This window comes from Barbus barbus (assembly GCF_936440315.1).
Source record: "Barbus barbus genome assembly, chromosome: 37".
Taxonomy (NCBI): domain Eukaryota; kingdom Metazoa; phylum Chordata; class Actinopteri; order Cypriniformes; family Cyprinidae; genus Barbus; species Barbus barbus.
The window spans coordinates 9258046-9546403 of NC_136715.1; the positions used below are offsets into that span (position 1 = coordinate 9258046).

Below are 288358 nucleotides of genomic sequence, written 5' to 3' on the forward strand. Positions count from 1 at the left end.
AAAAAAGAAATGTATAATAACTTGTGCCTGTTTACAGCAGTATACATGATGCATGACAGCATATTATACAACAGATGATTTATGCTTTAATTTAATTATTTTATTCTCATCCTTACAACTAAATAAACTGATTACTATTTTCCAGTCCTGTTAAAACATTTGGTGTCAGTAAGATATAAAAATATACACAGTACACAAGCATATATTATTTAAACACAAACTTTTATTTTGAATCAATCATTTGACAGAACTAAAACAAACCTGTACATTTTAACAAAAAATTATATTTCAAATAAATTAATAACTTTGTTCCATCTATAATTCCTGGAAAAAAAATAAGCAGCGCAGCTGCTTTTAACATTGAAATTAGTAATTATAAATAAAATATTATTACTTTACGTTTCATAACTTTCATGACTATTTTTTAGCAGCCATGATTGAATTTTCTCTTGTATAAAAGTCTTGCAAAAGCTGTCATTCTATTGAGCTGCTAAATTGCTGCAGAAAAACTTTTATTTTTATCTCAACAGTTACAAATGGTTGTGCTACTTATATTTATAATATATCATGAAAACAAACTAGACTTAACCAGGACAGAATGAGCAGTGGAAGCCCCAGATACTGCTGGCAGATTCACTGAACAGGTCATAGCAAACACCAATTACAAGATGCAAGAGTTTCAAATACAAAGGTACATCTGACCACAGAAGAATGGCCAAAAATACTAATGCTGAGGCACTGAGAAGCACCCTGCAAGCCGATAACATCTATGAGAAGTGCTACAGAAAGCATGGGATGAAACTTCACCTGATTATTTAATAACCTGACTTGAATTCCAAGGGTCTGCAAAATACATTTTTAACATTAATTTGATTTAATTTGAATAAAGTTTGTAGAATATAGCATGTGCTAAATAAATTAACTTAGTGTTTCCAAACTACTGAATGGTAGTATCTATGTTTATTTTATTACGTGAAATAAGCACCTCTTGTGAAAACACTGTTTTTACGTTGTTTATGTAAAGGAAAGTATTTTTATCAGACTGACAATCTAACTGAGTGTCACTGTATAAGCTTTTTACTGCCAAACATCTCAGTGAGGTGGAGTGCTGGAGTTTAGCCTTCAGTAAACAGGTTAACCTCTGCACACCTTGACCCATATAAGCAGCACCAGCACACCCTTGATCTATTGTCTTGAAAACAATAGTGGTGTTGACTTGAGTTTGACACACACACACACACACACACACACACACACAGAGGCGGTTTCTTTCCTCCTCAAACCACATAAATTCCTGCCCCTATATTCACATTGTCTCTTTTACCAGTTTTGACTCAACTGCAATGTGGGATGTTTTTTCTGCTTCTGAGCGACTTCTTTTTTGAAGTTTAGACCACCTTCTAAGTTTCAATAGTCAAAGATCAACAGCTGTTGAAAAAAAAGGTCAAAGTCTTTCTTCCCCAAGACAAAGTCTTTAAATCTTTATTTTTATTTGTTAGTCCTGAGTTTGATGCATTATGTTTGATGACAACTAGGCCTGTTTAATACATGAAAAGTTCTGTCAAACCGAAGTTAACAAAAATGCTCTTGAAAATCAGACTTTTTTTTTTTATATGTTTATGTTTATATGTTTAATATTTGTTATGTACTACTTATAGGCACCACACAAAACTGAATAGACTTTTTTCATTTATTTTACACAATAACTGGCATTGTTGAGAGATGTATTGGCTTTAATAATGTGAGTGGGCTGTAACTGAACTACAGTACCATTCAAAACTTGAAATAAGTATCTTATGCTCAGCATTTATTATTTGGTTTTGTGATAAGTTTGTTTCATTTGGTAAATAGAAATCTCAAAAACAGTTTATTTATTTATTTTTGTAACAACTTAAGTTTTGATCAGCATGATTGCTGAATGAAAGGGCTAATTTCTTTCTTTTTTTAAATTTTGCTGACCCTACATTTTTAGTTTGTATTTGTATTTATGGAAGAAGTGAAAATAAGACCAATATGGCATAGGCACATAGAAATCAAAAACAGTATCTTTTTAAAATTAACAATTGCAAATCCATACTCTTATGGAGAGAAACTGATCCTTTGTTCCTCACTGGACTGAGAATTCAAGCTCGTTTTTGAATGAATATCTCAGAATACACTTTACTTATGTCTTTCTCCACTAGAGGTCACAGCACACCAAACTATCATAAATGCCTGTTGTGCATCATCTTTGAAAGGACACACTTTTTTGTGCCTGTGTCTCTTTACAGCATAAGTGGCATGTTCTGTTTGTACAATACTGAACACTGCACATTGCTACATCAACAGATTTTAGTCATGTTAGATGCTATATTCAATTTTACATGAATGAAAGCAAAGCTGTGAGGGATGGATGCACAGAAAAATTCAAATGAAGAATCTACTCCTCCAAGAAGACTGAGTTTTTTTTTTTTTCATCTGAACAGATTTGGAGAATTGTAACATTACATCACATTCTCACCAATGGATCCTCTGCAGTGAATGGGTGCCGTCAGAATGAGTCCAAACAGCTGATAAAAAAAAAAATGACAAAAGCTGCATGTTTGTTACAAAATTCATGTAACGCTTTATTCTTTCAATTTACAGCTCACAGACAGAAGCCTAACCACTCTGACCGTTTGATATGGAATCAGTAAATTAAGTTCATGCTTCAGAAAATTCACACTGATGATTCAAATGTTATTACAGGGGCCGCTGCACTTTACAAGTATAGGCCTGTGATTGTGGTTGTTATTAACACCCCGGCTACCAACAGCAGAAGAGCTCCATTTCTGCAGTTAGTAGGGGGTACAGGGTTGATGGTGGAATGAAAGAGCCAGGTTAGCAATGCAAATGTTGCAGGTTCAAGTCCCATTAGAGATGAATATGTGCTAAAATCTCGATCCTCAATGTTTCTTTTTCTTGCTACTAATCCTGAAACAGCTTTGTCATACACAGTATTTTCATGAACGTTTCGCTTAAATATGATGCATTTAGTTACTAAAAAACTCAGAATGGAATTCCAAAAATAATGATTGCTTCCCAAACAATATATAATAGAAAAGGATTTTTTTTTTTTTCTGTTTTAACATTTTAAAATGTAATTTATTCTTGTGGTGGTAAAGCTGATATCATGATTTGCTGCTCAAGAAATATAATTATTATAATTCTAAATGTTAAAAACATTTGCAAATAGCAGCATTTATCTAAACGTTTTTCGTAACAACCTAAATGCCCAAGACATCTCTTTTATTGTTCCACAGAAGAAAGATGGAGGCTTTTGAACAACATGAGGGTGAGTAAATAGTGACAGGATGTACGTGTACTGCCCCCTGCTGGATATGCCGTTAGTAATACGACCTCTTCACCTCTTGCTTGTTGACCTGTGCCAACACTCATCCTGAGGCAGCCTACATCTGTCACTCCACAGTACAGTATGTCATCATCAGAAGTCGCCCTCCATCCCAAACATATTGTTCCTCCCCAGGCCACGAGGCCCCTGCAAGAACCACCCCTCCTTTCTTAATAGCTTGTGGATGTTTTGCTCTCCTGTAATGTTTGTGCAGATTATCACCCATCAACTGATTCATGAGGTGTCGCCTTTTGCCTGGTTGTACCTGTGCGCTTGGCCTTGGCACTTTGTTTTTATACTAGATGAGATTTTTTCATGTCATCTGGGATTTGAACTGTCCTTGTTGCACAACAAATTAAAAACCAGGATTTTATTTTAATTTCACTCACATTGACCCCATTCGTGATGGCTCTGCCCTGAATGCCCAGATTATTTATTCTCCAATTCTACATACTACTTTTTAGGCTTTTTTTAATCTACGAAAATATTGCCCTGCATACTGCACATTAACGAGGACTTATATTTTAATCATTTGTATGAATGTTCTTTCGAGGACGTTCTACTCTCAAGAGTTAAATATAGTACAACATGTTTTGTGAATGCATAAAACCTGGCTCCAGATTCTCGGTGGTAGTTGTAAATATTCATGCCTGTTCCTATTAAATAAGTACTCTGTACCTCAGGATTTATAACATGACACATTTCCAGCACTCCCACTGCCTATAGGGCATCTGTGGAATAAGGGTTATGGGTTAAGTTGATCTTCAAGCTAGATGAGTCATTCACTTATTTACTCATTAAAGCAGAGAGGCATTTAAAGGAATATGACTATTTTCAGGTTTGTGCCTCTTAAGATTAAGCAAAATGCTAATCATTGTGTTATCACGTATGGAAACTGACAGTCTCACAAAAGTGATAAGTGATTTGCACGAAACCTGTCAAGTCAAAGCAGACAAATAGGAAATTATATATACAGAGGGGGAGAGAGAATAATTGTGAAAATAACTTTTCTGTTAAATATATTTTTAAATAACTTAATTGAAATTATTATTTTTTATTTACGTAAATAATCAATTGTGCCTACATTATATATTATATAAATAGATTGTTTTATATATTCTATTTTAATATATATATATTTTTTCCTGTATTACTTTTTGTTTCATTTTGTTGTCAAATGACATCTGCACATGTTCTGGGTAAGATTCGCTCCATTCCCTGTTGTTTCTTCAAGTACTGAACACTAGGCCAGTGTACATCTCTAAGGCAGTCTTTATTCCTCTTTTTCTACACAGATCCTTTGACACATCCATGACCTTTGAACATCCTGAACTGTGAGTAATCCAATGTTTACTTGGTTGTAACTTTCTAGCAGAGACTTTGCATCTGTGATTGCAGATTTACGGCAAGACCATTTGCACGGCCTGTTACAAGACTTCTCCTTTCCACTTGACATTTCTCATGCTGATGTGACAGCTGAGCGTGTGAACATGAGTCCTTTAACAGAAAAGTGCACAGCCAGATGACTGTAGAGAAGTGACAGCACTTTATTGGGCGAAAGACAGCACTGGCGATAAATTCTCTTGCAGCCAGAAAAGTGCAAAGCATACTCACATAAGCAACCAGTCTTTTCTTCTCTGCCAGCGGCCTGGACGGATCTATGTGAGCATTCGCATCCACGTCTGCATTTTAACACCTGTCAGAACTTGGCTTGGCAAACTTGCATGTGTGAATCGCTTGTCAGCGTGGAGCTTGTTGGCCAGCTTCTGTGGGAACAGTGAGAAGTTCCCTAATCATCAGGTAGTTTGTTAAACAACATATGTTTATTATTTTTTGTGTGTGTGTGTGTGTGTGTTTGTCAGTCATGCAAGCAGACGCATGGCTAACACAGCCTCGTTGCTACAGTAACTCAGCAGACAGGCGGTCAAATGCATATTGAATGTGTCCTTCGCACGCAAGGTCTCACTGCTGCTTGCATGACAGCATAGTATGTGTGTATAGTATGACGGAGGAGCTGTACATTGGCAGAGACAGTGGAATAATACTTAGAAGCCTAAAATAAATCATGCCACTTGGATAGGATAATAATATTATTTAAGAAAAGAGTGTGATGGTTGGCACATTGGCATTAGGGTTGGTTGGCAAATGGAATATAATTAGAGGAATGAATCATTCAAAGCAGATTTGAAGACTGAAAAAAGAATACTGAAAAAATGTATCAGTTTCCACAAAAATGTTTAATATTTTTAAAGATCAATAATAATAATAATAAATGTTTCTTGAGCATAAAATCAGCATATTAGAATGATTTCAGAAGGATCATGTGACTGGAATAATGGCTGATGAAACTTCCGCTTTACCATCACAAGAATAAACTAGAATAAAATAGAATAATGTTTTATTGTATATTTGATCAAATAAATGCAGCCCCGGTAAACATAAGAGACTTTCAAAAACATTAAACAAAAAAAAATCTTACTGACCCCGAATTTTGAATGATATATAACACATACAGACAGATAATCGTATGTAGTAAATACAAATTATCTGGTCTGGTCATTAAAATGTTTTAAAAGACATTAAAAATTATTCTAAAAGTGAACAAAGCCTAAATAAAATATTTGAATATGTTTGCATTTGCAGTTTTTGTCTATTTCTGTTTGTTGCTTCACTCTTTAACACTGTGCCAAGAATACATATTTTGTTTGGTTGGCATAATTGAACAAAATAAATAAATAAATAACAGAGATTACATAGAGATTCAATGGAGTAGAATGACCTAGAATGCTCAAATATGAGCAGGGCAGCTTTGAACAACATTTGGGTCTGAATTTGCCATTTTCTGCTTTGTTGAATAACTCCACACAAACACACATTTTCGGATTACCAAAGGAGCAACTTAGCACCTACGGCCACCCTTAAAAGCTGCAGCAAAAATAGACGGCATGCTAAAATTTTGCCTCCCTCCTGTTCCTTCTCATGGCTTTTCATATCACTAGTGGAGCAAAGCAAGAGTGACCTCAAAACTAAGCGGTTAAACATCCCAAATAAAATTCTCCAGCTTGTCTTTTGCCTTGAGTACAAGATTTCTGTCAGTATAAATGCCGCTGCCGTTTCTCTTTAAACAGAGTTTGGACCAGGCTCTGCTGTACAAGGTCTCAAACACCAGACTGTAATTCAAGCACTTCCTACAGAGGATGCAGTAAACTTTCATTCCCCAGACCGACACTTTTAGTCCTTTTCTACATGTCCTGGTTTCGCATCACTTTGTGCATCCAGATGGAATAAACACAGGCATTGTCTATTAAATGAGCCAGAAGGAGAAGTCTAAGACGCGTTTACCTTATCTTGTAGGCGTTAATTGTTGCCACATACGGCCGGTGACACATTTTGACTGACAGCTCCCCCACCATGTGCTTCTCTGTTCAGGCTAGTCATTAGCTTTCCTTCCCTGAGCTTCAGTTTGGGCTTTCTGAATTACAAAGTAGCAGAGAGGGTGTGAGAGAAAAGGGAGACATTTTTCACAATGAATAAAATAAAATTACAGACACATCATAGAGTGACATGATACGTACATGAAACAAAACATTCTATAATACCTGGAGGAGACTGTTAGTAACCCTATTCATCTCAATAGCGCTTGTTTGGCTGGTTGGAAGTACATAGTTTGAAACTGCCATCTTTGCTCATGGGTGACGACTCTGATTGGCTGATGCCATCATAAATCACACACACAGGCTCAAATCCTTAATTCTTCCAGTCTCTCTAAAAAGTAAATCAGACCGGTTTCTTGATTACAGTATATCTATATTGTACATTATATCAAAAACAGCCTTTGCTTCCGCTGAATGAATGACTGACACCTGGCAGTCACTAAACAGAAACTCTCCATTATCTGGTGTCAATAGAACAAAGATTCACTCTGACTCACTTTCTACTGTAATAATTGATTTTAAATTAAATCCTCAATCCCTGATGTTTTATATTCATGACTATGATACACTTGAGATGAACTTTACTTTGAATGAAGTGGGAGTTTTGGGATATGAATTATATGTTTTTATCCCAAAAATCTGCCCAATCAGCAGCAACGTGTATATAAACCATGCGGTATTAAAGAGACAGATCGCACAGTGGGTCCAAGTGAAGTCATTTAATATGTGTCCACTGCAGCTCGGTATACGCAACAATTGAAGATATTAGAAGACAAGTTTGCCGTAAGAGTTTTATAGCATATCAACATGATGATGATGAATTTGTAAGTAAATGTAATGAACATCAAAATAAAATCACTAGAGCAAGTATATTGTTTGCACATGTTTATTTACATTAAAGGCAAAATAACTGAAATAATAAGAGCACAAGTATAGATCTGGAACTTCTTTAAGCCTATCTAAATATCATGTAGTAATTGCAATGTCTTCTGGTCCATATCCTTTCCTTAGGAAGGTGTGCTAGACACTGATTAATGTAACATAAAAATACTATACATATTGAAATATTTTGCTATTGTATTGTGGAGTGACACTTTCATAAACTTTTCTATGCTCCTCTGATTATATAATGGTAAATATTACAATATCATAGCACAACAACAGTGATCAGCAATAATGATAAGTCTAATACTCACAATAAAAATAATAAGGTCACGCACACCATTTTATCGGTAAAAGGCCAGTTGGACGGAAACAGGGCGTAGACAGCAAATTTTGCAGTTTTTTTTTTTAACACATATTCTTTGTTGATAACAAAACAGCGCAAAATCACTAATGTTAGACTTTTATAGATTTTAAATTTCAATTTAATTTCTAATTTTATAGGTCCCCCAGAAAGAGATCGGGACGGCCCCCACCCCCTTGGCCCCCTTCAAATTTTCTGTTTGATAATCCGACCCTCAAATGAAGCTAATCGAATAGCCCTCCTCTAATCCGTTAACATGGGTGTGGGAAAAAAAATGCATCACATACGCATTGCAAACTGAGTACATATATGTGTGAAACAGGAGTAACACAATTGACTGCTCCCTTTGCCGAAAACATGCAAAGGACAAGAATCTCAATGTTTTTAGGACAAAAAAAAGATAAATCAATAAATCTGTTTGTTATTTTTTTCTTGTAAGTAAAGTAAAGGACAAATTAAAAGCATTGTAAATATGTTTATTCATTGTAGTAGTAATAACTGCCTGTTTTTGCAAAAACAGTTTCATGGCTGGTAAAAAAAAAATTTGGCCGGTAAATTTTATTAGGTCACCGGCCATTGGCAGGTGTGGCAAAATATATACACACACACACACACACACACACACACACACACAATTTATATAACTAATTAATGAATTTATTATGAATTTATCAGGGGTAATTTAACTTTTTCAAAGACCAAAACTGCTGTTCTATATCATATACATAAACATTATTTTACAAAAGTTACAAAAGTTACTCGGTGCACTTTTGTTTTATATAATGGAAAAGCATGTCTTCTAATACTAACAAACAGCATATACTCAGACAGCAAGATGACACCAAACTATTACTCTTGGGATGGTGCCATCTACTGGAGTGGAGGTAGAGATACAGATTCAGTTATCACATGCATAATGGGATTGAATAAATCTCAGCATAATATATTCATAACTTTAAAGCCTGACTGATGGCCATCCTGTTTAGCGTGGGTCAGGGATTGCCTATGGCGTGAGAAAAGTTTTAGTGCGTTCATGGAATGTCATGCGATATCTCCTTAACGGAGGCTTAAATGCTGACGTGGTTCACAGCTGCACTGCAAGTCAGTACCATCCACATGCCCAAAGAGTGAACTGGATGCTGAACATAATATTCAATGACATTCTCTCTCTGCATATTTCTAACTCGCATTTTATGCAATTTCTTGTGCAACTTTGTCCAACAAGGTGGTTTGAGCTCAAGCCGTATACCTTACGTCCTTGCATGTACAGTGAATGTTTTATATAATACTTGCATTTTGAATCCTTTATGTTAATGCATCATTTAAGATGAAGACATTTGTGGGTAGTCCTTCAGAATTGTAAAATCTAATGTAGATGATTGTTGAGTTAAACTAATATGAACAGAAACATTATACTTTGTCAGCCCCCTGAGTCAAAAGTAATGTAGATTTCATGCTTTAGTCTTTTAAATTCATTGGAACACCATGAGTTGGTATTTGACCCAATTTGCCCATTCACTGCATGTGTACCAGCAGACACATTCACACACAAAATAATCTTTTCATGCCATGTCTGTTCCTCCACTTTCTTCTTGGATGACTGCTGCAGTTTTTCTGAACAACTGAAATGCAGTCGGACTAAATGAGGAGTGGCAGCCAACAAACATGAAACAAATCCTTCCCAACATGCACAGAATACGCCTCATATACAAGCTCAAATAAAAAGTACAGGACAAAAGCTTTACCCTTTCACTATAGAGTACACTTTAGATACTAATGCATAGATGTTTGCTACTAATACAGTATATACCTTCAAAGTACTAATATGCACCATTTGGGGTAAATAAGGTACAAAAGTGTACCTTTTGGAAAGTGACAGCTTTTGTACCTTTTTTTCTGAGAGCGTATGACTCCTATAGGCATCTCGACATTGTAATTGGCATTGTCTAAATCATATTGATGCTTGAAACATAATGTTTACATTACTGTACAGCATCTGTAAAAATGTTTAGGCAAGACATCATTTTCCACGAAGCTCTCTGTATTTTATTCTAATGACTAATTACTAAATCATGCTGGCCAGAAAACAAAACAAAAAACATTTATTTTTATTAAAGCAAGCATAAATTTGGTACAATCCATGCTGTAGGAGTAATTTTACTATTTAAATATTGTTATTATTATTTTAGCGGAAGAATAAGAAGATTTTATGCAGGTAAATGTGCTTAACTTGCCACAATATAAATCTAATAGTGGCCTTAAAATAGGCCTCATTTTCTTAAATAATAAGGACATATATTATTTTCTTTTGATTTTGCAATGTCACCCAGACACTTTTTTATTAGATCTAGTCACAAAATAGCACAGCCACCAAAAATTAAGCAGTAGAAACACATCTAAATGATCAGCCCTGCATTTATTAACCCTCTTTCTTTTGTTACTGCAAAGTAAAAAGAGGGAACGCTAGATTTTTAGCTACACCTGTTCTCTTCTTTCTCCAGAGGACTGGAGGAAGTGCCAGTGTGCTAATTTGATCATGCTCACACCTATCCATCTATCCCCACAAGCACGTTGTCTGCCTGTCTCTCTCACTCGCAAACACACTCACACACTCTCCGTTCACACGTAAACATGATGTTCGCTCATATCACTCTCTTGCTGTATTGACACCCCACCAGGAGCTGCCATGGAAACCGAATCAGACATAAGATTTCGCTTCTCAATAAGTGTAGTGATGAAAAAAGAGAGAGAAAAACACAGAACATCATCTACGGACGGAAAGACAGCAGTAGGGAGCGAGAGAAGTACTAATTATCTTTTCATCCACTCCTGGGAGAAGGATTACATTTCATATGGTATTAGATGGATAGATATATCCTTGAGTACATATTCATTCAGACATGAAATAACTTACTTTGAAGTCTGTCTGAGGTGAAATACGACTTCATGGGTGTGATATTTTTCACTTCATTAGCACAGTCTACTTATATAAAAGATGAACAGAGAGGCAGAGACAGAGTGTTTTGCATTAAATTAAAGCATGTTAACAACCACACCTCATACTGTGGCTTTATGTCTTTTTCTAGGCTCTCTCTGACTGAATAATACAGAGAAATCCACCTGTGATCCTGAGACAGTAATATTGCCTGAGTAAATGGCATTTTCGCTCTGCTGGCACTGAGAAAGTTAACCTCACTTACGTTTAAAGTTAAAGTAGCTTTTATTCAATCTCTGCAGTGATGCTGGAGTCAATTTGTGTATTAGCATCTGAAATATTAATTTTTAATTGGGCCAATCTGAGACATTTAAGTGCAAACCCATTAAATCCGGCCCACTGGAGACCACTACATGTTTAATGAGGGTTTCACCACTCTTAAACATGATGTATATTTTATGCACTAAAAATATTTTAAACATATTTATGTGCACACATACAAATCAGTTCATATCTCATTAGATTTGCCTTTACTTTCCATGTCAGCTTTGTAGGAAACTGCCACTGCTTGCAATGTTCCAACATGGATGAGCTTTTAAATTAACACTTTTATTATTTTAATAATTCATGCCATTCTCAGATTTGAAATTTGAATTTTGTGTTCCAGCCTGACTAAACAACCTGTATTCATTGTTAATGACTCAGTGGATATGAAATGTGGATTAGCTTGTCAATTAATTATCTTATTACATATATTATAGTTCATCACAAGATATGATTAAAAAGTTCATTAATATGTTGATGGTTGTCAGATATCTGATCTATTGTAAAATGTCAGCAGGAGGCGTTGTACATAAAACTGAGGCCTTTTATTCTCTAAAATAGACAAATCTGATAAGTTCTTCCAAATGTAACACATTTCCCAGTTCCCTTGCCCACATCTCAAAAGTAGGGACATAATCTGCTTTCCACATCTGTAAGATCAGTTTACAGGAATGATATTTGCTCACAATTTACCTCTCTGTACTCTTGCTTTCTCTGTAGTGTCTGTTTCTAGATGATTTAGACCTCTTATGCTGTCAGATCTGTAAGAGTGCTGGGAATCATCTCTAATCATCTGACATGCAGACCACAAACACTACAGCACTGCTTCTGTGGTATGTGACAGTGTTTATCTTTTATTTACTGTGCCATTTGATTTTATTTACTGTGCCATTAGCCTATATGCAGTACAGTATGTTTTAGTTGCTAACATCTTTCATTTCAATATTTCTTTAATATATTGACAGATTTAATGCATCAATACATGTATGGCCAGTTCACGCTCTTGTGAGTTGCTTTTCTTGGTTTGCTGCCAGGACAATGACACTGCAGGGGAGGTCTGAATATTTTCAGCAGATGAACATCTGAATCATCAACAATGTCTCAAAGACATCCAAACATATTCGCCCCAAGCTATTATTGCACTCCTAACCCTGACATCTCCCAAAGTTAACCGCACATGCTTTCAGTCTAGGTCCTCTTTATATGGCTAATTTTCCAAAGCAGGCTGGTCTTGTTCTGAAGTGTTTGAGACAAAAGTTCTAATTCTGTCACATCTAGAATAAGCAGCATGGGAACGGGCTGTGGAAAGCACTGTATTTTGGGTTGACTTTACTTTGGCCTCCCAAGCCCTGCAGGAATGATCTGGCAAACAGCTAAGGTTAGTTAAGCTCCCAGTGGGAATTGTGTCCTTCTCTGTCTGACAGTTGGGCTGCATGAATCATATTTACTCATGAAATTGTTTACTTCTTTTAACAGTGCTTGATGTCTGTAGTGCGTGACTAGACCGGGGTCAGTTAGGAGTTTTATGGTAGGAGTGTTTGATTTTGTAATATGCTGCATGTCAACTTTACATTCCAAAGATGCAACATTATCCATTTAAACATACTATTTGTGAGATATGTTTAAGATCACATTGCGTTTCAGGTTCAAATGTTGAGGAGCAGTGTCTGTAAATCTGTTTTGGTATAATTAATTCTGTCTGATCTCATGAGAAAAGATGGTTTTGTACCCGCAGGCTCACATTTTAGGAAAATGTATGCATAGTCACATCTTTTCTCATATGAGATCAGGGTAAATTAATTGCAATAACAAGAATAAAAAGTGTTAAAAACTCACTGAGGTTTCTGAGGTGTGCTGAATCTGTAATGTTAGAAAATTGTGTCAAGCTCCCTGGAACTTCATATAAATTTATTTTCGGCTACAACAAGAAAAAAAACCTTTCCCATCATCTTATAACCCAATACTTAAATGACTGTGGTTTAGATTTCTGCAATATTTCCCATGAACTAAGAGCTAGAGATTACAAGCTATAAATCCACTACTTGCATCATTTATGATGTCCAATGGAGAGCCATTTACAAAGTACACTTCAGCATTTCTTGATAAAGATGTCGGGTATTTTTAGCCCGTTGGGGTTAAAAAGTTTTGAAATGGGTGGAAGTGAAGGGGTGGGTATATAAAGTTGACATGCAAATGGAAATTGTGATCTTTTCTTTCCAGTTGTGACATACATTCAAGTGAAATGACTTTTTGAATGCGAAAAAAATATTAGATGGGACTTGATGTTGTCCATCAGGAATTGATTGGATTGTTGTTGATTGCTATAATGGCTGCAATCTCACATGAGTCAGGTTGCTTAACCTATAAGAGAAGAGATGAGATGCAAGGGATTTTAAAAGAATAATGATGTGCACAGATAAATTATTTATAATAAGCACAGCAGTATTTAATAAAAAAATGGTCTATTTTGATTTCTGTAATTGGTCTGAGTCACAGTTACTCAACTGTATTAACCTGGTGGAGTATAAATCAACATGTTTAGACTTTCCATGACTTATAACCTTTCATCATTACCTGTTCAGATTAAGTAATTTCTAAAACATGCTTTTAATTCACTGATTTAAAAGACAATTATATTGTTCGTTTGTAGTTCACTTTGTAGCAATTCATTTGATATCTCAAACCAACATCATTATTTGTTCATAACTGTACACACACAAACATTAAAATCACTCATGAAATACCATTACACACATGATATACGTCACAGATACATGAAACACAAACTACAAATTTGTACTAAAAATGGATAACTTCACTCAACTTCATTGCTTCACTTAATTCAGACTAAACTGAATTAAGTAAATGCAATAACCCAATCAAATCTCTTATAGTTAACAAGTTAAAACACTCGCTTGCACGCTAAACATATCTTGTTTTTATGATGCATATGGTGAATTATGTCAGGAGAAAGTAGAGGCCTGTCACTACACCGACATTTGTAATGCATTTGCTTTTTAAGTGAAAATATATATTATTTATGTGAATTAGCCATCCTCAGCACAAGCACCACTTCTCACTATAATGCTTCTAAATCCCCAAATAACAGAACAACTAATATCATCTAACTCTTACTCTCCCAAAATCCAGGTCCATGCAAAGAATCCTTTGTATTATTTGAGTGTGTTTCTGAAAGGTGTAAGTTGTTAGAACTTAAGAATAGTGAGTTAAAAAAAAACAAAAAAATAAAACCTACATTAATCTTTTTTTTTTTTTTTTCAGCATTATTCATTAGAAGAATTGTCTTATAGTCTAGCTTCAGAGGTCCCAGGCTCCTGTTTCACTGGTGGTGCAAAATCTGTGATTGTTCAGCATATCTGGAACCAAAAACATGACCTTGAATTCAGCACATCAACAAATTACTCCAGCGCTTTACTTCAGCACATCTATCCTGAGAGACGGTGGACTGCATTTCACAGAGACGTGCTCAATAATAAACCCTGATGAGTGAAGCCGAGATTCCTCAGAGTCTGAATAGCCCGTTACTCTCAGCGGGAAAAGAAGATGACGGAGATGGAGTATGCTGCCTGTGCATTTTGTCATTAAGAATAATAAATGTCAATTTCCAAGCAATCCAAATATAAGCTAGTAGTCACACCGGTAATCACTGAGATGAATAGATGTGCGAGGTCTATTTTCTCTCTGACATTAACGGTTTCATAGGAGAGGAATTGATAGTGACAAGTTTATAGAAAAGTTGTTGTTGATATAGTTTGTGTGTGTATGTGTTTGTTTATACAAGACTGCCTGACATCCAAATTATGTGAGTTTAGAACGTAATAACCAATTTCTGCTTCCAGTTGATGTTGATGCCCTGGGTTTTCTTTTTCTTTTTTTTCCAAAAACAATCAGTCTATTTCTCCTTGAGCACCAGGGACAAGATTTCATAGGTAATTATTAAACATTCTGCTTGGCACCTCAGGAGATCAACCCACTGTAAATGATGCCATTTCCAAAGCCAAGCTTCTTGTGCTATAAAAGAAGCGAGATTGCAGTGACTAGAAAATTTGAATAAACCCCTTAAGGAGAAATTTGTGGAACTTGATCAAATGTTATTACCACGAAGCTTGCTCATTTGATTCCAAATACCAAAGGACTTCAATTTCATGTGTTTGTCACAAGCAAAATTATTTGAAATTACCAAACTGTTCCTTGTACCTTACTGTGTACTATCTACTAATTAGATTAATGAGACTAATGCCTAGAATCACTGGTCATGTATAAACTACAGCTACATTTGTTTGTCACTTCACCCTTTAATTGCCTGGGGGCTTATATTACGGACAGTGTTGCCAGATCTTGATATTGAAACTTGTAACTGGATTTGACAAAACATGCCTGAAGTAAAACTTGCCTTAAATAAGCTTAAACAACTAAATATGTGACTGTACTCTGTAAATAACTACAAACTTCATAAAAACACACCTTAAGATGTTTATATAAGACATGGCAACCCTAAAATAGAGCAAACTTTGCAAACATAAACAAAACAACACTTCTGTCAGCTGTGGTTTATTATACCACAGGTATATAGGTCCATAATATTACGTAACTGGTTTTGATAATACTAGCCCAAAATAAACCTTGCCATACAAAAAATAATCCCAAATGACCCAAGTACATGTCTGTACTCTGTAAATGATTACATAAAAAACTGCAACCTATTCATAAGCGACTTTATTGAAAAACAAGCCCGAAGACACTTTTAATAAACGGACATGGCAACCCTCAGAGAGAGTGGGCTTTGTTTAACAGCAGACTTAAAATATTTACTGTGATTTTAAAGGAATATTTAAATAATTTAACAATACATTCCCATGTTCAGTTCATGGTTACATGACATGCAGGTAAACAAATAAAACATTTCATATTTTTAGTAAGTGTTTTGTTTTTCTTTTAAAATTGTAATTCTACATTTGATTTATTGGTTAGTTAATGATTAGCTTTTCCTTCTTCCTTGTGGGATTCACTCCATCATTTAACTGTGGTTGTTATATCTGAAGCTTTGCAGTGTGTACATGTTCACTCTGACATAGATTCATATTTGACGCACAGTTGAGGGGTTTGAAACAGGACCCACAGAAAGGTCGGCCCGAGCTTCCAGCATGTTCTGTCTGTAAACAGCTCTCCAAGCAAACAAAACAGAGCTGCAATCCTGATATCCTCTTCGCTTTGAACTCCCTGCATTCTGACAGCAGAGTGTCTGTGTGGGGACCGGGACTAAAATGTGTTCATTTTTTCAGCAGATAGCCCAGTGACCTCCCTCCATGTTTCTAATTAAACTTACGGCTAGTCCCTCAGTACCTCCACATGCATTGTGCTCGACGCCACCGTGGTAATCCTTTGAAAAGGGGCTTAAAGGGAGCCTTCTTCAAACTAGCCACCATCACCTTATCCGCACTCACATGGTGATGGGGATAAATGAATTTCTGGAACAGTCCAGCTCAATTGCGCACACATGCAGATGTGATTTTCAAATGGAGATTGTAGTGCATTTCACTGCCTCATTTACTGAACTCAAAGAAAGCAGCAGAGGTTGTGAAAAACACATCCATTAAGATCACAGAATATTCAGAGGAAACAAATAAAGACAACCTTTGAACCAAGAGGGAAATTACCAGATGTCCTTTACCCCCGGCTCAAACTAACAGATGATGGTTAATGACACTTCAAAAATTTTAATGTTGGCTTAAAAAAATAATAATAAACTCTCATATTAGAGTCTGCCAATATAGAGAAACACAAAGATTAAATATAATCCAAAACGGCTTCACATGTCAGTTTATGGACGTGGCTGAGACTATAAGGGATTTAGGGATTTAAGAATATAGTTAAAAGTCCATCACTGTGAAATGCTGAAGGCCATTTATGTCAAACTAACACTTGTGTAATGTGATAAAGAATAGGATGGAGGATGGATGCATCTTGATAATGCACTATAAAATGAACTCATATGGACAATAAACAATAAATCAAGCAATATACTGACTTTTGAATTTATGCTTATTCAGTGCTTTTGTCTGCCACAAAAATGTATCTTTGTCTAAAGGGTTCTCTCAGTAAATGCACACTGTGGGTACAAATTAATTACATTCAATTTTGGGATGCATTAGTGGTTATATGTTAGTTGTTGGCTGATAATAGAGATCATTTAATTTATTGATATCAGTCAGTACTGGATAGTTAATTGTGCATGCTCACTTTTACATTAACCCCCCCCCCCCCCCCCCCCCCCCAGCTAACTGCAATTTTTCTAGCAAATTTTAAAATTAATATTTTGTTTTCATATTGCAAATAATATTGAGACACCTATATTCACTTGTAGTATTTAAAATATATCTTTATTTTTATAATTTATTATAATTTTTTATAGTAGTTTTCCCCCTAATTTTAATTTATTTAGCCATAACTGCAGAATTGTATTAATGAAGAATTATCCGTTTTTGGCCGTAACATTAAAATAATTATTTTCCCTATCAGTATTGTCCATAATTTAATTTTAATATTGGTGCATCTCTAATTGAATTTTTCATTAAGCATCAGTTGGCAGCATATATGAAATATTTACAAACATTGTTCAAAATACACAGGTGTTATTATGAAGACAGCTGAAACAGAAGGACCCAAAACCCCCATGTAAATAGCTGTTTGGGTAATCATGAGCACATCAAGAGAGGTTACCTGGAGACACGGTTCTTCAGCGAGATCTAATAATCGCATTCATGAGAATAGAATTCAGGAAGGAGAACAGAGTCCTAAACAGCCTGTTCTATTAGAGCACAACAAGACAGGAGCACAACTCCAGATGTCTTGTGCTCTCGAAGGGACAGAGATACGGACAGAGAAAATGAGAGGGAGAAAGGGAGGAGAAGAAAGAGGGAGAGGAAGAGGCTGAAATCACAGATGGTTGCAAGGCCCGCTGGGATGAGGGATTTAAGATGAGTAGTTTTCCAACACTTCAGAAAACACTTTTCAGAAATAGAAGTGAGTCACACGCATGGCAGGCTTCGTGAATATCAACAAGGGCAACAGTGGCTTGTGCCGCTCTCGTGATTGTGTAGTCATTACAGCCACAGATCAGGTGTAGAAGCTTCTGTTTGACCAGATGATTTTGCTGGCAGGCTGATATACAAGGCAGTTTAGAGATCTACATTTAAAATATAAGCAGTTAACTAATCAGAAATACATAAAATAATCATAATTTTTGTGAATGTTCAGCGCCTCTTTATAAATTTTGTAATCATGTGCTCTACTCACACTCTTCTATATGAAACATAAACCATGTTTCTCTGACCTGACTGCATTATGTAATAGCTGTGGGAGTCAGCAAAACTGAGTATTGATTTCTGTGTATCTTATTTCAAATAGACTCATAGATTTATAATACGGTGTAATACAAACCCCAAAAGACCTGCAAAGTAACACAATATAAATGCATTCTGAATCCCATGACATTTTGTCTTGCCATATGGTGTTTATGGGACATGAAATACTCTTGGGAAGTTGACATGTCCTACTGAATGACATACTATACTCCATGTAAAACTATTTTGGAGAGCATATTCATAAAACTAATGATTTTTTATGCATATTAATTGAAAGAGTGCATGGAATATTTGTACCGTTAAAAACTTATATTTAGTTCTATTTAGTTGGTGATTTAGTTTAGTCATATAGACCTATTATTATAAACAACCCCCTTTAATTGTAATAAAAAAGCTTAATAAATAATCTTTGTGTGATTTCATTGTCCCAGTAATGATCAGCCACTTTCTTTAGAGTTTCATAGCTCTACAGACATTGATTTTGACCTAGATAAAATCATAGGTAATATAAGATTATCTCTAACTGAAAATATCAATAGATAGTGGCTGTCTGCTAAGAAAAGTCAATGGATATAGTGTCTTTGTGGCAATGAAACATGCCTTAATGGACACAGATGTGGGTATTAAACAAGTAGACTGAGGGCAACCTATAGCAGTCTGTGGCTGGGCAGGAAACGAGGAGAACAAATCTCCGGGGACCATCACCACACAAAAGCACTTAAGAAAAGATATGAACTAAATGCCCAAGAAAAGTGTGTCAGCGGCTGTCTGAGAACTGTAGAAACGCTCCTGACCTACTTACAGAGAAGGATGGAAGAGATGGGTGCACATACAGAGAGACTGCTCTTTCCCTTTACTGTTACATGAGAATCTGTGGTCAACATCACTGATGTAGATGATTATAAAGAAGAGCTAGGGAAATTCATTCATTTATTTAGGAAAAAGATGTAAGTAATTAATTTGACATGAAATGCATGTATGACTTTGAAGATGAATATAATATAATTAATTAAAACAAGCATCTAAATTGTATCTAAATATGTTTTATACATACTGTATAAAGCTTTTATATTCATGTACTTTTTTCATTAAAATTTTATTAAGCCGAGATTATTCTGGAAAGCTTATTTTATATACTATATAAAATGCATTCAAATATTATATATATATATATATATATATATATATATATAATTACAGCAACAGAATTAGAACCCCAAGTATCCATATATAAAATACAATTTTTGTCTGTTTTTGTTGCCCCATGTATCCCATTTTAAAAAAATATTATGGATAATAAATATACCTTCCGGAAAAAGCCTGCGTTGCAAGAACACCCAGGCGCCTCCATGTATGACCCGCATGCCCGAGAGAGCTGAATTAGCACCATCTGCTAATGATCAGCAACCTTTGATTCCCATTGTGCTGTAACATGCAGAGAAATGGATTAGAGCAGTAAAAGCACATATAATGCATGTTTGTGTATATGTCTGTCCTCATGCTGAGTTCAGCCCGCTGGTGAAAGTTTACCCTAGGGACTTCATGTTCAAGTAATAGCCTCCATGCCAGAAGGGGTCACTCTGACACTATCAATAACCTGTTCTGAGATGTCTTTACTAGCTGAATATTACTCCATCTCTCTCTTTATCCCGAATCTGCTGTTTAAGGCAGCTAGTGCCCGTGGAACCTGCTGGACGGCAATTTGCATTTTGAATACTTGATACTTTGCTTCGGGTAACCAAATGTTCACCTGTATCTAAAAAAAAAAGTCTGTTCCTCTTCTGTAATAAGACGGCATGGAGGCAATACCGCAGATGGAATTCTACGCTTGTAGATTAAACTGAATGAAACTTAAATGAAATGAACTGAATTTCAAAAGAGTTTGTCTCAGCAGATGAGTAATAGCAACTTCTAAAAAAGAAAACAGTCTCAGAGGAACAACACGCTGAGATGATAGTTCTGGAAAGCTTATGGTAATATATCTTTGCCCTTTCCCCGGGCCCTGTTCATGAAACATTAATGTCAGTATGTAGATTCACCACCTGCCTCTCCTGGCTCACTTCATTTGGGGAGTGATTCATTGCATCGAATTCAGCATGCCTATATATGCAAGTCCCTGCATTTAGGAGAGGATAAGCATTGTGGCATTTTTAGATGTACTTCATGACCTGATTTTTATGTGCTGTGACACTATGAACTGATGAGCAGGTCTGCACGAAATCTTAGCAGATTTCAAACAGAATGCAAAAGACTATCATCTACTAAGTTCTACACATCCCTGTTTATTAAATATTTCTCTTCAGATTCAGAGTATGCAGTATGCAGATTCTGTGTGAACCAACTCATGACTCAAGAAATTATATCAACTTTTGCATTATTTTGTTACATACAGATATTGAAAAATGGGTCATTTCTGGTGTGCATTAGTTGGGCTTTTATTTTTTAATATGCCTGTTGTGATTTCAGTATTTCCATAAAGGACTTTACCAGACTGTAAGAAATACAATATGCTCTGCTCACTCGTCCATTTTCTTGTCATTTACCCTGTGAAAAGAAAATGAACAAAAGTTGTTTCTCAGTGAAGTATTGAGAGTTAGCTTGTATCAGAGTGACACTTGAAGGTTATTTTGATATTTTTAATCACTTATTGAACTGTTCATACGTATTAATTGTATCAAATGTGATGGAATGTGAGAGTGCAGGCAAACCAACTACAAACAACAACAAATCGCAGAATTCATTCAATTCAAACTGCTTACACTTATTGGCGTTTGTGGTGTTGTTTTCCTCACCAAATATAATGTCACTTCATTAAGTATGGCGTCATTAAGGGACATTCGATCCCCCTTATTTTTAACAAGAGCGAACACAAAAATAGTTGTCACGACCATTTGTAACTTGCATATGCAAGACTTCCGGTGTCATTACCCAGTTATATTAGCTGTACAAAAACAGTCTGTTTTATATTGCAAACTGGTATTTGTTATCATATGTGACCCGGGACCACAGAACTAGTCACAAGGGTTTCCAACCTGGGCTCCCGGTTCCACTGAATTTAGGATAGGACAATATTTGGCTGAGATGCAACTATTTAAAAATCTGGAATCTGAGGGTGGTTATGTCTTTTCTTTGATCTTTACTTAATATTCTAATGATTTTTGGCATTAAAGAAAATCTATCATTTTGACCCATACAATGTATTGTTGGCTATTGCTACAAATATACCCATGCTTACTTATGACTGGTTTTGTGGTCCAGGGTCACACAATATTTTAATTTATTATGATAATCATGAACACTCAGGTTTGTAGCGCAAATTGTTTTAACCAGAGTAGTCAAATCATTTAAAATTGTTCACTAATTGTAATATTGTATAATATTTTTTTCTACTAATTTCTATTTATTTATTTATTTATTGTAATAATCTCAGAATTTCCATCTTTAAACGCTGTGAATCTGCTATTTTATCCACCATATTGATATTCTGCATAGTGGAAAGCGATGCTGAATGAACGCTATATGGGACATAGATATGGTTCCTCACAGGCTAGTTTTGATAAGATGTGTCTTCGAGCCTGTCAACATCTCTATCTGTGAAGCTCCTCTGCTGCATTTTGTTCTCATACTGAGACCCAATGAGCGACTCTTATTTCACCCTCCGGCAACACCACGCTGTGTCTGTATCAGTGGCTGTCAGTCCCATCGCTCTCATGTGAAGCTGTGGCTTCTGTTTGTGCGTGAACCTGTAAATCAGTGGGAAGCCAATCACTGCCGCTGCGCGCCGATGTGACATCAGAAACGGGAACGTGTGCAGGCCGGCTTCATATGTCTCTGTCCACCTTAACACGGTTGTATTTGCCTCTAGTGAGATATTCATGCTCGGATACCCCACAGCTACAGTGGCTCCCCTCGCTCTGCTAACGGTTTTCCTTTTGTGGCGCGGCCCTTTTGTTATTCCTGCTGTTGTGAGACGAGAACAGACTACAGTGCGCTTGTCTTTTCACACGAAGGAGAGTAATATTGTGCCACCGTTGGTTAAGGTTCTCAGTCAGTCAGTACAGTGAGTTTGCCTATGTAAATTCCCCTTTATGCAAATTTTGCCGTTTGCCTTATCACAAAGCTGGCCAAGGGAGAGGCCCCTATTGAAGGGGGAGGAACTGCCTAAAGCTTTTCACAAAACTCTCTGCTAGGCATTAACAAAACACAAATGCAAATTTTTCATGGGTCTCAGCTGGAGAGTCCAAATGTGCCTCAGAATGTGCACAGTAGGCCGCCTAGTGTAAACAATATAAATAAATGCTCTTGATAAATGTTCTCACCACTGGCGAAACCGGCCTGTGACAACCACACAAAACTCAATACAGGATGGAAGCATCCAAGAAGGAAGCAATTAAATCCTGTGTCCCGCTGGGCGGATGGAAAGTCGCCCTTCACAATAAAAAGACAGGGAATGAAGAGGGAAGATACCACTAAATATAAATGCCATGGCAACCTCAAGCAGCCTCAACACAATGTTTTCCCAACTGGATGGCATTCCGAGACAGGCAGTATATGAGATCTGTAAATATTCAATCTGAATGTTCTACTCTAGCCATACTGACAAAAGTATAGTTTATTTACTCCATTACTGTACTTACGTGCATTGTACTTGATCAAAGTATTTATATTTGAGGATAATATCAGACTTTTTGCTCCACTGGATTTGCCATAATTATACTGAAGTGAAGAGGAACAAAAAATAGCAGTCTAATTTGAATGAGCCATTCTTTTCATTGAACATGTTTGCAATTCGCAAAGAATGATTCATTTTGAATTACGTTGATTCAGTTGCAGCAGCCAGCAACTCACTGATTCAATGATCCAGCTGTCACTTTTCACCTATATTATGAATTCGGACATTCTCCTCCTTTGGTGTACAGTTTTTTGGAAGTAGGCTATTTGAGTCTGGATAGCAACATCCAATTTTTTTGAAAGGATAATTTATTTAAGCCGATTCTTTTCAGTGAACCAAATTATTTAAATAATTACCAAATTAGCCGAATCATTGTGATAATTATGAATTATTATAATGATGCGATTGTAGTAGTTAACAGCTTACTGATTCATTGATCTTCTTGGAGCGCCTCTCTAAAAAAAAAGAAAAAAAGAAAAGAAAAAAGAAATCACTGATCTGAGCTTATGATGCTTAAGCTTTTTTCCATGCTGACTAATACTAATGATGATTGGTAAATAGCAAACAGCAATAAAGTAAATAAATAAATGGTAGTCAGTATAGATACTTGCATTCAAAGTATGATTCAGTTATTTTATCAAGCTTTCTTGAACTCAAGTAGGATTTGTTTACTTTGTCCACCACTGTTCTTTCCCAATATTGGAGATGTTATGCAAAGTCAAATAATACCTGCAGTTATATTCCCTGAAGCCCCTCACACACACACACACACACACACACAGAACTGAATCCAATAATATCTCCAGGTAGGACATGCTGTTTTCCTTGAGCAGCCTTGGTTAAAATAGCGCTCATGTATCTTTCATTCAAATCTTTTCCACTATACTGAAGATCACCTTGCTCCAAATAAAGACTCAATCATTCAGAACCTTAGGGGCAAAAAAAGAAAGCCATGCTTTAGATGAAAAATACCTATTTTCTCCTTCTATTCCTTCATGCATAGAAGACAGGGATATGCGATTGAGAACTTTTACTTCAATAAAACTACAGTCTGTTTTAAAAAGAATTTTCAACATGCATTTTTCTCAGGGGAGGCATGGCATAGACTGATGCCGTAAGGCAAGACAGCTTAGAGTAAGATTCATCTTGTTCATCCATGACCTTTGCTGTGTGCTCTGATTTGTAGATATATTCAAACTGACATATACAGTTCAGAGTCAACAATGCTGCAGAACAACCTCTTGAAGGATGTGGCTGGTATCTTGATACTGCATTAAACCAAAGTACATTATTCGGACTTTTGAGTTTGAGAAGCATTGACCAAGCAGAACGAAAAGTATAAAAAGGATTTTCTTGTAGCGAATGGATTTTCATGATTTATAAGTTGAGCTATGAACGAGTAGAAAAGTTCTTGGAACTGATGGGTCTGGTTTCTTAGTGCCATTTCCGAGTTCTAGAAGCACCAAGTTTGTGAGCATCAGTGCTTCTCGTGCACTGCCTCATGGGGAAAAAGTGACCGAATCAGCTTCTTTCACAGAGTAACCCTTAACACACTTTTGTACTCTGAAAACTGAAATCAGTGTTGTACTTCCTGTCGGACATGTTTTATCTTCCACTCAACGGATAAGTCTGCACTTGAGCCACATACAAAATAAAGTGCTTTTGGGAAGAGTTTAAACATTCATGATGTTAAGATGGAGGAAGCAAGAGGGGCATCAGCACGTTACAAATAGCCAGCTTTTGCACAGCAGTCACCGTGCTTTGAAAGGAGTGTGTGTGCGTGTGAGACATCACACAATGGCTGATCAGCAAAGACGGCTTGGCAGTGTGGCCGCTTCATTTCCAATTACATGCTTTGTTGGCAAGGCAACCAGGTCACCCTCGGGAGACGACAAACAAAGTTACCTTCAGCTGCCATGGGCAAGATTTGAATTCTCCCTACGTGCTCCTGTGCCCCTTCAGGCGGCACTTCACAAAGTGATTTGCTATTAGAGATGAGCCAGATGTCTAAAGTTTAGTTCTAATTTAGTCTTTTATATACTTATCACATATCCACTACAGAAGATAAATAATCCTAACCCAATTTTATATTTAGAATTTATATATATTTTTATGTTTTATTTCAGATAATACTATTATTTACCTAATTGGGTCAAATTTCAGGTTTATGTAATTCGTTCTTGTACAACTGATGTAAAAACAACAACTTTGCAGGTAACTTGCTATTTTATTTTTCAACCACAGATGGTGATAAAGAAGCTTTCTTCTGTAGAACATGAAAGAGGATATTTTGAGAAATGTTTTAGTATATTTTTGTCCATAAAACTCAAGTCGAGTCACCTTTATTTATATAGCGCTTTTAACAATACAAATTGTCAAAGCAAGTTCACAATATCAAAATAGGAAAATAGTGTGTCAATACTGTAAAATGGTAAGCTTAAACACTCAATTTTCAGTTAAAGGCATTTCATTATTGAATTCAGTGAAGGCAGAGGCTACAGCGGCAAGGAACCAAAATTCCATCGGTGACAGAATGGAGGAAAAAACCTTGGGGACTTCCTCTGACCAGACGAACCAGCAGTTTGTTCCTGCAGCAGAGTCAGATTGTGTAGAGGACTCATCTGGTTCCCGATGACTGTCTAGGTGACGAGGTCTTCAATGGGGATCTGTCTCTGGGGCTCATCTAGGTGTCCTGGTCTCTGCTGACGTTCAGGGCTGTAGAGGTCATCTTTAGGTGCTGATCCACCATCTGATCTGGATACGGACTGGATCGGGTGGCTACGGTGACCTCGGAATAAGAAAGAAACAGACTAATATTAGCGTAGATGCCATTCTTCTTACGATGTAACAAGTACATCGGGTGTTATGGGAAGTGTTCCCAGTTCCGGTTGATCTAATTAATGCAGCCTAACAATCCTTTAACGGATTTGAATATTAGAAGTGTATTAGTGTGTTATGTGTACGCCAGGTTAAAAAAATGGGTCTTTAATCTAGATTTAAACTGACAGAGTGTGTCTGCCTCCCAAACAGTGTTTGGTAGATTGTTCCAGAGTTTGGGTGCTAAATAGGAAAAGGATCTGCCGCCCGCAGTTGATTATGATATTTTAGGTATTATCAAACGGCCAGAGTTTTGAGAACGCAGCAGATGTGGAGGACTATAATGTGATAAGAGCTCGCTCAAGTACTAAGGAGCTAAGCCATTCAGGGCTTTATAAGTAATTAACAAGATTTTTTTAAATCTATACAATGTTTGATAGGGAGCCAGTGCAGTGTTGACAGAACCGGGCTAATGTGGTCATACTTCCTGGTTCTAGTAAGAAATAGCTGCTGCATTTTGAACCATCTGTAGTTTATTTATTAAGGGTGCAGAACAACCACCCAATAAAGCATTACAATAATCTAACCTTGAAACCTTAATACAGAGGACAACAAAACTGTTTAGTTACCACCATTCTTAAAAATATCTTTATTTCTGTTCCACACACTCTTAAAAATAAAGGTTCCAAAAGGGGGTTTTTCGTAGTGATGTAATAGGACAGTGGCCTCAAACTCAATTCCTGGAGGGCCACAGCTCTGCACAGTTTTGCTCCAACACTAATGAAACACACCTGATCCAGCTAATCAAGGTCTTCAGGATTACTAGAAACTTCCAAGCAGGTGTGAGTTGGAGCTGGTTGGCGCTAAACTATGCAGAGCTGTGGCCCTCCAGGAATTGATTTTAAGACCACTACAATAGGAGAACCATATTGGGTTCTAAAGAGCCTTTTTTCAATTAAAGAATGTTGTGGAATGGAAAGTTCAATGAATGTTAAAGTTGCATCATGGAACCATCAATGCCAATACAGAGCCTTTATTTAAAAGAGCGTAGAAGTCATTCATGTTTGGAATGACGTGAGGGTGAGTAAATTGTCAACAGAAATTTTCATTTTCGGTTGAATGAGCCCTTTAACATGAATGTAGCCACATTTTGTCTGAGAAGATAACATGGCTTAATTGTATGCACCCGTTAGCAGTGTGAGTAGTAGCAATAGCCAAAATAGCCTGTTAAGTAGGAGAGGGTGTTCACACTTTTTGCTAGTATGGGATGTGTGCGGTTACGAGTGGTTGTGAACGAATGAATGAAACTCATTTGTCCGTGTTCACTCCGTCTCCAATTGTGCTCGCAGAAAGCGCTCGAGAAACAGTGTCTCTTCCGCGGCTCGCTATGCTTTCAACTCGTTTTTTGTTTTTGTCTCGAGCAAGAGACTTTACGACATTCACGTTACAGGATTTGACAGATTTTTACATAGAAAGGGCAACAGCGCACTGCATTAAAATAAATAATCATTCATGTTTTCATAACCGATGGCCAAATTCAAAAACGAAACTAAAATGAAATCATCTTTGAGAGTAAGGGGGCCCCCTGGTGTTTTGAGGGCCCTACCCAGCTTGCATATTCTGCGTATAGGGAGGATCAGCTCTGCTCCAGATTCAGGTAAAGTGGCTGTGTAGCTATACTTGTAACATTTGACAGTCTATGTACATCATGCTGGATCTAAAGGAGAAATAACAAGCATCAAGGGGGCTGACGAAGCACATCCACCTATTTATGGCACTACAGTTATGGTTACAGAACCAAACATACAAAGGATTTAATTTGGTATATGATTAGGCTTGTCACTGATTCTGCAGCTTAATGTGGTTTTTCAGTCTCTAATCAGTGTTGTGGTCGTTCTGTGACATGCAACACTAGGTATGGCTTTGCTATTTGCTCAGATTTATAGGCAAGAAAGCATAGATGTATTCTGGAACGTGTGGATAACTGCAATCTGTGAATTTGTATCCATCATTCATCTTGATGCCAAGCTTTCTAATCACAGGAGCGTTTGATCTCTTTCCCAGAGACGGTGAGATTGCCTCACTCAGCAGTTTTTCCTCTAAGTTGTGGTTGGACCTGAACATTTTTGCTGAGCCTTCTTGGTGGAATACCACAGAAGTACTGGACTATAAAGGTCCACAGTGCAAAACAGTCGGTGTAAAACAAACTGATTATATTTTGTGATTATTGCTTTTATCTTTTCAATTTGCGCAGTTATCTATGACTTGCAAACTTGCTTAAAAATTGCAACCCAAATGTTTCCCAGATCTTCACAACAGGAACATCATGGCTTGCCTGCCATCGCTAATAAATACAAAATATTACACATGAGCTCACTGACCTTCGCTTTAACCCTACGGCAAGACATGAACCATTGCTATTTAATGATGCTAATAATGTAACATGCATGCATGCATGCGTACACAACCGCACACGGTTAAAATAGGACTTCAGATGCAAAAGGAAAGAATGCAGATGCATGCTAGGCAAAAACAATAAAATAGATTCTGACTTGAATCTCCAATCAAACTCTAATAAAAACTTCTACATCTTTTGGGAGCTGCAATGATTCAGACAGAAAAATATAAAAAAGAAAATATAACTTTCTTGATGGCTCCTTAATATGGAAGTGAATTTCTGGCACATAAGAAAAAAAATGCTTTGGAAAATCATAATTATGACATAAAAGACAAAATTATGGCATGCTAAGTCATATTTATGAGAAGAGAAATCTATATATATATATAAATATATATATATAAGACGTACTATAAAAATTGAGAAGTCACAGTTATGAAATAAAACATCATAATTATGATAGAAAGTTATTACATAAAAATATAGAAACTACCACAAAAGGTCAGGTGATAAAAAGTCAACTATGATATTAGTCAAAATTAACATAAACATCATAAGTAAATTATGACAACATAAGTCAATTATGGGCAAAATTTTGCCCTAAAAGTTTTTTTTTGTTGGTATTTGTTTCTTTTGACTTTTCATTACATAATTCAAATTTACAGCGGGTAAAATAAGTATTAAACACGTCACCAGTTTTCTCAGTAAATATATTTCTGAAGGTGTTGTTGACATGAAATTTTCACCAGATGTTGGTAATAACCCAAGTAATCCATACATACATAGAAAACAATAATAATAATAATTTCAGAAATTAAGTTATGTGTAATAAAATGAAATGACAGAGAAAAAGTATTGAACTACTGAAACTTATTTAATACTTCGTACAAAAGCCTTTGTTGGTAATGCCAGCCTCAAGACGCCTCCTGTATGGAGAATCTAGTCGCATGCATTGCTCAGGTGTGATTTTGGCCCATTCCTCCACACAAATAGTCTTCAAATCTTGAAGGTTCTGTGGGCCTCATATGAACTCTGATCTTTAGTTCTTATTTTCTATTGGACTCAAGTCAGGTGATTGGCTGGGCCATTCTAGCAGCTTTATTTTCTTTCTCTGAAACCAATCGAGAGTTTCCTTGGCTGTCTTTGGGATTGTCTTGCTTGTTTCATCTTCATCATCCTGTTACTGTAGGTGTTGGGACTGAACCAGCTAATAACAGCTAAATAATTTCCACTGACTTGGGGCAGGATTGCTTTCTAATTACTGATAGATTTCAGCTGGTGTCTTGGCTTTCCATGCCTTTTTGCACCTCCCTGTCTTCATGTGTTCAATACTTTTTCCAAGCCATTCCAATTTATTACACATTCATTTCTGCACGTGTTTGATTTCTTTTTTTGTATGTATGGATTGCTTGGGTTGTTACCGACAGCTGGTGAAAATTTCAAGTCAACAGCACCTTTAGAAATATATTTACTGAGAAAAATGACGTGTTCAATACTTATTTTACCCGCTGTATGTCATAACTCTTTTTTTGTCATAATTTTGAGATTTTATCTCATAATTATGACTTTGTATCTCATAATGGCAAGTTTTTATGTAATAATTATGAAATTTTATAATGTACCAATGCATGTTTTTTTCTTATGTGGCAGAAATAGGCTTTACAATTATATACCTTTACAATTATTTTCAGAATTTAAAAAAAAAATAGCTAAATAATAATAAAAAAAGACTTATATTTTCCCAAGATTTTCCTCTGGGGCAGTTACCTGTTTTCAGCAGCGGTTAAATATGGCCTTCTGGCACCTTTGTTTAGTAATAATAATAATAATTATTATTATATGAATATTAATTAAAATGAGCACATTTTGATGTTTAATTTTAGGAACACTTAAAAGTTAATGTCCAATGTAAAATCTGGGTCATGAACTAGTTGAGAATCCATTGATCTAAAGGAATGGATTTTAAACTTGCGAACTCTGTATGCATCTCAGCTTGCTTTTTAAAAGCGTTGTTTTTCAAGCCAGCGATTGATCAATACTGGCTTGTATTATTGATCGAGGCTGGGTGCACCTCTGCTTGACAACGTTTGACCGTCCATGAACTTCTCCACAATGTTACTAGAAAGAAATATGACTAAGAACCTATTCAACCCACTTCAGAGATATTTGTGACATGTTTGAAATCTATGGCTGTGGTGTTGTTTTTGATGGATTAAGATAAAAAAGCTGAGAAGATGGAGGAACATATTGCATAGGGAGCTGAAAAGTGCAATGTCAATGACCCATTTTAGGAGTGTGTGTTATTTGTGAAAACGCAGAGAAAAATCAATAAATTTCTCCTTCTGCTGGTTGTGATTGAGAACAGAAATGGCAGCACTGCGCTACATCTGAGGAACCAGTGGAAAAATGTCAACCTTTTTAGGTGCCCTGTGATGGATGGCATGGACCAAGGTGCCTCTGCTCCTGTGGGAACTGACAAGGTGAAACAGTGGTGTACGTTTGGGGGTCATTCCAACATCCTCTGTCCAAGATTGATCACTGTATCTTTGTGTGAGCACCGGCTAATAACTAAGGGTTAAACTGGGATTACAGAAATCTATGAACCATGAAATCTGAATATGATTCTGATGCCCTAGACAAGATATTTTCACCAAGGGTTGACAAAGAAACTATTATTTTTAAATAATTAACATTATCAGGAACTGCAAACACTGTACCAAAATTAAATTAAACATCGAAATGTGTTATTTTGAATGAATTGCACTAATAATGCATTTATTAAAATTTATATAAAAAACGTATGCCAAATATGATAATCCAAATTGTTTTGCCATCTTAACTATGCATACGCAATGAATTGTTTTCCTACTGTTAAAGAAATCCAACACAAACTCCATATTAAAAGGACACAAGTCTTACTTTATTGACATCCTAAACTTTATTTTACAAAGGTAAGCTTTTCATCCCAACCTCAACGAAACAGATTTACAAAGAAATAAAAACATCTTTAAAAGGCCATAAAAAACAACATCCTGTCCTCTAGCAGCATCCGAACATCTGAACTTCCCAGAAATAAACCATTTTATGTTTACAGTTATCTCTTAGCCAAGCTATACACAGTACTGCTGACATGGTACACAAGTATACAAAGTACTGCCACATGGAGCCATTACTCTTTTTCTTTTTTTTTTCTTTTTTTAGTGCAGAAAAGGAAAATACTCATTAAAATAACAATCTTAGGTTAAATAAGCTTAAATAAGAGGGCGAAGGTACAAGACACTTTTCTGAGGTACTTTACACCAACAAGCAGAATTTGGCTTTTATATTAAGTGGTTTACAGGTGCTAGTCTGCATGTACTGGCCCACCCACACAAGTTCAACTGTTTAATGTCTGTTTGGGTAAAACAAAGCCAGTCAGCCGCCTAACGGAAAAGAGCAGTGGGCATGGATTTTGTAAGCACTCGGACAGTCATATGATTTAACAAAAACAACTGAGGGACAATCCTTTTACCACCAATAACATCAGGCACACACACACACCAAAAAAAATTTTTCCTACATAAAAGCTTTTGAATACAACTAAATCACAATCAGTGCTAATCTTATTGAACAATTCTGTGATTACAGATTAAGCAAATTTATTGCTACAACATTTGTTTCAATGTGTTACTTACAAAAACAGGTATACAGTACACCTAGTCTTGGGGAGCTTCGGATACTAAGGAACGTTGCATTTGGCTGGTCTACACTTCGACAAATGATGGGGGTGGACAGCCACAAAGCCAGCAGTGAACTTGAATTACGTTGGTACCTTGAAAATGTTAAGCCCAAGGAACCAAAGATTTTAGAAAGAAATCACGGCTTATTGCATTACATTCACTTTCACGATCACCACGTGTTCGTACCCTTCGATTGGTCATAAACGATTGAATTTTTCCCTTCCAGCCCTTATCACATACCTTATTTAATTTCTTACTCTCCCTTTACTCATTCACATTCTCATGTCTTGCCAACTATGACTTTTTGTGTGTGTTAGCGTATTAGCTCTTCACACGTTCACATTCAAATGCTGAAATTTCTCCCCTAACATATTTTTTACAGTACGCTGGACTACTTATCCTTGGGTTATGTAGTTTGCGAAGCACAGCAAAGGGAAGTTATGGACTACTTCAGCTCAAGGTTTCTTGTCCATTGTGTTCAGAAACAATTCAGTAAATCTCCTCAGCTGCGCGGCTGCTGTCTGGCTCTCTTCATGCAGTCGAAGGTTGTCTTGTCGAAGGTGTTGAACTTGTTCTTGGAGCATAGCCTTGTCTTCTTGCTCCTTTGGAGGATAATAACAAAGCATGTGGTTACAAATAACTACCTTGAGGTGAATGCTGCTAACAGTGCGTGTTCAGCTATGTTAAGGATTTGTTGAAGCATTATGTTTGCCCATTAAAGGCCTGTTATTATGTTTGGGACTCTTACCTTCCTTAGGTCATACTGCAGCTGTCGGAGAATGAGTTCCAGCTGGTTAACCTTCCCAGTGAGCAGAGTAGAACCTTCCCTGTGTAGATAATAGACAGACAGGAACAATTAGACACAGAGGCACCCACATGAACAGACAGATGTGCATACAGACAAAGACAAATACATTGACAGATAGGGAGATAGATAGACAGGCAGAACGATAGATAGATAGATAGATGGATAGATGGATAGATGGATGGATGGATGGATAGATGGATAGATAGATGGATGGGTGTATGGACGGATGGCCAAATGTATGAACGGACAGATGGACGGCCAGATAGAACAGAATGATAGAACGATAGACAGACAGGCAGATAGGATATACCAATTTGGATGGATGGTATTCTACATCAGCACTTACCCTGCTGGTAGGGTTGAGACATCCACACATGCCACTCTTCTGTTCAACTCCTCAGAGAGCTCCAGAACCTGCTTGGTCTGCTCTTCCTCAGTCAGAGAGCTCAGAGAGGTCGCAGTCTGATCTAAAAGTGAGCAAACAACTTTCTGTTAGAAATTTTTAGAAATTGTTTATCATTTAATACAAGCATTTGCGTATTGTAAATCTACAATTAAACAATTGTTTATCACTCATCAGTATTGCACAGAACAAAAAACAAGACAAGCAGGAAATCCCCAAAGGCACACAGGAAACATGGTACATCACACTGCTTCAGCTGAGGTGATACAGGCTGATGTTCCAGGTAGGAGCTTTGAGCAACACCTAGAGAAAAGCTTATTAAATGTGATCCTTTTCAGCTCTTCCCGAGGTGTTAGAGCTAACTGTTAAGCAGCTTCAGCAGAGCAAGGTGTTAATTAAGTGGGGAACGGAGCTCACGCGGCAGAAGGGTTAATGGCGAGACGGGAGGGGGGGGATCACACGCTTTCAGGTGAGTTTAGCATTACAGTCGGGCATATCATTAAGCATTCAAGACTAAGAACCCACCGATATAGTGGCTTTACCTCCACTGAGAGGGCAAAACGGGGGCACTACTGTCAAATGTGCTGCTTTTTCTGTTGTACATATAGTGAAACTATTTAGATCCAATTTTAAATGGCAATGTCTGCTCACTGACAGAAAAAGATGGAAGATGGTTCCTTTAAATTGAGCTTTAATTAGAATTTACCTTACATCACTGACATAACTAAGTGTTTTGCACTTGCATGTAACTGTCTAGATCTGTTTTTAAATACCAATTGCTATTCACTGATAGCAAAAGATGGACTCATTTGTATTTATTAATGGAGTTACAATTTGAATTTATCCTATATCACTGGCATAAATGTTTTACATTTGCATAAAACTATCTGAGTTTTTAGATACCATTATTATTCAATGAGAGCAAAAGAAAGAAGTTTGTTTTTTGTTTAATTTATGCATCTTTTATTTTAATTTACCCCATATCACTTTTATAAACGTATTCTGCACTTGCATAAAACAAAACTACAGTATCTACATCCATGTTAAATACCATTTTCTACAGACTGATAGCAAAATATACACCAAAAGTTAATAAATATATGCTTTATCATTTTCTCTGAGCTTTAATTTGAATGTATCACTGCCATAAATGTTTTGCATTAGCATAAAACTATCTAGATCAGTTTTAAAAATAATAATTGTACTCATTGATAGCAAAAGATGAACCAAATGTTAATAAATGTTTCTTTTTGACATTTAATCTGAATGTACCCCAAATCACTAATATATATATATATATATATATATATATATAATTTTTTTTTGCATTTGCATGAAACAAAATGATCTAGGATCAGTTTTTAAATATACATTTTTACTCATCTATAGCAAAATACAGACCAAAAGATCATAAATATGTTTTTATAGAGCTTTAATTTGGATTCACACCACATGTGTCTTGCACTTGGAAAAGCTGCAGAAACATGTAGGTGTGGTCTCAGAAGCGGAGAATTTCTTTTGTTTCTTTATAAAGACCTACAAGCTCTTTGTTAACAAGAATGGATCTCACGACCCTTTACATATTCAACATACCATGAGCAATCTCACAAGATGTTGACCTGCCATTATTTTGTCAAAAGCAGAGCTAAAAGCGTTCATGAGGTTCCTTTAAGAGCTCTCACCTCTTCTAACACCTTTCAGTGCTTCCTCCACCCCCCTCTCTCATTTCATTTCATTAACAGTCTCACAGTAAGGGGTGTCGTCGGAGCTGGAGTTGAATGGACGGATAATTATTAGCGCCCCGAACAAAAACACACAAAGCAGCACATGGAAATCAACAATGTAAGCTCACCCCCTTCTAGTTAGCACCCAAACCCTGAGGCAAAAGCTAACTTAATCATTTCTCCCACCATGAAACGGTGGTCTCATATTTGTCACTATTTCGAGATGGAGCTGCACACTCATTCCATTTTTCATATCCGTCGGGTCCCAAGAGCGCATCTCTAAGGGCTTGTGAGAAAAACCAATGCTAGCAGGGGGAAGCCGTACGGCTGCCTTGCTGGACGCACCCCCAACCAATTAAAGCCATCTACCATGAATTTTTCCCCCTTCCACATGCAGATCAAAAGAAAATTCTCAGTTCAAGAGGAGCCGTGCCATGACCTCGCCAACATTCGCCATGGTCTCCACAGCGATGGTTGAAGGTGAGGGAACAGCTGTAATTGCGCACGAGTAAAAGTGTCCAAAACCCAAAATGTGTAATTACAGCGAGCGATGGCTTGAGTCATTTCCCTAAGTGGTGTCTTGCTGGGCTCACATTGTGATAATGGCTTAATTTCTCCATGCTCAAAATACGTTCTGCACTCCTAATTAGCACCTTGCGGAACAATGCGCCTTTAGGCAGTCACAGGAAATGAATGGGAGAAAAATAGAGACGTGGTGATTTCGACATGGTCAAGAGCAATGTTAGAGACGGGTGTTTTTTGTGGAACCTTCAGTTAACTTTCTTAATGGCGTGTGAGAGCAGCTCAAGCTTTGTGGTGAGGGAAAACCTTGGTTAAAATCACTTCAAATAATAGGACAAAAGGGCATTTTAAGGTTTTTATTATTTTCAATGCTTCTCTAGCCTATAAGTGAACACAATGAGCTGGAAAAATTGAAAAGGCTGAAAAAAGAAAAAAAAAATGCTGTCTGCATTGTCTTAGCTCCCAGTTCACTAAATGAATTATGCAAATCAGGTAAAGACACAAACACACACCAAAAAATTGCACTTTTACTTCACTGGGACAGAAAATGTGTAAATACACTACCATTCATAAGTTTGGGGTTAGTAAGATATAGTTTTTTAATTAACACTTGTATTTAGCGATGCACCAAAAGTGAAAGTAAAGACTTTTAAATAAATGTCTTTCTTGTGAAATTTCAATTTATCATAATGTTAGAATGATTTCTGAAGGACCATCTGAATCTGAAGACTGGAGTAAAAATGCTGAAAATTCAGCTTTGACATCACAGGAATAAATTACATTTTAAAATATATAAATTTATTTTTACTGTATTTTTGAACAAATAAATCTAGCCTTATTGAGCATAAGAGACTTCTTTCAAAAAAATGTATAGACCCCTTTTTTTTTTTTATAAAATTATATATACAGTATACTGCAACATTAATTGTGCTGAGCTAACAATGCTGACCTTTGTGAATAAGGCACATTTTATAATGAGCCTCATTTGCATTAAAAAAGGCATGTTTGAGCTCAAAAGAATGCCAGTGACTAAATTTAAATATTTACTGCACAGATATTTAAGCTACTGACTGGAAATGCTGAACTAGTTGGTAAGAAAGATTTGTGTGTTGAAATACCACATGCTGTTGAATGCTGTTTGACAGACATGAAGGCATTTGACTACATTTGTCTGGTACAAAAATATCCATAGAGTCAAAGGGTCAGTGCTGTCCTTGTGGAAAAAATACCCAGTAGTTGTTCATTCCATAAGAGTGAGCAGCGAGTTTATGATCATAAAGCATGCTAAATGGGTCAAGACCGTACTTCGCTGTGAATATGGTGTTTTTTCAACGACAAACCAGTATATTCAGTGTATTCGACAGAAGCTTGTACCTTCAAAAGCCCGCGCCGCATCCACAAGATGTGACCAGTCGAGACCAGAAGAAGGGTCTGGCAAGGGCATCATACCAGTGTCTGCCAGCTTGGCCTTGTCTGCCAGCGAGCCGTCAGAGAACCAGAGCTCATCTGCAGAGACAGCACACACAGTTCATTAGAGAACAGTCAGAGTGCATGTTTAGATGGGACCCATCTGATATTCTCACCAGTCTGTATAGAAACCATCTTTACTAGAAACTTTTTCATTTATTTTGTCTCTATTTCTTCATGATTCAGTCGTCCAGTTGAAAGTCCTAGTAGCATTCATCAGTTGATTGGTTTATGAAAAGTTATACTAGAAAGTAGCTTTAGTAGCTATATGATTGATGGTTTGCTAAAATAATGCTTAATTAGTCATATAATTATTGGTTTACATCCAACAACTGTTTATTATTATTAATATTGTTTTAAAAAACAATCATTTGTTTATTGATTAACATGTGATAGACCAAAAGGCCTACGTGGCGTCCATGGAAAAGTAATTTTATTTTGATTAAAGATTATAAAGAGATTTTCATTTGGAATAATGTGCAGCACTGAATCATTCACAATTAGAGCAGGAACATGCATTAAAAAGTAAAAAAGGGTCCAATCTGATTCCATGTTGGCTTTAAAGCGCTATCTGAACAGAACATTCTCTGACCTAAATGTGCCTTTACTAAATAATTGAACTCATGAGAGACTACAGTTACACTTGAACCATTCATCATGGATATAATGATCAGTTCGATTAAGAGGAAACTGAGACAGTCCCTGAGGACACAACTGAAGGGCCCTGACCGCTGCATAAACTACATTAAACATTCATCCAGTGGCAGAGATTTCAACTTCACAGAAAAGCAGTTGCCACTGCTCAACAGCCAAGGGCCAAAGGGCAACTTTACCCACAATTGGGTGTACTTATGGCAAAAGAATCAAACACGGCAAGTCATAGAAGCAGAGGAAAATTAGCTCTAGGTGACCTAGAGAGCACACGCTTGCTAATTCACACAAAGTCTGCTCATGCAGGCAGACAGACAAGCCTCGTCTGAGGGCAGAGAGGTGAGAGTGATTTGAATAATGAATGAAGTTGGCTGGCTTAGAGTTCTGCTATAATGAGAGAGGAACTGCATGTTTCAGACAGCTGGAGAACAGCTCAAGTGTCATTAGGGCCGTTCACATAGGACGTGTTCTTGCGTTCGATATGTGCTATTTATTGCTAAAATTTAGCTTGTAGTTCTATATAAACATGCATTATGGGTGTTGTTGTCTGTTATGTCTTGCTCATTTTTGCAGCATCCTATCCCACAAGTGCGATGTTTCTTAAACTAATGAAGAAAATAGTTCCACTATTACATCCGATAATATTACATAAATATTTTTTACAAAAAAATCTAATTTTCAAAATGAGCATAAAACTTTTTTTTTTTTCAATTTAATTAACAGAAAACGGTTCCTTATTTTGTAAAAATTCTTAATACATTAAACAAACTTTGTATTTTTTGTAAAAATACTGTATTTTTGTAAATATATTTGAAGCTTTTAATGCTTGGAAATTGAAAAAAAAAAGAAAAAGAAATTGTACAAATATTTGATTTCCAAAATATACAAATCATTGCCGATATACAAATCAGTGGTCAGTGCCGATAGCCTCGTGGGCAGCGTATCAACATGTAGCTCCATTGCGCTTCGGACGTCCCGTGTTTGATTCCCGGCTCGTGGACCTTTCCCAATCCCCCCCCCCCCCCCTCTCTCTCTCTCACTACTATCCTATCAATAAAAAAGGCAAAAATGCCAAAAATAAATCTTAAAAAAAAGCATACAAAACAGAACTCAATTAACAACAGAAAATAGTCCCCCTAATTTGAGAATACTGCATATATACATACATGTGTGTGTGTATATATATATATATATATATATATATATATATATATATATATATATATATATATATATATGTGCACACTTTAAAAAATAATAATTCTGTAATAAAATCAATTGAAGCATTTTCCGAATACATTTCTAGAAAAAAGTAATAAAAAAAAAATTGAGTGACATTGTCTCAACAAACACTGGCATAAAGTATATTTTGCCGCTAGAAATGATGATTTCTTTCAAACACATGGGGTAGAAACATTGCTTTATTCACAATTGTCTTTGCAATATTTCTTTTTTATTTTGCTTCGATGGAAACATCTTACGTTGGCAATTGCGTATATATAAGTTAAACTTCCCTTGAACATGCCTTCTGTTCAACTACTTCACGCTCCAGCTGTTTAACGTATGAACACATTCTGCTTTCAGTGACCAGTCCAGCACAGTTATACAGAAATCATGCTATTAGAATGATTTTCCTATTACAGCACACTTCATCCTGCTAGCATATTTCAGTAGATGTATAATAGTATGATTAGCACTAAGTCTCTCAAGCATTAGCAGCAGATTTATAGTATCATTACTTGCTTCATTACTAAGTACATCATTAAAGTCTGCAGAGGATAAAATTACTGTAACAGGAAGGAATGTGGTGAGCTTACAGAGGAGATGGAAAAATCAGCTATGAGCCAAAAATGCTCATTTATTCCATCATCATCAAGCTTGTCTTAATGCTGGCAATCCGAGCGTTTACATTATATGTACAGCTGGTACTGTGATGCATTCTGGGATGAAGTGGACAGCATATTGAGGCCAGACTCTATGTAAACGGAACTGTGCGATCCTTAAAACAATGTTAGCATCACTGATAGGGTAACGACATCTGCAAACACTCACTTTTGAGCTGACTGGCGGCATGGTTAAGACCCATGCGGGGTGGTAGGGTGCTGTGGTAGGGCAGGGCGCTGCTGAACAGGATGTCGTTGGGCACGGCCTGGTCCAGCATGGAGCTCCGAGAGCTCGCTAAAGACAGCGCCCTCCGGTGGCTGCTGCACAAGCTCTCGTCTGAGAGTGTCCGGTACAGGGAGCGGCGTGGAGACTGACCGACAAGTGGTATCTGAAATAACACAAAGCAGAGATAGAGGAGAAGGAGAGAGACGAATGGGATAGAAATAGAAGACGGGTAACAGGAAGACAAAGAGAGAGCACAGAGCGAGAGAGAGATTCAGTGGGAGAGGGGGAAGCAAAGATATTATTCATCAGAATATGATTATCTGAAAGGCTCTGCAATATTGTTAATAAAACAGCCGTGGCAATAAAGCACATATCACTTAATTGAATTGTGGGGGAGAGGTGGGGGATGGAGAGCAGGAGGACAGTGAGCTCAGGGAACATGAGACTCAGCTGGGGACCAATCAGCAGTCAGAGTGAGTGACTGTGGGTCTGTGAGTCAGACCTATTAGAGTCATGGGGCTCTCATCAATAATGCAGGCGCGATAGACACGGTCCTCACGGGGGGTCGACGGGTGGGGGGAGGGGCTCAAACAGACAATTAGAGACATGAACGTGACAGAGGACCAGCAGACCTCAGAGATCGGCTGTTTATAATAGCCTACAGGAATTAATACTACATTTAATCAAAATTAATACTACATTGTAGAAATAATGTTTGTGCAGAGTGAGACTGCATGCAACAACGAAATATGGATTCCCATTTTATTAAATGTCACAACAACAACAATAATAATAATGATATAAAACAATAATAAAGTGAAGTGAAGTGACATTCAGCCAAGTATGGTAATAATCCTCATTATCTAATTTCATCTAATATCACTTGAAAATATTTCTATTAGCAATTATTATTATTATTATCATCATAAAGTTAACTGGACATATAATCGTTGTTATTGTTCTTGCTGTTGTTGTTGTTTATGTTATCACTTAATTATTATTATAATTTAAAAACATTTTTTTTTTATTATTGTCATTTAAGTTAACAGGAAAATAATAGTTGTTAATAATAATAATGTTGTTAATAATAGTAATAATAATAATTTTTCTAACAGTTGAGAATGCTTATTCATAATAATTAATAACAAAATGTAATAAATAAATGCTAAACATTTAAAGCTGTATACATTATGTATAAAATAGTTAGTTCATGATACCCAATGCATTAACTAATGTTAATTATAGTAGAGTGTTGCCTAAGAATTTCATAATTCGGATTTCGTTTCAAATTAACACTTGTGTACGCATGTATCATGCCTTTGGGGTTTGTGAGGCATTCTTCTTTGTAAAGCTGCTTTGGAACAATATGCATTGTGAAAAGCGCTATGCAAATGAATCAAATTAAAGCTTACAGTGAGACTAACACACATGTAGAGTGTGTGGGCATATGCAGCTTTATAATCCACACTGCTGTGAACAGATCAGGTGAGGAAAATGACTGATTGTTGTGACCTCATTTCCTCTCTAGATACTTCCATTAGTCAACCACATGGCTGTTACCCAGGCTGCTGAATGGTTAGTTGATTTGCTTGGCATTGTAACACGTCAGTGAATAATGTGTTTAGTGCAAAACATGTTTAAAATGTATTATTCCTTTGTTTTTCAGTGTTGCTTTATGACATGCCCTAACTACAGCAGCACTTGCTCACTGCATTACTCATCCTCCAGGGCTCAGCTCTACACTCACCTTGCCTGGACCTGCCTGCCCTGGGGGACTGTTGGGTAGAAGCATCCTGAGGAAGGCCTCCTTAGAGAGCATCTGGAGCTTCTCACCAGCACTGTTAACCACCTGGGATGGGTCTCTCAAATAGAGCCCCCTGAGAAAGACACAAGGAGACAAAGAGGGACAGGAAGGGCGAAATAAAATGAAACAAATTAGACAAGAAGAGAGACATTAGCAGCAGGTTTTGCTGTAGTAGCAATCTAAAGCGAATTGTGTCTCCTTTGTATGGGTTGCTGTGGATTTAGGTTTCTCTTTGTAAAGGTGCTACAGACAAAACATTCCAAGGACTACAAGGACGCAGGCTACAGTTGTGACGAAACACAGGTTTAAGGGCCACTGAGTAAGGAACAGCCTTCACACAGTCATGACGTGACTCATCAGGGAACAAATCAAAACAAATCACTGACTCATGGGAGCTAAAAGGAACAGTTCACCCAAAAATGAAAATTTGTCATAGTTAAATCACACTTTTGTTGTTTCAAAACCACTTGATGAATTCTTGTTGAATTTTTAAACACTATACTAGCCAGGCCCTTTTTAATATAACAAAAGTGAAGGAGGATTAAGACTGTTAACTTTCAAAATCACAGAAAGCATTATGACAAGATCATAAAAATGTTCTCAAACATGATTTCTTGTCTCTTTGAGTCTTTCGATGCCATACAAAAGATTTATGTGAGGAATAGTGTTAATTACATTAATGAAAACTATGATGGAAAATGTTCATTGACGAGCTTTATTCCTGTGACTAAAATGAGATGATGACCAGATGACAATAAGGTCAATAAACGATAACTGTGACTATCTCAACATGCAATATTGTTGATGATAAAAGACTAGAGATTAAAATGTACCTTAAAAAAAAACTAAACTATACAAAAATCTCATATTTTCATCGAAAAAAGGAGACAAAATATAATTGCGGGCTGCTGTAAGTGCCTCTACACAAGCTTTCATGTGTGCGGTTGCCAGATATCAAGAGTTCAAATCCCCAAATCAGAGCTGTTAACAGGATACATTTTCTGCCCGGTGTTTAGCTTAATTTTTAACCATGCTATTACGGAATTACTATTAGGAATTTTTATGGTTATAATATATATATATATATATATATATATATTTTTTTTACCATTTTTAATAATGTATACAGAGAGAGTGCATATCTAAGTCTTTGATATTAATTTATATATTAAAATAGCATAATAATAAACACTAGATGAGGTAAAATAAACCATGTGTATGAGTTCACATTCTGTTGGTTTGTGCCTGAAATGTAAAAATAATTGCTCAAACAACAATAATCATTGCGATTGTCATTTTGATCAGTTTAGCCATTATACAGGTTGACGAAGTTTTCACAGACTAAAACTAGACTAAAATGCTTAGACATTAGTTGACTAAATTGACTAAACAAAAATAGGACAAGGTTGACTAAATATGATAACTAAAAAGTACATTTCACACAGGACTAAGACTCAACTGCTGACAAAATCAACACTAGTGAGGAACATACCAAAATGTTATATTTTAATATTTTGACACTCTCCTCAGCAGAGTAACAATGTCTGATTCATGAATAACTGAGTCAGATCTTTTCAATGAATTACTTGATGTAGTTCACCAAACAGATCTGAATTATTTGTTCAACTTACTGACTAGATCTCCAGTTGCAGCTTGCTAAAAGGGAAGATAATCAGTAAATAATGACTTAAATTCACATGAAACTATCATGTAACTGAAATAAAATTGTATAGGCTACTTTTTTCAATGACATAAGGATGAGGAAATGATGTCAGAATTATTTGTGCGTGAACTGTCCCTTTAAGGGAGTAGATAGTGCCATTTTTACAGGACAAGAGGGAAGGAACAACACAGTGAAAAATTCAGGGCCAGGTAATGATCCAAATACCTTGATTTCCTTAACAGTGTCTTTAGCAGTAAAGACAACAAAGCCTCTGACCGACTGAGGCAGCAACAAAGAGGGAAAAAAATGATTACAAAGAGCTTTGAATCAATTCAGTATGTCTCCCAGTGACATAGGAGAAATATGAATTTCCATCGAATATGATCTGCATCAGGAAAACGTCAGCATCCCCTGGTGAGCTTGTCAATCAAATCAAGTCTCTGCTTTAATCATCAGAGAAACATTTACCAGGCCTTCCGTCTGATAATTTGAAGTGGCAGGTGTCAAGTACATTCTGTCTGGATTCTGTTCAATGGAGGTTATATAATATGTCTGTTGGCATCGATCATCTCTTAGATGCTGCTAGCAAGAGATGTGTTACTGAACTAAAAGGTTTTCCGAATGTCACCGGTCAATGTGTTCATTAAACAAAAAAAGCAACATAATTGAAGTGATTTAATCTCACTATGAATCCTTCACCAGCTTCAACGTTACATAAGATACAGAAAACATTAAGTGCTACTTACCTAAACTCTCTTGCTTGCCCTTGCTCCTCCAGTAAGTGGTCATTTTCTCCTTTCTTCCAGCCGGTCAAATATTTCTCGCCATGTGACTGGCAGCTAATCGAGTGCTTCTCCCGCCCTCCCATTGGAGCGGTGTCCGTAGGAGAGATAATGTAGATTTTAGAGGAGTCAATGGAGCTGGAGTTCTTCGAACAGCGTTCAGAGGGGCTTCCAGAATGACGAGAACCACTGGGGGAAAAACGAAGGACCCAAATGAAACTAACAACTGATTAAATAACTGATTTATCATGTAATAATGTTGCCTGCCTTAGTAAGAACCATTAATTATCAGGTTATAAGAGCATTCTTGTCAAGGCATGAACAAGGGAAAAAACCAAATTGACTGCTGAAACAGCAATAAACAGTACAGCTGTTTCCTCTCTGCCTCCTGCACAGCCAGTGTTATTTTATTATTATTTATAAACTAATAGTTTTAGTAATTTTATGTCTTTGTCATTTTATTCATTTTTATTTCAGTTTTAGCTGTAGTAACTTATTTCAACAATCTTATTTCAGTTAATTGTCAAGGAAACATTTGTAAATCGCAAAAGTTTTCCATCAAACATTTTATTTTATATTGATTACAATTAAAGAAAATGACTTCGAATATTTAACAATAACAACGCGGCACAACAACATGCTTCTGTTATGTTATTAAACCAACTTAATAGAACAGTCCAAGAGTCCAAATTGAGAGGATAAAAAAAGGACTGCGGTGGAAAACGCTGCAGGGGCTGATGAGATGATGTTTGGCCATGTGTGTCAAATCACCTCATCTCTGCAAATTCAGATTGTTTTGACCCTAGCAAGCTCTCTATCTGTGTCTGTCTGTGTTCAGACCCTTAACAACAAAGCTGAATACAGAAGCACCTTTTCATTGTATAACTAATCTAAGTTTGTCAAGTTGATCCACAAGAACAAGACATGCTGTTCGCTTCGTTGAAAGCATTATAAGCCAGAATAGAATTAAAAGAAGATCTTATGCTTTCATTGTTTTTAATTCAGCCAACTAAATTTTGTTGATATTTGTTTAATATTTGGCTGTTAATGTTACAGTTAATGTTCTTACAGAAGGCCAGTGTAATTATGGACATCCTACTAAATGTGCGCAGCTGCAGAAAATGAAAGCAAAATATTAAAGAACTAGGCAGTTGTTGATAAGTAATCAAGCATGACCCAAACCAATTTTCCACTCTCCTTCTCATCTCACCTCGAAAGCGAAGAGATCTCACTGAGATCTCCGGTGCTGCCATCCGTGGTGTGACCGGTGGGTGTAGCAGCAACATATCCTTGAGCCAGGAACATCTTTGCCCTTCCTTCATCTGTCTCCCCATCCTCATGGTATTCCAGAGGCCACGGGAGTCCTGTCTCAACCCTCCCATCCCTCATGACCATCCGTGAGGGTCCCACCACAGTCAGGGGCAGGGCAGGAGGTGGAGGGGGCATGCAGGGTGCTGTATCTATGCCGCTGTCGGTGGACGCCCCCTTTATGTAGGTGAGACCCAGGGACTCTGGATCCATCGGGTCTCCAGAACCAAAATGTTTCTCGTCACTGCCGCTAGAAGCATTGCTGGAGAGGGTGTTGTTACTGGAGTGGCTAGAGCAATGACTGTGGCAGCTCTTCTCACCGGTCTGGAAGATTATGGAAGATGACCAAGTGTTAAAGTAGTTCAAAAGTTTGGGGCTGGTAAGATTTTGAATGTTTTTTTATAAGAAGTCTCTTATGCTCACCAAGGCTGCAATTATTAATTTATTAATCTGCATTTATTAACCAAGCCTGCATTTATCAAAAATACAGTGCAAACAGAAAAACACTTAAAATATTTCCAAGTTTAAAATGTTTATTGAAATGTGACATTTGTTTACTGCTCTGTGAAAATACAGCCCAATGAAAATGGATGAAGGAAGACCCCCAGAGCGGTGAAGTGCATTTAGCAGAGCAAAAACAGCAACAGACAGAAGAACCAGCACTGCACCATTACCACCTACTGTAACCAATCTCATGGAAAAATGAATAATTGATTATTCTGTTAAATTGCATGGTCTAAATTTAAGCCCTTTCAAATGAATTGAAAGTGGATGATTTTTAAACTTTAATGCATGGTTTGCTTTGGAAGATCCACTATGGTGGACTATTTCCAAATGTACCCTCTGGCTAAAGCCAATGTGGTCAATACACTACTGCAAAAAGCTGTCAGTTCTGCGAATCATGCAATGGAGGAATGTAGGGCTTTGCATAAGTAATATGAGATAAACATGACCCATGAATTTACTTCTTGCCCTTTGCATCAACATCGGCTGCGAGCAGCAAGGGTAGGATGACCTTTTCGCGCTTGATAAATCAGGTGGATTTGTACTTAACCGGATGCACAAGAGAGAATGTACAGTGCGGTGTCCTGTAACTGGCGTCCAGTTTCTTACGTCAGTTCCCACAGGGATTGCATGACTAGATGGGACACTATGAACCATCTGCCATAGATGTCAACCCCCCCCTTTTCTCCAAACCAGCGACCTTCCCTCCACAACCACATGGAGAAATGTGGTGCATTTGCAGTGCTGCCAACTACACGTTCCTGACTAATGAGGTCACTGCACCCATCAGCCACATATAAACACACAAACACTTGCACCGACACATGTATTCACTTAGCATATGTTCCTGTTGCTGTACAGTGCAAGACATTTACTGTATTTTAAAGATATTCACGCTCCAGTAACCAAAAGGTAATATGTAAACTAGGAAATAGCTGTCTGAAGGAATGTACACAAGTGGAGTAATACAAGTCCCAGTGGAATTAAAAAATTATTAGTCCAATCAATTCAGAGGAATGGACAGTTTTATAGTTCATTTGATTGATCACTTACCCGAGGGAATTTACCAGGTGATTCTTTTGCCCCCTGTCTCTGTAGACCTCGGTTCAGGATCTTGGTGGATGGGATGTGCCATTTGGCTTCTGGAACACAAGGCGAACCTAGAAGTCACAGATGTGATGTTACGTGGGTGGGGAAGTCGTGACCTAATGGTTAGAGAGTCGGACTCGTAATTCAAAGGTTGCCGGTTCGAGTCTCAGGCCAGCAGGGATTGTAGGTGGGGGGAGTGAATGTACAGCGCTCTCTCCACCCTCAATACCACGACTGAGGTGCCCTTGAGCAAGGCACCGAACCCCCAACTGCTCCCCGGGCGCCGCAGCATAAATGGCTGCCCACTACTCCGGGTGTGTGTGTTCACGGTGTGTGTGTGTTCACTGCTGTGTGTGTGCACGTTGGATGGGTTAAATGCAGAGCACGAATTCAGAGTATGGGTCACCATACTTGACAGTATGTCACTTCACTTCACTTGCCGTTACATAGGAGCGCTCTGCATTTAAAACTCATTAGTTCATTTTAACCAAATGATTTATAGAAAATGAATGTCTCAAGTTATTTAATGCAGCTTGTTAAACTTAGCCAATTAAATTGGTAAATCAATTCTGTAAGTCATTTGAAATTAATGTAGTTGAATCTGCATTGGAATTTGAGAAAAACAGGGCTTACGTACCGGCAGATCGTGTCCTCTCCAGCTTGTGCTCTCTTTCTCTGTGCTCATCTCCCTCATTTTCTTCTGGTTGGTCATGAAGGGCAGGTGATTGCAATCTATTGGAGTGCAAAGGTCCACTGGCATTATTCATTTCAGTACTACTCAAGCATGTTGTATAAGCCTGATAATTGCACTTCATATGGAGAGAAAATGCAGCTCAGTGTCTGAAAGGGGTCATATTATAAAAATAACATTTTCCTTGATCTTTTAAAGTATGAAGAAGACATGAAAAAACAAAATTTTCAATTCTTATTCAATTTCCATATTCATATATCAACAAGTGTCTATTATTGGCCAGCAACTTTTATTCAATCTTTTAACGAACGAGGAAAACAAACACTTAAATACTAAGAGTATCAGTAAGAACAATAGGAAAAATATTCAGAAAAATTTCAGAAAAGCAGCACTAGTTAGCACAGATTCTGAATCTGTCATCATGTAAAACAAAATTATGACTAAAATTCAGGCAGGCATCAAGAGAACAAAAAAACTATGATATGAAATGTTCGTTTAAACTGAGTAGGGTCAACAATAATGATAACTGATCCTAGCATTGGTTGGGCAGGGAGGATTCAAGACTATTGTTGTGCATCTCTCTGTGAATGGACAGCTCATACTGGACATGACAGAGAAAAGGACATAGAATTACACTCCAATATCACTTGACTTGACTTCATCTTCTACCTAATTCTGTTTGCACCAAAGATTTATAACAAATCTCATATGTTTAGACTCCTGCGATAACCTCTAAACCTGCTGGGCTCTTTGGTTTTCTGAGTTGCAAGGCTGCTTCAAACAGAATCTCATTACCCATCATAACTGGCTTTCTGGGCCCATGTGCCGCAGGGACCGGGGTCACTGGAGGTTGATTGGTTACTGGGAGAACTGCAGTAGTGCTGGCCGGGATTTCCAGATGGACTCTGAACCATCTCGAAGTCCTGCAAAACCCTGCAATGAGCAAACACAGGGTAGAAGCTCATTAATCAAAACTCTGGTGGCAAAAGCAATGAGAGCGCTACAGCAAGACTCATTCATATTCTGGGCCAGAGGGAGGAAACACTGTCAAAAAAAAGTGGTGGAGCAGATTCTATTCATAGCAGGACCCCGTGTCTCCAGGGCTGGGAACGTCTGCACATTCCAGGGGGGAAAAAAGAGAAACATACTCCAGGAAGGAATGACAGTCCTTGTGCAACACGGATCCCAACAGAGGACGAGATGACAGCCTGGGTGAAGAGGCCGCAAAGGTGTGTGCATTTCAGACAAGGTGAAGACACAAGCACGCAACACACAGTCACTCAATTGCACAAGAAGACGCACATTATGAAGGGATCCCAAATCTACAGCACCAGAAAATCAAGTTCCCAATTAGCTCACCCTGAAAGGCGTCTCCTGAGAAATACGAAAGCACGAATCAATGCCACACCAGACTAGAACATAATCATTCTGTACTTTTTTCCTTCCTCTAATCCACAGGGTGGCATGTATCATCCTTAATAGCCTCTACGTGCTCCCTTTTGGGCTTTCCCAGCGGATATGTCAGCGGAGATGTGTCTGGATAATCAAACATTAGCGTTATGAATCAGTGTTTCTAAAAGTTCCTGTTGCTGAGCCCGATAAAATCCAGGTGTTGCTTTTTGCTACCTGTCCTGACACATTCACAGTGGTGACCAAATACAGAATAACTTAATACTGTGATTATACTGAAAATACTGTATTTTCTTCTCTTAGGCTTAACATTTGCACTCCATTCAAACATATTCAGGGCAAGTATTTTTGGGTGAATGTGCCAAAAATGTCACATCACAACTAAAACATCAACACAGATTAAAAAACAAACAAACAGCAACCTACTGTACTATCTCTCTCTACTTATACACATATTATTTAAATTTGATATAATTTCATATAAAAATCACATTTGTGATGCAGAACTGTAAATCTGATAAAAAAGAAAATGGATTCATAAATTACTATAGCCATCAGAATTAGATTTTTCTGCATTAAGTAGAATGGGAAGGGGGTATTAACTGTTCTTTGTTTAATTTTTTATTTCATTTTGAAGTGAAATGTGACCTGAACATTTCCAAAGGCAGTCCTCTATTTACAGAGATAATATGACAATTTAATCAATCTTCATTTGGTAATATGAGCCAGAAAAATGTTTGTCCTATCTGACTTTTTTGCTTTAGCTCTCCATATAAAACCGATTTTCAGATCAATCAGCATTATAGAAAATCTGGGTATTATCTATTCTGAATATCATTAGAGACCCAGACTAGAACAGAAAAGGCCTAGGGACGATATTGACATCTTTTTTAAAGAAATCAATGCATTGCACGTGCCCATACACAAATAAACAGCTACATCCTGGGTAAGGAAGGCCTACATGCTGTAACATGGATGATGGGATCAATTACACAAACAAAACCAATCCACTTTGTGCCTCCAAGAGAATCGCTTCCCTATACTTTCTCCTTACATAATCATGAGAATTGGATGGCAGTATGATACACAAATTAAATTACAGGTATATACTGTATGAGTATGGAAGAGCAGCATTTGTGTTTGGAATGACAATCACATATCTCCTACCTGGAACCATCCTGGTACTTTTTATCAAAAGAAGTGCTACGTGAGATGGCAGCTTGGGCGTACTGGAACATCTGCTGGCTCGGGGAGGGTCGATCTGGCCCCTGAGTGGGTGAAACACGAGACAGCGGCAGCCCCTGTGGTACATGAGTCATCCTGTGCCAACCAGGCCCAGTACCAAGAGTCTTGTACTCCATGATGGGGACACGATACAGCTCTGAGGCACCTCTGAAAAACACAGAGGAAAATTACCATGGGTTTTTAGACTTGCTATCATGTTAATTTTGGACATGTATTAAAGTAACACCATTGTGTTTATAAATACTCTACCATTTAAAAGCTTTTGAAAGAAGCCTTTTTTAAGCCGGCATTTATTTGTTCAAAAAATACAGTAAAATCACTAATATTGTGAAACAATATTACAATTTAAAATAACATTTTCTAATATATTTTAAAATGCAATTTATTCCTGTGATGGTAAAACTGAATTTTCAGCATCATTACTCGAGCCTTCAGTGTTACATGATCCTTCAGAAATCAGAAAGCTTGCTGATTTGGTCCTTATGAAACATTTTTCATTAGGATCAATGCTACAAAAGTTGTGCTGCTTAATATTTGTGTGGAAACCGTGATACATTTTTTAAAGGAAGTTGAAAAGAACAGCAATAATTTGAATCAAATCTTTTGTAATGTCTTCACTGTTATGAACACTTGAACCTTAAACTTCCCTGTTATGAACACCATCTCATGAACACTTGACAACAAACGTGAAACACACAACACTATTTATACACTTATTTATCTAACGTACTTAGTTTACACTTCGAATTTGCACATAATATACCTGTACATACAAAACTGTCTATTGAAATATACCTGCACATACAATTGTCAATTTGTATATTGTTATTCCTTATTTACTTGTTCTATTTTTATTCTTTTATTATCTGTGTTTTTGTCCTGTCACTGTCATTCTGTTGCTTCTGTCACGAAAACAAATTCCTCATATGTGTAAACATACCTGGCAATAAAGCACATTCTGATTCGGATTCTGTTACTTTTGATCAATTTAATGCATCCTTGCTGAATAAAATATTAATAACTGACCAATAACTTTCGAACGGTAGTGCCACTGCCACTGTATTACCATTTGATACCATCGCAGTTCTTTTTAACGCACATCACTCACAACAGCCCAACATGTTATTTTTGAGGACTCCGGTGACTCATTTTGAACACGGTGAACAGTCGTAAAGTGATTTGTGTTTTAAGGTTGAGTCACATGAACTTTTCTCTACAGGTAAGCAAGAAGCAGAAAGCAGAAATTCCTGCTCCTATAAACAGGACGAGACCGATAATGTGCTTGGCATAACATACATCCAGCGTTACAGGCATCGTTACCTGATTTCTCAGATACTGTATATGTGACTTAAGTGCTTTGTCATAGGCGCCTATATAAGCTAACCCAGTGTTATCTTCACTTAGAAACAACTTGCATTATATCAACAGCACAATATCTAATTATAGAAAAGCCTGCAGGGATTAATCACATCCATACTATGGATTAGCCTGATTTTTGGATAGATTGCTGTTTTTTTTTCTGAAGTTAATTAGCCTTGAAATGGCTGAGAGGTTGAACTCAGCATTGTGAGGGCAGTCCGATCCTTCCAAAAGAATAAGGATTATCATGACAGCTGAGTTAACAGGTCAGAGCACCCCCAACAGCGGGATCGCTTCTTTTACACTTCTGAGCTGACTGGATAACTCCCGGCTGTTGACGCTTATATACACACACAGAGGGGTGTAAAGGTCTAAGACCACAGTGAAAAGCATGGAGTTCAAAAACATGTTAAATATTTGGGTTAATTTATTTTGTGACTCCTTTCTCCACATGGTCAGATGTAACCAAATACTCACACATTCTGAAATTCATATACATTTTTCTAATTCAAAATGTCACTAATAACATAATTTGTATCAAATACGAAAAATGGCAAAATAGAAGCAATTTCTCCAGTAGTCTCAGGCTTTTGGACCCCACTACAGTGATTTTAATTGTGAGCCATATTTAGAACCAGGCTATTTCTATGAATCCACTCCAATTTATTAATCTGGATTACGTTTCTAGTCAGTGTAGTCAGCTAGTAAAATACCAAATTTAGTGTCAAGGGAAGATCTTGTAAGTGAAATTGGCAGAATGTATTAAATGATAATCACCGCAGGGATGTTTGGCAAGAGAAACGACACATCCGCAAATGAGATGACAAATGATAAATGATAAATGATGCACTGTATTTTGCTGTGATTATCTGTGGCGTGTGTTATTAGAGAGGGAGAAACCAAAAGAACAAACAGAATATTAACACAACTTCGGCTTACGCCAGCGGGATTCATTGATGGTTAATCACGCGTTTCCGATCTAATCCACTCTGTTCCGACCACACGCACAGAACAAGAATCTCTGGTGATCTTTTTGAATAGAAAGCTGGAACTGCCGAGAGCTCTCAAGACAGATTCTCACAGCCTCTACAATAAGATACAGTTCTTCAAAAAAGTACTTCAGTGAAGAACACCACACTCTTGGACTCTCACACACAAATTCCTGGAATTGAGAAATGTCTTACAAACAAAGTGTTGTGAATGAAAAGGAAACCACACTATTCATTTCAAGTTCAAGACATCTCTAAAGAACGCAGACTTTAAGGCAGAGCAAGTTAGATTTTTTACAGAAATAGGAGTTGTTTTGTTGCTCTGAATGGTTTTAATGCATTGCTATGCAGTGGCCAAGGTGATACAGGTAGTTTTAGCGCATGGCTATATGGTTGCTAAAGTGCTACAATTAGGTTTAGTACATTGTTTTGCACTCAAAAGGGTGTTGCAAGTTTAGAACAAATATTCTTGCTAAATACTTCTAAACTCATTGCTCTGATCTGTAACCAAATACAACCCTGACTTGTCCGGGCATGCTTCAGTTAATAGTTCTCAAGAAACACTTGCCCAAGATACAGATATATAGAGCAGTTAAGGTCAACCAGAAGTGCAAGAAATCCTCTGTGAATTTGTGTTTACAAAAAGCACAGACTGCTTGTTATCACTGGCTTTTATGCCTCGCAGGGAGGCGATAAATGTCAATCCATTTATTGACAGTCTAGAGGGTCACTTTAATCTCTGCCTGTAGATGTTCTTGGTAAAGCCCTCGGCTCTTCTGAAATGAGCAAACAGAACATGAGGCACATGTTCAACAAAGTTCAACAGGGTTCTGGATCACTTTCTATTCCAGGATATGAAAAAAACAAAAACAAAAAAACAAGAGAAGACTATGATCATATCATTCACAAATTTTCTCAAGAAGATTAATTTTCTCTTTAGAAGGTGACCTCTATTGACCCATGAGAAACTGCCGTGGCCCGTCTGTCCATGAGATACATTTAATAAAGGATGAAGGTTCAATTTTGAGGGTTGTAAATGTGGCCACAACATGATAAAGAAAATACCAGATTAAGGTTTATAACAAGTGCTTCATCTTTGAACGGTAAAAAACAAAACAAAACATCTGCCCATGTAAGATGAAGGACCAACTGTACCTTCTGGGGGTGCCATCCTCATGTGGCTGTATGACCACCACCGTAACAGGTGTGGAGCTCCGCAGATATTCAATCATCTGCTCATGAGTTAGAGTCCCAACAGCGACTTTGCAGATCTCCAACAAACGGCAGCCTGGGCGAAGTCCTGCCTGCCAGGCAAACCCGAATGGCTCCACATCGGCTACCACACCCTCAAAGTTGACGTGGAAGCCCAGCTGTCCCAGTGCATTTCTACGCAGGGTCATCTCTAGCGCCTCACAACCCCTGGTGACCATCTACAGGGAAGACAGAACATTCAAACAAACTTTAAACATCTGAAACTGGGCATTTTGTCGCCTCAGCGACTTTTGAAGATAAAACCTGTGCTGTGATAATGGGCAGAGGGTCTTGCACAGGTAAGCATGCAGATGGGTACGCAGGTACGCAGAGATATAGATGATGGCTGAAGCCAAGTCTCTCAAGGATGAAATTAACCGATGTCAAACCAACATGGGAGAACACAACAGACTGGTTGTCTCATGAATAACACATTCCCACCGCCCAAACTGACACACGGCAGTTTTAGATTTTTTTTGTCTTGTTTCCAGACAAAATATCTACAAATTCTTAAATCAAGAAGGATTTTCTAGACAAGTAAAAATTATTGTCTTGTTTTCAGAAAAAAAAAGTTTAAATTAAGTGAATTTTTGCTCGAAACAAGCAAAATAATCTACCAATGGGGTAAGCTAAATTATCTTGTTTTCTGTTTGGAATAAGATTATTTTGCTTACCCCATTGGCAGATTATTTAGCTTGTTTCAAGCAAAGAAATTACTTAATTTTGACATCTTAAAACAAGACAATAATTTCTACTTGTCGAGAAAATCCTTCTTGATTTTCTGCAGTGCAACCTGGGTCCAGATTCACATCTTCTTATTATTTTACGTAATATATAAACTTGAACTTGTCTTGTTATATGAATTTATTATTATTTATTTATTTATTATTATTTTTCTAATTGTTGTAATTAAGCATTAAAACAGAACACAAGCTAGGTATAATACATACTACTAATACTAGGGATATGCACAAGTTCGGCTCAAGGACCGATAATGTAAACAATGATTGCGTGACATGCCTTTTTGTTGAATTTGAAATTTAGTAACAACTCTACAAAAACAAGTCAATTGGGGATTTTAATGTAAGCCTATAATTACAACATAATTCAGAGATACGGCCTTTGAGCTGATCAGCGAGTCATAGAACCGCCATACAAACCAGAAAATGCCACAACCATTTTCTCAAGGTAAAAAAAAAAAGAGATGAACTGAGTTGAACTGTTCAGAATTTGTCTTGAAATGTCTTAATTTCTTTCTTTAGAAGATTTTCCATTAATCTGCACCCCTGACACCTAAAATAAATGTGTTTTGGATAAAACAGCTTAAACCTTCTGCATGCAACTACTTGATCTGAAAACAAACAGTTTTAAGCAAACCTCAGGTAATCTGATATTACCTGAGTACCTGACTCCACAAAGGTGCTAAGAGCCCAAAGGCACCTTTTCTAATCACCCACCAAAACAACAAAAGCACTTTGAAGAGACCGCGGTAGTTAAAATGAAATATAAGCTTCCTTTTTTCCTAAACCATATTACCATATTATATAATTTGTTTTGCCACCAAACTTTAAATAAAACGTGTAAAAATAAATGCTTTTAAAAAAGACATAAAGCACAAATTTAGGTCATAATTAAGGAATATGAAAACTCATGTTGTTCATAACCTGCATGAATTTCTTTTGCATAACACAAAATATATTTTGAAGAATGTTTCAACTGTTTTTTTTTAATCAATGAAAGTTAATTGGTTCCAAAGAGGGGGGGGGGGGGGTCATTTTGTGTTCAACATAAAAAAGTCAGTCGTATATGTTTGAAACAACATGAGGCTGAGTAAATGATAACTGAATTTAAATTTTTGCTTATTCCAAGAAAAACGTGCTGATGGTCTGCTGCACAAATCGTGGCCTAATGGTTAGAGAGTCGGACTCGTAATCCAAAGGTTGTGGGTTCGAGTCTCGGGCCGGCAGGGATTGTAGGTGGGGGGAGTGAATGTACAGCGCTCTCTCTACCCTCAATACCACGACTGAGGTGCCCTTGAGCAAGGCACCGAACCCCCAACTGCTCCCCGGGCGCCGCAGCATAAATGGCTGCCCACTGCTCCGGGTGTGTGTTCACGGTGTGTGTGCACGTTGGATGGGTTAAATGCAGAGCATGAATTCCGAGTATGGGTCACCATACTTGGCTGTATGTCACTTCACTCAAACGCTATGATGATGACAGCAAACCACCCAATGCAATAAACACATTTAAGAGCATGTTTAAGAGTCAAAAGACGGAATCTCACAAAGAGAATGGACCACACATGCTGACTGGGTCCATCAACCTAAACAGCTTGTACACCCATTTAAACCGCCACTGCACTGTAAAAAGTGTAGTGTAAGTCTGCAGGTCTGGACCAACTGAGCATGAATGGGTGGCAATAAAGCAAGAAGTGGAACTAATATTGATTTATGAAGGTGTGTGTTGATGTATGTTTTTATCACAGAGTGAATAAAGTGAACGTTCTGGCAAGCTTAAGGTAAGCTAAGGTAAGGTAATCTGCTCTAACATGGTCTTTCTGCCTTTCTAATGGTAATCCATTGACCACTGGCCCATGATTCCAAGAGAAACTTGATGCTGTATACCAACACCGCTCACTTATTCACAGTAAAAGGCAAGCTTGGTTTTAGCTTCAGCTTAGATAAAACTTGATCTTTCATCCTGCATTGGCTACTCATACCTCTAATCGTTGTACGACCTCTCGAACTTCCTCTGGGCATCCGTCCTGCACGGAAAACACCGCACAGTCGCCGCGCTCGTAAAAGAGCTTTACCCTGCCCACCATGGAGGACGAGCTCCAACCAATCATGTCCTTGCAGTAACAGTTGAAAACCACTTCCCGGGACGCTTCCTCAATGAGTGCCACAAACTCTCGGGAGATGGCCAACAAACAACCAATATCGGTGGACTGGCAACTGTCCCGAGCAACCACCGGCCATGTGATGGCTCCCGTACTGTACAGATGAGCATTGTTCCTTGGGCGACTGCGCTCCTTCCTTTTGGCACCTAGGGTGATAAAGCTGAATTTAGCACCCGAGGGGTCCACAGGTGTTGCACTGGTAAAGTTGTCCACAAGGTCTTTAAGGTATTCCTGGCGGGTACGCGTCGCCATGGCACGGAACTTCTCAGACTTGTGGGCTGCGTTTTCTCCGTTGATAACCTTGGCCAGCAGGAAGTCCCGGAATACAGCAGACTTTGGGAACATCACCCCCTTGGGTATTGGAGGTCCAAACACAGGCAGGTCTTTGGATCTGGCAACTGCAACACTATTGAGTAAAGAAATACGATGAAATGAGTTTTAGTCACTTTAAATAAATAATGCTCTTTTGAACTTTCTATTCATTATAAAATCCTAAAGAATGAATCATGGTTTACGCAAAGATATTAGGATACTAGGTATTATATTAGATATTCTACAAATATATTAGGAATTCTGAAGGCTCTTGTGACACTGAAAACGGAAGAAATGGTTGCTAAAATCATAGGAATAAATTACATTTTATATTATATTAAAATAGAAAACAGTTGTACATATTGTAAAAACAAAAATGTAATAATTTGATATATTACTGTTTTTACCGTTTTTACCCCCCTAAATAAAAGCAGCTCTGGTGAGCAATATAATAATATAATATAATACAATACAATATATTTTTATATAAATATACTATTTTTTAAAATACATTTATTTTATTGGGATATTAATCTAATCAACCTATGAATGGCTTACATCTTTCTCCACATATTAAGCTCAACTTTAAATATCTGTAATATGTGCAAAAGCCTGAAGAACATGTTCCCTGTAAGAAGAATCCATAGAAAGCTTTTTCGTTTGACTTCAACATTGACATCAATCCAGAAATCTTTCTGCAGCAGTCTCTCATAGATCTGCTCAGAAGAGACTGGCAATTTTGCTTTGAGCCAGGTTCTAGCCTCACAATGTTACGCTGAACAAGCTTAAGAGGTACACACTGAGTAAATAAGACTGGAAATTGAATTCCCTTCGATCTTATCCTTTAATCCTCCCTATCGTTCTGAGAGGTCAAATCTGACTGTCACCAAGCTGTTTGGCAAGCATCTTTGTCTACCTCCGTCCCCCGTCCCAACAGATACAGTTCTTTAATTTACAAAATTGGATTTATTCAGGACGGGTGGGGTATGACTTTGCAAAAAAACTTATTTTGTTTAACAAAGCCACATGTATAAGCTAAACCACCATTCTAATTGTAAAACAGAAGCTTTTATTTTACAGGCTAGGCTAAAAATGGTGAGTACCTGACATTTTACATCTTACCTGTAACACACATGCTCTGTGCAAGGATTGTGGACTTTGACGATGATGAAGACATGTTGAAAGTGAGAGCGTATGTTTTGGGGTGTGAATGGAAAAGCTCCTGGTTCCTGGAAAATCACAGTAACGATGTCATTTCCAATGTGCCTTTTCCTCAGTAGCTGGATGGGGAAACAGATCATATGAAGACAGTCATCATAGTGCCCATTTTAACAAGAAACTAGTTACAGTTAATGCCATACAATGAGAAACCCAAAGCAAAAATAAACTTCAAACACACTGTCCAAAGTTAAATCATTTTGAAATAAATTTTTAATATAAATGAAAAAAGTAGTATCAACAGAGACATCTGCATATAATTGTAACTACTGCATGCTGGATAAATAACGGTTTCTATAAGAAAGCTTAAATAATGTGTAAATGGTTTAGCTGTAGTCTACTGTATATCCCTTGGGCTCATCTCTCTGTCAGCAAAGGAAAGAAAGAGGATCAGAAGTGTACTGAATTTAAAGCTCAAAGCTGTGGAGATCTTCACCAGCTTATTTTCCAAGATTATCCCTATCAGACCATGATCCAATGGACGGAAAACAACAAATCCCGCAAATCAGCCAAATAAAGACCAAAAGCAAGGGCTCCTATAGTTCTCTTTTTACTCAATCTACAAAAAAAGCTTTCTTTTAAAAACACAATTCTCAATTTTATCATCCGACTGAGCTCAGTCTAGCCATGGGGATTTCAGGAAGTCATTGATGGAAAGCTGTTACGGTGGTTAATTAATCTGCGGCAGACTCTATTAGGATTGTTCCGCCCATTGAAAAGTACAGCGGATAAGGGAAATAAATCTTTTTGTTCCACCAAATAAATAAGAACAGCCTTTCACCATCAGAAAATTAGGCATTTCTAATTAATTATCCCTGATATGTCCTGCTCTTTATTTCAGACATAAAATCTGTGCCTTGTCTGGGCAACTGGAAAGGGAGATTTTTTTTTTTTTTTGGAAAAGATGGGGCATTCAGACAGTTGCCATGACAACTTGGTCTACCCACAGAAGTGTTTACAATTAGCAGGACGCAGGACAATTGCTCTAGGTTCTGTGAGGTCTGTAAAGATGCACAGATCAAGACCAGCCACTTGAATAGAGAACTGACAAGGGCTGAAAGAGTTTTGTGTAGACAGGCATGAGTAAGTGATCAGACCTGAATCTCATTCGCGCAGGTGCTTGTTCAAGTGTGCATAAATCAGCAGAAAGGCCGATCTGTCTTGGATTATCTGCTTTTTTGTTTGCAATAAAGAAATTATAAATCGCACCAATCCACATGTTAAATATCTACCATTAAATCAAAGTGTTGTCATCAGTTACTTACACTACCAATCAAAATATATATTTTTAAATATCTCCCTTTAAATTGCATCTATAAAGGTCATATGGTCTTGAAGATGAGTAAATGAAAAGAAGGGATTAACTATGAAATGTGTCCGACTCACTTGTTGTCTGTTGTTGGGTGTGTAGGGAAGCATTGTAGAGACGTGAAACATCAGTTCAAAGTCTTTATAGGTGGTGTAGAGAGAGTGAGTGCCAGTGGAGTCCGCTGCAAAAAAGATACGATTATATCACACACATCAGTATAAACGCAGTAAATTAAATAGACACATACACTGATTACGGAATACGAAATTAGTCTCTTGTAGTTCAATATTCATTTGCAAATCGCTCATCTGCACAGACTAAGAGATTATGAGAAACTGTCCAGTGCACTGACTGAGAACAAATATGGTATTAACAAAAGCCATTTCAGAAATGAACCTGAAGCTATACCAAGCAGATTTTGGCTTGCCAAAGATTCACAGCAGTGACAGTGGATCACACGTTCAAACATTTCAAAAATATCATTGTGAGAGCAGCACTTACTTTTGTTGTCCAGCTGTGCCCTGTACTTGTTGAACCCCTTCAGTCGGACTTTCTGACCTAGTAGATCTAGAAATTCTTCCAGTGCAGGACTACCACTCTCATTATTGTACATCTCCTCCTCAGTGCTCTGCCCAGCCTGGCAGTACAGGATGCCCACTTTGTGCTGGTAACTCAGCTACAATTTACAAAGAATAAAACACAATCAGTTTAAATCATTATAATGATATTTGACATTTTTTTGTGTATTACCCTTCAGTTTGAAACAGTGATTCCCTCCTTTACAGAGTATTGCAAAGCCCTAATTACACCTATTATAGGTCTCTGCAGAATATTGGATTGGCTGCATTCTGTGGTCAAAAATGACCATTGCACTGTACAGTATGCTCGACTGGTTCCTAGCAACTGATCTTCCACACTGTGGTCATTTCATGTATTGTATCATGCTTTGGTCTTTTCTTTTCACATTATTTAAATTAAATATCATCCCATATTATTTCAAGTAACAATATTAAAAATATCAGTACTGTCCCTTCCATATTACATGGCAGGATTACGAAACAGAATCAATTCTTAAGGAACACAGTAAAAACTGATGTATTTATCCAATCTTTAATGCACATTGTACAGGAATCGTTCGAAAAGCACTCTACGTATTCACTCACTCTAGCATATTACGGAACGGTGATATACATCGCTTACCACAAGTGGTGATTCATGTGCTATCAATCTACGTAAAAACCTGACACATAATGACATGCGGACTGGCCTCATATGCCACTTTTGCATTATGTATGAGACACACATGCCAGCCATAAACTAAAGAAAGCACTTTTGGAACCAGAAACCGGGCTTCAAACAGGCAAAAAAAAAAAAAAAGGGCAGAGCCAGACAATTATTTAGACAATTATTAAAAGATAATGAACAGTATGTCAAAAATATGATACTTAACATTCATAATAATAGGAATTTATGATCGGGTGACAAACTGAAAAATGTTGGTTTACAACGACATAGGAATTTTTAGAGGTCTATGGTAATTGTCCAAAATCTCCTGTAATTCCCAGCACATACCAATTTTTCAAAAATGGTAAAAGCAATTTTAGTGTTTAGTTGTGCCATAAAATGCCACCAACAGTCTTTAGAGGAGAAAACCCCCCACCATTATCAGAGAGGGTAGAACTGGGAGAGAATACGGAGGTGAGATGAAGAAATGGACAAAGACGGGGACTCAAGAAAGCTTACGACGAGCAATGATTTTCTTTTCTTTCATTTTTACCAAAAGTGCTGCTGGTCACAGTTGGCAGCGTCTCAGACGGGTCAAGTGGCCGTTATGTATGGCTAGGTGGTTGCCATGGTGATGTTTTCAGTGGTTTTTGCCAAATAATTTGCCTTGAAAACTAGTTATCTTTTGTCTGAGCGCTGGAAATACAGAAAATAGCCGAATTGTCATTGTAGTTAGGTCCTCATTGAACTTGATTGATTTGAGATGACAAAACACCACTTGAAATAATTACCAACCTTAATTTTACAACTAGCCTTTTTCAATGCATTCATGGTTCTACAGTGTTACTGTTCAGATTTTCCCCTCTGGCCGTCGTGTGGCTGCAATATCGATCAAGACTTTAACTGCTTCTCAGATTCCATTCAGCCAATTTACTGACAAAACTGCTCATCTCTCTGTTCTACTCTAGTCCTGAGATGTACAAGTCTGGGTCTGTCAATAAGTAATTGGATCTTTGTTTTTATTAAGGCTTCTTTAGTAAAACACTTTCTCATCCTGACACACCTGCAATTTGAAGCCACAAACGGAAATGTTGTAAGGCCATCGGCAGCACCTGATAGGCGCCTTGCCCAAAGGAACCACTTTACAAGCTCAATCTTGCTTAAGTTATCAAATAAACAACAGCATTTAAGGACGTCACATCATCAGCAGAAGTTTAAAACATCTGTTTCTGGTTTTATCAGTATGCATTAAAACTAAGCAAATGGGACGTATGAAGCATATAACTGATGGTTTCTTAAACCCCCACTTGATTATGTCTTGGTAATTACAAGGCTTGTGGACATGTACGGTTCACAACATTGTACACTGTATGCTATGAATCATCCCAGAGAATGAAGTTTCTTCCCACCTGTCAGTTTGTGTTAGCCAAACTGTCTCTTACTGTCCAAATGGTGGTATGATCATTTTACAGTCTGGCTGTATTGTGGGAAAATGCTTGTTGTATATTTTACCAATTCACTTACAAAGGGTAGTTTGGGTAGTTAATGTACAACAGTTCATGGACATGTATTATTTATCCTCCAATTGTTTAAATAAATTAACATCTCTGTATAAGGGAAACAGTATATCTTATGTCCTGTTACTACAACATTTCTTTTACAAGACTTTTTAATTTGTTATTCATCAAAAAGCATTTCTAATTAACTGAAATATTATTATTTTATTTATTTTTTCAGAAATACTGTGTTGTGTATTTACATTTTTCTGCTAAACAGATTCTGGTAATTAAGTTCTCTGGTAAATATTCCTTTAAAAATAATGTTTTATTAATAATTTTATTAGTAGTAGTACTACTAATGTTACATTAAGTAATATTTCTGTCATGGTTTCTTCAAGTTAAACCAAACTTTTATTTTGACGGGTTGATGGGAAGACCTTTATGGGAAGTTTCTGTTTGTATATGACGATAGTTTTACTCAAAAGAAATGGTAAAATGCTCATGAAATGACTCTCAGAGCAGCTCTGGAAATTATGTATATGTGTTCATATACTCATATATTGAGGCAGCAGAGGCTGAAAACACTGTGAGCATCATCCATCCAAAATTTGGTAAATTCTGTGACATTCCGCGATAAGTAAATTCCATTTTTATGACTGGATTCTGTGATTCCATCCACGTTTTCCGCATTGCGGATATCATAGGGCCTATATGGTTTATAGTATTTAAACTTAAATCAAGTAATTTGTCTACCATTTCTATATGTAAAACTGACCGTAGAGCTTTAAGTACAGTACTTACCCCCTGCTGATCCAGCTTCAGCAATTGCTCTGGGACTTTAGGCGAGCTGATGGCCAGTCTGAGGCACTGAATGTTGATCTCAGGAACTACATACTCCAGCACCTCTTTAAGAGGGAGTCCACGGGAAGTCCCATGCTTAGCTGTGGAGGGGACGGCATCCTCCAGAATTGAGCCTCTCAAAGTAGTGAGCTGAAGATGGACAGAGTGAAGAGAGACGTTTAGCAAAAAAAGGAAAGAGTTCACAATGTTGTTTGAGCTGAGCAAATGTATCTATTAAATGAATACACGCCATTCTCAAATAGTGAACAGATGAATAAACCATTGCAGTTGTCTCTCAAATGGCAAAGCACTCTCTAAGAGTGTCCCTGCAATGACGCTGAATCCAGCGACATGCTCTGCCAATCTTTCTGATGAATAATTGAGTTCAGCTAACTGTGGCGAATGCTGAAGTAACGCTTTGGCTTTTAGCAAGAGGGCCATTGTACGCTCAACCGCCAGTTCAACAAACTATCCAGTCACCCTTAGGAAAAGCCCTGGCAGGCCACATATGAAGGATCTTTTGCCATTTTGAAAACCGCACTGGTTGGGACTTTTATAACATCAGTGGTGAGAATCATGTAGTACAGTAAGGTAATTTATATCTCCATACATGGAAAAATCAATAGTACGCCACAGACATCATCCATCTTGAGCTGATTTTCAAAAACAATCAATGCTATTACTGAGGCAGCTCTGAATTGTATTAAGAAGGAATGATGTAAAAGCTTTGGGAAATACACTTAATTGAAAGATGGAAATTAGGGCTGCACGATAAATCGCATGGGATTGTCATGCGAATCTTGTCAGTTAAGCTGGTTCTGTGATTAGTAGTAAATCTCCATCACATGCTTTCAGATGGAGCGGCATTTAATACACAGAGCCGTAGATCTCTGACAAGCAATATTGCATTCATAATTGAAGGCGATTCATCTGCTATTATGAACGCAACAATTGCATGCAATTTATCGTGCCGCCCTAATGGAAATCAATTATAAATTAAGCAGAAGTCCACTCATTGCCTGATAAAAACAGTTAATATATATATATATATATATATATATATATATATATATATATATATATATATATATATATATATATATATATATATATATATACATACATATATATACATACACACATATACACAGTGCCCTTCGAAAGTATTGGTACAAAAAAGACAAAATTACTTTGTTGGCTGAGTCAAGTTATTTGCAAATATGATTAAAAGATGAATATGAGACAAAACTACAGAATGTCACATTTTATTATTAGCCGTTTCAACACATACATGTTTTACCTGCTAAGAAGTTCAGCACTTTTAGAGTTTCATCCCTCTATCTGATGTGAGCATAAGTATTGGAACAGTTGCCTCACAGGTCTTTCTAAGTGATCAGCTGTGTCCTGTTGCATTAATTCTTCAGATATTAAAAGCAGGGAATGTTTAATTCTTCAGATATTAAAAGCAGGGAATGTTTAATTCTTCAGATATTAAAAGCAGGGAATGTGTCGTATCAGTTATATCTATTATTAATGTATTCTGAACCTAGCATTCGATGATGACACACACAAACCAGGATGAAGATGAAGGAGCTGACTTTGAGAGAAAAGTAAGCAATTTGGATGCTAAAAGAAAAGAGGAAGTCAATTAGAACTATAGCAAAAACAAAGGGCATGGAGAAATCAACTACCTGATCGGCTGAGAAAACAACAGTAGTTGATGACAGATAAATCATAAAAGCTTTCTATTTTTGGTGCTGGTCAGAGGTTTGCATCTTGCTGTGTAGCATCTCTAATTCTGTGTCAAAATCTCCTGAGGACAGTAGATTGTCAGAGCATCACCCCAGCTTTCTAGAAGTTGTTGGTGACTTTACAGACGTGTCTTTTATGGTTCATTTTCACAGCTTTTATGATTTATCTGTCATCAACTACTGTTGTTTTCTCAGCCGATCAGGTAGTTGATTTCTCCATGCCCTTTGTTTTGCAAAAAAAAAGCACAAAGGTGAGCCAGAAGAGTTTTGGAACTGTGTTTATTGACCGATGAGACAAAGATGAACCTTTATCTAAGTGATGGGAAAGCAAAAATATGGAGAAAAAAGGGAACTACAAATGATCCCAAGCATACAGCCTCATCTGTAAAGCATGGTGGAGGTGGTGTCATGGCATGGGCACGCACGGCTGCCTCTGGAACAGGCCCTCTCAACTTTACTGATGACTTAATGTATGATGACAGTAGCAGAATGAATTTGTAAGGGTACAAAACCATCTTGCCTACCAATATTAAATGAAATGCCACCAGATTCATTGGGAAGTGCTTCATATTGCATCAGGACAATGACCCAAAACACCCTGCCAGTTCAGTCAAGGAACTTATAAGGGCAAAGCAATGGAAAGTCTTAGGTTGCCCAAGTCAATCTCCAGATTTAAATCTGATTGAACATGAATTTCACCAGCTGAAGAGGAGAGTAAAGGCAGAAACTCCCCAAAACAAGCAACAATTGGAATTGGCTGCATTAAAGGCTGGGAAAAGTATTTCAAAGGATGAGACCAAGAGTCTGGTGATGTCTATGGGTCACAGACTCAGTGCTCTGATTGTGTGCAAGGGATCTGCAACTAAATAATAGCTTTTAATCTTTTATATCTGCCTTATGTTCAACTGTCCCAATACTTATGCTCACATCAATGAGTGGGATGAACTCTAAAAGTGCTGTTCTTTTTATTTAGTAAAACGGCTAATAATAAAATGTGACATTCTGTAGTTTTGTCTCTCATTCATCTTTTAATCATATTTGCAAATGTCTTGACTCCACAGCCAACAGAGCAATTTTGTCTTTACTGTTCCAATACTTATGGAGGGCACTGTATATAATTTGTTAAATGATGTGCGTTAAACAGTGTGTTTTACAGATGCAGTTCTACCTCGCTGGTCCTGAAGATGACCCTATAATTATACTGTGGTCCCTCCTTCCCCTCCTCCAGTTTCTCTCTCCGAATGCTAACAGCCACTGGGCCCAAGTTCTCATCAACACCAAAGTAGTTCTGGTGCTCTTTAATGAAAATAGAATAAGAAGGGATCAGCATTATACAGGGAGAGATACACTCAGAGATACATATCTATCACTACAGTACACTTTTGTGCAGACCAATCAAATTAACATCTAGACTGTAAAACATACCTTTATTGAAGAAGAATTTGTGATAATAGTAAGCACCCATGTCAATGTGCTCAATGATGTAGCGTTTGATGCAATCCCGTGGAACAGCGTAGTTTTCACGAGAGGCGTAATTCTCACGGGACATTTCCAAGACGGAAACCCCTGCATTGGTGCAGTGTGAGCTTAAAGTAGACTCAATGGTATAATTGTCACCTACATTGTTGTGGGATCCACTGTTTGGTTTGGTGACAGTCAGTTTCCTTTCACCTTCACCACCTATCTCGTTACGAAAGTACGGGCAGCTCAGCACCAAACCATTGCTCTTCCCATCTCCTTCATCAGAATCTGTACAAGCTTTTTGACCTAGCTCCTCATAGCTGTCCAAAGTGGATTCGCAAACAGACAGTGGATCAGGACTGTCCATTCCCCCACCCATTTGGTGTTGGGATGCTGCAGAAGCCCCAGTGGTAATATTCTTCCGACGTGCCAAGTTGGCACGATTGGTAACAGCCTCGCTAATATTGAAAAGCACACTCTGTACGTCATAGTGGGCAAAACATCTCTGGAAACTCAATGGACGGCCATGTCTACTACAATCGTCATGGTCGCTTAGTTGCCTCTGTTCGCTCTTCATGGTTTTCAGCCTGCGGAAAATGGATGTCTCACACTTTTCAGATTTCTGTCGCTGTAGGAAAGACTTCTCCCTTTCCCGGTTGTAGAAGAGTGAACTGTCCACATAGTCTGAGTAGTTTGGAATGCAGAGAATGTCCCCCCGTGCAATCTGCGCAGCAGTCTGAAGACTTGGAGAAATGGCAGGCTCATACCGGCGAAATTCTGGAAAGCCTTGTGGAGGAGGTGCACTTGGTTGCTCCGAAAGTTCTGGCTGGAAAACCTTCAAATTGACAAAAAAACCTTCATCTGGCAAACCCTGGCGATTGATGGAGGACGTGCTTCCATACTCTCTGTGCAAAGTGGCACCTGTATTGGGGTTAACTGCCGTCTGATCCACGTCCTCTGCCCCTATATCGCTGATGGTGATGTCACTGTTGCTCCTTTTCTGGAGAGCATGGTGAACTTTACCAGGAGAGTGGTTTAGAAGTTCACCAAGTCCATATTTTGCCTCCAGAAAGCTGGGGTTGGGAGGAGAACCTGGGGTTTGATTGACCACATCTTCCGGCAACTGACTGGGTTGTCCAGTCTGGAAGGTCGTCATTAGGCTTTCATATCTGGGCGGTGGACCGTGGCCATCCTTCTTCTGTGGCCACTCGGACACTCGTGCACGTAAACCCATCTTGGGCACTGCTGGTGTTCCCTGTGTGTTTGCACCAGGAGGTCCCATATTACCATTCAAGGCTTGAAGCTTTTTGGCAAATAGATCATCGGTCTGCATTTCTGAGGTGAAGCGCTTCTCAAGCTTCTACGACCTCGTCTGCTGTGCCTCTGGTCCTAAAGATAGGGACATTCATACCTGACGTTAAATTGTCCAAAACAGAAATTCCAACTCCAGCATTTTACGGAATGGCGAAGGAGTTTGATGGCGCTGGGAGATGTCTGTGAAAGATGACTGACCCACGTCAGGGCATTCAGACCTATGGGTCTGTAATCCATAGGAGGAGAATGGCTCTCTTTATCTCTGATTCACTGTCAAGGACAACTGCTCACTCCACGGGAGGGCAAGCAGAAGATGCGGTCATTTCACAGGCATGTAGGCTTAACAAAGCCAGGTGGGATCTCTCTGATGCTCTGGAAGGAAAGAAGAAAGAGAGAGAGATCATTAGAGAATCCATTTGGGAGGGAGAGATACCAATGTGACCTTGAAAGAACGCAAAGCACTCAAAATCCTCAGCTGAACAAAGCATCAGCAAAAAGACCAATTAATTTAATAAGGGTTTGAATGTCTATTCAGAAAGCACATTTCTTTTTCACCTGAATGCATGCCATTTCTGGATCATCTATATAACAAATATACCCCTTTTTTTTACCTTTGTGCACAGACTAATTAAAGATAAAAATCTAAATGAAAAAGCATTAGTGAGCTAATAAGTACTCTACTACCTCTGATAAATAGCAGGACAGATCCAGACTGATATTCAATGTGGTTTTTTTCAAGAGATGTTAACAAAACTTTGACAAAAATAATGCAATTTTTGTTTCATTATATAATTTGCATTTGAAAGTACTTGACAGATAGAAATCTTTTTATGTCCTTTTTAAAAAAATAGAAAACGAGATGCAAGCTGGAATTCAAAATGAAAATAACAAATGATTAAAATGATGTTAACCTCTCCACCTTAAATTGTTTTCCAAATTCATCACAATTTTAAAATAAAATTTATTTCGCTGAGTTAGAAGAGATACACATCATACATTGTTGAGGCATATTAATCTTTAAAAGGGAAGAGAAAACACTCAAATTTTTTTGTTTGACAAAGGTCACACATCATAAAATATACTTTGTTACTTAAATCTATTTCAGTGACATGGTTTATGAAGTTCACAGTAATTTCAGTGTTTGATATTTGACAGCATCTGACAGGGTGCTCATGTATTGTGCTGATATTTATTATTTAACTTAAGAACAATTGTTTTGGGTTCCGTATTGTTTTGTATCATCACTTGTTATCCAATGTAAAATCTGGGTCCTGCACAAAACAAAACAGTTGAGAATTACTGGTTTAGTGCAATGAACCCAGAGACTGCCTTTTAGTGAAAGAGCTTTCCAATATCAGGTCCAAAAATAAAGTACTAGTGAGAACGGAAGAGAGTATAAAATTACAGTACTGACAGACGCCGCCATGGGTACACACTGAAATTCAGCAACCTAAAAATAATCATTCAAAAGGAAAGCTGATTAAACTGGCATTTATTAATAATGTGTTTTGGACGCGCAGTCCTATCTGTCTGTTACAAGCACACTGACCCCAATACCTTTAACCCTCCCTCCAAAATAAACACATCTTTGAGTGAGCATAAACACCAGCTGTGTACCATGCTCAAGTTTTGCCTTTTCAAACTGCAATAACCGTCTAGACTTTGGAAATTCACTGGATTCAGAGCGGTGATTTAATATTAACATGGAAACAAAATTGACCTTACTTACTTTATACATTCATCCTATTGTACACATGGGAGCATATTATTCCAAGAAAACAATTGTTTGTAATTTTAATCATAACATAAAAACTCTAAAACGACATTCCATTCCAGCTAACGTCTAGATAGAGGGGAAATCTCTGTTAAATATTTATCAAAAGACATGGCACTGACATTTGGACAAAGAGACACATGTTCATCCCCAGAGGAGATGCAGAGGTATTACTGCTTTTAAAATGTGGGTGTATCAAAAATTGAAAATGCAGAAGTTCCATGATCGTAAACATTCCCAGAAGCACCGAACATTGGGTTAATCTGAACATGGTGGGAACAGAAAGGGCCTGTCAGGCTAAACTTAGCATCAGGCATCAGAAAAAGATAAATAATATGTGCACAAATGACAAGCTGTTTCATTATTAAAGAATGCTGTTAAATTTTAAAGGAGGAAAAAGCAACATGTAAGGAGGCTCTCATTCACGAAAGAACACAATGGTTTGATATCCTGGCAAGTGACAGTGCGAGTCTCACAAAATCTCAGGAAAACCAGCAAAAATGGTTTAGAATTCTATTACAAACCAAACGTAAATAAATGATATATTATATTTTGCACCTATTTTAAAAGGCATACAAATATTTTAGTAACATTTAGGGGAACATGATTTTTTTTACACATTATTAATATTTACACACATGACATTATTTTCATTATCATAGTGCAAAAAAACTGCCATTATCATTACTGTAGTGTAAAACACATTATTTTTGTTGTAAAGTAAAATAGAACTTTAAAAACTATATAAAATGGTACAATTTGTTGTAGGGAATTTTATATTACTACTACTATTATTATTAATTACATTACGGTAATTACCTTTTTTTTCTACATTACAGGATTGAGAATTTGGGAGGAAAACATGCTTAATTATCAAGAAAATTCAACGGTTAGCCTAAATGTTAAATGGTCCTTCATTTTTCACTATGCAAAACACAAACTCTTATTTTCAATTCTATTCAGGAAGTTTCTTCCAGAGGTTCACAACAAAAACCATCATGTGAAAATTCTAATCTAATCTTATATCCAAACTTCATAGCTACATTCAGTCTAAACTCACGTCTTAATAATTGAAAAAACATAAAATGTAACATGAATTATTCACGTCTTCCTGTGAATCCTCTGTGGTTTTAAAAATTCATACGTCAGAGGGAGGTACGTTGTCCTCCAAGACATACAACATTACTGTGATCCCTATGATACAACAAATATCTGATTTGGGACTCATTTATTTCAAAATAAATGAAAAAAATGTCTTATAATAATGTGTACACTGTCTTTGGAGGCATTAGCGCATTAGTTTATCAATAAATCAGCCTTATCTAAAGTAAGAGAAGAAAGAGAAACAGAGCATCAAGCACTAGCAAAGGCTCGAGAGGACAACAAATTGCACATCAGAAAGGCTCCCTCCCACCATCTCCCGCTGGGCTTCAGAGCCAGGCAAATGGCCAATCCTGTCCCCTCCAACGCCCTCCGTCCAGCTGCAGTTCCTGTACAGGTCATTGATTACCATTATGAGCCAGTCCCCTGCTTTCAAACGCTTGCTCTCATGCACCGTGCCGCCCAAACAACAGAGCTCATCATTGCTATCGTCACCCACTGCAAAGACACACTGACCCAATCTATTTAGACAGCTGGATCTATAGTGGGGACTGTGACCACACTGGGCCGCCTATCATTTCCAGCAGCCACAGAAGTTAAAAGGAGTCCCTGTCTGCCCAGGGTTTGATAGGGCAGGAGATATGAGGGAATATTTGAACTAAAGAGTGTTTTCTCTTGTTAGAAATATCCACTTCCTGACAGGCATGACTCAAAGGAGGTTTTTCCACACTCAGAATAAGCAGCTTACATGGACACTCTTGTTTGATGTTAGGTAATAAATCCACAACATTCTGATTGTTTTCTTGGAAAACAGATTTAGTTAGTCTGATGTTACTTAAATTTAAACTGCGTCACTCTTTACTGGATGACTGGTGGGAACAGTGGTCTTTTTTGAGACATGGGCTTTGAAATGTGGTATGAAACAGATCAAAACAATGCTGGAAAGGAGGTCAGTGCACTTACAGAGTGTCCTCCTCTGTCCAACCCACATACAGAAACGTCCAAAGTTCCACACTGAAAATCTGGAAATCTAAATCTAATTTAAATCTCCAAATAAACAAAAAGTTTGAGGATTTTAGATGAGGAAATATAAAGAAATATTTTAGATTTTTTTTTTTGTTGAGATTTTGCACTACAAATCTGTAACATGGACCAGAAGTTGCAAAAGAAGCTATTTTGATCTGAAATCATCATCAAGTTTTGCACAAACTTTTGGAGATTGAGCATTGCTGTCATTAAATGAGGCAAATGCAAAATTAGCTTTTTTTTAAACCTTCAAAAGGAACTTTTTATGGAAATGTTATTGTTATTAATGTAAATGCTATTTACATCTCACAATTCTGACTTTTTATTTGATGTTTTTTGAAGGAACAAAAAAATCTAAGGTAATTTCAGCCTTTTATCTTGCAATGCTGACTTTTCCCCAAAATCATATTGTGTTGATATTTCTATTTTTTGAAGAAAAAAAATTAAAAATCTAAAACACATACTTTAAAATAACTTTGGTTCCCACTGTGTGCTATATTTTACAGATTAAAACACTGAAAACTGTAGGAAACTGAGACTTTCCTAAGCCCAAATCAATGCTACAAGGTTACAATTGAGCCCTGCAGTTTTGGCAGGGTAACTGTGGCGAGCAGACACCTAGCAGAACCAGAAACACCTATATTTCTCATTCTTGAGATGCTGCTGGGAGGTCTTGTGTTCTCATTTCCCTTTCCTTGTTAGGAGTAAGGACGGAGTCTCTTTGGCGCTTATGCATTCCAGGGCTAGAGGCACTATAACAAGAGCCAGGAGCTGATGTGCCCTAATGCCTCACATGCCAGAAACACTTCTGGATTTATTCTAAGCGTTGACATGTAGGAAACCTACATTACTATTTCAAATGGATATTTCAGCACATGGATAGTTCATTAGCACAGTCTAAAATCCATAAGACATTGATGGATATCTGGATAAAAGTGTTTGACTTGCAAATGTTCTTTTTTTTTTAAACAATAATTAACTAATTACTTTGATAGAAAACGTAATGTATAAATGTAAATTTACACCTTGGCATAGAAAATATCCATTCGGCCATAGATTAATAAGACAAAATGCTCATTCTTTTGCGGTAGAGCCTTATGTGGGAAACTAAATTAGCTAGATAGACAATATCTAGAACATCTAGAAATCAATCTACATCTACAAATAAAATAAATTATTTATTTATTTTAATTATGAATAAAAGTTCAAAAAAACAACAACAACAACATCTCAGGTTTGTCAGCACTTGGTTGATTTATCTTCCACTTTACTATATTTTCAAACTTCAGATCAAAATGTCTCCTCTACAATGAAAAACTGAAGGCTAACTCCATTGCAAAATATATGTGAGGATGTGAATGCTGAGAAAGAGAGGAAAAGGACCAGACCCAATGAGAAATAGGCTAGGAACAATAAACAAACAAAAGGCAGGTCTCACACCCTCACAGGCAGTGTGGGCACGAGTTGAAAGGTAGGACCCCAGGGGGTGCACTGAGGGGGCTTTCTGAAGGGAATACAGCAACTGACCTTTACCATTTGGGTTAATATAATTTTCAGGTGTTTACCAAACAAACACGGCCCTTAGCAAACAGAAAGGGAACAGCACATGAGAAAGGGCTGTGGTTTAGAACTGGTCCAGTGTTCTGGCTTAAACACAATAACACACATTTCCATGATTTACAGTAAGATACAGCCCAGATATGACTACTTCCTAAGTATTCTGCAAAGCGATATGACCTCTAGTTGGCAAGTTTTACACAGGAATGCAGGCTTGTGTGCCAGAACATGTCAAGATCTTGTCATTTTCATTGCCAGAACTTTAACAAGAAGGAAGACCCATAATTTCATGCTAAAAGCTTACAGCTTGACTGCTTTCTACCCCTCCTAATATGGGAAAAAAAAGGCCCTTGATAAGTCAAAGTGTGAGAAAACACTTTTTTTCCCACTCGCTGTCATGAATTCAGACTCAGCTTTTGGCTTTGACTGACCTGGATAATGTGCATCAGCTGTTAAAATGAGTCAGACAGGCGCAAACGCAGACAGCCAGTCAGCATCTGCTACACAAGACACGACTGTCTATGACAATGGCATCCGGCCCAATGAGAGATAAAGTCCTGTTAATGACACAAGCTGTGAACACAGTATTTCATGTACTCATTGTCGATCTTATCAATAACATCTGGAATTGCCCTTGTTTAGACAGCTTTTCCTCTCATTCTCAGCTGCAACTTAAGTGGAGGAGACATGCGTGCATTATCAATTTCAGATATTTTGCCTCACAGCCAGTTGAAATTAAACATGAGGGACACCCACCTCCTCCTCCAAATCCCATTTTTCCTCAATCACTCTAGGCCTGAAACATATGCTTGCTTCTAGCTAAATGTGTCAGCAATTCATAAAGCAAACCAGTACGCTCTCTCAGAAATGCCACAGGGGTGTTTTAACGTAAACGGTTTTCTTACAGCAACCGTTTGAAGACAATCTTGCTGAGCAAGTTAAAGTTCCACTTAACTGTTGGCATATTTAAAGCTAGCTACCTCAATAATAACATGCATAGTAGCTACATTTAAGTCTATCGGCCCCTTGACTTCTTAGGTTAGTTACCACCACTAGAACTGGCCTTAAAGTCACCAAAAAATCAAACTGCTTTTATTATAAATTATTTATCCGTGCACTAGGGATGCACCGATCCAATACTCTTATCAGGTATTAGTGATGGGTCGTTCTTGAACGATTCGTTCATTGTGAACGAATCTTTAATGTGACTCGAGAAGAAAGAGTCGTCTCGGGGAGTGATTCGTTCAGTCGCGCATGCGCATTGCACAGCATTCACGGGTTTGAGTCGTTCGTTCATCACGTGACAGCCCCATACGCTTAACCAATGCAGCCTGAGCCGGAAAGAGAATTGATTAGTTCTTCTATATCGAGTCTCGGGTTTGAGTCGTTCGTTCATCACGTGACAGTCCCATACGCTTAACCAATGCAGCCTGAGCCGGAAAGAGAATTGATTAGTTCTTGTATATCGAGTCTCGGGTTTGAGTCGTTCGTTCATCACGTGACAGTCCCATACGCTTAACCAATGCAGCCTGAGCCGGAAAGAGAATTGATTAGTTCTTGTATATCGAGTCTCGGGTTTGAGTCGTTCGTTCATCACGTGACAGCCCCATACGCTTAACAAATGCAGCCTGAGCCGGAAAGAGAATTGATTAGTTCTTCTATATCGAGTCTCGGGTTTGAGTCGTTCGTTCATCACGTGACAGTCCCATACGCTTAACCAATGCAGCCTGAGCCGGAAAGAGAATTGATTAGTTCTTGATCGAGTCTCGGGTTTGAGTCGTTCGTTCTTTTGTCACGTGACGTGACAGTTTTGGACAGAGAAATTAGTTAATTTACAACCTTACTTACAAACGGGTGCATAGTCATTATTATTATTATTAGAATTATTAGTATTATTATTTACTCTTACAGTTATGTGATGCTTTTCTGGTCTCAAATTATTGCTTTTAATTTCCGTCACATGGTTCTTTTCCATAACACCATGTGGTAAAAAAAGATAATAACGAGTTGGTTAACCTCTTCTTGCACTACACATATACCTGCACATTTAGTTTTGTTTTATTTAACTGGTTTGCACTCTATCTATTCTGCCATGTGCCTTATGCCACTTTATCTCTTTCTTTATTTTTCTACAAACGTCCTCATTTGTATAGTTGTATGTGCATATGTTTAAACTGTATTTATCTGTATTTGAACGTCTACTGTCAGTGTTTAATGTTAACTGTATGCACCAAGGGTCTGAGAGTAACGCAATTTCAGTTCTCTGTATGTATGTACTGTACATGTGAAAGAATTGACAATAAAGCAGACTTGACTTGTTATGCTTTGTTTTTATTTATTTTTTTTAGTCTAATCTTCATAAAATACAATACCTTGTTGTATTTATGTCTTTTGAGTTAACCCTTTAGATTGGACTATAGTGTTACTTACTATACTTTTGTAACATATGACACTTTAGACATTAACACTCTGTACACACTCCTGAATTGTTTTTTATTGTTTATTTTTGTGCCAGAAAAAGCTATAGCAAAGAGGATAACTATTCCAAAATGAAGTTAAACTATTTAAATAAAAAATACAAGAAAATTAAAATATACTAAAGCCACAGAGCCTTAAAAAACTAAAACAAAATACTGCACAACAAGCTAGGCCTTTTTTAAATAAATAAAAAATAAATAAGCTTTAAAATAACACTGTGGCTATATTTTAGAACATGCTTTAAGGCATGTTTGCATTCAAAAAAAATGAACGGACCATTTTTATTTCTAGGAAAATGCTTATTACACATATTTTGATAATTTTATGATAATTCTTAAATATGATCCAACATACAAAAAAATACAGTTTTACTTTATGGTAGCCTATTTGATATGTACTGATCCGGCAAGTGGTCATAGCATAGCATAGTTTTGTATTGTTTGTAGTGTGATAAACGTTTGCATAAGTAGTAGATGTGTTTGGAAAGTAACACATAACATTTGAATTATATTTTGCTAAAATGAACGAAATGAACAAAATGACTCGAAAAAAGATTCGTTCATTTTGCTGAACGAGACTCAAAGGTCCGAGTCGGTAAAATGATCCGAACTTCCCATCACTATCAGGTATTGGCTCCAATACTGCCATTCTTTGATTCTTAAGCTCAAATTTTATTCTTTTTTAAGACCTGCACAAATAAAATTAATACCATATGAGCGGGGTCTCCAAGATTATCCAGTGTTCCATTATTGTACTTGATTTGTAAATGATTTTGCATAAAACGACTTTCTCTTGAGTTTATTGTTGCTTCATGTTAACAGGTGTCTGTTAGAACAAAACATGGGAGTAGAAAAGACTACAAAGTTTGTACATGCACAGTAACTGAAATTTAAAACTGTTAAAAGAAAAGGCTCAAACTGTTGCATAGATATAACACACTACGCATCAATATCTCTTCCCTTTGAATGATGTTAAATAAAATAAATGAATAATGTTTTTTCACTAAAAGTTTGGATTTATAAAACTATTGTGTGCTGATTTTTCTATTCTTTTGCTGCTAAATTATCCACAAACTTAGTTTATAACATATTTTTGTCATAGATTATGAATATGCGTATATATATATATTTTTTTTCTTTATAATGAAGTAGTCTGTATTTAGTAGCTTGCAAAAGAGTGATTATCAGCTCCACACACACAGAGATAAAGAAATTGTACATTTATAAAAAAAAAAAAAAAAAAAAAACGGCACTGGTATCGGATGGGTATCTGTATCAGCCAGCACTAAACCCCAAGTGTCGGAATCTAAATCGGAGCCGAAAAATGTGGATCGAAGCATCTTCATTTATTTTTATTCATGTGACCGTTTGGTAGTTTTTAATAGAAACATATTTACTCTCCCTCCCCAGGACAACATCATCTCACATGAGATCGTAGCAATTCTCAACAACAAGCCAACGATTCAATCAGTTCTCGATGGATAAATCCCGCCCTACAATTTTTCTTGTCAGCTTCACTTGGATGTGCGACACATTAGGGAAGAAAAGACGCAATTTCCACTTTAAGCTGACTTGAAGGGGTGGTCTACTATACCTAATAAATGAAAATTTGTTGAGCACTAGTGGCAGCAAATTGAACTGTGACCTGTTTGGAACCAGCTCGGGTGATGAAAATGCATATGCCATATTTAATTACAGTAAATTAGACACAAATTAGTAAATTAGCAACTAAAATTACTGAAATTATATGAACACTAATTTCATACTATATTTAATTAAATTCCCATTATATTTTTAAAAAACCCATCCAAACCCTTCTGGTATTTTTGGAAACTGACACAATGGCAAGCTAACTCTTATGTCAATCATCCATGCGGACACAATTACCAATTCCAATAATCTCAAAAAGTAACATATCTGTAACATTATGAACAAAGGACCGCCCACATACAATGCACTGCCCAAGAATTTACACACATGCGTAGTAAGTATGCTTCTGGCACACACATTCACACACATTACAAGGAACCCAACTATTTTGGCTAATGAGCTGTGTTAAGAATAAGTTATCCTAATTTGAACCCATTTAATGTCTTCCATATGACACATCAACCACAAACGACACCAATCTTATGCGTAATGGAACCTTGTACGGGGGCATCTTAAACAAGGCCATGAGGTAAATTAACCTCCAACCCTTCAGTCTTTTAAACACCAGAAGTCTTGGCCTAGGCCCAAAAGGGCTTATTTGAACAATGCTCATCAGCTAGCTGCTAAAAAAGTAGAGTTAAGAGTTTATGTAAGCCTTTTGTAAGGACACAAATCCTTCTTTTCACACACATCAATGAGGGTTTAGGAACAGCATAAAGGGCGATTCGGCCTAGTGCCTCGTTTAATTAAAATCTGAATAAAGTAAAAGCTCATTCGGATAGTGTACAGCTGCAGGGCGAATGACAAACATGCTGAAAGTTTGACATGAGTTTTGATTCCAGTGGTTCACCTGCTGATAACACTAAAGGGTAAAAACACACTCACAGGACAGGACCAGACACAAACAAACATGCAGGGACTGGTTGCTTCGCACATGCACGGCAAGTTTTGACAGCAATCGATGGCACAACTCTAAATTTGTCTCGGCTTCTTTAAGGTCAGTGGGAGCAAACAAGCCGACGCTCTTTCACAAACCTGACTACATGGTTGAAACACACTGCCTCCTTGTTTCTCTCATTCAAATCGTTCCTCTATGGGTTTGGACAGCAGCAGGCATCTTTGTGGAAGCAGAACTGCATTGTCCCCCCGAGCTGAACTAATTTCTTCTCGTGCTCGAGCGGTAACCTTCATTCACCGGGAGTTTCTGACGACATGCTGCACTTGAAAGAGAGGCTGAAAGGGCCTGTGAGAAACTGAAGCAGCAGGTAGCTTTGGGTGTTGGAGAATTCTGCCTGTCTGAATTGAAGCTGGTCATTCCAGACAGCATGTGGTCCACACTGCGGAGCTCCAGTCGAGAGTGGGAGAGCTTTTTGAGTTTAACAAGCACCATCTGGCATTTTGAGCTCCTCACAGCAGCCGAAAAGACACACACACACACACACACACACACACCCCAACACCCTGCTGCACCATCCCCGCCAAATACCTTAACCAGCACACACACACACACACACACTGCTCAATAAAAGACCTGGACTCCTCAGACTTGGTAAAAATATGACCTTTAACCAGCATCCCTTAGAATTGTGCTTCTCAACTGGTTTTACAGAGCCAGATTTTACACTGTAAATCAAGTCACACAAAAATATCCTTAAAAACACCCCCTGAAATGTAATTTATTCATTATAATATTTTACAGTAATTACCAATACAAACCTTCCTAGCTGGGAACTAACTTCTATTAAGTGAAAGATTAATTTGCACCAGCCCAGACTAAAGCATTTACACAAAATTTTGAATTATTGTTTTAGTCTTAGCCTGACACCAATCAAAGTTTTAAAAGGACATACAAGTGTACTTAGCAATATTATTAAAATGGTTCAGTTCACTTGTGATTATTTTTCCAAGCATGTGTGTATTTGCACTGGCGCAAATAATTTGAGCCAAAATACAGCAGAATTTGATTGGATGCAAGACCTCTGATGTAAACAGTAAGGATATGTGAACTGTTTTCTACTCATTTAAATGATCATAGGCCTATGACTTTACGTCTATGCCTGAGTTTTTCCCCAATAATGTCATAAGAACAAATCTGCAACCCACTCATGACCCACCAGATCATAATAAAACATGAAACTTTTTCTGAAAGGATTTCACACAAAAGGCATGCCAACTAAAGCACTGGCACCAAAATTAAACCTATACAAAAAATAAAGATTAAGGCCAATGACATACAACAGCATCCATAATAAATGAAAGAGCATGTAATTTCTCTTCAATACATAAATAAATGTATCAATTGAAATAAAATAAGTAAATAACATGATCATATTAACACTACTAAAAATATTTTTATGGTATTGGGACAGATGTATCACCCTGAAAATATATTTACTTCAAGAACAGTATTTTTAATGTGTTTTACATAAATTTTCATAAAGCAAAATCATAATGGACTAGTTGGTTGACGGACGATTCGCTAGCCATTGTGAGCCATTCGTAACACAAGCACTCCAGAACTGCCCACTACATCTCTACACCATCACTCAATGCTTTCAGTAAAACTAAATACACAATGCAAATGCAAAGAAAGAAAGAAAAATAGTGTGTAAACACCTCTTTCACTACTGAAGGACATCTATCCCACTGACAGTTAAATGTAATTATACTGCAACCATTCCCAGCTTTGCAGAGCTCTTCATCTAACCTCAGAAAAGCCTGCTGAGAGCGATTCAGAACGTAACAAATGTCAAACACAAACAACAGCAACTCACCAAACAAACCCGCATTCTTCTTCACAGTCATCATAGATACGAATCAAGCACACATTGGCAGTCATGTCAGGACCGATCAGTTCAGTCAGTGGGTTTGGATCGGTTGGCCTCCGCCACATCCTTACCGCAGAAAAACAGCTGTAAATCCATACGTGTCGGCAGAAAAGTCCTCAAGGCCTTGGCTTAATCCGACATTCAGCACCCTGCCAACACCTGGAAACCACACCCAAAGTGTCATTTCTCGCAAACACCGTTTGCTTTACCTCAACCAATCAATACATTCCCCGTGTAGGCCGCAAGCCTCACTGATATGGAGGGACTGATGCTGGTTACTGATTAAAACAAATGCATGCGGTGAAAACATGGTTAAGATAAAAGTACTCATTTATAGACTGAGAGAACAAATAATAGAAAGCCAAAACTCATTTCCTCAACCCCCAACATCTCTCCAGACCCCTTTGCCCCCCGAACAAAAGCCCCTAACGACTGGTGCCGCTGGCTCAGATTAGCATTTCTTTCTTTAAAAAAGAGGCGGTACCATGAAACCGACAGATAAAGCCCTTTCCCCCCACTTCTCCTGGGCTCAACCCGCCCCTCAAACCTATTCAGTCCACCTGCATTGATGCAAAGACCCAAGGAGGCATAGAGACCACAGCTGAGGGGTTTCTACATGCTTTTTTAGTACTCAATTGAATTTTTGGGGTTATAGAGGGGTGAAAGAGAAAGAAGTTTTGAGAGTGACAGAGAGGACAGAGGTGGAATAATCCCATGTACGAGCCATATGCTGTGGCGCTGTAAACTGAGACTTCCTGTGGCGGTGAGGGCGAGTGGAGGACAACGACAGTGAGACAAGCCCTGACAGAAATACACACTCCGATTTAAAGGTGATGCGTGTAATTTTTGGATTTGAAAATCAAAAATCTAATATTCAAAGACAACTAGAAGTAAGCTTACTAGGTTGAATTCAGCAAAACCAGGGCTTTGCACTGATAAAACACTACTGTTTGTTTGAGAATCCTGCCCAGCACAGCAACACTGGCTCAACCAACCACGTTTGGGGACGGGTTATCCGTTTCATTAACCAATAGGAAATATTGTGTAAGTAGTGTTGCAAAATGAGGGTTGTTCTTGTGCGTCAAGCAAGTATGGTTGATCTACTGTTTATGTTTGCTGATCAATGTAAATAAAGCCTGTTCATCACACAAAGAGAAAATGTGGACTGGCTCAGTTTTACTTTTTATTTTGAACTTTTATATGTAACTTTTTGAAGCGTCAAAGTGGTAGTTTGGGGGGAGGGACATAAATCTCTCAGATTTCATTAAAAATATCTGAACAAAAGACTTATGGGTTTGGAACAACGTCATTTGGAACAATTGACAACAGATTTTTTTGGGTGAACTATCCGTTTAATGAATATTAACTATAAACAAAAATAATATTAATATATATCACATTCTCATATCTTATGACTCTCCCAGCTTTGGATCTGTTGTCCATAAGCCAGAATTTTAAGTAATAATATTTACTATGCTGCATCTGTTTTCCTCTGTTTACAGGAAATGTGCTATACAAAGTTTGATCGATGGACCCATGCACACACATTGCAGTGTCAGCTCTGTACACACACACCAAAACACTGAAAAGCTCAAACTTCCTGTCAGTATGGGCTGTGTGTCATTAAAAATGCATCGAAACAGACAGTAACGATGGAAACAAACCTCTGGGGCAGTTGGACTGAAACCCTGAGCACACAGTGCTGGACGGTAATGCAGCGTGATCGAACCACTGCAACAAATACCCAAGATGCCTTGTCTCGCTCTGCCTACAGCTGCGCCAAGTCTCCAGGGGAATATTTACACATCGCTCTGTCAGGCTAACCCAATCTGTTTATACAAGTCTAAATGTAAGGAAAGGACACTCAGTCCAAACTTCCTTCTCCCTCTCTTTCTCTCTCTCTCTACCATGTCAGCCGAATCAGTGGCACATTTGAAACTGCTTCTGTGCACTGTGGTGGTCTCTAGGTCTCCAGGGCCTTTCTGCTTGTTAGGGTCCATGTCTCTCTCTCACTCTCTCTCTCTCTCTCTCTCCCAGGGTGCACTGTTCTGTCAAGGCTCTGTCTTTCTCCCCAACTCGTCCGTCTTCATTTTCCCTGCAACCTGGCTAATGTGCTCATGGATCACTGCAACCGCCTGTGGACATGCTCCACTGCAAAGTTTCCAACAGACAAGCCCAGAGCAAGTTAAACTAAGTGAACTGGAGCTTCTGGATATGTGAGTGCATTTCAAAACTAACTTCGTCCCACTGCTCTAATTTGATTGGACAAGAGCAATTTTAAGACTCCTAAAGCACTGGAACCTTTCACTGTCTGTTTTACTTCTAATTTGGCAAGTCAATAATTGTCAATAAAAGAAAGAATTCTTGTTACAATCTACAATCAAGCTCTTGTACTGGATATCCTGTCATCATACTTGCCTTCATCTTGTTCCAAGCCCAAGGTTAGAAGCTTGAATGACTTACTTTATTGTATTGAACATAAAAGGTGAATTTTTCCACAAAATGAAAGTGAATAACAATTTACAAGAAGGTTATGTCTTCAAAAAACAAATGGACTATGTCTGTCACAGCTTTCATTATATTGAAAAGGCTGACCATGATTTTCTTTATAAAATGACCATTTGAGTCATGCACGGTGAAAAATGACAAGAGGATGAATAACTCATGACAGAATTATCATTTTTGGGTGTACTAATCTTTTAAATCACTGAAAATCACTAACCTGCACTCTCCACCTGCTCAAGTTGGTTATGCAGTGGTGAAAAAAACAGGGAGAAAAATGGAAGAGATGGTACTCCCCACCCCACCCCCCCACAAGGGTAAAGGTCAGTCAGTACGAGTTAAGTCTTGTAAGTAGCAGCGTGTTTAGTGTGAAAACTCCTCTCACAGCTGCTGTGGGATAAAGTGGCCGCATGCCAGCGAGATGCCAAACGCAACGGCTTTCCGAACATGTTATTAGCTGTTTTCTAAAATGTGCACTTGCACAGTTTGTTGTTGTTAGTTAGGGGTTTGGGGTCTGTTTTACCCCGTTACCTAGCAACCTCTGATCTCATGACTTTTTGATTGACGGCACATTTCCCCCTCAGCTGGGTTACTATGGTGGAGAAAGCAGGTTTGCCATATGTCAAACCAAAGAGAAAAGATAAAAGACAGAGATGGCTAGAGATGGGAGAGAGCGTGTAAAGACAGCACCACATATTGATGGACTACTTCCTACTATAGCTTTCTCTGGGTCTGTTTTTCTGGGCTATCACTTTCTGATGGAGCATACCAGGATGCGGCACAATCATAAAACATATGGCCACAGTATGTGTATAGATATTACATTTAAGAGGGCATGCAAAACCTTTTTATTTCCATAATCTAAAGCATTTCAGTGCAAAAAAAGGAAATTTTATGAGAAAAAAATCCATAAGGATGATGGTAACACTTTATAATAAGGTTCTATATATTAATATTAATTAATGCACAATGCTTTTATAGCATTTATTAATCTAGGCTAATTTTATAAATGAAATAATAAAGTAAATAATGCCAGTCTTTTCATGCTGATTTGAAATGTTTTGCCAAGCTACAGTTTTCCTGACTCACACACACTTCGCATCATCAATGACAGTCCATGGACATTTTACTTGACAAGAGTTTCAACACAAATGCTCAGACTCTCTCTATATCTCTCTGAGGTGTGTTTGTGAGTGTTTTCATTTATTGTGAGGTATTAAATGTGTTGATAGGAGCCCAAAGGCCTTCTGGATCTGCAGCAGACAGGATAAAACTCATTCACCCTGAGGAGAAACACAGCTGAGGTGCTTGCGTGTTTTTGTCTGTTTATATATGGAGTGAACTGCATACATCCGTATACGTGTTTAAAATGAAAACCGCGTGGGAAGGCAATTCTCTTTTTCTCTCTTCTGTACACAGATGAGAAATATGCGAATAGCTGCTTTTATTAAAAAGGAAGTTTTAGCTGCCTGTGACCTCATAAAGCTCCAGTGATGAAGCGCAGGAGGGAGAGGCTGTGAATTATTCTCATTCTTTCTCTCTCTCGCTCACTCTAATGGGCCTTTGTGTCTTTATCTTTGCTGTCAAGTTTATTAGAAAGCACTGTTTAAATTTAGTTTGGAATTGTACCATTCTGTATCAGGTAACACGTTTAAAGTCTTTGTAGGGTAAGAAATCTCCCTTCCTCCACACTGTAAAAAAAAAAAAAAAAGAAAGTTGAGCCAACTTAAAAGTTTAAGGCCACCAGATTCAGCAGATTTTTGATTTCTCTCAACTTATTTTTTAGGAAATTTCTCAACTTTTTGCTGTATAAACTTAAAACAAGAAGTTGAGAAAACTCAAAAATCTGCTGAAGCTGGTTGCCTTAAAATTTTAGGTACTTTTTTTTCTTTTTACAGTGTAGATTCTTTTGATTTCAAAGATTTATTTGTAAAGCAGAAGAGGAGCCGCAAAACCAGGGTTGTTAATGTAAAAAGTAAAACTAATAAAACTTTTGTTAATTTTTATGAATACATTTTTGTTAATTGAAACAACTGAAATGTTGAAACGAAACAATATTGATAAAAACATAATTAAAAAACTAAACAAAAATTTGAAAAGTTTCCTTGGAACTAACTGAACATAAATTAAAGTACTAAAATGACTAAAACCAAAAATGAAGTAAAATGAAAAGAAAAACAAAAAAAATAATTTTATAATAAAAATAAAAGTCAAAATGTTCATAAACACTATAGTAGTATAGAAATAATGGTAAAATAACACTGGGCTAAACATGCTAAAGCTGCTAAAGGTGAAAAAACACTAACCCATGTTGAGATGATAATACTCTTTAAAAAAAACAAATAACCTAGATAGCAGAATACATAATGCATTGTATATAATAGGAATGTAGCTAACGTTTTGAGAACATTTCAGGAAATCAACCAACCAGTGACTTGCTTATTGATGTCTCTGTGCATTAAACTGGCAAAAGAAAATATTTTATCATCAAAAAATATCTAAAAATAATCACCCATTAACATGCTGTCGAGCACCTCAGGCAATAATTTCAACACGTCCCTCTTTGTTTATAAACACACGAAACATGCGTTTACAATAAGCATGCATTTATTGTCTGAGGTAATCACCGGCACTCCACAAATGCGGCACACAGACGTACGGTCGCAATAAACCCGGAATATTCCTTCAGCATTCCTCCCTTCCCCCTCATTGAGGAGGAGAGAGATGGGCAGCAGCTGCTCCTGAGGTAGAGGTGTGGATTCTTAACAACAGACCGCCCCTTTGCCCCAACACTATGGGTCACGTCAACAGATCTGAAACACTTGTGACGTTTGTATTGACGTAGACTCATCCGTCGTTTATGGCTTTATCGCATGGCCCTGTTTACACCACTCAGCTAGGCCAGAAACCTTTCTGATACTTGGTTCCCTTCCTGTTGTTCCTCCTAAATGAAAACCTGTCTGTTTCGGCTCCTTGCTGAGTCTGTGTGCAGCTGTTGGGTGCTGCTTTCCAGTTGGCTCACTCCTGCTGTGGGACGAGCACTCTGAGAGACACAGAGGGGGATGGAAACAGCTGTTTCTCATTCGCAATCACACGTCAGTCAGACTCAAAACACATTCCCTCTTTATTTTGCTGCATTGCCGGCGAAGAAATGACGTGTTTGAGAAAAACAGAAAGACTGAATAAAGGAGTCTAGCTATTTTCACTTACATTAGTTCACCCCAAAATGAAAATTATGTCATTAATTACTCACCCTCATGTCGTACCAAACCCATAAGACCTCTGTTCATCTTCAGAACACAAATTAAGATATTTTTGATGAAATCTGTGAGCTCTCTGACCCTGCACAGACAGCAATGCAACTGAAATGTTCCCAGACCCAGAAACGTAGTAAAACAGTCCATGTACCATCAATGGCTTAACTTCAATTTTGCAAAGCTACAAGAATAATTTTTGTGTGAAAAGAAAACAAAAATAAATGCAAAAAGAACTGGATTTTTTTGTAGAAATTACTTATAAGAGAAACCTGAAGAATTTTATTTTTGGTAATATTTGTTCACCCTCATGTCGACCTAAACTTATCCGAGTCTTTCTTTCATGAAACACAAGGTGAATTTCTGAAAAAATTTATAAAAGTGAATGGGGAATGGGGCTGTCAATCTCAATAATGACAAAAAAAAGCATGCATAAGAAGTGGTCCATATGATTGTTAGTCATTGAAAACCTTACCCTCCTCAGAAAGATATTGTTTAGCTTCAGAAGACCCAAAGAAAAAAAACACATGGACCAGTTTTATGGTACTTTTATGTAATTTCGGAAACCAAGAACACACAAAATAAGTTGAGGAATGTCGGAGTCCAAATAACTTTAACCTTCTTTTATGTTCCGCAGAAGAAAGTCAGTCATACAGGTTTGAAGTGACATGAAGGTGAGTAAATGATGAAAGAATTTTCTTATGCTATCCCTTTTAAATGAAAAAAAGGAGGCAAAATGAGAGAGAGAGAGACGAAGACAGAACAGATGAAGAGAGGATGGTAAAAGAGCCACAGAGGAACAGTCCGTTGGGTGCTGTGAAGTATTCCCCTGGCTCTTTTCTTCACATTACAAAGCACACTGACTCTCTGAAATAAAACGGTCCTGCCTTGGCTGCCCAGCTGTGCTTGCCTGTCCCTTTCTCTCTCTCCATCCGTTCCTCACTCCTGGTGCTCCTTGGCGTTCAGGGAAGAAAAACAGCATGAGAAAGGTCTTTCCTTCCACATGGGAACAAAACCTCCAGGCCCAGTGAGTGACATCTCTGAAGACAACTGACCTCTGACTGCTGAAATCCACTGAGATTGAGATCCGCTAACGATCTCATGAGCCTCGGTGCATATGAAAGGCAGAACAGGGACGAAGAGGAGGAGGAGGAGAGGCAGAAACTGAATCTTATTGAGTGCCTGCATTTTGCCAGCCAATTTGTTCAGGATATTGTTGCATGTAAACAATAACAAAGACAATAAATATAGGATTTTTCTGAATCCAATTTTGGACAGTTCCAAATGTACTAAATGTGGCTTTGTATATAGTCAGACACTTGCATTAGTAACATACCAGACAAACCTAAAGGGTGACCAACAGTAATGAATTATAAATATATAAAATAAATACATACATAAACTATAGCACTAAAAAAATAAACAATATTACAATAAAAAAAAATATTACTATAGCAACCCTCTTCCAAAATTCAGTTTGGAATGGATACACAGGACGCATTCTCGTGTTTAAAAACAGTCCGATGGAGCGCAACTGATGAAATGTAACAGGACAGATCACAAGGGTCTTGAGACATGTTTTTAAAAGCTGAACATTTTTTACCCTGCTACAACATCTTAAAAATGCAACACACTTGGTTAGAGGCACTGCTTGCATTTTGAATGTGATTTTAAACATGATTGATACCTGGTAACATAATGTAACCTAAATCTTAAACTTCATTTTTGATTCTGATCTGAAGATATTTTTTTAAGACATCATTGAAGACGAGGTCTGAAATCAACACTTGCTGCTCAGGTTAGGTTAATGAGGGCACATAAATACGGAAAGGTGAGTGATGAATATTTTACTATTTATTTTAGAAAAGTCTCTCACATTTGCATGTCACGTTACCCACTGCAGTAAGCCACACGCAGGTGGTGTTATTTAGTTATGAGCAGCTTGGGAAGACAAAAGCTCCAAATGTGAGATGCAACTTTAATTTTTATTACTGAACTGCACAAGTAATAAAAATGAAATAAATACAATTCCAAGAAAAACGTAATATAATATAAAACAAAATCATAGAAATCGATGATTATTACAAAAATATAATATACATGTAAATTACCAAATAAAATAAATTCCAAAAAATAGGCTTAAAGCAAACTTAAATGAACCCAGCTGGGAATCACTGATAAAGGAATGCCTGGTGCTTGAATAGGATGTATGAAGTCAGGCTGGGGTGAATGCTAAGGCTTTGTGAGTGTGAGCATCTATAGGCTCCAGTGAGATGAAGCAGCACTCTGCTAGCTGAGTCAGGAAAAGGCATTAGACTCAAGTAAACACATATTCACACCAAAACACACAACGCATCAGCACCCTGAAGCAAAACGTCTAACCATGTTATTAATCTAACAATAACCTCATCCTCCTTCCGAGCACAAGAAACAATACAAGCTTCACTCAAATATCCCTAAAAAGCTCATTAAATACATAAAACAGGCCGAACTGGCTGAACCGTAATGCCTGATTGGCTGCAAGCTCAGCAGCTCATTAGAGCCTAAAAGCTGCACATTCATGCACATTACAGCTGTGTCGAACTCGTCTCCGCTCAATCTCCATCTCACAACATGATCTGCTACAATAAACCAATTAACCTTGAACCAAGCAGGTCACTTTCCAGCTAATCAATCCCAAAGATAGGACACACGCAGGCAAATACACACCCGTCTGTACACATGTGACACGTCTGGCTCGTAAAAATCTCATCATGCCCGTGACTAAAGATTTTATAGCGATAATTACGTTATTGAAACATAGTCAACTGAACTGATGGAAGTCAATAAGAGCGTGAAGATTGTAGAACAAGCAAAAGGTCGAAAATAACAGCTGACCTTTCATGCAGATGTTAGATTGGTACCGTGATAGGACATTAACAAAGACACCTGGAAAGGACACTGAACAAAGATCAGCACTAATAATCACAACATCTACAGAGGTATTTATAAAAAAAAAAACCAGCCAGGTTCACCTAAGGTGGCCATGTGTCCATGTTTTTTAAAAGTGGAGAGATGCACTATCCTGGATTCTCAATGTATATTGTTGTCAGTAACAGAGAAAAGGCCTCAAATTCCATGAACTTAATCCCACAATTACAGAAAAACATAACCAAATCTGAATGTTTTACATCCTAGAATGAGAAAATAAAACCTAACAACAGAAAATCTCTTGAAGTCTCATCTACAGCTTATAAAAATTGTATCTCTTGTTCGTTAGCAGACAAAGCATGGAAAATCAACACTTATTGAACATCTGTCATCACTTACACATTTTGAACCGCTTAGCCAGAACGATCCGCACAACTGAAACTACTAATCTAATCTAGTGCGTTAGATGACATTTAGGTGTCTGAAAATGGATCCGGCGAGGTCTTTCATCACCCGCAAACCCTTTTCCGACAAACACCGAGTTGTTGATTTTAATGTGAGGAGAGCTGACGGAAGCTGCACCTGCGTCTCAAGGCAACACGTGTTTTCTCCTCATCTTTTTAATTGCCGACAGCCATTTCCTGCCACCATAATCAAACCCATAATTTCCTGCACAAATGTCTCTAATTTTCCAGGTCACAGGAGCTTCCAGAAAATGATAAAACCTAACATCTTATTTCAGTGGTAAAGACGGAGAAGAATGGGTGAGATTAAAATAATTAAATAAATAACAGAGTAGAGAGAACCACTGGAAAAGAAAGGGTCAAAAGAAAGGGATCTTCACCGTTAAACCTTTGTGCCACCCAAACAAACAAGAAGGGCTTAAAGATGACCTTGCTGACATTCAGCTCATTGACTGAAGCATATGCAACAGTTCACATTCCAAACCAATGGGGACATGTCCGTTTATGGGATGAGATCAATAAGACAGAACAATAGGAAACCCTGGGGCAAAGAGGCACCTTGACCTCAAAAATAAACCTGCCCATCTGTCCCTGGCGAAGTGGCCAGTAGAAGATCAAAGGACCTTCACCACCATCTTCACCACACCAGGGGCAAGAAAAGTTGCTTCAGTTGATACTTTAAAGATGAAATTTGTGATTTCTATACCAACAGTGGCACCAAACAGAACTGAAAAAAATATTTCCAAAAATGCCTAAACTCACACCACTGCTTTTCAGGCCATTTGAATCAACGAAAAATGACGTTAACTCTCCACATTAAACTGGGAAAGAAAGTACACATCGTAAAAAATGGGCTTTGCCTTTAAGTCTGAAAAAAAAAACGTATAAAAGTGAATAGACTGGAGCAAGTTGAGTTATTACCTTCTTAGACAAAATGGTTATGATTTATTAAAGGGCTGTGAGGGTTTGCTGTGTGTGCAGAATAGCATCAGCTATACCACCACCGCAACAAACAACAGCTGTTTCTGCTACAAATAGCCTTGCTGATTATGACCAACACATGTAAATTACATCCAGCAGTTTCATACTAAATCATACTATAGTGCATATTTAGTACTCAGATGAGAGATATACCTGGGACAGGCTGTGGTCATAGCATCGGTAGGACTCCCCGAAAGAGTAACATTCACAACAATGCAGCCAAGGACAAAGACCTGAAACATGTGTATTTAAGTGCAATTAGAGTAAAATAGACTCTTAACATGAGGGGTCCTGAGGATTACAGGCATTTAATCGTCCTTGTACACGCATGACTAACAAACAACCCCACTGTCATGGGAATTACAATCCAGGCCTGGCAAGGAGGAAATGTAGGGCAAAAATAATCAGCTTTCCACTCGACTTGCATTGTGGAGGTGGCGCTGTCTAGCGTACAATGCGTTTAATCATTGCGCAAATACGCTGAAAGAAGCTAACGGCTAATGAGCCACAACGATGACGTAACGTGAAGGAGACAGTTGCGCCATCTTTCACCTCGCAATTTCTCTACTATACATCTTTACTGTCCATCAAGAAGACAACAATAATGTTGAGCAGAATCCGAATGAACGCAACTGCGCAGAGCAGTCAAGACAAGCTAATGATGTGGTGATTCATGGCTGTTGAAGGGTAAGCATTGCAAAACAAAGACTTCACAGATACTGAGCAGTCTTTATCACTTTCTTCGCTTTGGGACACGCCTCCATGACAACTGACATAGGTACAACACAGCCACTGTTCTCTCAACACTTGGCAGGAGCTGTTAACCTTATGCAAGGCCGTATTGTGCACATAATTCATTTTTTCAGCTCCCCGTCAATCATCTGATTAGTCGTACAATGTTTCTCCAGGTGGAAGCGAAGAAAGCCGAGAACCAATTACAGACTTGTTAAGAGGTGACATTCCGCAAATTTTCACCCTGAAGGCTTGTGCGCAACTTTATGAAATTAAAAAATATCTAATTGTGAAAGAGCTTTGCTCAGTCTGCTGGTGTTAACGAAAGGCTCAGATCTTTCCACCCACCCAACAACACAGAGATGGGGATACTCGTGTCTTTGAACACTTCGCGTAAATCTGCCTGTCCCCATTAGAAGTCCCTCTTTGTGGCAGAAACCTCCAAAGAGTCCACTTAGCAAGTACGAGAGAGTTATATTAGTCCCGATGAGAACAGAGATCTGCTTCAAAGAGAGAGAGTGAAGCCAGAAGGAGACGGCCCTGTGTGCGTCAGCCAGCCTCCCTATAATCTCCCCCTCTCACAATGAGCGTAGATGCTTGAATGAGATTCGGTTCAGCCAAAGTGGAACTGAGGAAATCTATCTGCTGATATTTCAATCCTTGTCCCCAACTCGAAACAAAAGCCCCACATGGAAACAAACGGTGCAGAAACCAATGCAGACGCTGCACTCCAGTGCTCTATTTTTTTGTAGCATTTGCCATTTTAAATATTGAACAACTTGTCATCCAAGGTTAAACTCACAGAACAGGTGGAAAGGAAGAGGGAAGATCCCAAAGGATGGCGGGAACATATGAGCGAAAGGGTTTGAAATGAAACTATTGTTAATCAGGAAAAGACATTTGGTGGGGTTGAGACCCAACTGGATGGATGAAAGTGAGTGTTATAGTGTCAGGTGTAGAGGCAGATGGCTCCATGCATCTGATAGGGGTTGCCAACAGCCTCACTCTCTTTCCCATGGGCCTTTGCATTAGGCAGAAAAGAGGGAATGGTGCGAGATGGCTGAGTTATTATGAGGCTGGGGCTGTAGGCTATTAAACATGACAAAGATGTTAAATATACATAAAGCAAGTAATAAATAATAAAAACACTTGTCTTGCTTAAAATATATTAAAGATTGACAATTAAATGGATAGATTGATCTAAAAATTTAAATCATGAATTACTTTATGTTGTGTCATATCAAACCTGTATGACTAATTTTCTTCTACAGAAAGCAAAAAATGTTTTTTTGGTCTATACAAACAAGTTACATACAAAGTATATATAAACTAAGTCATACAGATTTGTAAAAACATGAGGTCGAGTAAACTTTTGGGTGAACTACCCCTTTAAGATGGATAGAGTGTTGGATTAGAGAGAACATTAAAGAGCGATGTGTGAAACTAACGAGAAGCAATTTGGTAATATAATTACGGAACCATTAAGGTTTCCAGTACAAGCCTTCGTCTTTCTTCAAATTGCCAGCACTCATATAGCAGGCAGTTCCCTCCATCTCCAATGAACTTAAACAGTTTTGCAGTCACATGACTGCAATACAACACCAAAAGCCAGACCCTTTATGTTCTGAGATAACACATCCATGCTTCATAACAAACCCTGGAATGAAACAACATATACAGACTAAACATAAACCACACAATGTCTTGGATTCAGAAATGCGGGGTGCTAAAGCCAGGTGATTCTGCCAGGAATGTCAGGAAAGTCACCCAGGCAGAAGTGAGAAGGGTGGTCTGAGTTGGCGTCAGCTCTTTAGGGTTGTCTACCGCAATAAGGATGACATGGTCTACTCTATATCGACCTGAAAACAGAATCCTCAAGCCTACAGGCTGCGGAAGTGTCATAGGAAGACTCTCCATTGTGTCGACACCTTCAAAGAGAGCCATGAAAGAGAATGTGAGAAGGAAGAAAATAGCTGGGAACTCAATGGCCAACTAAATGGAAATCTTTTCTCGCAATAGAAGCATCCACTGGGACAACCAAAAGAAAACCAGATACGTCAGAACAGACAAAGCCTAACAGAAAATTCAGGAAAACACTAACAAATGAGTGTCCTCATGATACGGTAGCTTGAGAAAAAGCACTTTGGAAAGTTTTAAAATTAACATTAGCAGTTGGCATTTGGCAACCACTGCTGAACATACAGTACAGCCGACTACTTTAAACCAATTAGGCCTATATCATTCATCTTAACAAGAGGTTTTCAGGTCATGCAGGGTGCTGGAAGAGTGCCAGGGATGGTGGGTGAAAGGTGGGAGTCGTGGTCCCATGTAAGACGTCACTCTCTTGCTCACAAAGGTGCATGATCGAACACTCATTATAAATGGAGTATCTGAGGTCACTCTCGGCCAAACTGAAGTGCCGTTGATGGAGTGGTGCAGTGATCCTTTCCTGTACCCATGCAGGGAAGACGAGAAAGGTCTGGCTATCGATTCCTCAGGCAACAGATGGCCATAGCTAATCCCTGTCTGTGTCCATGCATTCTCCTCATGCTATTCATCGGTAAAAAAATGCACTACTACAATACTACAAGCAAATTAACAATGTATCCTTTGTCATTGTCTTCCGAGACTCCACTTCAAGAGAACAGATTTCACTACCAGCAGCCATTTCAAAAGCTTTTTCATGATCTCCAGCTGACTACTCAACCATTATTATTTTTTTAGAACATAATCTTACAATAAATCAATGAACAAACAGGGTCTTGCATGGACTTGAGTGACTATTTTAAGAGTTTACAGAGGGGCAAACAGATCAGGAACTAGAGCATCCAATCTGAGTCTCAAGATAATGAAATACTTCCTTTCCAAGAGAAGAAAAAGACAAACTCTTTCAGAAAGAGGTCACACTTAGGGCAGGGACTGTTTAGTCTTCAAATTAAGGCATTTGGATCTTGTTCCCTGAGGTGTTCTCAACTCCCGACCTTGATTTGGTAAACTTGAAACACATCCGAACTTATTTCCTTTCCATTATCTGCGAATTATGCAAACTATGTACATAATCTGCCCCACCGTGCAGGATCTGGGCGCTCAAATATGCTCTGATTGTTTACCATCCCTAGGGAACCAGAGATGCACAGAGGAAACAACTCCTCCCATGGAGCCAGACACACAAACATTCACAACCACCCATACTGGACTCACACAGTTGCCTATGAACAATGAAAAAGGGGAGCAGTCTTGTGATTTGCTCACTAGGGTCAACAGGATCTCACAAGGATAACTCAATCAACGGTCAGTAGAGGGCTAATTCAAACTCAGCTGCGTCTAATATAATTTCCCTAAATCGCATTGCACTAAACCACTTGAAAAACATCTGCTGATCTTTTTCTACGATCTCAACGTTGGTCTAAGGCCCAAGGGATGAGACCAGGGAGTCGCAAAGAAAAGACCGGAGACTTAATTAGCCTGACCGCACTATGCCGGGACAGCCGAAAAAGTCCCACAGGGTTCACGTGAAGAGTCCCTCAGTGCTGACAGGTGCCCGCCATGACACAGAGAGAGGGGAAATTAATCCACTAACACAAACAAATCGCCCTCAGGCCTGTTTTCTGTCAGTGCTAGCGACACAAAGGCCATTGATTTGAACCCTCTGAGCGCGAGAAAAGTGTTTTTGACGGGTTCCCTGCTGTCAGACATTCGGGGAGTTTGACTTCTAATCCACCCTGAGGGGGTTTCAAATGACCACACAAAGCAGCATGACTATTCATTCAGAGGTTTAAAGCAGTGTATCACCATTTAAGTGAGAATATGAACATGTCACAGAAAGAGCACAACATTCTTCTAGCTCAAACCAACAGGACACAGATGTGTTTCTTGGTTGGCACCAAGCCCTGCTCTCAAGAAAAGTGTTTCTGACTAAATTTAGCTAGGCTGAGCATAATTACACTTTAGTTTTGATAATTAAATTAACAATAAAATATATGAAAACTCATTAGATGAGCATTCAGAGCCATCTGCACCTCATTTGACATGCAAGACATTTGGGCGGATATCTGTAGTCTCCATTTGATGAAGACATTTCATTTACATGCCACTCAGTTTCTAACAGATGAGAACAGAGTATTTGCCTGAATTTGAATAATGGATGCGCCTAAAACAAAGACAGCGGAGCTACAAAGGGTTTCAGCCTGCAAAGCACACAAACCCCTCCAATTTGGGCATCAAAAACTCCAAACCCAGGAGAGAGACTAAAACCGCAGATTTACTGGGTAGACTGCCAAAATGTTCGAAGCAACAGCTGGCTGCCAAGGTTACTGCTGAAGGAACAACAACAAAAAAAACGATTTCTCTTTAAAGCGTTACAAATTAAGCGAGACTAATCCATTTCGGACCATTGCAGGGTTTTCAACACCAGTGACAGACCGAGTATTTCCATTATTAGAGATGAAGATAATGAAGACAATCATTTGTACTAAAATGGTACAGACTGAGTTTTCACAAAACTCCCTTGTTTCAAATTGAAAATGTATAGGATCAGTTGTAGACTGAAGGGCTTTGAAGGAATAGTTCTCACAACAATGATCAACAATACTGTCATTTCAAGCCTGCATGACTTTCGCTCTTCTGTGGAGATAAATTCTGTGGCACAAAATCACCATGAAATTAACATAAAAATAGTCCACATGACGTGCACTATTTTCCAAGTTGCCTGAAGCCATACAATCCCTTTGTGCGAGAAAAAAAAATGAAGTCATTATTCACTGAAGATTGGGATATCTGCCCAAGCACTTCTTGGCAAGTTCATGAGAGAAGCAGCCATTCCAATGAACAACTGAGACTGTTTTTTATTATTAATTAATGTAAATATAAAGCCACCCAGCTTTATATCAAGCCAATGTAAAGCTGCTTTGACACAATTTGCATTGTTAAAAGCGCAATACAAATAATATTGACTTGACTAGGCTACTCTTCAATGTTTATGTTTGAATAAATCCATAAAGTTATGACAGCCACTACCATTACGTTTATATAAAAAAAAACGAATTGAAGTAGAACTATTATTATGCTAAGTTAATTGTAACTATTAGTATTTTTAAAAACTTCATTAAGTGTAATTTTAACAAATCAGTCGATTTTAACCTTATAGTAATGTAGTACCAACTAACTCTCCGCATTAGTTGAGATTTTCTTCCCTTGAGAAAATTTGGCATGTAGTAGGCCTACTGTACCAGATATATATCCAAAATAATCGATACTGAATCGAATCACAAGCTTGTGAATAAGAATCGAATCGTGAAATTTGTGCCAAAACCCAGCCCTACAAAATAACATAGGCTACTATGTTCAGAGTACAAAGTGGCCTATGTTCGATATATAATCTAAACCACACTTGTCATGTTGTTATTGTTTCATGAAACTGTCATACTAGTGATTTCTGCTTGCTATACAGTATTCGGACACAGTCAATGATTTGTTTACGAATCGGACTGGAGTTCAATTCAATTCATTCTCACAATATCGCATGGCCTCAGAAGACTTTGAAAATATATAGTTTAACGACTCGTGTCGATTACTTGTGTGTTGCATGGAAGAAAGTAGGCTATCCAAATGGGAGCGAGTCAATGACGACCACTTTAATTTTGGCTTTAAAGTGAAAAGAAAACAACAAAGCGAATAAATATTCAACCTTTTCACACAAATCACAAATTGTACAACATCAAGCCTGCAAACAAATGTATTGTCAAGGTATTGTACAATGTTTTGTTGTTAATCCCCCCCATTCCCAAACGCTGAACAAGGCTACTAAACTACCCACTGTTATGTGCATCAGTGCACATTTATTTAAACCAAATATATTTATCTAAAACAAAGCAATTTAATATGTTCCCCTGCTTTAATGATAGAACCTATTGTTAAACCCCCCCAAAAAAACCACGCGCAGTGGAGCCGGATGGATCTGTTGGGACAAAACCCACTAAGCTCCGTGGAGTTCACCTTTAAGAAAAAGTTTCTTTCGGAACAAGTTCAAATACAAGAAACAGATTCAAATTGTTGTCATCTTACCTCGCCAACCACGAAACGACAATCCCACTGTATGTGAAAATGATACAACGCAACGATTCCTTGTGTCAATGCACGCGTTATTTCCCAAAGAGACGCGCCTTCCACGATAGAAGCGCAACAACTCGACAGATCTCAGGACACAGCGAGCGGCTGACTGACAGCATCACCGGCACAAACCCCGCCTCTTCTGCGCGCTGATTCGCCGTGGCGTAGACAGAGCCCCGCCTCCTGTAACAGAGGCGCATCATTTGCTGTCTGGCCTGTCAATCTCAGCCTTTGACTTCAAAGAGGCTGTTTGGGACAATGTAGTGTGAGAGGCAATTAAATCATACAGCTTTTATGGAAGAATAAGTTCTAAAAATGTCCACTTCTTAAATTACATTTTTAATGTCTGCATTTATAAGATGTAAGCACTCATTTAATCCACGAAATTGCTTCAGGGCAACAAATCCATTTTATTTATGTAAGCACGTTATGCATATTAGATAGCAATTAATAATGAAAACGTTGAATAAACAAGTAAAATGTTTTAACTTGGTCACACTACATCCTGACGGTCATTTAAAAAACTTTTTTGTTATGTGGAGGAGACATTTTTGCCCCCAGGGCTATTTTTTTTTGTGTGATTGTCACACATCAAAAAATATAATTCATATTTTTAGTGACATTTACAGGTATCCACAGTTTTAATGAAGATGTGTTTGTTGCCTAGACTAGAGGCGACTTTATGCAATGGTGGAATAGATGTGAATACAGTGGATAATGGATGGAATGTATTTTGTGTTATTCATTGTTGAGTAGGCGTATTTATTAAATACTGCATTTGAGTATTCACTTAACATTTAAGTTAAAAGTAGTAAAATAAATGAAAGTCATCTACTGTCATGTAAAGTCATTTTACTATTATGCCATCAACAGATTGTATAATCATAACTCAATTTCACAACATATTTATTTACACAAAATATTTGTTTTCTCAAAATATTTGTTATTTCTTTTTATTGTTACATGAAATATCAACTCCCAAACACAAATTTTCAAAATGTATTTTTGATTTTAACATAAAACATTTTTAATAACATTGCTTTTGTAATGCGTGCAAGAGAGAGCTCATTTGTCAGAAGTTGACTTATGATCAAATTTAAGCCTCATATTATTGGCATGAACAATCTTACACGCTCTAGTAAAATGTCAAGTTATTTTTAGCTCTGATGGGAGCTACCCTGTGACATGCGTGTCATCTTATAGCCATCGAGTCGTGTTTCCAACACTGTAAAGTGCCTTTACGTTGACCTATATGTGCTACGATGTATGTGATCTTTACCTTGAAGCAATCTGCATGTAAATCACACTAACACTGATGTGGTTTCAGTTTTATTTTGTGCAAAATAGTGTGACATAATTGTGAGAATAACAAAACAGCATGACCACACAAACACAGTAATAATCCCTTCAATTGCATATATGTTCCACAATAGTGATTTACATAGTGTTTTCTCAGATGTACAGTTTATTGCATTAGAATCTGGTTATAAAGGAGAGTGTAATTCATATGCAAGGGCTTTCTCATGGCAGTGTTGTTATTATTTCCTCAGTGAATAAGCAGGATGAGGTCTCTGGGCATGCTGATTCTGTTGTTAGCTCTAAATGGGTGTCCACAGAGGTGGCTTTTTATTGTACTTGGGCTGACCATTCCTCTGTGCTTACCTAATGCTGCACAGTACGCGTAAGCGTGACAAGGGCTCCATCTGGAGTTTGGCAATGAAATTTCAAACCTCTATTGTGGATCTGCATTGTACATGAGTTAGTTCAGAGTTAAATTTACCATGTTGATATAGAGAAGAATACAAATGAAATACAATAATACAAATTCAGCATACTAAATGTACAGCAGATAAATGGATCCATGAAATAATCCATCTTGTCAATGATGTGAGAGGTTACATGTCCAAAACAGCCATCTCATCCATGGAGTGGGTGGGCTACCTGTCCCCTGTTGGTTTTGATTGATATCCCTGCAATTAAAAAAAGCAATTAACCTGCCATTAATAAGGAGACGTAATTGTTCATTTGTTTTTCATTATAAATCTGCATGTGTCATATCATATACTCATTCACATACTCAATTTTAAGCACATTTTAAGTCTAAAGGGAAATACTGGCCTAATTTTGAAAGCTGTGTTTTGGGCCCAACACAGCTGTCAAACATGGCAATCATTTTCAGTGTTATCCCCATGAGATATTGTCATTATTACAGCCTGGAGTATTTGTCGGTGTAATAAATGCCATATCATTTCATGATTAATAACTGGTGCATAAAAATATCTAATGCAATTACAGACACAGTCTTTTCTTTCTCTTCATCCAGAAATGCAGGTGCCCCTCCAATAAACTTACAGTAGCTCTTTATCCATATTTATGCATAGCCTGTACTTCTGTGTTTCAAATGTCACATATTTTATTAGACATTATATCATTCATATCTGTAGCTCAAAATCTTTTGAAATAAAAACAGTATTTTCCCCTCATTTGCACATGCCCAACAGATGGAGCTATTCGCTAATCACATCACAATTTGGCAGGTCACATAGTCTGGCCACTAATATGAATATTGCAGTAGTTAATCATATGATGGCATACCAGTGTCACCTAAGAACAGCACTACTCTATTGATTTATATTTTATCAAAATATTTTCAGTGATGGCCAATTAATTAGACAATATGCGTGTGTTGTTATGCTCACCTAGGCTGCATTTATTTGATCCAAAATATAGTAAAAACAGATTTTTTATAAAATATTATTATAATAATATTTATAAGATGTATAATAATAAGAAATCATTTTAGTATGCCGATTTCATGTTTAAGAAACATTTATTATTATTATTATTATTATTATTATTATTATCAGTGTTGAAAACAGCTCTGCCTGTTCTGCTCTGTCTGAATTATAATGCATATAATGATTATACTTATTTATTATTATATTGGAGAAAATTGCAGTCTGAATTTAAAAATATGTTTAGTATTTATTAAAAAGTATTTATTGAAATAAACATATCTCATAACATTATAAATGTCTTTACTGTCACTTTTGTTAATATGTCCCTGATGAACAAAATTATTCATTTCCTAATTCAGTCATTAACATTTATTGTGAGAATCGTCTCCTACCTGTTTCTTCATCCGTATTTGTTTCCACAGTACAGTTTGAAGTGAGATTACCCACTCTTCCTCTCCAGATATCTTCCAGTTCCTCTTCCACCTGCTGGAATAACCAGTGGCCTGGCTTAAGAAGCTCCTCCATGCTGATGTCAGGTTTCTCTGCCCGGTCTACACTTGTCTCTTTCACTGTATCACTGAAACACACCGCACAGTCTCTCACACCACAGTTTATGACACGATCGTTCTTACGAGAGCCTGGGCCTTTAAAGAACATTTTTTTTGAGGGGTTTGTCTTCATGTATTTGGATGTGTAATATAAGTGGCCGTTCAGGTCTTTTATTTTAGTGTAAACACTTAAGCAATTGTGACCACCTGATGACGAAGGACACAGAGGCCCACAGTGAGTGACAGGGCAATTGACCACTGGAGATGAGGCTTCGTGACGGCTGGAGGAGACATGATCAGGTTCTTCATATTCAACCGGCGTGAAAACCCTCAAGACAGCCTCGGTGCTTTCATAAACTTGGTTTAACTGTTGGGTCTCAACCTCAGTGGTTGGTTCTTCTGTACTGTCAAAATCTTCCACATCTACTGTATGAAGGTTTATTTCAGTTTGTTTAGTATGTATCACTGATTCTACCTCCATTTCTGACTGTGGCGTTCGAGCTGAGGGTATTTTTTGGTTGTTTGAGTCATCATAAATCTGGACAGGTTGAATCTCCTCTTTATTTTCCATGTCCAAGACACTGTTGTGAAAGCACTTGGGAAGACTGAAGCTAAGAGTGGATCCTAGAGACAAATAAGAGCAGATGTTTTTAACCGGTCCACTTGAAGTCTTGACAGCATTAGGCAAATTTTCTTCTGGAAAAGAGTTGGACTTGTTATCAATGACAGAATTCACCGGCATCATGTTTTTTTTAATAAAAACCTGAAGTTTGGAGTTTAATTGACTTTCTTTAACTCTCCTTTCACCTTCTGGCCAAGTGTTACACCTTCGCCTGAAAATGCTTGAAGGTTTGCCAGATCTTTCCGATCCTACAGTGCCAAGCAGAGAGTTCCTTCGCTGGTTTTCCTTCTTATTTGTGATTGGATTTTTCAGCTTGAATAAAGAGCTTGGCTTGAATCTGTTGTGATTATAAACCGTTCTCCTCTCAGGTGTGACATTTTCTGGGGATATGACCTCCAAGACCCGCCCTGTGGATCTGTAACTATCCGAGACGTGCAAATATGTGAACACCTGCAAAAGAGAATTGAAAGCAAACATTTAGATAAACTGAGACACAATTTACAATATCATAAAACCAAACTCACAGCCAGTTGATAATGGCCCACACACATTCTGTAAGCTTTAAAAATCGTATGGCTCTTGAATGCATACATACACAGCTGTGATGGCACTAGCCGAAGCATGACTAATACAATTGCATGCCAGGTTAATAAATCCTATATGACATGTGCGGGCTTCACAGCAAATTATTACAATACACACCACCAGGAGGCATTTCAAAGCCACGCCATGGAAACTTAATCATGAGGTCATTGTTTTACCACATGGGACAGGATGTACAGAGCCCAGAGAATAACAAGCACATGCATGTCTGGTTTGTGTGTGAGCTTTGAGTTCAGTTTGGAATGTGTCTGAATTTAACACACTATTTGAAGTCATACATACTCTATGAGTGACTTCAGATGCCACTTCAGCACGCAGGTGGTCGTCATTTTGGTTTTGGTTCGTTTCTAGATTGTTGTGTGCAGATTTTTGCATCCAGTTTGGGTTGTAGCTTTGTGACTGAGTTTTTTGCGCTTGATTCTCTGAATTTTGCATCTGATCGATGTCTGGTGATAGTTGCAGATATGTTTGGTTGTTGTTGGACTGCAGATTCTCTGGTAGGTGATTGCAAAATGATGATTCAATGTTACATGTGGACAACTGGCTGGATATTTCTTCTTTGCTTGGTGACTGGTCTGGTTCTCCTTGGTTTTTGATTTGCAATTGTGCAAGATGACTTGGGTTTGGTGACTTTGGTTTGGTGTCTTTACTCCTGACTGATTCATTCGGCCATCTCTCCTGGAGCATTTCTTGTGGCTGTTGCATGTGCATTGAGTTTTTGTCCTGTGATTGACAGCTGTCTGCCTGAACGGTGCTTGCTGATTCTTCAAGTATTTCATTATTGTTGGGGGACCATTGCTTTGTCACTTGGTTAATGCCTGAAGACTGGTCATCAAAGCTCAAAATGAGACAGATGCTAGAGCCTAGGGATGTCTTTGAAAGGCATGACTCCTGACTAACAACACTGGACACATCATGCCTCTCATTCTGTTGCTCAAAGTTGTTTTGAGAGGGCTGTCTTTCAGCAGTACTTCCTTTGACCTCTCCATTTATAATGCAAAGACCATTAGAAGGTTTTTTGAAAGGTGTAGCCTAAACAAGGAAAAACACAACTTAAAAATTAAGTACAAAAATAATAGCACAATTTATTTATTTACATTAGAATTTATTTAAAATACAAAATGTAGTTAATGAATGAATGAGGGACTAATGCACACTGCATTATTTACAATTACAGCTTCAAATGACGAATTAAAAGATTTGAACACAGCTGTTTCATATCTCTAGCATCACTCTTTCCTCTAAAATATTAAGGCTTATTTGAGTTTATTTGGTAAACATTTGTATATTAGGGATGAGCGTGTGCAGTCAGATTGCCATTATTACAAAATATACTTTAGGGTGTTACAAGATCCTGATGGGGTTCATTTTGCCATTATGATCACATGACTCTACATTATCTCTTTTATATTTGAAATTATATTTTTTTAAATGATGACAGAAAAAAATTGAATAACCTGCTGTTGAACAGGATCATTTGTTGACTCTAGTCTCCCATTCTGGTTTCTTTTAAGCTGCTCTCTCTGAATGTGCCAGTTCACCTGGATCCATCCCAGCATGCTTTGCAACTCATCTGTTCTCTCCTTGATCTACAGACAGGAAGATTATAATCAAGAAAACATCATAACGAACATTCTGCAGATGGACGCCGCATATTTAGACAGCTGAGATCGCTTTTAGATGACCATGTGGCAACTGTCAGTAAATCAATCACACACTCACAATGTCTTTAAACTGACTCTCATCTTGCATAAGCATTTGACCAGCTGCAGCCAGTTTGCTAAACTCATCCAGCTTTGTTTCAATGCTGTGATCAATCTCTGCAACTTCACTCTCTCTCCAAGCAGAGCTGCCAGCAAGGATACAGGATCTGGTGTTCTCTGTCCACGTACTACAGGACACAGGAAGAAAAAACTGTATCAAAATATCACATCAGTCCCAAATTAATAGGCTATAATATAACAAAACCACACATATCTTGCTAAAGTTGTTGACATGAAATATGAAATATTATGTATAATTATTCAAATTAGTCAGACTTTCTCTTCTTACATCATGGCAAGATAGTTTTCGAAGTAGTCCTGAATCTGGTGGAACTTCTCCATGCGGCCTCTGTTTTCAGCCATGTTGCGACCTACTTCTTCCCAAGCCTGCAGGATCGCCTGAACCTCTTCCCTGAGAGGGTCTCTCTGTTCTGAGGAAGGAACCTTTAGCTGACCGTCTAGTCTCTCCATTTCTCTCACCTCTCCCTCAATGATATTATAATGAGCCTTTGTGGGACAAAAATGTATTCATTAGCATGACCTAAAATGTCAAACTGAAGCTCATTAAATCCATTTTGGAATGCAGTGGGAAAACTTATATCCAGCAAATCCCTTATAAAGGAACCTATAAATAATTGTAGGCTATATGTGCTTAATCTTAGCAACTTTTTAATACCTAAGAAACTGGGCCCATCTTTAAATGCTTAATTACTGCTCCAAGGTCATTCACATAGTGATTAACATCTATTTATATTCAATTAGTAAAGGTATTTTTTTAATTATCTGACCTCTAGGTCATCCTGCTGCTCCTGTAGCCCCTCCAGACCACTGAGGTCAGAGTCACAAAGCACAGCCATATCTGTTTCTATGTCCAGGAGGTCCATACTGAGCTCAGCACAGCGGCAGAGGTGTTGGTTTATCCGCAGTGTTAGAGTAGATAGCTGAGGAAAGATATATCTTCAAATTACATGTCCCTATTGGTTTGATCTTTTATCATCTAATTAAAAAAACTCTCTAAAACAATTATAAGAGGTATTTAAAGTCATTTGTGTGACACACAATGAGTGAAATATGGTCTCTAATATTAGGTTGATGTTGGACATTGCTTTATGAAACAAGCTCATATTTTACCGAGCTTTGTAGCTCATTAGTGATCTGGTCCTGCTTCTGGGATCTTTCTTGTTCAGTTTGTTGACTCAGTAGATTTAGAGACATTTCTGCAGTCTCAGCCATTTCTTGCAGAGTTCCAGGAACATCCTAAAGTAGATTTACAACGGTCTGAGTGGTCCTGCATTCATTATATTTTTTTAACTCATACACAAACACAACAAGTAATGAGTTTGAAATCGAGTGCACTATTTTTCTTATATTCATGTTCATGTTTTGGTATCATTACAGTCATTTAAAACTACAGTTTTATGAAGGTTATGATGGGTGTTTTACCTGATATATTTTGTGATAACCACTGGGATCCAGAAGTTCAAGGAACTTTTCAAGCATTCCTGAACTGCCTTCCTCTACTTTTTCCAGGAGATTGTTTGAAACTGTGAGATCTGACACCATTTGTGCAGCTTTATCTCCAGATTGTTCTTTTTCTGCTGGTTCAGTCTTATTCTCCTCTCCATATTTCTTTTGCAGAGCATCCCAAAGGACCTCCACCTGGCTTAGGAGCTCCTCTATTTTGTGGTCTTGTCTTTGCTTTGAGCAGTCATGTTCTTCATTCTTTAAAAAGGAGATGAAAAGAGATAAGTGAGATCATTTATATTTGAGTTTAGTGCACTGCTATGAAAAAAAAAATATTGAAATTGCATTACCATTCCAGTGGATGTCGTCAGCTCTTTCAACAGGTTATTGGGTATGAGACATTCTTGAGAGGAAACAGGGGTTGTTTGAGCCATCTGGTCGATACAGCTGGGAAAAAATTAAGTGTTAATCAAACTTTACTCAACAACTGCATCTTGAATTCCATTGTATGAAATGGCACATTCACAATTAGTCAACCACAGATTCATTGTGAAATAAAACACTAATTGCACCTCTTCCTGTCCTGTTTTTCTGAGATGTTGTCCAGCTTGGAACAGCTGCTTTCTGACAGTGAGACTTGACTCCCTGTAGAACATTCCTCAACCGGACTCCACATCCTATGGGTCCACAGGCCTTGAGAGCACTGCAGAAATACATGTTCAGGCATAGATTAAGTTTAATCATTGATAATTAACACCAGAATATCGCAGACACATGGGATGGCATCTTTTGATTTGTATTTGTATCTATATCTATATTGATATCTATTTTTTTCACTCTGAAATGGAAACATGCCTAAATAAAAAGAAACAAAAATCACAAAATGAGTACTCATAGGAAAGAGACTTTGTGGACTATAACTGTCAAGTAATATCACTGTCTAAAGAAGGTCATCTGTCAAGTGTGATACGTTTAAAGCCTCTGTGCAAAAGACTGTTTCACCAAACAGAAATTTCAGACCAGTCGATTTTTCTATGTGGTCATGACTGGTCATTTATAATCACATGCTTGCAGATGTTTTTGGAGGCACTGCAGCTAACCTCAAATCCCCTGAGACGGTTTTGCTCTTCTTTGACGTCTTTTCCCATTACGCTGTGACCCTCATTTCTTGCAAAGCTCTGTGAGTCAGGGCTTGTGGTTAGAGGATCAGCGGGTAACGCTGATGGGCGTTTTGAAGAAACATCTGTCTTCTGGTTCCTGTAGAAGTGGAACAAAATTTTACCTCTAATGGCACCACAGGGGCAGCATTACTCTTCAAAACATTTCAAACATATCATGATGCTTCATCATAATTTTTGACTATACAAGTCAGTGCATTGTAAATCTTTAATGCTAACAACGTGCAGATTGAATAAATAAAAATGTCTACAGAACACTCGCATCATTATCTCTGCAGGTTATGTAATCCTGGACAAAGTTTTGCAGCAATTATTTTGGCGTTGGGAAGATATTATTTTTGGCAGGCTTTTCCCTCTTGTCTGGTTACCTCATAGTTTCAGGAAAGGTGTGTTCGCAGAGCTAGTGATAGAGGATTCGCTGAGAGAGCCAAAAAGGAATGTAACCATTGCTTGTTGGCTTTACTTCAAAAAATTGGGTAATGTCTGCAACAGCTTCTTTTTTGAAAAGACAGATATAAAAGAATGTGTATGTTGTGATAATTTTACTATAGACATTTTTAAAAACCCATGAAAATTTCTTGCTAAATATGTTTTTGTTAGCAAATAACAATTGGTTTATACAGTGCAAGATGGCTATCTATCTATCTATCTATCTATCTATCTATCTATCTATCTATCTATCTATCTATCTATCTATCTATCTATCTATCTATCTATCTATAATATAATATATATACAGTATATATCAGTTTCTAGTAATAATTTTTGTGTGGTTTTAGTTAGTTCTAAATTTAAAAAACTAATAAATAACTAAATAAATAAATAAGTGCTTGAAAAAAAACGATTTCTCTGTGAAAACCTTGAATATGATTTTACACATAATTATGTGATATGTGGTATTAAATTGAATATCAGATGGACAAAAATCTGTGTAGTGCAAGCCATCACCACAAGAGTAATCAATATTTTTGTTCTGATTTTCCAAAAAAAAAAAAACATTATTAAAACTGTTTTAAAAAAATGATTTTTTTAACATTTTGTATTAATGAATTTTCAATAGCCTCAGACCTAATAGACATAGGCATGATTAAACTCTAACTCTAACTGATTTCAAAATATGTTAGGTCTAAGTAGGTTATAAGTGGGGCCTATTTTACTTTGCATGGGCACATTCTTCTATGCATTTTCACAGAGTACCTGTCTCCCATCACCATATCTTCATACCATACATATGAGCTATTCCTCACATCTGCACCAGAGCTGAGGTGAAACAGCCTTCATTCATCGATAACCACCCCATTTCTTTCCCTGTCTGTCATTCATTCTCTGACACTTTCAGAAGTCATACTATTTAGCAGAGGTCATGTTCCAAATCCAAGTTTCCATAATGGTGTGAGTATCTGTGGAATTCTGTGTCTAAAGCTGTTGACTGTTCTGTGATAAGAGCTATGATACAATCAGTGTGATATTTTGTAACTTAAAAGGGTGACGTTAGCTAAGCCACTAATTACAGCTTTCTGTAGTGGCAATGTTATAAAGCAGATGTGCATGGTTTAATAGAAAAATGATCTAGAAATCAAAATAATATTTTTCTAAGCTCTAAGTGATATTTATCTTCTTGGATACGGAAATATACTTCAAAAAGGCACAAAACATTACATAAACTGGCAAATGCTTAAACTCAATCAATGTGTGAAACTAAATATGTAGCAATTGCCTCAAAACAACATCTACCATTTATGATCTAAGACTCTGCAATAGGTCAATATCAAAATAAAAGACCATAACATTACATCACTAAACCACATGTCAGCTCCAGTCCTGCATGTTGACGATTATGGATTCAATTTAAGCATGATGTCATGTACTATTCCAAGCCTTAAATATGACATCACTGCTCTCTAATACTTTGTTTACTATTGGTTTTTGTTCACAGGAGTACAATGCGAGTAAGTGGACTTCGTTTACCAGAGAAACTCCTGGAGAAGTGCCCAGTTCTCCTTCACCTCGGCCTGTTTGCATATTACTCTTCTAGCCAGTGTTGGGTGGAGAGTTGACAGCCGAGACGCAGACTCGTTCAGCATCTGGAAAGAGAGTTGTCCAGGGAGGGGTGGGGTCATGAAAGGAAATTACATCATTCATTTGGAGTTCATTTGCTATAGTCCGGAGAAAAAAAAAAACTTGTGTGTGAGACCAATGCAATAGGCTACTATTTGGTCGAGTGAGAAATCATACATAAAAAAACAAAGTGACTGTGACACTGCGACACTGTTTTCATGTTCTCAAATTCAAGAGACAGTATTTTCCTCTAATGAGATCATGGATTGACTTACGTTGATCTGACAGGCAATTTCCCCGGTCTCTTTGTCACTTTTTGGGATGTCACCCACCAGTACACGGTTCCTCTGCAATGAAATTCATCCTGAATCAGGACTTGTATTGCAATCATGATTTATAAAGACTGTTTGAGGTCTTCTCTAAATGCCAAAACTAATCAACCCTTGTTTTCTCAACCTTGCTGTTGATGGAGCCAATGATGCTGTCGGCTTGTTGGTAAAATGATGAGACATCTAGAGCCAACATGAGATCCTGATGATAGTCCCTCAGGAGTGACCTCAACTTTAGCCACCTGCAGAGAAACCAAACAGTTTATATCACTAACAAAAGTGTAATAATCCTTGTGCCAGGAAATCTTACGATTTGTCGACGTGGGCCCCCGGGCTTCTAAACATTTCCAATCCTAAATCTACAGCATCTGTCTTCTTCTGGAGAGGTCTTTCTGGTTCCTCCTGGCATAGGAGATGAATTAAGAGTACATGAGGTAATGGTACAAGAAGACACATTAATAAACAAAACAGAAACATCTTTATGATGCATTTAACCTGCATCAAGTCCAGACTTGTCGTCAGTTGGATGAGAGAGTTCTCAAAGTCTTTGAGGTCTCTCCTTGGGCTCCGAGATGCGTCCTCTGGTTGATCACGTGGGAAAGTTGGCATGCTGTAATCGTATTGAAGGTTCCTTAACTTCCTTCCTTTAGTCCATGGGTCAGTCTGGAAAAATATATATGAGCTGTTTTTGTGCCAGAGTTGTTAATTAAACAAAGATTGTAAGAGTACGAATGGCAAAAAGTACTATTTCAGTTTTTAGTTGAAGTATTAATGTATAAAGTTTGTACATTTAAATTTCAATTGAAATTTTACATTTAATTCAATGTGTTGCTTGCAATTTGATTGAAAATGCAGATTCTACACCTATTTTTTTATTACCAGTATATGTGTTTTCCGAACTTTTTTTAGTTTCCTAATTTCAAGTGTTTCTATTTATTTATTTCTCGTTTAAAAATATTTTATTGAGTCTTTTTTATAGCAATAATGTTCTACCAGTTATGGTTTTCATCTGCGTTCTTGGCCAATGACCTCACAGACTCTTGACTGACAGACTATTTCTCATTTTGTAAATCTCCCAAAATGTCTTACATCATTCTATGTTGCTGCAACTAATTCGATTTGTGCGCCAAGTTCTGATTCTTTTGCAGTTTCTCAGCTGTTAGGCAATAAAATCATGTTGTTTGTTTGGGTACATGAAGTACAGATTAAGTATCGAATTAATTCAGGAAGATTGCTTTCAAGATGATATGCCAAAACATTCTCTTCAGAAGTATCAGATATCTCCACAGCGAACACCTCATGATTATGCACCTGTGTTTGGGACACCCGGGGGATTTTTATGATGTATTTTATTGCGTAAAACGCAATAATAGCAGGATCTGAGTCTGTTGGCCCACCAACAATACATGAGCCTGCAGCAAGGTGTGTTAATTCCAAATAATGATTTCATCTAGCAGTGGTGTTTTATGTTGCAGATCTTGCATTGCTTAACTTGTCTTCTGCACCACTGCAATGACTGCATCCTTGGCACATGGTGTTAAAATTCTTTAAGAGTGCACAAACCACATCTTCTGCCCTTTAACATTTATAGTGTCGTTTTACAATTTACACAAAAAAGGGAACACGTTGTGGAATACTGTAACATAATTTAGTACTTCTTTAGCCCCAAAGTGCATCACAGCCAGTAGTTTCAATATTATTTGTGTCTGATCATCAGTTTAGACTTAGATCCTTCCCTGTGTGTTCCAGTTTGGAACTACCTCCCATTTTTTTGTGGAAATTACCAGTTCATCTCGGATGTGGGCTTGTGTAATGAGGGGCCTGGCTATGACCTCATCTCAATAAGCACAGTGTGCAAAACTGTAATAATCCATGCAGTTTTTTCTTATTTTTTCTTCCTCTCACAATAAGACAATGTGTTCTTGTTGTGCTCATTTGTACAATGAGAAGCTGCATTTCTAGTTTTGCAGTGGGAAACTCTTTGCAGACATTTGTGGAGAGTGTGCATGGGCAGGCAGTAACTGTAACAATTTAACAAACAGCTCATAAAAAACAGCGAGAGACTGAGAGAATAACAAATATGGAGCTGGTGTGTGTGTTGTTGGTTTATGATGCCTGTGAAAAAAAAAAAAAAAAAAAAGTTGTGATGCCAGCTAACTAAAAATGATTAGAATTGAAGTGTGGAAAAGCTGTTTTGTTTATTATGATACACTATTTTTATAATCAATCCCAATAATTTTACAATCCCAGATATAGAGTTTGGTGTCTGTTTTTTATTTTTTATTTTTGTTGAGTCTAATTGAGAATAATTTAAAATATTATATAAAAAATATAATATAAAAATGATAAAACATTAATACTTAATCAATAGTACTATATATCATTAAGTATATTTATAATTCATTATAATGTTTATATATATGCAGTACACACACACACACACACACACGCAGACATACGTTATCATTTAAACTGAATATTATTATAATTTAACATATTAATTTAATATATCATTAAAAAATACCAACAATTTAAATGAATTAAAAATGAATGCAATTAATTTCATATATATTTCTTATAACCTAATAACCCTTTTGGCAATAATATTTCTTAAAAATTAAATACTACTTGGTTTGATACTTTATCTAAATCAATCATATATCTTCCTCAAACGTTTGAATAAAATTCTAAATATTAATTGTAAATATAAAAAATTATATAATCTATAATTATAATAGATTTATATAATAAAAGTTCAAATAATATCACAAATGAATTGTACTGGTTGTCTCTATGTGCAAATATTTTCTAGCTAAGGAACATAATGTCCAACACATGAAAGCAATGCAGTCTTGCTCACCTCCAGCTGTGCACCGGACTTGTCACTCAATCTTTCCTCAACAAGAAACAGCTTTTCAGTAGAAGTACTTGGCTTGTTTGTCTCATGGTTTGTCACATTAAAGTCACTGACAGTCTGGCTTTCAACATTTGCACACATAGCAATCTTCCTGATGGATCTGGAAGAAACTGATGGGGAAACAGAGTCCCCGTCATCTTCCTCTTTAATATCATCTGAAAGTCCTTCCAGAGGTGTAGATGTGGACAATCTCTCCTCGTGGAAAGGAGAATTGTCATTGTTAGAGTTGTTTCTTAGTTCACAGCAGTCCAGAACCTGTACAGGAAGGATGTTGCCCACATAATCCAGACATTTGTTTTCAGAGGGCACAGATAACTTGGTCCCAATAGTAAAAGGTTGGATCCTCTTCATTGCTGTTCTTTCTTTTTATCATCTGATTGAGGAACACATAACCATAAAACAATCAAACATCATTCTCATTGTTTAAAAGAATCCTTCTTCTGGTAAATCCAACCAAATTACAAGTCTGAAGTCAACCAAGTCAGTCAACAAAGCTAAAATGGTCCACTCTGAAGTCGTCTGAGACACTGCAGAGAGACTTTTGAGATGCAGACTGCAGGAACTGTGGAGAACGTGACTCCAGCCTCACTCCCGCACAGACTATGAGAAAGCGAGAGGGGGTGAGGGAGGAGAGGAGTAAGAGAGAGTTTAGTAGAAACAGGGTGAGGTCATCACACTCATTTGGAGGGAGAGAGGGCTGTAAACCCAAGCTGTAAAAGCTTCCTCTCAAAATAAGAAGTTGTGGGCAGATAAGAATCAGAAACACAAAGTCGAGCCCTCTCTGAGGCCTTGCTTCTCGACAATGATGTCATATATTTTTCCTCAGCTGTTCCCTTCTCATGCAGTGTTTTTGTCAGATTTCATGTAGCATGCATACAATTCACAGATCCATTTATGTTATGTGCTCGGATGCATCCTGCAACAAAATAAACAGATAAATACTAGGCGAGTAGATGCAGCAGCTGTAAGAGGTTTAGACGGTGATAGCTTCATACTATTATCTAAATGTTTACAGAGCAGCAACGGGGGAAAACATTGCACATTCTGGCTGTGGTCCTCCTCTGATTTAAACCAGGTGTTTGGTGCAGTGTGTTGGAATAAGCTACTGTATAGCACTTGTCTCTAAGTATCGGTTTTATCTCAAAATCCTGACACTTAAAGTATTTCTTTTACAGTTTACAGACCTAAATGTTCATAATACATGCATAAAACGTTCATAAAATGTTCTTGTGGCAGGAACTCACAAGATACCAATATATAAGCTACAGTGATATAATATAAAATATGTTTATGATTGCCAAGCAATGTAGCAACTTAAAGGTGTTGTTTCGCAATGTATTATTTTTTTCATGTTTTAGCGTAAGTCTATCATGCAAAGAAAATAAATAAATTCATTCATTCATTAATTAAAAAAAATATAAGAGGAAATCAACAGCTACATGTCAAAAAATGGCAAAAAACAAACACATAATGACATACTAGAAACCAACTCTATACAAGACAGGCTAATAGGGCTAGTTAATGTTACTGCTTGTCTAGACCTAAACTTAATTGTACTAATTCTACATTGTTGTACAGAGAACAGAGATTCCTCTCAGAGCCTTTGAGTGAAAATCTATGCAGCAACATGATCTTGGATTCCTTTCGATGTGGCTCATCCTTTAGCTTGTCTTTTCATGAAGAGACTAAAGTGTGAACAAAGACTTTAGTCACACGGGCTCCCTGCAAATCTTTTTTCTTTGGGTTCATGCTGGACTGCCTTTTCGGCTTCTCTTGGGTTTTCTTACAATATAAAGTCAAAGTTGCATGATTAATTATGGAGGGATATTCTATAGGGAATATGAAATTGAATATTATGATTAGTAAACCTTTTGATTGTACAATAATCTGACATTTGAGATGATGATGAATGACTTCTAATGGTCTAACTAGAGGCACTTATGACGTAATGCTTTAAACGTCTGTTCAAGAAAATGTCCAAGATCAGAGTCAGTTCTTCAACTTCTATCATGATAAGCCCTTTAATAAGATAGCTTCTCATTTGGATTTTAAAAAGAATAAAAAAATATATACTGTATGTTTAACATGAAGTACTAATAAAGTACAATAAAAATACACCCTGGCACACGTTATGTTTTAAAAACCTTTTTGGCTACTGTTAATTGATTTTAAAGAGTTCTGAGGAATGTTAGCTATCTGTTATGGGAGTCAGGCAGGAGATAGATGGGGGTACGTGACTCTTGCAAACCCATGAAAAGGAGGGGGAAGGAAAAAGGAGTGTTTGAGAATGAAGTAGATAAACGGTGAGGTCATCATGATCCCAGCCGCAGACAAATGAGGCAGTAAACCACAGCTGTAAAAGCTTCCTCCCTTAATAAGCATACATTGTGTATTTGTGAGCAGGATACTGACTGAAGCAATGTGGGGGGAAAAAGAACAAGTTTATCAAAAATGTTTAATATCCTTTAGACACTAACAGTTTACAGGTGGAAATTAAAGTCATAGTTACAATAACTGAGGACATTGTTGTCATAAGACACTGTTGTCTCCTTAATAAACAGGCACACTTTATTAGGGGTAGAAATGCTTGTTGTTACGGAAGCAATAATAATATAATATAATATAATATATTGTCTTGATATGTTTTATCGATGTTACCTTTTAGGGACGTTTATTTTGTAGATATTTAAGGACTTTGTAGCTGTTTGAAGACTTTTATTTTGTTAATTCGTAAGCTGCAGGAGGAGAAGTCACGTGACAAACACAAATTCGGCTGTCATGTGATTGTAGTTTCATTTTCATCATGGCTGCGCTCTGCATCAGTTTTCTGTTCCAGCTGCTCTTCTGTCTTGTGTTTTCTTTACCCACGGGACGAAACTCCATATGCGGTTATAAGGTGAGTTTTGTGTGAATATTTTTAAGTTCTTCGTTGTAGGACCTTTGAGAAAGGGTTGACTAAATGTAAAAAATTAGCACTGAGGGAAATAATGTACAATAACAAAAACTTAGTTAATTGCTTAGTTAGTGTTAATTATTATTGCACTTGATGTCACTACATTACCATAGTGTTTTGGGCATGTACCTTGGCTATAGCATGCTTTTGTACATTGTTGAAATGAAGTAAAAAGGAAATGACTGTAGATAGAGGAAGTAAAACTCATTATTGTTGTATCTCTCCATTAATTTCTACAGTCATGTCCAGCCACAAATCCTTCCATGCTGAATGTCCATCTGGTTCCTCACACACATGATGATGTTGGCTGGCTCAAGACTGTGGATCAATACTACTATGGAGGTGAAGTTTTGTTCATGTCTCACTTGAAAGTGCTTGTTTGTAACTTCCATTGGTATGTAGTAGATCACATTCTTCATGTGACTGTCTTATGATTTATGTGTTGCTTGTCATATGATAGTGGCAATGCATTGGAGTGTTAAAGCTTAATGTTTAACCTCACAACATGATACACACAACATTTTGTTGGTGTCAGGCTGGTACAGGCATGTAAATAAAACACAAAGCTCAGATTTTTTATTCCAGTCTTTGTGTTTTTCAGACCGAAACAACATCCAGCATGCAGGAGTTCAGTATATTTTGGACTCGGTAATAGACCAGCTACAGAAGGATCCAGCCCGACGGTTCATCTACGTAGAGACGGCCTTCTTTTACCGCTGGTGGAGGCAACAGAGCCAGAACACACGGCGAATTGTAACACAGCTGGTCAATGAGGGTGAGGAGGGTATTTTCTCAGTCTGAGATTAAATAAAGTATACAAATAAAAAAGACAAAATGTAACGATACTAAAATGTGAAGTGACATAAAACGTAATAAATGTTCAATTCTTATCTTACACACTGAATCTGCATAATTATTTTGCATTATTTTCCCCATTTAAAGCCATTAAACCATTTAAAAAATGATTGGAATAAAAGATGTGAAGTGAAGTAAGAAGCTCTAAAATACTTTGCTTACGCTCTGAAACTTTACAATTATTTCCCCCCATAATATTTTTAATCAAAGTAGAAAATATTTTTCCAAATATCATGAATTTTATACATTTCTATCTTTTCTCATAGGTCGTCTTGAGTTTATAAATGGTGGCTGGTGCATGAGTGACGAGGCCACCACGCACTACAGCGCAGTCATAGATCAGATGACTCTGGGGCTGCGATTCCTGAATGACACCTTCGGTGAATGCGGTCGTCCCCGGGTGGCCTGGCACATCGACCCGTTTGGACACGCCCGAGAACACGCCTCCATCTTTGCTCAGGTGACCATGGCACATTACTTGTAACTGGTGTGAATGGTGTGGCATAGTGATGCTTATGACTCTTGATTTGTTTACAGATGGGCTATGACGGTTTCTTCTTTGGCCGTTTGGACTATCAGGACAAAGTTCGCAGGATGAAGACCAAAGAGATGGAAATGCTCTGGAGGGCCAGTGAAAGCCTGACGCCGCCTCTCGCTGATCTCTTCACGGGTACTAATCTGTAAACGTGCTGCTTTTTGTTGTCTGATTATTCAAATTCAGTTTTTCAAATAGTGCAGTATCAATGCTTTCTGTTCCTCGATTAGTTGTAGATTGTTGTATATATTATATTTAAAAACCATTCAAAGTCAGTCAGTAAGATTAAATTGATCTTACAGACCTCCATATCCTTATATCTTTCATCTCTAAAGGTGTTCTTCCAAATGGCTATAACCCACCTGAGGGCTTCTGCTGGGACCAGTCATGTAATGATGCTCCCATAAGAGACGACCCAGACCTTGAGGACTACAATGTGGATGAGATAGTACAGAGGTTTTTGAATGTTTCCTATGACCAGGTATTTCAACAGCATTGCAGCAGTACTCGGTTCAGTCAATCATATATAAAGCTCATGTGAGATTTCTGTTCCCAGGCTGCCTTTTATAAGACAAACCACATCATTATGACCATGGGTTCAGACTTCCAGTATGAGAATGCCATTCTCTGGTACAAGAACATGGATAAGCTGATCAAGTATGTAAATGCCCTGCAAGCTAAAGGAAGCAAGGTGAATGTGCTTTACTCGACCCCGTCCTGCTACCTACAGGAACTCAACCTAGCCAACCTCACCTGGTTTGTGTGCATGCATATCTAATACATTTAAATAATCAATCCTTTGATACTAGCATAAAAAGGATCTCGCAAGTATTTTGTGTCATTTTTTTTTTATTATTATTATTTTTTTTTTCCTGGCCTGGACATCCATTTTAGGCCTCTGAAGACAGATGATTTTTTCCCCTATGCTGATGATGCTCATGATTTCTGGACGGGTTATTTTACCAGCCGACCAGCATTGAAGTTATATGAGAGACTGAGCAACAGCCGACTACAGGTAATGCACACACACACACACAAAATCACATCTACAGTGTTTATTTATTTATTTTTTGGGGGGGGTAATCTGTATTGTCTGGTTTTGATCTTCTAGACGTGCAACCAGTTGGAGGTGCTTGGTGGGCCCAAATCTACATCTGGACCCTTTGGTGAAGGGGACAGTGATACTATGAGTAAGTCTACATCTGTTGTAAATGTATCACTTCTGTTGGCTTTAATCAGTTGGTATGATTGACATCTTTTCTTGTTGCTCAGAGAGGGCGATGGGTGTAGCCCAACATCACGATGCTGTGTCTGGGACAGAAAAACAGCATGTGGCATATGACTACGCCAGGAGACTGGCTACAGGCTGGGCACATTGTGAGGTACAATAACATAAACTGTAATTTTTTCTGCATTTCTCTCTGTCAGATTTTTTCAGGGTAAACTTTGCTTTATTACATTTTCATTTGAATGTGCTTTATTGGCATGGCTATCAAAAACATTCATAAATTAATTAAAAAAGGCATTGTTTTTGCCACTGTCCCTTTCTTGTTCTAGGTGCTGGTTCGTAATTCTCTGGCTGTTCTCAGTGGTTCTGAATCTCCACGTGTGTTCTGTGAGAATCTCAACATCAGTGTGTGTCCCCTCACAGAAAGCAGCCAAAAGGTACTATACACAGATTTCAGTAAATACATTCATGCAATAAAAAGCACATTCACTATTGAATTATGATCTTTCTCTTTTTTTTAAATTCTCTCTCAGTTCTCTATGAATGTGTACAATCCTCTGGGCAGGACCGTAAGCTGGCCTGTTCGTTTGCCCGTCAATGGTTCTTTGTACAGTGTTACTGATACAAACGGGAAAGCAGTGGACAGTCAGGTTGGAAACTGTGTGTTTATGTCATTTAAGCGTATTTGTAACATTTATGATATGAAATCATCATCTCTACTTCCCCTGCGGTCTATCAGGTGGTTCCACTGTCTAAGTCCACACAGCAAGTGAGGCGGAGCAGGGGTTATGCTAAAGGTGAGCTGGTATTCCAGGTTGAAGCTCCTCCTCTTGGCTACACTACGTACATCATCTCCATGCTTAAGGATGAGCCTCCAGCATCCAGCGCCAAACCCATAGCCACTCGCTCCATTCAGAACAAGGTACATGCAGCAGCACAAGTGGAAACTATCTGGTTAAAATCACTAAGCAACTGGAGACAAATATCATATAAGATCCATAAAAAAAGATCCAAAAAATTGCTCTTTTGAATTAACTAGGCATTTATTTGTATAACAAATGCTGTAAAACAGTAATATTGTGAAAGATTATTACAATTTTAAATATCTAAATATACATATTTTTTAAATGTAATTTATTCCTGTGATGGCAAAGGTCAATTTTCATCTTTGACGAATAGAAAGTTCAAAAGAACAGCATTTATGTAAAATAAAAATCTTTGGTAGCAATGTAAAAGTCTTTGCTGTCACTTTTTATTAATTTATTGCATCCTTCCTTAATAAAAGTATTCATTAGAAAAAAAACTTACTGACCCCAAACCTTTGAATGGTAGTATACTGACCCCACCCAGTTCTGTATTTAGCAACTTTGTACGCCTGAATGACCTTGTGTGAACTTGGCTGGTGGTTTTCACATGCAAAATGGTTAGCTAAATGAAAACAGATGGCATTTACAAGTTTTTACAGAAATTAAAGGTACAGTACATGGTTTTTTACATGACAGTAGAGAAATCTATTTAATGTTTAGGGTGAAAGAGAGAATGGAAATGGTCATGGCTATTTTTTGATGCAAGAAATCAGCTCAACAAACAGGTTACCACATTTAAGATATCATGTATGGCACTAAATGTACAATATTCATGCATAAAATGCACTGAAAAAAAATAGTGTCTTACTAAATTCAGACACTTTTAAACAAGTAGTTTTTATTTTTGGAATTCAAAATAATATTAGAAAAATAAGACATAACCGAGTATGTTTATGTGAATATTCATCAAAATGGGTATTTTGGCATAAATTAACATAGAGCATTGTGCTTAATAACTCTTTTTAATATCAAAACACGTTCTGTTCTTGATTTTCCTTATTCACACAAATGTGTAAATAACTTTAAGTAGCACTGGACTTTTTGCAATTATTTCATGTTTCAGTTAGCATAAATAGTAAATCTGTTCTTATGTATGCGTTTTAGTTCTTGAAGGTGACCTTCGACGACACCACAGGTCTGTTGAGCAGCCTGACAAACCTGGAAACGAATCAAACCATTCGACTCACTCAGAACTTCTACTGGTTAGTTTGGGCTGATTCAGAATCAGTCTGTGCCTTCCAGTTTTCTATCTACCGTAGTATTATCTTTGGGTTTTTTGATGTGATTACATATGGTATACTATATTATTTCTTGAATTGCCTTGGAGTGCCAGTAAATACAATGATATGCAGTATTTACTTGTCATGTTTGATGGTATCAAAAAAGTGAATCATAACAAAAAAATAAAGTGTTGTGTGCTTCTTATGTGCTTTTTTGACAATTAAAGGTATAATGCAAGTGCTGGGAATAACAAGGAGAGCTCGCAGCCATCGGGGGCTTACATTTTCAGACCAAATTCTTCAGACCCCTTCATCATTAACAAAACTGCTGAAATACAGATAGTTACCGTGTCCAGCACAGTTCAAGAGGTGACGCAGTGGTTCAGCCCCTGGGTGTCACAGGTTGTTCGTTTGTATGAAGGCCACAGGGAACTGGAGCTGGAGTGGACTGTGGGACCTGTACCTATAGCGTGAGTGAACCCACACATACACAGATTTCTCTGGATTATAGATTTGTTGTGAAAATGAAAGTAGTAAGGCTTAATAACTCTTCCTCTCTGTTTATCTTCTCTCTCTTTCTCTTTACAGAGATGGTTTAGGGAAAGAAGTGATCACTCGTTTGGACACAGACATTGAGTCCTCTGACTATTTCTACACTGATTCCAATGGGAGAGAGGTTCTAGAACGCCGGTGAGGAGATTAAAATAAATAGAAAGTTTGGTTACAGAAATTTTACATTTTAATGTACATTTTATGTATATATATATATATATATATATATATATATATATATATATATATATATATATATATTATACACACACACACAGTGCCTTGCGAAAGTATTCATACCCCTTAATTTCTTTTCACGTTTTATGTTGCTTATGTTAAACTGCTATAAATTACTTTTTTCCACATCAATCTACACTCCATACACTATAATGGTAAAGCAAAAAAAAATAAAAAACTTAAATGATTCTATTGCATAAGTACTCATACCCTTATCTGGGACTGTTGGAATTTAGCTCAGGAGCATTCATATTGCTTGTAGGTGTTTTAAACTTTGAGTGAAGGTAAACTGTGGCAAATTCAATTGAAGGGGTATGATTTGGAAAGGCACACGTCTTAATAAAAGTTCCAACAGCTGATAATGCATATCAGAGCAAAAACCAAGCCCTGGGGTCAAAATAACAGTCTGTTGAGCTCAGAAACAGGTTTGTGTCAAGCCACACATCTGGGGAAGAGTTCAGAAAAAAATTTTGCTTAATTTTTTCAAAATTCTGGAAGAAGTTTCAAACAACCAGGATTCTTCTTAGAGCTGGCCTCCTGGTCAAACTGACCAATTGATGAAGAAGGGCTTTGGTTAGAGTGACGAAGAACCTGATGGTCACTCTAGTTGAGCTCCACGATCATATGTGGAGATAAAAGAAATCTACAGAAGAACAAACATCACTGCAACACTCCACCGATCTGGGCTTAATGGCGGTGTGGCCAAACTCAATCCTCTCCTCGGTGAAGACAAAAGAAAACACACTTGGAATTTACAAAAAAGCACCTAAAGGACCCTCAGACTGTGAGAAAAAAGATTCTCTGGTCTGATGAACCTCAATTCTTAGCATCATGTTTGAAGAGAACCAGCTCTGCTCATCACCTGCAGAGTACCATCCCAAAAGTAAAGTGTGCTGGTAGCGGCCTCATGCTGTGGGGCTGTTTTTCAGCAGCAGGGACTGAGGGACTCATCGGAATAGAAGAAAAGCTCAATGCACCAAAATATTGAGATAGCCTTAATGAAAACCCAGTCCAGAGCATTCAGAACCTCAGACTGGGCAGAAGGTTCACCTTCCAACAGGACAAGGACCCTAAGCACACAGCAAGAGTGGCTTATACACAACGTTGTGAATGTCCTTGAGTGGCCCAGCCACAGCCTGGACTTGAACCCAGTCAAATATTTCTGGAGAAACCTGAAAATTTGGATCTGCCCCATCCAACCTGACAGAGCTTGAGAGGTGAAGAGATGAGGAGACAAATGGCAGATAATTGCCAAATGCTGATGAGCAAAGCTTGTTGCATCAAACAAAACAGACTTAAGACTGTAAAGGTGCTTCAGCTAAATATTTCGTTAATACTTATGCAATTCACTTATTTCAGTTTTTAATTTTTTTTTTGTGACAGTTCTGTTTTTGCTTTGTCAATATGGTGTATGGAGTGTAGATTGGTTGTGGGGGGGTAATTTAAAGCAGTTTAACATAAGGCAGCAACATAAAATGTGAATTTTTTTTATATATATATATATATATATATATATATATACATATATATAGTAATTTTTTTTACTGTTTTTACTATATTTTGAACAAATACTGTAAATGCAACCTTGGAAAGCATAAGAGACTTCTTTCAGAAACATTAAAAAAACCTTACTGATCCCAAGATTTTAAATAGTTCCGTATCTCATCTGTTGGAAAAGTAATCTAAGGAGCAGTGTCTTTGTAGGAAAGATTATCGGCCCACTTGGGATTTGAAGCAGACAGAGCCAATCGCTGGAAACTACTATCCAATCAATTCTCGCGCTTACATCAAGGCAAGTGACGTTCAGCCAGTTACATCAGCTTTCTTGTCTTTTTTTGGATCCTGGGTCTGTTTTTATTATTTTGTTTCTATATTTTAGACTCCATTTATTTTATGTTGCCATATTACATTTTTTGTCTTTTTATATTGCCTGTCTTCATCCTCGCTTTCTTTTGTCACTCAGATTTTCATAAACAGTCTTGGGCCTAACCTGTCAAGGAATCTAATATGTGTGTGTGTGCATTTAGGATGACAAGCATCAGCTGACAGTAGTGACCGATCGCTCTCAAGGGGCCAGCAGCATCTATAACGGCTCGCTGGAAATCATGGTAAAATAAAATTACGTTTCCTACTATCTGTCAATCTCTCCTTCAGTTCAGTTCAATTTAAAAGTGCTTTATTGGCATAACGGAAGGTATTGTGAGTGAGTGACTTAGATAATCACAGCGTGCCGATGCACAGCCATATCACACGGCTACAAGCATTCAAGAAGATCTGGCCGAGGTAAAGCTGCTCTTGGCGGGTTCATGAGCGCTGAACGGCCACCGATGCCCTGGAGCTCAAACAAAAACGCCGAAGCAAATTTTCAAATAGACATTTTCTTTAACAGACTGCATATTTGAAGTCTAAACAAGACCGTTCTTGTCTAAAAAAACAAAAAGTAAAACAGTTATCAAATTATAGTGGATTTGGGTGTCCAAAGGCATGGTCTCTATATGTTAACAGCTAACAGCAAACTCTCTCAGCTGCACAGGAGACTGCTGTATGATGATTTTAGAGGAGTGGGAGAGCCTCTCTCTGAGCCGGGAGAGTTTTTTGATGGTTTAGTTGTCCGAGGACGCCTGCTGCTGACCCTCACTCCACCAAATATGGCCGCAGATGTCCACAGACCCCTCGCACAGGGTATGGTGCTCCAACCCCTGCTCTCCTTCCAGGATGGCACACCTCCCACCAATACAAAACTGGAGGTTTGTAGAGGATCAATGGTTGGATGAACTGAATAGGTTCCTCATTATTAGCTTAAACTCTTAGTAGATGCCTGAATAAGTGACTGATCATTCCCTCCTTCCCATAGTTCTCCGGACTTCAGGCTGCTCTGCCCCCTGCTGTTCACCTGTTGACACTGTCTCAGTGGGATAACAACTCGGTTCTGATTAGATTGGAACATCAGTACCAGGCTAAAGAGAGCAAAACAAACTCGCAGCCTGTTACAGTCAATTTACAAGTAATACACACATTTTCATTCCTACTTACACAATAAGTAAATCCTGCTGCAGTCAAACACTGATTGTGTTTCACAGGGACTAAATTCTCAGAACAAACATTCAAAACAATTCTCAAGTATGATAGTTCTGTGTTCTGCAAGATTTGCTCTGAAGAATCCTGATAAATTGTTTTAAAATATATTTCTTATGTATTCAACAGTGTGCTAAGCTAGTTGACTAATCTGTTAACTTGCTAACTGAAAACAAAGTGTAACTGAAAGATTTTAGCTTCTGCAATGAAATGCAAGTCATTAGCTAACATGATTTTCATGATTAAGAATTTCTGGTTATTTATAAACAGGCACCCAATAGAGCACCCATAAAAAAAAATTGTCGTAGCTCAGGAATCCAGTGCAACACCTATTGTGAATGTAGTCAGCTCAATCTTGAGTGCCTTATTGCTTATAGTACATAAAAAATAATTATTTTCATATGGATAAACTTTATCTTTGTGTGTGTGCAGAAGCTGTTTTCTACTCTGGAGGTGCTTGGAGCGTCTGAGATGAGTCTAGGGGCAAATCAGTGGAAAGAGGACATGAACCGCCTGCAGTGGAACACAGGTAAGAATTGTTCATTTCTCTAAATTTTGTACAAATTAGCTTCCAGAAATTAAGTGTTTGTGTTTGTCTTTCAGCGAAAGCATCAAAGCCCCTTCCACTCAGTGCCAAAGATCCCTCACCATGGGAAGTCACACTAAACCCAATGGAGATCCGCACCTTCTTGCTACGGGTGCGACAGATGTAGAACCGACAACATACAGATCACTGTACGAGCCAATCAAGAGTGTAGCATTGCAGTATCCAAACCTGGCACTGATTCATAAAGAGCTGAACTACGCTGCATTGTTCAATTAGAACGGTTTCTAGATTTTTAATTTCGGAAAATTTGAGTATGGATATTCTTCACACTTCACTGTACCATATGTTCATAAAGATGTATATGATTTAGTCTTTATTTCTTCTGCATTAATCTCACAAGCTCTATTTTGGTTATCTATTGGGCATCTTGTATTTCTTTCTAATATTCATTTGTGCAATAATTTGATTGTATTTTTCTACTGTGCCTTTCATATGAAAATGACATTTTTTAAAGAACTGTGGAATAAATTTAATGACCAGTAATAAATTGTTTTTAAATGATACATGATGTGTCCTGCTCATGCTGAATAGAAATACACAACCATTCACTTAGTATTTATTTGCCAGGCAAAACTAAAATATAAAATGACCGCAAAGAATAAAATGTGTCCCACCAATGCAATTAAACTTGCATGGCACAACTCCAATTAACTTTAGTTGAGAATCTGTACACATTTGGACACATGCGTTATTCAGTAGTGAGAAAACCACTTAGTCCATCTTTTCCTCAGTTTCTTGCTTGAGTTCATGCAAATAACAGCATTTATCTCCATATGTACATGTTCCCTAGAAAAGAAAGAAAATACAATAGCTTTATGTAAAATAGCTGCTGTGATTTAATATGTATGAATTATTGCTTGAATAATTTATCATCAATTAAGGGCACTTCTGACTACTAACCCTAATTCATTGATCTAATAAATTAAACATTTATCACATGTACTGGAATAAAAGTTGGATGATAATTCTTGTACTTTGGAAAATAAAATGAAATTACTTGTTTCTAAATTTGAATTCTCAAATACTGACTAGTTTGGTAACAACAACTAATAAGGCAACTTCTCAGTATTCAAATGATTCTGAAATCACAACATATATTGTAGTCAAGCGGACGTACCATTCGAAACTTCTTGCAGGGGAAGCTTTTGATTTCAGAGGAGTCTGTGATTTGTTTCTTTCTTTTACCCTGAAACTGTTTTCTTTTGTCCTCCAGCTCAGAGGAGATTCCTCCACTAAATACAAGAAAAGATGATTTATATTTAAGACTAGTTAAAAGAGTTTGCTTATGATTTAACAAAAGAATATTAGCAGTATGACCCACCCTGCTTTGGCACGTGCTTTGGGTCCCCAGTTGGCCTGTGGGTTCTCCTGGAAACGTGTGAGGTGCCTTTTTCGTGATTGAGGGTTTGCATCTTCTCTGATTTCAAAGCAGGCTTGAAGACTAAATGAGAGAATATGAAGATTAAAAGTTATATTTTTATTAAACTAAACTAAAAGGTACAGCAATATAAACAACAGGGATTCTGGTAACACTAGTAAAGGGACCAATTCTCACTATTAAAGGTGCACTAAGCTATATTTGATAACCGAGTCCCAAAACAGCCAATCAGCAGTAAAGGGCCAGTTTCCGGCAGTGGAGAGAACTCAAGGAGCGGGAAGGCCTCGGATGCCAAGGTTACTTTGTTTCTTATTGAAAGGTGAGTGATGTTCATTTTTCATTGTTTCACACAACTTTATATCCTCGGCCGGCAGGCATAGCAGATTCCATCATTGTAGTTGCCGGTGTTGTGTACGTACGTGTGGGGTGGAGATATCAAAATAGGACCTAGGTCCAGGGTTGCCAGGTTTTCACAACAAAGCCCGCCCTATTGCTACTCAAAACTAGCCCAATTCCGTTTCAAAAATGGCATTTCGGGTGGTAAAACATACGTTTCTGGGCGGAGTTCCCCTGGTAAAATTCGCATTCCAGGGGATAAATATGTTATTGGGGTCGCTTCAACCCATGGACATAAAAACAACCTGCGGCAACAGTGGTAAAATAGACAAATTCCCTGGGAAAAACCGTTGACTTGGCAACACTGGTGAGGTCCTGTTATGGTATGGGTGTGTTTGTTTTGGTGCTTTCAAATGTCAATGGCAAAATTAGCTTAATGCACCTTTAACTAGTTGCTTATTATTGGCTGTTTATCAGTACTTATAAAGCACTTTTTCTGCATGACCATATTCTACATCCCTAATCCTACCCAATACCTAAACTTAACTACCTTACTAATTATTAATAAGCAGCAAATTAGGAGTTTATTGAGGCAAAAGTCAATGGTTTGTTAAAGGGTTAGTTCACCCAAAAATGAAAATTCTGTCATTAATTACATTAGACAGCAAGTGTCCTTACACGATCAAGGTCCAGAAGCGTAGCAAGGTACCATGTGACATAAGGGGTTCAACCGTAAACTTACAAAGCTACGAGAATACCTTTTGTGCGCAAAAGAAAAAAAAAATACTTTATTCAATAATTTGTCTCCTCCATATCACCCTGGCACCATTTTGGAGAGTAAAGACACTGTAAAAAAAGAAAAAAAAAGAAAAAAAAGTTGAGCTCAAAAAAAAGTTGAGCCAATTTAAAATTAAGGCAACCAGCTTCAGCAGATTTTTATGTTCTCAACTTGTTGTTTTAAGTTTATACAACAAAAAGTTGAGAATCTCCTACAAAAATAAGTTGAGAGAACTCAAAAATCTGCTGAAGCTAGTTGCCTTAAAATTTTAAGTTGGCTCAACTTTTTCTTTTTTACTGTGTATGCTGCGTCACGTGGATATGTTGTTTTCGTTCAGATCAAAGCGCAACAACGTAGAACACACCTTGATCGTGTAAGGATCCTTTCTGTCTATGGGAGGATCAGAGAGCTCTCTGATTTCATCAAAATATCTTAATTTGTGTTCTGAAGATGAACGGAGGTCTAACGAGTTTGGAACAACATGAGGGTGAGTAATTAATGACAGAATTTAAATTTTTGTGTGAACTATCCCTTTAATAGCAAGAACTGGATCTTAAAATAAAGTGTGACCAGGATTTTAATATCAAATAGCCATCAGGTGAATTAAATATAAGGTGTTTGATCATTACGTTGGCTCTTTGGAGAGAATGCGGTGAGCAGGACTGGTTTCTGATAACCGCTCTCTTTTCACAGGGTTAGACTTCTCCTGAGGAATACACAAACAGAAACTACATTAGAAAATACGGTGTTATCATGAGGATCTTTTTGGGAGATTCTTAAAGGGGTGGGTGACTTTTTTTTCTAGGCTTGATTGTGTTTATGGGGTGCAATCTAACGTGTTAATGCTTCGTTTAACAAAAAACACATTATTTTTCACACAATGTACCTTTATTCTACACCACGCTCTCCCTTCTCTTTTGAACGCTCCGATGATTTCCTGTTTTTATGAAGCCCCTCCCTCAGAAATACACGATGGGCTCAGATTAGTTAGCTGGCCCAGTGTGTTGTGATCCGCTAAAACATCACACCCCTCACATCAGCAGCATGTCCTCCGGTTGTATTGTAAACAATGGTGTCGTCTATATTTCTTATCAATTCGAGCCCGATTGACACCCAGAGAATATTAGTGAGGAGGACTGCACAGAACCTGTGCAAGCACGGCTCTTAATGGTATGTTTTTTTGTTTGTTGTTGTCTATATACGGTTTTATCCTGATTAAAGCTTTAATACAACTTTAATACCATACGGCATGGTAACAACTCTTCCCCTTCTCTAAAGCAGCGCAGCATGGCCTCGCCCCCTTTGTTACATGTTCCCGGGGATGAAGTTTATGTAAATGTATGAGTTTGTGACGTCACAAACCCAGGAAGTAGCTCATTGTAGTCCGTACGAACCGTTTTTGTAGGCATTAAACTGCCATCATTTTAAAAGACGATATCTCCGTTTGCACGGAACTTTCAGCGTCGCAGATTTCAGATATTGTTTATGCTCAAACAGCAACATTACACACTAACTAACATTAAAAAGTGAAGTCGCAATCAACCTCCCCTCTAAGAGTGTATGGTGGTCACTTACCCAGCAACGAATGATATCCCACAACACCTCAGCAGGAGCGTCGGTCTTCACTGCATTTTTACAGGCATGAGAGAGAGACACTCTGTACCCTGCATGCAAGAGAGCTGACCTACACCACAGAAAGAAAATGAGGACACCCTACATTGAAACTCTATTGACCCAAAACTCTTGACGCTTTAAAACCCAGGTATTCTGAAGAGATATAATATAATAATAATCACTTCATATAATGAAAAGATTTAATTGATGCCTTTATTCACATATAAACATTGATCAGCGAACATAAAAGCTCAACCATACTTTTCTCTAAACATATTCTTTTTTTTGTATTCCTTAAGACTCTCATAAAATGTAAATGACAATTTTCATTTGGGGTTGAACTAACCCTTTAATTTAAAAATAATAATAATTCTTACTGACTCTAATCTCTGCAACAGTAGTGTACATAACGATGGTGGAATGTGTTATATTGAGTTCACCTGAACTGCAGCATGGACGGAGTGTTGCAGTGAACTGTGCTGCTCAAATGATCCAAAACATAATACAGAGGAATATCCTGCAGCTCCTAAAACACAAAACTCAAACTATTAGCACTCATTCTCTATTCAGAAAACCAAAACTTATTTGCCTGGATACATTTAAAATGTCACAATCATGCTGATGATTCTTACTGTGAAGTTTATTAACGACTGACCTCGGTCACCATGCTAAGCACCCCCTCGATCCGCTTGGACGTTCTGAAGCGGGTGGGGTTCCCTGAAACGGCACTCAGAACCTTCTGAACAAATGCAATGTCATGAATAGGTTCAGCCCAGATGGGACCGCCCAACTGCAAATACAGAGAGAGGAACAAAGTAATCAAAACAAGGTGAGGAACTAAATGTTCATCTTTGAAACATACTGAAGCATGTCAGTTGCTTTTATACCGTAATGCAACCATATTACAATTCTGGTCAATACGATAAGAATGGTTCGATAAATGGCTGAATCAAACCAAAATTCTATACTATTTTTTCTGAATAAATAAAAGAGGAAACATTAAAACTAAAATGTATCATTTTAAATATAACAATACAGGCATTGTAACTTGAAGCAGTATTTACCAAACTGGGGTTTGCAAACCCCAAACAGTAATATTAAGGGAAATTAATATTAGTTAATTATGATTTTATAAAGATAAATTTAACAGTGTTATTAAATGACTTGTAAAAACATTAAATGTAAAAACAGTGTAAATGAGAGGACTAACACTCAATTAAATGTCCAATATTGGCTGATTTATATCCAATATTTCTGCAGATAACAGACATGGTATATACAGCAAGAAGGGATGCATGATATATCAGTACCAGCTAATTACACAGCAAAGGGATATTTTATTGTTAGTAACACACATAAAAGGAGATATTGATAGTTCAGACCTGGTGCCTCTGCCCACAATGCTCACAGCTGGGCCCTACAGGTGGTCCAGTGGCTGCCGAATACTTCATACTGTAACCAACATATTACATATATATTAGAAATATACACTTACTGAAAACACAATGATACTGACAGTACAGAAACATTGAGAAAAAGTGAACAGATCAATTATGGAGGTAGAAATACTTACTGTTTGCCTTGGCTCATCTTCTTCCCCATCCTCTGAAGATGAAACGCACCACAGCCGACACAGTTATACAGCAGCGCCTGTTTACTACGAAACACACAGATACCTGGATTTAATAAATCACAGAATACATTTCCATACAAAAAATTGGGGTCTGTTAAATTTTCAATGTATTTGAAATAAGTCTCTTATGCTTAAAGGCTTCATTTATAAAAAAAAAAAAAAAATTTTGTGTACCTCTTGTAGAATTCTTTATACATATTGCACTTTTTCATTTATGATTACTAGCAGCTATTTTATGTATGTTTAGACAGACAGAGTAAACTGTGTTTTACCTTGCAGAGTTTTTGACCACGACTTGGCCTGTTTTGACTTTGACGAATACACGGATGTAGAAATCCACACTCACACTCAAGAGAGGTTCAATGTATCGCTGATAAACAGCTGCTCTCTGATCTAAACTGTGCAGAATTATACGCAAAGCCTAGAATAAAAGAAAAAAAAAAAAAAAAGAGAGTGTGATTAGGACATAGATATGATGTTACGATACGAGTTTCCTTCCATCCATTTCCAATCAGCAGTCAGCCCGATCTTACCATCTCATGACAGTATTTGGACTTGATGGACACAGAGCCATATTTGCTGTAGCAGGTCTCCCCGCTATTTCCAGCCATTACAGCCATATCCGTGCACGTAATGCAAAGCAACCCTGACAATGAGAGAGTAACATTACTGTGTGTAGTGCATATTGTGTTAAATAAATTCAGAATATGCATGTAAGAGAACAGCGACAGACTCACCACCCTCACTGACAGCCTGCACAGCCGCATCCAGAAATGGAGAAGGGCTGCCATAGGGGTCAAGATCAATAACATCATATCGCTCCTTCCTCCCTCTTGCCTCATACATCACCATACTGTAAAGAAGTTGTTATACCAGAATTTAGAATGTAAATGAATCAGTGTTGTTCCTGTTAACTAAAACTATAACGAATCATTTACAGGAATTGGGAAAAACATAAAAATAAAAAAATATTAGATAAATTGAAATGCATGTTTGTGAGTGTAAAACACTGGAAAAAATAAACAGCAGAGTGCTCAGACCTGGCATCTCTTTGGCTGGCTTGCAGTATGTGGGACACATTGTTGTGTTGTGCATTGCGGGCAATCAGGGCAGCAGCTTTAGCAGAGTAATCATTAGCAGTGATACTCTTCAGACCAGGAACCTCCAGAGCAAAACGTACAGAACGCAGGCCTGATGCTGCCAGACCCTCCAGCACACGCAGACCTTGCTAAAGCAGAAAAGAGAGATAAATTACATTTATTTATTTGGCAGACAGTTTTAGCCATACAAATTCACAAATACGGGAAAAAACTTTAATTATGTCAGTCATAGGAGAATACTGGGAAGGAAAAAAAAACAAGGCAAGGTGAATACACCAGTATTAAAATATTAAATTATAATTAGAAATATATAATTAAAATAATCTCACATATAAAATTTATTTAAATTATTTTTGACAAAATTACTTTCATTTAAATATATCTATTATTTTGTTATATTTTATTTATTATACGCTATTTTAATTTTACATATATACACACATGAAGGGCTATTCAGTTGAAAGTTTAAGTACCACAATTACTATAACTGAAATAAAAATAGTTAAAATAATAACAAACCAAGTCATAAAAAAAAAATCCAATAAAACAACAAAAACACACGCATGCGAAAATAAAGCTACTTCAAAATATGAACAAATGCTATATAATAGTATATAAATAATGATTAAAACACAGTAATTGGCCCACACACAGACCTCACATCTTTCCCCTACAGAGGCAGTGATGAACTCTTTCTTGTCACCCTCTTCTTCCATTTGCTGCTCATTTTCAGGCTGTTCTGATGTGTCCTGGTCCACCGCTTCGTTCTTCTCCTCCGAGAGTCGAACAACAACTCGATCTTTCTCACCCGGGATCAAGATCCGGATACCCCTCTGAGCCAGCTGCTCCCTAGCAAACTCTGTGATCACCGCACACCTGATCGAAGAAGGTATATAGGCAGTTCAATGGCGAAATTAAAAAGAAAACATTACAAGACGTCACAAGACTAGATGCCATGCTCACGTTAAATCTCGGTTGAACTCCTGCACAGGGTTGTAGAACACCTCATTAGCACTAGGGAACAGAATGGCAGCCTTTCCCTCCCTGACAACCGTCTCCCCTGGTAAAAGCCCAGGTTCTGTAGATGAGGTCTGGCTGCTTTCTGTAGAGCTGGAAGGTTTTGTTTCTTCTACTGTGGTAGTACTGTCTGCACCTGCACTGATTGTGTCCTGGGATTCTTCAGGTTCTTTCTGGCAGTCCATTGTCCTGAACCTTTTGAAGACACAACCGTGTGCTGCAGTGAGGATCTGAAGGAGTGAGGATTTCTTCTTAGGAAATACTAAAGATAAACCAGTACACCTTGACTGAAGTACAGTCCTTGCTAACATCTACCAAAAAAAAAAAAAAAAAAGCCTTGTGATGTCAGCAAAAAATATATTTTAGTTAATAAGCGCTTACAAATTCCTACATGATGTATCAAATAAAAAAAAAAAAAACACACACAAATACAAGGATTCCCACACCTTTTGACAGAAGAATATACATAACTTTACAATGATTTTTTTTTTCCAGTCATATACAGATATATTCATTTCCAGTCTTGAGACACAAACAAAACTACATCAAAACGTCCTTCTGATTTTTTTTAATGACCCATAAAAACCACGACTTAATTTTACGTTTAATAATAATTCAATTTAATGAATGTTTTAAACTAAGTTTAATTTAATTTGCATGTTTATTTTCATACACATCAAAAGATGGTCAGCCTCACATTCATAATGTAACTAGCCAGGCTAGCATTAAAATGTACCTCGCTTTCCAACTTACCGTTGATTTTCCTTCCTAAAAGATACTTTAGTTATGACATCATTCATGACACAAAAACAAATCACATCGTGAAATGTACACTAGCACAGAGACTTATCAACTGTTAGCTTGAGTGTTTCCAGGGCAAATTCACGTGTAGCTCATGCTGTGTGTGAACTACGGAAGCCTTGTGGTGCTGCGCATGCGCACAACAATATGCAGAAAAACGCTACACTGTAAATAAGGGCACCGAGGACAAAAGTGGGTCATTTAGGAACTCGTTCTCTCAGTGAAGTTTTTTTTTTTAAGTTACAGAACGTTTCAGTAACTTTCCCCCTTTTTAAGTCGCTTTGGATAAATGCGTCTGCTAAATACATAGTGTCAGAATATCATAATACATTTTATTTTTAGTCTGTGCCTGTTTATGCTTTTGTTATATTGTATGAATTAATAAATACATACTACTTTCTCTAATTCTCTAATATTTTCTTTAATTTTAGTAACTTAATTATGATTATTATTACCAATAGGCTACTGAAAAGTGGTTAATATAAATAATATTAAAGTTTTTTTGTGAGGAAAAGAGTTTGTAGTAGACCACAATATTATAACTTTTCTTTGATCTCTGATGCAATCCTAAACTTTGCAGCTGTCAAGAAGGACCCTCGATACAAAATGTGTCAAGCTGAGCTACATATTAATCATACAGCCTTAGATATTAATAGAAACTAACCATATTATTATTAAGAATAAATTATGTTATACTGTGTGTATTTTATGTTAAGACAGTAGATCAGAACTATGCACATTATTATTGATGCCCATGTATCGCTGCCTGTATTTTTCATTTTATTGTTAAAATGGACATTTATGCATTATAAAAAAGATGTTGAGATCATTTTCAGTCATCTCAAAAAATGTAAAATTCTTAAGTGAAACTTTCATATTTTCTAGATTCATTACATGTAAAGTAAAGCATTTCAAAAGTTTTTTTTTTTGTTTTTTTTTTATTAGAGTTTACAGCTCATGAAAGTCAAAAATCAGTATCTCAAAATATTAGAATATTTGCATTTTAGTTTCATTAAATGACCATCCCTATAAATTCTGGGTATCTCTTGTTCTCTGAAACCACAATAATGGGGAAGACTGCTGACTTGGCAATGATCCAGAAGACAATCATTGACGCCCTCCACAAAGAGGGTAAGTCACAGAGGGTCATTATTGAAAGGGGTGGCTGTTTACAGAGTGCTGTATCAAAGCATATTAAATCCAAAGTTGACTGGAAAGAAGAAATTGGGTAGGAAATGTGCACAAGCAACAGGGATGACCACAAGCTTGAGAATACTGTCAAGCAAAGCTGATTCAAACACTTGGGAGAGCTTCACAAGGAGTGGACTGATGCTGGAGTCTGGATGCTGGATACTGAACCAGAAACAACGTCAGACGCATTTTACCTGGGCTACAGAGAAAAAGTACTGGACTGTGTTTCCCAAAAGCATCGTAAACTTAAGAACATCATAGACCAATGGAAACCAATGGAGCTACGATCAACTTAAGGTTACGATGCTTTTGGGAAACGCAGCCCTGGACTGTTGCTCAGTGGTCCAAAGTCTGCCTTTCAGATAAAAGTACATTTTGCTTCTCATTTGGAAATCATGGTCTGGAGGAAGACTGGAGAGGCACAGAATCCAAGCTGCTTGAAGTCCAGTGTGAAGTTTCCGAAGTCAGAGATGATTTGGGGTACCATGACGTCTGCTGGTGTTGGTCCATTGTGTTTTATCAAGTCCAAAGTCAATGCAACCATCTACCAGGAGATTTTGGAGAACTTTATGCTTCCATCTGCTGACAACAGTCAGAAACAATCGATCCAATAATAGCAGAGCCACAGGCTGATCGCTTCCATGCCACTCCTCACTGATGCTGTTGTTTGTGCTAAACGAGCCCCGTCCAAGTAATGAGTGAATAAATGAACATACTTTAAAGAACCTGAACTTTTCTGTTTTACAAATCCTTTCTTTGATTGATCTTAGGAAATATTCTAATATTTTGAGATACTGGATTTTTGTCTTTCATGAGAAAAGCTCTAATCATAAAAATTTAAGCAAAAAATGCTTTAAAAAAATGTTTTACTTTACATGTGATTAATCTCTATATATGAAAGTTTCACTTTTTGAATTAAGCCTTTAAGTTGTCCAAATGAAGTCCTTAGAAATGCATATTACTAATCAAAAATTAAGTTTTGATATATTTAAGGTAGGACATTTACAAATATCTTAATGGAACATGATCTTTACTTAATATCCTAATGATTTTTGGCATAAAAGAAAAATCAATAATTTTGACCCATACAGTGTTTTATTGGCTGTTGCTACAAATATACCCGTGCTACTTATGACTGATTTTGTGGTCCAGGGTCACATTTTACTTTTACTGTCAGATGGACAAATAAATATTTACACAAACTTTAGCTTCAAGCTTACTAAAACTGAACATTTTATTTTTACTGTGAGGTGCAGCAGCGGCCCCATGACAAGAATAGCAATGTACAGTTCAAGAACATTTAACTATTTTAAATATTACATTTAAAATTTCTATAATCATAACTTTATATGTAATAAATTTAACAAAAATTCAATAAATACATTTACTGCGTAAAGTACGCCTTCTCTGTGCAGCATTAATGTCGTGGCATACCTCTACAGATGCTCCTTCTGTACTAGGCTAATGGCACATTCGATCTAATAATCTAATCTAGTCACGCTCTATAAACACTAATTGCCTATGCGCCATATAATTTGACCCCATTAGAGCGACGTGATGGACATATTTTGGAGATGTTTAGTGCACAGACTGCACACTTCTCTAGTGCGACATGCAGAGTCGAGTTGGCATGCTGTGCGCGTAGCACCCAGACCCCTCTAGGGCTTCACCTGAGTCTAGACACTCCACGCAGCTCACTTTCCCCGCACTGCCGCGCGCACAGACCAGACCCAACGGAGAGCGCGCTGCGCGAGTTTCACGCATTGGCGTTCAGATTGCTTTCTTTATTTCGGTCTGTGTGTGATCGGTGACTCTGTGCTCTAACCGGGGTGACAGAATGATGCACCCCTCGATAATTCTGCGCTCGGGCGTCTTGCCTGTGAATTCGCGATGAATGGCAGCCCGTAGAGAGAAAAGAGTCTGACTCCTCCATTGAAACACTTTCCAGCAGATCGCAAGCGAGGGGGTGAGTATTTTAACGCATGCACGAGAGGTTCATGCCACTTTAAGTGGGGTCAAGTGGCAACCACGTGGATTGAACAAGGGGGTCGAATTTAGTTATTGTTGTGGCAGGGGGCAGTTGAGAAAGATTTGAGGGGATTTTTGGATAGGGGTATTGTTTTGTGAAGGTGTGCGATTGCTTTAGATGGGGGATGGGCTTGCGAAACTTTAACCACTTCAATGACTTGGTGCCGAGAGCTTGTTTTATTTTGCATCAATGCTTCCATCTATATTTTCCAACTTTTTAGCCATGCATAACATTGCTCGCAGTGTTAGCTCGTGTTTCTGGACTGTTCGAGGATTTGTACCGGAGGAGGGCATTAATGTGCATTGCATTCAGATGTCAAGTGGTTAATGGTGTCTTGTCTCGCGGATCAGCCAGACTCGCCCCCCGTTTGCTGCATTTGTCCCGGGATGACCTGTTGATGTCGGGAAAAGATGGAGCCGAGCCCCCATTTCTCCTCCTCCAAAATGGAGTAGAATTTAACCACATAATATTTTATGTGAATTCCAACGATTGCGCTGCGTGTATCCAAATATGACTACTACTTAATTTGCATGCGATTTGCAAGTATGCGGTGGGAGAATTATAATAGTAACGCATGCATATGGATGTTGCTGGGCGAATCAAAATGTTTTAGGAATAACGTTAGATCATGGTATGTGCAGGGCTGTAACTCAGCCCGACATTGCATAGCATTGCACTGGCACTGAGGGGGCGAGGGAAACGGATGTGGGCTTCTCAATAATTCATCTATCAGACTATTTTGGTGACAAGGTTTTTGAAGGCTGAGCAGCTTTTAGCTCTTTGGTCGCCGCATCACGTGTGGAGACCAGGCAATTTGGGAATTATTTCTTGTTTTGTTTTTTGCCCCCTGGGGCCCGTGCCAGCCCGGAGCTTGTGTCCAGCTGGGCAGCGGTGCGGGACGCACACACTCACCGGGTACCGCAGCCCTGCCGCGGCCGCCACATCACTGAAACACCGGCGCCCGACTCTCAACAGTGAGCTCACAAACTACTGTTAAATTACTAGCTTAATGTTTTTAATTAAAACTGCTGTTGTTATGCCTTTGAGAAATATTGCTGTGCGAGTGATACAAAGAAAATAGCCGGGGTGAATTAAACTGCATTTTCGCTGCATAGATCATGAAGCTGTAATTACATTAACGACAATCGAAAGTACAAGATTACTCTTAGACCAAGTTTATAATAATTTTATTATGTTTTTTAAAATGTGATTTGCTGTTAGCCAAGGAACTAGCTTTAACCCTTTAAATTAGGATGGTACTATCCGAAAATTAACTATTTCCAAAATGGCATAGTTACAGTTTCTTCTAGTGCTGATAATAAATTAATAAACAGCATAAGAATATATATATATTCTTATATTATATATTATAAGTAAATGTTAAATAAACAAAAGTACAATAAAATAAATACATTTTAACCAAAAGGGTTAAAAAATCTTTTTGTGAAATAAAAATGGACTGTATACTACACACACACACACTCACACACACACACACACACACACACACACATATATATACACACATATAGTTTAAACAAAATTAAAATAAAATAAACATTTTAAGCAATAGGGTTAAAATCTATCTATCTATCTATCTATCTATCTATCTATCTATCTATCTATCTATCTATCTATCTATCTATCTATCTATCTATCTATCTATCTATCTATCTATCTATCTATCATAAAATATTATTGTAGGCCTAAGGGTTAAAAGGAGTATGAACGGAAGTAGATGTTACTGAGCAAAACCTTACTGTTCAGCCAGACAAATCTTTGATCTGCTTCCTATAAGCATTGCTTTAACCTCCTGATCAACCTTTGTACAAAGACACAAAGCAAGAAGTTGGAGTGAAATTACTCAGTACACCTTTAGTGGGGATTTTTGATCAAACTGTAAGGTACTTTTCAGTAGGTTTAAAAATGATTAACAGATTGTGTAAGATACATTTATACTAATGTTAAAGTGTTGAGTTGATCTATATATTGCATTTTATATGTAAACATTTAGCAGACACTTTTGTCCAAAACAACTTGCACATGAGGAACACAAGCAATAACACGAGAAGTGCTGACAATACAAAGTTTCGACCATCATTCAGAAAAGCACAGGCTAGAAGCTAGAAAAAGGAGGAATAGAAGAATAGTGAAAGCATAGAAAGTGAAGCACGATGCAGGTTAAGGGCTCTTTAGCAGACTGATTGACACACATAAACAATGTATGTGTATAAAGTAACTGCACTTAAGTTTGAGTGTTGCTGGTCACACAGAGTACAAACAAATATGATTTCATGTAAAGTGTAAATGGAGTTCTTCTCTGCATGTTGGTTAGCATAATACAGGATGACATTACCTGATTACCTGATATATGACCCCTAGATAGCCATTGCATTAGACATGTGCTCTATTTTTCTGTTAAAGAATATTCATTGAACCACTTCCTGTATGCCATCTATTCATCTTTTGCTTCTAAAAGGATTTTGTTTGTTAGAAAGTACATGTTGACCTTAAGAGCAGAGAGTATTTGTATGATTCTAAAAATAATAGACTGTAGGATTATAAATTGAATATGACCCACAGAAAACGCCTGGATGGCCCTTGGCATACTCTTCAGTTATATTAACAATGTGTATCAACATTTATTGCTTTTGTTCATTGTCTAATTTCCTGTGGAGAATGTATGCGTTTTCTATTTCTACGTAATGGACTTGACAGTCATGGGATGTTGTTTGTGAGACTGCAGAAATCTTTATTTAAAGCTTTATTTAAGAGTAACATTGTTAAAATTATTGCGCATAAGACAACTATTTGTCACTACAGTCATTCAAAAGTTTGTATTCAGCAAGGATGAATTAAAGTGATCAATAGTGACTGTATTTACTTCAAATAAATTATGTTCTTTTAAACTTTATATTCATAAAATTACCCTGGAAAACATCACTTTTTATTTTCACCATAGGTGATATGAAGAATTATCTTTTGAGCAGCAAATCATATATTTTGATGTGACACTGACAAGACTGGAATAATGGCGGCTGAAAATTCAGTTTTGCAACCGCATGAATAAATTGCATTCTATTAAAATAGAAAAGCTATTTTAAATGTAAACAATATTTCACAGTATTACTGCTTTTACTGTATTTTCAGTCAAATAAATACAGTCTTGAGCATAGGAGACTTCTTTCAAAAACTTTGAATGTTATTCAAAATTTTGAATGGCAGTGTATCTACACATTTTTATGAGGTTTTATTAAGGTTCGGGAGGGGCACGTTCAAATAATCAACTAATTTGGTGCAGGTGCAACTCGTTTAGCGAGCACAATATGTATATATATATATATATATATATATGCAGCCTGCCTACCTCTGTCAAATGACAGTTTTCCAGCATCCCTCTTCCACCCCAACTCCTCACCCCTAATCTATTTTTATCCTATATTAGGTTTGGGGGAGTTCTCTGGATTCGGGCCATATTCCCCCAGGGCAGCATGCCGAAATATGCTTACTATTTGCTATCAGATTAGATGTAAGAGTGAACTCGTGAAGTGTCCTGTTAAGTCTTTTTGAAAAAATAACAGATTTTTTTTTTTTTTTTTGTACTTGTACTGTAAAAAAAAAAAAAAAAAAGTTACATTATTTATGGTTATTTCACCATATCCATTGGTAAGCCGTTATGGAATCTGCTTACTTTTTCACATTTTCCTCACTGTTGGGATTTTGGCAGGAAAATTGATGGCATTTTGCAAAATAAACACTTGAGGGGTGGGAGTGTGTGGAAATGTGAATAACAAGTTGAATTTTGTAGAAATCTGGAGATATTTCTGCAGCCTTCTTTAGGCGTGGATTCTCTTCAGGCCCTGCCCATTGGTCATTATTATAAGAATAATTAATTTATTATTATTATTAATTTATAATTTTTCACCTCTTTTTTTTTTCACAGACTCTGTAGTGCTGGGCTTTACAATATGGCTCAGATGCTGCAGATGGCGATTCCCAACTTTGGCAACAATGTCTTGGAGTGTCTTAATGAGCAGAGACTTCAGGGACTGTACTGTGATGTGTCAGTGGTGGTGAAGGGTCACACATTTAAAGCCCACCGGGCAGTGCTGGCTGCCAGCAGCTCCTACTTTCGAGATTTGTTCAACTCTGGAAGTAAGAGCTCTGTCGTGGAGTTACCACCAGCAGTCCAGCCTCAGAGCTTCCAGCAGATCCTTTCTTTCTGTTACACCGGCCGTCTTAGCATGAACTTGGGCGATCAGTTTCTATTAATGTACACAGCAGGATTCCTACAGATTCAGCAGATTATGGAAAAAGGCACAGAGTTCTTCCTAAAGGTCAGCTCACCAAGTTGTGACTCACAGGGCCTTCACACGGAAGAAACACCACCCTCAGAACCCCAGAGCCCTGTTACTCAAACTGGAAGTAGTACTGTAGGAGGGGGTGTGGCCCCCACGGCAACTGTTCGATCTGCTTCCTGTCTAACATCCCTTCCATTGGTGTCAAGGGTGAAGACAGAGCAGCAACCTCAGGCCCAGCAGCCCCAACAAGAAGCATCATCGTATTCAGTGGTTTGCACTCCAGTTGCTAAGCGTCTTTGGGAGGGAGGTAACCGTGAAGGAGGTGGAGGATCAGGAGGAGGGGGAGGTATGAGGAAAGCAGCCCGTTATTCGCAGGAGGTGGCACGGGGAACGGGAGGAGCACCGCCTCAAAGTGCAGCCTTATTGGGTGGAAGTGGTACCACTAATAGCAACAACAATAATAACAACAACAGCAGTAGCACGCCGGAAGGCACCAGCCCAGGCACACCCAGCATGTATACCAGTGATTCGCCAATCTCTTACCATGATGATGATGAAGAGGAGGAAATCACAGATGAAACCACAGAAGAACAGTACAGACAAATCTGTAATATGTACACTATGTACAGCATGTTGAATGTAGGGGCAACGGGTAAGAAAAGTTAAACTAAAGTTTGATTTCATTGATGAGTTGCTAATAGTTATCAGTTAGATTTATTACCTGACACTAACAGCGTATTGTGATAAAAGACTACAGTATGTAGTGAAATTATGGGAAAAACATCAATAGGAATTTTGAAAATAATCTTACAGACATCAAACCAAAGAAAATACAGCATTTGCTCAATGTAAATCTTTTTAAATGTATTTTTTAAACATTTTTGTTACTCAAAAGTCAAAATTACATATATACTACAAACAATAGGTAAAACTTGCAATTTCTTTTCATCATTGCTCTTCCGTTTACCTTCCCCAAAAAATAAATTCAGATCTATATATATATATATATATATATATATATATATATATATATATATATAACCTTAGAGGGAGATAAATAAATTTTACATGTATATTAAATATCTTTTTAGTTATTTAACTGCAGCTTTATAGGCAGTTTAGAACCAATATATTGTTTTTTATTTTAAAATATCTCTCCGCCATTGTAATCTTGGTTCAGCCAGCGAACGAGTGGAATCACTACCAGACCACCTCACAGTTGAATCAAGGGGAAGAGGAGTTCGAGTGAGGCAAGATCTGGCCTCTCTTCCCACTGAGCTCATTGCACAGATCGGAAACCGCTGTCATCCTAAACTCTATGAAGAAGGTGACCCTGCTGAGAAACTGGAGCTAGTAACAGGCACCAGTGTTTTTATTTCACGTGCTCAGCTGATGAACTGCCACGTTAGTGCAGGCACACGCCACAAAGTGTTGCTCAGGCGGCTCCTTGCTGCCTTTTTTGACCGGTGAGTGAAGTTTATGACCTTTATTCAGCAGGAAATAAACAAAAAACTTTGTAATTAGTATTTATAGAAATTGTTCATGCATAATTTAATCACCCTTATGACTTGCTTTAACCAGAATGGATATGTTTAGCATAATGTCCAAGTTGCTCTTTCCCATATAGTGAAAGTTAATTGTCATACTGTTTGGAATGATATAAGTGTGAGTAAATGATGCCAAAATGACATTTTTGGAGAGAAATAGCTTTTAAATTATTGTTATTTATTAGTGGGAACTTTACCAATTATTTTAGGGTTTTAAAAAAGGATTTTAAAGGTTTTTTTTTTTTTTTTTTTTGATAAAGTTTTCTTGGTTTGGAATCCCAATTGCTCTTGCAATTTACAGGTCAGATTTTTATGTGTTTCTTTTAAAGTGTATCATCCTTTATTTTACCTGTAGAAGCACTCTTGCAAACAGCTGTGGGACAGGCATTCGGTCCTCCACAAATGACCCCAACCGCAAGCCACTCGACAGTCGGGTTCTCCATGCTGTTAAGTGTAAGTTGTGGTAAAATTTGTTTTATCTACATTGAGTTTTTAAGCATTATTCATAATAGCTTTGTGTAAAAAGTGCATAATAAGCTAATGATAGTAAAATGTTTTATTTCTAGTTTACTGCCAGAACTTTGCTCCCAGTTTCAAAGAGAGCGAAATGAACGCGATCGCTGCAGACATGTGCACTAATGCACGGCGTGTGGTACGCAAGAGCTGGATTCCGAAACTGAAGCTTCTGATGGCAGAAAGTGACGCTTATGCCAACTTTCTTCCGGACGCTGCCAAAATGGAGTCTGATGGCTTGGCCGTGGAGCATGCGTTTGAAACAGGATCCCTAGAGGGTGGTACAGCCTCTGAATCTGGCCAGTCATCTACAGATGCCCTGCAAGGTGTGAGTGGGGATGGTAACAGCTTGTTTTAGTGAGTAACACTACCGTGCTTCAGCTATTCTTTCCTCTTCCACTTCTCCATCGTATCCCAGTCTCACTTTGATATCATCTGGGAACGATGAAGTGTATCTTTATGAAGATTCTTGGTCATTTTTATTTCCTTGTAGAATTTAATTTTTTTGATTTGTACCTTGAGGCCCTTCTTGTCATACTGCAGAAACACATTCCTGAAAAGGAGAGACCTCTGGGGCTATTTGTTGTGAGCTGAAGGGGAAATGGTGTCTGGAAGCTCTTATCCAGTCTGAAAACACTGTCATGATTCTGAATGTATCTTTTTGGAGAATCCAGAAGTTAATGTTGCTGGACATAAGATTGTATTCATCTGTTAATATTTAGTGGCTGTATATCTGCTTTCCGGACCCCATTTCCCCTTTCTGCACAAACACCCTTAACATAGACACTTTAAATGTTTTGTTCTTTTTAAATTACACTTTTAGTTTTTTTTATATTCAAACAACATTTGTAATTTTTTTGCAAACGTTTCCACTTTTTGTCTTGCCAAGTATCCCAAGAGAGGCAGTGTATCATTTATGATTGTAATGAATTGGTAAATGCAGATTAATCTGTTTTGCTATATCTGAAACTACTGTTGTGTTTTGATGGAGGCTGTGCAAGATCTGTGCTCCTTTTGAATCAATGAATAGTGAATTGTTTTCCCCATCTTTTTGCATTAGCAAAATCCAAAATCGATTTCAATCATTTTATTTTGGTATATTACCAAGGCTTAATATTGTTACTTTAGTTTAATCAAGTTTTTACCATCAAATCTTCTGTTACTTCCCTTTTTCCCCTAGAATCTAATTGGGAACGTAACACTCCAAAGGAAACCCCAAAACTCTCCCACAAGTTTAAAAATCATTAAGGCTTTTTAAATGTGTCTTTATGTTCTTAGTAGTTTTGTATAGACAACACATAACATGGGCGTCTGTGTGCTGTGTAAATGTGTGTGTATGGTGGCTGCAGATGGTAGTTTTTGAAGTGCTGTATCTCACAGCTGACTGCTTCATGCACCGATCGCACAAGCGTGGTGCCTCTGACAGAGATGCACTAAACGCTCTGATGAGAGACTGGCACTGAACGGGCATCAGTGCCCCAGCTACGGTGGTTCCAAACCACTAAATACCACTCTGAGAGTGGAAGCTGTTTTGTAGTCTGTTTTTTATGGAGATTTGAAAAGTCAGTTTTTAAGTGTCTCTCATGATGGTTTTCGGGTTTCAGAGAGAAATTCTGTAGTGCCAATGAAGAGCTGTTGTAACCCTAGGTTTGGAGATGAAAGAAAGTGACAATGTCATTTAAAGTGTAGTTGCACTCTTAAAATATTTAAGGATGTGCTAAAATTAGATTCCCAAAGTATGACCTGCATCTTCAGGTGTTTTAAGCACACTTGAAATGTGTGCTTAATGTAAATTTTTCATTTCATGAAATGTCATGAAATGCAGACTATATTGTTTCAGTTATTGATTATGGCTGAAGAAAGGCTGTGATTAGACAAGATCATCCCAGTCCAAAAGCATGTTATATGTGGGTTTTAAATGTTTACATTTGATTTTTTCTTCATTTAAAATGAGAGTTCACCCAAAAATGAAAATTGTCGTCATCTACAAACACTTTCTGTAACGCTTTCTTTATTTTGTGAAACACAAAAGAAGATATTTTGAAGAATGTTCGTAACCAATCCAATTTGGTGACCATTGACTTCTACTGTATGGACTAAAAAAAAAAAAAGTCAAAATACATAATACAAAATACATAATACAATTTCAAAATTGTGTTATAATTCTAAAATAAAAAAATAATCACTAAAAACTGTTTTGGATGAACCATTGATTTAAAATAATTTTTTAAAACCCTTTTACTTAAAAAAAAAAATATACACAATACACTGCACTGGGCCAGGAGACAAAAGACTTTTACCTCTCAGCCACGTGGTACGATCCTAAGAGACTGCACCAAGTCTTAATCATAGTACGATAGGATGAGAATGAGATATTTGCACAGAAATCTGAACTGGATTGTTCAGCACTGCCTTAAAGTTCGTGCGTGGAGTTCGAGTCTTACACAGCCAGTCTGCGACAGAGAAGTGAAAGAAATTATGGGAAAGGGAGGGCATGGAATGCCTGGATGATCCTGTATGCATGGATGCATGTGTGCTGGTGTGCTCCGCTACTTTTCCTCAGAGTCGAGCCTCTTTTTTTTCATTTCCATTTTTGGAGAGACACGTGCTAATGCCATCATGTGAGGAGTCTGACAGGAAAGCGAGAGCCTGCGCCAGAGGCATGCTTTTTATGTGTGTGCATTTGTTTGTGTACGTGTTCAAATGTAAGTCTGGTTATTGTGTGCCAAATGCACATCTGAAAAAGGGTGCGTTGGTGGATGACTGTGAAAATGTGCATTGTGTGTGTGTGTGTTGATGGTTGGGTGGGTGGTTGGTATGTGCGTATGCAGAGAGCTCTTTTTGTTTTTGTCTGACTCAGAGAGGGAGACATACAGTGCAGACGCAAGCAGAGAGGGGAGGGAATGTATTGGTGAGGAGATGGATGCTCTCACACACACACACTTAAACACACAACTGGTGCAGTGAGCCATTTCCCAAATGGAGGAATCAAACCGTACGCTTTGACTAAACAAACCATCAGCTCACATTGAATCTCATCTGAATTGCCTTCTTTGGATTTGTTTCTTCATCGAAGAGCTAACATGACATCAAAATTGATCCTATTTTCTGTCTTATTACACATTTCTTGGGGTATGTGTTTGGGGTGGGCGATATGACCAATCTTATATCACGATACGAGTAATTTTATTTCACGGCAACGATATACATCATATTTTGCTTTAAAAATCAATTTTTGATACCATAGAAATGACATAATTCTTGTCACCAGTGTCAATATTAAAGTTTAAACTACTTTTAATGCCCTACATTTTTGTTTCTCCCTAAATATTCAAATTCTAAAATATTGTATAATTAAATGTATTGCGAATGTCATTTTATATTGTCTTTAAGGCATATTTGGGTTACTTGTTAAATGTAAAGTGAACACTGCAACATGTGAACACAATTATACTAGTGTGTTGGGGTGTGTGTGTGTGTGTGTGTTTAGCATTCCATTGTCCAAAAAAGAGATGAATGTGATTGGTGACTGGATAAATATGGCTTTGTGATGAACTGTTCCTCATCGCACCTTTTGAAATGCAACGAAAGAGAAAAAGAAAGATAACAGCGGTCAACATTTCTTCATCCCTGTTAGAATGTACATGGAGCTGGATCCTCTGATGTACAGCTTGATAAGACTGTTTTTTTTTTTTTTTTTGTACTATCATGTTGGACACCCAGGGAGGGACTAGGAGGTTTTTTTTAGGAGGCAGGGCTGGATTTGTGATGTTTTCAACCCATGAATCGCTTCTTAATATGTTCTGTTTAGTGGTGCATTGGCGAGATTGGGTACACCATGAACTCGATGAACTGTAGTGGATTTACCCCGTGTAGAATTTCAACCCCTGACCCGCACTGTGGATTCATGGTCTTTCGTGTAAAATCCTTTCATTTTAGCAATTAAACTTCCAGTATTATTAGTATGTTATACTAAAAAACATCTACGTCAAACAAAACAAATGAGGTTATGCTTCAGATGCTTTGAGACGTATAATGAAAACTTAAAAAAAAAAAAAAAGCATGACAAACCATACCTTTGTTTTTATTACCTATGGTTTTGTTTTGTTCAAATCTAGAATAGTGCTTGGCCATTGAGATGCTACCAATTTTTAACACAGACTGTAGAGTTGCCAAGTGCTTTGTAAAGGAACATCATGAAATTTACAGTAGCTAGGAGCAAGAAGAAGGGCTATACATTTTTGCTTTGCATATGACTGAAGTGCTGGAAAGGGATGAGGGCCGTTGAAACTAGCTATGTACCATATTAAAATGTCATTTTTAAAGGGTGGATGAGTTTGAAGCAGCATAGATGTAGGAAGTTGTGGTCTATATACACTGCAACTGTATTATTACTTCTTTCTGCCTTAAATAAATATAATTTTTGTTACTGAATTAGTTTACTGGTGCAGATGACTTTTGATGTTCAATGGCACATGGATGAGTGCCACCTGTGTCGGACTTGATAAATGCTGCAGGTAGAAAATGAAACTGCCATGCATTTACTTCCCTTGACCATTAAGGCAAAGATTTAGAAAACCCTTGTAATTTGACATGGTCTTTAATTTATGAACCCCTTGCCAACTGTGTTTAAAATGTGTTTGAACTGCCAAATATAAGGAAATGTTATTGCATTTATTCAGAACTAGAATAAATTGTCTCTGCTGGTGTTTACCAATGTGACGATCAAAACATTTGATACTTAATGACACTTTATTAAGAAACAACACTGTAAAAAAATTAAATTGAGCCAACTTAACATTTTGAGGCAACCAGCTTCAGCAGATTTTAGAGTTTTGTCAACTTGTTGTTTTACGTTTATACAACAAAAAGTTGAGAATCTTCTACAAAAATAAGTTGAGAGAACTCAAAAATCTGATGAAGCTGGTTGCCTTAAAATTTTAAATTGGCTCAACTTTTTTTTCTTTTTTTTTTTGCAGTGAACCAAAATGGGGATTTGTGAATAATTATCAGAATTGAACATATTTACAAAATTGTTACCATTTACTCATGATTTTTTTTTGTTCTGTTCCATTGTGTACACCGATTTGTTGAGAAAAATCTGTAGGACTCTGCAAAATGAATTTGTAAAATGGATCGTAAAATGTGTTAAATGGAGCTGAGAGTGCTGTACTCTTATCTATTTCTGTGGATGTTATTAAATTAAGTTGTGTGTATTTTGCAAGAGAGAGGGAGCACCATTTGGTGAGTGTTCATGACTGAACTCGTAGAGTTTTCAACAGGGGGTCTGCAACCATGTTTTTGTATTTTTTATATTTTTTTTGGACTACAAAATAAAAAGCTAACAATGTTCTGCTCAGATTTTTCATTGCCCCCCCCAATTAAATTATAACAATTTTATGATCTTTTTATTTTTAATACAAGTATTAATGGCTGTTTCTTATTTTACTGGTTTTGCAATGCAAGCATATGTAAATACATTAATATGGTAATATTCGCATGTTGTTGGCCAGGCATGAAATGCTACACTCAATTTTATGCAATATGTAAAAGGGGATTCATTTTCTGTCTCTGTAAACAGCAAGGGGTGCTTGGCCTGAAAATAAGTTGAAGACCCCTGTCTTGGCACCTTGAGCTCCCTCACTCTTTCGATTGAGCACCAGGGAATATTGTATCTATTTTTATTATAATTTTTTTTTATGTTAGATTTCATTAATTCTGAGTCTTAGGGCTGGGTCACACAGAGCTCTTTTTTTTGCATTTAACTGTGCTGCTTTTTAACTTTGTCCTATGTAAACATGCACTGTGACGCATTTCGCTGCTCTGTCAGCATCACATTCACAAAAAGAAGTCGTTTGACTATTAAGGCAAGACACCACTAGTGAATAAGGTATAAGTTTAAATCATAAATTGCACCATTCTTCACCAGTTGATTGCTTTGTGGAATATTGTTATCAAAAGCAGCATTGTGTAATTAAATATTCACTAATTTCCAGGTTCAGAATTTGTTAGATTTTTGACACATTAAATAAACTGGCCTTCAATATATGTATTGTAATTTAAGTTAGATGCAAATAGTTCCTGTTGTTTTAGAGAGAGCCAATTATGTTCGCAAAATTGACCAAACAGTGGTTTTGCCTGTAGCATCTTACCTCAAAAAGCTTGATGCTCTACGTTCTTTTTCATTTCTCAGCACTAAATTTTTATGCGCAAGAATGGGTTCTGTGTGAACAACTTATGCTAGAAATATGTAAGCTCACTTCACCTCACAGTTCTAGGGAGACAAGAGGCGCAAACACAGGAAAAACAATGACAGATGCAATCAAAAAGCCTCGGATGAAGACATACCTCTCCTAAACTGATATCTTCAACATTTGATCCTTTTAATAAGATGTCTATCAGCCTGTTAATCTTATTTCATCTTTCCAGCGTTCTCTCCTCCAGTATAAACACACTCCTCTCTCTCTCTTTCTCTCTGCTGCGGCCCGCCGCTCCATGTACTTCACCTTTCTGTGCGCTTCTGCGCTGCCAGTAACCTCAAAGACTTCTTACAGATTTCAAAACATATTTGTACATACTTTTGTACATCCCTGCCCACCAGAGACCAATGCATGTGCGCACACACAAGCAGGTGTGTGTATCTACCTCCTGACACCTTCAGCCATACTCCCTGGCCCCTGTGCCCTGACACAGGTCATTTGTTTGAAATGGATGTAAATGGGGGCAACTTTGAATATGGAATGTTGTAGATTCATACCTCACCAGGGGCCGAGGAGCTCTATCAGCATGGCTCCGGAGAGCATGTCTCTGGTGTGGCTGCAGGGATCCTGCAGCTATTTTCTTTCCAGTATAGATATATGAATATACATATATAAATACAAATCTATATATATATACTGTACATTATACATAGAAACACTAATGAAGTTTATTGTTAGTTGTGCACTCACAGCATGAGATGTTATTCCCCAGGAACCGCTTTTTGGAAACAAATGCAGTAGCGTCTACTGATGTCAAAACCCCTCTGTACCCTCCACCCAACCCCGAGTACATGCCAGTGTTTCCTCTGTGTTGGTCCAAGTGCCAATAACTTTGTGTATTCCTTTTCTGTGACCCAACGAGAAAGAAACTTGCACATTAAATACTGTAAAAAATAAACATGGAGAAATGATAAAAATACATCTTAATAAAACGAAAATCATTGTGGTTTGCGTTTGTTTTAACAGAATTAAACTTTGCTGAAAATTCACCCTTAGGACATCCAAGATTTCCAGATTTGGAGAGATAACATTACATTGCTTGCTCACCAATGGATTCTCTGCAGGGAATGGGTGCCGTCAGTCTGAGCAACTGATAAAAACATGAAAATAATACACAGCTTTTCAGTTCACAATGTGAGTTTGTGATGTTTTTAACAGCTGTTTGGACTCTCTTTCTGACGGCACCCATTCACTGCAGAGGATCTGCTGGTAAGCAAGTGATGCAATGCATTTCTCCAAATCTGTTTCAAGAAGAAACAAACTCATCTACATCTTGGCTGGGCTGAGAGCAAGTATGTTTATAGCAAATTTTCATTTGAAACTATTCCATTAATGCAGGATTCAGTCATTTTAACACCGCTTTACAGGATGTATTTTATCTTTCATGATATTCATCTCTACTGTGAAAACATAATGATGTTATAAAGTATTTTTATCAGAGAGCTGCCATGAAGTTATTCCATAATATGACGCATATAATTTGAAAATAACATGATAAATGAAAACTGAAACCACATGTCAAAGGCATATACTTTAATCAGGAACCATATAGATTTATCAAGATGCCAAAATTTTTACATAATACAAATGCTTACAAAAACAAGTGACAAGGGCATTAGATTTTTGAAACAATCATTTATGTAGGCAGCACTGAAAGACATTACTTTGCAAGTAAAAGAAAATCAAATACGTACCAAATTTCCCTAAATGGGCATATAAGAGGTATTACGTTTTAGTACTCCGTTCCACATTTTGAGCAACAGGGAGTATTGGCATTTTTTAAGGCTTGCATTTTTCAAAAATCTTATGCTTGGAGTTGAATCTAACTTTCAGTTATTATTATATAGACAAAGCAATACTGAAATATGTTGTATTCGGTTTAAGCTGAAAGAGGGACACATTTATATTGAACATAATACATTCACCCAGAGTCCTTACACCCAGATCAGAGGGCACACTGGAAGCAACTCATTGGCACAGAGGATTTGAGTACCAAATGTTCATTAGCACACCCACAGATGGGCACAATATTAGATCTGAGCTCAAGTTCAGGAATAGAAATATCAAGTAGCGATCCTAACTGTGGGGTCTAATCAGCTCAGTTATTAGCTGACTTTCAGAACATGCATCTTGCTGATTTGGACTGCAATTAAAAAGAGCAATTTCCTTTAAAAATATTAAAATGACAAATATATACGTATTGGAGTAATGGGTTTGGAATATCACTGTGGCATGCAGTGAAGGCATAACCCACACCATCAACTGTCTATATGTCAGATGACTCTACACACATCTCCACAGTAGTATGAAACCTTACAGTTCGATATATAGTAATCTCAAAAGCAATACATAAAATCATGTTAAAATATGGGAAACCTACAGTGGCCGAGAAAGCTCAACACGCTGCAAATAGATAAAACAGCTGCAAATAAAGAAAACAACCTTCTCAATTTGACAACACACGCTGCAAATGCTCACAACAAAACTAAAAGAAACACACTGCAAATAAAATTTATTTGGTTGTGTTGTGAGCATTTGCAGTGTGTTTCTTAATTTGTTTGTGTTGTGAGTATTTGCACCACCTGCTGTCAAACTGATGATGTTTTCTTGATTTCCTGGTGCTTTTTCTATTTGCATGCCTTTTCTGAAGTTGCAGCTCGTTGAGCTCTCTCGGCCACCGTAGAAACCCAAGTACTTACTGTACACACAGCACATCCATGAAGATTCATGAAAAGTGCAGATGATTTTTTTCTGCAAACAATCCTCCATAAGCACACTCAAACGATGCAATAAAATGTTAGATTTATCCATAAAGGAAGAGCAAATGCTGTAAAATGCCTGTGTTAACCTCAAGGTGTGACTTTGCTTTACAAATTTAAATAATCCTAAATTCCTTGCCATTATTTACTTGATAATTTCCAGAGCACATCATCAGAGGGTGTTTGATGGTGGTACTGCCAGTTACAGATCTAGGGGGCGTAATGAGCCTGCTTTACTCATTGTGCTTGGTGAACCATTAGCACACATATTGTCAACCTCTTTCAGGGGCATTTATGATGTACACATAATAATTAAACATATAAAAATATAATAAGGCAGTATCAAATTCCTCATCCCCACTTACACTTGTACCACAATAAAACATAAGAAATGTAATAACTGTTAACTTCCATCTCAGCAGTCGGCACCTGTGAAATTCTGGAATAGACTTTGCCAAGGACAATGAGTCCAATCCAAAAGCAGTAAGAGAGTTAAATTCTGAGAGTCAGAAGCCATATGGGTTAGATGAAGGCAAAAAGACTATAAAAAAATAACTCTCTCACAAAGATAACAGAAGCTGAGGTGGAGGAATCATGGTGAGATTCTGACTTCCTCTGTAAGCTTTTGGCATGATGGAGGGCCAAACTGAAGAGGAGTCTGGTTTAAAGAGCGAATAACAGAATGAGCACCACGGTCAGTATGATTACAAGAACTCCAATAGCGCACCACTGTCTCCGACCTGCAACACACAAAAACACAAACATGAAGTCAAAATATCACAAAATCGAATGCTCTTAAATCTGGCAGAATTAAGCTAGATGAGAAAGAAAAAAGCTTGCAAAAACAATAAATGTGTGAATCTATTTGGGTGGGTTTGACAAATCCTAAATTTATCAGTTTTATGAAATTATACACTATCAAGTAAAAGTTTTTTTAGGTTTTTATTCAGCAAAGACAATAGTGATCAACAGTGATAGTAGACACTTTTACATCATAAACCCCCCCCAATATACTTCAAATAAACATTCTCCACCAAAATATTATGCAGCATAAATGTTTTCAACATTGAAAATGAGAAATGCTTCTTGAGCATAAGAATGTAAAATCAATTAATGGCATCATACATGCATGTACTGTGTATATTTATATGCATATATAAATACAAACACAAATTTAATGATAATTATTATTCAAAAACATGAGAAAACAAGTAGAGGAACATACAATAAGGAGTAAATGCACTCACTGCTGGTCATGTGTGAAACCTTCTCCACTTTCTTCAACACTGAGTCCATTCTGGAACTGGTCTGGTCCATTTCCTCGTTAAACTCACCGAGCATACTGGGACAAAAAGCAGATACATTAACACAGAGTAAAAAACAAATCCTGGTGTTTAAAAAAAAAAAAGAAAAAAAAAAATGCAAAACTGTTCATTCTTTAATATCATGTGTTTTTTTTTTTTTGCTTACACTGCCTGATCATCCAGCTCATCTCCTATCCTGCTGGACATGTCCTTTAGGACACGGATGCTGCCAGTGACCAGCTCCAAATGCTCATCCTGGTCCTGCATAATCAGCTGCATGCAAAAACATATAGCATAAAATAAAGACGACATTAAGATTCAAAACTGTGGTATTAAGCCTTGCACAAAAAGTCACATTTCCTTGTTTTCTGTGAAGCTTATAAGATGGCATATCATCAAATAATGCTAGAGAAGAAAGAGATCCATATTAAATGAGAAAAAGACATGTTTTGACCTCCTGCCTTTTACCTGCTGCTGTTCCTGTTGCTCCTGAATGTATCTAGAGTTTGCAGACACCAGGTGAGGCTCCAGCCCAGCGTAACGATCCTTTGCCGTGGTCCCCAGCAGAGCCTGTCAGACAGGGACACAGTGCTGATGTCACTAGCACACGTGCCCATATGGATTCATTCATTTCAGTTTAATAGTGAATCACTCACCTGTTTGTTTTTCTTCTCTGCTTGAGCCACAGCTGAAGGACTAGAGAGCTGCTCCTTCATCAGCTACATACAGATACACATTCATGCATATGAACTCCAACATAAAATGAAAAAAATTATAGAAACTGGGACAGGGAGCGATACCTGCACGGATTTACGAGTTCGTTCCACAAATTCCCGCCTTTCCTGGAGTTCATGTTCTCCTAAACGGAACTTTCCAGGGTTTGCCTCCACAATACCTGATACAGTCAAGGACTATAAAGAGATCAGCATATACATTACCAAATCAAAAGTTTTAGGTCAGTAAGATTTTTTTTTTAAAGAAATAATACAGTAAAGGTGGCATTTATACTGTAACAAAAGTTTCTATTTCAAATCAATGCTGTTCTTTTGAACTTTCTATGCATCAAAGTATCCTGAAAAAACAATCCACAAAAATATTAAGCAGCACAACTGTTGTCAACATTTATAATAAGAAGAAATGCTTCTTAAGCATTAAATCAGCACATTAGAATGATTTCTGAAGGATCATGTGACACTGAAGACTGGACTAATGGCTGCTGAAAAAAACAGCTTTATCATAAACAAAATTTGAAAATATAATCAAATAGAAAACAATTTTAACATGTAATGATATTTTACAATATTACCGTTTTATTGTATTTTTAACCAGCAGCCTTGGGGAGCATAGACTTATTTCAAAGACAAAAAAAAAAAAAACCATCTAAAAACTTTTGACGTTACGTCCTTTTTCAAAATGCTATCATTTGTATCTTCCTTTATTTAGACGGCACAGTCTTTTGGCACCTCCATCTTCCTTTTGCTTTGCATACCTATAAGTTTTTGAAAAATTCTACTAAGGATGTTTGAATGGCATCATAGGCCTTTGGTTTATGGCAGGATACTGATGGTTTCATGCAGGTCCTCTAGGTCCCAGTCGATGGCCCTCAGGCAGTTTCGGAGTTCATTGGTGCTCCAGTCCAGCTCATCCCGGCTGACGGGGGTCTCTTCCTGCAGCAGTTCCTCCCAGCGCTCAAACAGCCCCTGTGCTTTGGACAGGGCCTTCTGCACCTCCCTGTCAGAGACAGGAGTAAACTGTGAAACCCCTTCTACTTGATGGGAATGAAAGGTGTGTATCTGTATTAAACAACCTCTACTCAAACACTATGCCAGTGGTAGTCACTGTCATGATGAGGTGGTCTCAATTTATCAAACATGTTTTAATACCACAAACACATTTGATTTAGGTGTACATTAAATGAATGGTAGAGACACATTTAAAACCCATGCAACATAATCCAGTGTTTGTTTACATTCCTGTCAACACAAGTGACCAATCTAAAAGTCTCTGGCTTTATTAGACAACTTAACCGTCCAAACTTCTAAAACGAAACTAGAAACACAGCCATACTTTTGCTTATTATGGCTGTTTATTAGTAAAGTCGCATGGAAACACAAATAATGTGAGGCTACAGATAGTGATGAAGATACTTCATTTACCTTTAACTTAGCCTGTCAATATCAAACCGGTGTCGTTTAGACAAAGACGGAAGACATACATTAAGACAGGGAAGAGAAAGATAACTTTTCTTACCCTTTAACCACGAAAAAAGGATCCTCCATCGACATATTAGCCCCTTTGGCTCAGGAGCTATGTGAAGCCAACAGCAAGGTGGCTTGTGTAAAACATGCACGCACGGACTAGTTTTCAAAATAAAAGTGCATGAACGCACCTCTGGTTCCAACGAATAGGCAGTTGAGCCAAACAAACATGTTCTACAGCAGGGATCCTCAAATCTGGCCCACTCATGCAGAGTTTAGCTCTAACCCTAATCAAACACACCTGAGCTGCTAATCAGAGTCTTCAAGATCATTAGAAAATCACAGGTAGGTGAGTTTGATCAGGGTTGGAACTAAACTCTGCAGCAGATTAGACCTCCAGGGAAAGATCTGAGGAACCCTGTTCTACAGGTATAACTTACACATACACATGTTGGTTTTTGTGGTTTATGGGGACTCTCCATAGGCGTAATGGTTTTTATACTGAACAAACAGTGTGTGCTATTGCCCTACACCAACCCTACACCTAAACTTAGCCCTCACAGGAGACTTTGTGCATTTTTAGATTTTCAAAAAAACACCATTTAGTTTGTTTTTAAAGCCTTTTGAATTACGGGGACACAGGCAGTGTCCTCATAAACCACCTTCATATTGTAATACCTCTGTCATACCCATGTCATTATACAAATTTGTGTCCTCATAAACCACATAAACATGCACACACTCTCTCACACACACACACACACACACACTCACACTCTCTCTCACACACACTCACACTCTCTCTCACACACACACACACACACTCACGGTCAGAATTGTTGGTACCCTTGGTAAATATGATCAAAGAAGGCTGTGAAAATAAATGTGCATTGTTAATCCTTTTGATCTTTTATTTAAAAAATCACAAAAATCTAAGCTTTCATTGGAGAATAAGAATTTAAAATGGGGGGAAAGATCATTTCTTTGATCATATTTACCAACCAAGGGTACCAACAATTCTGACCACGACCACGTGTGTGTGTGTGTATGTGTATATATATATATATATATATATATATATATATATATATAATTCATTTTATTGTTAACATTTTTACTGTACTATGTAAGTTACTTTGAATGCTCTTATTACAAATATAGCATTTAATTTTAGGCTATTTTATTAAAATATGTGAGCGCACTTTTTGAGGTGTTCTTATTACAGTTTTATTACACAAATTAACACTCAAAGTACTTACTGTTGGGTTAATGTTAGGGTTCAGTTTATGCTTGTAATTATCCATTTTACAAATGTAAAATGTAATAAAGACCCCATAACATAAAGTGTTAGTAAAATGGTCTTTTTAATCAACCCAGTTGCCTTATTATTAGTAATTTGTTAAACATTTCTGCATTTAACTGCATTCATAGTCAGTAATTCACCAGCACATAATTATGTTATATTTTATGAGCTATTATACTAAAGCAAATTATACTGAGTGTGAAGCTCTGTGACTGAGCAAAAAGGCAAAATATTAATTTTCTATTGCATATTTGTATTCAAACTATGGGCCTTATGTCTAACGGTCCCATTGTTATTGTTACAGAAAATATTTATCTCTAAACCTTAAAAACACAATGACCTTAATGCCTGAGCACACACACACATTTCTTGCACATAAAAGGAATGCAATCACTCTGAGTACCTTGTTAGTTCAACCTAACAATAACAATGTGTAAATAAGAATCTCTAATTTTGTAGAGAAATAATATGAAGTCTTTAATTGCTTTGTTGAGAAAACAAAACGGTTCGTATTTGGATCAGTTTCATGATGCATTACCTAATCAGTAAGTCTCTCAGTAAGTAGAAATGTCATATTTTTAGCATTGTTTGTCACTCATTTCCATAAAAGGGCTGTTAGCACACCTTTGCCGCAGTCCTGACCTGTTTCATAATTAATTCGGTTAGGTAACTGGCCTAGATTTGCTTGCCGCTCAAGGCATTAAACATGCCAAGCTAAAGACAAGTTGGTGTGAGACATGAAGTTTTGCGATAGGTGTGTTGAACCGTTTAAAGGATTCCCATATGTCTTTTCATGCCAGCTATAGAGGCTTAAATCCCTGTCGCCTCTATCTCCTTCCTTTACTTTTAGTAACACTATTCTCCTTCACTTCCTCCCCCACCTGCTTCCTTCCTGTCTCCTGCCTTCCTCCCTCACCACTCTGTGTTTCCTGTTCACACACAGATACTCACACACACTCCACCTCCAGTTAAAAGGCTGGCTGTAGTTGTCAAGGCCACATTTTTATCCTCACAAACGAAAAGTGACATCTGAAATGGGACTGACTATTTGAAAGAATCATAAATAGTTTTAAAAATGTTTTGCCTATATAATAACAATCATGTTATTTGAGGTTTAGCAATATTATTACGTGTGAATGAAAACCACTGGGTCTGTGAAGTGTCCTCTTTAATATAGTGAAACCAATGTGTGCTTGTGATCACAGCTGCAAAGAATGCTTATGGAAATGAAGGGTGGATCTAATTGGAGGCCTGATCACATGGAATGCAGTTTGTCAGAGAGCAGTAATGAGGGAGCTATTTTTACAAGCAGTGGCTTTAAGGTCTGCCTGATGAGTCACTCTGTTTACAAAACATATTTGTAGGCAAATGTTTTAATAAAATCGTGTTTCTCTCTATAAACACCCTGAGCAATAAATTAAAATAATCAGAATGAGATTTATTTCCAAGTATGCTTAAACGACATAAGGAATTTGTGTTAATAGGCTGCAGCTACACAAATAGCAGATGCTTCAAAGCGACTTATAAATGAGGACAATGCAAAATCAACAAAAGAGCAATTATATGCAAGTGCTATGACAAGTCTCAGCCTAATGCAGCAGGGGTTTTTTTTATAAATAAAAAGAAAACAAACAGATAGAATACAAAAAGAATAGAGACGCTTAAGAAACCAAGCAGTTAGTAAATGAATAGAGAGCAAGTGTAAAAGGGGCCATTTTTTTTGAAGAAGAAGAAAATAATTAGAATAGGGACTAGGCTAGAGTTGGAGGGTCAATTAAAGATGGAAGAGATGTGTTTTTAGGCTACATGCTGTATGTAGGCTACAAAACGATAGCCTAATATTATATTTTTGCTTCACGTTCATAACCTAAAATGCAATTGTCAGTGCAAAAAGCCCTGGTGCACATTAAGAAAGTTTCTGAATTTGGACATAGCCAGGTAGCCCTTTCTATAAAAAGAGTGTGTTTTTGCTGTGAGTGACAGCTGCTTTGCTTCCTAGTTACGTTCATGTGTGCAGAAGGGGAGGGGCTGTTGGACCTGTGACAAGTCCAAATATGGTGCGCGGTGACATCATCACTGCCTCCGCTGAGGGCACGTCACGGCTTTTCCACTGCGCGCGCGCTCCCCGGAGAACCGACGGATGCTCCAAATATGGCCATAAATCGTGATGTCGAGCAAACAGAAAAAAGCGTCTCGCGCTTCCAAAGAAGTGTAAACACTGGGGGCATACTGATAAGCTTTTCAACAGAAATGTTTTTCAAGTCGAGTTTGATGGGTGAGTTCGATGAAAAGATAAAAATATATAATAAAATATAATATATAATAAAAATATAAACAAAGAATAAAAAAAAACACAGGTAATCTGTGAAATGATGCAGTTGGTTATTGTTTCATACACTCTATGCCTCACTCAGTGAGTATTGCATGCATTTTGTTCACATGTCATTAGTGTAATTACATGAGCTCAAGAAACAGCGTTTTATTGCCAGACAAATTATAACAAAGCCTATGATGTCCGTCGTGATGCTTTCGTAGAGCACTGCCATTAAGCCCAGAGTTGCCAGATTTCGTTAAAAAGCACCTTTTAAAAAAAAAAAAAATAAATAAATAAAACTAAAATAAGCATCTATTTTGCTATAAAATAAGCTCTTTATTATGCTTTTGCTATCAATGATTATTACGAATAAGATGAAAAATGCTTTTAATTAACCCAAATTAAGGCCAGATTTCACATTCATGAATGCAAGTTTACTAATAAAAAATACCTAACTTTATAATTTTGTTGACTGAAGTAAGGCTATACAGAAAATATCAGTCTCTTTGAATTCATTTATTTAGTTAGTTCTGTTTTATTGTTGCTGTTTTCATTTGAATGAAAGTGCATGTACACTAGTGTACAATAAAAATGAAACCTCATTAGTGTTTTTATTACCTTAATTATATGTATGTCTGCACTACTGGAAGCTCCTAACACCAAGATTAATTCCTTTTGTGTGTAAATACACTTGGCAATAAAACTCTTCTGATTCTGATTAACTGAAACTGTAATAAAGCTGAAAGAGAATAAAATAAAATGTAACATTTTAACAAAATACATGTATATGTATATACATGTATATGTATATATATACATATACATATATTGGACTATATATATATATATATATATATATATATATATATATATATATATATATATATATATATATATATATATATATATATAAACTAAAACAAAAATAACAACAACAGTAGCACACGAATAACATTGAAATAACCCCTAATTTAATGCATGTACTGTAGTTTCTTATTTTCTGAGAAGCGTATAATAGGTGGACATGGCAACACTGAGCATATACTTCAGCGCTGTGTCAATATGACGCATGTTGACGAAGGGAGGGGCGATTTTTACACCATGGGAATGGAAACTCTTTACGTCACCAAAGCGCACATAAAACACCGCCCTGAAAGAAGAAAACTTAGTTTTGCAATCCACTGTGAAGACCTCGAAGCGCAGAGGTTTTCAAAAATTAGAAAACAGGTCTAGAACTGAAAGATTCTGATACATTGTAAACACAATGGACGTCGAGGCCAAGAGAATCATGGCTCTTTCTATCAGTAAACTGTATTCATTAAGGACCCAGCGCGGGGGACTGAGACTTCACCGGAGTCTCCTGCTCTCCATGACCGTGAGAGCGGCGCGGGACATCTACCACACCGCGCAGCTGCTCAGAGACGCGGAGGAGGAACAGGTCGTTCCGTGCGCCCCCGGCGCGGCTCCAGAGGAACCCATGGAGATTAGTAAAGACTCTCCGCAGACTTTGACTCCTAAGGAGGTCGCAATGAAACCTCAAGAACCTAAAGAGACTCTAGAAGAGGACAAAGAGAACCGATGCGCTTCTGAAAGGCACTCCAGGAAGCGCCGCGACAAGACTGCGCTCGAGACTGACTTTCTGCCTCTGAAGAAAGCAAAAATGGACACGGATGAGGAGAAGCAACATCTCCAGGGCGAGGTTTTGAGGACTAATAATGGAAACAGCTGTCGCCAGGCTGAAACTCTGACTGCCTTCCCAACAAATCGAAGCATCGTGGCGTGTTGAGCAAGACGCACTTTGGATCTCTCCGAGAATGGATTTCCCTGGATGGGAATTTCCTGGACAAACTGGTTCAGAACGGACCGGTTATGCAGCCCGACACCTGTGCGGCCGGCTCAGCTCGCCATATGAGCTCCAAGAAAGGCCAGGATCAGCAGGAATACAGGACAGGTGGTGGATACTGTGATCCCAAGTGCAACGGAATCGCTTTATTGTTCAGTGAGAGGAGTCAGATGACTCGCGTTTGAACTGGTTGAACTGGGAAGCAAGGCTCTGATGTCTTCTATCCAAGTTTACGAACTTTACAACCTCAAATAAGAACAACGCTGATGGTGTATGAGACAAAACACTGCTGTGTGACACTTGAAAATGTCTTTGCCAAAACGTGTTAAATATCACTGTAGCACTGATCAATGGCACATTAGATTATGTATTGATGATATTAATTTAAAAAGTACTTGATGGACTGATAACATATGAAGCTGATTTCAGTGTTCATTGATTGCAATAAACATGTAAATATTTAAAAAAAAACAGCCTGTTGTAAAATTTCATTTAAAACCAGAAACATTTCAAACTCTGGATGGATTTTTTCAAAAAAATTCTTATTGAAGTTGTTTCCACATTTTAACCAACAAAATTCCTTGATTTCCCACCGTTTCTCAATAAAAAACTTTTCTAAACAATACTCTTATAATGAACAATTTATAGTCAACGAGTTTAGGCTACCCAGAAATACTCAGTAAATGTAAGTAGCCTAAATATGATTTCAAGATTTTTTTTTAAATAAATGACTGTAATGATATACATTTATTATTTAGACTAAGGCATCAAAATCAGTTTTAAAATACAGTTTCCTTAAATTTCTAAGGAAGTCTGTCAAAAATAAGTAAGGGGGGTTCAGTCAGATCATGTTTGTGATGTGATTATAACTTCGTCATCATCCGTAAAATCTCACACTGATCCTAAACCCAATCTTTTGATAAAACATCCAGCTCATCATCTGTCACTCCTGTGTAGGCGATGAAAAAGGCAGCAGCTGGAAACACTAGGGCAAAGTGTAATTTCCCTTCATTAGTCAGCAAGATCTGTCCAAACATGTCCATGAGTCACACACACACACAAACTTTTTGGCTACTAGCCAGCATCAAACTACCTATTTGTCAAGCTTGACGTCCCAGTTTAACTGGCAGCATTACACTATTCAAGACTGACATCAATAGAGCTCAATAAGAAATAATTAATGCAAGAGAGTGAAACTATAGTGCACAGAGCAGACTTCTTTAAATAGTATATTATTGTGTTTCAGACTCTGGTGGTTTTGTGGAAGTTAACATAGCATGTTAGCAATGTTTTTCAAAGATTTAGAGTGACACAAAAGCATGTGAATAGGCTTCACATATGACCAGCATGATTAAGTAGTTCATTGCTCTGATTGTAAATGTGGGTTGTGGGGGTGGATCTGCATAGCATAGGTGTGCTAGAAATTTCAGGTAGGAGGTTCTGGCACCAGGAGTCTGTTGAGCCAACAGGAAGTGAAATGTTTAGGTGGAGATCAATTTGAATGGCTGAATCCTCAGCTGGGAAACTATTACTCAATGATTAATCACTGAAACTCATTTTAAGATTAATAACTGAAACCCAGCTGAAGTCAGATTGTGTGAAACCTAATGTGCTTCTTGTGGGTATGTGTGACCATGAGTGTAAACCTCAAGCCGGTTTCTGATACAATATTTTTTCCTCCAGGGTGGTCTTGATGTGGGTCTTTCGCCTCTGGGGGAAATTATAGTGGTTTTGACCTGTTAAACTTAAAATGAAAAATCATAAAACAGTGTCATAATGATTAACCGATGATAAAAGCAGTCTTAATTAACTTTTCTTTTTTTTTTTTTTGCAATTACCAAAATGATAAAATAATAATATACGATATACACAATAATATAAATTTTTTTTTTTTTACAAGACTAATTACAGGATATATATAACCATTATAATGTAATATAATGCTAACTAATGTGTGACAATATAATCAATAGAATATCTGTCTGTCTGTAAATCTTTCTATGAATTGTAATTACATTTGAATTATTTAAAAAGATTTTTACTTGAAATATTTAAGTGTAAAAGATATTGTTAGACTTCTTGAGCTAGAAATTTTCTGAGTAACATTACAAAATGTAGTAAAAATGAGTAACAATGTAACATTAATCAGGAATTTGTTCTGTATTTTGACGTCTCAAAGTGTAAAATATATTGTTAGACTTCTATAGACAAACTACATTTTCTGAAGGTTAAACAGCTCCTGTCTGTGACTAGTTGTTGAAAAAGTAAGATGATTTGCCCTTCTTTGCTTTATGGTGACTAACAGTTGACTTACAGAGGAAATCTCTGCGAGGGTGTTTAGATGCACAGTTAGTAATGAATTGTTTCCTGGGTCGCTCATACTTGGGATTTATCATGGAGCCCAGATCCTTAATCATCTGGCTATCAGCACTTACTGAACAGTTGTCAATGTGTGGCATCACTTCCCCCACCTGAAACTCTCAGCTCGACTGAATCCTCGTATAGATGTGAACACACATGTAAAAGAGAGGCTTTTGTCCTCTACAAACGTTCAGCAATTGTTGTGTGCAAAGGCTGAACTCAGACACACGTTCACACACAAACTACAGTCGTGCATCTGAAGAGAAGAGATGGGTTTAGAATGCATTCTCTCTGGTTTTTATTCAGGTTCTTTAGGAAGAGTTCGGTTCGGAATTACAAAATGCACTGGTAGAAATAGCAGAGAGATAGAGAGACAGAGGAAGAGAGAGAAAAAAGGGGGATTTTTCATAGCCAGAATAAATGTGTAACATCACCAGTTTCAGGCAGCCTCTTTCACAGCTCAACATCAGCAAAAGGGTTTTGGATTTCTTCTTAAATCAGAGTGATGTGCAGTCTCTCATAATGAGAGTTACTGGGTATCTTTTCACCTTTTTTTTTTTTTTTTAAACTCTGTAGTACATTTCCAAAGCATGTTGTGTGCTCACCTTACCCACAATTCTCAGAGAACAGTTGGCAATAGAAACAAACAAACATTCTATGAGTTTTATGTCTCTTGTATTATTATTTTTTTTCTCTTGATGCTCTTTTTTGTCTTTTTCATTTTTAAAAATAGAAGAAAAAAAGGAACACATTGCTCATAAAAACATCTAACTATATTCATATATCTATACATATATACTCTTTTTCTTTATATTTCTTTTTATATTTTATAATTCCTGAAGTTGACTTGTTAACCCACATAGTGGCATGCACATTGCACATGCAAATCAGTAATTAAATACCTCTCTTTATCATGGCATTTTTTTCTCTTTAAACTTCCTCTTTTGCTTCTAAATGGTTCAGGTCAATAGTAATATGGATGGCGGGTGGGATATGGGTGATTAAGGAGATGGGACGGGTTTGTGGGTGTCACGGTGACAGTGGTTGCGCGCTCGCAGGAAATCCCCTCATACTCACACATTCACACCACAAGCTTATTTCCCCTTCAACACATACGAGCACTTCTGCTGACGGGGCAGAAAACGCATTTCCTGTCTTGTGATCGGCTTCCTTTTAGAGAACCGCAACATTAATTTCTCTTTTGAGTGAAATATGTTAATTTCTCTGATTTAATGCTACATTTTTACTTTTTTTTTTAGTTGAGAGCAAATCATCTATTCTGGCGCTGGTGTACTTAAAAATGAAAATTCTGCCATTGTTTACTCACTCAGTGATGTTCTTTAATTTGCAGAACACAAAATAAGATATTTTAACAACTTGGACCCCATTGACTTTCATTGTACACACTATAAATATAGATAGCGCTTCTTTTGTGTTCTGCAAAAAAAAGGAAGTCATACAGGTTTAGAACGGCATGAGAGTAAGTGATGACATTTTTCACTTTTGTGTGAACTACTCCTTTAATTGTGTATAATTATGATCTATGTTTTAATTAATGTTACTATTCATATATGCATTTATATGAAAATATGATTATCAATATAATCTCAATATCAATTCAGCAATGTGTTTAAATAAAGAAACCATGACATGCATAAAGAACGAGAGGAAATGAAACAAAGGAACATCGCAATGTTGAAGAAAGAGGATGAACACACAGACTGTTGCAGGAAGTTTATGAATGAGATATACAAGAGTTACAGAAGAGAAAGAGATTGATAGACCCAACAAAACAAATTAGATAGACATGGATAGACAGTCGAGGGACAAACACGATGACCTTCTTCGCTTTCGCCATGGCTTCGTATCTACGGTCGTGTAACGGCGATGGGAAACTGTTCATTTAAGGCACTATAAAACGACTTGCCTTCAAATCAGCTCGCAGACACACGTGCACACACTCGCAGACAACCGTCCCACTGTCACATGGATGAACCCAACCCTCCGATCTTCTGGAATAGTGGCGATGGATTTGTATCTGATCTTGGATTTGGATCAGATGAGGATGATAATGAAGTATGCCATGGTTAATGCTGAGCAGAAATGGATTGGCAAACCCAGCACTAAATTACCCAAGGTGCACAATATCATTTGAATCCCTTTTGACCAGATTTTTTTTTTTGGCATGCACATTGCCTGTGCTGGCCACAGCTGTGCCTCAAGTTCTCGCTCTCATACATACAGGAAAAAAACTACATTACCCATCACCCCCTCCCTTTTCTCCGGTTCCCCCACGCGTTAGCATGCACACACATGTAGTTCTGTTCTGTACAAAGGGAGACCACAGGAAGTGGTGTAGCTACATAGAGGGTGACTTGTTTTGGCAGCACTCAACCATTGAAGGAAAGCCCTTATTTCGTATGAAACAGAAAGAAAATACAGCTTTGTTCCACTAGGACGATACGAAAAAACAACACGTGCTCAAATGCAAGTGTTGTCCATCTACGATGATTCACTTGTGTGTTGCAAACTGAAAATGGCTTCTGTTGGGACAGAAAATGAAGATGCGAGTCGAAAACAGAAAGCAATAAAGGCATTGACACTGAGAGCAAAAGAGGGTCAGAATTAAACTGATGAACAAGCAGAGCCAAAGAATGACGCACCGGTCGTAATTATATTCGTAAATTCTTAAAGGGACAGAGCACCCAACAAAGAAAATTCTTGATATCATTCATTCACCCTCATTTATCTAAACCAAGATGACTTCATTTCTTCTGTGACATAATTTGCATCTAATTTTGTGCTATATTTAAGCTCACTGTAATGAATGGAATACTGCAATGGTTATTTTAAATCATTTATCCATGCACGTCATTTTCATATTAATGTGCCCTTAATTCAAAACAAACTTCTAACCTGTCACTAACATAAGATCACAGCAATAAGCAAACTTTAATGCTCCAATCAATTCTTGATTGGAAAAAAGTGATTTTTTTCACCACAATGTTTTATTTGTATATGCATCACAATAGAAAATAAAAAAAGTAATTGCAATTTACTTTTCATGCCAAATTTAAGCCTTCCAGTGAACTAGATCTTCTAATTTGTTAATTAATCATTCGGACAGGTTCTGTCAATTGATTTCTAAAATATTTAGTTAATAACTTGTATTTCAAATGCAAACCTATTGTATGGCTTATAAAACTTGGAATATAGTCATATGGCCTACTTACATGGAGCTTTTGTGTCCTTTTTGAAGCTTGCATCATTTGAACTGCATTGAAAAAAGCAACTGGAATAATTCTTGAACATCTTTCTTTTTCTCTTCTACAGAAGAAAGTAAGTCATAATGGTTTGGAATGAGATGAAGGTGAGTAAATGACGACAGAATTCTCTTTTTTTGGGTGAACTTTTCCCTAAAAAAACAACCTTCTGCTATCTCTTTAGAATTAATAAATCAAATCGTATTAATAATCTGTCGATCCACATCTTGAGCTAAAATGGAGCAAAATTCCTGCATTTCAAGTGTTTTCGGCAAAAAAATACAAGACCAAGAGAACCTCTAAATGGGCATAATATTAACCATGCAAAAGGTCTAGCTAACATTCATGCCTGACAAAAATAAGCCTTCCTGTCCTTTTGCTAAAGACCTGAGAAGTAGAACAATCCCTCTGATGTTCGATGCAACTCTCTGAACAAGCAGGGTGAGACAAATAAAAAAATGGCTGCCATCCACTTGAGGAAGCATTGCTAAGAGAGACAGAGAGCCTGGACGGACACCCTGCAAGAACTTGGTTGTCATTTCCCTTCATTACTCTCAGAGTAACTGGGATCTTCCCCCATCATATAACCGTGCCTCCCTGTCTTTAAAAAGCCCAGCAGACAGCGCAGACATGGGGACTTGTTAAGGCGTAGTGTGAGTCCATCACATTAAGAGAGAGATAGAGGGGAGAGGGAAGAGAGGCAGGGGAAAGGTTAGTGTGCGACACTAGAACAGAAGGCACTGTGGCTCTGCAGGTTCATCTAGACCCATGGGCATCAAACCAGGGGCTTACTGGGGGCCAGCTGTAGGTAAATGTGGGCCGATCATCAACAAACACCCCGAAAACAGTGGTTTGCTCCCTAAAAGTCTTGGATGTGGGTTGGCAAGGAGAAGGGATCAAATGAAATGACACTATTTGTATTTTTTTTAAGAAAACAAGTATTGTGTATTTCATATGACTCTGGGACAGAATGAAGATAAGAAAAGGAGAAAACACAGAACCGCCCAACTGACTTAAAGATTAGATGAATATGGTGAGCTATTCTGAAATAAGTGAGCATTTATGTTGAAAACCTAATGAATCCTTTCAGGTTCATATACTGACGTCTTGAGGAGAATTTCTACATATTTTTAAGAAAAATCATAAATGAGATCTCTTTAACATCTCAATAGTTACTCCTAGAGATAAAATTTAAACTTTCGGATCTCACAGGTGTCTCTTGTAGAATTTCAAAAACACTCACACAAAGTCTGCAATCAAAAGTTAAATTCATCTAAAGATATGCTACCCACATTCATTTTACAGCTATATATTCATAACGCATCTCAACAAAGGTCTCATTTGGAGGGGAAAGCCTGTTGTAATGGGATATTTCATAAACATTTGACTTTTCTGATGTTTTCAGATGGTCTGATGGGTGGGGGTCAGCTGGACGGGTTCAGTGACAGTAGGGGAGGCTGAATAGGCCGCACCTCTACACCCCTGTGAGATATATGTTTGGCTGTATTATTGTATCCTGAGCAGAAGGAGGGTGGGGAGGGGGGGTCTCAGATTGAGCAGGCAGCCGAAGACATAAACTGCCCGTGGCAGGGAACAGGAAGGCAGGGTAGAAGAATCATTTCCAGTTACGTGATCAAAAACTACCCAGGTCATAACTCTCAAAAAACTCCTGTCAGAAAAAAAGTCAAAGACGAGCTTCAACAGACCTGCTACATCACCTGTCGGGAATCTAAAGTTCTTTAAGCGCCCTCTGGCGACCGTATTTTCATAAGGGATTGTTTGTCCGTAGTCTAGCCTGGCTTAAGCTGCGCAACAGCACCACAACATGGACAAAGAGTAAACAACAACATTCATCACCCAAAATACTAACTTGCACTAACTCTACATTAGCTGTGAAATAATTCAAGGGGTTAAAAACTGACCCTCTATAAAACAGTTTCTTCAGATCACACTGTTGTGTGACCATCTTTTTCTGTCAAGAAATAAATATGCAATGGACCCTGAATTTGTCTGAAAAACTGACACAAAAACTGTCCGAGGGTATCCTGAATGCCCCAACTCTCTCTTTTAAAACATTCATGAGCTCTGACCCAAACTATTCACTACAGATAGGAATATTCTACTCATCTGAGGTCACAATTACGTAAACTTCAGGATGCTATCAGGAGCGCATCCTTATAGACTTTAATCTGTGCTAAACAGAACCGAAAATGAAGTTCGAAACAAGATGGCCACAACAGACAAAACTCTCGAAAACAAGACAACAAAGTCACATGATCACCTCTATCTTCATCAGCATCACCGTCATCTTCATCAATTGCATTAAGATAGTTTTCATCATTATGAGACTATTGTTATTGACAATAGCAAAAGAAGCCTTTAGAAAGGAGAACGTCTTTCACCCCGTTTCTCTCCCTGTTCGCAGCCATGGCTGACAGAGCTGTAATGAGGGAGGTTTCATCATTCAGGCTCATTTTTAGTGCAATCCAAAGTAATAATAAACAGTGCAGAACATCATCTGGGATCGTCAGATGAATATAACATAGAAAACACCTTCAGATCTGTCTCGCTACTTGGAAAGGTCTGCTGTAGCGTCTATCTATAAACTCCATCTGCACGTAAAGATCTGTAGACATGGCAAGAGCAACAGGGAGAAAACGAGAGAAAGAACTTCCAGCTAAATGGAAAAAAGAGAGCTATCACCCCCCTTCCCACAGTAAATCTTCTATCTGATATATATATTTATATATATTTTTTTTAAATCAATCATGCAAGTTTCCATCAGATTTTAGTCCAAAAATATCAAAGAAAGCTGAGCAAATGCAACAGAATAACCAAGCTCCAAATGTTCAAAAAGAAGAAGTAATCAATTGAAGACATTCTAAAGAGGAAATAGTCTTTGCGTCCCTCCCTCATCTGCCGTTTCGTTCTTTTTCCACGGTCTTTTCCTCGTCAGGACCGAGTGGCAGTTTGTGGGTTTCGATGTGCCACACCCACCCGCCTCCTCTCACCTGCACTGGGTCCTTTCATATGCCATGCCTCTTTTACAGTTAATCCCTCCCCCAGGTGATGAGGTCACTCAGCATCTAGAGTTGGTAACAGTAAACGCAGATGATAAAACTCATCGATATTGGCCAGCACATGGGGCTGGTTTTGCAGTAGGTAGAGCTCTCCTTCACAAGAGAACTTGCTTTTTCTTCAACAATGTCTGTTTTTTCTTCCCTTTTTATTTTTTGGGTCTTTTCAAGAGGCATAGATGTGAGGGGGAAAAATGGGTTCTGGCTTCTTTTTTCAAAATTTTTTTTTTTTCTTTTTTTGTTGATTGACAGAATGTTGCTTCTCATTTTTTCCATCAGGCAAGAAGCAATCGGTCTAGCTTAGTTTGGAGTGGAGCATTCAAACACAACGACTCTGATCTTTAAAGTTCAGTCCATCTAAACGCAACCACCCCATTTCTCGCTCATATGCTCCCATTCCCTTGCGTGCTGAGCAGCATGGGAAACGTAGTCCAGAGAGCAGGAGAAAGCATTAGAGAGAGAGGGAGTAGGGGAGCTATATGTGTTGCTCCAAGGCTCAGAGTCTCACAATGGTGCATTCGCCCTGTTTGCGTGTCCCCTTCCGCCCCCTCTCTCCCTGCTACAGTGTATAAACATCTTGGTTTAAGTCGAGTGGCGCCCCCTCCTGGTCACCCTGCGCACTAACACCAATCATCCTCGTCCGTCTCGCTATACTGTTCGTGCAACCCCTTCCGGGGCCCACGGCCATGGGGTGGCCGGTGTGGGCCTGGGTGGGGGCCGCGCCGGTGCGGGGAGGGCGAGGAGGAACGGTAGCCGTTAGGCATACGGCGTGGGTGCAGGGGAGGCCCTTGACGAGCAGTCCTTGGCGATCGGGGATGCGGGTGTGAATGAGGGTGGGGGTTGCCCTGTGATAGACTCTGCTCATAGGCAGGCGGCTCATGGTGTCGCTCGTACTCATAGTCCCGATCGTAGAAAGGTCCGTCGCCCTCCACGCTGTCAGGCGGTGGGCCCCAGCGGCCTTGACGTGGGGACCTGGGAGATGCATGCCTAGGGGAGCGCGGGGAGGCGTGCCGGGGTGAGCCGTGATGGGGCGAGGAGTGGCGGGAGGGTGGAGGATGGTAGGGTGGTTCGTGACCCGGTGGAGAGAAGTGTCGCGGGGAAGGGGAACGGAGTCGACCCTGGCCAGGGGAGCCGTACAGAGGCTTGCGGACGGCAGGGGAGTAGGTGACATGAGGGCGCGGTGTGGACGGTGTCTGGGGTAACTGCCGACGGCCACGTCGGGGGGTGCTGGTCCCCGACGTCGAGGGAACGGGGCTTCCGCTCACAGAACTACTGCCCTACATGAAAATTAAAACAAGGCAAATAAAAAAACACCACAAAATTAACGTCAAACAAAAGAGAGGCGCACACACCAGCAAGAGGGGGAGGATGTAGAGGAGGAAGAGGAGAGAGAAACGAGGGAGAGTAAGTGAGAGAAAGAGAGAGAGAGAAAAAGGTGTGTGGAAACAACAACATCAATAAGACCAGAAAGAAACAAACCGGTAATGAGGCAAAACAGCACACACAGAGAAGCCACAAGTCACATCGAGAAAAATGGACAGAAACCACAGTGATAAAAGAAGATAAACAAAAGAATAACACAAAAAAGAGAAACTGATTTCAGTAAGCAGTCATGATAAGGTCACAGGTGTGCATATGCTGTCTGGCTACAGTCTTCCCACATGGACCCACACCTGTGTGCTCAAGATACCTTTCCTCCCTCAGGCTCCTCATTGCAGGTTACTGTAAAGATCTAAACCATGGACTTACAGGTGTGCTGTAAGGTGTGCTGAATGAAGTGAATAAAGGAATGCTTCAAAATGATGCTACTTCATGAAATATGCTATTTTCCTTTACCTTTTAATAAAAAATAATAGTCATGCCAATTGATTAAAATGAGTTCCACAGTATTAAAATACTTCATATTTTTTAATATTTGTTTAATGGCATCTTCTCAATAAGTACTAAGAATAAAGACTAATATCACTGATATCAGTATTGACACTGATGGCTGTTATTTATTATTTTTACATTCATTATTTATTAACATTTACAAAATATAAAAACGTAATAATAACCTTTAACTGAAGTGAACCTGAAACAATATTCACATAAACCCATTATAAATAATCTCCACCTTTTATATAGTTTGAATGTTGGTGTTTCTGCCTCTGTCAGTTCTCAAATTTTGAATGTTATTTTTACCAGACTAAAAAAAATGGAAAAAATAGTTTGATGTACAATAAAAACATACTCTAGCTTTTAGTGCAAAACCTCCTCCAGTCCAAAAAGGACTATCTACTAGAAATAAACTGCAACACCTCATTTCAAAATGCATTTGCATGACTGCCCACAAACTTTGTGCTGTTGTTTGGCTGCATACAGCTCTTCTTAGTCGGATCTCAATGTAAAGAAACAGTAAAAGTTTTTTTAAAGATTAATTTGAATATACATTTAACCATTTGGGTGGCACATTTCAGCATATATTGATTTGTGAGCTTATTGCAAAGTTATTGTCATTGATGAGCAGGGCAATGCAAACTACAGTGGACCTGACAGCATACCTGAAACTCATGTGTTGTTGCTTATTTGATATGTGAATAAATTAGAAACAGAAGCTATAATAATAACAAAGACTTTTTCAAGCAGCAAATAATAGCCAGAGGAAAGGTAGGAAATGTTCGGGTTAAAGTAAATCACACTCTTAAAGACCAAGAAACCTTGATCAAAATTATAAGTGTAGATCAGCGAACGAAAAACATTTAATCTGACATGACCCCTTTATGTACTGTTGTGAGTCACTTCTAAAAATAATGTTGAATTTGTGCACAAAATAAAAGTGGTATTTCAGCGAGTGTGTGCCCCCACCTGTCTATGCCCTCTCCCCTCACTCGGTGAGCGGGACCAGTGGCGATCAGATTTGTCGTGAGGATGACGGTGGTAGTCGCGCTCATGACTGTACCGCTCCTTATCCACCGAGCTGTGGTGGTGATGATGATGGTGGTGGTGGCGACGGTCTTTTGCTCGACCCCGTTCTCGTTCTCTCTCTTTAGGTGGGAGGTCACCTGATTGTGTAGTGGTGCTGAGATCAGTGCCCAGACCTGCCAAAGCCAACACAGAAATTAGATGAGATAGCACTTTAGACATCAGGAACATCAAACCCACTTGCTGTCAAATTGAGGATGGATTATAAAGGGGTTTCAAATGACATGACGGTGAATAGATGACTTTATTTTTTACTTTATTTGAACAGAGTACTGTTGAAAAAAACAGCATATGCTGGTTAGGTATGTTGGAAGCAGGTTTGAGGGTGCTGGTTTTGTGCTGGGCCTAAGCAACTAGCTCCTGCTCAGGACCAGCTCATAACCAGCTCAGGACCATCTTAAACCAGCTCATGACCAACTAAGGACCAGCTTAAACCAGCTCAAACCAGCTGCCATGCTTCGAAACATACCTAACCAGCATATGTTCAACAGGGAGATGAAAGGTAATATTGTTCCTACAAGGCATTATCATTTTTATTAAAGGGGTCATTGGATGCAAAATTCACTTTTACATGTTGTTTGAACTGAAATGTGTCTGAAACTGAAACCACCCTATAATGATAAAAATCCACCCAGTGTTTTATTTTACATTCCCCAAAATTATAACCCCTTTCTCAAATCAAGCCATTCTCAGATTCTTGGCTGTGTGATGTCACACAGACCCAGGCCGCTCCCATGATTGTTGATTGACACTAGCGCTTCAGCATAGACCGACCCTGAGTGAGCTGTCAGCAGGGATGTAGACAAGAGTGGCTCCTAAGAGAATGAGGTGTTTTGTTTTTAAATGTAATAATGAACATAGCAGTCGTCATTTACTCCTGACATCTGAGCCACTGAAAACGCAGAGGATTACTTTTGTTTACGAAGGGAATGTACCCCCGATCTACCTAAATGCATCTATGTTCATGCAAATCATTCGTGATCCAGCTTCACCAACAGAACAATTGAGTATAAGGTTTTTTTTTACGAATCTTTGCAAATCACCTTTCCTAATAATGTGCTAGTTAGCAAGTTCCGTGGGCAAATGTGGCTAAAGTTAACAGTCTAGAGCAGAGGTCCCCAACCACCAGGTCACGACCTACTACCGGGCCATGGAAGAGCTGCTACCGGGTCGCAAAAACTGTACACTGGGAAAAATGTGTAAAGATAAGACACTCTGTTATTACTGCGCATTAATGATTGTTGTAATTATTCTGCATTTTCGCTGTATGTGACTGATATGGAGTATCAATTTGACGATTTCATGTCAAATTGATCTGTCATATATTAGGGGTTAAACAGATCGCAGTTGATCCGTGATACGTACGGACCAGACCCCACCGTTTGGCATGTATGTGATTCGCAGATTCATTTGCCACTTTACAAGTACAAGCGATTTTAAACCACAAGAAGAAGAAACGAAAGAGAACTCAATTTGTTACTCATGTGCTGTTCTCACACACACAGCCAAAATCGCACAAGCATAGAGATGTGTTTCAGACAGCGCGGAAATAGAGTTGATTCTTCTTTCACATCTCCCTGCATTTAAGATACATAGGCTACACATAAAATTGTCAAAAAACCCTTCATGGCATTCTCATTCTCTGTGCTTTAAATCTTTTTTTTCTTGCTTATCTGAAAAATCATCCGACCTGTGACACAAAAAAACATATTGTGTAAAATGTGTGAAAATTAGGGATCCAAATGACCCCTTTAAGACATTTTGCATAATGAGAGCAACACAGAATGTGTACAGGAAAAAACCCACAAAAGGTAAAAAAATGTTTGCGTGTGACCTGTGTCTGCATCTGTATAGCGAGTGAGTGATCTCTCTGAGGTGCGGTGACTGCGCTCTCTCTCCCGGTCTCGATCACGTTCTTTTCTTCGTGAACCATGTCGGTGACCCTCTTCTGACACCACCCGTTCCAGAGAGTAATCGTCCAATCGTACGCCTCGTCCTGGACGTCCGTGAACCAGTGAAGACGTAGAACGGTGCATTGGACTTGTGTCTGTGATGGTCTACAGAGAAAGAAACAAGGTAGAAAAAAGTGGGAAAGGACAGTTTACATTAATATGTTATCACAGAGCAGCTTGACTATGTGCAGTGTTACGAGTGCATATGTGTGTATGATTGAAAACATTTGAATGTAATCTGGTTAACACTCAGTCCATTCCACACCCACTGAGAAAACCAAGGCACAGGTATATCTGTCATGCTCAATGAAGACAGAAAGAGAAATAGTAATATATAGAGAGATGAATAATTTGTGATTGAGAGAGAAGGAGTGAGAGAGAGAGAGAGAGAGAGAGAAAGAGAGAGAGAGATAGACAGACAGAGAGACAGACAGACAGACAGTTAGATATAAGACAGACAGACAGACAGACAGACAGATAGATAGATTATGCCTTACATGCACTGCTGCTTTTCTAATTCAAGCGGAACCATTAAATGCTCATGCTTCTCTGCCATAGCTAGATAGATAGATAGATAGATAGATAGATAGATAGATAGATATAAAACAAAGACAGACAGACAGAGATAGATATAAAACACAGACAGACAGATACACACATACAGATATAAAGACAGACAGACAAACTGTAGATATACAGACAAATATAAAGACAGACAGACAGACAGAGATAGATAGATATAAAACGCAGACAGACAGACAGACAGACAGACAGACAGACAGACAGACAGACAGACACAGATAGATAGACAGACAGACAGACAGACAGACAGACAGATAGACAGATAGATAGATAGATAGATAGATAGATAGGTCATGCCTTACATGCACTGCAGCTTTTCTAATTCAAGCGGAACCATTAAATGCTCATGTTTCTCTGCCATAGCTGAGCACACAGAACCCAATCCAGCCAAAAGAAGTTCAGCAAATTTGTCCATGCACACACCCGGAGACATGATGGTCAACATGACAGTCTATAGCATGTGTGGACACACAAACACATACTTGGGCACATAACGCTCTTCTGCATCAAAACATGATCTGAAAAATGAAATATCCCTTCACGCTCTTCTTGTCACTCACACACATAATGCTTTATGCCATGCGCCTGACTGAAACATGCTAACAACATGACCGTTATTGCCAGCAGGTTTTCCTGTTTGAAATCCATGCGTCAAGAACTACGAGACAGCAAAGGCTTCCCATGTCCACAGGACCAGAAATACAGATATAAGACACAGGCAAACACACACTCGCACGCACACGTACGTACACACACACACACGTACATACGTACACACACACACACACACACACGTACGCACACACACACACACACACACACACACACACACGCATACAGGGCTGCATAAGTGGACAGGAAAAAGGTATAGAGAGAGAAAGGTACAGCGACGAACAGAATATACAAAGGGAAAACAGGAAAAGAGGGTGAATAACAAGAAGGATGGCATGAAATAGAGCTCAGTGTGACATCAAGACATAAAGAGAGACGCAGACTCCTAAAACAGACAAAGTAAGAGTGAGGAGGAGGGAGAGGATGAGGAAGAGACAGAAAGCCAGAGACGGTACATACACTGAGGTTACTTCCTCGCGGCCTGTGTCTCCGTCGCTGTTGAACAGCAGACAGACGGTGCGCAGAACAGGACACGCATGAGACCACGGGACGATACACACAGAGCACAGCAGAGAAAGTGTGTGAGGAAAAAAGAAAGGGGGGAAATAAAGGAAGTAAAGAGGAAATGGAACAAGGAAGGAAGAAAGGAAAAGGTGAGTAGGAAATGAAGGGACACAAATGGAGACAAATTAAATGTGCAACATGACAGAATGGGCAAGAAAGATCACAGGGTTGAGATATTGTCAAAACATGAAGAAAGGATCGATGGAGTAAGAAATGAAAAGACGTGCCATGGGAAATCCACGAAGAAGGAGAGAGACCAAAACAAAGGATGCAAAAAACAAAATGGAGAAAGAAAGAGAGAAAAAGTAAAACCACAAAATGACCAGAAAAAAGAGGACATGAATGACAATGAGAGGAATAGGAAAATAGGACACCGGAAAAAGAAAGGAGGAAGGAGGAAAAAAGGGAAAGAGGAAACCATGAGACATCATGGGTAAAATAGGAAGTCCATTAAAAGGAAGAAAAACAAGACCAAAACAAAGAAATAAATAAAAGCAAAATGAAGGAAAAGGAAAGCAAAAGGAAATAAGGACAAAAAAGGAGAGAACAGCAACAAGTAAAATGGAAAATGAAACAGAGGAAATGGATGAAAATGGAAGGAAGGAAAAAGGAAATAGAAAACCACAAGTCATTACGGGTTAAAACGGAGACAGAAAAAACAAGATTAAAGGAGAGATTAAAAGCAAAGTGAAGAAGAAAAAGAGAGAGAGAAAAAAATAATGATCCCCATTTTAATTTAGAGAGAGCACAGAAACACACAGGCATTGACAGGAAGGGGTTGGGAGGGGGGAGGAGGAGGAAAAGGAAAGAGAAAAAAGACAAAAATTGAGCGAGTGTAGAGGAAGATAGGAAGCACACTAACACACTTACCGCAGCAGAACGCACACTCTGTAGGGCAGAGCAGTGTTAGACAAGAGTGAGTCACAGGAGCAACAACCACGTCTACGTTACAGCTTTACACGGCACGCACAAACACAGACTTTGGATCCTCACACTTCCTGGTGTGTACTGTACACACTACACTTCCAATACACAAGTGAACATATATTGATTGTAGCAGATTCTTACAAGTTTTTGAGGTTTCTCTGTTCAGCTCACCTTCACACACACTTCAAAACAGAGACACACGACTTCTTCACACTTGTCTTATAAACACTTGGACAAATAGCTAAATCCAGACACATCTCCAGGGGAGAGTCAACCAAGAGATCATGGGGGTTATGTCAGGGTGAGAAATGCTGTGTGTGTGTGTACACATTTATGCATTATAGAATAATAGCATTATTGCTTCTATGTGATGTGTTGTGGGTGTATGTTTGCGGAATCAAATGTTTTGAACATTTACCGCATCCAGAGGTTGATTTGTGGTAGTGTTTCAAAAGGATCTGGTGAAATATTTGATCAGGTCAGGAGGTCACAGTACTGCAGTGCATATGTGCATACTTTTTTGGCATGCAAGGGATGCGTCTTAAATTTAGTCAACAACTCAACTGACAAATGGATTAAGAAACGCATTTGGCAAATATTTTCTTAAATTATGTTGCATTTAAAAAAAAAATTGTTAAAGTATTTTTTAAATGTTTCACTGAACTAACTTTTTAAACAGTAAAGTGACAGTACAGACAATTATGTTTTCTGTTTTCAAATAAAGTCTGTTCTTTTGAATTTTATATGTATTACAGTTTCCATAAACATATTAACCAGCACAACTGTTTTCAATATTAACAATAATAGGAAATATTTATTGAGCACCAAATCAGCATATTAGAACGATTTCTAAAGGATCACGTGACACTGAAGATTGGCAGAAAATTCAGCTTTGCCATCACAGGAATAAATTACATTTGAAAATATATTAAAATAAATAACAGCTATTTAAATTGCAATAATATTTCACAATATTGCTGTTTTAACCATACTTTTGTTCACATAAATGCAGCCTCAGTGAGACATGATTCAAAAACATAAAAAACTCTAAATTTTTTAACAGTAATGTTTGTCTATTTATTTGTCAATTAGAAATGTGATTTATTAATTAATTTTAATGTCACAATTAGTTATGCTGTAAAACTTAAATTAAATATTCATACAATCAATTAGTTGATAATTCCATACAAACATGCTTTATCTAATCAGTTAGGGTTGGAACTATACATTTTGTAATTATGCACAGGCTGTTTTCTGTTACTTCTGTCACTACCTCAAATCCAGCTCTGGCAGCAGCACATTCCAGACACACCAAGGTTTTCTTGAAACTGAGCTAGGGTGTTATGATAATGCATAGAACCAACTCTCTCTCTCTCTCTCTCACACACACACACACACACACATTCACACAGTCATGCATGTAAGTGAAGGTCAGGGTGGGAGCCACTTATCCATGTGCCCTTTGACTTTTGACAAAGACATGCTAGCATTTATTGGCTTGTTAGCATGACAGCACACCAAAGTTTTGAAGTTTGGTTCCCCCAACTGAAGCTGTCAAAGGCTGTTAGCTGGATAACTGACTGAGGAGGGATATTGGGAATGGATAACAGATAAAAGGTGGAAAGACAAAATGGGTGAATGGATGGATGAAAGGATGAAGGTGCTCACTTGGTTGTCTGCGGAGAGGCGTGGCATGGAGATGGTCCGCCCATGACCTTCCATTGGGTGATAGGGCTCAGTGTCCGAGTAACCGTCCCCAACAGGCCCAATCTCTCTCATTTCTACAGTCTGCAAAACAGAGCAACAGCATGTGGGCCGGGCTGATGCCTGCTTTACCGGCCTACAGCTCTATCGAGTGTGATAACCTAGTAGAGGGCAATGTTTTGTGCAAAAGTGCATTTGAACTGAAGATTAGATTAATTAGAGCTAGTCATTAGCCATTCCAAATGATGCATATCACTAACAGAGTGGAATAAAAGAACAGGTGCACACTAGTCTCTGACTATCAGCCCACATCACAGCTTACCCTTACGAAAAAGAAGTTTATTCAAGTGTGCTATTAGTATACTTATTTTAAATTTAATATAGGAAAGTATACTTTTAGTCTACTTTTTATGTACTTCTCAGAAATGGGCTTTATATACTTCTCAGAAATATACTTGAAATGACAATTAAGTATTCTTGACTTATACTTAGAAAAAGTCTAAATATATTTGAGCTATACTTGTGCTCCTAGAATCCATGTTTTCATTGTTATATGGTAGGGGGCGATAGTACACATCTTCTGTACAGAATTTCCACAAAAAAAAACACCACAAGTGAACAAGAAACCGAAACAACAGATGCTTCCACAGGATCATCAGAAATAAAACGGCATCAAAACGGTCTAATATTATGGAATAAAATGTCGACCAATGAAGAGGTAATAATGACTGTCAAGCTTTGGGGTGTTGATCGACTCCATCTACGTTTTGATTATCATTCTGAATCCAATTCATGGTCTTTTTTAAGCTTTTTGTTCAATATGTTGTTTATTTCTTTATTTATTATTTATGAAACTTACCCACATTCAAGTGTTTAAAAAAAATAATGCATGATTGCATAAAATGTTTTTGTTTACAAGCAGATGCCCTGCTCTTTCTTTTGATGTTTTGTATGTTCAGATATTCATATAACAAAATACAGCATATACAAATTAATAAATAGCGGCATAGTAGTAGACTTAAAGTATTATGTAAAGTTCACTTAAAGAAAACTTACGAGTATACTTGCAGTATAAAACTACTAAACTAGTAGTTTACTGAGACTATACTTCAAAGAATAGCCAACTAAAAATGCTACTACAAGTATTTAATTCGTAAACTATCAGTATACCTATAAGTTCACTTTTAGTATAGTTGCACTACAACCTTTTAGTATGTGTTCACTGCTGTGTGTGTGCACTTTGGATGGGTTAAATGCAGAGCACAAATTCCGAGTATGGGTCACCATACTTGTCACGTCACTTTCACTTTTTAGAAAGTGGGCCAATTTAGTCACAAAGAGTATTGAAATAGTACACTTACGAGTATACTTCTAACTGATATTTGTATACTTACTACATAAAGTATACTTAAAAATACACTTGAACTTTACTTAAGTATACTTAATAAAATAAACTTGAAGTATACTACTTTTTGGTAAGGGTATTCCGGCCAAGAAACGAGAGAAGACAGGAAGGGCCTGTCTGACTGATATATTGAGTACATAAAATAAAATAAACAAGCCAATGTTTTCTTTTTGTATATAATGTTTAAAGACGAGTAAATCTGAACATTTACGTCACATTTACATTACATTTACTACTAATCATCCCAAATAAAACGTAGCCATATTTAAGCTACTTCAAATTCAGGTTTGTTTACTTGTAATATGTTTGTAAAAATAATAAAATAAAATAAAATAAATTAAAGCTTTTTGTTCTGGTTTATATAACAATTTAAATAATTAAATTAATTTAACAAACTATTTTGCATACATATCCAAAGTGATGAGAGCAAATAAAATAAATTGACTGATTTCAGGTTTGGTCTATAAAAAAGATTAGGATTCATATTGCAAATTAATAATACAAATGTTTTACCATAACTTATTTTGCATACATATCCAAATTGTTGAGAGGAAATAAAAAGAGACAGTTATTTCAGGTTTCAAGCTACTTCAAATTCAAGTGTGTTTACTTGTGATATGTTTGTAAGAAAAAAAGCTGTTGTTCTGTTTTATATATACTAGATCTTTGTCTTTACCAATCCAAAATCTCAAATTAAAAATTATTCAGCTCCAACAAAAAAATCTGAAAATCTTTCAATTATGCTATTTTTATGTGTACTTTTAGGTTCTGGCTTAGTAAATAATGGAAAACTTGAAGCTGCAGTCCGTAACTTTTTTTGGTTAAAAATTATCCGAAATCAGTATTTGAGCAAGTACATAACCAGCCAGTGTTCAAAACTATCGCCTTACTTTAGACCGATTCACAATGGTTAGCTTATAATAATGTTTTCTAAATTGAGTGGTACGGGTAGATTTACGCGGGAGAGTCGAGCATGGCACTGTGTCATTACGTCGTGTCTGTAAACATGAAGAAGTTGTCCAGGTTGGTAGGCTATCGCATGTGAGGATCCTGCAGGTGGCGGATCGTTTATAGCCTTTTCTCACAGCAGCTAGAATAATAATTAGATCTATCATTTTGATGGCGGATTGTGATCCAGAAAGGATGTGTTTATGAAACACACGTGAATGAAATTAAATTATATTCCAGTTTTAAATATGGTTCTGATTACAGATAGCCTGGGATTACACAGGATTTGTATTTTAAAGAAAACCAGTTCGAAGGGAGCATAGTTTGCTTTTTGGGTTAAAAGAATTTCTTAATATTCGAATGGCATGACAATTAGATTAGACTGTCCAGAAAATAAAACAGCTACATGCTAATACACACTATACTCATTGTCACGCAATGCTGATGTTAACGTTAATAATTTGAGAATAAAGTATAACAATAATAATTTGCACATTTTGATGTGATATGAGCTAACCGATCTTTAGATTAAATCACCATTGGTAGCGCGATTTATGGTAATGCTTTTTTCCTCAGTTGGTCAGAACAAACGTGGCAGACTTATTTGGGTCATATATTCCAAGACATAGGTTATAATCTGTGATTCCTAAGTACAGTATTCGGTGACTGACACACATATTCCTCAAAACATTAGATTCATCCACACTGGAGCTGTGCCAACAACTCACAACCCACTCAAGCAAGTTAATTCTGCAAAAAGCTGCAATTCCAGGTTTTCAAACAGAGATGGCGACAAAGAGGCAAAACTTACCAGGTTTAATATAACAAATTTAGCATAAATGTTTTGCATTCACATTCAAAGGGATGAGAGGCAGTAAAACACACAGTACTGGTTGGGTCGGGTCAGGTCACAGCTCTTGTTTACAGATCTCTTGTAGGCTGAGACTAGGTGCACACTAGTCTCAGCCTCAGACATCACGCCCATGGAACGTTGGCTAAACATCTGATGCATATGGCACACTTTTCTGGAAACACTTCAGGAATGTCGAAGTCGTCATCTGACTGGTTGAATTAAACCAGATTTCCGGGAGACGCGAGTGTTGCGTTAATTTTCGGTCCCCCGGGAAACAAAGATGCCGTGGCGCCAAACCCGAAAGAAGAAAGCCGTCGTGTTTACAAATGTGACGACGAATGCTTTTCAGAGTCAACTAAACGCTGGATTTTCAAAAGTATGTGAAATATTTCAAGTTCGCGGCATTGAATTGAATTGGCATCCGAGAGTTTCACATACCGATCTGTTATTGTGCCGACATTTCCACTCCCTGATACGTGATGCTAAACGAAACGAACTATGATTGGTTGTTTGATATGTCAGTCAAACGGCCTCATGGGTGGGCCTTGGCCAATGAATACGGCCATTTATTCCAGACCTTCAGCCGTCAGTCTGAAGGTCTGGCTACGCGAGACTAGGTGCACACTGACCCTGTCTGATTGCCCACTACTGGTTTAAGTACTTTCCAACATGCTCATTATGCCTAAATCTGTTTATTCAGCATCTCCTTTGCCTCATAGTATTAGGATGAGTGACTAGTGCAGGGAAACATCAGGGTCAGATGACTGCTGAGCTACAGAAAAGAGTCACACTGAAGGAGAGATGAGAGTCTGGAGGAGGTTTGGTACAATCCAGCAGACAGTGAGGAAGCAGGCAAGCAGTGAAACACCTCTGCAGTCTGGCAGAGGTGGAAGGGTCTATACAAACGGTCTACAATGGGCAGTGAGGTTCATCAGAATGATTCATCAGACAGATAAAGAGGTGTGCTACAGACCGACAGAGACAGAAGAGATAGATCGAGTGATAATATGAATGAGACGTGTGGCCAAAAGCAGCAAAAACAGGACGATGGCTGGGAAGACAGTGATTGGCTAAACAGCACACAGCTCTATCAATACTAAAGGCTGAGAGAAGCTGATATAGTCACGGCGTTTTGACGAGTTCCAGGCCAAATTTAAATTCAGATCTAAAGAAAACAAAATTGCCTTTCTGATCTGAGGACCTCCGATATTACCTGTGGATTGTGACGGCCGTCATGATGGTCTTCAGGATACGGTCTGTCGGGGTTCCAGTTTTCTGGAACAGACTTCTGGAACATTTCCTGGGCTCGTGACGTCACCCACGACTGGCTCTCACTCACTCCACCCTCCGGAGGCCTGAACCAGAGAAAGATGGTCATTTACTCACTCACACATGCACTTACACCAAAGCAATTTTATACCTACAAAATGCCTTTTGTAGACAAAAATAGTACAGAAAAACTATTCCAAATGTATATATGTATAAACAGCAGAATTAACACAAAAGCAGATAGACGTATATCGAAGAATCGAAACACAATGTGAGTAGAGTGACAGCTGAGAGACGGGAAAACAAAGAAAGAGCAGAAGTGCGGCCTATAAGGAGAAGAAGAAAGACAACAATTAAAGCAAAGCTAAGCAGTGAAAGAGAAGACAAAAGCACCAGTTGAAAGTTGAAACAGGTGAATCTCATAAAACCTCTCAGGTTCAGGTAATATTTTACTAAGAAAATAAGAAACGATAGTTTATTTTGTACAACTAACATACATATATACATAATATATATATATATATATATATATATATATATATATATATATATATATATATATATATATATATATATATATATACAGAAGTGTTTGTACTTAGGTGCCATTTCTCTTTTTTGTCATCCAGAATTGTTCTTCTGCTGCATTTTATGCATATATTTGTATTTAATTATTTATTTGTCTTTTTTATTTTTCAATTTTGTTTCTATATATATTGTTCTTAGTGCAAGCATTCATAATTGTATTTAGTGTTTGACTGAGTTTTTGACTAACTTAATTTTGTTCTCTGTTAACAGATTGAAACAATTGATGTTCTATTGTCCTTTTCATTTTTGTATCTCTCTGATTTAATAGCATCAGTAAGTGATAATAATTAATTAACAGTAATAGTAATAATCAATAGTAAAATTAATAGTTAATCAATAAGGGATAGTAGTTAGTTAATTTATTAATAATCTAGAAAAAAATATTCTTCATTTTTATTAATGTAAAACAACATTTTAATATTTAATTTGGCATTTGGGAAGAAATATGACCTAGATATGCTTTCATGAGACTCACTCAAGAGAGATTAAACTTAAAGCTGTAACACTTTACAATAAGGTTCACTAGTTAACATTAATTAATTGCATTAACCAATGTTAACTAGCAATGAGCCACACATTTGTTACAGTATTTATTCATCTTTGTTCATGTTAATTAATAAAAGTACAATTGTTCATCATTAGTTCATGTTAGCTCCAGTCCATTAATTAATATTAACAGATAAAACATCGGATTTGAATAATGTATCAGTAAACGTCACAATGAATATGAACTCAGATTAATAAATGCCTTACAAGTTTTTCATTTTTCATTCACATGACTTGCATAGAAAGACTATTCAGGATTCTACTCACAGGCTGTTGACAGGTTCCTGCGGCAACTCTGGGAGACCGTTCACTCCCTGTCCCCCTTCCTGGGTCGGGGATGGCTCCATGCGCTGAAACATTAATGGCGTTCGGTTCTGTGTGAGATACGAACATGGCCTGCAGCTGGGATCAGACACACTCATGGGATATGGGGTAACACACACAAGCCACCGTGCATTACACAGGTGGTGGGGTACCAGACAGCAGAGGTCCCCCAGAGGGCATCATGGGAAATGAGTCCTCCTTGCCCTCGCCAACCTGAATGGAGTCCTCCATTGGGGCTGTGCTGTCTAGGTAGGTGCCGATGGCTCAATGCATTTCCATCCAACCCACCAGAAAATATGGGTGGTTGTAACAATTTGGGCATGCTACAGTAAAGATCTGAGGTTCATACTTGCAGAACTACATGTTCTGGGTTGGTGAAACTTAAACTATGAACACTAGAAATCTCAGAGACCGTGGTAGCCCAAAGGTTACACCAAGAACCTCCCCTCAACATCCATTAATGAACATATTTGGCTAGACAAACGGTGTCCACACGGGGGGAGAAAAGATTCCATGTTAGTGACAACCTCACCAATCAACAAATGAAGGAAGACAAGACAAAACAGAAAAAATTACACACGACAAAAAAGAACAAGAGGTTGGCAGTGGATCCGATATGCCAAAAAGAATGGAAACAAGGAGGAAAGATCAAAAAGAATTAGTTAAAATGCAAACAAGTTGACAGACACAGATATACAGACATCAGAGATGGTTATAGAGAGTGAGACAGCCACAAAAGTGAAGCTGATGTTGAGAGGACGGTGCTGAGGTACAGATGCAGTCAAGTGAAGTACGACAGTAAAGAGACAGACAGGGAATCAGGTGAGGCAAGACACAAACATATATTTAGACCATTCCCTGATGCCAGCAGAGTGTCCACGCTCTGTGTGGTAGGTTCTACGCATTACTAAATTGAAAATGCAGGCAGAAACTATGGACACTGTGCCTGTACAGGATGGGAACGTTTCTAGGGAAGGGGACAGGGGTGACACTGACAAAAGGCCATGTTGTATCATTCATCATTGCATATACCCTGCAAAACTACTGCGTGTGTTTTTAACCATGCTCTAACTCTGTAAATAAAATGTGAAATGATCTTGTATATAATCAGTGTGCTTGTTTTCATGCCATAAAAGCACTAAAATATCGAAAGGTTTGCATGTACATCTTTTAAATCACAGTGCTCCATGTGGAAAGTTACATACACTACTGTTCAAAAGTCTGGGATCGATAAGAGTAAAAAAAAAGAAAGCATTTATTTTGTTATTCAGCAAGAATACATTAAATTAATCGAAAGTGACTCCTAAAAAGATGTATCACAGTTTCTACAAAAATACTAAGCAGCAAAAATGTTTTCAACATTGATAATAAGAAATGTTTTTCGAGCACCAAATCTGCATATTATATTGATTTCTGAAGGATCGTGTGACACGCAAAATTGGAATAATGGCTGCTGAAAATTCAGCTTTAGCATCACACGAATAAATTGAATTTTAAAATATATTGAAATAGAAAACAGATGTAATAATATTTCCCAATTCTGTTTAATTGCATTTTCAATCAAATGAATGCAGCCTTTGTGGGCATAAGAGAAATAACAGAAAAAAATCTTACCGACCTCAAACTTTTTAACAGCATTGTACATATCTAATAAGGGATAATTTCATCTTAAAATAGAGTGAAAGAGACATTGGCTGTGTCTGAAACAGTCAGCTGCATGCCTAACTGCCTATATATGTATAGTCTGGTTTTCAACCATGTATTTTAATGCATGATTACTTCTAGAAATTAGAACTTGAATCTTAGGTTATTTATAAATTAATTTCAGACATAACCAATAAATGTGAAGGTAACAAATTTAGAATAGCCGTGTGGACAGGCACAAATCAATAAAATGTGCTGTTACCAGTGTTGATTAGCAAAGCTAGAGAGCAGGCATTTGTTTGTTTGTCTGAAGTGGTACCTGCTCCTCACGAAGCGCCTGCAGCTTTTTGGCCTTGCTCTGCCGGTAGTACTCCATGATCATCATAGCAGCGTAGATCTTGCCCACTGTCAGGTCTGTTGCTGCTGAGAGGATGAAAAAGTTACCCTGCACAATTAGACCGGGGTGGAATGGGACCCTGAGCCGAGAGGGGAATGGGAGTTGGAGACAAGACATGCCACAAACACAAAGCTCTAGTCTCTCAGACCCAGACAAAACTCAGTCATGATCTCACAAGAAACCTCAATTGTAATGAACCAACAGAAGTTCTTCACAGGCCAGAATGAGTCTTAATCGGGGACTGAGAAACTAGACAACAGGTAAACAACAAATTACAAGCCAAATTTCACAAATACAGCTGCCCCAAAATTTAGATTTAGCCACTTAAGTCATAGTTATACAAGTACGAATGTCATTGCATAGACAACAAATTACCACATTAATTTTACTTTTCTTATGCATATTGGCAGTGACATTAACCAATTTTTTAAATTTAAACTTAAAATAAATGTCACCTGGTGTGCTGCTAGCAAATGCAATAACATTCAAAACATTTTAGTATGGCTTAAGTGCCCAAATACTTTCTGGTGCAACTGTATATACAACAACATAGAAACACACAATACACATTTTACACAATAGACACTAGACAAAGTACATCTACAAATACAAAACACCACAGAGCTGATAGTCTTTTCACAATCAGATCCTCATTAATTAAAGAACCACTTATTTTTCTCAAGGACCTTTAATAGCTTCACATTTTTAGACTGTATTGCATTCCTACAGTGACTCAAAGGCCATTTCACTATGAACAGATGCCATGAATGAGGCAACAATAACAGAATGCTAGGATTGCACTGTTTTGTGAGGAGCTCAAATTTTTCATCAAAACCCCGCAGCGGCATCCAGAGTTTGAATGAGACACAGAACATATAAATTTGAAAATTTTGAGCTGCCATAAATGACAAAGAAATCCTTTCACATGAAACACTTTCTTGTTAGTACAATTTCATAGTAAAATGGCATGAAACCCCCAGGGGTTGACAATAAACTTAAGAAATAACTCTAAAGCATGCTGAAATTTAAAAATGAAAAGGAAAACATGCTAAAGGAAAGCACACAAAAGTATTTTTCATAAATTATATACACCGATTTAAATACATTCTGGTCATCATATTAAAATGTAAAGTCTCTAACATCTCTAAACATCAGGTAATATCTCGGGCTACACTGTGTTTGAGGCTCTGTGGTTTGGAGGTTAAGCCCAGCTTTGTGCTTTACACATGCTGGAGTGAAAAGACTTCTATAGAGGATCCGTCTATAGCGAGGCACCCCCTGATAACAGGCAATGAAGACAGAGGAGAGAACAAAGAAAGAGGGAGAAAAGGAAAGAGGTTGAGGAAAGGGGGGTATGCAATTTAGAAGTGGAATGAGGATTATTTAAAAGTAAACAGAAATAAGGCCTTATAAGCAAAAAATCATATAGTTGTGAGACAATGATTTTAAATAGCATTACTATGGTAAAGCATGGTACTACTGAGCTAATTATAAGTGTAAGATGTTGATTTGTCATGTGGGGATAGGAGAAGGGTTAGTTAAAGGTTGTGAAAGTGTTGCCTGATCAGAGGGTGCTGAGCGGTGTGGGCTGAGAAAAGCTGTCCTCTGATGAATTGGTGATCTTTTTTTTTTTTTTTTTTTTTCTACAAACCCATCTGCAACTTACACTTGTGTGGTGTTACCAGCAGATCCAGGTTCTTCTGGGAGAGATTTGGCCAAATCGCCATCATTTCCTTACGGAGCTCGGCGTCCATCTGGTGTTTGTCTGCACCTCCTGTAAGCGCATGGTGTCAGGGCAGGGAACATACACACACATATGCATGCACATATGTACAGACAAACAAAATATGCCAATACACCAAAAGCATCAACGCAATATTAATAAAACATCATAAAAATATAATCACATTCATTTAGAAGACACAAGTGAGAACACAAAGGAAAGGGTGTTTTGTTAATATTTTTAAGTTTTTTAAAAGAAAGAAAGACAGAAAGAAAAGGATCTATTTTTTTTGGATATCAAATGTAAAAAAAAAAATCTATAATTTTTTTAAAAATAAAATAAAAAGAAACAAACAAAGAAAGAAAGAAAAAGGATCTTTTTGGTATATCTGATTTAAATTTTTAACAAAAAATAAATTAAATCAAAAAAGAAAGAAAAAGATTTGTTTTTATGATACATATGGCTCATGTTTATTTTTTATTTTTAGTAAAATAAAAGATAAAAAATAATAAAAAAGAAAAAGGGATGTCGTTCTGTACCCTTAGCGATTTTGATGTCCAGAGCTGTGCGTATCAAAGCCATCAAAGTGGAGTTGAAATGCACCGTGTTGTCATCTGCAACAGGTAGGTCCATGCGTAGCAGTCTCTGTGAAGAGCCAATCAGAGGGGATGAGGGCGGGGCTGTGTAAGTTAAACCTCCAGTCAGATATTTTGGTGGGCTAAGAAAAGGCTTGGGGAGCTCAGCAGTTTGTAGCCAAAGAATAAATTACAGGCCACACAAATTGCAGGAGATCAAGTTCAGTTAAGGAGATTAAATGAGCCATTTGATAGTAGTTTTGACTGTAGTTTCTTTTGATGCAGTGGTTACGTACAAATATCCACCATTGCTTTTGGTGATACTCATACAACCACACAAAAAGGGATCTGGGAAGACAAAGTTGGCATCTGTGAGAGCAGTGTTTTTAGACTGACAAATAATTGACCAACAATCTGCAGCCTTGTAATGTGTGAATGAACCATTCACACATTTCATAGAACATATACAGTACATACACATCAATTAAGTGACTTAATTGGAGCCCTCACAGATAAGTGGAGCAATATCACATGGGATGAAGTCATCGCTTCATCATCATCAGTGTTCCTCTGCCTGTGAAAACTGACCTCAGATCAGGCATAAATATCACTCACATAAGCATGTATTTTTGGGACTGCCACTTGATTTGATATTCTGCATCTAATTAAAATTTCTACATTATGAAGTGTGCTTATAGTTTATGGGGAAGTGCAATCAACTGACCTTGAATCAGCTAGCAAAGGCTGAGGACACAAATGTCACAAAAGTATCACAAAAGGCTACTGCTAAAGAGCTCCCCCTACCTGTTGGAGTTCATATATTTTGGATAAACCAATGAATGAAAGGGCACATAAAAAGTTGTTTTTAGATGCCGGTTTCATGCATTGGATGTACCTTTATGGAACTGGAACACACAAGCACACAACATGGCGTTAGTGTGAGGAAGTGAGCATGTGTTTGTGAGCCTGTGTATATTCGTGTGTCCATTTCAGACCAGTCCGTCGTTCCTTGCAGGTGTAGATACCAACGAGCATGAGCCGCGTTCCAGAGGTGGCCATGCAAAAGCACATGCAATGCAGCACAACCCCTAATCGTTCAGCAATGGTACGACCTGCCCTCCCCACCGGTCCCAGCCCACCCAAACATCAACCCCTACTCCATGCAGCATGCATTGCATGCACCCCCCTCCTCCCTCCCCACCCCTCACAGAACAAGAGCAGTGCAGCCGCGCACAGAGAGTATCATTTCATCTTTCATTGACCACTTGTATTTTTGGGTTTGTTTAGCATCTTTATCTTTCTTTGGGTGATATCTCATAGGGTTAATTGCATTGCTTTTTTTCTGATCTCTCGATGTAAAACGGGTGCAGTTTTTTTGAAGGTCAGATAAGGGGTGGCATTCCCTATGGTGTTAAAGAGGAAAAAATGGCTGTGTTGTACACCGAGAGGTGTAGGACTGGATTAGGGGGTAACAGGTATAGAAGTTAGTTTACTCCAGACTGGAAAGCCATGAGATGTGTACCACATATAAAAATAATGAGAAAGGGGGGAGTGGTGTACTTGGCAATGGATAGAGAGAAAGTCTGAGAGGAGAAAGAGAGAACAAGAAGAATGCTTTTTTTGAGATGAGGGGAAACAATAAGAGAGTGAGGAAAGTGAAAGAAAGAGATTGGAGTCAAGGGAGTCTCAGCAAAGCTTTGTGAGGTCATAAATAAATAACATTTTGCAAAATGTCTACCATATAGGAAGTCTGTTCATTGGGTCATAGCGTAGATGCCATTTTCAATTAAATGCAAAATATTAATTAGCTTGCTGGGGGGGGGGGGGGGGGGGGGGGGTGCGCCTTTTTACCGCAGGAATGTGTGCATTTTATGTATTACTTTCAAGTACACGTGTCTTCAAATACACTACAGTTTAAGGGATTTAAAAGTATTTAGGATTAAAAAAATATTTAAAGGATTTATTTATATTTATATATAATTGTTATTTTATATAGTAAGGACACAAAGGAGAGAGTGAAGACTGATGTATATTTTAAGAAATAAATTACACACGTATAATTAATGATATTTCTATTCTATTTCAAATGCATGCTGTTCTTTCGAACTTTCAATTATAGATTTCTAAAAAAAATGTTTCCACAAAAATATTAAACAGCATAACCGTTTTCAACATTGATACTAATAAGAATGTGTACTGAGCACCAATATTAGATTGATTTATGAAAGTTCATGTGACAAATTCAGTTTTGCCATTACTTTTTTGCAATTGTAAATATATTAAAAAATTATTAATACAGAAAAACGATAAACTGTAACAATATTTCATAATATTTGTCAATGTCTGGTTGGTGTGCCCATGTAAGGCCACCAAAGGGCACGCTTCTTAATTGTTTGTTTCTCTGGACTTCAGTTCAGGATTTTTTACAATAAATGCTGTATTTGGATCTGCTTGTTTTGGAGAATTCCGTGACAGAATAAACCAGCCATTTATAGATCCAGCTAGACTGAGCTATCGACTTGTGGACCATGGGCATTCGAATTCTTCCTCCAGTTTCGAAGAAGGAATGGAAAGCTAGGCTTAGGATGTTGGCGGATCTTCAGCAACAGGGGATGCAAGTGAATGGACTGGCACAGACTTTTTAGACATTGGCAGTAGGATTGGAACTTTATCATTCTGAGCTCAGCAAGATTTTTAATGGTTGCCTAGACAATCCCTTGCCTCCTTGGGAAATAGGGCAGGACTTAAAACTCTTGACTTTTGGAGTTTTACTGATTATCTCTGTTACCGCAATTTAGTAGCATCATGTCGATCTGAGCCGACTGCAGTGCCACCGGAGATACCAGAGTGTGCTTCAGGCTCTGTCTCACAAGCGAAGGTCAAGGAGGAAAAGGGCAGCAATGACTACCCCAGTTGTTCTGAGTCAGGTGGTCCTGGAGGAAACCATCTGGTGGTTTCATGTCTGGTGGTCCTGGATGACCCGACTCAGGTGGTCTCAAGTCTGGTGGTTATGGAGGACCAGACTACGATGGCATCGAGTCCGGTGGTCCCGGAGGACCCGATTTTGGTGGTCCCGAGTCGGGTGGTCCTGGAGGACCTGACTCCAGTGGTATAGAGTCCGGTGGTCCCGGAGAACCCGATTTCGGTGGTCCCGAGTCTGGTGGTCCTGACTCTGGTGGTTTCAGATGTTGCCACAGACCCGTCCGATTTCATTGCTGCTGCCATAATCAAGAAGGTCGCCTTTGCCTTTCACCTCAGGGCATGGACTGCTTCAGAGTTCACTCCAGAGTCTGATCCAGTCCAGGAGTCTACATAGTCCATTCATGAACCCGCTCCAGTCCGGGGGCCCTCAGAGTCCACTCCAGAGCCTGCTCCAGTCCGAGAGCCCTTAGAGTCCACTCATGAACAAGCTCCAGTCCGGAAGCCCTCAGAGTCCACTCCAGAGCCCGCTCCAGTCCAGAAGCCCTCAGAGTCTGCTCCAGTCCAGGAGCCCTCAGAGTCCACTCCAGAGCCCGCTCCAGTCCGGAAGCCCTCAGTGTCCAATCCAGAGCCCTCTCCAGTTTGGGAGCCCTCAGAGTCTGTTCCAGTCTATGAGTCCGCTCCAGAGCCCACTCAAGTTTACAAGTTAATTCCAGAGCCCACTCAAGTCTATGAGTTCATTCCAAAGTTCGTTTCAGTCTACGAGTCCATTCCGGATCTTGCTCAACTTTATGAGTTCACTCCTGAGCTCGATCCAGCCCAAGAGTCCACTATTGAGTCTGCTCTAGTTCCTCCCGAGGTGGTGATTTCTGCTGCAGAACCTCCAAAGGCGGCAGTGTCCACTTCAGCTCCCCTCTGGCTGGTGGTGTCCACTCCTAAACTCTCAGTCTGACTCATCATGGCCAAAGAGACTGTTGAACTGTCTTCCTGCCCTGTTACAGTCGAGGAGACTGTTGCTGAGCTGCCTGTCTGTCCTGTTGCAGCCATTGAGGCTGTTACTAAACTGTCTGTGCTCTTCTTTGCAGTCCTGCCTGAGTCGCTAGAGTGTTTATCTGCCTTGTCAGCTCCGATAAGGTGGACATCAGCTCCACCTTTACGGTCTGCCATGCTCCTGGCTCTGCCCTGGTCGCCTGCCGGGGTTGTTGTTCGACCGGAGCCTTGCTGGTCTGTCCCTCCAGCCCCGCCCTGGTCTCCTGCTCTGCCGGCCCTGTCCTGGCACCCTTGTCTGCCCCTGTCTATGGGCCGAACAACATCATCCCTCCCCCTGATCTGCCTTGTTTCCACCTCCCTCCTAAACTTTTGTGTTTTCTGGTGGAGCGTCTGGTATCCGCTCCTTAGAGGGGAGGTAATGTCACAATGTCTGGTTGGTGTGCCCATGTAAGGCCACCAGAGGGCATGCTTATTAATTGTTGTTTGTTTCTCTGGACTTCAGTTCCCATCACCCTTTGCTTTGTCAATCAAGTCTCATTTTATTCACCTGTGTCTCATTTACCTTGTTAACTTATCCTCACATAAGCCCGGTTCTCTGTGTCTTTGGTTGCTGGTTTATTATTTTCTGATGCTCTGTTTTGCCCTGATTTGGATTATTCTTTGTTTTTGTATTTTTTACAATAAATGCTGCATTTGGATCTGCTTGTTTTGGAGCATTCCGTGACAATATTTCATTAATATTTTTGATCAAATTCATGCATAATTTCTAAGCATTAGAGAAAATCTTATCAACGTCAAACTTTTGAATGGTAGTGTATATGGCATTACATACAAGTAAATAGTGTGGGGAAAAAAATCAGTTTTGGACAGAGTATAAGCATGAACACCTAAAATCATCTGTAATGTAAAAAAAAAAAAGAGTATGAAGATATATATTACGGGATATTGATTACAGCCTCCACCCACAAAATGAGTGATACATGATATTTCGTTTGAAAAAAAAAACAGACAATAAATGGCTTTGTAATCATTCACCTCAAACTAAACATGCCATCGACCCTGACTAAGGTCCATAGCCTTAATATGATGAACGTGACACGTAAAATGGCTGGATGTAACCGTCACACAAGGATGCACTCAGATTCCTTACAATTTGCATAATTAACAAGCATGCTGATTTAAGAAATGCAAGATAGAAGAAGACAGGAAGTGAAAGAGGAAGAGAGCAAGAGAAAGGAATTTTTGTGTAGGGATGTAAAGATGTAGTGGCTGAAAATGCAAACCGGAGGAATGTGGGGAAAAGAAGAGATAGAGCAAGAGACAGTAAAAGAGAAAGAGAGAGGGGAACGGAAACAGGTCAGAACTGCATTGACAGAATCAAACGAATGACAGGTGGAAAAGCTTCTCTGTGATTCTAGTGGATTTGCTGAAAAAAACAAAAAACTAAAGGGGAAAGTGAGTCTAAAGACTGAACCTACAAAAGTGTCACCTGTCAAAATCATAGAAAATGGATATATGTAGACTTTAAAAATCATCCACTGGAGGGAGAGACACAGAGGACCAAAGGCACACGATCCTTCCCAGTCCTTCTGTACACGCACACAGACTGTGTCTATATCCTTCATATTTGTTTTTAAAGTTAGGCTCTATTTCTGCAATGGACATGAAAAAAATACTGCGGAAATAATACAATATTCCTTGTTTTCTAATTAAAGTCAACATGAAATTGCATTTGCAACCCAATTTTCGTTTGCAATGTGATACTCATAAGTGGAACAGGATAAGTAGAGGTTGACCTGATTTTATTTGCTAGTTAATGCAGAGGTGGAACTACTTAAAATTTGATGAAAGATTATAAAGCTTTTTTCTGAATAATATTATTATGAATAAGAGCAGATAAGTGTATTACGAAACTAAGAAGGGTCTATTCTGATTTCATGTTGATTTTAACAAACATGTAAAGTCATAATCTCTAAGAATTGTAAAATGACATTTAAGATTTCCTGTTATAGTCAAAACAAAATCCTTTCCATCTATATGTGAGTGAGTGAGTGAGTGAGTGAGCGAGTATTTGAATACGGTGCAGAAGGGCTGACAAGGTACCCTCTGTTCCCGCTCTCCAGTGGATGTGTGCGTTCGGATGTATGTGTCAGCTGGCTAACGCTTTCACCGGTACCCCACAACGTAAAAAGAAAGATACAGCAGCTCACCAACACCAACACTAACAGAAAAAAACGGACAGCTTTGATTGGCTGTGGCGCACCCACGGTGGGCTGCTGCCGCTAACCTTGTAGGCGACCCGAGCTGGGCACCTCTTCCCCAGGCCTAGCGGAGGACACATGTGCCTGAGCATCTCATACATATCACTGTAACTGATCCTGCCGCTGTAAGGGGGAGTGGGGTGGATGGGGAGGGGTGAGATCCCCAGAAATTAAATGGGGAGAACGGGAGGAAAAAATAGGAGGACGACGGAAAAAAAGAGAAACAATGGAGGGGGGGAAAGGACATCATGGGACAAACCGGAGGATGGTGGGATTTAAACCAAAAAAGGAGGAAGGAGGAGGAAATAAGAAAGAAAAACGGCAAGAAAGAAAAACAAAGACACATAGGTTATTGTTTTGGTCTGGGCGAGGGGCGGGGTTTTGAGAGCGTGAGAGCTCTTGGTTGGCTGGAGGATAAACAGGAGGAGGGGAAGCTGGTTTTTAGTCCTAGTAAAAACACTGTTCTATGCGATCGTGGGACGGTCCCATAGAACTGCAGTGGGGCTTCAAACAGGCAAAGAAAAGCTCCGCTGCTTGGTGGTGAACTATGGTAGTCACGTCAATGCAGTCCTCTGATCCCCAACCCTCACTTCGTCCCCAAACAAGAACAATGCACACTGTTACACCCAGTTTGCCAAGGCATGGTTCAACAGCAAGCAGAAAGAAAAAAAATAACAAAATGACTGATACATTTTTTCTTTTGTTTTGATTGGCTGTTTAGAGTGATTCATTCCACAGAGAGATTCATACAGACTTGGCTGTCGATGGCAGTGCACGTCATGCTTCTAAAAAGGTGTCTGCATTGTCCTGCACATTCTCATTTGTCATATCAGAATGCATATAGAGATGGCGAATAAAATAACAAAAATGAATTTCAAGTAAAAGAAGAAAAACTGTGGAGAAGAGTAAAAAATAAACTGAAAAAAGAAAACAAACAAAAAGAAAAGCAACATTCATTCCAGTCTTCAATGCGAGCAGGTGCTTAAGTTTTTTGTTTAGTAGGATCCAAACCTTGCAGGCCACCCTATGAGGACATTTCTTGCCTAAGCCCAGCGGGGGGTCGATAACCCGCAATAAACTGTACATATCCTTATAATGAATGCGCCCGCTGCAAGAAGAATACAGGGAGGTTAGAGAGGGGGCACACACAGGAAAAGAGAGAAGAAAGAGAGCCAGAGAGCCAAAGAAGAGGTGGAGAGTAAGAGGGAATAAAAGAGAAACAAGAGGAGGAGCACAAAGAACAAGAGAATAAAAGCAAACATATCCATTGACAAATCACAGACCAAACCCAGTGAGGCTGTTCCACTGCCTCAAACGGATAGAAAACCAGATCATTCAAAGGACAGCCCAACCGATTTTAGGCTAACAAACATGTTTAGATCATATGAAAGACTGGAATCTTCCTGCAATGGACCCCTTTCATAAGACTGAGATGAGGAGCAATTAAAAACCCAGCAATTTTGACATAAAAACAGTTTCTCTATAAAACAAAACAATATATTTTTTTAAATTTAAAATGACAAAAAAGAATAACAAATGCATAAATTCACACATGCATGCTATGGACATTTGAAATGAATGCTCATGTACCTTAAAGGAATTTTACCTGCTATATTTCACTTCCACAATCCAGACTTGGACAGATGAAAAGGGACCATTGCCTTGGATACATTTAAACATGCATGTGAGGGTTACTGTATCCGAGATTTCAATGCATGTCAAAATCCAGTCAACAATGCATGTGAATGAAATAACCAGATCAAATTGAGTAAAAAAAAAAAAAATGGTGAAGCTGTCCCTGAATGATCTTTAGTGCTGTTCTGAATCCTCCCCCCATCACAGTGCTGAGTAAACAAATCCACCGATATGACCGTGCACATGAGAGGCTCTCTCATCTTGGCGAGTCCAATGACTTAATTGAACTGCATACAGCGACAGCTACGTGGCCTTTACCAGTCAAAATACATGAGGTGTATTTTGTTAACATTTGTATGCAGTGGCAAGTACAGAAATAAGCTGCGACAGCTTGTCTGTGAAGATGTTTGCCATGCACACCTGAGCCATAAAGATGGGAGAATTAAGTCATTGTGAAGTCAGAATCTGCCATGCACAGGGTCTCATGTTCAGCTCTCTTTTGCTTATGTTCTTTTAAATCACTTCCTAGGTTTCTTGCTGCAGTTTTTATACACACATATATATATTTGTTTGGGGTTGGGGGTGGAGCAGATTTTATTATTACATTTTTCTACACTTTGTTGCACTTTTTTCTGCTGAAAATTATGTATACTGTAGTAAAAATGCAGATATCTTTCCTTCTTTCTGACTCTTTGTATGAAAGCATTTGTTCAAATCAGGATTATGTAGAATTCAGAACTGAAAAATTGGTTCCCTTGTATTTCATGAGTTTGAATTGAATTGGCCACATTCCACAGAAAGATGAATTGGAATTTAAATAGGAATGACAGAACGAGGAATGTACTGAACTGTAATTCAAAGAAAATCACCACAAGTAATGCATTATGGGAAAATAACTGTCTTTCCAACCTGGTTCACAAGAGTTCATTTCTTTAATATGATGAAATTATACACTTTTAGTAAACTTAAATGTCTATAGATGGCCATCTATCCATCCATCAATTCAAACTCATAAACCAAAGCCTATAAACCAAAGCTTTGGTTTTAGTTATATGAAATTTCTTTGAATATTGATTAATTTCAGTGCTATATATTTACATTCAAATTCAAATTGCAATTTTACATCTTGTTTGGTACCGTAACTCAAAATCAATTCAAATTCAGGAAAGGATCTGGAATAATAATAATAATAAAATAAGGTTTTAATTATATTCTGAATAGCGCACAACCCTGGTTCAATCATTAAACCTTATTTAGCTCAATCATCATCACCGGATGTGCACTGTCAACTGGGAAAACAGGGTTTCTCAGGGCTGGGGAAAGGAATCCTTTCCTTCAGACCGACTCCATGGGCTCCTGCAGAACAGCACTCGAGGATGAGGCAAGCACTGGGACGGGGGAAAGTAGGAGGGATATAAAGACAAACACTGGGCGTTTTGAGATTTTGAAATCTACTATCTGTCAGGGCCTTGTCTTGAGTGACTGTGAACAGTATTATGGAATTTTCTGGGGATGCTTTCAGTAACAAAAGATGTAAGAGGCTCTGGGCCAGAGCTATGGAGAAGAATGATTGGTTTTTGAGTTAGTTTGTTTGCATGTATTTATATATTTATATATATATATATATATATATATATATATATATATATATATATATATATATATATATATATATATATATATCTGTGACAAAACATAGAACCTTTTTAATGTTACAGTGTTTGTTAGCTTGCAGTGAACATTGCAGTTTTCTTTTTAAAAACTGTTAGTATTAAGCGATTTAGGTTTTCCATTCTACAATTTAAAGGTAAAAATCAATGGTTGCATACAGTATGTGCCTAAAAGCATAAAATGTGTTGTTTTGTGTGTTTGAGTTGGAGAAAAAGTGTAAAGGGTGTGTGTTTAACTCACCGGGCTGCTGGGTCGTACTCTGCCCAAATCCTGACATACTCATCCAAATGATGTGGACCCAGAATGGAGGAGTCCCTGGTCAGGTACTCAAAGTTATCCATGATGACAGCGACAAAGAGATTCAGCATCTAAACACAAATACAAACCCCACAATGCAAGCCCCCAAACATACAGAATTAATTATTTACTGCTTGAAGCAATAAATAAAGAATAGATGCATCTCTGAGAGAAAAAGGTAAGTGTAAAAAAAGTGGGATTAAGGCAAAGGAAGGCGAAAAGAAACAAGTGGAGGCTGTTCTCACCAGAAAGGAACAGAGGAAGATGAAAGAGACAAAGTAGGCATAAGCAAAGTTGCTGCCGCACTCTGACCCCTCGTTCCCAGAGTTTTCATCACACTCCATTCCTCCGAGACATGCCAGCATGATCTCATGCCATGCCTCGCCTGTGGCACTCCTGTTACCAAAACATACAAATACATGACATTTAAAGGTAAAATAAAACATAAATATTAGATGAAATACTTCAAATAAATAACGCTTTTGCAAGTAACTTATATATAAAAATAAAATAAAGAATTAAAACTGAAATAAAAAAATAAATGCTAAACAGAAATATATATATATAAATATATATATTAAAAAGCACAAAACAAAATGACTAAATCTTCAGCTAAAAATGAAGCTTTGAATAAAAAATGAAGCTTGTTCCTTAAAATAAAAAGGTTTAATTTAAAACCACCAAAATTACTAAAACTTAAATCTAAAAAAAACTAAATCTGAAAAATAAATGAAAGCTAAGTAGAAAAACTATATATGGGTAGTTGACATACAAATAACATGCAAAAAATGTATCTTCAATCTTAGAGTTACAAATAGCATGTGAGAGATTTATCTTCAATGTTAGAGTTTTTAAAAACATTTTTCCGTCACACCAGAGGACAAATTGATATGTCAACTACTATATATATAGTTTTTATATACTAAAATAACACTGGTAAAGACACAAGACAGACCTGAAGAGGAGCATCAGGGCCATGATGAAGGTTCTGAAGTTATTGTGTTCATTGATCGCACTACCTTCCTCTGCATCCAGCTGCAAGTTCCCAAACAACTACAGAATCAGAGAGAAAATATAAAACTACTGCACACATCACTGATCTCACAGATGAGATCTCTCAGCAACCTTATTCCACTTCTGAACTTGTTAAAAGATGCTTATTTAGGTTAATTTTGTCTTTATTTCTATTTTCAAAAACCCACAGTGATGTTAAAACTCATTTCAAACAGAACAGTTGTTACCTGCATGCCAATGATGGCATAGATGAAGAACAGAATTGCAATGAGCAGGCACACATACGGCAGAGCCTGTAAATGGTAGACAGAAAGACCATGAAAGGAGAAAGAAATTGGACAGAATTTTGAAGTTTGGACTGAATGTCTGTGTATGTGTTTTTACAAATGTGCATTGTCACTTTGCTTGTATAAAAGCTACAGTCGAATAAAAAACACATTTCTACATCTACAGGTATTGCAATATTGCATGAAATAATGTACTGCAGTGATCCCATTATTGTTTATTTTTGGACAATGTGTGTTTTTTTTAAATGTTCAAACAAGCCAAAAAACGAATTTTCAATGAACGAGTTTTCAATGAATCATGGACATTCACTCTTTAAATTCTTTAGGCAGGACAGTTGGCTATAGTATTTTCAGTACATGTGGAAAATATGCAAATAAATATTTCTCAAGAAGAAAAAATGCTTCTTTTTAACTCTAAGGTGGGACTTTAGAGTGTCTGAAATTTTGATTTGAAGATTTTGGTGCAAAATTGTTTTGCATTTATCTTAAATGTTGTCCCTTGGACTTGAATTTGGCATGTGAATTAGTGTGAATGTGTTACTATAGGCATTAAAGCATGCCTTTTTGTACCTTAAATGACTGAACGAAGGTCCAAAGCAGAATGCGAATGGTCTCGCCCTGTCTCAAGAGTTTAATGAGACGTGCTGCTCGGAAGAGTCTCAGAAAACTCAGGTTTATGAAGTTATCCTGGGGGGATTAGATTGAGACATATGTAGAAACGGAGACAGAGGAGAATGTTCCAGAAGAAAAGGGAGAAAAAGAGTGCAAGAGACACAGTATGTGAAACAGAAAAATCCCAATCAGTTTACTCAATGATGATGAATCTAATTTTCTTTATTCTAATAAAAGAATAAAAGAATAATTTAGAGAGAAAGTGGGTTAAAATAATACATAAAAGTATAAAAAGATTTCTTTCTAAATGTATATAAATACACATAAATGTACAAAATAAGCTTAAAATGGAATTCACACTAAAAAATTAAATAAAAAGGACCAAATTAATTCAGGAGGGGCTTAAGAAAAACAATTAACAATAACAATCATCATCCAATCATATATTAAAGCATAAACTTTTTTTAATCAAATGCACTGATCTGTTGAGACAGGCAAGGCACAGTATGAAAGCAGCCTGATGCACTATAATATTTAGCAAATACAGGCATACGGAGTAGAATCCCGACAACATTAGCCAATGGGGATTGGCTGTGTTGGTCATGTAATTCTCAATGGTCCAATCCACACAAAGTTCATGCCAACTGTCTTTTTTTTCCTCAAAATTTCAGTTTTGCATTTTAAACACAACTGACATAATCACTCGAAATATTGAGTTCAGACATGGTACCATAAATAATAAATCGTCTCATCTGTGTGGACAGGTTATTGAGGATCACTCCCCCATTCCAGCATACACAAATTTTTATGAGTGAGATGCAGTGCCCTCTTCCATACAGAGGAGGAACTACAGTAGTGCACAACAGGCAGATGAGAGAAGAAGAGATAAGGTAATGAAAGAATAAGAGTCATCATGCAGCTTTTGCTAAAGTGCATGGCATTCAGCGATGGCATGACAATGTCTGTGACTGCCTGTGAAAGTGTAAAGACATTTTTATAAGCAAAAACAAAAATAGTCCTCTCATTGGTCAATGGGTAACCAGGCAGATTAGAAATACAGATCAATAAGAGGAAGAGTCAGCTATTGAAATTTGTCTGAATCTCTTGTGAATACATTTAGGTAAATCTCTATGTTAATTTTGTTAAAGGTACTTTAATTTACATATTGGCCCTTTTACTTGTATATAAGTGTGTTTGTATTTTTGGGCGGTGCGACCAAATGCTCACATGAGTAATTTTAGATTTTTGTAATGGTCTCTATCACAATGCAGTTGTGTTTTTGAAAATCTGATGAAAAATGGTTGATAAATAATCCTGTAGTAATGCTTATTCTGGATTTCTAAGCTCCAAACCATATCCACACAACAGCTTTTCCTTATTTTGGCCTGCAAAATGATAGCTGTGTGGATAAAACCATAGTATAAATGGTAAACTGACACTTTTGTAACCATCATGCCACCCAGTCTTAGTGTTTTTAATCGCTAATAGAATATATGAGTGTTAACATGAGCAGCTGTCCAATTGTCAAGCGTCTTTGGGGTAATGGGTCATCATACTGGAAGCACATGCTTTAAGGAAAGTGGGGAGGGAAGAGAGAGGCATTTTGGGTAATGGATGCATTAGAAGCCGAGAGAAAATTACAAACCAACCGGATTCTATGTGTTGTTGCAGTAGATGGAGGCGTACAGTGAGTGTGTGAGGAGATTGGATGGGTACACATGGGATGATAGAAATGAGTTTCATAGTGCATTTTTGTTTTGTTTTGGATTGGATGGGTTTATCGCCAACAAATCAGAGGAACAAAGAAAGCATGTAAAAAGATAAAACAGGAATAAGTCATTATGGATACAGTCAACAGGCTGAATAATCAAACACAGATACGGTGGGTATTGATTCACTATGCAGGCTGTTCCAGTGGCCAAACTGAATTTGACTCATTATGATGGCTGCATCCAAAAACCTAGCAGCTGCCTCGCTGACTTATCAGGCAATGACTTTGCAGTCAGCGTTTTTGCACTAAGGCATGAAACTGATTTCGGACAGGCTTCTGAGGCAGCGTAATGGTTTAATGATCTACAACAAAATAGAACGAGTTTTAGAGATAACTAAATTAATCTTTAATTACTAAAATACTGATAACTCGCTAGAAATAACATAAGAAGTACAAAAAAATTGTCAGAAATATACATTTACACACAAACTGTCCACTGAATTTTTTTGAGCTCAACCATCACGGAATGAAATGCACAGGATTGTGGGATATCAAAGGCAGCAAAGGATACATCCACGCTGCCTTCAAAATTCAATCAAAAGAAGGTACCTTTGGAGACAGGAAGTGAAGCAGAATTTGGATTCGGACATGCCTTCCTGCCTTGGAATACTTTCTCCGAAGGCAGCATTTTCGAGCTTTCGGACGCAGCCAAAGTTGATGTTGTTAACAAAAACAAATCTAAAGCTATTTTATTAAAACGCTTTTTTTTTTAAAATAAATAAATACAATTATTTACAAAAAAATATAAATATTAGATAAAAAGCCTAGTATGTATTTATGTGTATATACCAGGATATATATAAGGCTAATAAATAAATAACCTGGCAAATAATAACTCTAGTTAATAACTAATAATTACTTAGTTTTAGTTTTAATAAACAATTATTAACCAAGTTAAATTACTTAAAATTTATAAAACTAAATTATATAGGAGTAAAAAGAAATATAAAATGACAAACACATTAAAAAATTCCAATGATAAAGAAAGTTAATAAAAAAATATTAATACATTCGATAATATATAAATATATGGTTTATACTGAAAGTTATATGGACAAATTTTATATAAAAGTTATATAACAATTCACATCATATAATGTGTGACCACTGGGAGAGCCCAAAAACTTCAGTGTAACACATCAGAGTAAACTGTCTCTGTCTCATTTTTACAGACAGAGCACCCTAGGCACCGATGAGACACAACACCAGGACGAATACACACTCAAACACTGACATTTACACACAAAAACCCGTACAAATACACACAACACTTAGAATGGCAATAGAATGAACACATGATGTGGAGGATTAAACAGGTAAATATTCAAATAACAAAAGTTTTAACATTTTGCTGCCAAGTCACCTTTACCACATAATTGTTACAATTAAATTTTGCTTATTAAACACAGTATGAAGAATTCTGCAATAGGATGATATTTTAAACACATACATTAAGTACTTAAATATTTATGTGCATGAGAATAAAACTTTTTACTGTCCCTCAAAAAAGGGAAGTGGTCGAAAGAGATGCATTTACTGGTCTTAAAATGAGTATTTATTTACAAGTGGTTATATTCAAATCTGGCCATTCAGTTTCAACATGAATCAAGATGCAATCTGCATTTGCTTTTGAAACTTGTCTAAAAGTGCACTTACCCATAGCTCTGTCACCAAAATATCAGTAATGCTGCCGATAACAGACACAAAATCAAAAATATTCCAAGCATCTCGGACATAATTCTGCAGAGAAACAAAAGGATACAGACCGACAAGTGCATTAGAAAGATGTTTTTCTAAATGGGTTAAAAGAAGAAATGTTTCAAAACTCTCAGGTCTAAATAAATCACAGGACATATGAATTAATAATGGGTGATATCTTTAGGTGCGATGAGTAATGCTAGAAAGAGCTGGATGTATGAATGTGATTAGAGAGAGACTTACTCGGGGACCAAAGGCAATGATTTTCAGAACACACTCCATGAAGAAGAGTGTGGTGAACACTATATTCAGGTTCTTCAGGACTATATCATACATCGAAGGGGCCCCATGGTACTGGAAATGCACAAAGAAAATTCAGACCCTACCGGATGCACAAGGACATTACTGATGCTAAGGGAGGAAGAAGAAGCTTGTACCTTCATCATAAGGACGATGGTGTTGAGCGCAATGAGAGCCATGATACTGTACTCAAACGGAGGTGACACCACAAACTGCCACATTCGGTACTGAAAGCTTTGCTTGTTCTGAGGCATGTGCCGCGTTAGAGGTTTGGCATTTATAGCAAAATCAATACAGGCTCTCTAGAAGACACAGAACAACAGAAAACAGTGAAAGAAGCATTTGATGTATCACATTACATGTTTGTTGCTGTGGAGAGAGAAGTGAATAGTAAAACTGTGGAGATATGAGTGCACAAATGTGACCAGCTGAATCACAGCAGTTTTCTTACGATATAATTATTGTTTCTTTCTTCAAACCATTGTTGAGATATCTATCAATCTATTTTAGGGAGCAGATTACTAAAAATCTAAATATATTCTTCAATAAAAAGTAATATATATATATAAATAAAATAATAGCAGTCTGCTATTTCCTAGAGTTTGTGATAAAAATTATAATTTCATAAATTAAACTTGTCAAAAATAACATAAAAGACGAAATAGCCAACTTTGTTTTGCTTATGATCACAAAATATTGGTTGAAATACCACTTTCTTAAAGGAATAGCTCACCCAGAAAAGAAAATGTTTTTTTCCAAACCTGTAAGACCTTCATTCATCCTTGGAACACAAATTAAAGATATTTTTGATGAAATCCAAAAGCTTTCTGACCCTGCATAGACAGCAACACAACTGAAATGTTTTATGGCCCAGAAAGGTTGTAAGAACATTGTTAAAATAGTCAATGTGGTTCACCCATAATGTTATGAAGCTATTCAACAATTTCTTCTCTTCTGTCAGTCTTCAACACAGTCTTCTCATAACTTCATAAAATTATGGTTGAACCTCTGATGTCACATTTAGTGACTATTATATCGATGTCCTAACTACCTTTCTGGGCCTTAAACATGGTAGTTGCGTTGCTGTCTATGCAGGGTCAGAAAGCTCTCGGATATCATAAAAAATATCTAAATTTGTGTTCCGAAGATGAACAAAGGTCTTAAAGGAACACTCCACTTTTCTTAAACTAGGCTCATTTTACAACTCCCCTAGAGTTAAACAGCTGAATTTTTTTTAAAACTCCCCTAGAGTTCCTGTTTTTGAATCCATTCAGCCGATCTCCGGGTCTGATGGTAGCACTTTTAGCGCAGCTTAGCATAGATCAGTGAATCGGATTGGACCGGATTTTCCTGTTTAATGCTTGACTCTTCTGTAGTTACATCGTGTACCAAGACTGACGTAAAATGAAAAGTTGCGATTTTCTAGGCCGATATGGCTAGGAACTATACTCTCATTCTGGCGTAATAATCAAGGAACTTTGCTGCCGTACCATGGGTGCAGCAGGCGCAATGATATTATGCAGCGCCTGAAAGTAGTCCCAAGCTAGGTAACTAGTTATGATATAGCTAGGGAATACTTTCAGGCGCTGTGTAATATCATTGCGGCAGCAATGTTCCTTGATTATTAAGCTGGAATGAGAGTATAGTTCCTAGCCATATTGGCCTAGAAAATCGCAACTTTTCATTTTCCGTCGGTCTTAGCACACGATGTAACTACAGAAGAGTCAAGCTTTAAATAGGAAAATTATCATTTTTGAGCGAGATGCTAATGGTCTAATCCGATTCACTGATCTATGCTAAGCTGCGCTAAAAGTGATACCGCCAGACCTGGAGATCGGCTGAATGGATTCAAAAACGGGAAAACTCAACTGTTTAAATCTAGGGGAGATGTAAAATGAGCCTATTTTCAAAAAAAGTGGAGTGTTCCTTTAAGGGTTTGGAACAACAAGTAATAAATGACAGAAGTTTCATTTTTGGGTGAACTATCCTTTTAATTACATGAAACTATTTCTTATTGAACTACTTTTTAGCAATGAGTAACACTAAACACTTGGGATGCACTATGGGATTGAAGGATTTTTCAGATGTTGCCTTAAATTTTGGTTTAATTTAGGCATGTTTGCTGGTTTACTTAAGCGAATAAATATGCAAATACCTCATTCTTTTCGAGGCTGTAGTCCTCCATCATCTTGTCTCCTTGCTCCTGGAAAGTGATGATGATGAGAGCTACAAAGATGTTTACGAAGAAGAAGGGGAAGACAACGAAGTACACCACGTAAAAGATGGACATTTCCATCCGGTACCCCGGGCTCGGGCCCTGGTCCTCATTAGTGGAGTCCACCGAGTGCTTCAACACCCTGAAAGAGAAGCGACAAAGAGAGGTGATGATATAAAAGGAGAGATAATAAGCCACTAGAGATTTGTGAGCAAGTCAACTCACTGTGGCCATCCCTCTCCGGTGGACACAGTAAAGAGAGTAAGCAGGGCCCAAAGCACGTTGTCGTAGTGGAAATCGTACTTCTTCCACTCCCGCTTCTGCGATTTCACCTCATTGCGCTCGTACACCAAATATTCGCCCCTGAAACAAAAACGCATATTAACAATTCAGCAATCAGGCTTTTTTCTTAAGGATGGAGGACGAGTATACATGTATTATTGTGGACCATTTTGCTACGCCATTTTGCTAAATGTCCATTTTTGACATTTGGCTGCCAGTGTAAACTAAAAGAAATCACAAATCTTTCATTGTAAGTCATCTTCACTTACCTGCAGTCACGGGCGAATTCTTTAGATTCGTCGGTGCAGTAGAAGAATCGTCCCTTAAAAAGCTGCACGGCCACCACAGCGAAGATGAACATGAACAGCATGTAGACAATGAGGATGTTCAACACGTTCTTCAGAGAATTCACTACACAGTCAAACACCGCCTGGGAGAAAGACACATGAGTATAGCACGCTAAGTTGTCTAACAAAACAAGATGGTGCGATAACATGTAACATCGCTGTGTAGGTGCGTGTGACTTTGACAGTACTTTTAGTTTGGGGAGACGTTTGATGGTCTTGAGCGGACGTAGCACCCTTAGGACCCTCAGAGACTTGATGACACTTATGTCTTTCCCCTTACTGCTCCCCCTGTGGATTGGAGGCAAACAACAGGACATCAACATGCTGCATGGTGAGACATAAAGACAGATAAGGACTTCTTGACAGACCTTCTTCAACACATTTTACTTCTAGACCATTTCTTGGGCTTCCACTTGCTCTTATTGTAGAAGATAGTTTCTATATCACCATGCAACAGTTAATACCACAGTATCTATATGTATTAATAATTCGTTTTGTGGAATGTTTTTTTTTCTTCAGGCAAGTCTTCAGATTCACAACCATAGCAGGGTTTCGGTCAATTCGTTACCTTCTGTAGACATTCAAAAAGCATAACACATTCAACAGTATCAAAACTGTCAGGCATTTTCCGGTGCAATGCCAAGCCAAACCTCTTTCTTTCTTTTTTTGGTTTTTAGCTGTGTTAGAGCAGACAGGGGAATGGAGGTCTGGGATATGGAGGCTGTTTGTGTTAATCGTAGGTAACATGACAAGACTGGGGGTTCACTGAGATGCAGAAGGCTAGCGGACTTGAGTCCAACTGTATCTTGTCCCTAGAAGAACTTGAGGAAGCTCAAACCAGGAGACGAAGACAAGTTCCAAGGACATTTCATTGCATTCAAACCAATAAGGAAACAAAAGGAAAGAACTGTTCATAAACCTCCTGCCTCCAAAGCACATTTGGATTTTAACAAGATATTCAAGAAATGCTGGCCATTTTGAAGGATTTTGAACTGGCCATTTTGAAGAACTTAATGTTTAGCATCACATTGGCCAAAGTCTGTCTACACTGGATTCATCAAATTGCTTATCCCAAAATATTTACTAACATATATATATATATATATATATATATATATATATATATGTATATATGTGTGTGTGTGTGTATGTAAAAAAATGAACAAAGGCATAATAATAAGGTTATTTAAAGATATAACTAATAAAATTCGGAGTAAGGGTTATTTTATTCCAAGGGTTATTTTAGAATAAAAATAAAATATTAAATTAATTAATTAATTACTATTTATTTATCCAGCATTAAAACAATGTTAGATATATAAATAGTGAGGCTGATAATAGATAAATAATGAGATTGTTTAAATATATAACTAATACAATTCATAGTAAAAAATGCAGGCAGGGGGCATTTCAATAAAAAAAAAACCATATACTAATAAATACTGATGTTAATAATGAGGATATTTAAATACAGAACTAAAAACATTAACAGTAAAAATGTAAATAGAGGTATTTTATTTTAGATAGATGGTTCGAGTAATAAAAAAATAAAAGTGTCCATTAATGAAATCCACAACTGGGGCTTCTAGAGTATAGTCTAAGATTTTGCGCCATATGCGCCCAGTGTAGACAGTGTTAGCCGTCAAGGATGAATCCTTATTGACCCAAGGATCAGTCTTGTGAATGTGGCAGAGGTATTTTTAAAGTAATTACACAGGTCCCAAACACAAACAGAGAACTCTTCAATCAAGCGGCCAAAACAGCTGTCTTTAGCTATGAACTTCCAGGCAAGTCCCAGCTGAAGACTGACCAGTTCATGGCAGATTGATTGAGTCGGAGCATTGGAAACGGTCCAGGTTACCAATAATCAATTACTCACTCCTGAGTGTGCTCAGAGATGGTTGAGCAGTACCGTAAGCAGTGTGCAAAAGTGTGATCTCTTCTGTAACTTTGTGTTCAGTTGTTTAGGTCCACAGACGGACCCATTAGAACCAATGTAAGAATAAAACAAGCAGTGGAATGGAGAGAACCAGAGCAGATGAGCAAAGAGGAAGGGAGGATGGTTGGGAGGGAAAAAGAAAGAAAGAGAGAGAAGCCATCACGTGAGCTGGACGGTAGCCGTGCGACAATAAGGAGGGGAGACTTTACCGAGACAGGCTCCTGTTGGTCACCAAGGCGTAGACATAAGAGAGGGTCAGAGACAGACAGCGGAAGAGAGAAAGAGACAGAAAAGAGAGGAATACACACACAGAAAAAAACAGAAAGAGAGACAGAAAAAGAAACAAGATACTGGGAGTGGCTTGGCAGAGGAACAACATCAATATGAGAGACAGACAGACAGAGAAAAAGGACCAAGCAAAAAAAACCTCAGCGAATGATTTAAAGAGTTGAAAGCCCCCATGTTCAGATATTTAGAAGTACAAACAAAATCAAACCAAATTAAAGATGCACTAAGCAATGTTTTACACCTCTATTCTAATTATTGCAAGATGCTTTTGGGTGATTTGTCCAATAGGTGTTAATATTGAAACTTTGCTTAATGCATCTTTAAATCATGTATTTAAAAATTCTATAGACATATGTGACCCTGGACCACAAAACCAGTCTTAAGTCGCTGGGGTACATTTGCAGCAACAGCCACAAATACACTTGTATGGGTCAAAATGATCGATTTTTTTTTTATGCCAAAAGTCATTAGGATATTAAGTAAAGATCATGTTCCATGAAGATATTTAGTAAATTTCTTACTGTAAATATATCAAAACTTCATTATTGAAGGTGATTTTCTCAATATTTTGATTTTTCTTTGCACCCTCAGATTCCAGATGTACAAATAGTTGTATCTCGGCCAAATATTGTCCGATCCTAACAAATCATACATCAATATAAAGCTTATTTATGTTAGATGATGTATAAATCTCAGTTTCGAAAACCTGACACTTAAGACTGGTTTTGCGGTCCAGGGTCACATATATATAATATAATTGACCGTTGCCAAGCACCATCTACTTGATTACTCTTAGCTGCTCACATAAGCTTTACAAAATGAAAAAGAGATTTTTACTGAAAAGCATTTTTACTGAACTATGCAGGAAAAACATCCACATATGCTTCTTTGCATATTTGTTTAAAATTGTCTATAAACTGCTGTCGTTTAACACTTGCTAAGGCAGGTTGGCCAGTAATGCTAGGGAGGGGCTTAGCAAAGGGTCAATTCGTTATAAATCCAGACAGAATTCTTAAAATGTTTGAAAGCTGTTGAGAGGTCTGATAAGAATAAGTAGTATACAGATCTGAGATGAGATCATATCTATCTGTTTATTTCATAACCAAGCTCATTATCTGAGAAAAGATCAGCACTTACCACTGTAGTGTTACATAATGAGTACTGGAGCATCTGATCTCTCCTCTAGAAAGTCTATTTGTTGCCTATGCACACTTATTTTTAATCTGGATGCAAGATTGTACTGTACACGGATACAAATATGCCCAGATTTTGTGTGTATGTACACACACACACACACACAGACACACAGACACAGACACAGACACACACACACACCTGAGTCTGCTGCTCTTTTTCGTATTGACTGACAGAATCATTCTCATACACTAATGTCTGCCAGGTATTTGGCAGGTCTTTACTCTGGGCCTGTACCCAATCAATAACTGAGGATTCAAACTTGTCACACTTATAGATTAGGACAACCTACTGCAGTAGAGGAGAATCCTCCCTCTGCCATGCCAACTCTGAAAGCAGGAGGAGATTCTCGACACCTTAGCACACTGTATCAGACACTCGAGCCGGAATGGAGGTGGAATCCATAACTGATTGCAGTGGAGCCAAAATGGCCGCCACACTTCAGTCGCCTCAAGGTGGCAGTGTGAGATGGTATTTGTTTCAGTAACTATCAAACAGCACATTCAGTCCTCAACTCAAATCTACAGCGGTTATTGGGTAACATGCTTCTCAGGTATTTGTATTGACTTCATTCTAAGAATGAAGGTGGCAAAAGCATAATCATTTGTTGAGTCATTTTGTTCTTATTGTGAAACTGTAATACATAAGCAAGCCTTTTCTCCACCTAACCAAGGTATTCTGGGTAATCTGAGATGCTTGTGTGTCATGTGTCCATGCCTATACCCAGAATGCACCCAATTAGAAAGCATCAGGCAGTGGAGAGAATAAAAATTGTCCACCCAAAATTACATTCACCCTCATATTGTATCAAACCTGCATATTGTTAATTTTAGCATGTGACAAAATACAACTTAAAAAAAAGCACAGGTTTGAAACAATATGGCAGAGAGTAAATAATCACAGGTAATAATGAAAGGGCATAACCTTTCATTTCATGTGTGTGTGAGTGCAAGAGAGAGAATGAGATAAACAACAACAGATGAAGGACAAAAGATGAACGAACGCCAAAAACACCAGTTAATAAGGAGCAACTGTCAACCTGGAGTCCTCTTTTCTTATATTCCATTTTCCTTAACATATCCTTCTATATTGCTTGTTCTCTCTATCTCTCCACATATCTTTTGGTCTCTCTTTTTCACTCACTTTGTCAGACTCAACAAATGGAGGCCCAAATGATAAACACCTTGACAGCTGGAATCTGTCCAAGGAAGCTTAGTGCTGATGGAGGGAGAGAAGAGGACAGGAAAGAAGAGGAAAGGAAAGGTGAAGGGGATAGGATGGGGGAAGAACTGTTTTTAGGAATGAGAACAGTAAGTGACACAGGACAGAAATAGGGTTGATATGGTGGAGAGGCTTCATTTAGTTTAAGGTCAGGGGATGGGGATGAAAATTGGGTGCTGCGTGTGGAGTGATTTTTAACTCAAAGCAGGGTTTAAACCTATCGGGCCATGTGTATGTGAAGATACGAGCTGATAGGTTTCACTACAGGCGTTCAGCGAACACACAGTCATTCATATCAGCATACTAAGTGCCTTCTTTTTGCTAATATTTCAATAAGTACAGAAAAAAATTAAACCAAAACCTATCAAATCATTAGAGTTTTATATCAATAAATAATATGAATGAATTGATTACATAAAATAAATACAATACTGTTCAAAACGTTGGACAATGTACAATTTTTAAACGTTTTGCTCAGCAAGTCTGCATTGATTTGATTAAAATACAGTAAAAACAACAATATACAATTTAAAATAAACCTGATAATTTTTTTCTAGCATTCTTTGATGAATAAATGTTCTAAAGAACAGCATTTATTTGAAACAGAAATATTTTGTAACATTATAAATGTAATTACTCTAATTTTTGATAAATCTAATGCGTCCATGTTGAATAAAAATATTAATTTCTTTAACAAACTGATCCCAAACATTTGAACAATAATGTATATATTAATATATTGTTTAAAAATACAACAATTAGCCTTAAATATTACATTTGATGCCACCATGTATGCTGATAGTTTGAGTGATGTAAATAATCATGTCCACCTTCCTCAGTCTCCATGTTGCTTTTAAAGAAGTCTGGATGGCAAAGTGTTAAAGACAAAACATTTTGACAAACAACGAAGTAAGGTTATTGGTTAGATAACAATGCAATTCCAAAGTTAAAATGTAGAATATAATAATAATAATAATACTATATTACATTCGGTAACTTGCAAGTGGATTGCCTTTAAGGTTAAGTAAGCTTGAGAAATAGCATAATGCATACATAAAATCGAAACAGTTCTGAAACTGTTCATGAGATATTTATTTACCTAAATCTATTTTTTTTTTTTCTTTTTTTTTATAATAATATCAGCATAAGTACATTCTAATCCCTTATTTAGAAGTGTGCAGACACTTTTAATGCCACAAGTGTTACAGTTTGTCATTTAAGAAACACTGCAATCCTTACATATTCTTATAAATACAGTATGAAAAACGTGCCTTGTATACACATGTATGTAATCTGGCCTACGGGACTGAGGAGGATGTACTAGATCATACATGCAGGGCTAAACAAGAGTAAAAATCATTCCACGCTCAGAGCCCCATCAGCGGCGTTTACTCGTTCTCCTTTCTTAGTGACTAGCTGATCTTCCCGCTCTAGGGTTCAGCTTTATTCCTCAACCAGCCTCGTTATATCCCCAAGCTGCTGCTCCCCCAGGCCGTGCAAAGGAAAGAAACCAGAGTACCTGTGGCAGGATGGGCTCTCGCTGATCCAGACATGGGAACCGCCTGGGCACTAAAGGGCTACAGGTGCCTGGCGACCCCTCACCCCCACTGGGCCCCAAAGGGCTCAAAACTACCCTTTTCAGCAGAGGGAAAGTGTGAGGGGACAGGTTTATGGTGAACATTTGAACATTTGGAGTAATGACGGATGGAAAAGAGCCTTGACACTCCAACAAACCAAATATTTTGCTTGTTTAACCACTTTTGGAGATTATTATAAAAACATTTTTTTTTATTAAAAATTCAACTAAAACTAACTAACATTCCACTAAATAAATTAATACAGTGCACGATTTTCGATGAAAGACTGGCATTGTGAAACAATCGCGGCGATTTCTGATTTGTCACGATTGTTTCACGATGCCAATCTTTCGTCTGGGACAGCCGAAAATCGTGCAGTGTCTCGGGCTTTAGTAAAAGTTATTTTTGTTTTACATTTTGTGCAATGGTAGATAAAATGCAAAATAAAAATAAATGAAATAGATTTCATAGTAAAAGTAGACCAGATTTATTTAAAAGTAGTTTACATATTAGGAGTCATGGAATAAAAAAAAAAAAAAAAAAAAAAAAAAATGACTAAGTAGTAAAAGTAGATTAGATTTAGATTAGATTTTATTATCTACTTCTCTCAAACTTCCTTTGGAGAAATAAAAATAGACACAAATAAGAAAATTACTCGCATATAAAAATTAATGTGCGATAAAATATATGTCGATGTTATAGCTCAAACTATTTGGTCTTGGAAGAATCTGATGAGAATTTGAAATGTTTGAGATGGTATAGAAATCTCTAACTGTGGTATCTTGTGAAAACCGAACGCAGCCTGTGACATTGTTAAGATCTCTTCAGAAAATGATATGTGAGATTAGTGGGGACTTTTAGTCATAAATCTGAGACACAAATCTGAGATTTGAGCAGTAGTGTCCATTTGTTATCCCATTTCTGCATAGGAAAAACAAATGATATATCACTAAGATCCCATTTGTGCATTTGTTGGTTTTATTGTTTCAGAGAATTAAGCATTCATGTATTGATGGAAGTCATGGTTAAAGAATGAAAGGAAAGGTGCTTTGACAAACTGTTCAGCACAAAGAAGAAGGACTGAGTATGAGATAAGACACAAGATGAATGGCGAAAGTTGGGCAGACGTTTGTGTGCATCACATAGAGCTAAAGGCAGGAGTTGGATGGGAAAGAAACAGAGGTGTTACCAAGAAGAAATCTGTGGGAGCTGATTGGTCAGAGAGAGAATTGAAACAGACAGGCCTGTCCTGACAGAAAGTTTGATGTGTGTGTTTGTGTGAGTGTGTGCAAAGTGAGAAAGGCCTTCATATTTGTGGCTGATTGAGTGAGACAGAATGCAAAGTGACAAAAAAAATAGAGATAGAGAGCTTATAAGAAGGGCACACAGTGCTGACAGGAGAAGAAAAGAGGAAGAGAGCAAGAGAGAAAGGGATAGAGAGTACTGGCGAGGCTCCAGGGTGGCAGTGGGGCAAAAAGGTGGCAGAAGAGATGATAAGGGGCAGCAGGCAGCACTTCGAGGGCAGGAAATGGTGGGATAAAGGGCACTTACGTGAAGGCAAAGGCTACCAGGGCACCACTAACCACTACAAAGTCCAGAAAGTTCCACAGGTCACGAAAATATGAGCCCTCATGCAAAACCAAGCCTAACACCACCATCTGAAACAGAGCAGAGGATTAAAGCAAATAAAGAAAATGATACGCTAAAACGCAACCACACAAGTCATTTCCTGCTAAATTTACCTTGATGAGCATCTCAAAGGTGAACACACCAGTGAAGACGTAGTCAAAGTAACGCAATACCTAGAAAACAGGAAGAAAATGCATTTAAACGTCTGGCGTCAGATTTTTTAGTTTCACTTTATGTATTATTCATTAAAATGACTTCTAGAAAAGTTGGTTAGGACACCAAAAATATTGAGAACAGTTGTCTTACGTTGTTTCGAGGTGAGTCCGGCCACACCGGATCTTCCGCAGCTAAAGCAATGCTGCTCATAGCGATGACTGACAGAATACACATCTCGAAATAACGTAGCGTCAGGATGTAATGACAACATCTTCGAAACCTGAAAACTCACATTGGTTAAGATAAATACACATACTTTGCACACATGCATTTATACAGATGAACACACACTTACGGGTTGGTTGTGGATAGGATGAAACAGGAACTGAATGGGGGAATGGGTTTGGGGCCATCTTCATCGCCACCATTGTCTTCCTCCTCCTCTTTCTTCTCTCCTTTAGCTGGCTCTGTGTTGGCATTCTTGTTCACTGCACAATGAAGGGAACGTGGGTAGAAGGAAGTGCACAGAATTTCACAAACGGAATCAATTATCAAACATTACCACATTTGCTTTTACAGTCAAACACGCATAAATGCATCGTAAGGCCAAAGTATACTTCGGTTATTACACGTATGTGAGGGTGTGCATACAGTGCTCGTGACGCAAATTTAGTCACCAGAATTGTAGTTGCGTACTGTATGCACACCATCCATTTTTAGCGTATACGAAAAACAAAGTATACTTTGGCCTTTACTCATAGACAATGAATATTCATTCTCATGTTGTCATAAATGAAAGATATCTGTATGAGATATCTGAAAGAATGTTTCGAAACTGTGAAAGCTGTTTTTGTCCATACAATGGAAGCGAATGAGGTCCAAAAAACAGCTGAACTTTTGACTTTCACTGTGAAAAAAAAATCTTTTTTGGGTGAATAATGCCTTTAAATGTTCCTAGAATTATCTGTGATCACACATGCACATATTCGTCCCTCACCTTGCAGTTTGGCGTTGAAAGAGGGGTAAATTGGGGGCATATCTATGGCAGTGTGGTCGGGTTTGCTGGGGGTTTTGTTGCTGTCAGTCAGAATGAGACTGCTGTCATGGAAGTCTGGGCCACGCAGGTTCAGCAGGTTATTGGCCTGCTCTGGGTCACAGTAGGGGTAATAAAAGTCGGGGTCAGGGTCGTGGATGGCCATCTTGCTGCTATTTCGCAGGTTGTCCAGATCCTCGCTGTACTGGCTCTCTGCATGAGGAAGGCCTGGCTGAATTGGATGAGCTGTTGATAAACTAGCCTCTCTAAAAATAAAAAAAAAGTGAGAGTTAAGAGGTTAACAGCTGAAACAACAGTTACAGTAAGCTGTATCAAACCACATTTTTTTAGTAAAATACTTTTATAGTATTTATTAATATTGTGAATTAGTTATTATTTTTGTTTTTATTTGAATTTTAGTTAAATGTTCAGTAATTTTGTTGTTTATATAAAAAAATAAATGTCTGTTCTATTTTAGTTTGTTATACATTATATATTAGTACATCAATGGAAACTTGCCAACTAACTGAAATAAAACAGAAATAAAAAAAAAATGTTTTATGTCAAATTTTATTTCAGTTAATGTTTTTTTAATGGTTTTAGTTTCAGCTAATGATAATAACCCTTGGATCAGGAACTGAATATAACAACACTTTGTTATTATTTAAGTCCCTGCACAGTTTTGAAGAAACACAGAACAACATAGAACACTCACTTTCTAGCTCGATGCTGTCGACTCCGATCTCTATCCCTCCTTCCATCTCCATCTCCATGGTTTCCATGGCGATGCCTCCTCTGTCTCTTCTCTTGGCTCTCCTCCCCTTCTCCTCCTGTCTCCCCTCTGCTGTGGTGTTCTCTGTGTCTTCTCCCTCCATCCTCGTCCCTCCTTCTGTGCTGGTGGTGTCGGGGTTGCCTGTGCTCCCCTGCGCCCCCAACGTCCTCGCCTCCTCTCTGGGCACAATCGCAGCCTGCCTCCCCCAGCTCTACGTGGTGTAGGGATTGGCGGCTTGAGTGGTGGTGGTGGTGGTGGTGATGATGATGGCTGTGATGTTGGTGGTATCTGGACTGGTGTTGCAGGTATTCTTCACTCCGCTGCTGGTTTAACTCCTGGGGGTTTGGTTCACCTGGTCGGGGCTTGTTGGTATTGTTGTTGCGGTTCTCCTGAGGATTAACTACTAGTGGGCGGTCCAAGTGGGTCTTCATGTCAGGACGGTTGTGGTAGTTCATCTAAAAACAGGAAAAGCAGATTTGGTCAATACATGTAGGCTCAACAGTAAATAAAACTTTGATGTACATTTGGTTAAAAAAAATTACTTTCCCAAGAAAAACGACAGTGAATTGAAAATCAGAGTTGACTCCATTCACTTTCTTAATATGTTATAAAATCTGCTTTTTGTAAATTGGGAAAGCACAGAGATTAATATGAAAGTTATTTTCAAAAAGTTATTAAAATTGTATATTATTTTGTCTGAATAAATTAAAAATAAAACAAAAAAGCTAAACAAATCTTTTCAAATTCAGCATTTTTTTTCATGTTTTTCAAAAAAGTATGCTCACCAAGGCGGCATTTATGACTGTGTAGTGCCTAGTAGACCAGGACACACACACAAAATAATTTCAAGACAGCACATTCCTTAGCAGGAGTTAAAACTTCCACTCCCAGCATCTGCATTTGACTGGCTGGCCGATATCCTGCCCTAAATCTCCTTATCTCAGGAGACCTCTAAAACCCAGGATAAATTTGAGGGAACATCTGAAATGGATTTAGAACAGAACCTTCAATGTTGTTCCTGACCGGTTTACCATAAATAAAAGTCGTATAATCAACAGTACAAAGCAACTGTTGATCGTAATTCAATGATGGTATCAACAAAGATGATGTTTTTACAACAGACGTCCGAGCTAAGAAAATCACCAGATCTCCATCCGGAGTGACATTCCCATGACCTCCCGTTTCTCCCCAGCAGAGAAACGCGCCTTTTCTTCTTATTGGCAGAACAAAGAAGATCGGACCTTTATAAGTGTTCCCAAAAGGACAAATAATAATTGCTGCTGCCATTAAAGCAATATACTCAAAAGCAATATATACAATATATTTACAATATATATTCAGGTTGTATTTTATGAAATTAAATTAAGCTTGCTGTGTTATTGGAATCTATGTTATTGTTGTAATCTCTTGATGTCTAAGTTTTCCCGATCACTATTGTTTAGTTTCACATGCTTGGTGTGATTATTATTTAGAATTTAGGATTGTTTAATCTATTCCTTAACCGCGTAATAGATAAAATTGATATATGTACTTTGGGTATGCAAAATACTTGGTGTTTGATTTTGAATGAAAGCTAGTTGCGTTAGCAAAAATTTGGTGTGGATGAAAGTTGACTTTTCTCATCGTAATGTATGATTAAAACACTTATAGGAATCTGCTAGGATATGTTCTTCATTTTATGAAATAACTCAGCAGAGGATTTACACATGGAAAACAGAGCCGTGCGGGGCTCCACCCTACCGAAACACTTGTGATTGGATCAAACAGAAAAAGGGGCAGACTGAAATCAGCCCAAGCTTGCTGCTTGCTCGCGCGCTGTTTGAAATTTCGGCTCCTCATCTGATCGCGCTGTTAAGCGATCTCAGCCATACACCATCTGGCGAGGATCCACACATGCCTTCAAAGATCTGACCAAAGAAACTTTAACACCTGAGGCCGAAAGAACTCTAACCAGACTTCCTAAGCATCAAGTCACAGAGAAACCAACCAATTGCAAGAGGGCATCCCCAGTGACATCACGCAACGACGACTTCAGCAGCCAATCCGCACCCGGGGTTCCCTCAATCAGGAAAGGAATGAAACAACTCAGAGCGGGTAATCAAATAATTCTCCATAATTCTGCTGGAAACTGGTTGTATTCATCTTTAAGAGTAAAGATAGTAAAGTTCCTTGCTTGTGACTCCCTCAGCTTGAAGTTAGAGCATTCTTGAAAACGAGCATTAGAACCTTAAACTCTCTTCAAATCAAAACAATTCATTGCCTGCAGCATGTATGTGTGTGTACGTATTCTGTTTTGTGTTATTTTAGCTTAGTAGTGTTGTAGAGTAGCAAATAAACTTTGATTTGTTAAGAAATCTTGTGTCTGGTGCTATGTGATTTTCAAGTCTTAAACTATTTGCCAAGGATTGCTTTACCTATGCTAAAAATTACCTAATCAATTCGGTATTACTGTGGCCACGGGAATAATTTAAATTGTTAAAACATACTGGTTTTAATGCTTGCTGGACAAGTCGTTAATGAGGTATCGTTAATAAGGTATAAGTTGGACGTTTTGATTAATATCCATTAATCATACGAATATGAAAACGATACGACTCGATTTCCAGAAACTAAAATTAAATTAATAACTCTAAAATTACTACAACTGTAAAACAGTAATATTATGAAATGTCATTACAATTTTAAAAAAAGTTTTTTATTTTAAAATTATTTTTTAAAATGTAATTTATTCCTGTAATGGCAAATCTGGATTTTCAGCAGCCATTACTCCAGCCTTCAGTGTCACACGATCCTTCAGAAATTATTCTAATATACAATAATTTTTTTTGTATTATTTCGTATTATTTCCTATAATGTTCAAAATGGGTGTGCTGCTTAATAATTTTGTGGAAACACTTCGATGAATAGAAAGGTCAAAAGAACAGCGTTTATTTGCAATAATGTAGAAGTCATGTATTTTTCAGTACATGAAAATGTAACAGTTAAATAATAATTTTGTACTTTTGATGTGGGTAAAGGTTTTTTGTAGGTTGATTTTTAAATGTCTAAATATTTAGTTGCTCTTTATTGTTAGTTTCATAGTTTTCAGTTAAATAGTGCTCTACACAGGAAATACAACATCGTCGCTCTTCATTTGTGATCTATGATATGACTCTGACCTTCCAGTGATCTTCTGCATCAAGTTCATTGTAAAGCGCCTCTCTGCTGTTCATCAGGTTCTGTCTGCGAATCTCACTTGTGCGCTGCTCCCACACTGACTTGGAAACCTTTGAGTTCTTCTGTTGCTCTTTACTACAGAGTAAAGAAATACAGAGAGACAGAAACAGAGAACAATTTTAACCCAGGGAGGAAGAAAATCCTTTGTTTTCCTCCCCTAAAGCATCTATGAGCAATGACCCAAAGTGAAAGGAAATGATAGTGTCCCTTAGTCCCCAGCAAGAGAACATGGATGTGGCTCATGAATTCTGTGAAGGGAGTGATGACATATTAAACAACAGCACTGAGAAATGTTCAGACAGACAGATAGGAAGAGAGGAAGGCAGAGATGGTTTGAGACCAAAACAGCGAATCAAGCAGCCCTGTGCTTGCAGTGCTGCTGTGGAAGAGACAGTGTGTGTCATCACAGCCAATAATACCTCAGCCTGAGTGTTACAACATAAAACTGCAGCTACAGCAGCTGGAAACATAAAAACACTCATACAAAAACACAAGGAAGGCAGAAAGCAAAAGAAAAAGGGATACAGAACAAAAAAAATGAGTAAGTAAATGAATAAATACCAGTCCAGTAAACTGTCTGTGGCATCGATATGTTCAGATTTTACTGTAACTCTGAGGAGAGGGGGGTGAAACAAGGAACATAAAAACAACGCTGCCACAACTATCACAGAAAACAGCTGACAAAGTGAACAGGTGTCCCGTTCACTGATAGCGACTTGCTTGATCAGTCAGATAAGTTTATGGATGACTTGGCATAAACCGGCTAACTTCCAGGGTGAATTATTTCACTTCTTAAACCTACTTGCTGGCAGCCAACCAAATTCCGGCTTTGTGCCAAGTTATCCCAAAACTTATCTGACTAACCATGTAAGTACCAGATTTTGTTTATTCACTAAACATCTTTACTATAAATGTGTAACACCATGTCCTAACCAGACACAATAAAGTGACAACAATAAAATCTCAGATCCGAAGTAACAAAAGGGGGCAGTGACGAAATGGAAAATATCCCCAGCTATATGTGAAGTGGCTCATTCACTATTTGTGAGGTAAACAAACCTATTATTTCTACAACTATAAAACTAAACTAAAAACTAAAGTTACTGAGCAACTTACAGATAGTAGAGCTTTGAATAATGTTACTACTACATAAAACAAAAATTAACATATCCATGAAATAAACACATTTTAGACCACCCGATATTAATACGGCTTATATACATAGATTTGGCCCATTTAACAGACGCATAATTTTAAGTTATAGCAGCCTGAACCGGCGATGAGCAATAACAATTCAGTGAAATAATCTACACAGTTAAAATTACAACCAATTATCTGAACCTCTAAACATGTAAAAAAAAAAAAAAAAAAACTTTTCATCATCCCTTTAGCATACTCAGTGGAGGTGCATTATTCGTGGCATGGGAAGTTCAATGTGACGTAGCTTAATGTGTCAAATGTGCCACTTAAAATGTGACTTTCTGAAACAGAAAGTAAAATCTTGCTATAGTAATCAAATATCACTGCTTGAAAGCCAGTGCACTTGGCAACTGTGATTCTTTTTTTCTAAATAGTGTTCACATTCATCTTGACTGAGTGGGCAGGTGTTTTTGGCATTAAATATATTCTGCTTGATTGTGTCACATTATGCAGCATTTTTGCTCTCAGAGTTGAAAAATAAAATGTATCACTGGAAAATCGTTGCATCATGCCTGGTTAGGTCACAGTGTAAGTATTAGCTGATTGTAATATACATATGTACACAACAAAATAAAAACATTACTGACCACTTCTTGTAACAGAATGATGGATAACACTATTTCGATAGTTCTACTAACAGTAAGTCACTTTGCAACTACAGCACGTCAACTAGCAGTCATTAGAGTAATAGTAGACTGTCTGCTTAATATCTTCTAACACTTTATTTTGATGGGTCCACAACATACAACATACTGACTATGAGAAACTTTGCAAGTATGTCAACTTATTCAACTAACCCTAAACCTACTCTGAGAGATAGTAGACATGTAGTTGCACATTAATGAGAATTAGTTGACATGTAGTTACAAAGTTACTTATAGTTAGTAGAATTTCTAAAGTGGACTATCAAAATAAAGTGTAACCGAATGAGGAATCAAATGAGGAATCAAATGCCTTCTTGCATCACACACAAAACCACAAATCGCATACAGACACCACAGATTAAATCGTAGTTCAACTTCAAATTTACTTCATAATGTGTTTTAAGGCATACCTTTAACACTCACATAGTCATAGACATTTTCATGGTTCTTTTATGGTACTTTTTGGACTTTTTTGTGGTTTGACAGCGCCTGTTTGCTGTGTGCTTTACAACTGTAAGGAAAAGAGCTGCTTAGACCTGCAAAATACCTATTTTTGCATTCTTTGCAAGAAATTAAAATCATATGGATCTGGAACAACAAAGTATGTTGTTTTAATTTTTGAGTGAACTATCCCTTTAACAACAAAAATAGAAATGGTCCTAAGGGGGTTACACACTGTGTGATCAGGCAGGTTTAAGCAAGTCTGCTGAAAAGTGAATTAAAGTGGATTTACTTAAATATGATGATAAAGTTAAGCTGACAGGCTATGCTAAACTCAGCTAAGCTAGGCAAGAAGTATTTAAACCAGCTACAGTACCAGATCAAATTTATGTGACATAAGACATGGCCTCTTACAATAAAAAAGTTAAAGTGTGAACTATATTATGTCTGTTTTAGACATTAATGTATTAGGGCTCATTTGCATATGCATATTCATGTTATTTACATCTGAGTGTCTCTGAGTGTCAGGTGTCTTGTAAGAATTTCACCTTTCGACAATGAATATTTAAGAAAAACTGGGTATGGCTTCATTGCTACGGTACGTGTGTTTCTGAACAAGCTATTACTTTTGGGCACAAAACTGGTTAATTAAAAAAAGTGCTGTTTGTTAGCATGTAGAGTAACTCACGCAGCAATAGATAGGTTGGCAGCAGACAGTGGGCTCACTTCTGCCACTTCTTTTGCTTTCTGGAGAGCAATCTTTTGTGTTGTGGCCTCCTCTTCCTCCTGCTCATCCTAAAAATAAAACAAACATACAGCAGTGACAGCCGCTAACCATTGTTGGGCATCAATAAAAACGAAAAAAACAAAAAAAACAAATTAGCATGAAATTAGACAGAGAAACTGTTTAACCTTCGTTAGTTCCTGAGCATTGGCCAGGTTGTCCACAGCGATAGCCAAGAATACATTCAGTAGTGTGTCTGAGAGGTCAGAGTTAAGAAACATTTTAGAAAGACAATGCTTGTGTTTTATAAGGTGTGTCTTCCTGTGACCCCATCATGATTGGACAGTGCTAAATAAACATGACACTCAAATCGCATTCAAAGGCAGTCGAAAATGAATAGTACAAAGTCTGCTTGTTATTAACATGCAGTGACAAATTCATCATTACACAACCTCTTGTATGTAAAGTAAAGTGCAAGTATATTTAGAAGAAATAATGTTATTTCCCCACACTATTTTATTTTATTTTGTTTTGTTTGTTTTGTGTGAAAACCTGACCTGTGTTAAGTTTTCTGCAAGATTCTTCTTCTTTTTTTTTTTTAAATAATACTAATATTCAACAAGGACGCATTAACTTGATCAAAAGTGACAGTAAAGACTTTTACCTTGTTTACAAAGTGTGTATAAATTCTATTTAAAAAAAATCATTTGTACTTTATATTCATCAAAGAATCCTGAAAAAAAAGTATCACAACTTCCACAAAAATATTAAGCAGAATTGATGAACATTGATAATAACACTGTTTTTTGAACCCCAAATCAGCATATTAGAATAATTTCTGAAGGATCATGTGACACTGAAGACTGGAGTAATGGCAAGCTTTGCAATCTCAAAATTTTGAATTATTTTAAAATAGAAAAGTTATTTTAAATTGTGATAATCCTTAAAAATTACTGTTTTACTGTATTTATAATAAATGCAGTATCATATGCAGTAATGAAAATGCTTGAGTGTGGTTAAGAAGGATACAGTTGCCAAAGAGTGTAAGGACAATGAAGAATATGGAGAAGACCATTCCTTTGTCCACCCCTCCCTGAGACTTAATGCCGTCATACATCACTACGTTCCAATCCTCTCCAGTCAGAACCTGAGAAATACACATAGTCTATTTTAACACACAAAACAGAACTGCATGCATATTTGATCCGCACACACGAGCTCATTTAAGTAGAATAAACTGTTTTCTTTATCTGTATATGCCCTAAAATGCTGTCTATGCAGGCAGCTCACTTGGTTTTAGAACAGATCTACTGCTGAACCAACATAACCGGCCTACCTGAAACACTGTCATTATGGCACCAGGGAAAGTATCGAAGTTTGTTGGAGGAGTGCCTTGCTCAAAGTTAAACCTGGCAAAAAAGAAAACATCAAATGGCCTTTTACAACAACAACATGCTATGCATAGTTATTGGTCATCTGTATTTAACTGAGAAACTAAGTAAGGTGTTGGCAGCCGGGTGTAGATCTATACTAACTGTCCACCGAATAGCTGCATCCCAAGAAGGGCAAAGACCACGATGAAGAGGAAGAGAAGGAAAAGTAAACTGATGATGGACTTCATGGAGTTCAGAAGAGACACTACTAGATTACGCAAAGATGCCCAGTATCTGAAAAAGACAGAAAGAGATCTAGTATTAAAAACACTAAAATTGTGGCATTTTTATACAAATAGTACACACAAAAATGAAAATGAAAAATTAAAAATCAGCATTGTAATCTTGGACTTGCTTCAGATCCCAAAAGGACAACAAAAAAACTGACAAAACTTTGTAATGGACGACGCAGAGGTTAAATTAAACGCACTTGGTGACTTTGAAGATCCTAAGTAGTCGGAGAGCTCGCAACACACTGATTCCAAAGGACGTTCCCGGCTTCACCATGGCCCAGAACACCTCAAATATACTGCCAACGATGACCTGAAATCCGCACACAACCAAATCCCAAAACAAATAAGGAACACTCTGAGGACTGGCTAACAAGCACTTAAGTCTGCATCTAATGTAGGTCAGCGGCTTGCAGAGGTTAAAAACAGAGGCAGAGTAAAAAAAGCAAAAGAGAGAGAAAGTGAGACTTTAAATGGGCCAAAAGAGAGAAGGGCACTCACGGCACAGTCGAAGCAGTTGAATGACGAGTGGAAATAAGGGCGCGTCCCCAGTCCGTACATCTTAATCAGCATCTCTGACATAAAGAGGCCTAGGAAAATGAACTCAGCATAATCTGGAGAAAAAGAGAAAGAGAGACAAGGCATATAAAGTAGAAGAAAAGGAAACAGAAGCGAGGCAGGAGGGTGTTTACTGACAGCAAAAGTAGAAAATACAAAAACTATTTGCGAATGGAGATCGGGACAGGATGCAGACCAGATTCTAAATTATGTCTCCTACAACAACAAATGTAAAAACAAACAGCTTAGGTTAACTCACAGAGGAAGTCTGACAGTAGCTCGGACTGATCATAGTGTACTGCAGCCACGCACAGTGTGTTGAGTCCCACCAGGCTGAGGACAGTCCAGTAGAAAGCCTGAGTCTTTACAATCTTTCGAATGAAGAAGCGAAGATGTCGCTCTTTCTTGCCAAATCCGGTCCCATCGCCCTTTCCGCTCTTTATGCTCCCACGAGCAAAAGGTGAGCCTAAGAATATACACACATAGCAGCACAACACCTGGAATGAATACTATGGGGTCTTTAAGTGTAAGCCACTATGTGTTTCAAAAAACAGAAACATTTTAATTAATCAAACGAGTTGTCTTCCTTAGGATCTGAATGATTCTTACCAACTGCGTCTACCATGTGGTCCTCTCCCTCTTCTGGATTTAACAGGTCAGCTTTGTTTTTCTTTATGGTGGGCCTGCGACGAGATCCTGCACACAAACACATTCACTGACAATGATTAGCCTAGAGCATTTTATGCATTACATATCAACAGCACCAAACAGGAATATTTATACTGTTACCAGTGCCATCATCATCCTCTGCGAGTATGACTTCCTCTGTAAAAAGTGAGAGAGCATAGATAAACTAGATTTTAAGTTTCCAGTAATTTCACTTGAATTTTCTATATGCAAAAACACCAAGAGGTCCAAATTAGTCATTACATTCAGCAGGAAATTAATATCTATACTTGTGTTTATATACGCATACCTGCTTTACAGATCCACTCCAGATATCCGTTGAGCTCTCTCTCAATCTGCTGCTGACGTTTGAGCTTGAGGAACTCGCTCCTGTTCTCCACACGCTCTCTTTCTTTGGCAAACTCACTTGAGGGCGGGGTGGTGGAGTAAGACAGACAGGCAGACAATAAGACACCTGTACAGTCAGCAACTTACTAATCAAAAACTTATTTACGAACATTGTTTTATACAAATGAAAGATAGATTAATGACTGACATAGCATGATACATTTTTTTCAACTTATGAATTACAAAAAAAAGGAAAAAAATAAAAAAATTGTAAAATACAAAAAGCTGGCAGCGTTTTGGTTACAAATAGAGGCAGAGGGCATCTTTTGTTGCTATAACAACAGCTGCAACGGTAGCCTAGCGCTGTGTGCTGCAGAAATGTCAGCTTTTGAAGTTATCGTTGGCTTTTGAAGTTAACAGGAAGGGTAATGTCGGTTCACAGCGACGTTTGTGGGAGTGCGACATTTGCGGCATATTTTAGATTAGATAGAGTTTTGTAGTCATATCATACATCTCCCTGTGCTCTGAAAACAGTACGATCTGTCTACCTGCTATCTTCTCCTTTTTCCTCGTTGGTTTTGTTATGGAAACGACTCGCCACTCGCTTGTCATGGTCAGCTGTCAAAAAGGCGCTTGACGTTTTTTTTTAAAAAAGTTGAACTTTTTTCAACTTGAAAAGACGCTCTGAGCTGAAGTAAAAGACGCCGCTGGCGGCGTTTTAAAAAGCGCTCAGGACTTTTTAGAAAACACGGTTTACTCCATAGGATTATAATGTAAAACAGATGCTGGCAGCTTCAAAAAAGACGCCAAGTGTGAAGATAGCCTAAGTTGTTCAGCTACAGTTGGTTTAACAGTAAGAATTACTAAAAAAAAAAAAAAAATCAAGCATATACCTAAAACACTAAATAGTCTTCATTGAATGAATCAAATTTTAACTGTGTTTATGTGAATACTCCCCACAATGGGAATTTTGACAAAATTGTGTGTGTATCTGACTATTAAAGCGCAATAAGATCTGAAAGAAAATGAGCAAATTACATGCTGTCAGAGAGTTTGCTTTCACAGCTTATTGCATTAATAACTCTAATTAACTCTTTATTTTTTCATTCTTGCATGAACACTCACATGTATATAACGTGTATATAACTTTAAGTAGGCTATTGTGCTACGTTGATATATTTATATACCGCAAAACAATATAGCAAAATCTCTAACAGTAGGCACTTTATACCCTTGTCACTATATATACCTTCATACTGCCCAGCCCTATAGATAGATAGATAGATAGATAGATAGATAGATAGATAGATCTTACCCTGAGAGGACACCCAACACTAGATTTAGCATGAAGAAGGATCCGATGATGATGAGGGGAACATAATACATCCAGTTCCAGGCACTCCCTAAGGCATCATTGCTCTGTAATACACCCACGTTTACCCAACATTATCATCTAAAATACATTTTAAAAAACAGAATCATAGTTTAATCATCGCCTTTAACTCCTACATAATAAAGCATGTCAGTCCAACCCTCCATGGTGATGCACTGGAAAACAGTGAGCACGGCAAAGAGGACGTTGTCGAACTGTGTGATGCCATAGTTTGGCCCAAGCCAGTATTCAGTACACATTGACCCTTTCTCACACTCTCGAGCGGGCTTTTCCTCACCACAAGGCTGTTCATCCACCATCTCACCTGGATAATAATGTAATTGCACAGGTTTGTTAAAAGGCATACAATTTCAAAGGTCAACTGTTTTCCATTTGTCTTTGAGACAAACTCACCTGTGAAATTGTCGAAACAGGTGCGGTGGAATTTGCCCATGTAGAACTCCAGGCCAATGATGGCAAACATGAGGATGGCCACAAATAAGAGCACGCCGATTTGCAGCAGAGGAATCATAGCCTTCATAATAGACTTTAGCACCACCTGCAGGCCTGGAGAGTAATGGCACTACTGCATACTGTGCAAAGAACTCTGACAGACATTGATAAACTCAGACAGAGAGAGTACTTACTTGGAATTCCTGACACCAATTTCAGTGGCCGCAACACTCTGACTGCTCGCAATGTCCGCAGGTCTAATTCTGACCCCACAGAGGAGAGGATACTGGAGGAAAAACAGAAAGAAAGGAGGCAATTTTACTATGTGCCATTAAAGCCATTTATACAAGAGCAGATTTCATCTACATTCTGCTCTTCCATTTGTATATCAACAATTGTTGCCCAAATTAAGACATCTCCACGTGTCCTGTGAAAGGTAAATTTTGTAATTTATCTACAGCAAAGTATAGTCACAAGCAGACACATTATTCTGAGAAGAGGTCAATCGCAGGTAAATAATTGATCAGACACTGCTCTGTTCTCACATTACACACTGGTCTGATCATCTGATCTTTAAATGTGAGTGTGTGTGTGTGTGTACGGGCTATATTTGGTCAGGGTGCTGCTCTTCTAATTTATTAAAATGTATTTAAATATTTTAAATATTTTTATTAAAATAAATACACACTTAAAACAAACATATATACATCCTGTTGTATAATTTTAAAAGTAAAATTACATTTCTTTATAATTATTTTATAATAATATAATCTATAATATATATATATATATATATATATATATATATATATATATATATATATATATATATGTATATATACATACATATACACACAAACACACACTCAGTATTGACAGAAAATGATGTCCATTTGTAGTTAAATTTAGTTTTTTAGAAATTACACTGAATTCAGTATCATGCCATTTATTTCACTCTTTTTAAATAACTTTTTCACTCCCTTCCACTGTTGCCTGCATATGCAGCGATGCCAACGTTGCTAAGAGCTCATTCATTAGTGGTTATTATATAGAGTGCCAGCCAATGGCTCAGTCAATAGGCCTTTAACTGCTCTGCCATCACATGCAGCAAACACCTACGTAAGCTAAAAGAAAAGAGAAAGAATGGATAGACTTGTGCGAGACTGGACAGAATGCAGCAAACTCGTCTCCTGAATCGTTCATTAATGTCTTCTGCTCTTTCAGCTCTTCCTCTTAAGCCATTCAATTGGCAAGAACATTGTGACTAACTCGATCAATGATCAGAATCATATTAGTTATTTTGTGATGTCACATGGTGCAATAATGTTTTGAGAATGAGGATGAGATGGCGCCAACCCTCTATAATAAGCCTATAGGATCTGTCTCGAATATTCACAATCAACCTAAATGGAAAACTTGATCACAGAACAGCAGGCCGATCCCTCTCTGACCAAACCCAGCTTAGATACAGTATTTGGATGAAACTCTCAGTAATTCATTTACATATATCTACAGTCTCACATAACAAATAACACCTATTTATGACCCATCTTGCATGATCAATAAGCCCAAGACTCATGCAAATATACATTCGACACTTAAAGAACTGATTTGAGATCAGGACTAAAGTGCTTTGGCTGCTGATACAATATCGGTTTACACTTTATTTCGTGGAACAGTGGAAACTTAGATGCGGGAAGGAATAAACTGCCTCCAGCTCAGGCAGTGAAGAACACTTTATGTACAGTAAGTGCAGTGAGGATAACAGAGCACCGCTGACTGCGCTGATATCCTACTACACACTAAAAGGCCTGCGGTAAATTTGATGGAAGAGTGGACTGACGTGTGTGTGTGAGAGAGGGAGGGAGTGTGTGCAAGTTTGAGACAGATGGAAATGTTAAGAGACAGTGAGAGTGTGTATATATGTGCAAAAGTTTGAAGACAGGCTACAGACCCTGCGCCCAGGTTAGAAAAGAAGAGAGGGCCTGTTCACATCTATTTGGTTCATAAGAACTCTTTGTTGTGAACTGTCAAATAAAGTAGCTTTTGAAGGAAACAGGATGTTATTTTGAAAACAACATTAACAGTAACTGGCCAATACTGAAAGAGGTGAAATTTATGATTGATAAATTAACTTGAAATTGCTATTTTTTATTTTCTGAAGAACATACGTGAGTGTGAGTGGTGCTTGCCCATAAAAAACTATGCCCATGGCCGTCTAGATGCAGCTGGACAGTTTTTTAGTGCACTGCAATTCATTTGTTAGGTAAATGCTTACTGGTCCAAGTCAAAATAGCATACTGTCAGTGATATACAAGGCAGCTAGCTGTAAACGGCATTTAACTTTAAGTAACTTCAAACTGTTGCTCTGAATGACAACATTTCATGCTAATACATATATAATAGCTATAGCATCCCTACTGTCAGCACTAAGAACGTAAAACAAAATAGAAGCATTTGTGTTCACGTCAGTGATACTTTAGTATAGAGACACTATTATAGACATTATTAATTGGATTAATTCATTTACATTTACTTAGTTTTACTAATAAAAAAAATTCAAATGTCTATTTATTATTATTTTTTTATTTCAGTTCTAAGTTAAATGGATAGTTCACCCAAAAATGAAAATTCTGTCTTTAATTACTCACCCTCATGTCGTTCTAAACCCGTAACACCTCCGTTCTCACGACAGCATATACTGTTTACGTTCAGGTGAATAGCGCAAGGGTGACGCGGAGACGAATTGTTGAATAAAGTCGTTATTTTTGTTTGCTACGTTTCTGGACGTTGATCATGTTAATTACATTGCTGTCTATGGGAGGGTCAGAGAGCTGTCAGAATTCATAAATATATCTTAATCTGTATTCCGAAGATGAACAGAGGTTTTAGGGGTTTAGAACAACATGAGGGTGAATAATTAATGACAGAATTTTCATTATGCCTGTAAACTAAATTAAAATCACAAATTAAAAATGGTGCCTTGGCAACTAGCTGAAATAGAATTTATTTTATTTTAGTTAACATTTACTTTAGGACAAAACATCTTTCTATGAATTTAGTTTAAGTTAACACATTCATTCATTTTTTAAAAGTCAAACACAAAGTTTAGGATATTCACTTCCATTCAGATTGCACTTTTGCCTCTTCCAGGATTATTCTAATATGCTCATCAAATTAGAAAAAAAAAAAAAAAGAATTGAAGAAATTAAAATATACGGTCCCACTTTATATTAGGTGGATTTAACTAAATGAATCATTTGGTACAATGCACTTATTGTGTATATACACGTTTTTACATTATACTTATATTTTAAAAATACTTGCATGTAATTACATTTACAATTACACTGTTGGCCCATCCTTTACACCTTAGCCCACCCTTAAACCTACCCACGCCACCAAACCTGTCCCAAACCTTACTCGTATCCCACCTCAATAGCAGCAAAAGTTTTTGCAATACAATATGAACACAATGAGTACATTGTACTTATTTTTTGATGTAAGTACATAGTAGTTAAGGCCAAGGTGAATACATTATCAGAAAATGTTTACTCTGGAAGTGAACTAATCCTTTAAAGTACACTCATCATTACAAAATGCCAATAAAATTGTTAAAAACTAGTAAATTAAAAACAGCAATCTGTATTTAAAAAACTTTTAATAAAATAACTTACTTCTTACCCAGAGTTATTCTAAAATGTTTGTCAAATTAGTAAGAAAAAAACTGATTTCAGTGCCATTTGTGATTCTTTCAACTAAATAAATCTCTGTATTTCTCACAGTCTTTGGTGAGGTAGTCGCGGGAGAGTCCTGTGAAGGGAATAAAGTGTGATTTGGGAAACTCTTGAGAGGACAGACTGAAAGACACACCGTTAGCCCTGAGAATGCAGAGTGGTAAAGGGAAAGAGAAAGCCCCTCAGCCCCAGGGAGAGGACGATGACAGGGTGAGATAGAGGGATTCACAGGAGCGACAAGGCCTCCGTCTGCTGGGGAAAACCTGACAATCAATCAGAGCACACACACTGACGGAAGGGCTTTCACTTTTTACCTTTTCTCCCTACACCAGTTTATCGCTCCTTCTCTCCTCTATTGCGTCATTAGGTCTGGTGTTTGTAACGTCACAAAAAATAATCCTTCAAAATACATGTCATAACCCAAATATGTAAAATGACTGCGAGGTATTGTGAGAAAGGGTGTGGCTACGTCTGGTAGAAGTTAGCGAAACAGCTAATATTGGCTGCAGTTTATGCGCATATATGTATGTGTATGATTATACTGTTAGAAACATAATATGTTCATACGTTTACATGCTTCAAGAATTTTTCTAAGAATAGATTCCGTCTCGCTCATTTGCTTTAAAAAAAAAATGAGGATGACGATCGTGGAAGCCTCTCTCCAACATCACGCCACCAGGTCTCTCCCCATTCACGGCATCACCATAGCAACCGGCGATTCCTCTTTTACCAGCCTCCTCTCATTCATAACCGTTGCTGCGGCAACGGGCCCTCTGTCATTGATGGAATCTCGTTATTGCCGCTGCAACCGGGCCAGGTGTGAGAGATAAAGGGCTCCCTTTCGATTGATCTCTGTTCCATTTCATACGGCGAGGATTCTCTGACTGACCACAGTGTCTACATGCAGTTTATGTTCATATCTCATTAGCGTGTCCTCTGCATGTTGCACATGTTGTCTGTGCACAAAATCAACCCATTTCTGCTATAAAACGGCGCATCCTCCAGCTTTTCGTTGCAGCTGAATCTAGGTCATCCTGATATGCAGCCGAACTCTACATTATTCAATGCTGTACACTCAGGCCCGTGCGTCTGGGAATACAGTGCATTTGTGCAGTACATGAGGGTGTTTGTTCAGGGAGTGTGACAGGGATCTGGTATCTCAAATCTTGTTTCTTGAACCACAATTTGTAAAACAGGCCTCTTGTTTACGTCAAAGTACTGGAATAGGTTTCTTCTTTGTTAACTTCTCATATCGGGCTTCTGCGTGAGGGTTTGATTTGATAAGCACGGCTACAGACTGCTGAAAGGGTTCATTGTCAAGTCTGGGAAGAAGATATTACATCATTTGTTAATATTTATAATACATTCCTTAATGGTATTATTATCTTCCTCCTTGACTTAGCTTTCTTTCCTAGTCTTACCCTAGTGAAAAATAAATCTAAATATCATTTGAAATATATTTATTTCATGCTAAGGTTACTACAAATACATTTACATATTTATGTACTTAATAAAGATACCCTGCAGTTGTACTTTTTCTATACAAAACAGGCATACTTTAAGTCTGCTAAACAGGTCAACTAATTTTGTGCTTAATGCACTTTAATTGTGTGGAAGTAGTGCTGAAATCCAACTAAAGATACAAAGTATATTTGATTGTGCTAAAGTGGAACTATTGTAAGTATACTTCAGGTACACTTTAAATATAGGCTTAATATTAAAGAAATGTGCATTGAGCACAAGTAGTACTCCAAGTAAAGTTTAATTATCATTTTTATATCAGTAAGTCTCGAGCGATATGTCAATAAATATGTTAATAGATTTGCACTATACTTAGTGTGTAATATAAATAATTAAATAATTTTTTAAATATATATAACTTTTTTTACTAGGGTAGTCATTGCTAATGCAGACATCACTTTCATTATTGCTTATATTTGTGACCCTGGACCACAAAACCAGTCATAAGGATACATTTTTTAAAACTGAGATTTAAACAGCATCTGAAAGCTGAATAAATATGATTTCCGTTGATGTATTGTTTGTTAGGATAGGATAATATAGGACATATATTTGAAAATCTGGAATGTGAGGGTGCAAAAAAAAAAAAAAAATATAAAAAAAAATATATATATTTTAAAGTTGTCCAAATGAAGTTCTTAGCAATGCACATTACAACAGTAATCAAAATGTAAGTTTTTAACTAAAATATCTTCTAATATCGTCTAATAATCTATTTATTTTTGGCTCATACAATGTATTGTTGGCTACAAATATACCCGTGCTACTTATGACTGGTTTTGTGCTCCAGGGTCACATTTAAGGTTATGGATTTAAATGAGCCTTTAATTTAAGGAACTACAGGTTGGGATGTAACTTGACCTGCAATTTTTGAGCATAAATAATATACATATATAATATATATAAATAATTTACATAAATAAAATACAAATCACGAGGCTTACTGAGGTAAACTGTGTTGTTACCTAGGAAATTAGAAATTAACTAAGGTGTAAAGAGGGTGACAAAAAAACACCAGAAATGTAATATGTGGGGTCATAAAAATGCCATCTTTGGGCACTGTTTTCCAAAAAAATGCAGACTGATTTCAACAATAATTACGATAATGAGAAATGTTTCTTGAGCCCCAAATCAGCGCATTAGAATTATTTCTGAAGGATCATGTGAAACTGCAGAATGAAGTAATCGCTGCTGAAAATTCAGCTTTGTTATAACAGAAATAAAAACATTTTAAAATGTTTTAAAATAGAAAACTATTATTTGAAACGGTAAGAATATTTTACAATATAACAATTTTACTGTATATTCAATCAAATAAATGCAGCCTTGGTTAGCATAAGACAAAATGCTTTCAAAGCATTAAAAACCTTACCAAACCCAAATGTTTGAATGGTAGAGTATTGCATAGTATCCCATACAATAATATCATCATATTTTAAGTATAATGTTCTATATTTATATATAGCTGGGACTTGGAGGATCTTTGAGGTTCTTTAGACCTATAGCAACTCCTTAGCAATGCAAAAATGTTAAAATGTAGTTTTAATTTCAATTGTCATGCTTTTATTTGTTTGCTCCTGCTTTTCTCAACACAGCTGATGGTCACTCCCTCTACTTCTTCTCATCCTCTCTGTTGCTTGTTACCAAGCACCTGCATCTCCCCTGCATCCTCACATTTCCCCACCTCTCTCCCTTGGCTCCCTTTTTTTCCACAAATGCTTTTTTTCCTATTAGTCCCTACTTGCATGGTTACATTTGTGATGAAAGAAAAATGAGAGTGAGGGAAACATGGAAAACCTCTTCCACTCTTTACTACTGCATAACACAATGATGCAGTCTTTTGCTATAACACACACACACAGTCTCTGTCCATTACTGTGGGCCTAGCGGCCTAATCCGCTCTTTCTCGCTCTCGCTTTCTGTTGTCGTTCTTCCCACCTGTTCTTATGTGGCAGCCAGCATGTGTGTGGCCTTCTCAAGGACAAGAGAAAGAGGGACTTTATGAGCACACACATGCAGAAGGTGCATGTTAACGTGTGTAACATGACGTGTGTTGTGAGAAAGAGAAAGCGAGACAGAGCGAGGTTGTCTACCTGGGTGAATATTGTACCACTGCCATCACTTCCATTATCATTATTGCTCTGCAGTCATTTAGAGAAAGACATCCTTCCCTTCACCTCCATACAGACATTAACACACATACACACACACACACACCCTGAAACACACTTACTCTAACATCAACACACACTCAACAAACACACTTCACTTAAAGTGCATCTATTCCTGAAACGCGCTTTTAACCTGGTGTCCGGTCAACGCAATGGTTCCTTTAACACAGACATCACTTCCTGGACATCTTCTCAAAAAAGATTTCATACACATGTAGATACAAGAACACAAGATTACACTTCTATTTTAAGACTTTTTGGAACTCTAAGCCACATTAGAGAATGGAGAGGAAATGATGCAAAGAAGAGGAAGATGAGTGTAAGAGGCAAGCCAGATTCTAATTCATGCCATATGAAAGAAAAACCACAAAAAAGACCTGCCATGATACATAAAAAAAAAAAAAAAAAAAAATTTTTTTAATTATATATGATGAATATATACAGTATATTACTTCCATAAACTGACATATTCCAAAAAATAAATGTTGGGTGGGTTTTTATTTAATGCAAATTGATTGGCTCGTGAAAAAAGAAAGTTAAATACTGAAGCTGGCGAGTTGAAAAATAAGAGGGATTTGTGATGTCAGCCAGAAAGGAAAGTTGTTTCAGAGGCAGGGCAAGTTATTTCTTTCTGATTTAAGATAATAACATCCATAATTGAGCATAATGCTTAATGTAATGCACTTTAAAGTGTTTTTGAGTGAATACATTCCCAAACTGGAAACAGTTTGTACTGGTTCAAACATAAACTAGACTGGAGCATGCATGAATGGATTGCATTGACATGCAAACTACAAAAACTGTAAATGCCTTTTTTTTTTTTATTAAAGGTGTCATAATGCTGTTCCATGCCATTTCAGCCCAATGTAACCACTCATATTGGTCCATATTTACATTTAAATGTTCCTCTCCATATACATTTTGAGTAGCATAGCATTAAAATAAGTGACTATATGAGAGTGTCTGGACAGAGGGAGATGGCGAACCAGAGAAAGTAAAGATAGGCAGAGAAAAAGCAGAGAGAGTGGTGTCTTCTCTGGCCTTCCATGGTTCTCTCTTATTATATAACATTGCTATGGAAACAGCTGCGCATGGCAGCGCAAAGGTGTGTCCAGAAACTGAGAAATCTTCTACAGACTAAACCATGGTGTTATTCTCTTGGTCTCGCTCACTCTCTCACTCTTTTCCTCTCTGTCTCTCTTCGCTGTGTGTGCCAGTAGTGAAGTCACAGATTGGCACGGAGCAGGCAGCCAATAGTCAGCGCTGTCACGACTCAGGAATCTGCCAAGTAAGAGCTGTACATTGGCAAGACGTGCATAAGCAGTGGCAGTGGCAGTGGTAATACTGAGTGTGATAGAGAGCTAATAACAGTACTGGTTCAAAATGGAAGCAGTGCTAAATGGTGCAAAATTAATTAAAACCAAAAATGATCAAATATATCAAAATGAAGTAATGGTAAACCTATTTCAATAAAAAAAAAGTATTACTCCTCATTTTTTATTTAATATATTCCTACATATAATGCTAACAAGCAAGAGAGAGAAAGAGAGAGACAAGGAGATGATATTTATACTGTATGTATGTATGTATGTATGTATATATATGTGTGTGTATGTATGTACACACACACACACACACACAAGTAGTTCTACATGATGTCGAATAAAAAAAAAATCAAGTGAATTGAAATGAAAAACTAGTATTAAAGTAGTAACTAGTAGTTTACTAGTAACGTATTACTCATGTTTTTATATATTATATACAGAACAAATCGTGTATCATATTATAATGATAATGATTTCACACACACACACACACACACACACACAGTATTATTATAATATGATTTGTAACCACGATCCATGATATAACTGCATTATACCTGTATAATATATTTACACACACACAGTGATATTAACACCGTAACAGTACTAAATGAGTACTACTAGATGATGAAACAAAAAAGAAAAATATCATAATGAATTAAAAAGAAAAACTGTATATTAATACAATATATTATGCATATATCAAATAAAATATGCATACATTAATATACATATCTTTGCATGCTGTAAGGTACAGACTCTAAAACATGCGTACATTAATATAGATGTATTTGCATTAGGTACCGCAAAAAAAATCCTGATACTGGGGGAAAAAGGCAAGTTCATGTCATTATTTGTCAACTACTCAAATGCAGATTCAACATGAGCTCTTTCAGACTATCCGCTGTGACCAGTGACCGCTCCGTGACCAGCAGTAAACTCTGCTCAGAGGTCATGAGAGTCTGTCACTCTGCTGTCAAGCTTCATTGACATCTTGATGTAAAATCTGCGAGGTGAAACTAAAATGTAGAACTAAAGCTTTGGAGCTGATGGAAAGGCACTCAGGGGAGAACTGCAACCACAGCCCTTGTGAGAACTAGCATCCGTGTTCAACTGACTCTAAAGAGAACAGGCGACCAAGGCTAAAGGTTTAAGCATGTGAGAAGGAACAATGAAATTAAATCAGTCTCTATTATCCTGTTAATTATGTTCGTACTAATTCTAATAGTGATTCTAGATTTTATTCGAACACAAAGCAACTCAGATTTCTCAGAATTCGATAGGGCTGAAACAATCTAACCCTAGCATAGCAGCCAGTTTTCATTATTTCACAGTTATAGTTATTATATTGGTCTCTTCAGAGCATTATAACTGACATGTACCCACACTTTTAGATATAGACAATCATATTTAAAGGGTTTGTTTTGCGTGGCTGCAGTATGAGGAAAGAATTGGCTCTGTGAACCAACTTTAAGACCAAGAAAAATCTTCTGCAAGCTGGTAATGTTGGCAGTGCACTGAACAACTGTGCAAGCAGTAAGCAGTAATCCTACTATGGCTAGCACCCATTAACTGCCTGTTATTAAATCAGGACTACTGAGTAAACATCACATGACAAAATTTATATAAAACAAAGTTGATATGTTTTTTTCTGATTATTCATATGCCACTATGCCATGTAAAATAGAAAAACAAATGGTCTAAAAGTATGGGCCTGTGTCAGTAAAACATTTGTAATTAAGTAAGTTTGTACAAGAACTTCTTTCCAGCCGCTGTTAGGTTAGTGGCACAGGATGTCAGGAAGGGAAAGAAGTATTCCATCCCATAACTCTTTCTTACTTTGGAGGACTAGTACTTTCTATCTCGCCTTTCTACGGACCAATGGACAGATATTTGTGTCTCCTATTATTCCCTTAAAATGTGAAACATTACCAGAATGTGCAATATTATGCATTTATAATTTGGTTATTATTATTATTATTTTGCCTATAAAGATGACTCTGCGAAATGCACATGAATTCCAATGTACCTGTACTACAATGTACCTGTGCAAATGGCAATAAATTCAATTCAATAAATTGTAATATGTTAATAACCTTATTTTGATTTAAATAAAATGGTAAAAAAAAGTAAACTAAAAAGTAGCTAAATATAACTAAAATGTTGTCACGGTGCACACAGCAAGGATGAACGAGAAACACGAGACGAGGAGGTAAACTCAAATTGAATAAATCCAAACAAGGTAAGGCAAGACAAAGCAAGGCTAACACAGACAGGAACACCGGGGAGTAACGAGTAGACCAGACGACACAAAACTGAACAGGCAGGAACTTAAATACACAGGCTAATTACACAAACACAGCTGGACAAGAATTAACTAATAATCACACTAAACAAGGACCGGAAACAAACCAAAATAGGAAACATGAGGCAGGAACACATGACACACATGACAGAGGACTGACAAATGTATGGAAGCTTGTTTCCACTACAGGATAAAATAAATAAATAAATAAATAAATAACTTAAAATACCATTTTTTTGTTTCTACCATGAAAGTAAAAAAAATTTCTCATTGAGACATTTTTATCTCACGTTTCATGCAAATCTATATCTTGCAATTCTGTTATATTGCTCCATTCAGACTTTTTTTTCTCAGAATTACGAGGAAAAGGTTTAAATTGTAAGATAAGTTTTGCAATTAAATTTTTAAATGTTTTTTTTTTTTTTGGCCCGTGACGAAAAGAAGCGTCTATAAAAAATAAATAAATGGTTACTTTATTTTACAGTGTCCTTGTTACAGTATAAATATACATTTACACTAAGTGCTGAATAATATTAATTGATATATAGTTAGAGTTAGAATGAGGGTTTGGTTTAGGGTTAGTTGCACATAATTATGCATAATTTATTTTTATTTCAATAAGTACATGTAACGTGTAACAAGAACAATGTAAAATACAGTGTAACCAAATATATTGAAAAAACTAAACTAAATAAAAAAAAAATGGTCTCACTTTATTTTAAGGTAAAATTCTTTAAACTGTTTGTTTACTACGACTTTAGCCTTAATATACTCACAATTTGCTGCTTATTAATAGTTAGTAAAGTAGTTGTTAAGTTTAGGTATTGGGTAGGATTAGGGATGTAGAATATGGTCAGGTAGAATAAATGTTTTATAAGTACTAATAAACAGCCAAAATGTTAATAATAGGCATGCTAATACGCAACTAGTTACTATACTAATGTGTTATAAAAAAAATAAAAATAAAATAAAAGTTCTACTGGACAGAAAGAGAAAAAAAAGACAGGATAACTTCACTTCCGTGAGGAACACAACATGACAGACCAACATGACAGAAAGTGTGCGTGTTTGTTTCAGTAGGTAAAGGTGTGTATGAGTCTGACTGTAAATAGAAATCAAAGCTGCAGGAAGCAGCATGGAGGAGGATGCATTTTATCATCAAAGTGCAGCTCTTTCTCTCTAACACACACATACACACACACACAGCGATACTGCTGTGAAAGCCAGCTGATGCTTACAAATGTGTCCAATGTGAGCACACAGCAGTCAACGGTGAGTAAAAATGTTTATTGAGGATGTAGTTAATGATTAGCCATGTTCAGTTTTGCAGCTGTTTGTGTGTGTTAAGATCTGTCCATGTCTAAAAGCAGGGCTAGTTGATTGATCATCTGCAGTAGTGAAAAGCAGGTTACTGCAGCAGCTAACGAAAACACACACACACACACACACACACACACACACACACACACACACACACACTCGCCCTGTCCTTTACGTTTCTCTCGTTCTCGTTCTCATTCTCTTCCTCTCCCCTTCCACCTCTATCCTCGATGTTCTAGTTTTGCTCCCCACCCTCTCTTCATTTCTACTTTCACTAGTTTCCTTTTAAACAGACAAGAACTGCTGGTTGCATGGTGTGTTTTGAATGCTGGTATGTTGGTGTGCCTGCTAGTCTTCTTAAAGTGACAGCTCACTCAAAAATAATTCCATCTTCGTCAGGTGCATGCGAAATTGCATACTGAGTAGGTACTATATTAGAAATTGAACTTACTTTGCGATAGTTAAAAAAATATGTTGTATATAGTATGAATATGGGTGGTACGATTGAAATGCGGACATACTTTGTCTGCCATGTGGTTATTGTCATGTGACCTACTGTACCAGCATCAGTTGTACTGCTTCACTATCATTCATAAATCCTCTCCCATTGCCTCATTGTATGATAAAATTTCCATCGACTGCATACTTCAGAATCCAGGCACAAGTAGCAGGTCATCCGAGTACTTTTCGTCTATTGTTTTTCGAATACTATGTACTGTATTTGGACACACTAATTTTTTTTGGATCAGTTACTGTTTTTCGTATATTACATAGTAGGTAAGTATTTGATTTCAGACAGCGATTTATTGACCTTCATGACATTCCGAACCTGTATGGCTTTCTTTCACTAAAAATATATCTATATATAAAGTCTCTTTTGCTCACCAAAATTGCATTTGATCAAAATACAGTAAAACAGTAATATTGTAGGATATTATAAAAAAATTTAAATAACGGTTTCTATTTTAATAAAAAGTTTTTGTCAAAATGTAATTTATTTCTGTGATGGCACAGCTGAATTTTTAGTAGCTATTACTCCAGTCTTCAGTGTTTGCGTGATCCTTCAAAAAACATTATATGTTGATTTGGTGCACAAAAAACTATTCTTATTACCATCAACGTTTATTTTTGCGGAAATCATGATTAATGCATCCTTGATAAATAAAAGTACAAATTTCTTTGAAAAAAAGCAGTGTGTATATAAAAGGACATTCATCGGAATGTCCAAGATGCTTTTTTCATACAAAGTCAGTGACAATATTGTAACAATGTGTCACTATTTAATTTTATTAAAAGGAGAAGTCTGGACAAAACATTTTTGTTCCATGTATAAAAAGAAAGCTATACAGGCATGGAACAACATTTAACTAATGACAAATGTGCACTACTTCTTTAACTAGCTCAACCAGCAAGCCTCCCTTGGTCAATCATAATTATCATGCTAGTTGAACATAATTTTTCAGCTCAACCAGCAAGACCAGCACTAAGCAGGATAAATCAACAGGGACCAACATGGAAATGAAAGGTTTTCAGGATTTTCACTAGGGATGCATCGATCCGATACTCAGTATCGGTATCAACTCCAATACGGGCATTTTCTGTGGATCGGGTATCGGTCAGACGAGACCGATCCAAATCCGATATTGCGCGTATACTATTCTGTGTTATTGTTGAGCCCCACGAAAGCACAAAAACATTATAAAGCACTATAAAGTCAAAGTCCAAGTGTTCTGAAAAAGAAAGGCTATTAATAACCTAATGTATAGCACAGTAATGGAGGTGGCAACATATGATAGACTCCATTTAAAAGAAATATCTTTTAATTTTATAGTTTATATTTATATATAAATACATTTACTTCTTTCATTAATGCATTTTACAACAATACAAAGAGCAATGTTTAACATTTTACCAGATTTAGTCCTACACTTCACTTTTTTATTTGTTTAATGCTATGCTACTTAGATTTCCTTTCTAAATAATGTTATTTATTTCACTAAATGTTTAGGTTTCATAAAATTGTGCACTCATGATTTTTCTAGAATAACTTTTGCTTCTAAATTATCCACTAACCTAGTTTATAATAGTATTTTTGTCATAGATTATGATTATATATTTTTTCATTTGTTATTTTTCATTAAAATGAAGTTATATTTAGTAGACTGTGTTTAACACACACAAGAGTGATGATCAGGTCAACACACAGAGGTATAGAAATTCTAAATTGATCTATAAAAAAAAAAAAAAAAAACCTGCGCTGGTATCAGATCGGAAATGGCCGATACTCCGAATTCTCTGGATCGGATTTGAAAAAATGGTATCTTTGCATCCCTAGTTTTTACTCCATCTTGGATTCTTCCATTATTCATTCCATTCGTCTTTTCACATCAACCAACACCTTCTCTCTCCCTTTCTAATTTTCCAATATTCCAAAGCCCAGGGGAATGGAGTAATGGAGTCACATGGCCCTGCTTTCTTTAGCACTCCAATACTACAATACATCCCCCCTACACACCCGTCTGTCTCTCTCTCTCTTTCTTTCTCTCTGCTTCCCTGTGAGGTGACATTTCAGACGTGCCCTGATGGTTGCTCCCTACAGTGCTGCTGTGATCTGCCGGTGTTTGAGAATCCATGTGTGCGTATGTGTGCCTGTGTGTGTGTGTATGTGTGAGAGAAAGAGTGCTCATTAAGGCATGACGGAGCCAGTGTCCAACCAGACCTCTGCTGTGTACGGTAGCATTGCTTCACACACAGAGTTCCAGAAGGGGCGTGACTTTCTCTGGTCTAATTTAGGCCATGCGAAAAGTACATCTTTTAGTACACGTTATAGATAATGTGCAGTCAGCCGGGGTAATAAGGCAATCTATAATCTATTTTATACCTGAGTTATGAGCTTAAAAAGGCTGAAATGCTAAGTTAAACATGATAAAAAGTTTTTGTATTGCTTTGTCATCTAGTCTGAATCATGAACAAATGACTCTAAACGAATTGATCAAAAAGAGCCTCAAACTCCACTGACAACACAAATCATACAAAAATATTTGATATCAGAATGCCACTACTGACCAATCATAATCAAGTGTTTCATAGAGCCATCTAATAATTGTTTATATTGACTCATAAATCGAGCAGCTCAAATTCTGTTTTATTGTATTTTACCATGACACCAGAGTGTGTGTGTTTGTGTAACTCACCCTGTGAGCACCACTACAAAGTCCATCACGTTCCAGCCGTTTCTCAGGTAGGAGCCCTTGTGGAAGGCAAATCCCAGTGCAAGAATCTTAATGCCCGACTCAAAACAGAAAATTGCAATAAAATAGGGCTCTGTGTCATCCTGCGAGAGAAAGAAAACCACAGATGGGACTATTATAAAAAACATTTTCACTTTACATTCACAATGCTTGGCAATTTTTAACTAAACTTTTACTGTGTGTTTGTGTGTGTGTGTGTGTGTGTGCATCTACACAAAGGAGCAGTTCACACAAAAATGAAAATTAAATTCTTAGCAGATTTTCATATTTGGGTAGGTTATAGTAGTTATTTCTAGCTGTACATAAAAACAATAGTCTATGCAATGTCCCCATTTAAATTTAGCTCAGTAAATGTGTGTGTGTGTGTGTGTTCCACTTTACCAGTCGTTCTGACAGTGGAGTTTTGTCTCCATCTGGTAAGTGTTGTTCAAGAGCCAGTACGATGCAGTTGGCAATGATGGTGGTCAAAATCATCCACTCAAACGGAGTAAGAGGCAAAGTTAAGGCTAAAAACAAGCTGGATTCATCATATCAAACATATTTAAAATGCAAAAACATTTTTAAAATGACTATGCAAACATAAAACTGCATGAACTTTGCAAAAAAAATAACCACAGTATATGTTGAAAAATTATTTTTATTATACTATAATGTCAAGAGTAATATAATATAATATAATAATATTACAACAAAAACAAATCATGCGATATAGTGTAGTCTTCCTCCAGAGTTTGGATAAAACATGTGCATTCAAGTGAGATTGATATAGAGCTGTAAGCCTGGGCTCACACATATACATACAAAAATAAACACACACACACACACACACACACACACACACACACAGGGCTGTGTTAACAATTTAAGCCCTGAAGGTATTTTTAAAGTTGTTGTTTTTTTTCTGAGTGACATATGCAAGTTAGGGCTGTGACGGTGGCAGATTTTTATCGCGGTGGTAATGGACCAACAACTGGCGATGACGTAGTGTGTGTGTATGTATATATATATATATATATATACACACACATATATATATATATATATATATATATATATATATATATATATATATATATATATATTCACTCAGTGGTTCTTTAGTAACAGGATTATGAATTTTTCAAGGGGGGTGGGGGGGTCCTGCTGGCGGTACACTTTAGGCTTACAGGGTTAAACAGATGAGTGTGGACAGATTCAGCCTGGCTGGAATAGAGCACTCATTATCCAGTTACTGTGTGTCTCTTTTTCAGCTGCCACTGCCACAGATACATACACTCAGCACTTGTCATAACCGCTTATGTCATGCGTGTGACACGTAAGCGCACACACACACACACACACACACACACACACACACACACAATCACTGTGATGACTGCTACACACTCCAGTAACATTTTATAATATATTAATAAATATTGAATAAATATTTACATTACACTCACTCAGTAAGATCATTTGCTCATCTACATCCAATCTATAAAAAAGTAATGAAACCTTGATACTAGGTGTATGTGTATTTATATCATGCAAACAATGTTTGCATATGTAGAGTATATATACATGCACACAGAGAGTATGGACATCATAATTTGCTAGACAGAGTTTAAAACGGCTATTTTATATATTTTATATATTATTCATTAAATGCAGTAACCCTAGAATGTGATATCATATCTTGTTTCTCTGTGCATTGAAAAAAAAAAGGTAATGGAAACATTTTTTTTCAGAAATTGCTAGTAAATTTCACAATAAATTACAAACTACTAGCACATTGAATTAAACATGCAATTCTGAAGTAGAAAGAAACTGTATTTTCTTTTCACACTAAAAATATTGGTTTTATTTGCAACTTTTACAGTATGTGAGCCTCTTAAGTATGAGACTATATTGCAGACCACATCTGTCTTATTCTATATACATTATGCAAGCATATGAATATGGCTCCTGAATTCACCTCAGTTTGTCTGCATACAGTGTAACATACAGTTCTGTTTAAATTGCATCAGTTATTTTGTGAAGCAAAAAGAGCAAACAGACCTCTCAGCGCTCACATCATGACTAACTTATTCCTTTCACACACACACACACACACGCTTATTTATTCAGAGCTCATTGAAATCACCAACACACAGTTAGCTCAGGGCTAACGTGGCTAACAGTACAGTGCATGCTGGGAGACTAAAAGTGGTATCCATAGCAACCACTCCAGCACTAAAGTGAGCATGCGAAGAGTAGCTGTTCTGAGAAACGAAATGTGGAGCATTTGTGTAAACCCTTCATGGCAGAAACCATGAGATGCTGCAGAGTGCTACACACTGAACTACTAAACAACCCAAATGTTTCCTTCTGCGTGAAAGCAAATCTTCCCTCTTCTCATTTCAACAGTCGTCTCTCTCGCTCTGTGTCTTTATCTACCTACTAATATGCAGTCGCACAACGCTGATGATATATGTTCCTGAAAAATAATATTCGGCTGGAGTGATAAAGATGTCTGCAGCACATAATGTGCCCTTAATAATTCACATCTCAATTTTAAGACTCGGCTAGAGAGATAGAAAGCGAGAGAGACAACAAGAGAGAGAAGGAGAGAAAAATCAGACCGAGAAGGAAAACAGTGAGAATGTGGATGTATTTAAATGAGGAGGAAAAGAAACGGAAAGGCAGAGAGAGCTGGCAACAGAGAAAGAGAGACAGAAAGGCAGAAGAGCTGTGAAATGGAGAGTTGGCTAGCGTTGGAGAGAGTCATACTGCATCTCTCCATCAGCAGTTTAAACGTGTATTAGACTAATAAGAGGTAGTGACGGTGCCAGGTCCCTCTTTCAATCTCTTTTGCTTTAATTAAAAAGTCTGTGCACAGATCTAACACTGCCAAGGATATACAATGTTTTCCTCCTATATATATTCCAACTTATACACTGTCAGAAAAATAGGTACAGTTGGGGTACATTTGTGAATTTGCACTTATTTGATAAAAATACAGAAAAAAACTACTATTAGGAAATATTATTGCAATTTAAAATAATGGTTTACTATTTTGATATTAATTTAAAACATTATTTATTCCTTTGATGCAAAGCTGATGAAAACAGTTTTTGCTGCTTAATATTTTTTTGGAACCTGCTATAATTTTTTTCAGGATTCTTTAATGAATAAAAAGTAAAAAGTACAGCATTTATTTAAAAAAAATATATATTTTGTAATAATATACACTACCACTCAAATGTTTGGGGTCTGTATTTTTTCTTTTCTTCTCTTTTTTTTTTAAGTTATATTTTACAGTACATTAAAATAGAAAACTGTTATTTTAAATTGTAATTATATTTCGTAATATTAATGTTTTTTTCTGTATTTCTGTTCATATAAATGCATCCTTGATGAGGAGAAGAAACGTCTTTATAAAACATTAAAACTCTTACTGATCCCAGACTTTTGAACGGCAATGTATATGTACCATTTAGGGGTAAATAAGGTACAAATATGTTTCCAATTGTCAAAATGTCCAAGTTTGTACCATTTCATCTCCAAAAAATTTACAAATCACTTGTGTGGGAGAAAAGATTGTTCAAGACTGCCAAACGCTGCAAGTAAAGAAATAGCTCTATTTACATACATTTTTAAGTATTGGATCCTTTCCCCTTTTATTATTATTATTATTGGTAACACTTTATAGTCAGATTTTATACTTCACATTAGTCCACTTCCTAAATTCACATTAGTCCACTTCCTAAATTAACAAATTAAGAATGAAAAACACTACTAAAACATTACTTAATTTTAGTCAATATCAATTTCAACATTTACAAAAAAGCACTTTCTCATATTGTCAAACTGTTATCTGATTAGCTGAGCAAGAACTTCCAGTAAAACAAACTCCAGTCTACATTGCTGCTAATGTCATTTGGCTACTTGAGACCAAACCCTGGCCTTATCCCTAAAAGAAAAGTCATTTGCATTAAAAAAAGAATGTCCCCAATGGGAGGTTTTGTCAGAGTCAGCTAACGTTTGAGGGCAATTTTGTCCCAAAAGTATAGTTGAGAAAACACATGCATACAGTATATATGCGTTGTAAGCACCCCAATGTAATTTCCTTTTTGGCCTCATTAGTGTCATTACAACCTTCCCATGACCACCTCTTCTTGTCCCTACATGCACTTTTTCCATCACCTCACACACACACTAGTACTTGTACACTCTCTTCCTATGCCCACACTGCATTATCAAGCATCAGCATATTGATGCTTGACTGCTCGCAACTAAAAACTCAATATTACATTATCAGAAAGCACTCGAGAGGAGAGGAGAGGAGAGGAGAGAAGAGGAGAGACGTTTAATACGGTCATTTAGCCCTTCAGGCTTTAGAAACTTTGCACTGGCAGCGCTTAACAGGCAGCAAGTCATGTGACCTCCATTGTCTGCACTTACGCATTACGTTGTTGCACATTTCTATAAGTTGGTTCCAACTTTGTCGCATTACTCTATCACACCGCCAACTGAAACTGACTTGAAAATGACTGACTTGTCATTCACCTTGTTTGTGTGTGCAAATGTTTAATCTGAAAACTTAAGCTCAAATAAACACTTCCGCCACTTCCTGCAAGAAATCACAGTAAGAATCTCATTGTAAATTTGACCTTTGGGTTAACAGGACTTTTTGGTGCAGGTAAGTGCATGCATTTAATACACATAGACGTGTAGTAGTTTTTTGTTTTGAGTGGTTTCTGTGCTCTAGATTTGAGCCGACAGTGTGCTTTAGGGGGAAACGGAGCCGGTGAGATGAGCACATTTCATCTGAAATAAAACAAACAACCCTACAAATTAAATAAAAGAATCCACAAGACTCAGCACAGGGTCTCGCCAATAGAGGACTTACTTGCCTCGCTTTCCCATTATCTCTTTCTTCTTTGGCACACCGTGGTCTTCCTATCTCCACCTTTGCATTTTTCTTTCCTCCTCATGCACTCCAAGATGCGCAAGCGTGGGAAGCGAGCCGGTGTGTTGGTCAGGCTCAGACAGTGCGGCTTAAGAACAGCGCTGCCTAGTATCCATCTGGCGAATCTATGCTCTCTCCCCAACAAAATGGACGAACTACTTCTCCTCTCCCAGACAAATAAGGACTTTTCGTATTCTGATAAATTCTGATCACTGCTGCTTCAAATGCTCCAGCATCCTCATCCCAAATCACAAGGCTTAAAGGGTTACTCCACCCCAAAATTAAAATTTTGTCATTAATCACACATTAAACCCGTAAAAGCTTAGTTCGTCTTCAGAACACAATTTGAGATATTTTGCATGAAAACTGGGAGGCTTGTGACTTTCCCATTGACTGCCAAGTAAATGACACTGTCAAGGCCCAGAAAAGTATGAACGGCATCGCCAAAATAGTCCATCTGCCATCAGTGGTTCAACCGTAATGTTACCGTAAGCTACGAGAATACTTTTTGGTATACGGGTCACTTTTAAAAGATATGCAAGTCGTCCAAAAAATCGGATATAGTCACAAAATCGGAATTGTTCATCAAGACCTGCAGTGTAAATGCAGCCATAGTGTCTGTCGTCTGCATTTCTGTAGCTGTCTGGATTGGCTCGACTACCAAATCAGACCTCAGAAAACTACAGTGAACAGTCCAGACTGCAGAGAGCCATCAATGCTCCCTTTCCCACATTCCAAAAACTGTACTCATGAGAGGAAAAGAGCTGGGAAAATCACTCTGGATCCCTCACATCCAGGACACTTCCTCTTTGAATTGTTGCATCTGGACGGCGCTACAGAGCAAAGAAACATCAGAACAGCCAGGCATTGGAAAAGTTTCCTTCCTCAGGCCATCTACCTCATGAACAGTTTAATAAATGTGCAATACACAACACTATTTATACTTAGTATCTGTACATACATACATGTATTGTCTATTGTGTAACTGTATTTATATTTATATTTATTTTTATTTACTTATTTTATTTTATTATCTGTCGCTGTCATGTACTTGGCAATAAATCTCATTCTGATTCTGGTTCTCCTCGATTGCTCTGTTTTTCTTGCAGAGGGACCTGAAGTGAGTGTGTGTGTGATCCATCATGCTAAAAAGACTTCAGTTATGAATTCCCCCTCCTGTTCCATATACGCTACACTAAAAATAGATACATAACAGATTAAAGAGCCTGCTCCTCTCCTCCTTGAAACCAATTTCTTTCACTCTGTTGCTCACTATTTTCATTTTTTTTCATTATTATTTTTATTATTTCTGGCATTAAATTCTTCAGCATGCTGTTGCGTTCGGGTCTTAAGTGACTCTTGATTCACAGAAATTTGTGGGTTACTCCAATGTCTTAGTGCCCTCTTTTCTCATTTCCCCACTCTCTCTAACGCCATCTCTATAGCATTCTTCCTCCATCATGGATCCCTTTAATGGTTTTCATTGCGGTAAGCCTGTGTTAGCCACCGAGCTTACTGCTGGATGCTAACTGCACACTCATGAGGGCTGTTTCACTGATGCAATATGCAGAAAGATCCTGATTCTGCAACCAGAGTAACATTACACTCAATACCAACACACTCATATATAAACAGTAGACTCTAATACATCTAAAACATGTTAAAGAGATAATTTACCTAAAAATGAAAATTCTGCCACTATTTATTCATCCTCATGTCATCCCCAACCTGTATGAATTTCTTCTATGAAATCCAAAAGATATTGCTAAAAATAATAAGTGATGTTGCTTTGGACCCCACTGAGTTTTAATTGTATGAACAAAAATATTTTGCAAAATATCATAACCAATTTAAAAATATTTATAAGAATAATTTTTGCGGGAGCTACCCCTTTAAGCATTGATCTAGATTCCACTTCCACTCTACCTTGAACACACACACACACACACACATACATATACTGTATATATACATATATATATATATATATATATATATATATATATATATATATATATATATGACTGTCAATAAAATGGAAATTAATTATTCAAAAATCATACAATGTGATTTTCTGGATTTTTTCTCTCACAGTTGAGGTGTACCTAAAATTACAGATCTCTCCATTCTTTGTAAGTGGGAAAACTTGAAAAATCAGCAGTGTATCAAATACTTATTTGCCCCACTGTATGTATGTATATACAGTATATATACACACAGAAACAGCAGCACACGTCATCAGCCTGTGTGATTTGAAACATATATGTGTTTGTTGCCGGTGACCATATTGATCTGTTCTGGTTGAGCTCTTGTTTGTTGTTATATTGTGATATTGATATAGTTTATACAGTGGATCCTCTATACACACTTGGTTTCAACCACAAGCCATTCTACTTTACAGCAATGATCTGACTGTAATATAAATATGTTACCTGCTCATTTTCCAGAACCTGCTGGAAATTGTCCAAAAACATGAATGAATTCCTATGGAAAATAAAATGTAGTTGTACTTGTGAAATAAATAAATTAAGCTGTATATTATGTAAGAATGTAAATGAGGACTCTCCTGCCTTGTTCTTCTACCTTTTCTACACAAATATTTGTGCTTTTATATTCTTATTCTGTCCTATATTGATAAAATACCATCTCACCCTGTGTATTGTTCTACACCTCATACATAAGTGTTAAAGGTTAGTTTTGCTGCTTAATACTTTTGTGGAAACTATGATATACTTGTTTTTAAGATTCTTTTAAATGTATGTTCTGCTGAATACAAGTATTCTTTTTTTGACAACTTGCCTTCGGTCTCCCAATTTGCTTCCAAACAACCCTGTGAAAATGCATGAGTGTATTTATGGGTGTGTGTATTTATATGTTTCAGATAGTATTACAGGTTCTTTCCACAGACATTCACTCAACATTTCTGTCACAACGCCTCAATTTTCATATTTACAGTCTGACGGTCATTTTGACATGCCTCCTTTTCACTCACTCTCTCCACTTCAGTTTCTCTCTCATTCCTCCATTTTTCCTTCAGTCTTTCCACATATACCTTTTTTCTCTCCAGTCTTTAAATGTCAATTCCGGCACCTTTCACACCCTGACATCTGCATGTTTCTCTCTGTCTTTCTGCTGTATATTAAAAAGCATTTAGTCGCTTATTCCACCCTGTTTTCTCTCCGTCTTATCTTTTATCCTTCCCTTTCAGCCTTCCTTGCTTTCCCTCCTGCATTTCAGCTTCCCTCACATTCTCTCACTCTCGTTTGAGAGTGCTGCACATCAATCATACAATCTTAATTCAGTCAGAGCGCTGCTGCCGCCTCAGCATTTCTGCAGAGAGAGAGAGAAGATAGAGGGAAGAAAGAACATAAACAGTGGCGGAACAGACGGAGAGAGAGCCCCTAGTGAGAGAAACCGAAATGGAGAGTAAGAGCAAGAGAGATGGGTGTATAAACAGAGAAGAGAGAGAAAGAGAAAACGGGAAATGCGGAGAAGTGTTGGAACTGAGGGTGGAGGGGAAGAAGAGATGCAGTGTTTTTTTCCTGCTTGTCTTCAAGTGGGCTTTAAGAAGTAAAATATCGTCAGCTGACTCAACCACAACCATATATATATATATATATATATATATATATATATATATATATATATATATATATATATATATATATATATGAATGAAAAGTTATAATTATAATTCTCCACATATTGCGTGATCTGAACCCTAAACACGATTTGTCAAAAAAAGCTAGTATTGTCCACTTTCAAGGCATCGTGGGTTCACGTTTTACTGCAGAAGCCGACAAGCGCCCTTGTAGTTTTTGAACAGAAGCCGATAAGTACGGTGGCCGAGAAGTGCAAAACAAATCACGATTCTGAAAACAAAATAACAATTCAGAAAACACAACAACAATTCCGAAAACATTATAACAAGTAAGAAAACACAATGACTAATCCGAAAACAAAACAAGTCAGAAAAAACAACGACAAATCAGACAAACCGGAAGAGGTAGGTATAGTTTGAGACAGCGCCATTGGTTTGGGAATAGACTACTCACCGCTGACTGGACGAGACATCTGTCAATCAAGGTGTACAGGAAGAACCAGAAGAAGAACAGTAGAGTCAACTAAAGCATCAGCTCCAGTGGCACAGATGATAGAGTGTGCATCATCATGTTTTTTGACGCGATTGACCCGGGTTTGATCCCGCCTTTTGCCAAACTTTTTTTTCTCCCTTTTCAAATCTCGTATCGCATCGGAAAGGCATTTATTTTCAATAAAAATTAAGGAAATAATCCAAGTTGAAAATAAAGTATCGAGTAGGGTTAGGGTAGGAGAAGGGAGGGCTTTATTGTACCAATAAGGTGGTATCAATTTTAACGTCACGGTTCGTTATGATTTTGGTACAGCAGGGGGGAAAACTAAACTTTAAAAAAAAAAAAAATAAACAGTGTTTTACTGAACAAGTTGCTCTTTCTTTAAATACATTCAGTTATAGTTAAAATTTTCTTAGTGATAAAGATCTACCTCAGCTTATGCTAAAAATTATAGGGAACCCTTTTACATTATAAGGTTACAATTAGGCCTAACAACTTAACCCAAACTTAGATTTAACTGCTATTTATTTTTAAAAAGATAATCAACACTCAACTTAAAAAAACAAAAAATGTATGCAAACATTTAAAGTGCACTTAATTTAGTTTTTAAATTAATTTATAAATAATAAAATGTCTTGGCTATTTGTTAAAATATATTCATTTACACACTTTTTTCGCGCTGAAAGCGTCCCTCTTCATGTGATCAGTGAAATCTGACTCCTGCTACAATGTGCCGCGGCTCTGCAGCACGCGCTGTATGAAGCAGATGCTTTGGAGCAGCGCAGACCATGCACTCGCACAAGTGCATATATATATATATATATATATATATATATACATATATATACATACATAGATATACACACACACACATAGTGATCACTATTTGGAGCAGCCAAACTGCATATGTATATGTTCATGAATACTGTCTACATTGGACTACATGCATTACATTACTGTGGCCAAGCACTGGGAGTTCTTTCTGTTTTATAGAGCTTCTGTATTGATCGAAGCAACAGCAAATGCACAATATGACACAGTGAGGCTACATCAGCATTACTTGACCTAAACATATCAACACTTCTCGTTTTTTGTGCATTCATTGTACTTCAGAGCTACAGCAATACTTGGATATCAGCCATTAAGAATTGCAAGTGTCCAGTATTTCTTACAGCAATAATAATTTCTCCAAGTCAGTATGTCTTACAGTAAGACATATTTCTCCATGTCAATACCACTGTTTCCACAAAGATGCGTTATGCAATCTGCAGAAAACACTGTAGCATTTTGGCTCCCAGGCTGAGCTGAGCTCTGAGCTTCAGCCAAGTGAAGCAAGTGCTGATGGGACTTGATGGAATGTCAATGGCCTAATGCAATCTGGGAGATCTACAACGAACCTGTGGGGCACACCTGCATGTGTATGTTTGTATGGCATGCACATCAGCAAGGCCAGGCCCTGATAAGAGAGGCTAAAAGCTTGTAGTCTCAGCACTGCAAACCCTAAATTGTCCCATGGGAGATTTAGGACCCTGGGGGAAAGTCGGAGATTGCACAATCCACGCTTCCAACAACAACAAAAAAAACCCTCTCCCCAATCCATTTCTCATTTAGAGGAGTGAGAAAAATGCTTGGGTAAGAGGGAAAAGGACTCATGGATCAATGAGGGGTATTGATAACTTAAGACTACAGCGCGGTTGTTGATAAGGTGTATCCGTGATTTGAACAATCCACTGTGACCCCCAATAACCCTGGTTATGAAGCAACAAAAATAAATAAATAAACAAACAAACATTACTTGTGTCTGCTAACAGCAATTATTGTAGATTTAACTGTAAACAATTAAAGATGTTGTAGTAATTTCAGTAAAAAAAAAAAGTGTAAAATGGATAAAAAAAGCTTTTAAATAATACTTTTTACATTTGTTATGAATTATTTTTTTACCATAGCCTATTTTAATAACCAGAGTATCATTAAAATTATGAGAAAATTGTGTATGACACTCATTTAAGGAATCAAAATTCAAAACTAAGATAAAACTGGTTTATTGTTGAAGCTAATAAAAATGATCACTGAATAACAGCTTCTTGTTAATGTGGACAAACAGAATGTTTCACTCTGTATCTATAAATATGAAATGAAATAGGCTGTTTTCCCAAATAATGTTTTCTTTCCTTTATAGTTTTGACTACATAAGCTTGTTATCACCTAAGAGGCCGTCCATGTCCCAGCAAAAAGAGCACAGTCCATACATTAATCATACAGAAATAAAAATAGCTAACAGTGCAACACCAGGCAACACAGATCTCCTAAAAATAATCAACAGTGCTGAAAACCTCACACTAGAGGTCTGCAAGCCCGTCGGGTCCCGAGTCCATTTGGGCCAGGCTCGGTCCATTTTTTTTTTTTTTTTACAGATCGGGCTCGGGTCAGACTCGGGCTCATTTAGCTTCTCTCCTTTTATTGTATGAAATACTGATTATATTATAAATATTATACATCGCAATAGGCTACTCAACACATATACGCACGCATTAGCATACAGGTGACAGTTGACCATGCAGTGCATCAGGGAAAGGTTGAAGCGTGGGGAGTTACCAAAAGTTCCCAATGCTTCAGGAAAAGCTGCATTTTGGATCATCGGTGCATTTGATGATGATCCTGACCCGCCATCTCCTGACTGGATGCGCCTTTAGAGAGAAATACATCTTTAGGAATTTTATAATGAAAGAGTTTTTGTTTTTGATTCAAATTATTTCGTTTTAAATTAGTAATTTAAAGCGTTCTATACATACTATATTTATCAAGTCAGTGAGGCTGTGTTTCAGTTTTTCAGAAGCGCTCCTGCTCAAAACCGAAACTGCTTTTAAAAAAAATATTATTTATATATATTATAATTATTTAATATTATTTATATTATAATAAAGCTCTACCTCACACACAGGTGTAGACCAGGCAGTGAGTCACCCTTGAATCATGATGGACACAGAATTAGCCACATTAGCAATATCTATGTTTACACTCCGAGTACTATTTATGGAACCAGATCATCATCTTGGGGACTTGATCCTGCCTCTGCAAAACCCCGTTTCTCTCCGAGTGGCCCATTTTCATCTCAGGAAAAAGCAAAGAAATTTAACATATCTGTCTATGTCATCTTGGACGAAAGACTGTCATACCTGCATATGACTGCTCATTTTTAATCAAAGGAGCATTGCAATAATGAGCAACTTTTGTTCAGCTACAAGAGCTGGCAGCACCTTTGCAGATAGTTTGACATTGAGTGTCAAAATCTAATGCTGGATAAAATTAAATTGACCAGAATTTGAAAAATTATGAAATCATTAGTTTGGTAATACTACAGGATATGAGTGTAATTAAAGGACTAAGATATTTCCCAGCTGTCAAATGGTTAATTAAATCAGGGCTTGTGTCTTCATGCAGGAGCATAGCAGTAATTAAGAGGACTCCATTTTACAACTTTGCAGAATTTTTTTTATTACCATAATTCACTGGATGCCTAGAGCACAGTGACCACAAGCTTGTCCCAGTTACTAGAAATAGAGCCTGACTGAAAAATTAATTACAAAAAAAAACAAAAAACGCTGACTGACATAAAGAGTGTCTGCAAGTAGTTGAAACCCATTTAAACTATATTTTATTCTGCAAAATTCCATGCAACTGATAATCACAGCTGAGATTTTGTTTAGTATGACTGTAATTTCAGCCTATTAAATGTCATACAAAGTGGGATTCGTGGATTGAAGGTTTGACCTCTGGGATCTCTTATTAAACACTTATTAAACAACTGTCATAGTCGTCAATTAGCACATTGACGACTATGACAGTTCCCATCAGCTGCAGTTCACAAACATCTGCAACCAATATATTTGAAAAGAATGAATTCCACAGAGCTGATCAACATTATCTTTCAGCTTCTCTATTGCATTTGAATATTTTATTCACATAATCCTGTATTGTGCAAGGCAGTTTTGACAAGAAAATTTACTAATAATCTTAAACAAACCTTCAATGTCAAAACATATGCACTGTTATAATCACTCGGGTGCCTACCGCAGTGTACTTATACAACCTTACACAACCATTCAAAAGTTTTGGCTCAGTTTTTTGAAAGAAATTAATATTTTTATTCAGCAAGGATGCATTAAACTGATCAGTAAAAATAAAACATTTATAGTTACAAAATTACAGATTTCTATTTCAAATAAATGCTGTGGTTTTGAACTTCCTAATCCACAAAGATTCCTAAAAAAAGTATCATGGTTTCCACACAAATATTACACAGATCAACTGTTTTCAATATTGATACTAATAAGAAATGTCTCTTGAGCACCAGATCAGCATATTAGAATGATTCCTGAAGAATCATGTGACACTGATGGCTAATGAAAATTCACAGGAATAAATAGCATTTTCAAATACATTCAAATAGACAGCATTTATTTTAAATTGTAGTAATATTTTATTATTTTCAATATTATTTTTATTGTATTTTTGATCAAACAAATGCACCCTTAGCGAGCATAAGACTTCTTTCAGAAATGTTAAAAAAGTAACTTTTTTTTGTCAGATTTTTTTTTGTGTGTGTGTCTAAGTCTGATTATTTAGAAAGGTAACAACACATCTCTGACAAGCCACACAATTTCAAAAGCACAAACAGTGTGGGATGAGTTATATAATACTTAGGGTTTTCAAATGAATATTTCACTAATAAAGCAATTTGCACCTTTGGCATTCTAAAGATTAAGTATCTGAATAGTTAAAAAAACCTGATCCCAGCTTGCTGTGACCCATGAACTGCAGACTTATGGAAAAGCACTGTCCTCATTACCACTGTGACCTGAAGCACAAGACTTAATCCCAGGTTACTGTAGGAAGACTGTTGTAGTATTTAATCTACTGTAAAAACACATGCTAAATGACTAGTAACTATACTATAGTGAATTCTTTTCAATTATCAATATTTGGCCATTCAGAGCAAATTTTGTTTCTTATTTTAAGAATTAATCGAAAAACATTTTCGAAATTTATGGTACTACATTTTCCCAAGATTCTCAAATTTATGTTCCAGTTTTCCTTTTCAAGTACATTAAAGGCTTAATGTAGGTCAACCGAAAATGAAAATTCTGTCATCATTTACTCATAAGATTTGGTTAACCCATAAGACTTAATTCCGCTTTGGGAACTCGAGCTGTATCGAAACGCTATGGAAACGCCTTCAGCATGACCACGCTCTTAATCACATGTGTAATCAGTCCAATGGATGGGCGAGACGTCACGGGCGGTGTGACGTAGAGACCAGGAAGCTTAAAAGCACGTGCGGTGGATACAGCGGCAGCTTTCTGTCATTCAGCTACCGCTCCGTCTGTCAGTCTTATTTATTTGGTGTTGTTTGTCCCAGTACTCAAGCATTATCATGCCTAAAGCGAGTCAAAAGAACAAACATAAGGGCAAGAGCAGGCAGCGCTATAGTCTGTGTGTTCCTCCCTGTCCTCGCTACATCATGGACGGGGATGCACACAGTTTATGCGTGGTCTGCTTGGGAGCAAAGCACGCTGAGTCAACTCTTGCTGCAGCGCTGCGCTCCCGGAAGACTCTCTTTGTGGAGGGAGCCTTCGCTAGCGTTCCCCATGGCTCTGGTCCCAGTTCTGCAGAGGCAGCTTGTCGATTGTGGTCGTGGGGTTTGCAGATGGATCTGGCGGAGGGAATGGAGACTGGCGAGTCTTCTTTCTCACCCAGCAGATCCAGTGCCCCCTCTCAGGGATCGGAAGCCCGCACCGCGGTTTCTTCCCCCCAAGAGAGGGCTCGACACTCCACCTCTCTTCCTCCGAGGAGGTCGATGTGGAGGCTGTCGATGACGCAGGGGACTTGCCCCTCCTGTCTCCCTAGTATGAGGAGCTCTTGGAGGTAGTTACTCGTGCTGTGGCCAAATTAAACATTGATTGGCCCGCTGAGAAACAGGCTGAACCACAGAAAAGCAAGCTGGATGAAGGCTTTCTGCGTACTAAGCCGCTACTTCCATGCTGGGGCTTGCCATTTTTTTCCGATCTCCTGAGGTGTGGAGTCGAGATCGTGGTCTAAGCCATACTTGGACCGCATCTACAGTCCCACATCCAGCCACTTTTTACTAACATGGTGGGGCTGAATGAGAGCGGTTACAGGGCAATGCCTCGGGTCGAAAAGATGCTCATGGGCTATCTGTCGCCCGGTTCGGTATCGTCCCTGAAAGACTCGGCACTGCCCTCTAAGCCGCCGCATGTCACATCTAACTTGGTGGGCAAAGGGTACTTGTCAACGGGTCAGGCTGGTGCGTGCTTGCACACTATGGCAGTGTTACAAGCATACCAACCCGACCTGCTGAAGGAGCTAGATGAGGGTGAGGAGATTTAGTTGGAGGATATCACTGAGCTCCGCAGAACCGCTGACTCTCTCCGTGAAACCAAAGAGACCGTCCACGCTATCGGCAGGTCCAGGAGGCCCATAAACAAGCGACGGCGTTCCAGTGGTTCCTCCCTCACCGCTCTCTAGCTTCTGGGGCTGCTGGGCGGGACCATTCGTGTAACAGCTCCTCATACTTGGAACAACAAAAACAGAGCGTCATCTCTCGTGCTCCTCCACTCTAGGTCGGGGACTTCAAAGTCAAAGCCAGATCTGCAGACCGTCATTCAGGCTAAGAAGTCCTCGGCCAAGAAGTCCAGACGCTTGTGGCTCAGGACTTCTGTGGGCAGCCCCCGCTGGGGAAGAGCGGTGTACACCTTATCATACTGTGCCCATCTCTCCTCAGTGCCCTCAGGAGATCGGTCTGCCAACCCTGCCACCCACGGTGCTTCAGGGCACAGCGGTCTCCAGCGAGCACCTCTATCAGTCTCTGCCTGGAAACGTAGCAGTACTGGGAGGCTCGTCACCTCTTCGGAGGTCTCTAGAGTAGCTAGATCTGCCGTCCCCCCTGCCGGTCCTCCACTTCAGGGCACCGAGCTAGCAGTTCTAAGTACACTAGAGGTCAGTCTCGAGAAACTGATTCCCTTAGCAGACTATTTGGCAGCATGGAAACTTCTGCCAAATGTGTCTCAATAGGTCCTGCATACTGTAGAAAGAGGCTACCAAATCCAGTTCGGCTCTCCTCCATCTCGTTTCAACGGGGTCATCCCCACTCTGGTGGGTCCCGAGCAGGCTCTGGTAATGGAACAAGAAGTAAACACTCTCTTGAGGAAGGAGGTCATCGAGGTGGTCCCTCCTCGCGACAGAGAGTCCGGGTTCTACAGCTAGTACTTAATCATTCCGAAGAAGGATGGAGGGTAGCGTCCCATTTTAGATCTGCATCAATTGAATCGCTCAGTCATGCGACTAAAGTTCAGGATGCTCACAATCAAACAAGTCGTGTCTCAGATTAGGTCCGAGGACTGGCTTGTCATGATAGAGCTAAAAGACACATACTTCCATGTCTCCATCCTTCCACAACACAGGAATTTCCTGAGGTTTGCTTTCGAGGGTGAAGCTAACTAATATCAGGTTCTTCTGGGGGTTGTAATGCAATCTCTGATCATGTGCTCACGCTTGCGAAAGCATGCAATGGTTTTTGTATGTGCACTATTTGTTCCGATTTTACTTTCACTTTCGAACACGTTCAGCAAGGAGGGGAGAGGATGGAAAGGGCCAGGGGGAAATGGCCTATGAACCCGCATCTGCTTGCAAATCGCTCTTGCGGTAGCCTACTTTTACAGGCTAGCTACACTGCCTCAAGTCTGACGCTGATTGATCTGTTCAAATCAAACGCAACTTTATGCCCTCTGCAGACGGTGCACCCATGCTCCTCCAATTAACACTAGAACTTAATGGTTTAAATAAATATGTTCGTTAGGAAAACTGAGGGTGCATAACTTCTTTTACCTCCCCCCTCCCCCCCAGTAATTCTATTTGCTGTTTTTTTTTGTTTTTTTTTTACACATAAAACTTGGTGAAACTCGCTTTATGTGTCAGTGGTTTTTGAACAACTCCAGCACTTTTTTTTTTTTTTTTGTGGATCTTCTAAGTTTTGATTACCCGCATTTTCAGTGGAGAGACAGAAACCTCTCAGGTTTCAATTGAATTTTTCAAGTCTTCTGAAGGCGAGCGAGTAAAAGATTAAAAAGATTAGTAAAAAAGAAAGTAAAAGATTTTTTATTTTGTGGTAAACTATGCCTTTAAAAATGTTTAGATGTTTGGAATGGAAAACAACCCTAGTGAAAAATAAATATAATAAAATAGATTTGAAATACATTTATTTCATGCTAAGTATACTACGAATACATTTACATATTTATGTACTTAATAAAAATACCCTGCAACTGTACTTTTACTATACTAAATGGGTATATTTAAAGTCTGCTAAATTGGAAAAACTAATTTTTAATTTAATGCACTTTAATTGTGTGGAAGTAGTGCTGAAGTCCAACTAAAGACATACTGAAGTATATTTGATTGTGCTAAAGTGGAACTATTGCAAGGACACTTTAGGTACACTTTAAATATCTTGCATTTAAAGACCGATTTTATTAAAAAATCATATAATCCTCATCAATAGTGACATTAAAACACATTTTAGGCTTAATATTAAGAAATGTGCATTGTGCAAAAATAGTATTCAAAATCAAGTTTCATTATGTTTTTTTTTATATCAGTAAGTCTTGAGCGATATGTCAGTATATTAATAGATTTGAATTATACTTAGTATCAACACAAACTCAGCATACCTGAGAAATTGATAGGTGAGTAGGAAAAACACTCCAACAATGATGTGGAATCCAATCAATAAAAATGATCCCGCACACTATCAGTCCATGCTAAATATAGAAATTTATTACAAAAAACAGCGACGTTTTGGTCCACCGACCTTCATCAAGCTTGTGTATGTAATCGTCTGTAATAGTATACACAAGCTTGATGAAGGTCAGTGGACCAAAACGTCGCTGTTTTTTGTAATGAATTTCTATATTTAGCTTGGACTGATAATGTGCGGGATCATTTTGATTAATTATACCTAGTATGAAATAAATAAATGTATTTTAAATTATTATTTTTTTACTAGGGAAGTCAAATTAGCTGATGACTTTATCCAAATTAGTGCACTGTGACCTCCAGTCACAGTGCACTAATTGCAGGGTCACTCCCCATCCATCAAGCTGGGGTCAAAAGCCCTATACAAAGTCAGAGCAGCAACAGGCGGTTGAACTGTGCAGTTTACAGGCCATTCCTACTAAAAACTGAACCTGTCATCATTCTGTTACCATCTATAACCACTGGCTATAACCCCCAAACCTCTTTATTGATGAGATGACAGTGGCCCCGGGACCTCTCACCTCCGCCTACACTGACCCAGAGTCAACCACCAAATGCACATGCAATCAACTCGCATGTATAATATACATTAATCCCTGTCTATGATGCCTCTCTCTGTGTCTTTAACACACACTCCCCTTGTTCACTCCCATCTTTGGAAGGTATTGTATACTGCATTGAGTGTGTTTGCATCCCCTAGATAGCTGCTTCCATCTTCATCTCTGTATGTATGTAAAGCATTCATGTGATACTGCAGGGGCAGACCCACCAAGTTACCGTGGTAACCAACAAAAGCTATATAAAGGCAGAATCAATAGCAATCATCGGACCATGGCGATCTTTACACCAGACCTGTGGTGTGTGTGTGTGTGTGTGTATACATCTGACTATAAACTAAAAGCATGTGTGCTAATCCATTTATACATTTGATTTCATTCGGAAATAAAATCTCAAAAATTTTGTGATGGCCTGCTGCTGTATTTAAAGGAATAGTTCACACAAAAATGAAAATATCATAGTTTACTCATTGACTTTCATTTTGAACCTAACACATCTGTTAGTGAGAAAGAAATATATTATATAAAATTAAAACTACACATATAAAATTACATATTTCAATAAAAATTATTTAGATTAAATATATGCATTATATAAATATTTATATTAAATATATATATATATATATATATATATATATATATATATATATATACATACTATAATATATATATATATATATATATATATATATATATATATATATATATACACATTTCTCATTCGCTGTTTATCATTATGAATTTTAATTGAAAATAAATTAAGGTGAAAACAGTAGACGTAAAGGATTGAGGATCAAATGCTAATATTGCATGTATTTTTTATGAAGGCAAGAGGACACTGTGACTTCTCACTGTTACACTTTTATTCCAGTGGTGTTTGATCTATAAGACAAGGCTGTCACACCAAATCACATGTTAGTGCTGTCAGAACACACCAACCGCGTCAAACCTGCACACACATACGAACACTGTATGCATAAATAGATAAATAGATAGACAAGCTCTGGCAAGATGACTATAGTATCTGCAGAAAATAAAAACTACAACTCAGATCTCTTTAAGATCTCAAATAGTTCTCCTAGACATCACTGGGATCAAATTGAGGCCAAAGTCTTTTCAGATCTACAATGTTTCAAATTGTCTACAGGTCTACAATTAAAAGTCAGATTTTATTATAAACCCAAATATTCCATACCAAATACTTGAAAGATCAAATTATCTGAGATATGTAAATCACGTTAACTTTATAATTTGACAACAGCCTCAGTTTCTAATTTTATTTCTCTTATGGAATTATAAGAAAGACATCTCAGAGTTAATAGTTAAATGCCCGTTTGTGAGATACAAAAGTGCAGTCATAAAATAATTTTCCTCCGTGAAATGGTCGCTCAATTTAGGGTAGTAGTAGCCTACAGTACACAGAGAAAACACAGAAAGGATTGAGGCCGCTTTATTAATTAGATCTGATTGAGCTGCAAATAGAATTCTTGCACACATACATGACATTTGTATTTTTTGGAAACAGAGATTCCTTTGAGAATGAGAGAAGATGTGAGAAAAGATGATGGATAAACATATTAGACATGGACAGGCAGACATATATATATATATATATATATATATATATATATATATAGAACAGAACAAACAATACATAAAAATATAGTGAATGAAAGATAAAATGATAGAATGATACATACTGAAAGACAGAATGCTTGAACAATAGATAGAATGAACGACAGAACAAATGATAGAACAACTGATAGAATTCTAAAATGATAGATAAAATAATAAAAAGAAAGATAAAATAGACAGAACAACACATAGAATGAACAATAGATTGCTATACAATAGATTGACACTGAACGAATGAACAATATGAAAAAGCAATCAATGGATTGAATAGTAGAAAGAATTAACAATAGAATGATAAAGGAACAATATAGACAGATAGAAAGATAAAAATGATAGAATAATACATAGAAAGGTAGATAGATACAAATGAAAGAACGATAGATTGCTAGACAATGAACAATACAACAATAGAACGATGATAGTGGTGAAAAAAACAAATGAAGAACAGAATAATAAAAGGAACAAGAAAATAACAGAAAGAAGATAGATAGATAGATAGATAGATAGATAGATAGATAGATAGATAGATAGATAGATAGATAGATAGATAGATAGATAGATAGATAGATAGATAGATAGATAGATAGATAGATAGATAGATAGATAGATAGATAGATGGTGTTATCTAATAAGAGCAAAACAACTCAGAATAGAAGTTTCTTTATTTTTATAAATGTCACTATATTAATGGCTCTATTTCTCAAACTGATTTAAATATACACATAGTCTCTCCCACCTCTACTTATCTTTCTTTCCTCCTCATCCTGTTCTCTGCTCTCTCAGTTTCTCCAGAAGCAGCCCTTATAATGCCAAATCACACTGTCATCAGAATAATTATTATCATTACCCCCCTTACATAAGACCTCCTATTAGTATCCTCTCATTAATGCAGTGTTTTAATCACAAAATAACAATTAGGCTGGATATCTATTTGATCGATTCAGGGCACAGATGAAAACATGGCTCCTGAACAAGAACAAGGACAATATTACAGTGCCTCCAGCCTCATTCAGTCATCCGAGGTGGCGGAGGGTTTGTTTTCTGCCACGTACCGAGATGTTCTTACAGTCGCATGGTTTTATAATGAGAGGAACATTAAGGAGAGAAGAGCCAAAAGCGTACATGACAAAGAATCAGGAAATGCTTCACAGCACACACTGTGATATTTAACAGGACTGCTCATGCCCAGTGGGCCGAGAAACTCCACTGATATAAAAACAGCCCAAAGACATTGTGGGGTACCTGAGGCTAAGGCACTTTGAGTCACATGGAAAGGTCTTGTGTTAACCACCATGGGCACAAAACATACACAAGAATGTAACGAACAAATTGCTACAACCATGGCGCCTGTTTGAAAGGCCAATAAATGTCATGTAGACGACTCGGCAGAATGAGCGAATGGAAAGTTGTTAAGCGAATAATGATATTTATAATAATAATAATAATAACACTGAGCCAAATTCTGAAGGATTGTGTGACACTGAAGACTGGAGTAAAGTCTGCTGAAAACTCAGCTTTGCCATCACAAGAATTAATTACATTTTAACATATATATATAGATATATTCAAATAGAAAATATTTCACAACATTACTATTTTTACTGTATATTTAGATCAAATAAATACAGCCTTGGTAGGCATTAGAGACTTCTTTCAACCCCAAACTTCTGAAGGGCAGTATACAAAAAAAGAAAATGAAAAAAAAAAGATCCTTCTGAGAACTTTTTAGCTGATTCAATCAGTTTTAAGTATGTAAAAAAAACATAATTTGGGATTTTTTTGAATGTGTTAAAATTATAAACAATTACAGTAACACTTTATTAATTTTTTTTATTATTCTGTAATCATTAACTCACTAATCATGTCATCTGACAATCTCTAAAAGCACCAAAAAATATTTTAAAAGTGGTCCATATGACATGCGCTATGTTTCAAGTGTTCTGAAGCTTTATGATAACTTTGTGCAAGAAACAGGCAAATGTTATTTGTTTAAATTCTCAAGTCAAATTAATATTTTCATCAATTCAAATATAGCAAATCATTCAGGTAGCAATATACTTGTTTACTTGATTACTTGCATGGTACTTGTTTGTCATTTTTAAATCACGAAATCTTTAGTTTCTGCTATGAAATAACTTATTTTTGTTTTCTACACAAGAGAGAAAGCCATTCAGCTTTGAGCATGAGTAAATAATGATAGCATTATCATTTTTTTTTTTTTAAACAATACCTTTAAAGCAGGGGTGTCAAACTGGAAACTGGTGTCAAAAAAGGGTGTTGCTGGAGGGCCAGAGCCCTGCAGAGTTTAGATGCAACCCTAATTAAACACACCTGATCCAGCTAATCAAGTCCTTCAGACTTATGGTATGTATGTTGGAGCAGGGTTGGAACTAAACTCTGCAGGGCTCTGGCGTTTGACACCCCTGCTTTAAAGCCAGTGATAAAATGCCAAAATGTGTCTTTAACCATAAGACACAGTAAACTAAAGAGGGAACCATGGGAGCTCATAAGGTGAGACTTTCGTTACAATGACAGCAGTGACACTAAGGCCATACAGCCACTTTGGACAGCAGCCAATGGCTTGCGTCCAACACATCAAGCCAGACAATGGAAAGAACTCTTGAATCTCTCCGTCTCTCTCTCTCTGAATGATAAGGGTAATCTTTGCCCAGTGAAACACATACAAACACACACACACACACATAAGAAAAGAATGTTTCATGTTCAAGTACCACAGATGAGAATTTTGACACTTTGTCCATTATTATGTAGAAACACACAAAAAATAGAAGTCTGGTGTTATTTATTTGAGCTTAATTTTTGTCTAAGATGCCCTTTAGCAAGTGGACAAACTTTTGTTGTGCATTATTAAAGGGATAGTTCTCACCCAGTACTCAGTACTCACCCTCAAGTTGTTTCAAATCTGTATAAGTTTATTTCTTCTGTTGAACACAAAAGAAGATATTTTGAAGAGTATGGGTAACCAAACAGTTGATGGTCCCCATTGACTTCCATAGTATGGACAAAAATACTGTGGAAGTCAATGGGGGCCATCAACTTTTTTTCCCCAAAATGTCATTTTTTATTTTATATAAAGAAACTCATACATGTTTGGTAACCTGAGAGTGAGTAAATGATGACAGCATTTTCATATTTGGGTGAACTATCACTTTAAATACCCCAAAATTGTTAATAGAGTCCGACATGCTACTTAAATATCAAATATCGCTAGAGATCTTGTCAATGGCCGCTAATAGCACAATTAAACTCTTATATCAAATAACAGTCTTAAATCTACTGAGATCCAATCAGCCAGGGGTTGCCAGGGGCCAACCAGGAGTCTCAATGTGGTTTAGCAAAGCATTGTGGGAGCTCTCACAATACAACAACTGCAAAAAGGTTATGATCCCAAAGCTTTCTTGAACTCGCTTCCTCTTAATAGAGGGGCAACAGCATCAGCAGGACAACGAAATTAATAATAAAAATAAAAAAATTCATAATTTGGTATTCATAAAAAAAAGACCTTTAAACAGCAGAGGGTACCTAAAGGTTATGGCAATAAGAAAGGAAACGTCCAACTGGGAAGCAAAAAAAGAGCATTTCAATATGAATATGTGTGGGAGTGGGAGTGTGCAACAGAACTAAGAAGAGAGAAAGAGAGGAAGTGTGTATGTGTGTGTCCAAGAGGGTTACACAATAAACACTGTCACTGTGAAGTGCATTGTGACGTATTCCTTACTCTTTTGAGTAACACTCAGATGCACACATACACACACAGGCCATTAGACGCTTCTTCTGCTCAAACTCTCTTGTATCCCTTCAAGTCTGCACTGCAGCAGAGTGCCAGATTGTGTTCTCTAGCCAGAGAAAAGCAATGGATTTAGTGTCTGGTATCTGGCGTGCGTGTGTGGATGTGTGAGTGTGTGTATCCGTTTCTTGTGTGTCTGCATGATTGCACACTGGAGCGTGAATGTCCCACATGGTGCGTGTGTGTGATGCCATAGGGTGGTGCTGAGTTCTGGCCCGGTTCCTTTTTCCTTTGGTCTCCCGAGGAGACTGATCCTACAGAACAGGTGTCACTGTTTTAGCTGCCACAGTCCATGTGTGTGTGTTTGTGTGTTTGATGCCACAGGCTGTGCCGCCCTACCAAGTCTCCACTCACCCAGCAATGATCCATCCACTGTATGTTACTACCGATGCACAATGTCCATTCAGCTTGGACAGGAGGCCACAGTGTGAAACCAGCCGAGACATTTACAAACCCCGGTTCTTCTGTTAAAACACGTCATTACCTCCATCCGTGCAAGAACAGATTATAGACGAGACCACTAACATAAGGCAATGAAAGCAGGACTTAAAAAAAAAGAATTCATTACAAAAGAAATATATATTTTGCAAAACATAAATTTAAAACATTTAAATTGCATGAAGAAAATTCTATCTATTTTTTATTCCGATAAGATATACTGTATATATACATGTTCATTATGTGAACCAAATTTTCCTACAAAATTGTCCTTAACATTTCTCCTTTAAGCCTAATGAATATATTTTACTATAAAGTCCTTTAGTGGGTGCACATTACCAGGCCCGGGACAAAGAACCCAATTGTCCCCACATTGTACAGTAATTCCAATTATAGTACAGGGCCGTTGAATGCTTGAATCTGATTGGCTGACGAATGTTCCAACGAGTGCAATTATTTTCAGGGAAATGCATGACAAATGTAGTTCCAGGCACCGCATTACTGTCCATATCACTTCGCCAAATGATTTGAGTTATTTCAAAGGTCCTTACAGCCTAAAACAGCAAAAGAACCAAAACCCACAACGACACTTATCAGTAAAATAGTTTAACAACTTAAAAACTACATGACTTCTTACAAGCGAGGTAACAACAACGGCGCTGTTCATGAGATGCGGAACAAATAATCCTACTCACAATAGCAATTTAAGTAGAAAAACCGGACGAATGCCTTGAAATATATCATCTGATCAATGTCTTGAGGTGTGGCAACCGTAGTATAAGCGGAATAATTGACTTCGGGCCATTGAATTATTAGAAAAATTATTTTATTTTTCTAATAATTCAACGGCCCGTCATCAATTATTCCTTTCATAATCGGAGTATTTTTTTCTTGAATTACAGTTAAAAAATATAGTAAAATGATTTGTTTCATTAATAATCTTATATTAAAGGTAGTACAACAGACACTACCATACGAACACATTTTTGTTTAAAAATTTGGGGTCTGTAAGATTTTTTTTCTCTTATGTTCAAAAATACAGCCACAGTAATATTGTAATATTATTTTCATTTAAAATATCTGTTTAATATTTTAAAATGTATTTATTTGAAATAGAACTGTTTTGTAACATTAAAAATGACTTTTGAGCAATTTAATGTGGTCTTGGTAAGTTAAAGTTCATTTCTTCCAAATAAATAAATAAATAAATAACTGAAAAGTTGAATGGTAGTGTATTTTTTTTTCACAAAAAAGATCGTTTGATTGTAAATGTGCTTAATTGTCAATGTCAACTTTCAAAAAAATTCTAATAGTCCTAAAACAAGCTTAATTTTCGTAATATTATTTTCTTCTTTTGATTTTGGGGTGAGTTATAACCCTTAAACATTATAAAACTGAATGCCACTTTAAGAAAATAATAAAAATCTGATCTTAAAATAACACCATGTTTGGCCTCTACCATACTATCTTTGGCCAAATAGCTGCAAATCTGTTTCACTTGCATCACACATGCACGCACGCATTCAAACACACGCTTCCAAAGGGACAAAAATGCATGTACCTCTCCAAAACCCTCTTTTTCCATTCTTTTACCGTTTCCTCTCACATGCTCATGCCCAGTGAGTCCAACAAAACCCCAGGAAGCACCACCACCATACAGACAACAGAGAGAACGAGCAGATGGTCTGAGAGAATCAGAGAGAGAGACAGAAAGATGGCAAAAGAAAAGGGGAGGCGTAGGAGCATGAGTATGAAGGAATTTTTTTTTTTTTTCTGGCACTCGTACAAGCAAAGACATTATAAACTCATCATTCCGACAGAGTATTTTTAAAACAGTCTAACACCTCTACCGCAGCACTGCTTTACCAAACCATTAGCACTCCAATGGACAAAGAACTTATGAACAGCAAGCCAACAAACTGAGCTAAGTACACTGACCAACAGAAAAGTACTGCTGCTGGGGAAGCAGTGGCCTAATGGTTAGAGAGTCGGACTTGTAATGCAAAGGTTGCGGGTTCGAGTCTCGGGCCGACAGGGATTGTAGGTGGGGGGAGTGAATGTCCAGCGCTCTCTCCACCCTCAATACCATGACTGGGGTGCCCTTGAGCAAGGCACCGAATCCCCAACCGCTCCCCGGGCGCCGCAGCATAAATGGCTGCCCACTGCTCCGGGTGTGTGTTCACGGTGTGTGTGTGTTCACTGCTGTGTGTGTGCACGATGGATGGGTTAAATGCAGAGCACGAATTCCGAGTATGGGTCACCATACTTGGCAGTATGTCACTTCACTTCACTTCACTTCACTCACTGCTGAAGAAAACCAAATGGTGATGGGGCAGGACTGTGATGCCAGTTCTTGAATAACCTCTATAGGGCTTTTTAAACTCAACAGCAAGTTACATATGACAACTCTCCAAGAAATGGAGCATGTATTACTAATAGTACTCTGCCTCTGTAACAGTGCAGCTAATATTACAGAGAACTTAACACATGGCAGTTTGGCAATCACAATAGAAGAACTGATTTAAAGTCTATAAAAGTTACTATTGCATTACTGTGATCTTTCTGCATAAGTGTATGTATAGGGAAGAGGAGTAGTCTCAGTGTTATATATGTAAAGGATAATCAACGGCTAGCCGTGCATTAAAGGATTTTAATGCAAGAAGTGGAGGCAAAGAATGCTTGAATCTGATTGGCTGACAAATGTTCTAAGGTGTGCAGTTATTTTCAGGGAAACGCATGGCAAACGTAGTTCCAGGCACCGCATTACATGTCCATATCACTTCGCCAAATGATTTGCGTTATTTCAAAGGTCCTTACAGCCTAAAACAGCAAAAGAATCAAAACCCACAACGACACTGGCCAAACAAATAAATATAGTAAACAAAAGGATAAAAACGACAGATCATATCCATGTTTTTGGCACAAAATTACGTTTTATGTACAGAAAGCAAATACTCTATCTCTCCTGCTCTCTCTCCCTCACAGACAGTTTGCACACACCTTAACATACACGCTGTGTTGTAATGCTGTTAGCACTACTCTGATGATTTTATCAGTAACATAGTTTAACAACTTAAAAACTACATGACTTCTCACAAGTGAGGTAACAACCACGGCGCTATTCGTGAAGAAAATGAACTTTTAAATTTCACTATAACTAGAGACATTGCTGCCGAACACTTTTGAGAGACTCACAGAGGTAATCTCTCTCTCTCTCCTCTCATAACTTAGTTATTTAATGTATTAACTGCATCTGCATTAGTCTGCTATCAACGGCTCAAGCCTCCTTTGCGGTTTAAAATTAAGTTTTGGAATTAGCAAGGGAGGCGTTGGATGAGATGCGGAAGAAATAATCCTACTCACAATAGCGATTTAAGTAGAAAAACCGGACGAATGCCTTGAATCATCTGATCAATGTCTTGAGGTGTGGTAATCTGATCAATGTCCCGAGGTGTAACGCATCACCACCTCGGGTGTGCATTATTTTTCTAATAATTCAACGGCCCGTCGTCAATTATTCCTTACTTAATGCACGGCTAGCTGTTGATTATCCCCCTTCTTCCATGGTCAATTGGTCATTTGCCATGTTATAGACAAGTTCAAACTTGTATTGCTCTTTGCAGTGCAATACTTGACCAAATGAGTAAAAATTTGTTATTTTAGTCAGTTACGGCTCGTTTGCGCTAGCATTCTGACCGTTTCAAACCAGACAGAGATGAAATAGTGCGGTAAGATGATTATTCAGTGATTACTATGGTGAATGACGTCAAGTTTACCGCTACAATATGGTGGACGGCTTACGTATAGCGGCTAATCAGGCATCATTAGCCGCCATACGTACAGTCTCTAATGAGGCATCTACATATATATATCTATGGTTGTGTGTACCTGCTTGCTGCATCTGGGCGTCTCTCTCTACAAACAATTAACGTTACTTCAAAAACAGCAATTTTATCACCTTGTTGCTGGGGAATATAATGTAGCGATCTATCTAGCTTTTATTTTAGTAATAAAAATCGCGGGAAGCGTTGACATTGAAGTTTTTGTGTGTGTGCAGCACAATCTGCGATCTCCGAACTCTCTCTCTCTCCGTATGTGTGTGTGTGCGAGTGATGCGTGGTTAGTGTGCAACAATTAAAGCAGCGCATTAATATTGAACAGTGATTAAACTGACTTGGAACTACCTGTGCATTAAGTAAAGAATAATTGACTACGGGCTTTGAATTATTAGAAAAATAATGATTAAATGATTAAATAATGATTAAAATAATGCACACCCGAGCTGTAACGTAGGTTTGTTTACACATTAAACTCGTGGCCACGACATAATATCACAGTGGTGTGAAAAACTTTTTGCCCCTTCCTGTTTTTTTATTTTTATGCATATTAGTCACTGTTGAATGATTCAGATCATCAAACAAATTTTAATATTACACAAAGAAAACCCAAGTAAATACAAAATGCAGCTTTGAAATAATGATTTAATTTATTAAGGGAAAAAGCTGTCCAAACCTGCCTGGCCCTATGTGAAAAAGTAATTGCCCCCTAAATCTACTAACTGGTTGTGCCACCACTTGCAGAAACAGCTGCAATCAAGCATTTGCAATAACTGGCAATGAGTATTTCACATCGCTGTAGAGGAATTTTGGCCCACTCTTCTTTGCAGAATTGTTTTAATTCAGCCACACTGGAGGGTTTTCAATCATGCAAGGACTGTTTAAGGTCATGCCACAGCATCTCAATTGGATTTAAGTCTGGACTTTGACTTGGCCACTCCAAAACCTTAATTTTGTTTTTCTTGAGCCATTCTGGTATTTCTGGTGTGTTTGGGATTATTGTCCTGCTGCATAACCCAAGTGCGCTTGAGCTTGAGGTCACAAACTGACGGTCAGACATTCTCCTTCAGGATTTTCTGATAGAGTGCAGAATTCATGGTTCCATCAATTATGGTAAGTCATCCAGGTCCTGAAGCTGCAAAGCAGCCCCAGACCATCACACTACCACCACCATGTTTGACTGTTGGTATGATGTTCTTTTTATGAAATGCTGTGTTGATTTTACGCCAGATGTAACGGGACACGCAGCTTCCAAAAAGTTAAACTTTTGTTGCATCAGTCAACAGAATATTTGCCCAAAAGTCTTGGGGATAATCAAGATAATTTTTTGCTTTATTTTCTTTTTGATCAGCAGTGGCTTTTGCCTTGGAACTCTTCCATGGATGCAGTTTTTGCCCAGTCTCTCTCTTATTGTTGAATCATGAACACTGACCTTAATTGAGGCAAGTGAGGCCTGCAGTTCTTTAGATGTTGTTCTGGTGTGGCTAGTGAAATTTAACTTCACTTTCTAAAATAATGTGGTTAATCACAGTTCTTTCATGATTTAACAGGAGGGGGCAATTCATTTTTCAAGTAGGGCCAAGTAGGTTTGGACAGCTTTTTTCCCTTAATAAATGAAATCATCATTTAAAAACTGCATTTTGAGTTTTTACTTGCATTATCTTTGTGTAATATTAAAATTAGTTTAATGATCTGAATCTTTTAAGTGTGTCAAATATGCAAAAATAAAAATAAAAACAGGAAGGGGGCAAAAACTTTTTCACAGCACTGTATATACAGATCCAGGTAGAGAACGACCAGCCAGGAAAAAACAAGGAGCTCGTACCTAAACGAGGGACTACATCTGTAGCATGGATACGCATTTTTTATGCACTGGCACCACAGTTTTAAAACAACCGAGATATATGCGTGCGCCGTTTCTGTTTCTGTCTGAGAGGAGCGCGCATTTATTTTTGGGGGGCTTTGAACGATTACATAAACACACTTCTATGCGTCAGAATCCCCGTCTTTGCAAGTATCCTCATAAACACAGTGATTTAGGTCTTAAGAGAGAGGAAACAGCTGAAAAAGATAACGCATATGTAACAGTATATTGGATCCGGACTTCGGTACATCCTGTCTGCCATTCATATTAATCAAACAACAGTGAGAGAAAATCTCTCAATGCTCTTGACTAAATCACTTTTGTAATTTTAATAAGAAGAAATTGAAAAATAATAATAATGATATAGTTATACATGTACAGAATCTATACTTAATATATGTTTTAATGATTTCTATCTATCTATCTTGCATTATTGTGGGCGATGATAGATAGATAGATAGATAGATAGATAGATAGATAGATAGATAGATAGATAGATAGATAGATAGATAGATAGATAGATAGATATATAGATAGATAGATAGATAGATAGATAGATTTTTTTCTCAATTTCACTTTCTCCAGGCCTCCACCATTTATCTCTCTCCCTGTTTCTCCTGCTTTGCTTTTGGTCTACATTGCAAGGCTCCACTAAAGCTCATATGCTGACATCAGCAGCCCCCCTCTACACTCACACAAGCACTCAAACAGTCACTCGCGCACTCCGCCAATCCCGACCAGCGGGAAACCACGCACACCCACGCAGCCTCAGGCCTCTGAACACAGACCTATACACATAACACAAGCTCACACATGGATATGAAAAAACACATGCACATCAGGCCCGGATCCACAGGGGGGGAATTGAACCTAGCTCATTCTGACAGCCACCCCCCTCTCTACTGGGTACAGTACTGGGATAGTACCACGGTACTTTAAACTCATGGCACACCGAGAAGCTTTATACAAAAAGGGTGGGATACAATCACTTTAATATTATAGGAATTCTCTAATTATTTAGAAGAACATCTATATAGATAAGCAGTGGAAAAAAAATTCAAATGTCTACATTAGCTTTTTCCGAACAGGGCCGGCTCATCCAAAGATAAGTTAAGCCCACACTAGCAAGCACCCTGACTCATAAATGTCTTAAATGGTAGCACCACCATGCTTTGATATGTACCATGATACTGAATTATTAATTTATCTTGGTATTTACATGAAACTTTAAGGTATTTTAAAGAGTACCATGGTATTGGAATGTATTTGTCTGAATATCTAAATTAAAGGGTAATATATTTTTTTTTTTATTCCAAAAATGTTCCAAAAGAGGGTTTTCACAGCGATCCTATAGAAGAACTATTTCCATTTCCACAAAGAACCTTTCTTAAAAGAAATATGAAAATAAATTTTTAATAATCTAAAGCACCTTTTACAATATAAAGAACCTTCTGTGCATTTGAAAGATGTTCTTCACTGAACTATAGATGCTTTATTTTTAGGAGGTATAGTACTTTTTGTAATTTTTTGTAAGGCCCACCCTATAGAGAAAGCTGGTCCGGTGACTAAATTAAAACTAATGATAAACAACTAAATAGCTTTTGAATAACAATCTTAACATGTTTTGTGATTATTCATAATACTAATTTAAATGCATAATAAACAACTTACTTTATAGAAGGAATGAGAAAGCAGGGTCCATTGAAAGACCCATCACCAGCATATAACATATTACAGATCTGTACCTGTTCCCAGGGCCCCTCGCGTGTGGATTTAGTAAAGGATATGGCCATTCGGTGATCTTTTTGGCGTATTTTCTCACTATGTTGTCTTCACTGAAGAGAAACAGAGAGCGGTTGACCGTCAGGCAGTTCTGTCGGACCGGGATCGGGTTGTAGAGGGCCATGGTCCGGGCTCTCTGGGCCATCGATTGCTTGTACATCCTTTGGGGCCCTGGCGGGCCGCCCTGCCTGCTGCCGCCGCGGCCGGGTCCCCCCTGACCGGAGCCCCCGCCGCCATACCTGGCCGGCACTTCGTCTCCGAACCGAGCCATTCTGTAGACACCAAACGCCAATCGTTACGAAGCAGCCGAGAAGGGGGTGATGTCTCAGGGTGACAACACCACATTACACCCCATCCGCCTCAGCACAGAGTACACAGACATTCAGATCTGATCTTCATGGCTAAGAAATGTCCATCATAAAGCACCAAACAAGATCAGTGGACGGGGGAATGTGTGTAAGAGTGTGTCAGCGCCAAAAAGGGACTCGGATAACGAGATTGATGGATAGATAGATAGATGGATGGAGTAGGTCCTTTTCAATGGTGCAGTCAGCTCAACAAATAGTGAAACATAAACAGATAAAATGTCGTCGGATTATCTTCCTCAGGAGGGTGGGATCCACATTTTAAGAAGTATTTCCCGTCTCAACAGCTCGGTGTGGGTCGTCTTGCCATTTGCAAGGTGTAAATACAGATCCTTTTAGCATAATTACGTTAATACATTAAATGTAAATTGGCATCGACTGCATCAGGTTAATGTGTCTTTCTCAGGAGTTGCATTCTGGTTTTTTCTCTCTCTCTCATATCCACAAGACAGATATAGAATTTAAAGAAATGGTGAAAACCTTTAAATAATTAATTTATTTCTGTGGTATCCGCAATGTTTGGTATAAGCTACTGTGGTAATATTCTGCCTCCCCTCCGCCAAACTCTCGAATTACTCTCGCAAATGCAGACGACAGGGCTTCCCCAAAAAATCCACACCTCTGTGACATTTGTTGATTTTAGTAATTTAAGTTTATTTGCTTTTTTGTAGCCATATCGGTCCAATAGGGTGGGCGTGAGCGCGCGCTGGGAAAACAAAAAACACCATGTCGAGATATAATGATGATCTCTCGCGGTTTCTCCCTCAATTCCTCACTAAAAACAATTATCATCTATACTCCAGGACTCGTAGACAAATCCAAGACGCAAAAAATCCGACGGTGGTCGTTGAAAGGAGCATCATCAGTTTTGGAGAGGCGCCGGAGCGCGTGGATTGAAGCTCGAACTCGCATCTTCTGTGGTAACAGAGAGGAACCAAGAGGCACCCATAGCCTGAATTACCCTAAAATGCTCCTCTTCGGGGGTTTTTCTGTCGCCTCAGTGGACGACGAGCGGTTATTTCGGCTTTAAAAGTTAAATTTTTGTCGGAGAAAACGAAACGGAGACGCGGGGTCTCGAGCGCGCTCCTCCTCAGATCAGCTGGAGGGTTTAGAGCATCTGATCAATTTAACGCTCGTGCTCAAGCCTTGCAGCACATGACGCGCGTCCCCGTAGCGATTCGCTTATCCTCCAGCTCACTCCACCTTAGGGCCAAGACGAGACTCAAACGAGCACTGCGTGCCATTTTGCTTCTTCTCGCAAACTGTGTGAGACGAGATTTTTTTCCTAAGACGATAGATGGATTCATATCTCTCAATACGTATTGTGTCTGAGTCATACACCTTGCCGGAAGAGGGAGTGTGTACTTGTTGAGAAAGTATGGATTTGTGGGGACTTTACAGTGTCCTTGCAATATAAAATGTGCCTATAAGTAATTGCTATGATATGATATACTAAGAACATACATTAGAACATTAAGGAGCAGAATTCTGGTAACTATATTTTTCTGTAGGTCAATAAGTAATGTAGTACTAATAATACACAAATCTTTTGGAGCAGTTAAAATATATAAATGCATAGATAAAAAAAGTGGTATAATGGAATCCATATGAACCACATCCCAACACCTGTAACAAAACACATGCAGGAAACACACTAGACTAATGCTATAAACATTGTACACCACTTTCAAAGGTTTGTGGCATCAGTGAGATTTTTTTTCCTTATTTTCTTTCTTCGTCTTTATTTTATTTTCATTTATTTATTGCATTGTCACATAAATATTTCAAATAAATAACCTGCCAACTGTAAACTTTAATTACGAAAACATTAAATCCTGAAAAACTGTATCATGGTTTTAACAAAAATATGCAGCAGTAATATTTTCAACAAATGCTTTCAAATGTTTTCATGAGCAGCATCACCATATGATTCCTGAAGGATCATGTGACACTGAAGACTTGAGTAATGGGTGCTGAAATTTTAGCTTTGCCATAACAAGAATAAGTTACATTTTAAAATAGATTAAAATAAAAACAGTTATTGTAAATTGTAGTAATATTTCACAATATTACTGTTTTATTCATGAAATAAACATAGCCTTACGTCATTAAAAAATACCAACCCTAAACTTTTGAACTGTAGTGTATATCACTAATAAAAGAGATAAAAATATAAAGTTTCTTCTTAAATAAAACTTAAACATGATGGTTTACAGGGCATATCCCTTTAATTTACTTTTTACATATTATAAATGTAATAAATACATCATTTTCAAATTTTCATGGGTAATTTTTTTTTTTTTTTTACAATTTTTAGAAGTAAAATTTTGTCTTTTAAAATTCAATATGATTTTTATCATGTATGATAAGATAACTTACAGTACAATTAACCAATAACATGTTTTTACTGTTTTTACATAACAGTGCAATGTGATCTTCTTTCTCTGAACAGACAGTTTGTCAGCCTGAAAAGACACTCAGGAGAGAGTGTGTGTCCTAAAAACACTCTGCTCATATCATGCCCATCTGTCCACCTGGCAACAGCCTCTGAAATGCCTTTGGTTGCTAATTCCCTGGGTTTACTCTCCAGCTAAACTTGCTGAGAAAACGTGTCTGAATTCCATCTGAAGACAGCTGGTGGCATACTAAAGGGCTGTGAACTGAATTTGGGAATGTTCTGTTTGAAAGCAATTGCAATATTTGCAGTAAACATCAACTGACGCTGTCCATGGTGCTGAAACGGCAATACCCCCCCTGCACTGAATCTGCTCTATCCGTGGTCCTGAAATCAAAAGATGAACTCAGTATCACAAATAAAGCAGTGCAGGTACAGCGTGATTAGTCAGCGCGCTTGTTCTGGGAGCTTTCGTGTCAAGCCGCCCATAATAATGCAATAAAAGGGGAGGATTCCCGCTGAGGAGGTGGAGCTGTTGTCCTAGTGGGCGAGCGTGAGTGTCGGTAAGGGGCGTGGATGCGCAGTCTGTAGCGTATCTGCCGGAGTGCCTGGTGTAATGCAACAAAGATGATGAGCCTCTGCGTTGAGAGACATGGTTAATTAAGACCTAATGCATTTGCTTGGGGAGACAATTCGACAAAAGGTTTTGTAACACACAGCACAGAGGAGAGAGAGAGAGAGAGAGCGAGAGAGAGAGAGAAAAAAAATCACCATTGCAGCACACACTGCACATAGGTGACTATTCACTGCTAGCCTTCAGCAAAACATTTTAGAATTCATTTCGGAGCTCTTTGTTCTTGTACAGTAAAGTTTTTGATATTTGCATCATGACCAGTTCAGATGTGACAAATAAGGCATCCTAAAAAAAATCTGTGTTTATATATCTTGTGTGCATTCTGTGCAGCATGTGTGTGTATATGTAACAGCATGCTATGTGTTCCTGTGTTACTGGCTGAGCCGTGAGACTGAGTCGTGCTGGGGCCCTGATGTGCACCATTGTCATTCAGACCGCATTCACACGGCAACCCTGCAGGAAGCACCCAGTGCTCCCCCGCATTCTCTCTCTCTCCCTCTGGCTTGATTTTTGCTCTCTCTCCCTCTGGCTTGATTTTTGCTCTCTCTCCCCTGCCTGCTCCTCTCCTTATTCGTTCCATCATTCCACTTTCTCTCTCTCGACACCCATCTAGCCTCAAGTACAGCAAGAAACAGAGGGAATGGATCAGAATGTATGGGAAAAGGAAGATGGGAATGTAAATATGTGTACATTCGTTTAGAATGGAAAGACATATAACTCTCTAACCACCTGCTCGCTAAGCTCTGGCCCTTCAGGAATATTCAGGGTTACCAGATGGTGTTTTGACTGTGCATAGCATGAAGCATGATAACCCTTACATCCACCACAAGCAAGCGGTGAGCATCGGAACCAATAGCAAAGTCAATCCTTTACTGTTAAAAAACAAAGTGGTGGGGTAGTTTGTGTGTAATATTAAATGACAACATGTTCTTATGGGACTAGTTCACTAAAAAAAATTGCTAAAGATTTACTGATCTTCAGGCAATCCAAAATGATGAGTTTGTTTGTTCATCGATTAGGAGAAATTTAGTATTACATAACTTGCTCATCAATGGATCCTCTGAAGTTAATGGGTGCCATCAGAATGAGAGTACATCCATACATCACAGTAATACACACATCTCCAGTTGTCATTAAGACATTTGTAACTTAAAAGCATTGCTTTCAGCTAAAATGCAAGTTCTCTATCCATAACAGTGCTTTCTCTAGTAAAAAAAGACATCTTGTCTGAATCAGGAGAGAAATATGCATAGATCATGCACCATTTACAAGTGAAAACAGTCCAGTTTTCAGTTCAGTGAGAGGACAACAGGAGATGGATTTTTTCACTGAAGGACGCATTATTATGGATTATAGACTCTTCACTTCACAAGACCTTGGACTGAATGGACTGAATTTGTGTGTATTACTTGTGAATTACTGTAATGCTTTTATCGGCTGTTTGAACTCTCATTCTGACGGCACCCATTTACTGCAGGTGATGTAATGCTAAATTTCTCCAAACCTTCTCTGATGAAGAATGAAAAATGAAATAGGATTGTCTTGTAAAACATACTCCAATAATCAGATAGAAACAGTTGGAATGATACTGTATGCTGAGCCTCTAGTCATGATGACACTGTAATTTATATCACTTTTCACAAGCATTTTCATACCTATGGCATTTCAAAATGACTGAAATAAGTCAAACAGCATGTAGAGCACATGGGAATGCATAGAAAACCACTACCTGCCATAAACACCAGTCTCTGAGCAATAAAGAGTGCGTATGCGGAGACGGTGGGGTGGTTACTATATTTAAACCAAGCTAGTGCAATAGATTCATCCTCAGCTTATCTCAGTGTATGGCAGCAGGAGGTGTGTGTAGCCCCTTTACAGGCTTCTCAAGAGGTTAGAATATGCTCGAGAACTCACTTACTCTATTGCTCTGTGACTGCAAAACATTATAAAGTACCTCGCTCACCCACAGCAAGAACAAATGCCCCAGCTTGGAGGTGTCAATCAAAGGAATCGAATGTGACAAGACTACACTTGTGGCAATAGATGCTGTCATTATAATCCCAGGAACAAGTTGCTCTTATGAAGTCTTGGAGAAAGAGTTTTACCCAAACTTCGCTCTGATGCACTGACAAGAAGATCTGGGTTTAAGGCAAATACAGTGGCCCAAATATGTATTTAGACACTTAGGACACCTACAAAAATGCATTGCATTAGAAAATATAATATCAAACCAAGTATCATCTGCAAAGAAATATTTCAAATTTTTTAGCTATATTTGCAAATACTTTTAACATAATCATCTACTTTTATAGTGGCTGTATAAAGTCATGAAACGTCCAAAAAAAAATGCGCAAAACAAACAGTGTTTAAATATAATTTATTTTAATTAATATAAGCATTACATCTGTTGTTTTACAAAATAAAATTAATCAAATCCCCTCTGTCTTTTAAAATAAAAGTAAATGTAGTGAATATTAAATAAATTAATAGAATAAGTGTGTGTGTGTGTGTGTGTATATATATATATATATATATATATATATATATATATACATATATATATATAAATTTTATAATACAGTATACTTTGTATAAGAAATTATGATCCGCACTCAGGAGAACAGTCTTCTTTTTCCGTTTTATTTAACGATCATCACCAATGGGGAAAAGACACAAACGTTTCGGCTACCAAGTCTTCCTCAGTGTGTGATAATACAGTACTGTATATTAAATATTATATTATATACATTTATTATAATTAACACATTACTTATTATGCACACACTTGTGTCAAAAAAATCATAAAATAAAATTAAATTTAAAAATAAATAAAATTTGATCATCTTTTTCAGTATGTTCATGCTCTGTCAAACATTTGACCAGCATATTAGCCTACATTTTTTATACATTTTGAATTTTATATATGTTTGTGTGTCTATTGCATATATACCTGTGTCCGGTAATCTGCACTTGAGTTTTAAGGCTGAGCAAGTCTTGAGTTCTGTCCAGAAAATGATTCAATACTCAATGATTCATAAACCTAAATAATTCATAGCAGCCATGCATATTAGCCCAGCTCTCATTATTAAACTTTGATCTGTTTAACTCTCTGCAGCATCTCCAAGTGTAAGTATGAGCAAGTGGATGTGATTTCCTAATAAAGTTCTTTGAATTTCCAAACCAAGAGAGTCATGGGAGACGCTCTCTTTTGTTGTTTTTGTCTTCTCCACTAATGTTCACTCCCCGACTCACTCATCTACATCACTTAATTTTTCTTTCGTTAACAATGCTTTACCAAGAATTATATCTATGCACTGATGCATGTTGGCCTTTCTCCTGTTAGTTAATATTTCATTAGGTAATGCATTGGTACCTTCTGCTATGTGTGTACTATAAAATAACTGGAAATAATCACTTGCATAGATAAACAAAAATGAAACCAAACCGGTGTGCCTTTCTATTTCCTTGGAATACAAAAGATGATATTCAGCATGAAAGAAAAAAGTCATACAGGTTTGGGAATAACAAAAGAGTGGTGAATAAATGATCAAATTTGTGGGTGAATGATCACTTATATACATACAACTTCAACATTTACTAATACATAATAAAAATCATGACAATTAATGTTTAATGGACCCCTGGTCCCTAAACATACACTAGCAAGGAACAGTTGTATTTTCAATCAGCTAACATTAACAAAGATCGATGAATACTGTAAATGTATTGCTAATCTTTAATTGATGTTAACTAATAGGACCTTACTGTAAAAAATAGTGCTACCAAAAATGTATATACATTACTATATACTACACATATTATGTTACATAAAAGATCTTGTCTGTATCTGTTTCAGTTCTCAGACCAATGAGGTTAAATGGATGGAGTCTTCAGAGTGAGAGAGTTTATGAGTGGGGAGGGGGGATGATAGGAATGGGGGAGGGATGAAAAGTGACTGAGAAAGGAATGGGGGAGGATGGGAGAAGAGCCACAGTAATTAGGAGATTGGTCTTTTTTGGCTGTTCTGTGTGTTTGCAGAGGGACTGAGTGTGTATTAATTGATGAACTGATTGATGAGTGGGGATGGTGGGAGAGAGCGAGAGATGGAGAAAGCGAACGGAGGGATGAGACTGCACTGCTGGCCTCAGCTAATGGCCTAAGACTTAAGACTGATGTAGAGTAAGCAGTCTACTGAGAAGAATCAGCACTTACAGACATGCACACGCACACACAAACAAACACATGCACACTGAGAGTTTGAACACACTATATACACACAAAAACATCTATAATATAAATACACATGCATTTAAACTAAATATGCACAGTCAAGAACCAGAGAAAGTCAGTGCAGCCACAGCAGCCCCGTGACTCAACTCCCTGCTGAGATAAAGGCTCTTCTGACCCTCCGACAACATCCAGGATGTTTGAAATAATCATGGAGTCTATGGGACAGAGTCGTGTGAGTCACAGAAGCGACCGATGAGCTTCTTCTGCTATCTCACACATATGCAAGGATGAATTCAATATGAATGAAAAAATAGCTAGGGTGAATTTTCATTTCACGGCAACTGTACTTTCTTCAGCAAGCCCTGAAAGAATGAATGCAACCCACATTTACTAACAAAGTAAAGTTATACACCATAAACTGCATCCTTATTCAGTCTTTAAAGGGAAAGTCCACACAAAAATGAAATTGTCATTGTTTACTCATGTTGTTCCAAACCTGTACGACTTTCCTCTCTAGAACACAAAGAAGATATTTTGAAGAATGTTGGTAACCTGACAGCTTTGGGTTCCGCTGACATCCATAGTATTATTGTAAATACAAAAATACTATGGAGGACCCAATTGGTTACCAACATCCTTCAAAATATCTTCCTTTGTATTCTGTAGAAGACAGAAACACAAAGGGGTTTACAATGACATGAGGGTGAGTAAATTATTTTCATTTTTGGGTGATCTATCACTTTAACAATCATGTTTGTGTGGCATTTGCGCTGAGACTGGGGTTGATATGCTGACAAAATGGGCCACTGCAATCCATGACAGGGAATGAGAGAAAAATAACATAAGAGGTGTGAACATGAATGCAGAGTTGTTCAATTTGTCATCTTCTTTTATTCTTAATCTAAGTGTGACAAATCTTTGACAGAAGGGGTGAAAGATTTAAGAAAAAACTAGGAGGTCAAGATATGGCTAGTTAACCACACACTGCTGCCAGATGCCGTAACTACACCATCTGGAGCTAAAAAGCATTTTTCTTTTGATATTTATACGTTTAAAATTAGCAGCATTTTTGTTTTTTGTTTTTCAAGAAAAATACAGCTATTCTTTCATTATGGACCAGTAGATTTTTAACCAGAATAAATCTATCATAATCAAGGTAAATGACGTAAATGCTGACGATTCATGTGGTTCAAAAGAATAGATGGCACTGCAGACTAAAAGAGAGAAAATGAAAAGAGCATATTACAGGCAGGAAATGATTTTAAAAGCAGCAATTGTGATCAGATTTGGATGGGAAGTTATGAGTAAGCAGGAGAGATGGTGAATGAGTCTGGTCGAAAGCACTGCATCCACGTCAGCCCATCGATCCCTCCCCCCATTTCTCCATCTCTCTTCCCTCCATCCTTCCTTCTTTCCATCCATCCATCCATGCATCTAGCCAGTGTGCTGAGTGTTCGTTTTTTCCTGCTCCTGCAAATGGCAAATCAGCCCTGATTCATCACTGAGGGCCTTTCAATTAAAGTGAAAACACTTGGCGAGAGAGAGGGAGGAGGAGTCAGAAGATCTGAGTAGAAAGATGGAAATTAAAAGGGAGGGGAAAGGAGAGGGAAGGAAGTATATTTGTGTGCGTGTGTGTGTGTGTGTGTGTGTGTGTGTGTGTGTGTGTGTGTGTGCACAATGCATCAGTGTCCTTCCGGTCTAAATTAATCTGAGTGCTTGAATTAACATAAAATCAAAATGGACTCAATTTGCTTCCTAAAAGTAATTTACTATGAACAATTAATTAAAGGGACTTGAATATGAAATGAAATGAAACCTGAATTCTTTGTGAATTCAAAATATATGAGTACACAACAGGATATAAAACTTAAATAGGAATTTGAACTTTAGGAACTCAAATAAAACTGAAATTCAGAAAATTTCAAACAAATGTAAAGTTTAACTAGAAAAGCTTTGAAGGTTTATTAGCCTTAATAACAGATAGAATGATCAATGGCTAAACAGAACGACAGATAGAACAATAGAACAATAGAGCGATAGAACGATAGAATGATAAAATGATAGACTGAACAGACAGACAGACAGACAGATGGATTCAAATTTGCTTTATTGGCATGACTACAAAGATACAATATTGCCAAAGCTTGGAATATATGTGGAGAAATATAATAATAATGAAAAGATCAAAATAATATTAAAAAAAACAATTATACCAAATTTAAACTTAAGTAAACAGTGTAACAAATTAGAACGTGTGAACATTTCATACCACAGTGTTTAACATATAAACACGTACAGGCTAAGGGTCACTGTGGTAGACAGTAGGGAGACACACTGAGGTCAGATGTAATACACATATTACACACATTCACCTGCTGTCTCTCAGCCTGTGGCACATCCACACATATCTCGCAGCCAGTGCTGCTGTCTGTCCCTCATAATATTATCTTAATTTGTTCCTCCTCAGTCATAGCTGTAAAGTTCTTTATGATGTTTGTGAATTTGTTGATGTGTATGTCTCATATTGATTTAAATTTGTGGCAGTGAAGGAGAAAGTGTACTTCTGTCTCGATCACTCAATAGAACGATAGATAGATCGACAGGCAGACAGATAGATAGATAGATAGATAGATAGATAGATAGATAGATAGATAGATAGATAGATAGATAGATAGATAGATAGATAGATAGATAGATAGATAGATAGATAGATAGATAGATAGATAGATAGATAGATAGATAGATCGATAGATTTTCTTTGAGGGTATGAGAAACAGAAAAAGGTGTTCATGTTTTGTGCACAAGGGATTTGTGCTCATGAGCCTGCAGTTTTCTTGTGCAGAAGACTACGAGGCTTCTGATGAAACAACTAGTTAAATCTCTTTGTCACACACAAATCAACTTCTATGCTTTTCATAGTAAAACTGCCCTTCTACTGACCTATTCTATGTGACACACCTAAGAGAGGAGATCAGACGGCTTTAGAACATGAGGGAGAAAATGATGACAGATTTTTCATTTTGGGGCGAACCATCCCTTTAACATTTGCTTTGTTTCTATTGCTCTTTTGTTTTTGTGTGCATTTGCCATCCGCACTCTGCTGCATCTCATTTCCACTGGTGCCGTTAGGACAGCGTAAATCACACTCTCTGAGCGTTTCATTGAGAAAAGAGCCGAGCTCAAACTGGCAGCCAGCCAATCAGGGAGAGTGACCCTGAGAAGACATGTGAGCGATGGGATGCATGGCAGGAGCACTACTCAGACAGGCTGGAGCACTTAACGGTGACGTTAGTCAGAACAGAACACTGGTGACATGGTGGCTGCTGGGAATACTGTACTGTATATAAACACTGCTGCTTTTCATCAAACACAAACCTGAGAGCTGCAGTTTCTGATTACTTGATTCAGATGATGAGGTAATGGACTGGAACTAAAGAGAAATAAAAAAAAGGTGAAAATAACCAAATGGTGCTTGTGATTCGCAAATGGTAAATATCCAAAATGAGAGCAATAAATAACTGTGGCAAGCCTTCACCAAAAAAATAAAATTTCCTTGTAAATTCACAGAGAGGTGCTGAAATTTTTGGTCTCGTACTGTATCGCGTATCTTGTCAGTGTGTGCACTTGCTTGGCCATTTTTAGTTGATAAACAGGAAAGTGGGTCCAGCTGAATTTAAATGGTGATTTGTTGGATTGGTATAAAAAAAGTTATTATACCGCGGCAGCGGTCGCGGCAGTCGTCGTGTGAAGCCCTCTTAGTGTGAAGACCATCAACTCTACCGTGGGACTCCACCAAGGGATAGAAGTATCGCTTTTTATTTTAGTTTTTTCATTTATATGTTTATTATTGAAATGTTGTTATATGCATGTGTCAATTTCATTTAATTTCTTTATTTTCTTAAATATGTGGGTATAACTTTTAGTTTTGTAACTTTTAGTTTTAGTTACTTTTTCTTATTTGTAAGTCGCTTTGACTGCTGCTAAATGACAAAAGTAAAAAGTAAGTAAGTAAAACAGTTGAGCAAAAGACCCTATTGAAAAAAGCAGCATATGCTGGTTAGGTATGTTTTGAAGCATTACTGCTGGACTGGACTGAGCAGAAGCTAGTTGCTCAAACCAGCTCAAAACAGCAGTCGTGCTTCAAAACATACCTAACCAGCATATGCTGCTTTTTTTCAACAGGGGAGAAAATCTCATTATGTAGTAAATGATTTTCTCCAATAAATTATCCCAATAGATTATATCAAACAAATGAAAACCTGACTGTCTCTGCTAGAAATCTTAATATGGGCTTTGTGTGGATCTTCTATCGGGACAATGATCCAAAACAAACATCAAAATCAACACAAAATGGGTCACTGAGCATGAAATTAAGGTTCTGTCATGGTCGTCGAAGTTCTCTGACCTAAGCCCTATAAAAAATGAGTGAGGTGAACTGAAAAGGACAGGTACCAACATGGATCTGGGAATGTGAAGGAGCTGGAGAGGTTCTGTTGGAAGAATGATCTCTGATCTATTGCCAGGTGATCTCCAACCTCATCAGGCTTACAGAAGAAGACTTTACAGTTATTTGTTGGCAAATGGAGGTTGCAAAAATTATTGGATAAAAGGGGGCTAATGATTGTGGCCACTGAAGAAAAACATTTATTTTCGTAATGAGATTTTCCCCCTATTTTCAATTGTTTTACTTCAAGATTCAAGATTCAAGATTTTTTTAGTTGTCACATACACAATTATACAGAGTATAACCAGCAGTGAAATGTAAGTCAGGTCCGCTCCAAGGACAGTGCATTTATATAGAATACAAAACAAAAGTAGAAAAAATAAAAAGAATAAAATCAAATAAAAGATAAAAATATAAATGTGCAGGTCAGTATGTTGTTGACTTAAATGTGAGTCATGTGATGTTATGACACAGAGTTAGAGTTTAGGAGCCTGATGGCCTGGGGGAAGAAGCTCCTCTTAAGTCTCTTAATTTTTGCCATCAGGCTACGGAAGCGCTTACCAGATGGAAGCAGAGTGAATAGACGGTTACAGGGTGATTTGAGTCCTTGATGATTTTGACAGCTCTACTTTTGCAGCGTTTGAGGTAGATGTCCTGCAGAGAGGGGAGAGCAGACCCTGAGATGCGCTCAGCTAAGCGCACAACTCTCTGTAGTGCTTTGCAGTCCTGTTTGGCGCTGTTTCCATACCACACTGAGATGCACTGAGTCAATACACTTTCTATGGTCCCTGAATAGAAAGTTTTCAGGATTGCTGGTGAGACCCTGAATTTCCTCAGCTGTCGCAGATGGTACAGTCTTTGCCTGGCTTTCTTAACCTGTGTTTGGATGCGTGTAGTCCAAGTCAGGTTCTCGGAGATGTTTACACTGAGGTACTTGAAGTTACTCTCCCTCTCCACAGGGGTCCCACTGATCATAAGAGGAGTGTAGGGCTGCTGCTGTCTCTTCCTAAAGTCCATGATCAGCTCTTTAGTTTTGCTCACATTCAGAGAGAGACAGTTGTCCTGGCACTATGATGTGAGTCTCTCTACCTCATTCAAGTATGCGGTCGCATCATTGTTTGAGATGAGGCCCAGAACCACAGTATCATCAGCGAATTTGATAATAGATGTGGAGCTGTGAGAGGACACGTAGTCATGGGTGTAGAGAGAGTAGAGCAGGGGACTCAGGACACAGCCCTGTGGGGCTCCTACGTTCAGGGTGATGGAGTTTGAGGTGAACTGGCCAACTTTCACCACTTGAGGTCTGCCGGTGAGGAAGTCTTGAATCCAGTCACAGAGTGAGGAGTTTAGGCCAAAGTCTGAGAGTTTAG

At 37.6% G+C, this 288358-nt stretch overlaps 8 protein-coding genes across 14 annotated transcripts in view; 3 read left to right on the forward strand and 5 right to left on the reverse strand.

The window, feature by feature from the left end:
• Nucleotides 1-31481: 31481 nt before the first annotated feature.
• LOC306857050 (signal-induced proliferation-associated 1-like protein 2) lies at nt 31482-97366 on the reverse strand. 2 transcript variants are annotated; one of them, XM_079396705.1, is made up of 21 exons: nt 97226-97366; nt 66557-68278; nt 66300-66427; nt 63342-63530; nt 60319-60493; nt 59895-59998; nt 58413-58570; nt 56799-57384; nt 53984-54258; nt 50403-50627; nt 48621-48758; nt 47772-47866; nt 47099-47205; nt 45444-45865; nt 44198-44422; nt 41732-41861; nt 39928-40147; nt 37132-37263; nt 33455-33575; nt 33049-33127; nt 31482-32902 (listed from the first exon to the last, which is right to left on the reverse strand). In XM_079396705.1, exons 2-21 carry the CDS (start codon nt 67923-67925, stop codon nt 32756-32758), a joined length of 5025 nt encoding a protein of 1674 aa, XP_079252831.1. In that variant the 5' UTR covers nt 67926-68278; nt 97226-97366; the 3' UTR covers nt 31482-32755. The 2 variants fall into 2 exon arrangements, with proteins under 2 accessions (XP_079252831.1, XP_079252832.1); XM_079396706.1 differs by having other exon boundaries at nt 47099-47187; nt 97226-97364.
• An 865-nt stretch (nt 97367-98231) lies between these two features.
• LOC306857299 (uncharacterized protein) lies at nt 98232-112094 on the reverse strand. The gene is made up of 18 exons (XM_079397180.1): nt 111434-112094; nt 109069-109236; nt 108884-108975; nt 108701-108815; nt 108520-108591; nt 108155-108270; nt 106109-106265; nt 105581-105711; nt 105359-105455; nt 104988-105266; nt 104676-104801; nt 104333-104485; nt 103834-104051; nt 103504-103672; nt 103239-103370; nt 102064-102813; nt 100401-101628; nt 98232-99240 (listed from the first exon to the last, which is right to left on the reverse strand). The coding sequence occupies exons 1-18, from the start codon at nt 111839-111841 to the stop codon at nt 99188-99190; spliced, it is 4464 nt and encodes a 1487-aa protein (XP_079253306.1). The 5' UTR covers nt 111842-112094; the 3' UTR covers nt 98232-99187.
• A 2188-nt stretch (nt 112095-114282) lies between these two features.
• Nucleotides 114283-124398, forward strand: LOC306856461 (lysosomal alpha-mannosidase-like). Of its 2 annotated transcripts, none has more exons than XM_079395759.1 (22): nt 114283-114386; nt 114683-114785; nt 115045-115218; nt 115565-115758; nt 115836-115968; nt 116169-116314; nt 116390-116589; nt 116728-116848; nt 116945-117023; nt 117106-117215; nt 117391-117498; nt 117595-117711; nt 117801-117983; nt 119032-119129; nt 119375-119617; nt 119736-119837; nt 121641-121728; nt 121964-122044; nt 122462-122683; nt 122791-122940; nt 123444-123540; nt 123615-124398. In XM_079395759.1, the coding sequence occupies exons 1-22, from the start codon at nt 114294-114296 to the stop codon at nt 123722-123724; spliced, it is 2952 nt and encodes a 983-aa protein (XP_079251885.1). In that variant the 5' UTR covers nt 114283-114293; the 3' UTR covers nt 123725-124398. The 2 variants fall into 2 exon arrangements, 1 of the variants encoding a protein (XP_079251885.1); XR_013783017.1 differs by having other exon boundaries at nt 114286-114386; nt 122442-122683; nt 123615-124120.
• Nucleotides 124161-132396, reverse strand: LOC306856462 (tRNA (guanine(26)-N(2))-dimethyltransferase-like). Of its 3 annotated transcripts, none has more exons than XM_079395760.1 (16): nt 132228-132396; nt 131421-131669; nt 131114-131333; nt 130398-130585; nt 130095-130210; nt 129891-130003; nt 129630-129778; nt 129298-129381; nt 129107-129176; nt 128380-128514; nt 128165-128250; nt 127686-127794; nt 126740-126816; nt 124940-125059; nt 124736-124850; nt 124161-124404 (listed from the first exon to the last, which is right to left on the reverse strand). In XM_079395760.1, exons 1-16 carry the CDS (start codon nt 132272-132274, stop codon nt 124330-124332), a joined length of 1953 nt encoding a protein of 650 aa, XP_079251886.1. In that variant the 5' UTR covers nt 132275-132396; the 3' UTR covers nt 124161-124329. The 3 variants fall into 3 exon arrangements, with proteins under 3 accessions (XP_079251886.1, XP_079251888.1, XP_079251887.1); XM_079395762.1 differs by having other exon boundaries at nt 131421-131704; XM_079395761.1 differs by having other exon boundaries at nt 131421-131785.
• A 2791-nt stretch (nt 132397-135187) lies between these two features.
• Nucleotides 135188-144023, forward strand: LOC306856463 (nucleus accumbens-associated protein 1-like). Of its 2 annotated transcripts, none has more exons than XM_079395763.1 (5): nt 135188-135432; nt 139439-140448; nt 140977-141262; nt 141699-141796; nt 141910-144023. In XM_079395763.1, exons 2-5 carry the CDS (start codon nt 139464-139466, stop codon nt 142212-142214), a joined length of 1674 nt encoding a protein of 557 aa, XP_079251889.1. In that variant the 5' UTR covers nt 135188-135432; nt 139439-139463; the 3' UTR covers nt 142215-144023. The 2 variants fall into 2 exon arrangements, with proteins under 2 accessions (XP_079251889.1, XP_079251890.1); XM_079395764.1 differs by lacking the exon at nt 135188-135432 and adding an exon at nt 135884-136469.
• A 5611-nt stretch (nt 144024-149634) lies between these two features.
• Nucleotides 149635-154509, reverse strand: LOC306856499 (syntaxin-10-like). Of its 2 annotated transcripts, XR_013783023.1 has the most exons (9): nt 154430-154509; nt 153741-153910; nt 152980-153074; nt 152836-152898; nt 152648-152749; nt 152346-152452; nt 152123-152217; nt 150804-151615; nt 149635-150510 (listed from the first exon to the last, which is right to left on the reverse strand). XR_013783023.1 is itself a non-coding variant. In XM_079395834.1 (8 exons), exons 1-8 carry the CDS (start codon nt 154462-154464, stop codon nt 151539-151541), a joined length of 744 nt encoding a protein of 247 aa, XP_079251960.1. In that variant the 5' UTR covers nt 154465-154501; the 3' UTR covers nt 149641-151538. The 2 variants fall into 2 exon arrangements, 1 of the variants encoding a protein (XP_079251960.1); XM_079395834.1 differs by having other exon boundaries at nt 149641-151615; nt 154430-154501.
• A 4643-nt stretch (nt 154510-159152) lies between these two features.
• On the forward strand, nt 159153-160448 carry LOC306856505 (immediate early response gene 2 protein-like). The gene has a single exon (XM_079395844.1). It carries the CDS (start codon nt 159259-159261, stop codon nt 159778-159780), a length of 522 nt encoding a protein of 173 aa, XP_079251970.1. The 5' UTR covers nt 159153-159258; the 3' UTR covers nt 159781-160448.
• Nucleotides 160449-169158: 8710 nt separating this feature from the next.
• LOC306856918 (voltage-dependent P/Q-type calcium channel subunit alpha-1A-like) overlaps nt 169159-288358 on the reverse strand; it is a gene marked incomplete at its 3' end in the record, with an annotated part of 134325 nt that continues 15125 nt past the window's right edge. The window contains exons 2-49 of the mRNA XM_079396470.1: nt 274924-275192; nt 243520-243644; nt 243082-243221; nt 227703-227794; nt 227470-227622; nt 227193-227380; nt 226999-227102; nt 225646-225761; nt 225453-225494; nt 225279-225365; nt 224929-225135; nt 224613-224725; nt 224312-224424; nt 223984-224115; nt 223785-223857; nt 223478-223595; nt 222637-222704; nt 222413-222519; nt 219382-219514; nt 216167-216678; nt 215416-215717; nt 214774-214906; nt 214569-214698; nt 214376-214435; nt 214185-214291; nt 206603-206702; nt 206337-206497; nt 206011-206148; nt 205726-205927; nt 203708-203872; nt 203514-203624; nt 203229-203312; nt 199760-199876; nt 199130-199195; nt 198844-198941; nt 198134-198284; nt 197832-197959; nt 195297-195393; nt 188080-188185; nt 187484-187591; nt 185740-185843; nt 183720-183826; nt 182263-182404; nt 177808-177927; nt 175108-175143; nt 173337-173559; nt 171386-171618; nt 169159-169815 (exon numbers count right to left, since the gene is read on the reverse strand). Of these exons, the coding sequence (XP_079252596.1) occupies nt 169159-169815; nt 171386-171618; nt 173337-173559; nt 175108-175143; nt 177808-177927; nt 182263-182404; nt 183720-183826; nt 185740-185843; nt 187484-187591; nt 188080-188185; nt 195297-195393; nt 197832-197959; nt 198134-198284; nt 198844-198941; nt 199130-199195; nt 199760-199876; nt 203229-203312; nt 203514-203624; nt 203708-203872; nt 205726-205927; nt 206011-206148; nt 206337-206497; nt 206603-206702; nt 214185-214291; nt 214376-214435; nt 214569-214698; nt 214774-214906; nt 215416-215717; nt 216167-216678; nt 219382-219514; nt 222413-222519; nt 222637-222704; nt 223478-223595; nt 223785-223857; nt 223984-224115; nt 224312-224424; nt 224613-224725; nt 224929-225135; nt 225279-225365; nt 225453-225494; nt 225646-225761; nt 226999-227102; nt 227193-227380; nt 227470-227622; nt 227703-227794; nt 243082-243221; nt 243520-243644; nt 274924-275192 (7078 nt within the window). The remainder of the gene's footprint in view (nt 169816-171385; nt 171619-173336; nt 173560-175107; nt 175144-177807; nt 177928-182262; nt 182405-183719; nt 183827-185739; nt 185844-187483; nt 187592-188079; nt 188186-195296; nt 195394-197831; nt 197960-198133; nt 198285-198843; nt 198942-199129; nt 199196-199759; nt 199877-203228; nt 203313-203513; nt 203625-203707; nt 203873-205725; nt 205928-206010; nt 206149-206336; nt 206498-206602; nt 206703-214184; nt 214292-214375; nt 214436-214568; nt 214699-214773; nt 214907-215415; nt 215718-216166; nt 216679-219381; nt 219515-222412; nt 222520-222636; nt 222705-223477; nt 223596-223784; nt 223858-223983; nt 224116-224311; nt 224425-224612; nt 224726-224928; nt 225136-225278; nt 225366-225452; nt 225495-225645; nt 225762-226998; nt 227103-227192; nt 227381-227469; nt 227623-227702; nt 227795-243081; nt 243222-243519; nt 243645-274923; nt 275193-288358) is intronic.

What these genes read in the sequence shown, in the direction of transcription:
- LOC306857050 (XM_079396705.1), bottom strand. Translation starts at nt 67,925, where the DNA reads ATGCAGACCGATGATCTATTTGCCAAAAAGCTTCAAGCCTTGAATGGT. An exon ending in GGCAGGCAGGTCCAGGCAAG is followed by an intron (nt 40,148 to 41,731) that starts GTGAGTGTAGAG and finishes GTGTTATTTCAG; the next exon opens with ATACCACTTGTCGGTCAGTC. An exon ending in TGCAGTATGACCTAAGGAAG is followed by an intron (nt 32,903 to 33,048) that starts GTAAGAGTCCCA and finishes TATCCTCCAAAG; the next exon opens with GAGCAAGAAGACAAGGCTAT.
- LOC306857299 (XM_079397180.1), bottom strand. Translation starts at nt 111,841, where the DNA reads ATGAAGAGGATCCAACCTTTTACTATTGGGACCAAGTTATCTGTGCCC. An exon ending in AGCAGCAGGATGACCTAGAG is followed by an intron (nt 104,052 to 104,332) that starts GTCAGATAATTA and finishes TGTCCCACAAAG; the next exon opens with GCTCATTATAATATCATTGA. An exon ending in AAATACGGATGAAGAAACAG is followed by an intron (nt 99,241 to 100,400) that starts GTAGGAGACGAT and finishes TTTTAATTGCAG; the next exon opens with GGATATCAATCAAAACCAAC.
- LOC306856461 (XM_079395759.1), top strand. Translation starts at nt 114,294, where the DNA reads ATGGCTGCGCTCTGCATCAGTTTTCTGTTCCAGCTGCTCTTCTGTCTT. An exon ending in TGAATGTTTCCTATGACCAG is followed by an intron (nt 116,315 to 116,389) that starts GTATTTCAACAG and finishes TTCTGTTCCCAG; the next exon opens with GCTGCCTTTTATAAGACAAA. An exon ending in CTCACTCAGAACTTCTACTG is followed by an intron (nt 119,130 to 119,374) that starts GTTAGTTTGGGC and finishes TGACAATTAAAG; the next exon opens with GTATAATGCAAGTGCTGGGA.
- LOC306856462 (XM_079395761.1), bottom strand. Translation starts at nt 131,785, where the DNA reads ATGTTAGCAAGGACTGTACTTCAGTCAAGGTGTACTGGTTTATCTTTA. An exon ending in AAGATGAGCCAAGGCAAACA is followed by an intron (nt 129,177 to 129,297) that starts GTAAGTATTTCT and finishes TGTTGGTTACAG; the next exon opens with TATGAAGTATTCGGCAGCCA. An exon ending in ATTGTGGGCAGAGGCACCAG is followed by an intron (nt 128,515 to 129,106) that starts GTCTGAACTATC and finishes CTGTATTTGCAG; the next exon opens with TTGGGCGGTCCCATCTGGGC.
- LOC306856463 (XM_079395763.1), top strand. Translation starts at nt 139,464, where the DNA reads ATGGCTCAGATGCTGCAGATGGCGATTCCCAACTTTGGCAACAATGTC. An exon ending in CTTGCTGCCTTTTTTGACCG is followed by an intron (nt 141,263 to 141,698) that starts GTGAGTGAAGTT and finishes TTTTACCTGTAG; the next exon opens with AAGCACTCTTGCAAACAGCT. An exon ending in GGTTCTCCATGCTGTTAAGT is followed by an intron (nt 141,797 to 141,909) that starts GTAAGTTGTGGT and finishes TTTTATTTCTAG; the next exon opens with TTTACTGCCAGAACTTTGCT.
- LOC306856499 (XM_079395834.1), bottom strand. Translation starts at nt 154,464, where the DNA reads ATGTCGATGGAGGATCCTTTTTTCGTGGTTAAAGG. An exon ending in GAACTCGTAAATCCGTGCAG is followed by an intron (nt 152,899 to 152,979) that starts GTATCGCTCCCT and finishes ATCTGTATGTAG; the next exon opens with CTGATGAAGGAGCAGCTCTC. An exon ending in AGCAACAGGAACAGCAGCAG is followed by an intron (nt 152,453 to 152,647) that starts GTAAAAGGCAGG and finishes TTTTGCATGCAG; the next exon opens with CTGATTATGCAGGACCAGGA.
- LOC306856505 (XM_079395844.1), top strand. Translation starts at nt 159,259, where the DNA reads ATGGACGTCGAGGCCAAGAGAATCATGGCTCTTTCTATCAGTAAACTG.